Raw genomic sequence first — 257,118 nt, 5'->3', positions numbered from 1 at the left:
GGTCAATTCCTCATCAGATTGGACGAGACTTGGACCATGGATCACTTCCCCTTCATCCTAAGGTTCGGATTCGAGCATGGGAGACTCGAATCTGCCTCAATTTCGCAAGAAACCAAAAGCCCAGTTTCGGGCTGACAACCTCAGGCCGTTCTCAGGCCAGTATTTGGCCACAACTTGGTGTAAAAGGGAATATCTCGCCTCCTTAAATGTCGATGAACGCATCATCCGACACGTTGAGGTTAAAATGGAGTTGAACCATATTATTCTGGTAAGTCCATTATAAGGCTTCGCCTATTCCCATATCCCCTTAGTGTAAATACTATCGTTTGTTAAAAAGAAAAGGTTAAGGAGGAGTTCTTTTTAAAATATTTTGTGGCCTATTTACAAAATTTTGTGCTTATGATCAGAATTGTTCATATTATAAGTCATTCTGTAAAGATCATTTCTGTAAAAAATAAAATAAAACTAGGATCGTTTAGTCAAGCAATTGAAGCAAATAGATAGATGGTTGGTAATGCTTTGATCAATTCTGTTCATTTGTTTTATACAGTTTGATGATTAAATGATCTCATATTTTATTGACTTTTTGCAGAAATGATCTTTACATAGTGATTTATAATATAAACAATTTCGATTATAAGCATAAAATTCTGTGAATCAGCCACTTAGTGAATTGAGGAAGAACTCTTTCTCAACTATCAAGGAGACAAGTTAATTCCTTATTTTGTAACATACGTTGTGCCAAAAAAAAGTCCATGAGAACATCACACCGTCTTACGTACGGAAGGTTGAAAACCAAGAAGCGTATATATCCCGGCATGCATGCTTGCAATATCCATATTAATGTAGGACTTTAATTTTCACAAAATAAAGGTATATCTTATTTTTATTATCATCACTGGAAGGTTGCATCTAATTATTAATTGGGCAAATTTATTACAAGTTCGAAAGATATAAATGTATATAGATTTGCACCAATTTAGTGAATCATAAAGACTATAAGAATCATTCACACGACGCATTGCGTTGAATTCTCATACACAAAATGTAAAACCGACACATGCGGATTTCGCGCTCGTTCTTATGAAAGTCCAAAGCAGCTCGAATGTTAATTTTCATTTCGGGATATACTAATGATGTTGCGGATCAGGTCCTCCCGGACTCGGCCTTTTGGACTCGAAAGGTTTTCCGACTTGAGTTTCACTGCTAGCCTTCAGCACTTGTTTGGCACTCTCCATCATAGCTCGTTTGTTACTTCTGTCTGAAAATGGCACTGGAGAACGAGCTTGATCAGAACCTGAAAAAGAAAGCAAAATGAGCAGAAGGTAGAACCAGAATTTGAGGCTACCCAGCATCACGTTGGGGTCTCAGTCTCACAGCTTGTAGGTGTTTTACTCCACGTTAGATTAGGGTATGGTGGCGTATATATAGAATCCTATGTTTCCAATGTGCTAAAATGCGTGGACCAAAAAAAGAATGCGATCAATATGTCGACCAAACAAAATGTGCTTAAATGGATTACTTTACGTAATTAATAAAGCATGCTTGGGTTCTCAGTCTCATATGCCAGTTCATGAATATTCCATTCCTCTACAGATAAGATTTTACTTCAAATAGAAAGTAATAATGGGATATATACGACTTGCGAAAAGGACTTTGAAATTTCACATTCATTCACACATTCATTTACAGTTCAAATTCCCTGTTCTTTTATTTTTGATGAAAACGAGCATTATATTTCATAATTGCAAAAAGGGGAATAGATGACAGAAGAACAAAAGAGTCGGTCTAATCACAATGAATGATCATCCTCTAGTAAATCCGCGATAAAGCCAAGAGGGGTATCTAACCTAACAGCACTAAGTGAATAGCGGACTAGGCGACGGGCTACTCCATTGGCTTGACGTTGGATGTGACTATACGAAGCCTCAATGATCCTGATTAATTAGGAGCAAAGCTTTAGAATCCTCAATAATATGTCCAATAGGAAATGTATTAGTGACGATATCCTTCAGCGCCTAATGATCTAAAGCGAGTCGCTCTCCAAAATAACACTATTCAACATTCCTTCTTGAGTAGATGATATTTGATCAAAACACAGTCTCCAACTACACATTAAGACAATTTGTACCACATTTGTTAATAACATTTCTGATCTATTCTTCAAGTGAAATTCACCTATATATGTGACACGATACTTCAGAAAAATTAAGCTATGAGCACCAATCCGACCGAACACCAATTGACACTAAACAAAGTGGCTGCAGAATCTTTAAACTATTCATTTCCGATGTGAAGAGTACTCTCAACACCTATCTTTTATTTGTAAGAGTTTGGTCATCAATGCATCGTGGGACATTTAACCATTGAGATATGATTGTTACACACAAATTTTCTCCCTCATGCACATTTCTGAAGTTTTGAATTGAATAAAACAAAAGAAAATTAAGAGAAAAATAATGCATGAAAACCATTGCCGATAACCAGTGCTAAATAAGAAGTTTAATACCAGACATTGCAGTGACATACCATTTTAGATCCATTGCATGATAGTGTTTTGTCAATGCAATGATCGTTTGAAACGCCATAAGACCCAGTTGATGGCCACCAACCAGGAATTATTATTATAATTATTTTACCTTCAAATTCAGGACCTTCGTCAAAATCAATCTTTATGGTTATACAAAATCTTAAGTGAATCTTCAATCAACCTACCTGATTTTCAGCATATACCCAATTGCTTTTCAGCAAAACCTTAGCCCTTCAACTACAATATCAAAGCCTTCTGTTGAAGCAAACATTGCCTACGATCCCTAAGATTTAAATTTTTTTACAGCCTTGCCATTCTGTGGTATGATTTGGTTAACGTATAATTCCAACTATCATGATTTTCTCTCTGAGGCATATGCTTTGTTTTAGGTCCAGTATGATATCAATGATCTCAGTGGACTCTTCTAGCATTATATCGGTCATTATGGCCTGAATCTTGCTAGAGTTTTACTGTTGTTTTTTTACATTTCCAGTCAATTTACATTTCAAGATATGTAGCTCGGCTCATCGGCCTAGATTTTACTTTTGTGAACGTTTCTAATCTTGGCTCCATTATGAAATAATTACATTCTATTTGTTGCTTTAGTTTTCATTTCGCTTTCATTTACGTTTTAGGCAAATACAGACAAACTTACACGGAATTTTAAGTCTCCGTTCACTCGAGACACATAAAAGAACTTAACTAAATCAGTGTCTAACTCGTTGTATAATCATTTGGTTAACAAATGAAATTTAGGCATAATTTTCACACCTATTAAACATAAACACTATCTGTTGGCATCCTCCAATAGTGGCTCACCTATTCTCTCTTTCTCTTGAGCCATCTTGTAGCATCGAGACCGAAAACAACACTCTGGATAAATACGTGTTGAACATAATACAGGCTCCGTCCGAATTTTGACACCCAACAACCTCCACCATTTCTATTATCATCATTGCCACCACCCCTGCCACCCACAACCACAACCGCCATTGACACCCTCACCGCCACTGCCTCCACCTCTGTCATCGTCGCCACAACCTATGAAGACAACCATCAACCTTACACAATAACAGCCATCACAACCACCCTCGTTATTACCACCACCACCATCCCACCACAACCGCCACTGCTGCCCTTATCGTCACCCTCACCCTCGTTGTTGTTGTCGCCACCATCTACGACAACAACCAACAACCTTACATCACCGCAGCCATCATGACCACCATCATTGCCAAGGCCACCACCAACGATGCCACCACAATAGCCATCACTACTACCTCTGCACCTCAACCATCGCACCCTAATATTGGCACCACCACCATACCTCCACCATTGCCGCTACCGTCACCACCACTATCCTCACCACCGCTGGTGTCAACACCACCCTACCATGTTCCCTACAAAAAAAAAATTATTGAGAATGAATCCCACATTGATGACAGAAAGGGACCTTGCAAGGGCTTACAAGAGGTTGGACTCCTCCCTATATTGCCAATTGGTTTTATGGTGGAACCTCAACTTTCTTTATAGTATCAGAGCAGTTGTCCACTCCACATCACCCGTTTATGTTGTCCACGTGTTAGGCTTGAAAAGGGGGGGGGGAGGGGGGGCGCAGGGGGCGTGTTGAGAATGAATCTCACATTGATGAGAGAAGGGACCTTGCAAGGACTTATAAGGGGTTAAGGTACTCCTCAAATTGCCAATTGGTTTTATGGTGGAACCCCAATTTCTTCACAAATGCTTTAGGTTTAAATCATCATATCTATAGCGTCGTCCTTGTCAGCAATACTTTAAACTAGACGGAAACGACAACCCTAAACCCTTGTACAATCTTAATTAAGATGGTGATTATCTAGCTGCCTTGCAACACTATATAGCTAGCTAACTACTGGTGACTATACAAAAAAAAATGAATCGACATGAAACAAAGAAACTTTTTAGACCAAAAAAGGGAGAATAACGTACATTAGCATGCAGGATCCAGATGTGATTCAGCAATTCCTGATTTTAATTGCATAATTTGCGCGGGAACTTTTTGTCACCTTGCTAAAATTCCATGAATTTATGATTCAGCACGCAAGTGTTAAATTTGCTCCAGTTTCAGATCGATGCTGATATTGGAGGAACAGAAGCAGCCAAAAAATAAGAGTACGTTGGAGCCAACAGTCAAAGACACTGGAGAGAAGCTGCTGCACTTAAAAAGGGATTACTATATATACGACAATTCTTTGTGCATGACATTCATTTTGTACTAGAGGATTCTCATCGACAAGATATTGTTTGTTGATGATATATTGATAACATATAACGTTTTGTTGGCAAAACAATGTTACAGACATATTATTGATAGCATCCTTTATCGGAAAGTCAAGTAAAGTCTCTAAATAGTAATCTTGATCAAGTTTGAGGGTTGGAAATCAAGGGGCCAACCGTTGTCACTGGTAAAACAAATCATTGTGCGACGAAACACACATCGTCGTACATAGCTACTTTACGCGACAAAATTTTGAACTTTGTCGCGCAAAGTCTTGCACGACAAAATTTTAAGCGACGAAACAAACATCATTGCTCAAAGTCTTTACAAAGATTAAAAAATTAAAAAATTAAAAACCTTTGCTCGACGAAATCCAAATATTTCGTCACCTAAACCAATTTATTTTCTTTTTTTATTTAATTTTATATTATAAATTTTAAAATATAGTTATTTTCATAAGTTTTTTAACACTTTGCGCGACGAATATCAATATTTCGTCGCCTAAACCCTATTTATTTGTTTTTTATTTAATTTTATATTTTATATTGTTAAACTAAATTATTTTCTTTACTCGACGAATCAACATTTGGTCGCCTAAACACTATTTAATTTTTTTAAGACTTTACGTGACCAATATTTCATCGTGCAAACTCGTATCATTCATCGCGCAAAGTGATACAGTTTTTAAAACCAAAATAACTCATCCACAATTTTCTCAATGTCTTTCTCTATTCTCTTACCTCTCATCTCCTTCCCTCTCCTCAAATCTGACCCTTTCTCTCACACTCACTCCTCTCACTTAATCTCTCTTCTCTCTCTCTTCTCTATCTCTCACTCTCACTCACTCTCTCATCTCTCTCATTATCTCCTCTAACTCTCTCACACTCACTCCTCTCTCTCATTCTCACTCACTCTCAATCTTGCCAAAAGGTATTTTCTCCCCAAATTTTAATTTTTTTTCATTAATGTGTTTTTGGAGTTAATTAATTGGGTTTGGTGTGGGGTGGAGTTTGGGGTATGCCCATTTTTTGGTATTATTTTATGTTGTTTTTTGGTTATTTGACCATGTTTGTTTTGTTTGTAGGGAATCGTTGAGACTTTGACGGCGAAAGTTGAGGATTAGGACGCTATCAGACCATATCCCCCGCCACTACCACCACATTAGACTTGTATTAGGATTTTATTATTGTACTTTGTTAATTTATGTGTACATTTTTAATATAATATATATTATGGATAATTTGATCCCTATTTTTCATACATAATTTTATTTTGAATATGTCAATTTAAATTAAAGTAATTAAAAAAATAAAGATACAATTAAATTAAATTAAAAAAGTAAAAATTCGAAAAATCTTGCACTACCAAATATTTCGTCGGGCAAACAATTAATATAATTAAATTAAAATAAGAGAAATAATAAAACAAAAATAAAATACTTTGCACAACAAAATATTTTGCCTCACAAACAATTAATTTCATCGAGAAAAATATTAAATTAATTTAATTAAATTAAAAAAATTAAAAAACCAAAAACTTTGCGCGACGAAATTAAAAAATTAAAAAACCAAAAGTATGATTTCGTTGCTCAAAACCTTGCGCAACAAATTTTATTTCGTCACGCAAAGTATTTTTTGTAGTAGTGTGTTGTAGGAGTAGTTGATAATTACAAAAGGAGTTGAACTGCCTAGTCTTTCGATTAGGATTTGGATCCCATCCGGATCCTCACACTCTATCTGTTCATCGTACATCGTGCGGCTAAAAATGATTTTAATTTTTTTATATTTAAAATAACACAAATAATACCTAACGAAAGCTGACCACACGATATACGATGAACGAATATGATGTGAGTGTCCCTAAGATCCTCACAAAAAGAATCCGAAAAAGATCTCACAAAGAGGATCCGGAGAGGATCCTCATCCTTTCTATTAATGGTCAAAGTGCTCTATATTATGAATGGTAAGTGCTTTTTAAAATTTGGATAATAATCCGTAGTCAAAATTTGGAGCATTGTTCTTTTTATTTTGACTCAATTAGAATTTTGGTTTTTAAAATGAAAATTTCTGGGTATTGATCAACTTGTCTGTAGTGAATATTGGTTTCTTTTTTTAACATTATTAGAAATTTCATTCAGAATACAGAGCTTAAAGAATAAATGAGAGACGAGAATTTAACTGATTTATCTAAAAACAACCAATGCTCCACATACTAATAAGAGAAATCAATACTCAAGACTAGCTTCAGTTTGACTAAAGTTCAAAGACAATATTCTAATTTTATTTAATTTACAATACCAGTTATATAATAGCACTTTGACCATTCATGCTTTAAATATTCATTAAACTTTCGGTGATTCTGTTAGCTAGCAATCTTGAAATTTTGTTTACCCACCCACCCTTGGACTATATTGTACTTAATTAAGTGGAACCTCCCGAGTACACATATATTAGAAGAGGATTTGTACTTATCTAATTCCTAAATCTACATTAATTTTCAACTCACGGGCATAATACTGATATACGATTGACTTTGGGAAAGTAGTTTTATATTCAGTTAAACTTATCTTATTAATGCTATACCAAGTGAAAGTGGCCACCATAGTTTAGTGCATCACTTAACATTATCTTCATCGTTGATGAACAAAACAAGTGTGGATTATGTGCATGATTTAACACTTATCTTAGAGCACTTCCACCAGGGGTGGGATAGGCCGGCACATAGCCAAAAAGATGGTCCGGTACCTAGGGAAGTCTCTCTAGCCCACGGGATTGCCTAGCACCTAGCTTAAGCTGGTCTCCAAGTCAGCCCAAAATTGATAGACCTTGGGACCGGCACGTATGACACCATGCTGACGTCAGGGATGGAAGGAGCCACGGAGGGAGAAAGCAAATGGCTTGAAAGTGATGGCCCAAGTTCGACGGAAAATCTGAAGAAAAAAAATGCACCGACAATGTCACATCCCGGCCCGGGGGGGACCACTTCCTGGGCCCGCTCCCCATCGTAGCACGATATTGTCCGCTTTGGGCTTACCATTCCCTCACGGTTTTGTTTTTAGGAACTCACGAGCAACTTCCCGGTAGGTCACCCATCATGGGATTGCTCTAGCCCCCTTCTCGCTTAACTTCGGAGTTCCTGCGGAATCCAAAGCCAGTGAGTTCCCAAAAGACCTCGTGCTAGGTAGGGATGAGAATATACATTTAAGGATCACTCCCCTGAGTGATGTGGGATGTCACAATCCACCCCCCTTAGGGGCCCGACGTTCTCATCGGCACACACGCGGCCAGGGTTAGGCTCTGATACCAAATTGTCACATCCCGGTACCACTTCCTGGGCCCGCTCCCCACCGTAGCACGATATTGTCCGCTTTGGGCTTACCATTCCCTCACAGTTTTGTTTTTAGGAACTCACGAGCAACTTCTCGGTGGGTCATCCATCATGGGATTGCTCTAGCCCCATTCTCGCTTAACTTCGGAGTTCCTACGAAATCCAAAGCCAATGAGCTCCCAAAAGGCCTCGTGCTAGGTAGGGATAGGAATATACATTTAAGGATCACTCCCCTGGGCGATGTGGGATGTCACAGACAACATGTTTGCATCAACACAAAGGTTTCCAACACAATTTATATGTTAGAAACCATAAGAATAGGATTGAGAACTTACCCAGGTGAAATGCAAGAGATTTCACCGAGATTGGACCTTGAACTCGTCGGAGTTGTCCGTTTTCCTTTGTCGGAATCACATGCAGGGAATTAAGCCCTCAAATTAACCACAAAAATTGCAACACAACAAGATTTAAAGCTCAAGAACATAATACAGTGACAGAAACATCACCTGGGTTAGAGATTGAGAGCTCAAGCTCTCGGCTTCAATGGTAAGACCTCGCACCATGCACCGATGCCGCATACAAGGCCGTGGTTAGGTTCCTTGAGCTCCAGGGATTATAAAAATAATATTTTGTGTTTGATTTGTTGAAGGTTTTGAAGAGGAAGGAGAAGGAGAGCTCATGGGAGTGAGCTGGAAAAGAAAGAGAGGGGGAGAGAAAATAGAGAGAGAGAGAAAGAGAGAACCGGTTGGGGATGTAGAGGGAGGGTATAGAGGGTTCTAGTGGAAAGGTTCTTGACTTATCTCTTTTTTTTTTAATAAAATTGACTAGGCTATTTTTTTATAGGGGTGGAGATGCTCTTGGCCTATTACTGTTCATGGGGGTCTATCACTGTTCACTAAATGGATAAATGCGCTGGGTACTGGCGCAAAGTCTTTAGGGGTGGTTAGGTTGACCCTATTTCCCACCAGAAATGCATGTGGATATGTAATATATATTGATGCTTGGTAGCTATTACTTGTGAATGATATCTTTCCACCCAATGGATTTCAGAATTTACCTATTAAATCATATTAGAAATGCTTATTTCATCTTTCGATTAGAATCGGGGAGGGGAAATACCTATTTTTAAATTGGTCTCAACCTTTTAAAAGATTTCAAGTACCTACTTAACGTTTTGAAAAATAGGATACCAGTTGTGGAGCCAAAAATAATCAAGAAAAATATGGAGGCGACAAGTGGATTCTTGGGTAAAAAGACAAAATTACCCTCGAGGCACATCGGAATACCTATGCGCAAACAGCGGACAATCACGACTCGATCCAGGTCAAAGGTGATTAAAATGGTATTTATTCAAAATCTATTTCATCAAATTCTCCCCATAAGGTAATTCCTATTTATTCTTTTCAAAATAGGATTAATTAGCTAATTAATTGATTAATTGCCTAATTTATCACAATTACACCCAAAAACCACCATAAGTGGTCAAACCCCTTTTCTCCAAATAAGGGCCAGCCACACCCCTATAAATAGCTCCAATTTCTCCCAAAAACCTAAGTCCAACTCTTTGGCAAAATTCTCCAAATTTCTCTAAACACTTTTCCCTCAAATTCTAACTTTGGCATCTGAGGTTCTTCGGCCAAAGCCCCCCTTCCCCCAATTCACCATGGGCCCATGGGCGCGTGAGGCTCTTGTCCTTGACCAAATGTGTTAATTGTTTTGCAGGTGCATTTTCATCCAAGAAGAAGACGGAAATTTGCATCCACACCAATGTTAAGTGTTGATGTCATTATCTTTAATTAATGATGTTATTAATGTTAAGTGATGTGTGAACAAATATTGAAGTTGGTATTCACTAATACATCATTTATAGGATTCTAAATCACCAAATGTACTCCTATTAACAAGTTAAACACTAACTTTGTTTAGTTGAAAGGGATCTATTTAAAGATTTAGATAGCAAGTGGCCCTTTACCACAGTGGTGGAAAAGTGTTGAGCCCTTGCATGACAACGTGGGTTCAAACCCTGTCGGTGGCTTATTTAACATCTAATCTAACAAAATCTATCGTTTGACCCAAAAGAAAAAAAAAAAAAAAAAAGATTTAGATCTCTATGAACAACGTGGTAGTGAAATCTCACTTTAATACTTGTCCAGGTCATCATTTAATGCTAGTGACCTAAAAAGTGTCCATTTTTTATGCGTTGGGTAGTCATTCGTGCTTAACTCATATGTATTGAAATTCTAGTGCTTTGACTTAATTATATAAAGGGCTCCAATTTGCGAGTCCTAAACAAATGAACAATGCGGATACTGAAATACATTGCGAAATGAGTTATAGTTACAAAGATTTGTGTACAGTGGTGGTGGTTTAAGGGACAGGGCGTGGGTGGGTTGTTTGTGTACAGTGATGGTGGTTTAATTAAGGGACGGGGTGTGTGGGGGGTGGGGGGTGGGGGTGTGGGTTAGGTGAAGGTGGTGTACGCAAGGTTTTAGATGTTCGTACGTAGTTATTTTTTAATCAAGGTTCTAAAAGACGCTATGCGTTAGTTGGGCAGTGGGCTGGGGCCTAGCGCCTAAGCAGGTTTAAGTAAATCTATCATATTTCGTCTAAATAAGTGTTTGCTTATACTTAATATATATATATATATATATATAATTTTATCATAAACTACAAAATAGAATGCATATATATTATAAAGTATTGGAACATAATGAAAACATGTGAAATAAGGATATAATGTGTGTTCATTTAAGTATGCAACAAGTCTCTTACAATTTATTGGAAAAAAATAAAATGAAAAATGAAAAGTTATCTATTTTATGTCCAAGTGAGTTGCAACCTAGGCAGGTATGGGCGGGCATCTCAACAGGTCTAGCACCCTTTTTAATTTTCAAAAGCCTAAGCATTAATCGGAGTGGTGGTCAGCCGCCTTCTAGGAAATATGTGAAAATTTGTGAAATTTGGTAGAAAATATGAAAATATGGTGAAATTTTAGAATTAGGTGAAATTGTAGGAAATATGCTTAAATTTGGTAAAATTGTAGAAATATTTGAGCTTGTAGGAAATTTGGTGGAAAATGTGAAAATTCGGTATAAATCATGAAATATGTGGAAGTGTGTAGGAAATATGTTTAAATTTGGTTGAATTAAAATTATGATTTTTTTTTTTTTCACAAAATTCTTTGCGCTTAATTACCAATGGTCGTCTGCCTCTACTCAAGATGAGAGGTCATCACTTAGTGCCAACCAGGCGGCCACAGCTGAGTAAATGGGTGGCTCGGTTTGCGCCATTAGGGTGGGTGGCCCAGTTTGCCAGGCTCTCTCACAACCACACACAACACGAGCCTTTAGCGACCCTAGCCCAAATCCCACCATGCTCAGGGCAGCCTTAGTGCAGAGACTGATTCAATGGCTATGTAGTAGATGGGGGATGGAGAGCTCCTCACCAACCCGAAGAGAAAAAGTCAAGAGATTTGTAGAAGGTTGGCAACCAACTAGATCACCTAGGTCACATAGAAGCGAATCCGAGTTGAATACCTCCTGAGTCACGGGTGAGCGATTGACAAAATCAACAATTTGTTAACACACAACATAGGTGCCATCATCCGCAACAAATGCCTCATGGTCGCTGATTCTTAGAAGACGCATATATCCCCCAGGTTTGTGCTAAGATGGTCAGATTGCTTTGGGTAAGTGTACACTCTTTTTTAATTCATTAGTTTTTTTTTTCTTTAATTATTTAATGTTGTTTTAAACTAATAAATTTGGTTTTTGTTTGGGATTTCAGGCCACTTTTGAGTGAGACACGTAGGACAAGACTTGTGTCGAGTATATAGACCGCGTGTGGAAGGAGTGGTATAAGGAGTGATACGAGCTACACTTCTACTACAAGACTTGTGTGTTTCTTGATGAAGCTCTTAACTATCCACAACGAGGAGTTTGTGGAGATGATGGGTGAGGAGGATGTGCACTCATTTTAGATTGAAAAATTTTAGGTCAATTTTATTTATATTTTAATTTTAGTTCAATTTTTATGTTTTTTAGTTAAGTTTAATTTACAAAAAAATCGGCGACAAATAAAGGTAACTGGGAGAAGAAGTTGTACCTTCATCACTTTGGTTCTTAACCCTATCTTACCGGGTCGAGGAATGGATGGCGAGTGAATCGCATTTCCCGAAAGTGGAGGTTTTAGGGGGAGAGGGGGGGTGGGCGCATACCAATTATGGCAGCCAAGTCGCGAGTGAATCGCATTTCCCGAAAGTGGAGGTTTTAGGGGGGGAGGGGGGGGGTGGGCACATACCAATTATGGCAGTCAAGTCGCTAACAACATTTTTTTAAGTATTTCGCTCTACGTTTGAAATTTAAATTTCGTTACAATTAAAAAAAAGGTTTAAATTATGATCGACAATCTTAATTGGTTTTTCTTTTTCTTTTGTAGACTTCTATGATGCAGAAGAAGGACGAGTACCTCGCTAACCTCTCCCAGTAGCAACCAGTGCCTATTGGAGCTGACACCTAATCCAAGGGTGTCTCTACAGTTGCTAATGAACGAGATTAGGCTACGGAAAGGCAAGGTACTCCGTGACTTAGAAGTGAGTTGGGTTCAAGACCTTTTTTTTGGGGGGGAGGGGGGGATGTCTTCTTCAGCAAGTTATCATTCTTCAGCCGAGATGTCTTCCATACTTTAGCATGTGAAGATGGAGCTAGCGCTCTAAAGAAAAGAAGCTAAATGACAAAGAGAAGAAGCTGCATTCCTAATAGAAGAAGCTGCTTGTGAGTGAGAAGCTTGTACACGACCGAGAAATAGTGTGCCTATATAATGCTGGGATAGCCCAAGCAATGTCAACTTCTGGCATTCGCATTCTCGAGCCCTCGACCAACCTTGAGACGTCATTCCCCAGCCACCTGAGCACCTATCCGAGTAGTTTAGGTTTATTAGTTTAATTTTTTAACTTGATTTTTAATGTAATTAAATATTTTTTTAAAGCTTTCATTAATTATAGCTTTTAAAATTAATATAGTCACAATTTAATTAATTAATTAATTATTGCAAATATTGTTATAATAACAAATTTAAAAAAATAAAAAAAAATTAGCCCGACAAATATTTTTGTCGAGCAAACATTAAATTATATTTTAATTTTGATTTTAGATAGTTGGCCCGACGACATTTTTGTCGGCTCAATATTTTAAAATTATTTAATTTGATGTGGGGCGGTAAAACCTGGTAGTTGGGCAAGAAATATTCATCGGGTCAAGTCAGTCAACGCATATTTACTCAACGACTCTGTTCGTTGAGCAAACCCTGTTTCGCCCGACGAATATATGTTTTCATCGAGAAAAGCTTTGAGTGATGGATTTTGCGCTACCAATCTTTTCGGACGAACTTCTGTCGGCTAAAGTATATGGTGACGTAAAGCAGTTTAACTCGAATTTTTTTTTCGTCTGCCAATGTTTTTTTTTTTTTTTTTTTTTTTTTTTGTTGTAGTGTAAGCATGTTAATCTACATTTATAACATTGAAGTAAGAATTCAATAATCAACAACTATGTCATATGATTTACAAAATATGTTTAAATCAATGGTGTCCCTACCCTTAGACAATATTAAAGCATCCGAAGGGAGAAGCTTTTGAGACATCTTTTTGCAAGGTTAACCGGGATTCCAAATCTTTGAAGCTCAATCTGATTGAAGCACACACCTAGGACAAGACAACAAAAGAATTAACAAGCAGAAAGAAAAAGCAAAGTGAAAAAGTGGGTAACACTTGATTTGGAGTTATGTGTACAGATCGAAAACAGGCAAATTTTAACCCAAAGTTATTACGTACCCCCAAAAAGTATTTCAACTTTCCTCGCTAGCTACCAAAGAGACAAATATTTCAACTTGGGTACGAAAAAAAAATGAGAGAAAAAGTTGAACCAAATTTATCTTATATATTTCCAAAGTTTGACATCTTCTGAGGCTTTGCCCATAGAACTCATGCATGCTGCGTGAGGCCAAATCTCAAATGACTCGGCACCAACTTCTTAAAGGTGAAAACTAGACATGGCATTCATGAATGAATAACAATACCAATTAGTATTATATTTTCCTCTCGTGTGAATGACTAATATCTAGCTAGCTAGCTAGTTGACACATTGCAATATTTTATCTACTTAGAAACTGGGAGGCAAACTCGGCATACATACGTGCTGCTAACCTTTAAATGAACTGATGAATGAATTTTAAATTTCAGTCTGTTGAAAGGTTCCATCCTGAAGTTAAATAATTTTAAAGAATTCATCAAAAACCAAGCCCTATATTTATAGAAGTGAATGAAAACCGAGAACGGATAATGAAAAAATTGAGACATGGTTGAAAAATGCATGGATTGTTATTGGCTTTAAAAAGGTCATCTGACACTAAAGTTTTTTCATTATATTTACACACAAGCAGAGATTAGAATGACATTTTAAAGTGTAGGTTATATAACATATTTCTAGGAAATCAATTAGTATAACCTAATTAGTAATTACTTAAAGCATACTAGTCCTCCACATTCAATTCCACATTTCTTTAGGTTATTAAAGGCATAATTGAAGACAATTAGCACTTCTTACAAAATCTCACTTGTGCAATGGATACCAGCAAACAAAACAAATGTCAGTTTGTGAATGATTTTGTCTTTCTTTGGTAGTGGAATGCAGGCACTAAAATATAAGTTTTTGACTCATTTATCAGTGCTTGCAATATTATTAAAATGTGAAGGCAATATTGGAGGCCTATATATATAAGAATCTATATGTGCAATCCTTCCCGGCTCACAGGATCTCAAATGTCTATACATTGAGCAATTTTTAAGACACATTGCCTCCACAATGGCTGCTAGTGCAAGCCTCAAATTCTCCTTCTGCCTTTTCCTGGTGTTGCTTACAATTTCCAACTCCGAGTCTCGTTCTCCTCCTCTTCCATTATTAAACAAGATTACCAGAGAGCGCACATTGATGCAGGTTTCCAAACAGGTCTTGAAGGCTAGCATTGCACGACAAGCTGCCGCTGCCGGAAGTCAATTAAGGGATTCCAAGAGAGTCAGCCCCGGTGGACCTGACGGCCACCACAACTGACGTGTCATTAGGAAATCCTGCAAGGAGGATGATTTGTGTACTGCTTTTTTACCCTCGATTTTGTTGTGTACTATGATTCAACAATTGTCGTTCATGAAATGTCAACACAACACTCCCTTTAACAAAGTGGTGAAACAGTCGTTGGCTACTTTCAAACCTTTTATAACTCCTAAATTTCGTACCTAAAACTCTTATCCATCAACACCAATGAAGTTGAGACATTTCTTGTTTGCATGAGATGCACAAACTTTTAATTTAGTCAATTAATATATTTTTTCTCCAAATGAGAATATTGAAACTTAGGGAATCTAATCTAACATGGATATCCATTCATGTTCATGGGGTAGATAAAAGTTAAAAAAGTGGGAGGAAAACTAATGAAATTAGAGGGGTGGTATGCCCACCCCATTTATTTCCCCACACACTATAAAAAAAAACTAAAAAAGATAAAACTCTCTGCTTCCACCGACCTTTATTCCTTATACAACCTTTTATTTTAGGAAGATTTAATAAGACGTTTCTGGTACTGTTTAATTTTAACGAAAAATTATATTTATACATATCCCTGGTAGTATTCATTATACCTTTAAAAATGACTCTTCATTAAAAGGAAAAAAATTTTGAACTTTTCGTTAGTGTTTTTTTTATTATATCTCTATATTCTTTTACATTTTATTTATAATATAATAGGATATATATTTGCATTATCTGTAACAAAACAAATGATAAAAATCAATTAACCATCCCAAATTCCAAAGCATCGAAACAGCAGACCTCCAAATCCCACCTGCACCACGACCAGCAATACAGCAGACGCACTAACAACCAGGCTACCCTCCATCCAACCTTGGCAGCATATAGCCTCGAAACTGCCCACCTCCACAGGTTTCCCCTTCTTCCTTCACTGTACACATTCTTTTTCATTGTCGGAATTAGATCGAGGTTGTACACTGTCATGAGAGAAGGGGATAAGGGAAGAGTTAAAAGAGATTGGAGCCGATATCGACGCCGTCGGAAGGGAGGCGTGTGGGTGTGGACTTGTCGGGGTTGTAACAGTGGCAATGAGGGGTGGGGGTGGTTTATGAAATTTTATTGTTTTTATTTTCTTCTATTTTGGTTTTTAATGGGAAAAACCAACGCTTACGTGGCAAAATATTGTTAGTTATTGTTTAGGTCCTTACAGCCATTCCCGGACAAAGTTGTTAATAATATGGACAAAGTTGTCAATAATATTTTCACTTTTAAGTGGGTGGCTTAACACTCCTATAAATTAGAGGTGGATTGTTTGCCTTCCATTTTTCATGTCCTCTTATTTGTGTGGTCAGGATTAAACCACGTCAACATTTTATATTTCTATTACATTTTGTTTTATTATTTCTATAAAAAAAACTAATATAAAATATTGACGTGGCTTAACCTGTGACTATAAATCACAGAAAAGCATGAAAAGAATATGAAAATGGGAGGGCAGACAATCCACCTCCCTATGAATTAAGGCTGTTTGGACTCATTTAATTTAAACTAACATTACGCGTAAAGTAATTAACACTACTGCCGCCTTGTCAATAGAGCAAGTTGACATATATCCTAATTATATTTGGATTTTCATCACAAAAAATCTTTAAATTTTACATAAAATTATTATTTTAGTCCTCAAGTTGATGATCAATTAATGTCGTCCTTAAATTTTACTACAACACATCAATGTCATTCATACCGTTCACTTTTGTTAAATTTTTTTTGTTAGTTTAATGACGTCAAACACTTACGCACACTCACATATCCAATTATAAGGTGTGGCGTGAATTAAGCCCCCCCTTTTTTTTTTTTATCATAATAGATTATTCCTGAAATTAAGTAGTAGATTGCATTGATGGATAGAGTCTTTCTATCAACGCACTATGTATGACGTTCAAACCATTTTTTCCCTCTTAGTATAGCTTAAATTAGTCATATCGCTTGTAATGAGAAAAAAAGGGTCAAACTTATAGTAAGCATAATAAATTTATATGCATATGGGGGTTAAGTCAACTAGCCAAAAAACTGTGTTCATAATAATTTGGATTATATATCCTCTTGTGAATTATTGCCTAAAACTTGTAAAAATCATTTCAAGGATGAAAAAACAAAGTAGAGATTGGCATTGGTGGAAGTCATTTAATGGGTAACCAAAAATTTAAAATATGAATCGATAAGCACCTTAACTATAAAGATGGAAAGAGATGATGTAATCATATTAACTTATAAGCTAAAATTAAACAAGAAGAAATGATTTATTTTTCGGTGTATCATTCATGCGTGGTGCTCTAGTACTTATCCAATATTCATGCACGAGTCCCTTGATTGTCATATCCAAGTTGTACCTTAACGACTAGCTTTACCTTCCAGACAAAACGTGATTATCTGAACTCCTGAAATGATGTGTTCTTTGACCTTTTCTGCCCTCTTGTGTCACCTTTTTATATCTTATTTGCCATGCCTTTAATAGTTCCACAACTATTTGAAGAACTTTTATTTTTATTTTTATTTTATAACAGTTTGCTCTTTGTATTTTTAATTTGTTTATTTTTGTTAAAGAGAGCTTCATTAAAAAGACACAACAATTACAGAGGAAAAGATTCATCTAGGAACAAAAATATTAATATGCAATTGGATTATAGAAAATGGGTGTGAATTTTATTCACATGACACATTGGATATGTGTGTAGAAGCACTAACATACTTAAGCAAGACCTAAGAATCTATACGTACGCTAAGATAAGGAATATGCGAAGCAGCCTTACCATAGTTAATGATTTAAAACAATGGCTAAGTGGATTGAAGAGAAAATAGATCATTAGAAGATAAAATGACGCATTGGGAATTCGTAGGTATGGCGTCCGAGCTCCGGTTTGAGCTCAACTTGTGTGGAGAGGGAATGACACCGCCGTTCAAACTCACGTTTGTACCGTGATATAAGATGAATTTTAGTCATCCGATGCCATTTAAGCTACCAAAATTGTATTTTAATTTCTGTAATAAAAATCGAACTTTTCGTTTGTCGTTCGATTAATGTCACTTAATTTTTTTATTTTCCTAAGCCTCTTAAGTTGTCCAAAAGTTTTATAACACGGCCTATTTAAGTCGTGGCTGCTTCCTTTTGGGTTTTCTCTCAAACTCTGGTGAATTCCAGAAAACTTATTCTACGAGGGTTTATGTTCGTATCTCTCTTCGCTTGTGCTGGGTCAGTTAATTAGAACTTTCAGAACCATAGACTACATAGGCCGGGGAAAGGGCATCGGCCCTCGAACGATATTCCGTAAAATGCAGTGTCAGTGAGATCCATTTGCTTCCTGCTATTTGGACGTGCGAAAAGCCGAAAGGCTTTTATGTCTTAGTGTTTCGTCTGGGGTCATTCTTGTGGTGACCTAAGAGATAGAGGGAATGGGTAGATGTGACGAAAAAACGAAGTGATGACAGTCAGTGAGAGGAGAGACACAGATCTGTGTGATTTGGAGTGACTTAACAAATTGTGTTTATGTAACTTCATATCAGACAGGACAGCCATTTCTTGCAGTATTCTATTACGCATGATATGAGAGCAATTTATATTTAATCAAAGACCTCAAAGAAAGATTCTCCCACTTTCTCTGTGCTTCAATATATATATATATATATATATATATATATGTTTGTATGTATGTATGTATATGCTCAAAGCTACTTTGAGCAAACGATTTTAAGCCCTTCACTGATCAGCATGCCTAGTTTTCTCAGGGCAAGCTGCTTGTTGCTACTATATATATTATGCTCAAAGCTACTTTGAATACGATTTTAAGCCTTTCACTGATCAGCATGCCTAGTTTTCTGAGGGCAAGCTGCTTGTTGCTACCATTCATGATCATTCCTTCGATGCTTGTAGTGAGCTCAGGGGTGTTTTTCTCTCGTGTTCGCAACTCTTCCCAATAAAACTGATAGCAATATATTTTTTCGTAAATTTGGGTTCCATGTACCGAAAAAGGAGTTTTTTCGTTGAAGGTTTCTTCTTGGTGATGTAAAGAGACCTGCACCTGGAGGACCAAATCCCCAACATCATTAGCCAACTTAGGAGTTTTCTTTTTGCCAGAAATAACGCTAGAGTTGCCAAAACATGTCTCAAATCTTAGTCGCCAAATGATGTAGCAGATGACATGTTTGTGTGTTGTTACGAGTTGGCCCACTCTTTGATTGTTTGAGCACTCAAAGATATGACAATCCCTAGTACTATTGTTATTTTGAAAATCTGAATTCACCGTGCCACAACCTGCTGCCGGTGATCTGATCTCACTCCAAGTCTCCAATTCTCCTTTTGTTTTGTTTTGAATTTTAACTCCAGAAAGGATTTCCATAATAAATTCTATTTATCATCTAGGGAATGTTGTATTGTTATAATTCAACATGATTTTTTCGTGTTACTACGTTCACAGGAACATAGAAAATCTGATTCGGGAAGCTGTGAGGAGATTGCTAGTGCTGCTAAAGAATGGATAATCCGTAGTGATCTCACAGAAGCGGCAGTCATGCAGATAAACTTGGATATCTGTGTGGCAGGTGGACCATCGAGAGGCAGGGATCAAGCGGCAATAATCTCACAGAAGGTAAATTGAGAGCCTTCTCTTTCTGTTGTTTGAAACATAATGTCCTCCTAAGACATGTTTTCCTATAAGATCTGTCAGGACCAAAATATCTACCTATACTAAGCGCTATATGAAACTTTCCGACCCAAAAAAGAAGCTCTAATGATACTTTTTTTTTTCTTCAACAGGTACCACAATTATTAGTGCCATAAAGAACCCAGTGGATCCTCCAACCGAAGTAGTTTACAATGAAAAATCCTGACTCTGACTTTGTGAAATGTGTTGTTACGTCATCTCTGACCGTCCTGTTGAGATCTAACCCTATGTTCCGATGATCAATGCTCTTGTTGCAGCTTGGCTTCCAGAAACAGAAGGCCAAGGGGTAGCTGATGTTTTGTTTGGTGACTATGGTTCACTGGCAAGCTTCCTCGGACTTGGTTCAAAAGCGTTGATCAATTACCTATGAATGTTGGAGATGCACCATTATGACCCTCTCTTCCCCTTTGGATTTGGCCTTACCACAACAGCGACCAAAGCCAACTAGGAAATTCTTCAGGATTGAGAGACACACTTTTATGGCCCTTCGATTTACCCGTTTTCAACCAGAAATTAAGTTTATGACTGTGAAGATAGCTGTTACAATTAGTACCGGTATGGAAAACGTACAAGAAAACTAATGCAGAAGATTATTTTCTGGGTAAAATACATCATATATGTAAGTAAATATAAGATTAAAAAGTGTGTAAGTACTCATATATGGTCCAAATGTTGCTTCAACTGTTGGAACTCCCAAAAACTTCTAACAATCGGTGGGAAGAGTGTACTGGCAATACTTTTCGTTCTTCATGCAGAGAAAGAAGCGTTCGTATGCTGATGCCATTTTCGTTGCAGTGAACATCGAAACCACATATTTCTTGCAAGCCAGGCCTTTCCTCTTCAGCACACTAGATCCGTCTCTAATCACCAACTCCAATGCCTGTATGAAAGACTTGACATTGGGCAAAAATGTGTATCCGAATTCTTCATCTACAACCACAGTCCCAACAATGCTTGGATAATTCGGTGTTAAAACTGGTTTCCTAGTATGCATTGCTTCGGTCAATGTAGATCAAGCCCTTGAGGCCTCAATGTCGGATTCACATACACATCGAGCGCAGTGTAAAATTAAGACAGCTCCAAAGGCTCCAGTGCTCCTAAAATCTTTACATTTGGGCCTAATTCGCCGTACCTTCTTCTCCAAGGACCTGCCCCTGCTACAAGTAAAAAAACACTGGGGTGGCGCCTCACAATCAAAGAAAAGGCCTCATAGAGAAGCGGATGCCCTCCGTCCCTCACCAACCGCCCTGCAACTCCCATCACAATGCTCGCATTGGAAGGCACTGCATGTTTTTCAGAGAACCTTGCACCCGCTTCTTGGTCCGGGGTAAATTCTGTTTCATCAACCCCGTTGAGTATGACCTGTACATTTCTCTGGGGGAGTTGATAGATGTTCATTAGAATCTCACCGGCACTACTGCTTGTGCATATGTGCTGGGTGTAGCTTCTAAAGAATCAAATTTCCTCTACAAGCCTTGGCATTGCTTCGTGAAGCTCTGCTGTCGGCTCTGCCAGCTGCCACCCTTTCGGAATCAAAAGAAGCACTTGCAGCAACTTGGAGTGCATAATTTCGTACCATATCCCATGCCAAGTGACAGCCACATTCGTAACCATTTTCGCACGCCAGCGCCAGCGAAACGCTCTCGGTGTGCACAAAATCAAACGCCGTATTCGCATTGGCTTTATTGAAAATTTCAAATGCTAAAGAGATGTTAACAGAGCCATGATTATTGGATGCAAAATACACATGAAGGTTACCTTCATGTATGTCCCACCGTGCCCTCCTGCCAGAAGGCACGGTGAAGACATGAATCTTGTGGCCCTGGCAGCAAGCTCATGGTACAAAGTCGAAGCATGGCGCTCCATCCTGCTGGAGCCGGGCCAACAGGCCACGTCTTGGAGAAGACGGCGAGCTTGAGCCTTTCGTATGTCGTTCCAAAACAAAGCCGGTTCCAAGGGAACTTAGCATCTCTAAGATCACCATTGAATTGGGGAAAATGGACCCGAAAAAAGGGTTCTTGAACGTTCCTAAGGGATGCAAGGAAGAGGAAGAAGGATGTGAAGAGTAGGATCAATGTGAAAATTGTTGAATATCTGAAAGAGAAAAATTTGGAGGAAGGTTTGGGAGCTTGGTGCTTCAATCCCATTTCTAAGAATTTCTCAAAGAAAGTTTTGGTTCGTTTCACATTTTTTGTTGATGAAGAATATGGTTTGATTGATATTATATTAAGTTGGTAGTGCAAGTTGTTCGATGACTTTTCGCAAGGGATTAAATAAAGGGCTTCGGCCATTGCTGCCTGATCCATCCTGGAACTTGTTCCATTTTTGTATAGTAACTGCAGCACATGATCCATCCTGATGAGATCTCGGCAACTCTGTAGTTAAGAGTTGAAGTTTTTTCATACCATGGCATAAACGATATATGGCTCATTTGAAAATACTTTTAAAATGATGGAAAATACTTTTAGTGAAAATATTTTTTAGACCAATTCTTAATAAAAATACAAGTAAAACCTAGAAAAACACTTGAAGTGCTTCTTACAAGAAGTACATGCATGAAGCACTTCACGTGCTTTTGAAACTCAAAAACATTTTTCCTAAAAGTGTTTTCAATCATATTAGAAGAGCTTCCAAACGAGTCATATTCAAACTGAGGGGTTGGGAAGATTGAATTGGTTTGAAAGTCATCATTTACAAATACAAAACAATTTCACTAGACTAGTACCAATAGACATTTCACTTTCAAGTTGCAAGTGTATATTTTGACAAGTAATTATCGCACCCTCCTTGACGTTGTGAGCTCTTCTGCTAAATTTTGTCCTTTAATTTTTTGTTTGACTAGCTTAAAAAAATGGAGGAGTTATAAGGGGGAGTGATTTCTACTCCCCTTTCTTTTCCAAATTTTTTTTCTTTCACTCGAGGATATGCATATGACGGCGACAAAGTGACTATGATGGAAACCATGATTTGGTATTAAGCTTAGCCTCCATGTAACGTATTAAAATTAAATATTAATAGTATACTTTAAGGATTAGTATTTTAAATGCATATAGTGGATAGAGTTGGGTTTCTACTCGCATGTCCAGGGCTCGAGACTCCCTCTCCTCTATTCATGAGTGAGCTTAACTTGTTTATCCAAAACAAATAACAATATCCAATGAAAATAATAATAAAATCTTAAAACGACGACAATTACAAACAAAATGACACAATGGGAACCAGGGGGAGATCATCCATGTGAAGGTCCAATTAAGTGGTTGTGAGGGCTTTTGAGGACACCCCAACAATCTAGGCAGGTGGTGGAAGAGAAGATCACCATGGTTGTACCGATGCTGTGCAACATAAGTTTTGAACCAAAAAAAAAAAATCTAATTTCAAACAAAGAGAAACACATAAAGACCACCATGACTCTTTTGTTCTTGAACCTTGTTCAAAGAAAGACTTGCTCTCTCTATTTCTCACGAGACCAATCTCCCTTTTTTCCTTCTTTAGTTATAGACCAATCAAGATGTGCCGCCATTTTAATTAATAAATGACGATGTATTACGCAATTAATATTTTTTATACCATATGTTTAACACCACAAATTTTTTATGAAAATCACTAGAAATTCCTAGGACCTCAAAAAAAAATGCCCAGCCCCATAGGCTTAGACTCTGATCCATCGTTCCATTAACAACTTATGTATTAGCACCACCGATCTTAAAATCCTAATCCGACTGCACTAGCATCACTACTACGACTCCGGATTCTCGTCGGATCCTCTTTGTGAGGATTCCGAAGATCTGTAAATCGTGTCCGTTCATCGTATATTATCCGATAAAAAATTATTTTAAATATTTTTATTTAAAAATAAACATAAACAGTACTTGACAAACTGACCGTATAATATACAATGAACGGATACGATTTACAAATCTCAGAATTCGATCCGGAGATGATGCACTACTACTGCAGAGAGCCACTATCTGCTACCACAAAGGTACGACAACCTCCCCTGCCCATGATCCCGAATTTCACCAAACCCTAAAAGTAGGAATCTTTGTCCCAAATTCCTAGAACAAAATTTAGGGTTTTCAGCAAATTTAGAAATTTAGGGTTTTTCAACAAAAAAAAAAAAAATTGAAACTCAGGGTTTTTCATGTATTAACTTTTAGGGTTTTCTTCCCCAAACCGTAGCTTTTATTCAATTTCCATTTCTGCAGGCGAATCTTGAAGAAATCAAATTTCAGGTTTTTGGAAGCATTTCCTTATTTTGGTTTCAGTACCATTGGTAGGTGACGAAGCGAGCAACAAGGCCTATTCCAGAACAAGTCACAGTGCCAACCATGTCCTCCACCACTCATCGCCGCCGCCCTAGAACCTGACGCAACTCTGCGGCGCACTGGCGTCCAACGATTCGACGAGCCACAATGGCCTGCTGCCGGGCCTTGCCGAGCCGGACGACGGTCCGCGTGGGTACGCCAAGTTCGGGAACATGGTTCGGATTCGGTTGAATTCTCAGTCCAAGGACGATAGGAGAGAGATTAAGGGGAAGCTGATGGGTGAGCTCGAGCAAGTCAGGCGCTTGGTGAAGAATCTTGAAGCTAAGGAGGTTGATCTTGGTGACAGGTATGGTCAATCGCAATTTTCGGCTAATTATGCGGTAGATAATGTTAAACCTACAATGAGGGTCAACTCGGAGGCAGGTTCTGTAGGACTCCGTGATTCGGGGCTGAATCGGGGTTTGAGTGTTTCGGTTGCAGAGAATATGAATGGGGTTGGTCGGTTTGTGGAGAAAGAGATAGTGAAGAAGAGGCCGAAGACAAATCAGTGTTCGGAGTTTCCAATTGGGAAGGGAAAGTTACCGCCTTCGGGGAGTAGCAAGAAGTTGAAACCCAATGGAGGGGGGAGAGGTGGGGGTGGAGGAGAGCCTTGGTTCAGGTCAGGTAAGAATCCGAGTAAAATGTTCAAGAATTGTTGTGCTTTGCTAGACAAGTTGATGAAGCATAAGTTTGGCTGGGTGTTTAATAAGCCTGTTGATGCGAAGATGCTTGGTCTTCATGATTACTTTAAGATTGTTAAGAAACCGATGGATTTGGGCACGGTGAGGACGAGGCTGAACGAGAATTGGTATAAGACGCCTGAGGAATTTGCAGAGGATGTGAGACTTACATTTAATAATGCAATGTTGTATAACCCGAAAGAGCAGGATGTTCATCTTATGGCAGACCAATTGTTGAAGATGTTTGAAGCCAAGTGGACCTGATATAGAGGCTGAGTATAATCTCAATCTGAGAAATGGATTGGGTAATACTTCAAATTTCACAACACCTCTTTCAAGAAAGGTTGAAGCTCCTGTTCCTCTTCCGGCATCAAATATGAGGACTTTGGATAGAGCAGAATCTACGACAAAGCCTGTTGATCCCAAGTTGAAACCTGTGGGTTCTGGTCATTCAGGTAGGGTATCAGTTCCAAAGAAACCAAAAGCTAGGGACCCCGACAAAAGGGATATGACTTATGAGGAGAAGCAGAGGCTCAGCGCAAGCCTTATGACTTTGCCTTCTGAGAAACTAGATAACGTTGTGAAGATTATTAGGAAGAGGAACCCAGGGCCTTTTCAGCAAGAGGATGAGATTGAGGTGGACATTGGTAGTGTTGATCCTGAAACGCTTTGGGAACTGGATAGGTTTGTGACTAATTACAAAAAAAGCTTGAGCAAAGTTAACAGAAACTGTGGAGCTTGGTCCTAAATCAATAGCAGAGCCCAGCGATGCCATCCAGGAGATGGTAAGACATTAAATTAGTTCCCTACCCTGCTTCTCACTTTTAAGTTTTTCTGGCTAATACATGATTAACTTATCATCTTTGCAGACTGTAGAACCAACCACTACAGTTGCAGCAAAAGACGCCAACGCAGGTAATAAATTTTAACTCTTAAACATCAGTGGCACATTGGTTGAGGTCACTCTTGAATCTATGACGTTCTATTTGCTTAACACTTCCTGTTTCGTTTTTAGAAGAGGAAAACAACAGTAATGCCTTTTCCCCTGTTCGAAGAGAGAGCAAGGTGATAATGTGAGTGGATCAAGTAGTTCTAGGAGTGATTCTGAATCCTCTTCAAGTGGTAATTGTCAGTGTTTTTCTGTTACTATTCATGTAAGGTCCTAGTTCTGTTTTATGTTGTTGAGAGTTTATTTATTGTGGTATACTCTATTATGCAGATTCTGACAATGAAAGTTCCTCCGGTGTTGAATCAGATTCAAATCATTGACCTAGGACTTGAATTGATTTAGTTGAGGTAGGTGGCACTATCTTGGTTAATGATTTTATTCTTATTTTTTAGTCAAAGTTGGCCTGTCGACTACTGAATAAATCTTGAATCAAGAACAGAACGTAACAACGGAATTATAATATTCAATCTTTGGGTTCTATGATTGGTTACAATTGAGTTTCTTTGATCTTGGAAACCCTAAAAAAGAAACTAGAAAGAGAGTAAAACTTTGAGTTTCCGTTATATAACTAAACGATAATTTGTATTGTGCCAGTTGTCATTGCAGCAATTATGATCGTTCTTTTTCTCTCCACTCAATGGCTATTTGTCAATAAATAAATGCAGAGATATCTGTCAGAAGTGTTAGACCGTTGTGGTTTTTCCATTAAAAGTTTTTCATTTTATTTGGATCATAATAATTAGCAGGAGACCAATTTATAAAATGTTTGGGGTGCCCTAACAGTAGTTTAATCTAACTTTCCATTAGACCAATGGGAAATTGTTTGTTTCTTCAAGTTTTACAATCCCAAATTGTGTTCCATAATATGTTGAATGTCTTTGTTCTGTATTTCATGACGTTTCCAGTTTAAAAAACTTTCATCACTCTAGTACCAGTGAGGCTTTTGCCTTGAATTTTTGTTTTGCAGTGGCTGTCCACTGGATTCGTGAAGTTTCTCCAATTACCATGAAATTTTTCAAACTGTGAATGTCTAATGGGGTTTTGAACCTTATTTGTGTTCCTTAGTTACAAATGATGAAAAGATATCATGGTCATAGTTTATTTACAACGCTTCTGCATATGTATGGATAAGCATGTGTGACTGCAGTGTGTTCGTGTGCATGTCGGTGAAGTGTCCATGTGCGTGCGTGCGTGCACACTCATGTATCAAGAAAACTCTGGCTGGTTTGAGAGCAACACTTACGAGTTGCTCCAATAATATTCGTTTTAAAATATGGCCACAACCTCTAAATGTTAGTGTATATGCATATACTAGGATTCTGAGTTTGTATTATACATAGATAGCTTGCGTGCTACGGACATCTTTAAATGCACATACAAGATCCAGTAGTTATGTGACAATCTTTAAGATATTTGATTTTAGTAACAGACATTTGCATAAATTTGGATAATGTTATTAAATCCCGATTCATAAGCATACTAAATTTGCAACGGTTTCCTAAAATTCAGGTTGAGTGATTCTGTACATGCATGACATATTCAGTCATTCACTAGTTATGTGGCTTCTGTTATGATGGAGACGTCTCACACAAGTTTCTTTCACATTTCTTGACATCTCAGATCTTTTGCGAAGTTTTTTGTTCGACCTGGGATATAGTTGGTGTAGATCAAAGCATCCAAAGCGGGTCAACTGCTGCTCCTGATCAGAGTTCGTCGAAGGTGTACATTGATGTAGGAAGGTAAATTAATTAGTTGTTGATTAGGGAAGACATTGTATGAAAGTCGTAGAACGAACAATTATGATGGCAGGAAACAGTTTGTATGAAAAATGTGTACGAGTGGAAACTTCAAGCTACTTGCTCATCATTTCCTTTTAAAAAGTGATATGTTAGAAGTTGTTTTTATGGTTGTGCTTCTGACTCGTCTTAGTGCACACCCTTCTGGTTTCTTTACCTGGTCTTGGGGTCACTCTGGTTTTGTTATCTGTAGTCCAAGAATTTAATTTGGGGTTGGTGATTACACCGGAGTATAGTAGAATTTTCGTCGAACTAAACTGATGAGTTCTCCAACGATGTATCACTTTTTGAGTACGTCAATGAAAAGTAATAATTCGTCTGTTTCTGACTTAATATTTAACCTTATTCTTAGAGAGATTCTCTCTTACATTTGATATATAATTTCAATGGCGTTATCTGCCCAATAAACGTGAAACAATTTGTCCAGGATCTACTTACACGTGTTGGATTGATAACAAAAAACTTCTCTCGTGTTTAGGGTTTTCATCACGTTCGTCCTTAACATGAGATTCCGTTACAAATTCTGTTAAGATGCTTGTGTGGCATGTGTGGGGCCAAGTGAATCTGTGCGAAGGCACAAATATATGAAAGCCGCCCCCCCCCCCCCCCCCCAAAAAAAAAAAATTCAAACAGAAATTGTGATAAATCCTTGGAAGTTAAAAATAGTATCTTTTCTTTTCAGTTGCACTTCTACCATTTGTTTGGAACATCCTAGGCCTTCTCCGTACAAAAAAAAATCTGGAAGTTGTAGTTGTACCGGAGTTGCAAAGTTTTGGAGTTGAAAGTTTTTGCATCCGGTTTGCTGGAAATTTGTAAATGTTCGAGAATGTTTAGTGTTAAGTAATTAGAGGCCAAATACCAAATTTTGTCTGAGTTTAAGGTAGAAGAAGATAGATGACCCGTGAAGGTAACTTATTCCTTCCCATCCTACATTTCGTGGGGATTAGAAGGGATCCGTTCATGATATTCCACCTAATTCATTCAGCTAGGACACAGTTTAGTAATTGACCTTAAATCCGAATCGATTGAGTTATCCGATCATAAGCACCAAACACAACCTTAAGCTACTACTATCATCCTAAATTTGCAACAGTTTGGAGTTATTAATCCTAATTCATAAGCATACTAAACTCGCAACATTTTCCTAAAACTCATGTGTAGGACATTAAGGGTTATATTTGGGCGAGGAACTTTCAAAATCCAAAGGGATTTAGGCATAGTGATGAAGAAATCGATCAGAAAAAGTTCGATAGTAGGGATTAGAAATGCAGTACATGAGCATTACAAAGGCATGAAAGTAGTCATTTACAAATTCCTACGACGTATAAGAGGTGCATTTTCAAATTCCTCGTGTCTAATTTTTGTGATCCACTTCTTCCTCGTTTTGCCTTGCCTTAGAATTTGGAAGTCACTTACACAAGTCCTTTCACATCTCTTGACATCTCGGGGTCTTAGAGAAGTTTATGAACAAATTGGATGAAACGGTTTTTCGTCGAATTTGGTCAATCACCCAATGATCAAGATCTAGCTACCAATAATCCCCGTGTATAAGATACACCGAAGCATAGTAAATCTTTTGTAGAATTTTGCCAAGATCTATACACCGCTCTGCCCAAGCAAATAGAAAAAAACAGAGGTCTACTCTTAGGTGAATTTGTGATTTGTAGTCGTGGAGGTCACGCCGGCCGAGTCCAAGTGGGATCCTTGTTCTTTAGCAATTTGGAGCGTCCCGATGTTCAAAAAGTGAACCATTTGCCAAATAGAGGTTTGCGACGTGATGAATTGCTAACAAAAGAACTTTGGTAGTGGCACATTCATACCCCTGTTGTTTGCCTCCTTTCACGCAACGAGAGACGAGGTGCACAAAACTATTTTGAAGAAGAAATTGCGAGAAAGGAAATAAGAAATATTTGCCTCTACGCACCACAAGAAGGCGTAAACACATTCAAGAAACAGGCAGAAGAAGATAATATCACAAATCTTTATAGGTAAAACCGATGACGATCAGACTCGCAACTCACAAGCATTATGATCCAGTTTCAGTGACTAACCAGTAACCACTAATCAACTTTTAATTCGATGAAACATTATGATGATTCAAGTTCAAACAACTTAACCCCCTCCCATAGCATGTCATTGGGAATTATTTATAGAAACCTCGGTCTATTAGAGCTTACTCCAATGAGAACAGCAAAGCCGATGCATGTGCCGCTAGCAGCACTAAAAATACAATACTACTTGGACAAATGCAAAATTTGGATGTGTTACCATCGGGATGGGTAGATAAACCCCACCCCCCAAGGCACCAATAATACATTACACTAACTCTGGTTGGCAAACTGGATACCCTTCTCGATGGATGATTTGAGCTCAGGGATCAATTTTTGGAGTCCTTCCTGTTCAAAGTCCGAGAGATTACCCAACCCCAAAACTTCCTCGACTCCATTCTTTCCAAGTCTCACCTGAAAACCAATGCAGAGTATTGTTTATTGCTTATGACAAGAAAGGTCAAGGAAAATATAGCATCAGCAATTTCACGACCAACTAGACAAACACGAGACGCAAGATTAAAACTGGCCATTGTATGGATGAACCATTACGGTGATATGCAATGCAACTGACCAACATATGCTATATCTATTAAGTGTCTACCCTCCATAAGCATGTGTTACAATTCGAGCTTTTTGAGTACATCGATATTATTTTTACACTAAGGGGAGGGGGAGTTCGGCTAAGCCACACAATGGGCAGCCTGTATTGAATTCGCTATCCACGAGATTCGAACCTAAGACCTCTCACTTCCAGTGAAGAGAAATACCACCAGACTGTAGTACTAAGTGGCAATTCGAGCTTTTAACTCATGTAACATGCAGACATGTATGCAACCACAATGGTTGAGACATACTATTAACTAATATATTTCAACCACCATATGGTGAAAACAGAACAGCCATCAATAGCCAAAACAGGAAGTGCACCGTCTAGCAAAGAGATTTATACACAACTGTTCCAGGCGGTAGCCACCAGGGAAACACAATCAAGGCACAGGCTAGTATGCATGACTACAAACATAATCACATTTGGAGACATGATAAGTAGCACATTGCAATATTAAAGCTGAACAGCACTCATCCGTAAATCCAATTCCTGGTATATTAAGAAATAAAAATAGCTCGAGGAAAAACAAAAGAAAGTTATGAACTAAATGCTTAAAAAAATTCAAAGATGAGGAGATGAATCCCTAATTTGTTGATCTCACTAACCTTAGAAGCAAAGAAAGGAAGTTCAGTGATGCTTGATTGCACATACGAACATTCCACAACATCAGGTACTCCATTAAGTCCCTTCAGACAAGCATCAGCGAAAATAGCTCCAGCATAGCTGCAAGATAAACAGTAAGTTAGTCCAGCAAAAAACATAAATTTCTTTTTCTTTGCTTTCCCCAACAAAAATAGAAAACTGAAACAAAGAAATCAATGGAGGAATACAAAAGGGAAACAACATTATGGAAGAAGCATGTAACACCTTGGAATAGCTATGGAGCCATAATGTTTTAACACATAAAACATATTATTAGGAAACATCCACCACATACATTTTCACATCTTTGTGCATTACATGAGATATAAATGTCAATATAAAAATAGGCACATATAATGATGAAACATAAAGTCAAATCATCTTTGTAAAACAAAGTGTTCACACAATGGTTTTATCCTAACACTTACGCCATTGACAATGTTGCCGATCCCTTTCCAGCCTTCGCCTCCACAACTTCCGTTCCTCCATCTTGTGTTCTCTTTGTCAAAGCCACAATAACATCATGAGGCAAATTGGCTGCCGGCGTAGCCTAAAACATTAAAAAGAACAGTAAAAAATTAGACATCTCTAAGCCAAGCCCAACCAAAGCAGATGCCACAGCAGGAACACTGAAATTAATCTCATACAATCCAACTGCAAGCCTTAAACTATTCGAGTGATATATACCTGAGAAAATAGTGGCAGAATGGTGATGCCAGCATGGCCACCAACAACTGGTACATTAACCTCTGCAAACATAAACCATTTCCTTGTTTAGTACTGAACAAAACGCAATCTTACAAAAGAACTCGGCTTCGAAAACCCCTCAAAAAGTACAATAGAAATGCTTTAATTACATCTAGCTAAGTTGAGATTCGAGAACATCAATCTTTTGCAAAAACCCGAAACAGAAGCACAAAAAATGATAAACATAGCTAAAAGGACAGAGCTTTTAGAAGGCGGGTCAATAATGTATATACCAGCAACATTAACATTGGCCTTTCCAGCATAGAAAGTCTTAGCCCTGACCACATCAAGAGTAGTGACACCAAACAACCTCTTCTCGTCGTACTTCCCGGCCTTCTTCAACACCTCAGCGGCAATCGGGACCGTGGAGTTGACTGGGTTGCTAATCATGTTGATCAGTGCCTATAAAAAACAATCACCCAACATCCCAATTCGATCAAATACTCAAGATTTCCAAAAATTTCTTAGAAATATAGGGCACAAAAGGGATACTCACATTGGGGCAGTACTTAGCGATGGCGGTAGTGAGACCCTTGACGATACCGGCATTAATGTTGAAGAGATCGTCTCGGGTCATGCCGGGCTTTCGGGGCACTCCGGCGGGGATAATTACGACGTCGGCTCCCTCCAAGGCTTGAGCAAGCTGCTCTTCTCCTGCATAACCTTTCACCTAATCACCAAAGTAAAAATTTAAGATCGAATCGGAAACACCCGATCGGCGAAGAGGAAGTATTAGAGAGGGTTCGGAGTACCTCAGATCTGGTGTTGATGTGGCTGACGTCAGCGGCGACACCGGGGTTCCGGCGATATCGTAAAGGGAGAGGTGGGAGACGAGGGGGTTGAGCTTCATGAGGAGAGCCAGGGGCTGGCCGATGCCGCCGGCGGCGCCGAGGACTGCGACCTTCCGCTCGGGGACGGAGGCGGATGAGTAGCTGCGGCGGGCGACTCGGTGTACGGATCTGGCGATGGACATTGAAGGCCTCATGTTTTTGCTTTGCGAGTGTCGAAAGCCCTCTGCTTAGCTTTGTTTCGCGAGTTGCAAGTACTGAGACAACAAGAAGTAATCTAGAGAGCGAGCGATCAACGGTAATGCCTGCTATTGGTATATTTCTATGGTTGGTTCCTAGGGATTCGTGGTATTGAATATTATTTTCAATGTGTAATTTTAAGAGGTCTTCAAATAATAAATAATTATTACATTGTCCTTTACCTTTTTCTGACAAATGGTAAAATAAGTAAATAAATTTAGACGTAAAGGACGATTTGAACACGAAATCTCAGTTGTAGTTTGAATGCTCTTAACGAAATGAGTTACAAACATCTTTGGTCACTGGGCTAGAGCATCCAGTTGACAGCGACATTTCTACCTACATTATGTCACTTCCCAAGTTGAGCTGCAGGGCCAAGCTCCAATAAAGGGCTTCACCTCCTCTTGCATTTTCCAAGTAGATCACCTATTTTAGGCGATATCATTTGTCTAAACTATCAAAATATGCCACTTAGTATTACGGTCTAATGATATTTCTCTTTATTTTTAGGTGAGAGGTTTTAGGTTCGATTCTTGCCCAAGACGAATTTGAATCACATTATTGCTAGCCCATTATGAGGTTAAATCGATCCCCCTCCCCCCTTAACATAGATAATATTGACTGTTAAAAACAAAAAACTATCAGAATCTTGGTTCCCCACAAGATAATCACAAATCAACCATGGTTTCTTTGGTATGTAATAAATTAGATCTGCAGAAGCCCATCTTACCGAGATTATGATTGGTGAAGGAAGCAATGCCTTTTGGAAGGGCTTCCAATATGAAGGCCTAACTAAAATGTTTTATTTTTTTTATTTTTTATTTTGTGGTAAGATAGGCTATGAGCAGTGGGACTGCACCGAGATGCCAGATGGGAGATAGTGGAAAACAAGTGACTTGACTCTTTGGGATTATCATGAACAGAGCCTTTGAGAAAGATTCCATTTTTCAGATTTCACTTTCTTAAAAATTAAAAGAAAAAAAATAAATAGAAAAAAAGAAAACTTTAAAGCCAACTTTTTTTTTGGCAAAAATCGCTTAAGTTGCAGGAGAGTGACTCATGCCTATATTCCTTTTATTCCCCTTTGGAGATGAAAAAATAAAAGCACATGAGAACATTATTCGTTTATCACTACTACATTGTCTTTTATTTTCTCTCTTTGTCCATTGTTAGCTTTTTTTTTTTTTTAAATAATAATAATATTTATTATTATCATTGTTTTAAAAAATTTTGTCCCGTTTAAGCGTTAAACGGTTAATTATTGCCTTATCTCTAAGCATTTGAAAATTAAGAAATGACACTTTGATGACGCCTAAACATCCACCTAGTTTGGCGACTGTCATTTTAAAAGAAAATATATAACTTCCATTTTACATTTTATTTTTTCAATAAATTATAAGAAAGTTGTTGAATACTTAGATCAACACCCATTATATGCATGTTCCTCATGTTTTCAATATGTTCTAATATTGTATAATCTATATGTCATTCTATTTTGCAATCAATATATCCCAAACAATCATGTTTTTTAGTTTTTTTTTTTTTTTTTTTGGGTATAAGTAAACATATAAAGACATTTATTTATACGTTAGATAATAAATTTAATTAAAATTAAAAAAACTGCCTAGGCCTCGCCTAGACACCTACCCGCTGCCCGACCAGCGGCAGGAGAAGGGAGTTTCATACCATAACTTATGAGTAGAAACCCAACACCCTATCAATTAGGATATTGCACCACATGCACTTTGTCCATTGTTAAACGATTAGTAATCTTGTGGATTTATTCACCAAATCACTATAAATTACAAGTTTATGACATTTTAAGTGGTGAACAAAATTACCATCAAACTCAAAACTTTTCATGCTATTTTAACAACTGCAGAGAGCTAATGTCAAGACTTTGAAATCCATATGTTGAATGACGAGTTCTCACAAAATGATTTCCGATGTAGTCCTCGGCCGGCTGCAGCGATACATCGGTCGAGCCTTAAGACATGAACAACCGGTTTAAGCCAGAGCATCAAAGACTAACCTTTCCGGAGTTGTTTCGTGAGATTTTCTGATCCGACAGAGACAAACTGAGCACAACTCAGGTGGAATAGTGGATGATCATGTAACACTGGTTGGTTTGGCAAAGATAGAACCTCAATGAAGTGAATGATCAAGTTCCGATTTGTTGTTGGAGCACTGTGTTTTTCTTATCCAGTCTAGAATGTCTGAACAATCTTCGTGTCTGATAAAATGCCTTCGTGTCATAAACAAAACTATTTAGTATTTTGTCCACTGTGTCAATGTTGTGAATATCGCGTTAACGAATAGGAAAAACAAAACAAACTCAGGAAACTGAAAACAAAATAACCAAGACAAATAACACCAAAAATTTACGTGGTTCAGCTATGCGGTCAGCAACAACAATCTTTAACTATATCAATAACGAGTATGATGAATAATCTTGCCAAGCCTCTAGGATTAAGACTTGACGAAAAACCCAACAGTCAACAATTAACTTAGCTGCAAGCCTTCAGTGTTTGTAAATCATACCTATTTTTGGGTCGATAAGCCTTTAGTTCGGCAACTTCTCGATGGCTTGTTAATTCTTTCTTCATCCTCAGTGATTCACGCACAACCAAATTTTCGGTGTTATCATGGTATGCATCATAAATGAAGTCGAGCACTGTTTCCTGCATAAATTGTCCATTAAGCATTCACTGATTCATAGGCTTTGGGGAAATGAAGAACTTACACAGCCAAAACTTTGATCGACGAAAATAATATAGGAACAATGCTTGGGAGGGCGGAAAGCTAAATCTCTCTTTCTGAAAAATAATGAAAACAAGATTGGAAAAATACCAAGGGTTTGGAAGCATCCAGCCAGTTATAGATATGCTCGTTGCGAAACCATGTTAGCTGCTGTTTTGCAAAATTTCTGCACACGAAATTGAAAAAAAATTCTATGACTGAATGTAATGTGTGAGAATCTTACTCTGCAAGGCCACAAGGAGTATTAAGCTCTCATTGTCGCACCAGGTTTTTGACACAAACATGCACGGAAAGTTGGAACCTCCTTTTGCTGATGAATAGACTGTAAAACAATTCGATAATCATAATACAAAATTAGAATCCAACCTGCAACTTCCTATATTTACTAACTGAAATTTAGTTTTGTTGTATCCCCGCAAACACGATTTTTATAATGTACATTGAAAATGTCTCCTAGTTTGGCAAAGCATATGGTATTATGGCTTTTGATCCATGAATTTGAAGTAAAATGCACTACTGATACACTTTCTGAAATTTCAGATAAAAAGTTGTAGAACTCTCTTGGAGAACTACCTCCTTGCTGCCTACACATCAACAGATACTCCATGGCCTAAAATCGAACATTTCTTACTGTTACTACTATCACAGATAATAATAAAATGACCAAAAAAACAGTGTCACACGATTTTAAAGAAACAAAATCAGACAACCATTGCTTCAAAAATTAAAGAACAATAAACAATAGCAGTCGCATACTTGTCTGTAACCAATTGCTCTGGTTGCTGAATTTGAATTTGGAAGAAGACCCGAATCAAGAAGCCAATTAGCTTCCGACAAGATATCATCATTTCCTGCAGGAATTAAACAAAAAAAAAAAAAAAAAAAAAGATTAAAAGAAAGAGAGGAAAAAAAAGTACCTCGCCCCAATTGAAATTGTAATCCTAACAGATCAGGTTGTGTAAAACAAATGAATTGCCTGATCTGATTTTGAAACTTCAAAGGCGAATGATCAATTTGTAGTGATGTGTTACAATATATTTACCTGATAGCATATCTTGACATCGGTAGTCAATTGATTTATAACGATCAACTCTTTTGATTGAGAGGAAAAGATAAATAAAATCATAGTCCAATTCCTTTGATTTTACTTCCTCCACAACATCAGTTGAAGGACTAGCGTCATTTGCATCACACTGTTTCCGGAAAGAATCATATGGCACTTGAAATGCAGATGGAGGTGATCCACTAGACTGCATTGCAGAACATGTATATGTTATGCATCCAACATCAGTAAAATGGAGGGACATAAGCTTCTAAATGCAAAACAACTCAACTAAATAGTGAATATTCAGGCAGATATATCAACGATATATTGATGTATTATTCCTGAAAAAAAAAAATCACAAGGACTGAAAGGCTTCTACCTGAAAAAAAATGGAGAATCGGATGAGTAAACCTATACGGTAGAGTTACTCCATATGTATTATTCCTGAATTGCACATTAACTGTGGTTATTATGGTATTTGTTGGAGAAGACAATATGAACTGCTAGTGTTTGAAAGGGTCAACATTCAAGTAAGACATGAGTCACATGACAGAACAGTAGCATCCACATACATCGTGTTACAAATGATAAAAACGTAAAATTTAAGCACAACATAACACCATAGTGACAATCATTCGGAATCAAAGAGAATTCAAAACCTAATTTAATGGGAAAACATAAAACTAACACGGCATACAATGCATCTGAAATCAACATACTCCAGAAATCTAGATTACCATAATTCAATTACAATGGTAGAATCATGCCTGCACCAAATGTACAAATTTCTCAATTACACAAGCACCTCTCTTTCTGCTGGCGAAGGCTTGGCAGATCCAATATCAAGACCCCAATATACCTGTGGCACAAAAGCCAAAACAAACAAATTCACTTCGACAATACGGCACTACCTATTAATTCTACAAGCGTCAGCAAAAGGAAATTCAATCAAGGCAATGCCATAAGGCTTTCTTTGTTCTCGTGAGAGAGTGATGTTATCCATACACCAATAAAACCCGCTTTTACTGAAGTAGATTGGAAATTCAATCATGGCAATGTCTATAAGCGGGGGCCTTAGCATTACTGATTGAAGGCAGGCTTGATTCACGAAATTGACCAGAACAAGTCAAAATTCTCAAGGAAACAAATTCAATTATTTCGGGTATAAAACTATGTCAACTTTCTACCTATTACCTTCCTACATTTTCTCATCAACCAAACAAAATGGTTTATTACTAAATACCCAATAAACTAAATTACTTGCACGTTAGAATCTAGAGAAAACCCAACTACCCCGTTTGCCGCTTAGTTCGAAAGAAGCTAAATTTTCCCAGTTTCCTCCCCTTTTTCCCAGTATCCTAACAAAGAACAACAAAAACCAACAACTGGGTATTGTATTTTTGCTCAAATTGGGCCGCTTAGCGAGCTCCAGAGCGAGGAGGGTCTTCCCGGAGCCGGTGGGCCCAGATTCCACTATCACCTTCTCCTTCTCTTTATTCTTGGTGGCTGAAACAGAGCAGGCGGTGGTCAGACGCCGCCGGCGGAGAGTGAAAATCAGCAGCCCAGCCGTCCTGAGGACGCGCGGGCAAAATGTACGGACACAACTGCTACTGATTATCGTATTTTCAGTTAGGGAGGAATAGACAGGTTTGGATTGGATTGGACTATTTTTGTGTCCGGTCGTACGGGTTTAGGGAGGGTTTTGGGTCTCAACTCTTATTGGACATTTCATCGTGTTTTTTGTTTATTTTATTTCATTTTATTTTTAAATTTCTGTTTCTTATCACACTTAAACTTGTTCATCAAGCATGAGATTTTTTTTTTTTAATACAAGTGTTATTTTACAATAATTTATATCGAATGAAGAGGGTTTGAATCCGAAACACAGTAGGTTAAAGAGGAACACCTTACCACCAAGGCAATTCATCACTTGTAAGTATGAGAGTGTTATTTACATGTAAAAAGTTATTCTTCTCTATGCACAAATTAGAATTTGAAATTAATGTGTGCTTAAATTTTTCTTTTTTTTTCCTTAAAAAAAGGACCAGTTGGTGGCTTCGTCACGACAGTTCACCCTTTCAAAAACTGAAAAGACTCGCGTAGACATTTCAGCGTTCCACTTGCCATTTAAACTACTCTATTTTGAAGTGTTAAATGAGGTATTTTCGTTGTGAAACCGCCACCATTTTTACTATAAATGGTGATGCGCTTAAACATGCCACCTCTCTTAATCCATGGAAAATATTGTTACTTGAAAAAATAAATAAAATTAATTTAATAATAAGAAGATTTGTTTACTATCTAAAGGTCCACATCAGAACTCAAAGCAATCACAGGATTCACAGCTTGATCCTACCAACTGGTGGTTGCATGTTATGACTTCACCTAAAACACTTAGAACTCAAGCTACCATTTTCAAATACTTCACCAACAAAATGTCCTTTAACAATCAAGCACTTCCGCACCCACCATCTTCATCCCCTTCCCCAAATGACAAAGCAGCAGCCCTCCTTCGACCGGCGAATCCAGTCCCTCTTCCCTGCTGCACTGGCCTCGCTGCTTGTCCTAGGGACCGCACGCCTAGTCCTCGACGCCTTGAAGAGCAATGACAGCTTTGTCTTTCAGATGTATGGCTGGCCAAGAGGCCAGAAACCGAGACCGGCAGTTGTTATTTCACCGGAGGACCGGATTGACGAGAGCTGCAATGTGTTTGAAGGGAAGTGGGTGTGGGATAATTTGTCACATCCTCACTATACAGAAGAGAGCTGCCCCTACTTGGTAAAGCAAGTTACTTGCCAGAGGAATGGGAGGCCTGATTCTTACTACAAGAATTGGAGGTGGCAACCAAATGACTGCAACCTCCCAAGGTCAAAACTCTATTTTTTAGTGTACAAGACCGTCATATTGTCACGTGGTCTAACTAATTCATCCAGGTCATTACACGTTTATCTGTTTATTAGTGTTATACCTTAATCCATCACATATCAACATTAATTGTCATCTGATCATATTATGTTAGTGAATTAGTAATACCATGTGACTGTGTGACAGTCACGCTAAAACATATGTGTTAGAGGCATTCCATGTCTTTTTGTTTACTTAGTGAGTGGCTTTGGCTTTGAAAATTCAGGTTTGATGCATTGAAGCTAATGCAGATTTTGAGGGGCAAAAGGCTGATGTTTGTTGGAGACTCAGTACAAAGAGGCCAGTTTGAATCCCTGGTCTGCATGGTTCAATCTATAACACAAGGAGAAAAGTCCCTCCAAAGAGTCCCTCCTCGAAAGATCTTCAGAGTAGAGGTAAACCTCACGTTTTATAACACTAAACCCTACTCACGGCAAGAGTTCGACGTCCCCTCACCCTTTCTTTCTTTCGCAGGAGTTTGATGCATCGATTGAGTACTACTGGGCTCCGTTTCTCGTGGAGTCTATTTCGGACCACGAGATGAAACATACTGTGCTGAAACGGCTGGTGAAGCTTGACTCCATAGCTAACCACGGCAAGCACTGGGAAGGAGTAGATATCTTGGTGTTTGAGAGCTATGTGTGGTGGATGCACAGCCCTACAGTCAATGCTACGTGAGTGACATAAATTTGTAGGGCACCCCTACGTTATAAATCTCATTGCGCTTCCGATTTCAGTTAGAATCGCGTGTTTCTCTATCTGTCAAACGAAGAACTGTTTGAAAACATTACCACACGAAAGCCTTATGTTTCTTTTTTTTGCATTTTTTGTCAGATATGGATCTCCAGATGTACAAGAATATAAAGTCACCACGGCATACAAACTAGCCTTACAAACTTGGGCAGACTGGTTAGAATCCAGCATCAACCCTGAAAGGCAAAAGGTCTTCTTCATGAGCATGTCTCCAACACATTTATGGTAAGAGTTTCACACTTCTCACTCGAACATCCTCAAAAGCGTAAAGAGGAAAGTGAAAAAATGTTTTTTCAATACAAAGCGATATTGGAAAAAGAGAGAGTCAAACACAAGATCTTGAATGCAGAGGTGGTCCCACAAAGCCCCTTGCCATATATAATAACACGTGTCATGAATCTGGCGTTCACGATTTAGAGTTTTATTCATAATCATGGAAACTTGACATAAATTTCTTTTGTAGGAGTTGGGAATGGAAGCCGGGAAGTGACGAAAACTGCTTCAATGAGTCATACCCGATTGAGGGTTCATACTGGGGAACTGGTTCAAACATGGAAATCATGGATATTATAAACGACCAAATGCAGGATCTGAAAGTGAAGGTAACATTTTTGAATATCACCCAATTGTCAGAGTACCGAAAAGATGCACACACATCGGTTTATGGAGAACGTCGGGGAAAGCTCTTGACGAAGAAACAAAGATTGGATCCTAAAAAATTCGCCGACTGCATTCACTGGTGCCTACCTGGGGTTCCTGATACATGGAATGAAATTTTGTATGCACATTTGTTGAAGAGTCACCAAAATATTTTGTAACACGAATTTAACAATCAAGCCTTCGATAAAATGTACGAAAGGCACATTTGCATGTTAACATTGAGGATTAGTAGTGCAGCATTTTTCCAGGAAGAAGAGAGATGTGACACCTGCAATAGCATTTGTATTGAACTCTTTTGTTGATCTTCTTCAACCAACAAACGAAATACGACTTGAATTGAATTTGGTGACCGCAAGCATACAAAATTCAAAACGCTTTCGTTGTTCTTCTTAGCCAGCAAACAACGGACAAGAGGAGATAAAATCCAGAAACAATACTAAACAGCTAGAACTCAATACTATAATTTTGAACTAGTTTATTTTGTATATTTCAACAATGAGATCGAGGAATCATCCTCGATTTATAAATATGCGGTTTGGTATAATTCTCACCATATTTACCTGCAAAGGCAAGCGGCCCTTCAATCACTCCGTCGAAATATTTACAGGGACACGTTCATATTTACAGGAGCTCCCATTCAGAATCACAAGCATCATCAGTTTCCAAACTTTTCACGTTAGAGAGTGTTTGTTGGCTGGTTTCTATATGACTGTCTCCGAACCAAATTGCTAGCTGTTCGTACTCCTTTGCCAACCTCTTCTTTGATGTAAAAGCATCCTGGATTCTTTTCTGAATTTAAGAAAGAAAAAAGAAAATTGATCAGTCAGGCTCATGTTGCTATTTAGGCACATAATTTTCTGATACAGTTTCATAATTTTCAAAAATAATATATAATAAAACTTTTTTCCGATAAAATCATTGATCTCTAGAAAGTTCAGATGGGTGACTGCAAAATAAATCTAAATTAGAGTTAACTGTAAAGCGTAAATATGCTTTAAATATGAGAACGAATCCATAAGCATATTATCAAGTACGTAAAATGCCAGTCTGAAATGATGCATGTAATCTTCTTTGTCTTCTCATTCATTTCAATAGAGATTTGTAAGTCTTTGGACAATGGAATACCGTATAACATGTACCTTGTATGATCTTTGTTTTCTTGCCCTGCTAGAGACAGCGTGCAGTACGCTATCATCTACAATGACACAGCTCTCCTCCAGCATTACCTTATCATGCAAATCGATGGTCTCCATAGAAGAGCGCGAAAAATCACTACTTGATTCATCTGAACTTCCTGTAAACAATTTACGACATTAGAGAAAAGGTGACATCGTAAAAGGATCTGGTCTAGATCAGTTCAAAGCTAATAGATAGCGTTAAGGCTCTGCATGATTGCAACATCAATCGCAACACTATTGCTTTTACTACCAACAAAAATCCATATGAATGTATATCAGGATTCTCACTTCTGATATCTCCATGAAGGCAAAAGACTTTGAGCCTAGGAGTTTTAAACATGAACAACAGGAAAGAAAATAAAAGTACCAAATGCACATTCTGCCACACCAATATCTAAAGACGGCTTAAGAGCATCATACTGAACAGAGTCGCAGATTTGAACTTGCTTCTTTCTAGATGGTACTGTCAGAGGCATGAACTCTGCAGTTCTGGAAGTGCCTTCTGCTGTAATAGTAATACACAAGTTAATCAATACTGGTTTCTCATAGAAAGCAAGAGTACATCTATAACAAGCCAACCAAAAATACTAACCTACTGATTCAGGTGAAATGTCATCAAACTCTGGAACCGACAAGTCAGACTCCAATACCTCAAGAGTATTTAAGGAAGCTGGAGAACTAAGTTGACCTGCAAGGTTATATTTACTGAAGATAAGACTCGGCTGGTATGGATCAATTACACTGGGGTGTGTAGGTGTTTGGTTTTCAGTTGCATCTAAAGAATTTTCATTTGTCCAAACTTCATCAGTATTTTCCACAGATAATTCAGACTCTAAGACCTCGAGAGTATCCACTGCAGCAGGAGAACTAGATTGATCTGCAAGGTAAGATTTCCTGCCAACAAGACTCAGCTGTTCGGTCACATGATTCATTACATTGGGCTCCATAGGCGATTGCTTTTCTGTTAAATCTAATGAGTTTTCAATGTTTCCCACAGATAAGTCGGACCCTGACACCTTAAGAGTATCCATTGAAGTTGGAGAACTAGGTTGATCTGGAAGGTGATACGTACTAGAGACAACACTCAGCTGGTCTGTCCCACGATCCATTGCATTGAGATTTGTAGGTGATTTATTTCCGTCGCATCTACAAGACCTTCACTTGTCAAAACTTCATCAACCTTTCCCACAGATAAGTCAGACTCTGGCACCTCAACAGTATCTATTAAAGTTGGAGAACTAGGTTGATCGGCAAGGTGATATTTACTAGAGACAAGACTCGGCTGGTTTTTCACTGGAGTCATTACATTGGGCTCTGTAGGAGATTGCTTTTCAATTGCAACTAAAGACTTCTCATCTGCCAAAACTTCATCGATCTTTCCCACAGATAATTCCGACACCTCAAGAGTATTCATTGTTGGAGGATTAGGCTGGTCTGCAAGGTCATTTTCCGTAGAGACCAGACTCAGCTGGTTTCTCACAGGATCCTTTACATTGGGCTCTCCAGGTGATTGGTTTGCAGTTACATCCAAAGAATTTTCCTTTACATTTTCCCTCGACTTAACACTAATGGCAGATTTCTGTCTAACCATAGGAAGTAAATCTTGGACGGTACTAGAAAATTTCTTCACACTTTTACCCACAGTCTGCACCTGGTTTTCAACATATTTAATTGAGTCCTGCGAAAGAAATATATTCATTATTACGAGAGGAATTGACGACTTCAGTTACTGCATAGCAGCAACCACACTAATCAAAGACAAGATGCAAATGAAATATTTTTCATTTGGGCTTTTTCTGCCCCTATTACCTGATTCACAATACCATCCACCTCCTGGCGGATTGTTTCAAATTTCTGGTAAATGTTTCCTACCCAATTCATACTTTTGAGTTTTTTAAAATCCATCACGACCACCAAACTGTACCTGCAACCAGTCAAATTGTATTTTGTTTTATTCAGTTGTTTACGTTAGTCAGACATAGAGAGGACAGCAAAAATTACCATCCCAGGCTCCCAGCTCAAGATACAGGCATAGTGAGAAAACAGAGATATAACATAGAATATCATAGTAGATGAACTACAATGTGCATAATAAGTTCACATTCAGTCCCAGATTACAAATTTTTCGAGTGACAAACAAAACTGCGCATAAAGTTAACAAAAGGCAGAAGAGAACAAAACAAAGGTATTATAGGTTACGGGAAGCATCACAGTTGCAGTAAAATAGAATCGAAGCAAGGAAATTGGTCTAAACCTGACAGTGAATGAAAATGCATGAAAAGACCAAATCAATAAACCAAAATATTTCTGACGAATTGAGAGGTTACTGGTCTAGAGAACATGGAGAACGGAAATATCCAAGATAACCATCAATGCAACGATTGTATATTTGTATATATCTGAGGATCACTATTTTGTGCGTACAATATATTAAACATACTTATTCATACACTAAACATACTTATTCATACACACACACACACACATATATATATATACACTTATATGTATATGTATAATTATAAGTGCGGGCTCTGTAAACCTATTCAATGTCTTCTAAAACTAAATAGAAAACTTCACTAACTTATATCAAAGTTCCTCAAATTCAAGACTCTTACCTATTCTTTAGCACTTAAAACACAAAAGTCTTGAGCAACACCAATATTTTCGTTTACACCGCCTTACCAGTGCTTCTTTCATTTACACCACCTTTGCTGCTCTTATGCAAGTCTCAAGCAATACTAACATCAACCGCGTGCAAGCACATTCTTAACGGGGGTTTCAATCTTTAAACTCATAAGAGAAACGAAACCAAATAAAATTTAGGGTTCAACAAATTCATATAAATTTCATACATGAGTCTTCCATCATCATCTCGCCCAAGAACAAAAACAGAGTTTTTTTTCAAATAGTAATCACAATTAAGCTATTAATTTAAACTTGATCAAACCATCTCATCAATCACCATCATCAAATTCAATTCCAAAACCCAAAACTCACACTGAAATCAAATCATTCTCAGAATTCACATAACGGCAAACAAAAACAAAAACACAGCAGCTCTCTAAATACAGAAAAACATAAACTACGTATAATTGTACACACAAAATTCAAAACAACGATCCAAATATAAACACATACATGCATATATAATTGTTACAATTCGGAAAAAGGGTTTTTCTGTACAAAAGAAGAAAAAAAAACCCAGCAAAAATAAATTTAAGTGTGCGAATTGAATGGAAAAGCAACGAAATTTGAATGAATAAGAAAGACAGAAAAGAGGAGAAGAAGAATTACCGGCATCTGGTGACGCCGGCAAGCTCAGTTGGACCTTTCTGTGATGGCAAAGAGAGAGAGAGAGAGAGAGAGAGATAGAGAGAGGAGAGGGAGGAGAGAGGTTTAGGAAGAAGGAAGGGGAGGGTTTAATAAAGAACGTCTTTGTTATGTTTGTTTATCTTAATCGCATGATAATAATATTATCATTATTAAATACTAAAATTTAAATTATATAATTTCAGTCCTACTGAACTTCCAAATATTATTAATCCAAAAAAAAAAACTTCCAAATATTTGATTGGGAAAAGGTCAGCCAGGCCGCCGTCTCCTCCTCCTGCTCTCCTCCTTGGCCCTCCTCCTGTCCTCTCCTCCCTTCGCTTTTTAGAGTGCCACTACACTCATCCCGTTTTTATCTCCTATCCCCACTTACTTTGCCACCTACCGTTAAAAGAAAAAACAACAGGATGATATTTTCCACACCCGCCATTATTTCTAAAATAATATTAATATTTTAAATTCTTAACCAGAAATTAAAAAAAAAAAACAATTAAAAAATTATTTTTGTTTAATTTGCTCAATGGATTATTTTCGATGGTGTCAATGGAAAAGCTTGAGATAACATAGCTTTTTGAAAGTTTCCCTTAGGATCTCAGCTAGAGAAGGTTGTCGTGGGTTGGATTTGGGCGAGAGAAGTTATCGCCGAGAAGGTTTTTAATGGGTCGAACCTCGCAATTTGTAACACCTCATTTCACCAAGAAGGCTAATGAGATGACCTCTGCCAACAAGGATTCGGAAATCCTTCTCAACCGAGACTTGGATAAATAACCAGTCGGCCTTGCAATTCTATGGCTCAAGTACTATATATCCAAACTGAAGATATCGCTGGTTACCTTCTGTTTATCCAATTGGTACGCTACTGAAACTCTTCCCGTAGCATCCTGAGACAACCATGCAATGTTTACACCCTTCTTCACATCCAAGTACATGCATTGCCAAAGCTAAAACGCTTTAAGCCATGCCGTGCTTGTCCCTGGAGTATATACTAATTATTAGCATATATTTTGTGCTAATAATTATCCCAATCTAAAATATGCCACTCCATTATCTTTTGATGATCATCAAGTACCACTATTAACCGAAAGAACCTATATGGTTGACCGACTCCAAACACACGTGAAGGATATTCCCTGTGATTTCGTCTTGGCATCCCATGCATGCATGAAGACCATGCTCACGACAATTCTGATCAAACCCATCATGCTGCTCCAACCTGATAACAAGAATCTCAAGTCCATTTGAACTGTACTGCTTGCTTGGAGATAATTTAAATCCCATTTAACCCGTATAAGAAAATATTAAGATGAATCATATTAACGATAATTATTATGATAAGGACGCCGCCCTTGTGGGGGGAACAATACTGGCCAGTGGTGGTCCTGGTGGATATGGAAGGAGAAGAAAAAGATTGGAAGGGGAGTAGGGGACGATCTGGGCACGAGGGTTCTGCTATTCTTCCTTTTTATTTTTTTTATTTTTTATAACTTTTTCTTTATATTTAATATTCAAATTGAATTTATAATTATTTATAGATGGATTTTTTTTTTTTTTTTTAGGTTTTTAAGTCAAGATTTTATGGTGGTTTTCACGTGGTGTTGTTCGTATTCGTCCAACGCGTATGTCATGTCGTAATACTAACATAATAGTTGACGGAAAGAGAGTGGAAGAACGACATTGATTTGCAGCATCTATATTCATAGATAACATTAATTGATTTTTATTTTCAGAGATTGTGTTGGTGAGTTGCGTCAATTTCATGACCATTTGTGATAAAAATCTTTAGTTTTAATTAGAAGTCTTACTTTGTCAAAATGCTTTTTCGTTTAGGTCCTTCAAGGCCATTTTGCAAGAGGATAAATTTGTCAACAAAATATTTCTTTAATTTAAAGTAGGTGGGGAAATAAGACATAGGGGTTGGAATAGAAACACTCGCTTTTTATTAAGACATACGATTCTTAGCATCTGTGGATCTGGATTGTATTACTCTGTCTAATGTAAATTCATCTGGTTCTTATTTTTAATTTTCATAAGGGTATGAGTTGGACTTGATTTGTGTAAAAATGAGTCTAAAATCGAGTTCATCTGGATAACCCGGCCCGGATAGTATAAGGTTGTCTTAGTATTTGCCATTTTATTAGTGGTCCACAATGAAGCTCATTATTCATGATTCCGTATCTATCTAACCCTAATAGTAAAACGACGTTCAAACTTCCTCAAACAAAGTCTTTGAGTCCCTTTTAGAACATTTATTGGTTTTGACTTTGTTGGACGTAATTTTTTCATAACGAAAACACATAGAGGTTGTTTTATATTGTTGTTCTATTATACAACATATAATTTAAAACGTATATGTTTGACCCCTAGGAATTGGGCATTATCAAACGAATCCAAATGAGCCGGTTGCACCAATATAAATACATAGCTCGGACTCGTTTACTAAAAAAAAAAAGTCAAGTTCGAGTTCACCAAAAACAAGTCTATAGACGAGTCAAATCCGTAATGCTTTTACCGAATACGTAATATTAATTCCAATTAGAATATTGGTCACGAAGTATTTTAAGGATGACTCCTCCTCATCATTTGGGGAGCCGAGTTAATTTGTAAGTGACAGTACTTTGGCAAAACGCAAAGTACGTGAAATTTTCAACGCATGCATTGCCTTTGTTTTTTGTTTCTTGTGCAGATTATTGTTTCGTAGTCAACAGTGTAAAAAATCGTCTCATAGACTAATTGTTGAGAACACACTAAACCCACACACATGGAATTAGAAGGGATAAACCTGGTCGAATTTCCCAAGTTAGCATTCATTTCCTCCTTTAATACAATGTACACTGTAGACACCATTCGTGACCGTTGTTTTCCGTCAATTTTATATGGCTGGTTTGGTTAGACATTGAGTAGGTGCTGTTGGGCAGACTTGTCGGCCTAAAGTTTGATCCCACAAGTTGAAGGGTACAAATCAATTTGAATTCACAGAGGCATCTTTCGGGCAGCCGTCCCTCTAAGAGGCCATGTTTTCAATAAATTGACTCGTACATCTTTCAAGGTTCTACTCTTTTTTTTTTTCTCGAGTCGCCGATTGATGACTTAGACCGATATCAGATATCAGAAAAAACAAACGTAACGACGAATAAAGCTGAAAATTGATGCCCAATCGCTCTCTACTTTCACTTTCAACATAAAAGAATGTACACTTATACAAGTTTCAAACATCAATCATACGCCTTCGGCTACTACGGTGCATCACCGTAGTCCGGCTCACACAGCGAAACACAATTCATCTCACGAAGATTTGGCATCACAGTACTCCTCTACATCTTCATCACTTCTGGGCCTCTGGCCCCGAAATTCCACTCACTGCCCGACAAAGAGAAAACACTTGCAGAAAAAATCCGCCTCGACCACCATAACACAATTCATATCACCAAGCTAAAGCATCGACATATTCCTCAACTTCTTCTTCACTTCCGGGCCTCTGGTCCCCAAATTCCACTCCCCGCCCAACAAAGTGAAATCACTCGCGACGAAAAGAATGGGGCGAGAAGACAGCGAGACAACTCAAAATCACGTCAGACAGGAAAAACGTTCCACAGTTTGAAAAAGGAAACTATTTTCCTAGGTGTAACGAAAAAACTATTTTTCGGACAAGAACAGTCAACATTATTGGTAGGGAAGAGTAGTTTGTCAATCAAATAGCACCAAACCATCTAAAACGGAAAAAGCGGGACAGCGAAAACATAACACATCACTGGATTGGATGGATATAACAAGATACGATGTCGAAATGACTCCACTGGAGGGTACCGTCACATAAATTCATATTCAGCACAAATGTCTACTAAGAAAGAAAGAAAAAAAACAATCTGAATACATAACAGGAACACCAAGGAAAACCCCACAATATTCACAACGTATAAAGGAACTAATGGATAAACACATCACAGTCATAAGAGACCATAGGGAAACCCACAACTGTTGCAGTGTGGGTTAAAAACCAATGAAATGTAACCAATCTTTTTCACCAAAAAGAAAGCTTGAGATAACCTCACCAGCATAATTGTACAGCAAACATAAGTCGTAAACTCAATGTGGTAACCTATGTGCACTTGTAAGACACATATAACAGCAGCAAGCCCCCATCTTGAGAGCTCCGTACAAACAAAGTCATATCAATTATCAACTAAAGAAAGAGCAACAATCGCCATACATGCATTCTCAAAGTAAAAGAAACATAAATCCCGTTATTATAAAAAACAAACTATACTTTATGGTAAAAAAACCTACAGAGCACATCAATTCCCGACAGAATACAGAAAACTAGTCTAATTCGGTCACTTTGGCTACCATAACTCGGAAATGACCTACATCTTAAAAGGTGCAGATGAAGAGGCGATAAAAGCACAGCTAATACAATCATCAAACCACAGCATATAGTCTGCAATCACGCAATCACCAGAACCATATAAAGCATCTGCGCCAACAAGCGGTCATACACCTGAATCAAACATCAATCAATAACTCAATCCATGTTCAATTGAACCATAAAGCACACAAACACATCAATTCAATAAACACGCCAACAGATCAAATCAATGACCCCACAAAACACATTTCACACAACTTGAAATAAAATCAAAACGAATCACAGGGCATAGTGATAGCTCATGTACCTTTAACACTAACATACAAAATCAAAACATCCTTGCTACCTTACCAAAATATTAGAAAATACTCACACAACTAGAGAACAATAAAATGATAAGATAATTCAAAAGTGACAAAAAAAAAAAAAACAAATAATACGACTGTATCAAAATTTAGATGATGAATTCATCATCTTACAGCAGGCTATACTTCATTGAGCATAAAAATAATTAAATAAAACTAACAACCAATAGTTGGCTTACATCAATAGAATACTGGAATGTGGAAATGTTTTGACGGTTTCATTGGTAAGTCAAGCTCAACTTTGCAATGACCAAGAAAAAAGCAAATCTTTCCTCAAATAAATGTATGAATGATTCGAGGCAATGCCTATGCATGATTTTTTGTTTTTAGGAGAAGAAAAGGCAATCACATAATGATCCCACTACTTCATTAACCCTCCAAATCAATTGTTACAAAAGCTCCACACACACATTATTAACCACAAGTTCCTAAAGCCAAATTTATATCACCCTTCGAATATTACAACTACAAAGATACGAATGCTTCGAATATTACACAGTGCAGTCACTAGAGCAACCACTAACCTCCAATAACAAAATACAAGCTCTTCGTAGAAAGCAGCGATTTAGCTCAAGTATTTGATACTGCATGTATGTTCTTAAATATGCATATACATAATTCTGTATCATATACATATTTAAATATTTTTAGTAATAATATTCATGTCTCAAAGCCTACACTCGATTTGCAAGACGGAGAAAGCCCTATACTTTTTTTTTGCGTATTAAAACACTGGATGAAACCCACACGCTAAAATCTGACTATGAGCAAAGCTCATCATCCATGGAAGTCACTTGCTATACCTCCTATGGCATGTTTACTTGATTGGATTTGGGAAAGTGATGAATAGGAATGAATCTGGTTGTATAGGTATGGAATAAACTACCCTCATGTGATATCTGATTTTACAGTAAGACCCACTATTTTTTTTATTCCTCATGTCTTAGGCTCTTAGTAGACACAGAAACCGTCACTTATTGGAATCTATAGTGTTAGACTAATGACATTACTGTTGGACTCTATCACTTAAAGTTATGATAAGTCGCTCAATCAATCCCATCAAATTCCCAACAAAAACTGTATACAAATACATAAAATATAATAAAAGTCACAAAAGAGATAATTGAATTCCTTCTCAAGCATTAAGCTTCCACGCACATTGATCAAAGAAAAAAATGCACACAACTCCATCCACACTCACCAAACAAAAAAGGCTTCACTATGTGGACTGGAGAAGCATCTTGTAAAGATTAAAGATTGTAATATATTACTCCATAATTAAGGACTAAAAAGTTAACACTTAACACATAATTCAAATTTCAAGTCATATAAATTTCATCGGTTAAGAGAAAATAGAAAACACTAAAATTCATTTGGAAACTCAATTGCTAAAGTTCTTCACTAAATATGACCCAACATCATAAATTATAATGAAATATCCACATCTACTATTTTTGCTAAAATTAAAACTTTGGAGGCAACACAAAAAGTACTGTTAAATCATTTCATTGAAAATAAAAAACAAGAGAAATACTACAGCAAAGGGAAAACATCTTCGTCTTATGTAAAAATGAAACACTTGATCGCCTCTCAATCAACAAAAGCAAAGGGAATTCACGCAGAAGCATGAACAAAGACATCCTAGGCACACATGTAAACAAAAGGAAAAAACAAATGCAATACACAATTAGTCTAAGCCATAAAATTTGTAGCGAAAGAACCAAAACAAGAAGCAGCAATCATACACAAGTATTCTAACCAGGCACCAAGAAATTCAACCTACACCACCAAGCTATACACATAATAGCAAAAGATAAAACAATGAAAATACCTCAGAAATAAGGTGGCACATTTGGGTACATGCCACCTTGAGGAACCCTTGGATGCGGGGATGTCCCAGCTTGCTGGTGGTGCTGATTCTGATATGCTGACAGGGCGTAGTGCCCGCCCTCTGGATACCTACCAGATGGTAGCCCACCTGAACTCGGAGGCAATCCATACAAAGATGACCCGGTACCCACACCCGGACCACCCCCAGCCGACCCAGCACCACCTAGTCCAACACCCAGCCCACCAGCACCACCTAAACCATAACCCCCAGGGCCGCCATAGTTACCATAAGGCCCACCCAACCCTCCATATCCGCCACCACCACCCAAACCCGAATTCACCTGGTTTCCAATACCAGACAACCCAGGCCCACCCAATGGATGGTGACCCAACGGAGGCTGGCCCTGAAGCCCACTGGTATACCCACCATAAGAACCAATTCCACCTGGGATGCCGTACTGCCCAGGAATCGAAGACGGTGGCGCCATCCCCATCCCATCGCCGTGCGTATTGGACCCACTCCCGGGTCCTTGGCCCTGACCCGGCCCGTCTGACTTGCCCTTTTTCCCATCAATCGCCAATTTACAAGTCAATTGCCTCCCCTCGATGTTCTTCACCGGATCGACGAGTGCCGCCTGAGCTCCCTCCGGAGTCTTATACACAAACAGCGCATACCCCTTGCACTTCCCAGTCTGCTTATCAAAGCCTAGCGGCCCCTCCTCTATCTCCCCGTACAGGGCAAAATGGGCCAAGAGCTTATCCGACGGCATGTCGTACGGAACATTGGCCACATATATCTTCCGCAACGATACGTCGGCAACGTTGTTGGAGGCAGTGTTGGAGTTCGAATTCCCCGCGGAGGCGAGCTGTGTGACGGTCATGCGGCCGTCGATCTTCTTGCTCGGTTCTTTCAGGGCCATGAGAGCGCCGTCGACGTGGCGGAACGTGACGAACCCATAACCCTTGGATTTCCCGGTGGTTTTGTCGAGGATGACGATGGCCTCCTCAATCTCTCCGTAGGCGGAGAAGAGGGATCGGAGGCCCTCGGTGGTGGTGTCCCAGCCGAGGCCGCGGATGAAGAGCTTACGCTGGGAGGCGTCGGGATCGGCGATGGAGCGGACGGCGTCGAGGACGTCGACGTGGCGGGAGAGGGCGTCCTGGAGAATGTCGAGGAGTTGATCGGGGGTGAATCGCTCGATGAGCCTGCGAGCGTCTTCGGGGGAGAGCTTGGGGGCGGAGGAGGGATCTGTGTCCAGAACGACACCGTTTTCGTCGAGCTTGCGCTTCTTGGTTGCGTCCATAGGGAGAAGAGAGAGAGAGAGAGAGAGGAGGAGGTGGTGAAGAGAGAGGATAAACCCTAACCCTTTGGAAGAGGAGGAGAGCGGAGAGAGAAGGGTGAGGGGTTGGGAGTTTTCCGAGTAAGTGATTCTTCTGTGTGTTTTTATACGTGGATGGATACCTTGGGCCTCTTCATATGAGTAAATATTCAAGTTAAATGGGCTTTGTCGAGAGTATGGTCTTTTCGTAGTATGGACTCGACCGGAACATATGTAGCTAGTTGGGCTTCTCGTGGTATATTCATGAAACTATTTTTGTTTGTTTTTTTTTTTTAACAAACGATTTAATCTATGCTAAATAAGAGGAGTTAGGCTTAGTCTCACAATGAGCTAACAGTAATATGGTTCAAATTCGGCTTTGGCAAGAACCGAACTTAAGACCTCTCACTTATAAGTGAAAATAAATACAACTAGACTATAGTACTAAGTGGCATGAACCATACTTTCTTGCTAGTTGGGATTTATATAAATGTGATTAATGTACAAGAAAAATGAGGCTGTATGATGATTTTAGTGGTGGCATTGCATATCTGATACTGATTGAATAATAAGGGTTATGTAGCTTGGTTGATTAAGAGCATTCACTCCCAAACCCGAGCTTCCGAGTCTGATCACCTCGTCTCGTCTCCTGCCTGTATGGAATAATCTTGACAGGTGATTTACACACGGTCATGGATGTTTGCATTATTTGTTGGTTGATAATTTGTATGAATGAAATCAGCTTCTGATTGATGTTCGGGGTTTCCGTCAGGGGATTGGCTACTCCATACTCAACTCTCAATCATGTTCCACTGGTTGGATATGTGGGGGAAGCCACTAACATTCGGCAGAACACAGAGAACTGGAGCTATTATTTACCTATTTTGTCTCCCTTGGTTGCCTTTGTATCCTTCCCTAGACTTCACTGTTTGGGAGCCGCACGCATCAGTGCTGTCATGGGTGAAAATTGTGATATTATCAACATCCATCATTCTTTCCTCGACATAAATGCATACGAGGAGCAAAGTTTAAGCAAGGAGGTCCCATCAGTTAATGACAGCGAGTCTCTGATGAGTATTAGGAAGGAAGAAAAGGAGAAACACAGACAGAAAATAATAGGACAAGCCAACAAAGGGAGGATACCATGGAACAAAGGCAGGAAACATAGTTCAGGTACATAGAAACTGATAGTAAATGTTTGTTGGATTTTAAACCTTCATAGTTTGGTTGAATCTGAAGTTTTGATCTTTCGTATAATGCTGAGACTTGTGAGTGACTCAAGCAGAGAACGATACAAGCGTTAAAAGACCACAAGGGTGAAGTCATGTATGATTCAATGATATTTTCTTCGAATATTTATGCTTTTGAATTAGCATATAAGATTCAATCAGCTATTTTTCTTTGGAAAATTGCAATTTCATTGACATTCAATGTTTTCAGTTTAGAAAGAAGATGTCTGAGCATCCCCGTCCTCATAGGTACTAAGTCTTTGTCACATATACTCGTATGAAACATAAGAACTTCATAAATCAGATGGGTTGTCTCGTTATAATATCTAGCAACATTCTCACTTACCTTCTCATGTCAACCTTCTCACTTCCACTCATGCTACATGTATTCCACTAGCATGCGAACATAAGAGCAAAGAAAGTAGGACAAGCTAAAGCAAAAACGGTGGCAAGGCTTGATTGCGAAGAAGATGGAGTAATTAATGAAGATGATGAAGAGTTGACAGTTCCTCAAGGGCTGAAACGTAACAAGAGATTAACTAAGGTAATTGCTAGTTAGCAGAAATTATGTAGTTTACTGTTGACCATCGATCTTGATTTCTTGGATTTAAACTTTTAGGGACCTTGCTAGATCGGCGTATTTATTCCTTTCTATGTTTTCTAATGTTTTTCAATGTTACTTGTTTGTGTCTTACTGCATTCTACTCTTTATTCTTAATAGCTGGACAGAAAGACTTTAATAGATGGCCAGGTTGCTGCTCAACGGGACATTAGCAAGCATGTCACATATCTCATCTTTGGAGATACTGGATCTTGAGCCTGTAAAGAGAGAGAAAATTCGAAAGAAGTTTCGCTCGCAGACCATATCAGAGCTGCCAAAAACAGAAAACTGGAACTAGCTATGGTAACCTCATCCTCTGTTAGCGCAGCGAATGAGAAACGAGGGGAGTGTGCTTAAGTTTCTGCATTCCTAGGAACAGAGGAAATAGCGTATGGTAACCTCATCCCTTATTTGTTTACAAAGTTTCATGCCGAATTGCCAATATTACAACGAAGCGTTCATCGAGCTGAAGTGCAATATTCTTTTCATGAGAAAAATGTGTGTTCGGTGAACTGCCATTGCCGGAAGATATGTCTCACCTTCACACGCATGAAATATCCGGCATGCCTTGCCAATATTTTAACATTGATCAAAAGCCTTGCGGGTGTGGTCGATGGATTTTATTTTTCAGATTTGGCTTCTATTTTCCAGTTTGGTCACAATTTTATTGATTACAAGGTTATGTTGTGGATGCAAAATTTACCGTAGAACCGTAGTCTATTCTCCAAGATGAGTTGAACAGCAGCATAACCGTATCTTTTCTTTGCTTTTCTTTCCGTAACCAGCACACTACAGGTCGTAGACTTCTTTCTACTGCTGAACTGCGTTATAATGGCGGTACGGTCTCAGTGGTCGCAATGGTGATATGGCGGTGATAGCGATGCTGGTACAGTGAAAATGTTAGAACAAAGGACCAAACCATGCAAGAGCTTATAAGAGAGTAGGGTACTCTCCACATAACTAATTAGTTTTACGGTGGAACTTCAACTTTCTTACGGTATCAGAGCAAGTTAGCTCAAGTGTCGAGCCTAACGGCAACACGTGCTCCAAGTCACCTAATTTATGTTGTCTATGTGTTAAGCTTGAAAATTTGCCACACGTAAGGAGACGTGTGAGAATGTGATGACAAAGTTCCACACCGGTGAGGGACCAAACCATGCAAGGACTTACAAGGAGTTAGGTTATTCATCATATTGTCAATTGGTTTGTGGTGGAATCCCCAACTTTCTTCATGTGAGAATGTGTGGACAAAATTTCACATCGGTGAAGGACCAAACCATGCAAGGGCTTATAAGAAGATGAGCTACTCCTCATATTGCCATGGTGGAACCCCCAACTTTCGTCATGTGAGAATGTGCGGACAAAATCCTACATTGGTGAAGGACTAAACTATGCAAGGGCTTATAAGAGGATGAGGTACTCCTCATATTGCCGATTGACTTTGTAGTGAAACCTCAACTTTCTTCATAGTGTCACTTGCCCAGCCCTAGGGGCAATCTTAATTACGGTCAACAACTACTACGGCGTAAAAACGGCATCTTAATGGATAGATACTGCAAGTATGATAGGTCAGATACAAAACCCAATGCTTTGAAAAAATGAGAAATGTCTAATCTTCCAAGAAAAATCGTTTCACCGGGAAATTAACTTGAACGTGTATACTAATTCATATGAAAAGTCCAGATGCATGACATTTAATTAGCAGAGCAAATTATGGACCAAATCGAGGAATGAATTAACTTGAACGTGTATACTTATTCATATCAAGTACATTTTGAGACTTTTCAAGGTTGTGGTCCTCGATATCCTATTTGTGCCCTTAATACACGGCAAGATGAACAACACTCACTGTTTCTCTACAATATATATGCATTTTAGCCAAATAATGTCATTTTGCTAGGTCAAATATGCATTTTAAGTTTTGAGATAAAGAACACTTACTACTTCTCTATTATTCTTAGTTTGGAGTTGGGGCTTGGCAAGAATAGGCATGTTTGACAACGTTTTAAAAGTTACTAAAAGTGTTTTAAGATCACCTAAAGAGTTTTTAATAACGTTTGGCAAAAAAAGCTAACCGTAAGTGTGAGTTAAAAAAAAAAAAAAAACACTACTTGAAGTGCTTTTAGAAAGAAGCACATGAAGAAGATAAAATGCTTTTTTTTCTTCTAAAAAGCACTTAGCATTTTTTTTTTTAATGTTTTCATGTGCTTCGGGCCTAATTCAGCTTATTATCTTTGTTGCTATCATCTCCCCATCTTGAATTCTCTTTAGTAGATCCAATTAGCGAAGGTCGTCGTTTGTTGTTTCTTTAGTGGAAAATCTCTATTCAACGTTGGGAAAAAAATTGCATTGTGTGATTATGGTTGTTTGCCAAATGGTTGACAAATTGCATTGGGTTTTTTTTATAAATGCAGAGACTCGAGATCCTACAAAGACAAAATGCATTAAACTGGTACCACAGCCTTCTAACACAATGGCAAATGGCTTCCTTTTCATGATCCTCTTATTCACGTCCATTATATCTACAAATATCCATGCATGCAACCAAACTGAACGTCACTCTCTCTTGTCCTTCGCCCTTACTCTATCCTCTTCTCCTTTAAATTGGACATCCGTTAACTGCTGTCGTTGGGAAGGCATCGCTTGTAATTCGGAAGGTCGGGTCATCCATTTGCTCTTACCCTCAAAAGAGCTCGAAGGAGATATTTTTACCTCGTCATTGTTACTTCGAAACCTCATGCATCTCACCCACTTGAATCTCTCCCACAATTCACTTCATGGTTCACTTGAAAATAAACACTTCTTGTCCTTGAATCGTCTTCAGGTTCTTGATTTGAGCTATAACCTTCTTTTTGGAGAACTGCCTTTGTCTCTAACATTCGACAACATCCGAACACTCGATTTGTCAAGCAATCGCTTCCATGGTCCAATTCCATCTTCGTTCTTCATGCATGCTTGGAATTTGACAAGTTTCAACATCAGCAACAATTCCTTCTCCAGGTACATCCATCCTCTATATGTCTCCATTCTAACTCCTTGATTAGAGTGTTGGATTTTTCCTCAAACCAATTCAGTGGCAACATTTACCGCGGTTTTGGGAGGTGTTTCGAGCTGCAAATTTTTCGTGCTGGTCATAATAATCTCTCAGGGCTACTTCCAGAAGATATCTATAATGCTATCAAACTCGAAGAAGTTTCAGTACCTCAGAATTCACTATATGGAGGCATTAGTGATAAAATTGTCAACCTCACCAACCTCGCAATCCTTGACCTCTCCTTCAATCAACTAAGTGCAGTGCTCCCTCTCCGTTTGGGGAAGCTATCCAGGTTAAAAATTGTAAAGCTCGATTTCAATGACCTACAAGGTCCGTTGCCCCAATCTTTGATGAATTGCACCAGCCTTGCAGAACTACATTTGGGACGAAATAACTTGGAAGGAGACATTACCAAGCTTAATTTCTCCAAACTTGTTCAACTTACTAAACTTGACCTGTATAGGAACAAATTCACTGGTAAGTTGCCAACAAGCCTTTACTCATGTAGATCCCTGAAGGCAATTCGATTAAGTTCGAACAATCTAGAAGGGCAAGTACAATCTGATATTCTTTCGTTGAACTCTCTGTCCTTCCTCTCTCTCAGTTACAACCAATTGGAAAATGTCACAGGAGCAATGAAGATATTGATGCATTGCAAAAGTCTTCGAGCATTAATCCTTTCGGACTCCTTTAACGGTGAAGGAATGCCATCTGACAATGATATGGTTGGTTTTGATGGATTCCGAAATCTACGACTTTTGAGCTTGGCGTATTGTGATCTCACTGGTCAAATACCCGTATGGTTAGCAAAGCTAAAAAGCCTAGAGATCTTGGCTCTGGGAGGCAACAAAATCACAGGGACAATTCCTAGCTGGTTGGGGACTGATCTACCAAGACTTTTTCATATAGGCTTGTCAATGAACCTTATTTCAGGTGAATTTCCGAAAGAACTTTGTAAAGTACCGGCTATGGTGCATGAACCTGTTGCAGCTCAAGCAGACCATTATGATCTCGAATTTCCTCTTTACACGGTGATGAATCCCAATGGCTTTCGCCGTAGATGGTCTTGCAGATCGTCTAACTTTCCTCCATTCCTAGATCTTTCTTTCAACAACATTACCGGTAATATACCTACTGAGATCGGCCAACTGCAGGTTCTCCAAGGGTTATATCTAAACGACAACAACTTCTCAGGCATCATTCCAGAACAAATATCTAACCTTAAGAATTTAGAGGGTTTGGATCTCTCCAAGAATCGCTTGTCCGGAAAAATCCCATCATCTCTGGTGAGCCTTAATTTCTTGAAAAATTTTGATGTCTCTTACAATAATCTCGAAGGACCAATCCCAACAAGCACTCAGTTCCAAAGCTTTGAAGCTTCTGCATTTGAGGGGAATCCAAAACTTTGTGGTGCTCCGTTTCTGAACAAGTGTCGCATTGATGTGCATGATAAGAACAAACGAGATGATGATGAGGACTGATAAACCTAGTTTGGATAAATCTCTACACCCTAACAAAAGGTCCACGTCAGCACCACCAATTCAACCACAACCTTCCCGCTGCAATCTGCAACCGAAGGAATAATCCCAACCTGCACAACTCTCTCAACTATCTGCTGTACAACCTGGACAACAGAAGGAATAATCCCAGCCAGACAATCACATGGCTACTGCCACCTTTATTGTTGTTTATCTGCTATCTTTATTGTTGTTTATTGCATGCGTGTATATGCAAACTGTATATAAACCATGCTGCCATTGCAGCATTGGTAAGTGAAAAATATAAGTGATCAAAGCAATATTCTTTATGGTATCTCAGAGCTGACAGTCTAACGACCAAAAGCTTTATTTATTTATTTTTTTCTCTCCCATGGCGTCCAGTTCAAGTCCCTCCCATCTCTCTCTTCCAAATGCTTCCAACTTTCTGACTATCAAGTTGGATCGTACCAACTATCCCCTATGGCATGCCCAGATGTTGCCCTTGCTTCGCAGCAGGAATCTGGTGTCTTTTGTCGATGGAACCAACCCATGTCCTCCTGCCTTCTTAAAGGACGATGTTGGCCAACTCACTGATAAAACCAATCCTGACTTTGATGCATGGATTCAGCACGATGCTATGGTTCTCTCTTGGATCAATAGTTCGGTTCATCCCACAGTTCTTGCCTCTCTTATTGGTAAGACCAGTTATCTTTCTGCATGGACTTGTTTACGTGACAGGTATGCTTCTCAGTCTACTGGCCGCCTCCTCCAATTGCGTAGTGAGCTTATGAATACCCATCGTGGTGATTCCTCTATTGCTGAGTTTCTTGATCGTATTAATTGTCTTGCTGACACTCTCTCCCTCTCTGGTTCTCCTGTGACTGACTCTGATCTTGTTGCCATTATTTTAAATAATGTTGGGCCTGCTTATGAGAGTACTGTTGCTTCTGCACAAGCACGGGATGAGGCCATTAATTACAGTGCCTTGAAGGCTCTTCTTCTTGGTGCAGAGAGACGTCAAAAGCTTCATACTATGTTTGAAACTGGGCCCACTGCCCTTGCTGCTGGAAGAGGTCGTTCCGGCTCTTCCCGTGGTCGCGGTGCTCCTCGCGGAGGCCGTGGTCACTTCAATGGCAGCCGTGGTCAGTTTCCTCCTCGTCCTCAAGCTCAAGACCACTATGCTCCTCCACCCCGACAACCCCATGATGGCGTTCTTGGTGCTCCTCCTTCTCCAACCCAATCTGGTGGCCGTATCCAATGCCAAATATGTCGTCGTCACGGCCATTCTGCAATCGATTGTTTCAATCGCCTTAATATGGCCTATGAAGGACGTGTTCCTGCTCCACGTCTCCAAGCTTATGCTGCTGCTGCACCGTCTCCGGCATCTGCCTCTCCCTCTGGCATTCAAAACTGGCTTTTTGACTCTGGAGCCAATGCACATATCACCAATGATTTACATCAGGTTTCGAATCCTCGTCCCTACAATGGCACTGACAATGTTAATGGCGTGGTGGATGGATCAGGTTTGCACATTTCTCATGTTGGCACTTCTTTTCTTCACACACCCAATCATTCATTTACCCTTCCCAACACCCTTCACTGCCCTAATGCTTCTACTAATGTTATTTCCATCAATCAATTTACCAAAGACAACCATTGTTCACTGACCTTATATCCCAATTCCTATCGTATTCAGGACCTTCAAACGGGGAAGATGCTTTTGCACGGCCGGAGTAAAAATGGTTTTTATCCATTTTCAAGTTCTTCTGTGGTCAACCATGGAGTCTCTGCATTTGTTGGTGTTAGAGTGTCGGATGCTATTTGGCATTTTAGGTTAGGTCACCCTGCAATTTCTGTTTTGCGTCGTCTAATTTCCCAAAATAAATTACCTTTAACTGGTAATGCAACCTACGGCTTTTGTTCATCCTGTCCCCTTGGCAAAAGTCATAAGTTGCCATTTAATTTATCTTCTTCCCAGTCATCGTGTCCTTTGGAATTAATACATTCCGATGTATGGATTTCTCCTTCTTATTCAATTAATGGTTACAAGTATTATGTTGTTTTTGTAGATGACTTTTCTCGTTATGCATGGCTCTATCCTTTAAAGTTAAAATCTGATGTTTTTCAAACCTTTGTTCATTTTAAAAAGCTTGCAGAAAATATGTTCAACACCAAAATTAAATTTTTTCAATCTGATGGTGGAGGAGAGTTTGTCAATTCCTCTTTTAAACACCTTTTCTCTCAACATGGCATTCATCATAGACTCAGTTGTCCTCATCATCCCGAGCAAAACGGTCTCGCAGAACGTAAACAACGTCATCTTGTTGAAATTGGCTTAACTTTACTTGCTCATGCGTCTCTTCCTCACACTTTCTGGGATGACGCTTTTCACACTGCAAATTATCTCATTAATCGTCTTCCCACCAAAATCTTGAATGGCGTCTCCCCTTTCCAAAAACTGTTTTCAAAATCACCCCAGTATGATTTTCTCAAAGTATTTGGTTGTGCTTGTTTTCCCTATTTACGTCCATACACTGATACTAAACTTAAGTTTCGATCAAAACAATGCATTTTCTTAGGATACTCATTAAATTATCAAGGTTATAAATGTTATGATCCTACCACTGGCAAGTCTTTTCTGTCTCGTCATGTCATTTTCAATGAAAAGAGTTTTCCCTATACAGACCTTGCTACTCCGACCTTGTCAAAACCGAGTCAGTTGGACCATGTCCTGCCCATTGATACCTTCCAGTACACCCCACCACGTTCGACCCCACGGACCCCTCCTTCCCTTGTCGCCACCTCACCCTCTCCCCTGCTCCCTACCCCGGCCTCCCATACTATCCTTCCATCCTCTACCCCAGACTCCCATTCTTACCCACCAACTCCCACTACTCACGTGAATATTGAACCTGCCAACACCACTTCTCACACTGTTCCATCCATTCATCCCATGATCACGCGTGGTCAACAAGGAATTCAAAAACCAAATCCCAGATATGCTTGCATCACTACTGTTACTAATACTTTGGTTGAGCCCACATGTTTCTCCCAGGCCAATAAGTCTCCCCAATGGCGCCAAGCAATGGCAGATGAATTTAACGCTTTACAGCGTACAGGCACTTGGACTTTGGTACCCTATAAGTCTTCTATGAATGTGTTACCAAATAAATGGGTGTATCGCATAAAAAAGAACTCTGATGGTTCCATCGAGCGTTTTAAAGCTAGACTAGTTGCAAATGGATTTCATCAACAAGAAGGCATTGATTTCTGCAAAACCTTCAGTCCGGTGGTCACCTATGCCACCATTCGGCTCATTCTCTCTATTGCTCTTCACTTTCAGTGGCCTATCCGCCAGCTTGATGTTCAAAATGCCTTCCTTCATGGCACCTTGAATGAGGAAGTTTATATGCGCCAACCTGCAGGGTTCATTGATCCACAGTTTCCCTCTCATGTGTGTCGACTTCGAAGGTCCCTATACGGTTTGAAACAAGCACCCCGTGCTTGGTTTCAATGTTTTTCCCAGAAACTAGAAGACTTGGGCTTCACTGCTTCCCAAGCTGACTCGTCTCTCTTCACCTATTTTGATGGCTTAACAATCCTTTATCTTCTCATCTATGTGGATGACATTTTAATCACAGGGAACAACAATGCTCACTTGTCTCAGTTTATCACGCAGCTTGGTGCTCATTTTGCAATGAAAGATCTTGGTCCCTTACACTACTTCTTGGGGATGGAGGTTTCCCGGACGCCTTCTGCCTTCTATCTCACTCAATCCAAGTACATTTTGGAGCTTCTACAGAACACTAATATGGTTGACGCCAAGCCCATCTCAACGCCAGTTCCCAGTGGTAAACGCTTGAGTTTATATGATGGTGAGCCCCTCTCCGATGGATCTTCTTTTCGCAGTGTTGTGGGCGCCCTTCAATACCTTCTCTTTACCCGTCCTGATATTGCTTACGCTGTCAACCAAGTATGTCAGTACATGCACTCTCCAACTACTGCACATTGGGCTGCAGTCAAACGCATATTACGGTATTTGAAAGGCACACATGATCATGGTTTAATTTACAAACCCAGTCCTCTCACTCTAACTGCCTTCGCTGATGCTGACTACGCTGGCGACCCTGATAACCATCGTTCCACTGGCGGTCACTGCATATTTCTTGGCGATAATTTAATTTCCTGGAGTTCGAAAAAGCAACGTGGAGTGTCACGGTCTAGCACAGAGGCGGAGTATCGTCAACTTGCCTATACTTCTGCCCATCTCTCATGGTTTCGCAATCTATTCTGTGATCTATATCTTCCATTACAGCCACCTCGTCTCTGGTGTGATAATATCAGCGCCATTGCTGTTGCTTCCAATCCCGTTTATCAAGCTCGCATGCGCCATGTTGAAGTGGATTATCACTACATCCGGGACAAGGTCATTCGCAAGGAAATTGATGTTGGTTATGTGGCTACCACAGACCAAATTGCCGATTTTTTAACCAAAGGTTTGTCATCTGTTCGCTTCCATTATCTTATCTCCAAGCTTCCTGTTCGTCAACGCCCTGTCAGCTTGCGGGGGCGTGATAAACCTAACGAAAGGTCCACGTCAGCACCACCACTTCAACCACAACCTTCCCGCTGCAATCTGCAACCGAAGGAATAATCCCAACCTGCACAACTCTCTCAACTATCTGCTGTACAACCTGGACAACAGACCGAAGGAATAATCCCAACCTGCACAACTCTCTCAACTATCTGCTATACAACCTGGACAACAGAAGGAATAATCCCAGCCAGACAATCACATGGCTACTGCCACCTTTATTGTTGTTTATCTGCTATCTTTATTGTTGTTTATTGCATGCGTGTATATGCAAACTGTATATAAACCATGCTGCCATTGCAGCATTGGTAAGTGAAAAATATAAGTGATCAAAGCAATATTCTTTATGGTATCTCAGAGCTGACAGTCTAACGACCAAAAGCTTTATTATTTTTTTTATTTTTCTCTCCCATGGCGTCCAGTTCAAGTCCCTCCCATCTCTCTCTTCCAAATGCTTCTAACTTTCTGACTATCAAGTTGGATCGTACCAACTATCCCCTATGGCATGCCCAGATGTTGCCCTTGCTTCGCAGCAGGAATCTGGTGTCTTTTGTCGATGGAACCAACCTATGTCCTCCTGCCTTCTTAAAGGACGATGCTGGCCAACTCACTGATAAAACCAATCCTGATTTTGATGCATGGATTCAGCACGATGCTATGGTTCTCTCTTGGATCAACAGTTCGGTTCATCCCACAGTTCTTGCCTCTCTCATTGGGATTTACACGGTGATGAATCCCAATGGCTTTCGCCGTAGATGGTCTTGCAGATCGTCTAACTTTCCTCCATTCCTAGATCTTTCTTTCAACAACATTACCGGTAATATACCTACTGAGATCGGCCAACTGCAGGTTCTCCAAGGGTTATATCTAAACGACAACAACTTCTCAGGCATCATTCCAGAACAAATATCTAACCTTAAGAATTTAGAGGGTTTGGATCTCTCCAAGAATCGCTTGTCCGGAAAAATCCCATCATCTCTGGTGAGCCTTAATTTCTTGAAAAATTTTGATGTCTCTTACAATAATCTCGAAGGACCAATCCCAACAAGCACTCAGTTCCAAAGCTTTGAAGCTTCTGCATTTGAGGGGAATCCAAAACTTTGTGGTGCTCCGCTTCCGAACAAGTGTCGCATTGATGTGCATGATAAGAACAAACGAGATGATGATGAGGACAACCAAAATGATGAGGACGATCGGCATCAACTTCCATGGTTCTATATTTCCGTTGTGTTGGGGTTTATTTTCGGATTCTGGGGAGTATGTGGTTCTTTGATCGCAAAGAAGACATGGAGATATGCATACTTTCGGTTCATAGACAATGTACAAGATAGGCTCTTTGTCATGTTAGCAGTGCGCATGTATAGGATGAAAAGATGGCTTAGCTAAATAATCTCTATTAATGATTTGTTTGCTCGGTTACATTTGAGGGTTTCTAACATAAAGCTATGATATGCATTTTATTTCATAATAAACGTCCCTATGTTATCAAAGTTATTGCTTTGTAAATGACTCGTAAATCTTGATTTGCAAATCCCACTAAAAAACAATACACGAAAGAACGGCAACACATAATCTTCACAGAAGACTGCGAGCGTCTTCGAGGGAAAGCTTGGGGGCGGAGGAGGGATCTGTGTCCAGAACGACACCGTTTTCGTCGAGCTTTGACTTCTTGGTTGCGTCGATTGGGAGGAGAGAGAGAGAGAGAGGAGGAGGAGGAGAAGAGAGAGGATAAACCCTAACCCTTTGGGAAGTGGAAGAGAGCGGAGAGAGGGTGAGGGGTTGGGAGTTTTCCGAGCGGGTGATTCTTCTGTGTGTTTTTATACTGCATGGATACCTTGGGCCTCTTCATATGAGTAAATATTCGAGTTAAATGGGCTGTTGAAGACAGTATGGGCTTTTCGTAGTATGGACTGGACCAGAACATATGTATCTAACAGTGGGAGGAGAGAGAGAGAGAGAGAGAGAGGAGGAGGAGGAGAAGAAGAGAGAGGATAAACTCTCTAAAGGAGAAAATGTGGGTTTTGCCTTATAATGGGCTAACAGTAATGTGGTTCAAATTTTCCTTTGGCGAAAATCGAATCTAAAACCTCTTACTTACAAGTGAAGATGAATACCATTAGACCATAATATTAAGTGGCATGAACCATACTTTATAGCTGGTTGGGATTTATATAAATGTGACTAATGTACAACAAAAATGAGGTTGTATGGTGATTTCAGTGGTGGCATTGCATATCTGATACTGATTGAATAATAAGGGTTATATAGCTCGGTTGATTAAGAGCATTCACTCCCAAACCCGAGCTTCCGAGTCTGATCCCCTCGTCTCGTCTCGTCTCCTGCCTGTATGGAATAATCTTGACAAGTGATTTACACAGTCATGGATGTTTGCATTATTTTTTGGTTGATAATTTGTATAAATGAAATCAGCTTCTGATTGATGTTCGGGGTTGCCGTCTGGGGATTGGCTGCTCCATACTCAACTCTCAATCATGTTCCACTGGTTGGTTATGTGGGGGAAGCCACTCACATTCGGCAGAACACAGAGAATTGGAGCTATTATTTACCTGTTTTGTCACCCTTGGTTGCCTTTGTATCCTTCCCTAGACTTCACTGTTTGGGAGCCGCACGCATCAGTGCTGTCATGGGTGAAAATTGTGATATTATCAACATCCATCATTCTTTCCTCGACATAAATGCATACGAGGAGCAAAGTTTAAGCAAGGAGGTCCCATCAGTTAATGACAGCGAGTCTCTGATGAGTATTAGGAAGGAAGAAAAGGAGAGACACAGACGGAAAATAATAGGACAAGCCAACAAAGGGAGGATACATGGAACAAAGGCAGGAAACATAGTTCAGGTACATAGAAACTGATAGTAAATGTTTGTTGGATTTTAAACCTTCATAGTTTGGTTGAATCTGAAGTTTTGATCTTTCGTATAATGCTGAGACTTGTGAGTGACTCAAGCAGAGAACGATACAAGCGTTAAAAGACCACAAGGGTGAAGTCATGTATGATTCAATGATATTTTCTTCGAATATTTATGCTTTTGAATTAGCATATAAGATTCAATCAGCTTTTTTTCTTTGGAAAATTGCAATTTCATTGACATTCAATGTTTTCAGTTTAGAAAGAAGATGTCTGAGCATCCCCGTCCTCATAGGTACTAAGTCTTTGTCACATATACTCGTATGAAACATAAGAACTTCATAAATCAGATGGGTTGTCTCGTTATAATATCTAGCAACATTCTCACTTACCTTCTCATGTCAACCTTCTCACTTCCACTCATGCTACATGTATTCCACTAGCATGCGAACATAAGAGCAAAGAAAGTAGGACAAGCTAAAGCAAAAACGGTGGCAAGGCTTGATTGCGAAGAAGATGGAGTAATTAATGAAGATGATGAAGAGTTGACAGTTCCTCAAGGGCTGAAACGTAACAAGAGATTAACTAAGGTAATTGCTAGTTAGCGGAAATTATGTAGTTTACTGTTGACCATCGGTCTTTATTTCTTGGATTTCCTTTCTATGTTTTCTAATGTTTTTCAATGTTACTTGTTTGTGTCTTACTGCATTCTACTCTTTATTCTTAATAGCTGGACAGAAAGACTTTAATAGATGGCCAGGTTGCTGCTCAACGGGACATAAATGCATACGAGGAGCAAAGTTTAATGTTTTTTGGATTTTAAACCTTCATAGTTTGGTTGGATTTTAAACCTTCATAGTTCAGGTACATGGAAACTGAGAGTAAATGTTTGTTGGATTTTAAACCTTCATAGTTTGGTTGAATCTGAAGTTTTGAAGCAGAGAACGATACAAGCGTTAAAAGAGCCCAAGGGTGAAGTGATGTATGATTCAATGATATTTTCTTCGAATATTTATGCTTTTGAATCAGCATATAAGATTCAATCAGCTATTTTTCTTTGGAAAATTGCAATTCATTGACGTTCAATGTTTTTAGGTTAGAAAGAAGATGTCTGAGCATCCCCGTCCTCATAGGTACAAAGTCTTTGTCACAAATACTCGTATGAAACATAAGAACTTCATAAATTAGATGGGTTGTCTAGTTATAATTGTTGGAGTTTTGAGCTCCTTAAGTCCCACATCGGGGAACTCAAGGGAACTTGAGGTCCTCATATTAAGTTAGTCACCTTTCTTAGTGTGTAAGTGTTGGACCATTTGGAATAAGGTTGAGGTTTGGGCTATTAATTAATCAAGACCAGGCTGGGGCATTTGGAACTTAAGAATTAAAATTAATCAGATCATTAATTTTAATTTTGAATTATGCTTTTAATTAAAAACATTTTGATTAATTGTGTAGCTTTAGATACATCCAAAAGGTATCTAAAATAGCCTATATAACTAGAGTCTCAGTTCCATCATACATCATCTTTTCTTCCTCTTTTTCTTATGTACAAAATTCCCAGAGGGTAGACACATAAAACAATTCACTAGAATTCTATAATCCAATGCGGGTTGTAGAATTAGGTAGTTGTATGCTGGTCGAGCAGACGTAGAACCATAAGCACAAGAGTGGGACAGAAATATTGTTCGAAGGACATAACTTTTGCGCTAGCCTCTACCTTTGGTTCATTCAAGTTAGTATCGTTTTAATTTCTGTATTTATTGTGTAATTTCATTTTGTATTGCAAGTATTTTTGAGTAATAAAGTATAAGTATTTCAAGTTTTGTATTTATGTTATTTTTGTTTTTAAATTTTTCTCCAACAATCTTCGAACAATATGGAATAATTAGGAACTAAACCTTATTCTGAAAAGCCTGAGAAATTTAAGGGTGGAGATTTCAAAAGATGGCAGCATAAAATGCTATTTTATTTGACAACTCTGAATTTGGCTAATGTCCTGCGCGAGACTATACCTACTACAAATGGAGAAAATATTTTTTCTGCAGAAACTTTGACGATTATAGATGCCTGGAATCATAATGATTTCCTCTGCAGAAACTATATTCTTAATGCATTAGATGATTTGTTGTATGATGTCTATGTAGTGTGCAAAACAGCCAAGGAACTTTGGGAATCACTTGAGAAAAAATATAAAACGGAGGATGTTGGTTCAAAGAAATTTGTCGCAGGCAAATTTTTGGACTACAAAATGGTGGATTCCAAGTCCGTTGTCTCTCAAACTGAAGATCTCTAGAAAATCATCCATGACATTCATGTTGAAGGGATGGTGATCAATGAGTCTTTTCAAGTTGCATCTTTTATAGAGAAATTGCCACCTTCTTGGAAGGAGTTCAAGAATTATCTCAAGCACAAATGTAAGGAGATGACCCTTGAGGATCTCATTGTAAGGCTTAGAATTGAGGAAGATAACAGAAAGAATGAGAAGGGCCTGGCTTCGAGTATGGAAGCCAAGGCAGATGTTGTTGAAGGAAGTTCATCAAAGTAAAGGCCGAAATTCCAGAAAACTAAGAAGAAGGAAATGAACTTTGTCCTTGGGATGAAAGGCAAAGACTTCAAGAAAATTAAGGGAAGTTGCTGTGTTTGTAGAAAGTAAGGCCATAGGGCTTAAGAATGTCACCATTGAAGGGATCAAGGTCCTGGAAATCAAGGCAACAACAACCGCGCAACCTGATTGAAAATAATGTGGATGTCCTGGCTGTAATGATTTTTGAAATCAACCTTGTATTTGACCACATTGATTGGTGGATAGATATCGGTGTGACTCGCCATGTATATGGTGACATAAACATGTTCTCTTCATACCAGAAAGTCGAGGGAAACGAGCAACTGTTTATGGGAAATGCGTCCACATCTGTTGTGGCTGGAATAGGGAAATATGTTCTAAAACTTACTTCTGGATTCTTATCCTATCCTTAGTAGTAAGGGATTCAAACTAGTTTTTGAATCGACTAAGTTTGTACTAACTAAAGGACGGATGTTTGTGGGAAAGGGTTACCTTGCTAATGGATTATTCAAACTAAATGTACTTGCTAATGCTATGAATGAAATAAATAATGCTTTTTCTTATATTGTTGATTCGTCTAATTTATGGCACTCTAGGCTAGGACATGTAAACTTTCGTTCTCTTTTTAGAATGCATAATTTAGGTTTGTTGCCCAAACTTGATGATTTAGAAAATGTTAAATGTGAGACATGTACATAATCGAAATTTGCAAGTCAAAGCTTTAAATCAGTGCATGAAAAATCCAATTCATAGTGACTTGTGTGATTTTAGATCATATCCAACTCATGGTGAAAAGAACTATTATGTAACTTTTATAGATGATTTCAGTAAGTATTGTTATATTTATTTACTTCATAGTAAAGATGAGACCTTGGATATGTTTAAGCCATATAAGGCAGAAGTTGAGAATCAACTTAACAAGAAGATTATTGTCTTGAGGTCCGATAGGGGAGGAGAATATGAGTCTCATGCCTTTGCTGAATTTTGTGCCACACATGGCATAATTCATCAAACGACAGACCCTATACACCGCAACAAAATGGTGTTGCTGAACGGAAAAATAGGAGTTTTAAAGACATGATTAACTCCATGTTGAATAGCTCTAGGCTTCCACACAATTTGTGGGGTGAAGCCTTACTTACTACAAATAAAATTTTGAATTGAATTCCACCTAAAACGAGAAAGGAGTCACCATATGAATTATGGAAAGGAAGAACCCCAACATTTAAATTGCTTAAAGTGTGGGGTTGCCTAGCAAAAGTACAAGTCCCATTGCCAAAGAGAACAAAATTAGAGCCTAAAACTATAGATTGTGTTTTTATTGGTTTTGCATCTAATAGTTCAACTTATAGATTCTTAGTTTTTCATTCCAAAGTAAGCGATATACATGTCAATACTATTATAGAATCTATAAATGCAATATTTTTTGAGGATATATTTCCATACAAAATGGGCAAGTCTAATTTCTTGAAAAAGAGATTACATGATGATGTATCTGAGGTTAATAAGGAACCTAAGAGTACATGATAATGGTTCATCCTCATCTAGAGTTCAAGAAGAAGAAGAAGAACTTGAACCTAGAAGGAGTAAAAGGACAAGAATTCAAAAAGACTTTGGGCCTGATTTTGTGACCTTATTAATAGAGACAGAACCTCAATCATTCAAAGATGTCATGTCCACTCCTGAAGCTCCATTTTGGAAGGATGCAGTTAACAGTGAAGCATATTCCATTATGCAAAATCATACATGGGAATTAGTGGATTTGCCCCCTGGCAATAAGCCAATTGAGTACAAATGGATCTTAAGAAGATTTTAAACCAGATGGTACAATTGACAAATATAAGGCTGGTTTGGTAACTAAAGGATACCGTCAAAAACATGGTTTGGATTTCTTTGATACATAATCGCCTGTAACGAGAATTATATCAATAAGATTCTTGATTGTTATAGCTGCACTCCATAACATGGAAATACATCAAATGGATGTAAAGACTGCATTCTTAAATGGAGACTTAGATGAGGAAATATATATGGAACAACCTGAGGGGTTTGTGGTTAAAGGTCAAGAACATAAAGTTTATAAACTTGTGAAACTGCTATATGGACTTAAACATGCTCCAAAGCAATGGCATGAAAAATTTGACCATATTATGATCACATATGGGTTTAAGATAAATGAGTGTGATAAGTGTGTCTACACAAAAACTTAAAATAATGCTTGCGTTATGTTGTGTTTATATGTAGATGATATGCTTATAATGGGAACTAACAAAGAGATAATAAATTGGACCAAGAAGATATTGAAATCAAGCTTCGATATGAAAGATCTTGGTTTAGCTGAAGTGACTCTTGGTATAAAAATCAAAAGAAACCAAGAAGGTTATACTCTTACACAATCCCATTATATAGAAGCTACTTAGAAACTATGGTTATTAAAGTAAAGATGCAATTATTCCTTGTGATGCCAATAGCAAACTAAAGAAAAATAGTGGTGATGCTATATCTCAATGTGAATATTCACAAGTTATTGGAAGCTTTATGTACATTATGAATTGTACAAGGCCTGATATAGCATACTTAGTGAGTAGATTGAGTAGATATACATGCGATCCTAGGCATGATCATTGGGAAGCTTTAATTTGAGTATTGAGATACTTAAAGCATGCAATGAATTATGGGTTGCATTATAAGAGGTATCCTCCTGTGCTTGAAGGATTTACTGATGCAAATTGGATATCCGCTAGTACTAATACAAAATCCATAAGTGGATATGTATTTACTTTGGGAGGAGCAGCAATATCTTGGAAATCTTCCAAACAAACGTGCATAACCCGATCAACGATGGAATCGGAATTTATAGCTCTCGATAAGGCTGGAGAAGAAGCTGAGTGGCTAAGAGATTTTTTGGAAGATGTTCCCATATGGCCTAAACCTGTAACGGCAATATGTATACATTGTGATAGTTTAGCTGCACAGTATCAAGCTAAATATGGTGTATACAATGGGAAGTCTAGACAAATTAGATGAAGGCATAATACAATAAACCAATGGCTCTCTAGTGGTGTAATTTCTATTGACTATGTTAAGTCAAAAGATAATATTGCGGATCCGCTTACTAAAGGTTTGTCTAGAGAGCAAGTTAAGCATACATCAAGGGGAATGGGTTTAAAGTCAATAGAGTAAAATGAAATTGCCAAACGGAAACCTAACCTAGTTGATTGGAGATCCCATGGTCTAGGTTCAATAGGCAAACTGGTTTGGCTAGATTCAAAGAAGAAACACACTTACATACCAATTCCTATAATGGAAGAAATGTGGTAACTGCTGATGGGTGTAGGATACATTAGTTTAATGATATTGATACTTGTAAATCAAGTGGAATAGTAGCAACCTATTCTTAATCAATATCACCTATATGAGAGTAAATGCGAGGTCGCATTTATGAGAATTACATGGCTACATTCTCTAAAGCTCTCATGAATCCCGAATTTGTTCATGACAAAAACGAACACAAACGTATGAATTTGCAATGTGTTGGTGTGACATATGTTTTTCTTATTGTCTTGGTTTACTGCGGAGATGAACAGTTCAAGATTTTATATTCATTACGTCATCTAATAAATCCGATAAGTATATACTAAGGTAGGTTCAAGTTCAAAAGACACATTTCCTGATGTATGTCACATCTGTTGTTTACTCTCATTTTTCACCTTACCCTAGGACCTAATAGTCGGCTCAAAATGTGGGGTATTGTCGGAGTTTTAAGCTCCTTTAGTCCCAAATCGGGGAACTTAAGGGAACTTGAGGTCCTTATATTAAGTTAGTCACCTTTATTAGTGATTAGGTGTTGGACCATTTGGAATGAGGATTGAGGTTTGGGCCACTAATTGAGTGGATTAGGCTTGATGATTATACCATAATATTAATATTAATTAATCAAGACAAGGGCCTTGGGCACTTGGGGCCTAAGAATTAAAATTAATCAGATCATTAATTTTAATTTCGAATTAAGTTTTTAATTAAAATTAATTAAAAACGTTTTGATTAATAGACACAACTCTCTGGAAAGAGTTGTGTAGCTTCAGATATATCCAAAAGGTATTTGAAGAGGTATGAAAGAGCCTATATAACTGGAGTCTCAGTTCTATCATACAACATCTTTTCTTCCGTACAAAATTCCCAGAGAGTAAACAATCAAAACAATTCGCTAGAATTCTATAATCCAGTGTAAGTTGTAGAATTAGATAGTTGTATCCTGGTCGAGCAGACATTGTAGAACCACAAGCGCAAGAGTGAGACGGAAATATTGTTCGAAGGACATAGCTTTTGCGCTAGCCTCAACCTTTGGTTCATTCAAGTTAATTTCATTTTAATTTATGTATTTATTGTGTAATTTCATTATGTATTGCAAGTATTTTTGAGTAATAAAGTATAAGTATTTCAAGTTATGTATTTCTGTTAGTTTTGTTTCTAAATTGTTCTCCAAAAATAATATCTAGCAACATTCTCACTTACCTTCTCATGTCAACCTTCTCACTTCCACTCATGCTACATGTATTCCACCAGCACGCGAACATAAGAGCAAAGAAAGCAGGACAAGCTAAAGCAAAAACGGTGGCAAGGCTTGATTGCGAAGAAGATGGAGTAAGAGTTGACAGTTCCTCAAGGGCTGAAACGTAACAAGAGATTAACGAAGGTAATTGCTAGCTAGCAGAAATTATGTAGTTCACTGTTGAGTGTTGACCATCGGTCTTGATTTCTTGGATTTAAACTTTTTATGGACCTTGCTAGATTGGCATATTTATTCCTCTCTATGTTTTCTAATGTTTTTCAATGTTGTTCGTTCGTGTCTTACTGCATTCTACTCTTTATTCTTAATAGCTTGACAGAAAGACTTTAATAGATGGCCAGGTTGCTGCTCAATGGGACATAAGCAAGCATGTCACATATCTCATCTTTGGAGAAACTGGATCTAGAGCTTGTAATGTAAAGAGAGAAAATTCAAAAAGAAGTTTCGTTCGCAAACCAGATCAGAGTTGCCAAAAACAGAAAAAGGGAACTAGCTATGGTAACCTCATCCTCGGTTAGCACAGCGAATGAGAAACGAGGGGAGTGTACTTAAGTTTCTGCATTCCTGGGGACAGAGGAAATAGCGTATGGTAACCTCATCCCTTATCTGTTTACAAGGTTTCATGCCAAATTGCCAATATTACAATGAAGCATTCATCGAGCTGAAGTGCAATATTCTTTCTGAAAATATGATTTTAGCCCTTAAAATTCAAGTTTTTTTACATAAAACCCAACATAGTCTTTTTACTTGAATAAAACCCAATGAACATGCTCCACATAAACAAATTCATTAATTATGTTTGACTTTACAGATTTTGCATTCTTCAGATGCCTAAAATACCCGTATACATTTAATTCTATGCAGATTTGAAGGGAGGGATTCATGAAAAAAATGTATTAATGTTTAAATTCATTGCATATTAATATATCATAGCAAATTGTATGTTAATGCTTCTGGCAAAATAAATAAATAAACGTTAATGTTATACTTTCTTTCATATTTCGTAATTATTTTCCAAATTTGCATAAATTAGACAATTTTAATTTAATCTTGTCATTTTCTTACCAAAAGGAAACTGAAAGGGAACTATGGAGTAATTTACATAAAAACATAAGTAAATTATATGGACAGATGTGTTAGTAAAATGTGCCTGGTATATTCAATAATGCTTTAAAAAAATTTACCTACAAAATAAAGGAGTGTAATTTGATTGAAAATATAATATATCTACTACTTTTTGTTTATGAATTTAAATTTTCCTTTTTTATTAGAAACATAATGTACCTACAAAATAATTTACCTATTGTTTAATTCTTATAAGTAAATAACGTACTTATAATTTACCTATTGTTTAATTCTTATAAAAAATTAATTTACTTATACTTTACATATAAATATAGATAAATTATTTTTGACACGCATATTTAATAACAAATCAAAATGGCTAATGTATGTAATAATCTGTGTAAAATAATTTACCTACAAAATAAAAGAATATTATTTGATTCTTATTTTTCTTATCAATTAATATTATTTGATGCAAAATAAATGATTATACAAAGTGTCACATCCTAGTCTCAGTCCGCATAGCAAGATATTGTCCACTTTGGACCACGTCCTCATGAATTTGTTCTTGGGTTTCGGCACAAGAACTTCCCAGGGGGTCACCCATCCTAGGACTGCTCTCGCCCAAACTCACTTAACTTCGAAGTTCTTATAGGATCCAAAGCCAGTGAGTTTCCAAAATGCGTCTTTCAATGGGAGGTGAGCATGTAAATATAAGGCATAGAAGATCCTCTCCCCTGAGCGATGTGGGATCTCACACAAATGGTCTTTTTTTTTATACGAAAAAATGTGCCTATAATTGTTTATGAATATGGGTAAATTAATATATATATATATATATGTTAATAATATTTATGAAACAAAAAAGGTAAAATTTCCATATGGGGTTAATTGCTAATCATAATTAGGATGAGTAATAATTAGGGTTTTGTGGCATAAGTTGTAAATATGTTGTAATAATTGGTTATATGTTTATCTACATGGTAGTCTATTTGAAATTTGAGTTGTATTTGAATGTTTAATTTAGTTGGGTTTTTGTTTGAAAAATAAGGGTTTCAAGGATCTTTATCTAAAGAACCCGAAATATCCGGCTTGCCTTGCCAATATTTTAATGTTGATCAAAAGCCTTGCGCGTGTAGTCGATGGATTTTATTTTTCAGATTTGGCTTCAATTTTCCATTTTGGTCATTTATTGATCTGCAAGGTTGGGTTGTGGATGCAAAATCTACCGTAGAACCGTAGTCTATTCTCCAAGATAAGTTGAACAGCAGCATAACCATATCTTTTCTTTTCTTTCCGTAACCAGCACACTACAGGTCGTAGACTTCTTTCTATTGCTGAACTGGGTTATAATGGCGATGTGGTCGTAGTGGTCGCAATGGTGGTATGGCAGTGGTAGCGATGGTAGAGGCAGTATCATGGTATAGTGGAAATGTGAGAATAAAGTCCCACATCCGTGAGGGACCAAACCATGCAAGAGCTTATAAGAGAGTAGGCAGTGACGAATTCAAGAAATAATATTAGGGGGGGCCAGCAAGAATAGCGCGTGCAGCGTGCAAATTTTTTTTTTTTACCAGAAATAGCATGCATAACGCCATTTCATCGAGTCTTGGTAGGCCTGAAGTCATTTGGAAGGGTATAATGTACACCTGTTAATGTATACAAAGGGCAACACCCAAGGTATCCATGGACATTCACCGAGTCTTGGTAGGCAGTTGGAGGGCATGTATGAAGCCAACTCTAATCTTCAAAAGGGAGCATCCAAGGTATCCATTGGGTGCTATCCATGGACATTCACGAAAGTTCGGAGGGTCAGCACCGAAGGTATCTATGGATGTTTACCAAAGTTCGGGGGGTCAGCTAACCCCCTGCCCCTCAATGCATCCGCCACTGAGAGTAAGGTACTCTTCATATAGCCAATTAGTTTTATGGTGTAACCTCAACTTTTTACAGTATCAAAGCAAGTTGGCCCAAGTGTGAATCCTAATGGGAACAAGTGCTCCAAGTCACCTAATTTATGTTGTCTATGTGTTAGGCTTAAAATTTTGCCACACGTGAGGAGACGTGTGAGAATGTGATGACAAAATTCCACTTCGGTGAGAAACTAAACCATGCAAGGGCTTATAAGGAGTTAGGTTATTCCTCATATTGTCAATTGGTTTTAAGGTGGAACCCTCAACTTTCTTCATGTGAGAATGTGTGGACAAAGTCCCACATCGGTGAAGGACCAAACCATGCAAGAACTTATAAGAAGATGAGCTACTCCTCATATTGCCGATTGGTTTTACAGTCGAACATCAACTTTCTTTGTGATGCCACTTGCCCAGTCCTAGGGGCAATCTTAATTACATTCAACAACTACTGCAGTGTAAAAACGACATCTTAACAGCATCTTAATAGATAGTTAGTGCAAGTATGATAGGTCAGATACAAAACTCAATGGTTTGGAAATATAAGAAACGTTTAATCTTCCAAGAAAAATCATTTCACCGGGGAAATTAACTTGAACGTGTATACTAATTCATATGAAAGGTCCAGATGCATGACATTTAATTAGCGGAGCAAATTATGGACCAAATCGAGTACATTTCGAGACTTTTCAAGGTTGTCGTCCTCGATATCCTATTTATGCCCCTAATACACGGTGGGATGAACAACACTCACTGTTTCTCTACAATATATAAGCATTTTAGCCAAATAATGTCATTTTGCTAGGTCAAATATGCATTTTAAGTTTTGAGACAAAGAACACTCACTACTTCTCTATTCTTAATTTGGAGTTGGGGCTTGGCAAGACTAGGCATGTTTGATAACGTTTTTAAAGTTACTAAAAGCATTTTAAGATCACCTAAAGAGCTTTTAACAACGTTTGGCAAAAAAAGCTAATCGTAAATGTGAGTTTAAAGTGCTTTTAGAAAGAAACACATGAAGCAGCTAAAGTGCTTTTTTTTTTTCTCTTTCTAAAAAGCACTTAGCATTTTTTTTTAGTGTTTTCCTGTGCTTCGGGCCTAATTAAGCTCATTATATTTGTTGCTATCATCTCCCCCATCTTGAATTCTCTTTAGTAGATCCAATGAGCGAAGGTCGTCGTTTGTGGTTTCTTTAATGGAAAATCCCTATTCAACGTCAGGAAAAAATTGCATTGTGTGATTATGGTTGTTTGCCAAATGGTTGCCAAATTGCATTGGATTATTGGAGGACCCCTCGACTTCTAATGTGTAATTATGGCTGTTTCCAAATGTTTCAAAAGCTGCTTTTCCATCTAATGAAGCATAACCCCTAATAAACAGAAAATTAGATTTTAATCCTTAAATAAGATAAAATTTAGAAAAATATCTTATACAAGATTAAACTTTGATTTTAGTCCCTAGACTCTATTTAATGCCAGCATATTAAATATCTCTTTTTTTTATTTATAATTTTATGGTGTTCATAAATTAAATTTTATGAAAATATTATAAATTTTAATTCTCATTATGGTAAGTATCTTATATAAGCCTGGCACTTATTGACACGACCCGATAACTCGACACGACACGACATAAAATTAACAGGTGTTCGGGTCGACACGATAACGAATCGGGTTGTTATCGGATAACCCGAAAAGCATCTGTTAAGATAACGTGTTGGTTCGGTTATACACGTGAGTAACACGATACACGATAAGCAAAAATATTAATTTTATAATTTTATAACCCTAAAAAAATATTATATATATTAATTTAACAATTTTATACCCCTAAAAACTATAATAATTATATATATATATATTAAATTAAATATTAAAAATTGGTGACCACTGGATCGGCTTAAATATACATATCACTCAATTTCTTAAGTGTTATAAGTAAAAAATAAATAAATTTAAAAGTACTTGGTAAATATATATATACACACATCATTGAACTTGATGGGATACAAATTCTACAAAACTAATTTGAACCGTCCAACCGTCAAACTTGTTTGTATATGCATCGAGATTGCATCAGCAAAAATCACAAAAAAGGAACATTCAGAGATCAAGTAATGAGACAAAAACTTTTCAACGGTTATCAACGAAAAATCACGATTTAACGATTATTTTAACTCTGATTTTGATGATTTTTTACAGCTACACTCCTTGACCCTATACGAATACAATGACTGAACTCGATCTTCAATTTAAAATATTTACACTAGTGGATACCACAAAATCTTATGTTATATTTAATAAAAGTATGAATAAACTCTTAAGTTTTAGTGAATCTATTATTTTGATGGGATACACATTCTACCAAACTAGTTTCAACGATCCAATCGTCAAACATGTTTGTATATACTTCGAGATCGCATACGCCAAAAATTGCAAAAAATAAATATTCAGAATCAAGTAACTAGACAAAACTTTTCGACGGTTATCAACGAAAAATCATGATTTAACGGTTATTTTAACTCCGATTTTGATGATTTTTTATAGCTACACTCCTTAACCCTATATGAATACAATGAATGCACTCGATCTTCAATTTAAAATATTTACACTAGTGGATACCACAAAATCTTATGTTATACTTAATGAAAGTATGAATAAACTCCTAAGTGTTAGTGAATCTATTGTTTTGATGGGATACGCATTCTATGAAACTAGTTTCAACGATCCAACCGTCAAACATGTTTGTATATGCTTTGAGATAGCATACGCCAAAAATTGAAAAAAACAAACATTTAGAGATCAAGTAACGGGACCAAACATTTCGACGGTTATCAACAAAAAATCACGATTTAACGGCTATTTTAACTCCGATTTGGATGATTTTTTTACAGCTACACTGCTTAGCCCTATATGAATATAATGAATGAACTTGATCTTCAATTCAAAATATTTAAACTAGTGGATACCACAAAATGTTATGTTATACTTAATGAAAGTATGAATAAACTCTTAAGTGTTAGTGAATTTATCGTTTTGATGGGATACGCATTCTATGAAACTAATTTCAACGATCCAACCGTCAAACTTGTTTGTATATGCTTCGGGATTGCATACGCTAAAAATCACAAAAAATAAACATTCAAAGATCAAGTAACGGGACAAAAGTTTTCGACGGTTATCAACGAAAAATCACGATTTAACGGTTATTTTAACTCCAATTTTAATGATTTTTTACAGCTACACTCCTTGACCCTATATGAATACAATGAATGAACTCGATAATAGTGGATACCACAAAATCTTATGTTATACTTAATGAAAGTATAAACAAACTCTTAAGTGTTAGTGAATTTATTGTGTTGATAGGATACGCATTCTACGAAACTAATTTCAACGATCTAGCTGTCAAACATGTTTGTATATACTTCAAGATCGCATATGCCAAAAATTGCAAAAAACAAACATTTAGAGATCAAGTAACTGGAGAAAACTTTTCGACAGTTATCAATGAAAAATCACGATTTAACGGTTATTTTAACTCCGATTTTGATAATTTTTTATAGTTACACTTCTTGACCATATACGAATACATTGAATTAACTCGATCTTCAATTTAAAACATTTACACTAGTGTATACCAAAAAATCTTATGTTATACTTAATCAAAGTATGAATAAAACTCTTAAGTGTTAGTGAATCTATTGTATATACTTCGAGATCGCATATGCCAAAAATTGCAAAAAACAAACATTCAAAGATCAAATAACGAGACAAAATTTTTCAACAGTTATCAACGAAATTACGATTTAATGGTTATTTTAACTCCAATTTTGATGATTTTTTACAGCTATACTCCTTGACCCTATGTGAATACAATGAATAACTCGATCTTCAATTTAAAATATTTACACTAGTGGATACTACAAAATCTTATATTATACTTAATGAAAGTATGAATATAAACTCTAAGTGTTAGTGAATCTATTGTTTTGATGGGATACACATTCTACGAAATTAATTTCAACGATCCAACTGTCAAACATGTTTGTATATACTTCGAGATCGCATATGCCAAAAATTGCAAAAAACTAACATTCAGATATCAAGTAATGGGACAAAACTTTTCGACGGTTATCAACGAAAAATCAAGATTTAACAATTATTTTAACTTCGATTTTGATATTTTTTTACAGCTACACTCTTTGACCCTATATGAATACAATGAATGAATTCGATCTTCAATTTATAATATTTACCTTAGTGAATACCACAAAATCTTATGTTATACTTAATGAAAGTATAAATAAACTCTAAGTGTTAGTGAATCTATTGTTTTGATGGGATACACATTCTATGAAAATAATTTCAACAATCCAATCGTTAAAGTTATTTGTATATGCTTCAAGATCGCATATACCAAAAATCGCAAAACATAAACATTTAGAGATCAAGTAACGGGACAAATCTTTTTAACGGTTATCAACAAAAAATCTCGATTTAACGGCTATTTTAACTCCAATTTTGATGATTTTTTACAGCTACACTCCTTGACCCTATATGAATACAATGAATGAATTCGATCTTCAATTTAAAATATTTACACTAGTGGATACCACAAAATCTTATGTCATGATGATTGATGAAAATTGAGGATTTTGTAAAAGGAATAATATGCAAGCTTTGAGTTCCATTGGCAAGGTTTAAACTTTTGAAAAAGGCTTCACAACCTTGAAAACAAAAACTCTTTCATTTTGCATATCCTTGCACATTTAATATTTTGTAATAGACTAGTAGTGTATGAATACTTGTTTATTAGGCTCTTATTTTCAAGTGTAGATGTAATACTTAAACGACAAATGTGTTTTAATGTTTTGAAGTGATATATATATATATGGCAATGTGTGGTATGTGAAAATTTAAGGAAAATAATACATTTTTCTTAACGGGTCATAGCGGGTCATAACGGGTCGGGTCACTTTACCCGTTGGGTAAAGTGACCCAACCTGTTAAGGACCCGTTAAGATAACGGATATGACACGACACAACTCGTTAAGATAACAAGTGTTACATGAAAACGACACGAACGCGACAAACATGACCCGTTTGCCAGGCCTAATCTTATATAAGAAAATATTTTCGTAAAGATTCAGTACATATGTTTTTGCATATTTTCTTCTGTGCCACTAATTCATTACAATATATTTAGGTACGAACATTTTGGTACACTAGGTTAGTATAATATATTTACGCAAATTAGGCAGGTTTGACTGTGCTTTTAAAGTAACTAAATGTGTTTCAAGATCGCCAAAAGAACTTTTAACGGCATTGGCAAAAAATTGACAGTTATGCTGTGAGTTTTATAATAAAATAATAAAAACTACTTGAAATGCTCATAGTATGAAGCACTTGAAGCAGCTGAACTGATGTGCTTTTTAGAAAAAAACACACTTTCATTTTTTTTTTTTAAATGTTTCCATGTACTTGGGGCCAAATTAGGCTTATTATCTTTGTTGTTATCGTCTGCCCCACCTTGAATTTTCTTTGGTAGATCTAACGAGCGAAGGTCGTCGTTTGTGCGTTCTTTAGTGGAAAATCTCTATTCGACGTCTTGAAGGGGTTGGAAATATTGCATTATGTGGTTATGCTTGTTCGCCAAATTCTCAGTCGGGCTCTTGGAGGACCCCTTGACTTCTAATGTGTGGTTATGGTTGTTTTCTAATGTTGCGAAAGCTACTTTTCCATCTAATCAAGCATAATTTTTTAAGTGTAGAGACTCAAGATCCTGCTATATATACAAAGACAAAAAGCATTGAGCTGCAGCAAGCCTTCAAACACAATGGCTCATGGCTTCCTTCTCACAATCCTCTTATTCACGTCCATTATATCTCCAAATATCCACGCATGCAACCAAAATGAACGTAGCGCTCTCTTGTCCTTCAACGTCACTCTATCCTCTCCTCCTTTAAATTGGACTTCCATTAACTGTTGTACTTGGGAAGGCATCACTTGTAATCAGGAAGGTTGGGTCACCCATTTGCTCTTACCATCGAAAGGGCTCGACGGAGTTATTTTTACCTCGTCATCCTCACTTGCAAACCTCACGCATCTCACCCACTTGAATCTCTCCAACAATTCACTTCACGGTTCATTCGAAAATAAACTCTTTGAGTCCTTGGATTCTCTTGAGATTCTTGATTTGAGCTATAACCTTCTTTTTGGAGTGCTACCTTTGTCTCTAACATCTAGAAACATCCGGACACTCGATTTGTCAAGCAATCGCTTCCATGGTCCAATTCCGTCTTCGTTCTTCATGCATGCTTGGAATTTGACAAGTTTCAACGTCAGCAACAATGCCTTCTCCAGCTACATCCCATCCTCTATATGTCTCCATTCTAACCCCTTGATTAGAGTGTTGGATTTTTCCTCAAACCAATTTAATGGCAACATTTTACGTGGTTTTGGGAGGTGTTCCGAGCTGCAGATCTTCCATGCTGGTCACAATAATCTCTCAGGGCTACTTCCAGAAGATATCTATAATGCTACCAAACTCGAAGAAATTGCAGTACCTCTGAATTCACTATATGGAGGCATTAGTCAGAGAATTGTCAACCTCAACAACCTCGTAATCCTTGATCTCTCCTTCAATCAACTGAGCGGAGTACTCCCTCTCCGTTTGGGGAAGCTCTCCAGGTTAAAAATCATAAAGCTCGATTTCAACGACCTACAAGGTTCGTTGCCCCAATCTTTGATGAATTGCACCAGCCTTGTAGAACTACGTTTGGCAAAAAATAACTTGGAAGGAGACATTACCAAGCTTAATTTCTCCAAACTTGTTCAACTTACTAAACTTGACCTGTATATGAACAACTTCACTGGTAAGTTGCCAACAAGCCTTTACTCATGTAGATCCCTGAAAGCAATTCGATTAGCTTCGAACAATCTAGAGGGACAAATACAACCTGAGATTCTTTCGCTAAACTCTCTATCCTTCCTCTCTCTTCGTAGCCTCCGATTGGAAAATGTCACAGGAGCAATGAAGATATTGATGCATTGCAAAAGTCTTCAAATACTCCTCCTTACGCGTTCCTTTAATGGTGAAGAAATGCCATCTGACGATGTCATGGTTAGTTTTGATGGATTTCGAAATCTTCGATTATTGAGCTTGGCGTATTGTGATCTCACAGGTCGAATACCTGTATGGTTAGCAAAGCTAAAGAGCCTAGAGATCTTGGCTCTGGATGGCAACAAAATCACAGGGACAATTCCTAGCTGGTTGGGGACTGATCTACCAAGACTTTTTAATATAGGCTTGTCAATGAACCTTATTTCAGGTGAATTTCCGAAAGAACTTTGTAGACTACCGGCGTTGGTACATGAACTTATTGCAGCTCAAGCAGACCAATATGATGTCGAATTGCCACTCTGCATTAAGAACTCGAGAGGGGTACTAATCAACTATGGATTACGCCGCATATTGTCCAGCATTCCTTCATCGATAGAACTTTCTTCCAACAACATTACCGGTAATATACCGTCTGAGATCGGCCAACTGCAGCTTCTCCAAGAGTTGCATCTAGACAACAACAACTTCTCCGGCAACATTCCAGACCAAATGTCTAACCTTATGAAGTTACAAGCTTTGAGTCTCTCCAGGAATCACTTGTCCGGAAAAATTCCATCGTCTCTGGTGAGCCTTAATTTCTTGAAGAGCTTTGATGTCTCGTACAATAATCTCGAAGGTCCAATCCCAACAAGCACTCAGCTCCAAAGCTTTGAAGCTTCTGCATTTGAGCGGAATCCAAAACTTTGCGGTGCCCCACTTCCAAACGAGTGTCGCACTGATGCGCATGGTAAGAATAACCACGATGGTGAGGACGATGGGCATCAACTTCCGTGGCTCTATATTTCGGCTGTGTTCGGGTTTATTTTTGGATTCTGGGGAGTATGTGGTTCTTTGATCGTAAAGAAGACATGGAGGTATGCGTACTTTCAGTTCATAGACAATGTACAGGATAGGCTCTATGTCATGTTAGCAGTGCGCATGAATAGGATGAAACGATGGCTTAGCTAAATAGAGTTCCTTGTTTTTCTCGGTTACATTTGGGGGTTTCGAATACTCTGTCATGTATTTTATTTTATAATAAACGTCCCTACGCTGTCGAAGTTATTTGTAAATGACTCGTAAATCGTAATTTAAAAATCCCTCCCATATCCCTCCCACATTTCCAATCCCCTCTAACTTGGTCTCGATTCCTTGAGACTTGGAAATCCCTCACCCCAAACATAGCCAAAAGAAATCAAAATTTTGATTCAGGGGCCAAACTGAGAATCGGGTTACGAAATTGACAATGTAACATGTCATTTTTCTAGCAAAATAACATCACCCCCAAAATATGCAAAAACAATCTACGAACGAATAGCAACACATAATCTTCAGAGAGTACTGCAAATTAAAATGTTCCATTTAACAAGGATCCCCATGCAGTCTGCTTTCTGTCAATATATGCACTACCTGAAAGAACTCATGCTGCGCACCAAAGTAAAGACACGACTAATCGCATAAGATATGACCTTGAAAGTGTAATCATATTCGGATGAAAGGCAACCACGATCCGACCACAGCAATATGCCAAACGAAATATCATTCAAGACCAGAAACATTGAAACCTACAGCCCATCTCGAGCAACCTCCTCGTTTATCTACAACATGCCTTCAAGACTCATCATACCGCAACTAGCCTCAAGCTTAGTAACGGTTTGGACCAGGATTGACTCCAGCATCCCTGTCTGGCGTGTAGTTATTCTGGTATTGTCCAGGGTCATTCCATCCTGCATTAGAAGGCGGAGCCATGTTGTTTGGTGGCACCCCTCCCGGGTTATTGGGAGGCATCTGATTGTAGTTGTTGGGCGGCATCTGATTGTAGCTGTTGGGAGGCGCCTGATTATAGCTGTTTGGTGGCCCAGAATTCCAGTTGTTGCTTGGCTGGGGATTATTGTAGTTGTTTGGTTGACCCATGTTGGGAGGTGGCATTGGAGCCCTGTTCGGGGGTGGAGGACCCATGTTGGGAGACATTGGAGCCCTGTTGGGGGGTGGAGGACCCATGTTGGGAGACATTGGACCCCTGTTGGGGGGTGGAGGACCCATGTTGGGAGACATTGGAGCCCTGTTGGGGGGTGGAGGACCCATGTTGGGAGACATTGGACCCCTGTTGGGGGTGGAGGACCCATGTTGGCAGGTCCAGGTCCCGAATTTGGCCCAGCTTGATTAGGCATAGGAGATGGACCCGTATTCTGAAAATCACGATTCTGCATATTTTCCCTTCTCCTTTCAAAGTTCCTTGATCTGTCAAAGTTACGAGGTCTATCATTACGCCTGTTTCTCTCATTTGCTCGACTATTGTTTCTTATCCATTCCTCATGGTACTTGGGATCATATGGCACTGCTTGGCCATTAATAAAAGGTTCACCTGCCAAAACAAACGAGAAAGCAAACAAATCGTGGATAAAAGAATTTTACTACTTAACTTAGTTGAAAACAACATAGAAAAAGCTATACAATGTAGAAAAAAACACACGCTGTTTAATATTACTATAACACTCGGTACCCAGACCACAATTCTTGGGAGTACAGAAATTTTGAAATGAAAATTACCGTGGATCATTTTTTTCGGATGTAATCAACACGCGAAACTAGTTAGTTCAAAATTATGATATTTTACACAAAAACTCTGTACAAAATGACTAGGGTTGCAGAAAGCCTTCAACAGGGGTCTTTATATTTCACCGGTTCTACACACCACTAGCACTGCTACAACATCAACTGCCTAATAACTTTCACATCTGTAACATTCTAGAGCCTCAAACTATCCTTTGTCAGAAAAAATAAAGAAATAAATCTAAAATCAAAATATCATCAGACTGCCAGAGCAATTACGGAATGGAACTTATGACTTAAATGAATCAATTGCTATAAATAATTTGTTTTCTTTGAAATTCAACTTGAAGAAACAAGCATATCCGTACCTCCATAATCTTTGTTCTTAACATCCAAGTAGGAATCGGGAAGTACCCAACGGACTCCAGGCAACTCTGCAAGAATTTTACAAATACACACACACATATATATATGAGAGCTTAGACACAAGAAAATTATAAAATCCCAACTTAGAAGCAGAATCACCTTTGATTTTGAGTGAAACCTCTTCAGATACAAGCGCCCCAAACGCATAATAGCACCTAGTTGAAACTGAGTAGTTCTTCATTCTTGCTTCTTCCTCACTGCAGTTCAGCCAAATGCGTACAAGCAATGTAAACTTGGCTATATAAATCTTCATTACAAAATATAAATCACAGGAAGCACAAACAATAGGAATACAGTACAATCCTATGTGCTTTTTGAAATGTGAAAGCCATGAATCTTGCAAAAACTTTAGTCTGTAAAAAAAAAAAGTGATCAAGACCATACTATTTAAAAGATCATCAAAAACCTACAAAAAAGTTAATGAGTTTTGCTTTTGTTAGAACTTCAAAACATATAACCCAACATTAAGAATTGCACCCCCAAATTTGGGCTGAAATATACAGAAACAAAAGAAATTTAGCGCAACACACACACTTATGTGATATAAAAAAATCAAGTCAAAAACCCTACAAAAATGATATAAAAGGCCAATTGCAATCACAAAATCATTTCCTATCTTACAACAGAAAGCCACTAACTTTTACTGCTGCATACAACAGAAAGCCATTAACGGTATTAAGAAAATGTTCATATATTATGTTATACACCATAATCGAGTCGGCGTATAACACAAATAAACTAACATCCTACAACAAGATAAATGCCAGAAAATAGCATGTGCATACAACCCTCCCCCAATAGAGAAACAACCTCTTGTATTTTCTCAAACAAAAGTTTCCTGGTGCAATTCAAATCAACTTAACCCAAAATACTACTGTAATCAAGAGCGAAAAAGAGAAAATTAAAAAGCAACAACTCTGAAAAAAAAAATACAGATATAAATTGAAAATGAATTAAAGATACAAATACACTATAAACACAGACATAAATTCTAAAATTCCGTTTCCAATTCTGATTTCTCATAATCCAAAGACATTAATGGCATGTTTACATATGGGGAAAGGAAATGGCCGAACGGGAGTCATTCCCCATTCTTGATTATTCCTCTGTTTACCAGTTCAACCGGAATGAACAGTTCTGTGGGCCTCACGTAAAATCAGGAATTCAATTCCGAATATTGTCGGAATTGGATTACGTAGAAGAAGGTAGTATTTGGATTCCGGGGAGAAGGCTCCATCCGGAATCAGATTTTCCTTCCCAAAATACCCCATCTTCTCGTTGTCCTCCGCCATTCGATCTCCAGTAGCTCTATGCTCCTCCGCCACCTCCTCTCTCTCCACCACCTCAAAATCCTCCACACATTTCGTTCTTCCCACATTTTCTCAGCAACCAACCTGCAGAAATCGAAACCAATTCATGAGATGCCAACACCCAATTCAAACACCAAATAGTTTCACGATTCAGAGCTCGGATTACTACCCAAACTATTCAGCAATCCAAACAGAGCCTAAGTAAGAAAATCCAGAAGCAATCAAAGTTACAGATTGCAGATTACCTCTCCTTCCGTTCCTGAATGTTATTCATCTGAGCTCTGTGGTGGTTCTCTATGAACTGCTTGGTCGCCGCCACCTTCTCCATCGTCAAGCTCGACCCCAGCACCTGCTCCTCCCGATCCTCCATTCTTTCTCTCTCTTCACTCTCACGGTATTGTCTCTTTCGATTTGGGACTCGGCTGCTATTCAACACAACAAACCCATCGCTCCCTGCGCTTCACCTTCATCTATGCGCCACACCTTCCACCTCCCCGTGTAGCCATGCCTTACTCCCCTGGCCACTGCCTCACAAAACCCAACCACAGATCCCCCAAATCGGATTCAAGAATTTATCACCCAAACCCCAGATAATAAACCCACATATCCGTTGAAGAAATCACTCAAAACCCATAAAATCTTGAAATTGAAATAATTGGCAGGGAGGAGGGTGGTGATTATGGGGTAGGGTGAGTGGGAAAGATGAAAGCGAGAGGGAAAAGGGGAGGGAGGAGTTCTTATATTCTGCTGTGCTAGGGAAGTCTGATAGATGAAGGTTTACAATAATGACATTTTATGAAAATGTTACTAAAAAAATATGGGAAAGAAATAAAACAAAAAGAATAAGAGCATTTTAGTAATCATATTGATTTCTATTCAGATTCAGATGAATTAGTAAACAACTTATATGAATTTCATTTCATTTTTATTTCAATTCTAGAACATTTAAGTAAACAGCTTCAATAGGAATCTAATTATAATTCCTCCTCAATCTAATTCTTTCTCGATTCAATTCATCTTCAATCCAATCCCTTTATTTTGATTATGGTTACGTAAACGAACCCTAAATTAGTGATGAGCTATCAAGCTCTTTTCCGTTTCGGATTAAACGGAGCAAACAAAATCGGAAATGAAAGAACACAGTGGAAAATTGTTCACACAGAGAATGTTACTCTGCTAATGCCATTCATTCACACTAAAGCTTGTGAGTTCACACAACCATACAAAAACTAACCGGTCGAGGAGAGAGAGCCAAAACAATTCTTAGTTAATCTCAGCCCTCCATTCCATCTAGCCTATGAGCTAAATACAAGTGTCCTATCTAATGCTTATGAGCCATGTAACTAACACTCTCCAATAACAACATTACAGTTGGAATTTAAACATAAATCAGCCAACACATTTATATTTCAACAGTTTAGTGGCACCCCTCTCGAGTCATTAGGAGGCATCTGATTGTACTTGCTGGGAGGTGGCCCAGAATTGTAGTTGCTTGGCGAGGGATTATTGTAGTTGTTTGATGGACCCATGTTGGGAGGCGGCATTGGAGCCTTGTTCGAGGGTGTAGGACCCATGCTGTCAGGTTCAGGTCCCAAATTTGGCCCAACTTGATTAGGCACAGGAGATGGACCGGTATTCTGAAAATCACAATTCTGCATATTTTCTCTCCTTTCAATGTTCCTTGATCTGTCAAAGTTACGAGGTCTGTCATTACGCCTATTTCTCTCATTCTCTCAACTATTGTTTCTTAGCAAGAAGAAAAGGAGAGACAGAGACGGAAAAAGAAAAAATGACAAGCCAACGAAGGGAGGATAACATGGAACAAAGGCACGAAACATAGTTCAGGTAAAACTGTGTCCAAATGTTGGTTGGATTTTAAACTTTCATACATTTGGCTGAATCTGAAGTTTTGATCTTTCATATAATGCAGAGACTTGTGAGCGAATCAAGCAGAGAACAATAGAAGCATTCAAAGACCCCAAGGTGAAATCATGTAAGCTTCAGTAAGTTTTATGATATTTTCTTCGAATATTTGTGTGTTTGAATTAGCATATAAGATTCGATCAACTAGTTTCTAATGTTTTTCAGTGTTGTTTGTTCGCATTTTACTGCAATCTACTCTTTATTCTTAATAGCTTGACAGAAAGACTTTAATAAATGGTCAAGTTGCATGTCACGTATCTCACCTTTGGAGAAACTGGATCTAGAGCTTGTAAAGAGAGAAAATTCGAAAAGAAGTTTTGTTCGCAGACCAGACCAGAGCTGCCAAAAACTGAAAAATGGAAGTAGCCATGGTAACCTCATCCTTTGTTAGCATGGACGGATCCATATAGGGACCCGGGAGGTCCCAAGATCCTCCGGAAGCCCGAAGAAACACTTGTGATCGACCTTCGGGACCTTCCAACAATTTGGGCAGGTGCAGCGGAGAGGCTTGTTGCCTCCATGAATGTGCATACAGCAGTGCTTACAAAGAAGAAGAAGAGGTTTCTAATTTTTGTTTTAATCCTCCACATCGTCACATCCTCCCAACTTTAAACTCAAGTTATCCCATCCCCCAGCACCATTTGCCGTTCCACCACCTCTAGCTGCCTAATTTTATTTCTTCCAAATTCATTTATGTTTTTTAATCCTAGACTCTAGTCTCAACTCTCAATTGTAATATATATGTTACATTAACAAATTTCATCTTTGTAAAGTTATTAATTGATGTGTTATGTTGCTGAGGAGAATTTGTTGGTTTTATTACCTTTGAGATTAATCTTGATTATTATTACTATTATTATTTTTAAAGCGGGACAACTAGTGATAAGCCATGGTTATCCACCCCTTCTAGGGGCCAAGAAGACTCACAGAAGCATTTCAACTTTTTCATGGCCACAATCAAGCAGACTTACTAGCTTGGAGCCTCGAACCCGGGACCTCCCTGTTTTTTGAATTTTAAGAGCCGAAATCCGCGTCCTTACCACTTGGGCACTTGATGTGATTGATTAATTTTGATTATTCAATGAACCAAATTCAATAAAAAAAAATAGTGCTATGGAACCAAACTAGTCTAATATATTTTTTTTGAACTTTTATCTTAGAACCCCCTCCCCCAATCTTGAAATCCTGAATCCGCCACTGTCTGTTAGCACAGCGAATGAGAAACCAGGGGAGTGCGCTTAAGTTTCTGCATTCCTAGGCACAGATGAAATAGCGTATGGAGGGTAACTTTTGTTCTTTCATAATTTACTTTGAAACAGATACAATTTGCTTGTTTTTGTTGTAGATTAGTTTTTTTATGGCAACGAAGAGTTCATCGAGCTGCAATGCAATCTTTTCAAGAGAAAAATATGTGTACATACTGTGAAATGTCATTGCCATTAATTTTATCTCCCCTTCACACGCATGATATATCCGGCTTCCCCTGCCACCAGTATCCGGCTTGCCTTGCCAATAATTTAACATTGATCTGAAGCTGTGCGGCTGTAGGCGGCAGGTTTTATTTTTCAGATTTGGTTTCTCTTGTTCAATTTTGGTCACAATTTTGTTGGTCTGCAAGGTTGTGCTGTGAATGCAAAATCTACGACAGAACCGTAGTCTATTTTCTCCAAGATCAATTGAACTGCAGCATCACTATATATTTTCTTTTCTTTTCGTAAGATCGTAGACTTCTTCTTTCTGCAGCTGAACTGGGTTATAGTTGTGGTGTGGAGTGGAGAAGGGGTAGAATCCATTTCTACTCTGGCTGTGGAAAAGCATCTTCCCCGTGTGAAGATCCTGAACACGATAGGAGTTGGGGTATAAAGTTAGAGAACAATTGTTATCATTGGTAAATAAATGAATGGAAATAACATTTGTGGATGCATTAGGGCAAAAAAGTGTGTTTAATAGGTGAAAATTGGCTTGGGGTGTGCGAATGCAAGTGTTACCAACATGAGAGATTTTCAAACCTGTGCCTCCAACTACACCATTAACGTGATCATTGCCATTGTAAGGGCGAGGATTGGACACTTGGGTTGGATCATATGTGATGTGAGCATTGGCTCCAGAATCAAAAAGCTAATTTTGGATTGTGGGAGCACTGGCAGACATCGGTGGAACACTGGCAGCATAGGCTTGAAGTTTTGGTGCTGGAACACGCCCTTCATAAGACATGTTCAGACAATTGAAACGATCAATGGCTGAATGGCCATGTCGATTACAGATCTGGCATTGAATCTGACCATTAGGAAAATAACTCTGAGAATGAGCATGTCCGACAAGTCCATCAGGTTGGCGAGAGCCTTGGAAAGAGATTTGATGAGGCTCATGATGAGAGCCTGGGGAGTTGCATAGGCGGGATGAAGAACCTCGACCACTGTCGCAACCTCGAAACCCAGATGATAATCCATGGCCTTGAAAAAGAGCAAAATCACGTCCACCAGTGGGAGCTGCTGCAAAGGCAGTATGGCCGGTTTCAGCAATGAATGCATAATGCATTTTCTGTAGGCGTTCAGTGCCAAAAAGAAGTGCTTCCAAAGCACTGTTGGGCGGAGGCAACGGTACTCTCATACGCAGGACCGACATTATTAAGGATGATTGCAACGATATCGGAGTCTGAAACAGGAGCACCAAAAAGATAGTGTGTGTGTCTGCAAGACAATTAATTTTATCCAAGAATTCAGAAATGGAAGAATCACCTCTGTGAGTGTTCATTAACTCACTGCGAAGCTAAAGGAGACAACCGGTTAACTAAGAAGCATAATGGTCACGTAGGGCTGTCCATGCAGAATGGGAGCTAGTTTTCCCAATTAAAGCAGCGAGAACAGTAGGGTGAACAGAAAATTTTATCCACGACATGACTGTGGCTTTTTGTTGTATCCAGGTTTCAAATTCAGGGTTGACTGTGTCAATGAGGTTGCCATCCGCATCTTTGAGGAATGCAGGAGGACACGGACTAGTTCCATCGACAAAGGAAACAAGGTTTTTGCTGCTGAGGAGAGGGAGCATTTGGGCTTGCCAGAGGGGGTAGTTAGTACGATCCAATTTGATCGTAAGAAAGTGGGAAGCATTTGGGAGGGGAATAGAAGTGACTCAAACCTCACGCATCCAATTTGATCGTAAGAAAGGGGCTCGACGGAGTTATTTTTACCTCGTCATCCTCACTTGCAAACCTCACGCATCTCACCCACTTGAATCTCTCCCACAATTCACTTCATGTTTCACTTGAAAATAAACTCTTTGAGTAATTGAATTCTCTTAAGATTCTTGATTTGAGCTATAACCTTCTTTCTGGAGAGCTACCTTTGTCTCTAATATCTGGCAACATCCAGACACTCGATTTGTCAAGAATCGCTTCCACGGTCCAATTCCATCTTCGTTCTTTATCCATGCTTGGAATTTGACAAGTTTCAACGTCAGTAACAATGCTTCTCCAGGTACATCCCATCCTCTATATGTCTCCATTCTAACCCCTTGATTAAAGTGTTGGATTTTTCCTCAAACCAATTCAGTGGCAACATTTACCGTAGTTTTGGGAGGTGTTCCGAGTTGCAGATCTTTCATGCTGGTCACAATAATCTCTCAAGGCTACTTCCAGAAGATATCTATAATGCTACCAAACTCGAAGAAGTTGTAATACCTCTTAATTCACTATATGGAGGCATTAGTGATAAAATTGTCAACCTCACAATCCTTGACCTCTCCTTCAATCAACTAAGCCCAGTGCTCCCTCTCCGTTTGGGTAAGCTGTCCAGGTTAAAAATCGTAATCCTCAATTTCAACGACCTGCAAGGTCCATTGCCCCAATCTTTGATGAATTGCGCCAACCTTGTAGAACTACGTTTGGGACAAAATGACTTGGAAGGAAACATTGGGAAGCTTAATTTCTCCAAACTTGTTCAGCTTACCAAACTTGACCTGTATAGGAACAAGTTCATTGGTAAGTTGTCAACAAGCCTTTACTCATATAGATCCCTGAAGGCAATTCGATTAAGTTCGAACAATCTAGAGGGGCAAATGCAATCCAAGATTCTTTCGTTGAACTCTCCGTCCTTCCTCTCTCTTGGTGACATTCGATTGGAAAATGTCACAGGAGCAATGAAGATATTGATGCATTGCAAAAGTCTTCGAGCACTAATACTTTCATACTCCTTTAACGGTGAAGGAATGCCATCTGACGATGACATGTTCGTTTTGATGGATTTCAAAATCTTCGCATTTTTAGCCTAGCGTTTTGTGATCTCACAGGTCGACTACCTATATGGTTGGCAAAGCTAAAGAGTCTAGAGATCTTGACTCTGCAAGGTAACAAAATCACAGGGACAATTCCTAGCTGGTTGGGGACTAATCTACCAAGACTTTTTCATATAAGCTTGGCAATAAACCTTATTTCAAGTGAACTTCCAAAAGAACTTTGTAGAGTACCGGCGTTGGTACATGAACCTGTTGCAGCTCAAGCAAATTATGAACTCGAATTACCTCTTTACACGGACACAGACAGTTTGCCCCGCAAATTGGCTAACTTTCCTCCAACGATAGATCTCCCTATTAACAACATTGCCGGTAATATACCGCCTGAGATTGGCCAACTGCAGCTTCTTCGTTACTTGCTTCTAGACGAGAACAACTTCTCCGGCAACATTCCAGATCAAATGTCTAACCTTAAGAACTTAGAATATTTGAATCTCTTCACGAATCACTTGTCCGGAAAAATCCCATCGTCTCTGGCGAGCCTTAATTTCTTAAAGGCAATTGATGTCTCGTACAATAATCTCGAAGGTCCAATCCCAACAAGCACTCAGCTCCAAAGCTTTGAAGCTTCTGCATTTGAGGGGAATCCAAAACTTTGCGGTGCACCGCTTCCAAACGAGTGTCGCAGTGATGCGCATGATAAGAATAACCGAGATGATGAGGACGATGGGCATCAACTACCGTGGTTTCATATTTCCTCTGCGTTCGGGTTTATTTTCGGATTCGGGGGAGTATGTGGTTCTTTGATCGTGAAGAAGACATGGAGATATGCGTACTTTCGGTTCACAGACAATGTAGAAGATAGGCTTTATGTCATGTTAGCAGTGCACATGAATAGCATGAATGATGGCTTAGCTAAATAGAGTAATTTGTTTTTCTCGGTTACATTTGAGGGTTTCGAATATAAACCTCTGTTATGTATTTTATTTTATAATAAACGTCCCTATGCTATCGAAGTTATTGCTTTGTAAATGAATTGTAAATTGTAATTTGCAAATCCTTCTCACATCATGCAAAAACAATCTACGAAAGAATAGCAACACATAATCTTCAGAGAGGACTGCAAATTAACATGTTCCGTTTAACAAGGATCCCCATGCAGTCTGCTTTCTGTCAATATGTGCACTACCTGAAAAAACTCGTACTGCGCACCAAAGTAAAGACACGACTAATCGCATAAGATATAACCTTGAAAGTGTAATCCTATTCGGATAAAAGGCAACCAGGTTCCGACCACAGCAATATGCCAAACGAAATATCATCCATGACCAGAAACATTAAAGCCTACAGCCCATCTCGAGCAACCTCCTCATTTATCTACAACATGCTTACAAGACTCATCATATCGTAACTAGCCTCAAGCTTAGTAACGATTTGGACCAGGATTGAATCCAGCATTCCTGTCTGGAGTGTAGTTATTCTGGTATTGTCATGGACCATTCCTTCCTGCATTAGAAGGCAGAGCCATTATGTTTGGTGGCACCCCTCCCGAGTTTATTGGAAGGCATCTGATTGTAGTTGTTGGGCGGCATCTGATAATAGTTGTTGGGAGGCGCCTGATTGTAATTGTTCGGTGGCCCAGAATTCCAGTTGTTGCTTGGCTGGGGATTATTGTAGTTGTTTGGTGAGAGCCATGTTGGGAGGCGGCATTGGAGCCCTGTTGAGGGGTGGAGGACCCATGTTGGCAGGTCCAGGTCCTGAGTTTGACCCAGCTTGATTAGGCACAGGAGATGAACCAGTATTCTGAAATTCACGATTCTGCATATTTTCCTTTCTCCTTTCAAAGATCGTTGATTTGTGAAAGTTATGAGTTCTTTCATTACGCCTGTTTCTCTCATTTGCTCGACTATTGTTTCTTAGCAAGAAGAAAATGAGAGACAGAGACAGAAAAAAAAAGGACATGCCAACAGAGGGAGGATACCATGGAACAAAGGCAGGAAACATAGTTCAGGTACATTGGAAACTGAGTGGAAATGTTTGCTGGATTTTAAATTTTCATACATTTGGTTGATCTGAAGTTTTGAGCTTTCATATAATGCCGAGACATGTGAGCGAATCAAGCAGATAACAATAGCAGTGTTGTTTGTTGGCGTCTTACTGCATTCTACTCTTTATTCTTAATAGCTCGATAGAAAGACTTTAATAGGTTGTCAAGTTGCTGCTCAACAGGACATAACCATGTTACATAACGAGAAACTGGATCTAGAGCTTGTAAAGAGAGAAAATTTGAAAAGAAGTTTTGTTTGCAGACCAGAGCAGATATGCCAAAAATGGAAAAATGGAACTAGCTATGGTAACCTCATCCTTTTAACGCAGCATTTTACCACCTGCATGCAAAATTTTAAACAGAACCGTAGTCTATTTTCTCCAAGATAAATTGAAGAGCAGCATGACCATATATTTTCTTTTCTTTTCATAAGGTCGTAGACTTCTTTCTGCAGCTGAACTGGGTTATAGTTGTCGTGTGGTGTGGTGGTTGCAGTAGTGGTGGGACGGTGGTAGCGGTGGTGGCGATGGCATGGTAAAGATTTTACCACCTGTAAAACAAGGTTAACCCATAGAAAATTCTTGCAAGAGAATAAGTCTTTGAAGTAAAGAATGGCTCAAGTAAGGTCGATCTCCTCATGGACTGGTATAAACAATTTATGAGTTTTCGAATTATTTAACTTAATTAACTCTAAGAACTACATTAATTTGACAAAACTAAATAGGTGACATAAACAACTATCTAAAATGAGAATTGGCTTGTAGAAATTGTGAACCAACTAAACAAAATAAGTAAATGTAGAAACTCAAGATAGGAGAAATAATTGAAGAAAATTAGATTGACAAGGTACTATAGTTTGACCTTTACCAACAACATTCACACGTAGCTCTTCCAATTAGTCAAGTATCGAGAACACACATTACTTATGTGGTTTTACTTGTGGTATTACTTTTGTAGTTTTACTTGTGGTATTACTTTAGTCTAAATCATGGGGGAAGAGGCAATGTAGATGCCATCAATTCTTTGTCACTCGATTTCATTCTATTTACAACAATACCAGTGAACTGAGGCTGGGTTGGGAGGGTAATTCTCAAAAGTTCAGAGGGTAATTATGTCCGTATGGTCTAGCACGGAGCCACTCGATTTCATGTTATTTACAACAAAACCATCAGATCTCCGCTCACACCAGTCTCCAATGGGGAACAGAAGTCCTTTTCGAAACCCAACCCCTTCGAGAACAAATCACCAAAACCCGGCAGAGCTGACGCCAATCACAACCATGAGACGGCGGCGACGGTGAAGAAGAAAAAGAATAAATTAGGCCCGAACGCTGTCGCCATGAAGCACCAGGTCCCCCTAAAACCCAACCCGTTCGAGACCATTTGGTCCCGGAGGAAATTCGACGTTCTCGGCAAAAGCGCAAAGGCGAAGAGCGCCGAGTTGGCCTCTCCCGCTCTCGCGCCATTGAAAAGGTACTGAATTGCGTCCCTTCCTTTCTGAATTTACTTGAAATTTTGTGATTTTATTGATTTATTTATGTTTTGGTGGCTCAGAGGAAGAACACGTTGCTGAAGGAGTACGAGCAGAGCAATAAAGCTTCGGTCTTTGTCGATAAACGAATTGGGGAGCATAATGACGAGCTCAATGAGTTCGATAAGGCCATTCAGCGTGCGCAGCGCGAGCATCAAGTAAGCTCATTTTCTGAATTTTGCCCATTGTTTGGGGTCAGCTTTGTTTTCTGTTTGGTTCCCAGGAAAATATAGGGAAATAGTAAACAGTTGTAGTTCATCGCACAAAGCTTACCTGATTGAAATGTGCATATCTAACACATGATATCTAAATTTCCTTTCTTTTTGTCAAGCTTTCTACACAACTGTAAACTCTATTTCAGAACTATATTCAGTTTAATTTATGGAATCATGGGTAATTTATTAATGTGTTTTGCTTTCTTTTTTTCTCTTCATTTTCATGAATAATTAAAGACGAACAAGAAAAGCAAATATAACTTATCAGATGGAGAAGAAGATGACTTTGAATTTCAAAGTCTTGGTGCATTGTCTGAAAGGGATGATTTTGAGGATGATGTGCTGCCTGCTGATGACGATGATGGCACAGAAACCACTCAAACTAAGAGTATGTGTAGGGATACTTCTATCTGTGTTGTTTGTTTATCAGACATGGCGTCAAAGTTATCTTTGCAAATCACTTGGTAATCCACGACTTGAATCAATTGACCATTTTTCTCAATTTTTTTACTTTTTGTTGAATCTGGGTTTTTTTTTTTTTCCAGTGATCAAATATCTGGATTTGTTTTGGTTTGTGAGATTTGTGAGTTTTGAATCGATTAGTTTTTTTTTTTTTTTGTACTGCATTTGTATTTTGGTTTTTGTTTTGTGGTGAAAGTTACTGGTTCTATGTGCTTCCGTGGTCAATTTTGTATAAGTTTGATTGATAAGGATTGTGATGGATTTGCTGCTTCATCTGTGTTGATAAATTTGAAGATCCCCATTTTGTTTTACTAATCTATACGTTTTTAGTTACCAGTTATTTTGAGAATACATACTGCTTTCAGTATTGTTGTTTCATCTTAGGATCGTGTCTGGTAATTCATATGGCTCATTGTTTCTTAACAGTGATTGTTTGTTGTTAGTGATAACACAATTTGCTACCCTACCAGTTGATTGACTCCTAGGATTGATCCTTTGAAACCAATGAAGGATCAGTATAGAACTATAAATTGATTTTTTTTTATGTTGCTGATTTATGGTTAGAGTTTGGCATGGTTTTATTTCGGACTTTGGGGGTTGGTTTAGTTAAAAATATTTTGTTTGTGTGTAGCTAAGCTACAGGAGATGGGAGAGATGATAGTGGAAATCCTTTTGATTGTGGTAAGCCTTTCTTTCTCTCTCCAGATTTTTTCCTTTATTGTGGAATGATTTCATATCATCTGTGCACATTGAGATTGTTCCGTAGACACAGAACTCTTTTTTTTTGCATGCTGTGTTTGCTTTGTACTTTCGGCCAACATTTTGATTATGAAATGAAAGATTATGCCTTGGTCCAGTTTTATTTTTTTTTAATTTGATCTTTTATGTAGACACTGGGTTGCGAATTATATGTTGTTTGCGAAATTGCAGATTGATGCGTTAGTTTCTTTGTATTGGAAGGTGAAAGTGGGGAACTTGAGTTGAGTTGAGGCTAGAAAGAAAGGCTCAGGACTTATCATATACTTTTTGTTTGCATTCGAAATGAGTTTGAATGTAAGGTTTAGGGTATTAGTTTTCAGCAAAAACTGAGTAATCATACTGGTAGATTGGAGGTGTTCTTTAAGAAGTATCTGGCTGACACAGTCATTTAGTTTGTAATGTACTCATTCGTTCTTTGTGTTGATCTGTTAAGTGCACGTCCTTAATATCTACTAATTGTAATCATGTGCATCTGAATTTTCGAGATACATCCTCCGAATCCATAATTTGCACACAAGGGTTGATGGGTTGGAGGAAGAGGATCGCTGGGATTTTTGACTCGGGTGCAGGTGGGTGTGGGTGGGTCGCCAAAGTAGCGGGTCAGGTGCTAATAGCTGCTCGAATAGGCTGTTAGATTATGATTTTTTTTTTTTTCTTTTTTTTTTGGCGTTTTGTGATTGGGATCTAATTGCAGGTTTCGTGTTGCATGTCTCCATCTTTAGATGTTAATTATTTGATTAATACATGATGTTGGGTGGTTTAAGAGCACGCACGCTTATAATCTCTTTTAATACCATGTTAGAATGTGAACGTCCAGCTAAAAAACAGTAACAATCATAAGTTGACGGTTGATCGTTTAAACTTATCTGCAAGCCCTTTTACTTTACAGATTTGTAGTTCATGCTCTTAACAGTTGGCAATGTATTTGGCAGTTTTTAAACTTGGAGTAAATCTCCGTGTTTGAAATCTCACACTTGACCTGATTGGAGCCTAAGGTTTACAACTATGTTATCTTTTCTTCATTTGTGTAGTCTCATGCCTAAAAAACCCAATATATGCAACAGGGCGGTTAAAATTGAGCAGATTTTTTTTTCAGATTCCAATTTTAGTTGGTTTCTGTAAAGATTGTATTGGTTTCCTGTTTTTAAACTCTGAAAATTTTACTTGGTTTGTTTTTAATTTTTAGTTGGTTTCTCTCAAAAATGTCTTTCAGTGTCTGTCCTCTGTGTTGTTAGTTTGGGCTGTTTCTGGATTCTTAAATTGTGGTCTTAATGTCGTTTTTAGCTTTGAATTAAGTTGGAACTGCTAATTTAAGTAGAGTGTTATATGCTTACGTTACAAACCAGTTTATCATTTTCATAGAAAATAACTTCAATGAGGAGTGAACATGAAGCTGAGCTGACAGATTTGCGGCTTCAGCATGAAGATGAGTGTGAGAAGATGCAGGATGAATTGGATCTTCAAAAGTCTAAAGTACATATCTACCATTAAATAATTGATATTTTTGTACCTTTTACTTGCAGAATGATAATTATCGCAGGAGGAGAAGCAGAGGGCATTACTGCAAATGCAGTGGAGAGTTTTGGTAATAAGTCACAAGAGGACCAAGAAGTGAATTCAAAGAAGGTTGGCTTTATAATAGGTAACTCTCTCTCTCTCTCTCTCTCTCTCTCTCACACACACACACACACACACACATCCACAAACACAGATTAAATTACTTTAAGTTGTTTGGTTGCAGTTGATTGGATGTATTAGTTAATCTTAATTTAGTCCACATAAATTACTATGGCTGTGGAAATTGAACTAAAAGGTACATTTCTTTTTTAAAATTGAATTTTTTATTTTTCCTACTAGGAAATAGGTGGTTACAAATTATTTACTCCACTAATGAAGAATTTGTTAAATTACTATAAGCTATTTAAATGTTTAATTTCTGTTTGAAAACTTGGGGACTTCTAGGTATGTTGTTTATGGAAGAAGCTCAGTCTCAAATCCCTCAAACGATCTCTCAGTTGCCACTTTGTTTTAGTAGGTTGTGGAACTTGATTTTCTCTATCCGCGTGAATTTGTGCCTTAGGTTATGTTTATCTGCTAAGTGTGTATTTTGGAATTGCTTATTTGATGAATGCACTGGTATAATTGATCAGTAAATTACTATGATCGGTGTGTTTCTGTTGAAGTGATTCATGAAGGTTCTGGATAACAGTTTTCGGGGTTAGATTTCTGAATCTATGGGATTTGCTGACAAAGAGCTCTGATTTTAGGGAGAGAGAGAGAGAGAAAGAGAGAGAGAGAGAGAGAGAGGGAGTTCATGGTAATGGTGGAGGATGCGCAAGATAGCGAGAGCCCTCTGAAGGAGGCGCATGATATCCAGTCCCAGATTAAGAGTGCTATGCGGTCACGCTTCCCTTACTTCAAAGAACTATCCGAGTAATCTCTCTTTCTTCTCACTGAATTTGTGTGCTTTTCATGAATTTAATTTCAAATATTAGTTGTGATTTTTCTTTTCTTTTATGCCAGAATGTGTGGTATAAATTCATGCTGGATTGATTTGTACTCGAAGTTTGTAACCACTTTCTAAGACCCAAAACATGCGACAAAACCTCATATTCTTTGTCCAAATTCCTTTTCAGAATTCTGGGTTGAATATTTTCCTCTGTTTTCTTTGGATTTCCTGCTTCAGTTTTGATCCAGGATGACTATCCTCATTAATACAGATCGTATGAAAAATTAGTGGTTGAGAGGGTAATAATCAGTGGTTGAGCGTCTGAAAACTTTGAGCCGCAAGCACAAGCATGGACTTCCATCCTGTTCAGCGTACACTACTTCTGGGTTGGTTTCTCTGAGGTTTCCTTTAATGATGTTGTTGGAATACAAGACAATTACTTTTTCAATCAAAATAGAAGAAATACTACTTCTTAGATTATATGTATTTGTTTAAGCAGCAAGTTGATAAGGGTTTTTTTTGTACCAGTCGGAACTAACCCGGGGTTCTAGGGAGAAATTGTTGTCGAGAAGCTTTCAGGTATGGGATATTGGAGCGAGTTCAATGATGCTGAAGGTATGTTCCCTTATCAACCAAGTCATTATACAGACGACATTTACATTAATGTCACTGGAATCATCTTAACCTATTTGATTCTAATGACACTCAGGCAACTCTGATCAAGGATCCATGTGTCTCAGTAAAGCGTATATTATGGAGCCCCGATGGTAATTATGGAGCCCCGATGGTAATCTATTTGGTAAGTTCTCGATTTGGTAAGCTTGAATACGATCCACGGTAGCTTTTTCTAGAAAACTTTAAGTGCAATTGTTCTTTCAAACAGGAGTTGCATGTCCTAAACACATTATCCAATTATATGCTTATGTTGGTGGGAATGAGATTCACCAGCATCTGGAGGTAGGTTCTGCATCTTCTACCTTTTCAGTATGTTTCATTTTGCTGTTCTCTTTTCTAATACTTTCATCAATTTCTAGACCGATGCTCATGCTGGTAGTATTAATGATTTGGCGTTCTGCAACCGGTTATGCAACTTTGTGCCGTAACTTGCGGTGATGATAAGGCCATTAAGGTTGGTTTTGAAGAAGTGGTGATACAATAGGTCGTAGAAAACATGATAAACTTATACATCGATTTGTGTTTTATAGGTGTGGAATGCAACTACTGGGTCAAAGTTGTATCCTTTCTAAGGTCATGATGCTCCCGTGCATTCTGTGTTGAATGGAATGAAAATGATGGTGTAATAAAGAGGAATTACTTAGGATTTCAAAAACCATCTTTTGGTGTTGTTCAGTTTGATACAAGCAAGAATAAGTATTTGGCTGTTGGCGATGACTATGCAATCAAAGTTTGGGGTATGGATAAAATCAATATTTTGACCACTGTTGATGCTGAAGGCGGTCTACCAGTAAGTTTCCTTTAAAACTATGAATAATGAGTAGTGACTATATTCAAACGAAGTTGCTATAATGCACAAGAGATTGCTTTATTTTTTAGGAAACTTGGATTCGCAAAGGATACCACAATCTATTTGACCGAATCAAAATGGGACAGCAGTCTTGATGATCTGAAAGACATCTTCCCGAAAACGTATATCAAGGTGCACACATCTGTTATGCCTTGAATTTTTTACTATGTTTCAGTTTCTTTCCGAAACCCATATCATTGCAATGCTATTTCAGATGTAGATTTTGTACTTAATGAGTCTGGAATTCATTGCAGGATGGCATTATCCCAGCAGACAAGAAGTCAAAGTACCTGGATTCTGAATTAGTTATAGAAAGCTGCTTGGAACCCCTACTGGTGCATTTCTAGATCTGTTCTCTACTGTTCGAGAAAGCTGCTTCACTGCTTAAGAGAAGAGCAAGAGATAATGTGCACGAAAATTCCTGAAATCAGATACATATCAAACCAGGATGGACTCCTGCAGTTTGATAATTGTAGTATTTCATACTCTTTTTCTAAGGGGGTTGCAGCACAAAACTTTACGATTATGCAAGAGATACTGATATTGCTAATCACAAGTTGTTTTCGGTTTTTATTTTATTTTATTTTATTTTTAATTTTTTGTGATTTTTATGTGGTGTTTATATGTGCAGGCGACAATCGCCTTGAGGTTGGTCTCAAACGGTTTCTCATCAACTCATCTACCGAATCCACAAAACCAACTGCAGCTTCTTTGACTGAATGAACTGATGCCTTTACTGCCTGCTTGGACTTTTTCTTCATGGATCTGGTGAGTGATTTCTTCAGCAAATCCTAAATTTTTCTTGGATGATCTGGGTGTACGTGCGTGTGTGGAAATAATAAATGTTAAATTTGAATGTAAATTTGCTTGAAAGATTGATTTGTATTGAATTGAAATGATATATTGATGTGTTGTTAAGAATACAAGATAAAGCCTCTCTTATAGAGAAGCCAAGAAGGAGGCAAAGACGCAACAAGCAATCAGTCGTGCCTTCAATCACTCCAAATTTAAGGAGAGAAAGTAGCCGAAAGTGGAAAGGAAAAAAAAGGAAAAAAAAAAGGCGGGGTATGGTGGAGATGATGGTGTCCACGGAAAGCAAATAGTGATGAATATAATTATTAATAATAAATGTATTTGGCTTCTTCTATATGTGTTCTCCTAATGTACATTATTTTTTGTATATTTCAGAATTTCAATGCATACAGAAGGAACAACCCTTGGAACTCACTCCAAGGCCTCCCCAGAAGAGGAAGTGGAGGGGTCTATTGCATGTAAACATCTGCTTCAAATTTCTACGTTTCAATAATTTTTTTGTGATTTTGTAGTATTCTTCGTATAATTTTCCATTGATTTTGGTTTTTTTTTTTTTTTTTGTGCATTTTTTAAGTGAATTTGGTTGTGAGTTTGGATTTTTGTCCATAATTTTTTTGGTAATTTCATTTTCTGCATTCTGATGTTTGTTTATAAAATTTTGGGCCATTTTAATTTCTTCGTTCTGTATTTATTTGCTAAAGGATTGACCAATGATATTCTGTATTTAGAAGATTTTGAAATGGTTTTCTGTGCAAGTTTAAATTTGGGTAACAACCACAAATCTTCATTACTCCTCAATGTTTGTCCATTGCTGCTTCAAATTATTTTAAAGCCATGTTTATGGAAGAAAAAAGGAGCTCCCAACTATGAAACCCAATAAAGGTAGTAGTCTTCTCTTTCTTTGTCAACTTATTAGAAAATGATAACCTAACCATTGTTGTTTTCAACTTATTTGCTTAGTGTGAAGAAGTTGTTAGCCTTTGTTGTGGCCATAATTGATACACATTTCAATTCACCATCTGTGAGTAATGTCTCAAACTTTCTCCATATTTCACACTCAATTGTTAATGGGAATTCAATATGCTGCCTTTATACGCCTGCAAAACTGTCTTATACATAATATCAAGTATGTTTTATATGTAGTTGTGGTAGCTGCAAGGAAATGAAATATTTGTGCTGATAATTGGTAGTTTAAATATATAGAAATAGAGAAGAAATATAAATGGAGCACCTAGGATATTTAACATTGTTTTCTTTTCTATGTAATTTTTCTCATGTTTAACATCTGCTTTTGCTTATGCATTCATTCAAATGCTATTTTTATTAGTGTTAATTTTGGGTTGCATATCCACAAACTAGCTCAGTTAATTTTGCTTAGTGTTGATGTGTAAGGAGAACTCTCATTGCATCAACTTGAACAAACATTCTTCTACTTAGTTGCTTAGCTGCTGAAACAAGAACGATTTACTTTTTATGTTTTTTTGTTTAACGCCTAAAACTGGCTGGCTGGCCTGCAGGACGTATATTTTGCCATCTTAACTTCAAGGGCAATATATGTGTAAAATGCATGTTGCTTAGGGAAACAAAGCATTTTTTGCAACCACATCTTTTGTAATCAACTCGGTTGAATGTATATAAAAGTCAAGCTGCTTATCTTATCTACACCATTCACTCATCTAAGCCTTTTGTTCGTTCATGATTATGTTGAATTTTTTTCAGGTTAAATGTGTCTTATCCATGTAGTTAAGGCTTGTGCATTCAAGTTACTAGTTCAAGCTAAAACGCATGCCACTACATGCAATTCATCCGTGACGTTTGGATTAAATATAAACACGAGTGATTCATTAATCTTGGTGAAAATCCTTCTGGTAAACCATGTAATTCCCAAGAGAATGATATTTACGTTAGGAGAAATTACAATCCTCACTCACAAGAAGCAGAACCAATTTTAACGTGACATTCGTTCAAAATTGCATCCGATGACTTTTCTAAGCATCTTAATGGTGATCAAGCATCAAGGCACATGTTTAATTCATTGATTGAAAATATCAAAGCAAGCATGTAACAACACTTAAGCAATGAAAAGAGAAATCTACGTATTCTAGTTGAGGCTCATGGCCTCACTCTAGCGAAAGGAAATTAGTTACACATACTTGTATTAATACATAAGAAATTATCTAAGAAAAATCAAAGAAAGAAGACACCCTTTTTTACTGGACGAGCTCTCCATTCCTTTGCTCTCCAATGCTCCTGACTTCCTCTCCTCTGCCCTTCAATGCTCTTCACTTCTTTCCTCTGCCTTTCGTCCGTTTCTCCCTATGCCTTTTGTTTTTCCCTCTCCGAGTCTGTTCCTTCTCTTTTCCTCTCTTTGTCCAAGCAACTGTAAAGTTGCCTACCAAAACCCAACCGTCCTGGCTTCTTGCACTCCTTGTTCCCATACACTCTCATCCCCTTCTATTTGTACAGTCACGGTTAAACCACGTTAATATTTTATATCATTATTGTTTTTTGTCTTATTATCTTTATAAAAAAATCAATATAAAATGTTGACGTGGTTTAACCGTGACCATACAAAATAGAAGGAGATAAGAGCATATGAGAACTGAGAAGGCAGAGAAGCCGGGTCCAACCCAATAATCCCCATTCCCTTTATTTTCCACTATCTTTTCTTTCCTCTTTCCATAATGCCGTGTGTTCCCTCTACACTTTTATTTTATTTTATTTTTTCTTCTCTTTCTTTCCCACTTCCGTGTGTGCTCCTCCCTTCTGTCCGTTCCTCTGCCTTTCTTTTTTTTCTCTCTTCACGCGTTTAAGAATTGTATTATAAAGACCATTCCACTTAAAAGTATTCACTTTGGTTTGAAATTTTCTTTTCACAACATAATGGCCGTCCTCCATCATTTTCATGGTCCCCAGCCTTATCTTTTTGGTCAGATAGAACCAAATGCTACGTTATTAAGACGTGCAGATGCAATTATTAATCTCTACTCCAACTAGATTCCACTAGATTTGGCCTTCAGTAACGTTTGAAGCCCATTTCCTGTGAGAGGACTACGACAGACGTATGCTTGATATGATTATCTTCAGTTGATCAGAAATTCAACCGTTTGCATACTTTTCCATTGTTAGGGAGTTACACTAGTTAATGACACTAATTATAGAATATTGGCCAATTGTCCGTTATGTTGTAACTTCATATTTATGGTCTTTAAGATGTAACTGTAGAGTATTAGCTACTCACTTGTGTGTGTGTACTGTACATTGATGGTGTAATAACCAAGGAAAATCAGTTTCTACATCCACCAAACTCGATCATGCTACTCCTAGAAACACAAAATGGCAAAAGTATCCCAAATACTTAAAACGTCCAACTAAACTAGACAAGAAAACAAATATAAAAGGACGAAATATATAGTATAAAAATTGGTTCATCACGGTACCATAGTACCACTTGCCCATCTTCACGGGGCTATCTTAATTACGGTCAGTAACTATTGATGCGTAAATACAACATCTTAATGGACATTGCGAGTATGATGGATCAGATATATAACTCAGTGGTGGAGAAAAATGAGTGACGTCCAATCTTCAAAGAAAAATCATTTCAGATGCATGCATTTAATTAGCGGACCAAATTATTGAGCCATTCGAATACAGTTTGAGACTTTAAGGTTGGGGTCCCCTATGTCCAATTTGTGCCCCTAATACACGGTGAGATGAACGACAGTTACTGCTTCTCTATGACATGAGCGTTTTAGCCATATAACTAGCAAGAGTGCCCGCGTGATGCTACGGATTTTAAAACTGTATAAAATATATCACAAGTTTTAAATATACATGATAAACCATACTACTTGTATATGTGTGGAAATCCAATTACAGCCCTATCTAAAATAAGAAACAATGAGTAGAGTTGAACTTCCTTAATCAAATGAATTTGTTTCTTCACTTTGTTCCTCCTTTCTTCTCATATATGCAAATGGTGGAAAATTTTAATTTTTAAGTTATTAACTTTTTAACATACATAAATCACCATTTATATAGGAACACGTGATGTACCACCTCGTGTGACGATCATATTGAAAAATCTATCGATGGAGGGCGGGTCGATGTTTGACGCGTGGAAAGGTAAAGTAAAAACAATATGGTAGAAGCAGAGAAAAAAACGATGAAAGGCCCGAGTCGTGGAAGGGCAAAATAGACTTTCTACTGTAGAAAGCCTAAACAGTACGTTATCCAAAGAAGAAACTGAGGGCATTTCTGTCCTTTCACTGTTAGTGAACAGTCTGAATTTTAGTATATGTATAATATCATTTTGCTAGGTCAAATACGTGTTTTAAGTTTTGAGATACAGAAGAAAGAACACTCACTACTTCTCTATTCTTAATTTAGAGCTAGGCTTCGCAAAATTAGGCATGTTTGACTGTGCTTTTAAAGTAACTTAAAATGTTTTAAAATCGCCGAAAGAGCTTTTAACGACGTTGGCAAAAAATTAACAGTAATTTTGTGAGTTTTATAATAAAATAATAAAAACTACTTGAAATGCTCATAGAATGAAGCACTTGAAGCAGCTGAAGTACTTTTTAGAAAGAAAAAAACCACTTGCATTTTTTTTAAATGTTTCCATGTACTTGGGGCCTAATTAGGCTTCTTATCATAAAAAATTAGGCTTATTATCTTTTGTTGTTATCATCTGCCCCACCTTGAATTTTCTTTGGTTGATCCAACGAGCGAAGGTTGTCGTTTGTGGGTTCTTTAGTGGAAAATCTCCATTCGACGTCTTGAAGGGGTTGGAAATATTGCATTGTGTGGTTACGCTTGTTTGCCAAATTCTCAGTCGGGGTCTTGGAGGGCCCCTCGACTTCTAAATGCAGAGACTCAAGATCGTGCTATATATACGAAGACAAAAAGCAGTGAACAGCAGCAAGCCTTCAAACAAAATGGCTCATGGCTTCCTTCTCATAATCCTCTTATTCACGTCCATTACATCTCCAAATATCCACGCATGCAACCAAAATGAACGTAGCGCTCTCTTGTCCTTGAACCTCACTCTATCCTCTCCTCCTTTAAATTGGACTTCTATTAACTGTTGTAATTGGGAAGGCATCACTTGTAATCCGGAAGGTCGGGTCACCCATTTGCTCTTACCCTCGAAGGGGCTACACGGAGTTATTTTTACCTTGTCATCCGCACTTGCAAACCTCACGCATCTCACCCACTTGAATCTCTCCTGCAATTCACTTCACGGTTCACTCAAAAATAGACTCTTTGAGTCCTTGAATTCTCTTAAGATTCTTGATTTGAGCTATAACCTTCTTTCTGAAGAGCTACCTTTGTCTCTAACATCCGGCAACATCCGGACACTCGATTTGTCAAGCAATCAGTTCCATGGTCCAATTCCATCTTCGTTCTTCATGCATGCTTGGAATTTGACAAGTTTCAACGTCAGCAACAATGCCTTTTCCGGGTACATCCCATCCTCTATATGTCTCCATTCTAACCCCTTGATTAAAGTGTTGGATTTTTCCTCAAACCAATTCAGTGGCAACATTTACCACGGTTTTGGGAGGTGTTCCGAGCTGCAGATTTTTCGTGCCGGCCACAATAATCTCTCAGGGCTACTTCCAAAAGATATCTATAATGCTACCAAACTCGAAGAAGTTGCAGTACATATGAATTCACTATATGGAGGCATTAGTGATAAAATTGTCAACCTCACCAACCTCGCAATCCTTGACCTCTCCTTCAATCAACTAAGCTCAGTGCTCCCTCTCCATTTGGGGAAGCTCTCCAGGTTAAGAATCGTAAAGCTAGATTTCAACGACCTACAAGGTTCGTTGCCCCAATCTTTGATGAATTGCACCAGCCTTGTAGAACTACGTTTGGGACGAAATAACTTGGAAGGAGACATTACCAAGCTTAATTTCTCCAAACTTGTTCAACTTACTAAACTTGACCTGTTTTGGAACAACTTCACTGGTAAGTTGCCAACAAGCCTTTACTCATGTAGATCCCTGAAAGCAATTCGATTAGGTTTGAACAATCTAGGGGGACAAATACAACCTGAGATTCTTTCCCTAAACTCTCTGTCCTTCCTCTCTCTTGGTGGCGGCCGATTGAAAAATGTCACAGGAGCAATGAGGATATTGATGCATTGCAAAAATCTTCAAGTACTCTTCCTTCCACAATCCTTTAATGGTGAAGGAATACCATCTGACGATGACATGGTTGGTTTTGATGGATTCCGAAATCTTCGATTGTTGAGCTTGTCGCATTGTGATCTCACCGGTCAAATACCTGTATGGTTATCAAAGCTAAAGAGTCTTGAGGTCTTGCTTCTGGCAGGTAACAAAATCACAGGGACAATTCCTAGCTGGTTTGGGACTGATCTACCAAGGCTTTTTTATACGAGCTTGGAATCAAACCTTATTTCAGGTGAATTTCCGAAAGAACTTTGTAGACTACCAGCGTTGGTACATGAACCTATTGCAGACCAATATGATCTCGAATTGCCAAGCTACAGTTACAACCGGAGCGTAGGCCGCATATTGTTTGGCTTTCCTGGATTGATAAGTCTTTCTTCCAACAACATTATCGGTAATATACCGTCTGAGATCGGCCAACTAATGCTTCTACAAGAGTTGTATCTAGACGGCAACAACTTCTCCGGCAACATTCCAGACCAAATGTCTAACCTTAAGAACTTAGAAGCTTTGAATCTCTCCAAGAATCACTTGTCCGGAAAAATTCCATCGTCTCTGGCGAGCCTTAATTTCTTGAAGAGCTTTGATGTCTCGTACAATAATCTCGAAGGTTCAATCCCAACAAGCACTCAGCTCCAAAGCTTTGAAGCTTCTGCATTTGAGGGGAATCCAAAACTTTGCAGTGCACCACTTCCAAACGAGTGTCGCATTGATGCGCATGATAAGAATAACCGAGATGATGAGGACGATGGGCATCGACTACCGTGGTTCTATATTTCAGCTGTGTTGGGGTTTATTTTCGGATTCTGGGGAGTATGTGGTTCTTTGATCTTAAAAAAGACATGGAGATATGCATATTTTCAGTTCACAGACAATGTACAGGATAGGCTCTATGTCATGTTAGCAGTGCACATGAATAGGATGAAACGATGGCGTAGCTAAATAGAGTTCTTTGTTTTTTCTCGGTTACATTTGAGGGTTTCGAATATAAACCTCTGTTATGTATTTCGTTTTATAATAAACGTCCCTACGCTATCGAAGTTATTGCTTTGTAAATGACTCGTAAATCGTTTTTGAAAATCCCTCTCATATCCCTCCCACATTTCCAATCCCCTCTAACTTGGTCTCGATTCCTTGAGACTTGGAAATCCCTCACCCCAAACATAGCCAAAAGAAGTCAAAATTTTGATTCAGGGGCCAAACTGAGACTCGGGTTACCAAAATGACAATGTAACATGTCATTTTTCTAGCAAAATAACATCACCACCAAAATGTGCAAAAACAACGTGAGAGCATAGCATGCAAAAACAATCTACGAACGAATAGCAACACATAATCTTCACAGAGGACTGCAAATTAACATGTTCCATTTAACAAGGATCCCCAATGCAGTCTGCTTTCTGTCAATATGTGCACTACCTGAAAGAACTCATGCTGCGCACCAAAGTAAAGACACGACTCAGCCCATAAGATATGACCTTGAAAGTGTAATCATATTCGGATGAAGGCAACCAGGTTCCGACCACAGCAATATGCCAAACGAAATATCATTCCAGACCAGAAACATTGAAACCTACAGCCCATCTCGAGCAACCTCCTCATTTATCTACAACATGCCTACAAGACTCATCATACCGCAACTAGCGCCTCAAGCTCAGTAACGGTTTGGACCAGGATTGACTCCAGCATCCCCGTCTGGCGTGTAGTTATTCTGGTATTGTCCAGGGTCATTCCATCCTGCATTAGAAGGCGGAGCAATGTTGTTTGGTGGCACCCCCCCCCCCCCCGGGTTGGGTTATTGGGAGGCGTCTGATTGTAGTTGTTGGGTGGCATCTGATTGTAGTTGTTGGGAGGCGCCTGATTATGGCCCGCAGGACATACATTTTGCCATCAAGGGCAATATATGTGTAAAATGCATGTTGCTTAGGGAAACAAAGCATTATTTGCAACCACATCTTTTGTAATCAACTCGGTTGAATGTATATAAAAGCCAAGCTGCTTATCTTACCTACACCATTCACTCATCTAAGCCTTTTGTTCTTTCATGATTATGTTGAATTTTTTTTCAGGTTAAATGTGTCTTATTCATGTAGTTAGGGCTTGTGCATTCAAGTCCTGCAGCAACGCGAGGGTATTTTACTAGTTCAAGCTAAAACGCATGCCACTACATGCAATTCATCCATGACGTTTGGATTAAATATACACGTGAGTGATTCATTAATCTTCGTGAAAATCCTTTTGGTAAACCATGTAATTCCCAAGAGAATGATATTTACATTAGGAGAAATTACAATCACACTCACAAGAAGCATAACCAATTTTAACGTGACATTCATTCAAAATTGCATCCGATGACTTTTCTAAGCATCTTAATGGTGATCAAGCATCAAGGCACATGTTTAATTCATTGATTGAAAATATCAAAGCAAGCATGTACAACACTTAAGCAATTAAAAGAGAAATCTACATATTCAAGTTGAGGCTCATGACCTTACTCTAGCGAAAGGAAATTAGTTACATATACTTATATTAATACATAAGAAATTATCTACGAAAAATCAAAGAAAGAAGACACCCTTTTTTACTAGACGAGCTCTCCATTCCTTTGCTCTTCTCTGCTCCTGACTTCCTCTCCTCTGCCCTTCAATGCTCTTCCACTTCTTTCCTCTGCCTTTCGTCCGTTTCTCCCTTTGCCTTTTGTTTTTCCTCTCCGAGTCTGTTCCTTATCTTTTGCTCTCTCTTTGTCCAAGTAACTGTAAAGTTGCCAACCAAAACCCAATCGACCTGGCTTCTCTACGCTCCCAGTTCCCATACACTCTCATCCCCTCTTATTTGTACGATCACAGTTAAATCATGTTAATATTTTATATTACTATTGCTTTTTGTTTTATTATCTCAATTAATATAAAATGTTGACGTAATATAACTATGACCGCACAAAATAGGAGAAGATGGGAGCATATGAGAACTGAGAGGGCAAAGAAGTCGGGTCCAACCCAATAATCCCCATTCCCTTTATTTTCCACTATCTTTTCTTTCCTCTTTCCATACTGCCGTGTGTTCCGTCCACACTTTTATTTTATTTTATTTTTTCTTCTCTTTCTTTCCCACTTCCGTGTGCTCCTCCCTCCTGTCCGTTCCTCTGCCCCTTTTTTTTTTTTTCTCTTCACCCGTTTAAGAATTGTATTATAAAGACAAGACTTACTATTTGATCCACCACAAGACAAGACTATTCCACTTAAAAGTATTCAATTTGGTTTGAAATCTTCTTTTCACAACAAAATGGTCGTCCTCCATTTTCATTGTCCCCAACCTTATCTTTTTGGTCAGATAGAACCAAATGCTACGTTATTAAAATGTGCAGATGCAATTATTAATCTCTACTCCAACTAGATTCCACTAGATTCGGCTTTCAGTAACGTTTGAGGCCCATTTCCTGTGAGAGGACTACGACAGACGTATGCTTGATATGATTATCTTCAGCTGAGCTCAAAAATTCAACCGTTTGCATACTTTTCCATTGTTAGGGAGTTACACTAGTTAATGACACTAATTATATAATATTGGCCAATTGTCCGTTATGTTGTAACTCCATATTTATGTGTATATTTATGGTCTTTAAGATGTAACCGTAGAGTATTAGCTACTTACTTGTGTGTGTGTGTGTGTGTGTGTAATGTAGATTGATGGTGTAATAACCAAGGAAAATCAGTTTCTACATCCACCAAACTCGATCATGCTACTCCTAGAAACACAAAATGGCAAAAGTATCCCAAATACTTAAAACTTCCAACTAAACTAGACAAGAAAACAAATATAAAAGGACGAAATATTTAGTATAAAAATTGGTTCATCACGGTACCATAGTACCACTTGCCCATCTTCATGGGGCTATCTTAATTACAGTCAATAACTATTGATGCGTAAATACAGCATCTTAATGGACATTGCGAGTATGATGGATCAGATATATAACTCAGTGGTGGAGAAAAATGAGTGACGTCCAATCTTCAAAGAAAAATCATTTCAATAGGAAAATAACGTAGAGCGTCGAATTTAATTCATATGAACAATACAGATGCATGCATTTAATTAGACCAAATTATTGAGCAATTAGAATACAGTTTGAGACTTTAAGTTTGGGGTCCTTTATGTCCAATTTGTGCCCCTAATACACGGTGAGATGAACAACAGTTATTGCTTCTCTATGACATGAGCGTTTTAGCCATATAACTAGTAAGAGTGCCCGCGCGATGTTGCGGGTTTTAAAACTTTATAAAATATATCACAAGTTTTAAATATACATGATAAACCATACTACTTGTATATGTGTGGAAATCCAATTACAGCCCTATCTAAAATAAGAAACAATGAGTAGAGTTGAACTTCCTTAATCAAATGAGTTTGTTTCTTCACTTTGCTCCTCCTTTCTTCTTATATATGCAAATGGTGGAAAATTTTAATTTTTAAGTTCTTAACTTTTTAACATACATAAATCACCATTTATATAGGAACACGTGATGTACCACCTCATGTGACTGTCCTATTGAAAAATCTCTCGACAGAGGGCGGGTCGATGTTTGATGCGTGGAAAGGTAAAGTAAAAACAATGCGGTCGAAGCAGAGAAAGAAACGATGAAAGGCCCGAGTCTCGGAAGGGCAAAAGAGACTTTTTACTGTAGAAAACCTAAACAGTATGTTATCCAAAGAAGAAACTGAGGGCATTTCTGTCCTTTCAATGTTAATGAACAGTGCTAGAGAACTGAATTTTAGTATATGTATAATATATCATTTTGCTAGGTCAAATACGTGTTTTAAGTTTTGAGATACAGAAGAAAGAACACTCACTACTTCTCTATTCTTAATTTAGAGCTAGGCTTCGCAAAATTAGGCATGTTTAACTGCTTTTAAAGTAACTAAAAATGTTTTAAAATTGCCGAAAGAGCTTTTAACGACGTTGGCAAAAAATTGACAATAATTTTGTGAGTTTTATAATAAAATAATAAAAACTACTTGAAATGCTCATAGAATGAAGCACTTGAAGCAGCTGAAGTGCTTTTTAGAAAGAAAAAAAAAAACCACTTGCATTTTTTTTTAAATGTTTCGTGTACTTGGGGCCTAATTAGGCTTCTTATCATAAAAAATTAGGCTTATTATCTTTTGTTGTGATCATCTGCTCCACCTTGAATTTTCTTTGGTAGATCCAACGAGCGAAGGTTGACGTTTGTGGGTTCTTTAGTGGAAAATCTCCATTCGGCGTTTTCAAGGGGTTGGAAATATTGCATTGTGTGGTTACGCTTGTTTGCCAAATTCTCAGTCGGGATCTTGGAGGGCCCCTCGACTTCTAATGTGTGATTATGGTTGTTTTCTAATGTTGCAAAAGCTGCTTTTTCATCTAATCAAGCATAGTTTTTTAAATGTAGAGACTCAAGATCGTGCTATATGTACGAAGACAAAAAGCATTGAAATGCAGCAAGCCTTCAAACAAAATGGCTCATGGCTTCCTCCTCATAATCCTCTTATTCACGTCCATTATATCTCCAAATATCCACGCATGCAACCAAAATGAACGTAGCTTTCTCTTGTCCTTCAACCTCACTCTATCCTCTCCTCCTTTAAATTGGACTTCCATTAACTGTTGTACTTGGGAAGGCATCACTTGTAATCCAGAAGGTCGGGTCATCCATTTGGTCTTACCCTCGAAGGGGCTCGACGGAGTTATTTTTACCTCATCATCCTCACTTGCAAACCTCACGCATCTCACCCACTTGAATCTCTCCCGCAATTCACTTCACGGTTCACTCAAAAATGGACTCTTTGAGTCCTTGAATTCTCTTAAGATTCTTGATTTGAGCTATAACCTTCTTTCTGGAGAGCTACCTTTGTCTCTAACATCCGGCAACATCCGGACACTCGATTTATCAAGCAATCAGTTCCATAGTCCAATTCCATCTTCGTTCTTCATGCATGCTTGGAATTTGACGAGTTTCAACGTCAGCAACAATGCCTTTTCCAGGTACATCCCATCCTCTATATGTCTCCATTCTAACCCCTTGATTAAAGTGTTGGATTTTTCCTCAAACCAATTCAATGGCAACATTTACCATGGTTTTGGGAGGTGTTCCGAGCTGCAGATTTTTCGTGCTGGCCACAATAATCTCTCAGGGCTACTTCCAGAAGATATCTATAATGCTACCAAACTCGAAGAAGTTGCAGTACATATGAATTCACTATATGGAGGCATTAGTGATAAAATTGTCAACCTCACCAACCTCGCAATCCTTGACCTCTCCTTCAATCAACTAAGCTCAGTGCTCCCTCTCCATTTGGGGAAGCTCTCCAGGTTAAAAATCGTAAAGCTAGATTTGAACGACCTAAAAGGTTCGTTGCCCCAATCTTTAATGAGTTGCACCAGTCTTGTAGAACTACGTTTGGGACGAAATAACTTGGAAGGAGACATTACCAAGCTTAATTTCTCCAAACTTGTTCAACTTACTAAACTTGACCTGTTTTGGAACAACTTCACTGGTAAGTTGCCAACAAGCCTTTACTCATGTAGATCCCTGAAAGCAATTCGATTAGGTTTGAACAATCTAGGGGGACAAATACAACCTGAGATTCTTTCCCTAAACTCTCTGTCCTTCCTCTCTCTTGGTGGCGGCCGATTGAAAAATGTCACAGGAGCAATGAGGATATTGATGCATTGCAAAAATCTTCAAGTACTCTTCCTTCCACAATCCTTTAATGGTGAAGGAATACCATCTGACGATGACATGGTTGGTTTTGATGGATTCCGAAATCTTCGATTGTTGAGCTTGTCGCATTGTGATCTCACCGGTCAAATACCTGTATGGTTATCAAAGCTAAAGAGTCTTGAGGTCTTGCTTCTGGCAGGTAACAAAATCACAGGGACAATTCCTAGCTGGTTTGGGACTGATCTACCAAGGCTTTTTTATACGAGCTTGGAATCAAACCTTATTTCAGGTGAATTTCCGAAAGAACTTTGTAGACTACCAGCGTTGGTACATGAACCTATTGCAGACCAATATGATCTCGAATTGCCAAGCTACAGTTACAACCGGAGCGTAGGCCGCATATTGTTTGGCTTTCCTGGATTGATAAGTCTTTCTTCCAACAACATTATCGGTAATATACCGTCTGAGATCGGCCAACTAATGCTTCTACAAGAGTTGTATCTAGACGGCAACAACTTCTCCGGCAACATTCCAGACCAAATGTCTAACCTTAAGAACTTAGAAGCTTTGAATCTCTCCAAGAATCACTTGTCCGGAAAAATTCCATCGTCTCTGGCGAGCCTTAATTTCTTGAAGAGCTTTGATGTCTCGTACAATAATCTCGAAGGTTCAATCCCAACAAGCACTCAGCTCCAAAGCTTTGAAGCTTCTGCATTTGAGGGGAATCCAAAACTTTGCAGTGCACCACTTCCAAACGAGTGTCGCATTGATGCGCATGATAAGAATAACCGAGATGATGAGGACGATGGGCATCGACTACCGTGGTTCTATATTTCAGCTGTGTTGGGGTTTATTTTCGGATTCTGGGGAGTATGTGGTTCTTTGATCTTAAAAAAGACATGGAGATATGCATATTTTCAGTTCACAGACAATGTACAGGATAGGCTCTATGTCATGTTAGCAGTGCACATGAATAGGATGAAACGATGGCGTAGCTAAATAGAGTTCTTTGTTTTTTCTCGGTTACATTTGAGGGTTTCGAATATAAACCTCTGTTATGTATTTCGTTTTATAATAAACGTCCCTACGCTATCGAAGTTATTGCTTTGTAAATGACTCGTAAATCGTTTTTGAAAATCCCTCTCATATCCCTCCCACATTTCCAATCCCCTCTAACTTGGTCTCGATTCCTTGAGACTTGGAAATCCCTCACCCCAAACATAGCCAAAAGAAGTCAAAATTTTGATTCAGGGGCCAAACTGAGACTCGGGTTACCAAAATGACAATGTAACATGTCATTTTTCTAGCAAAATAACATCACCACCAAAATGTGCAAAAACAACGTGAGAGCATAGCATGCAAAAACAATCTACGAACGAATAGCAACACATAATCTTCACAGAGGACTGCAAATTAACATGTTCCATTTAACAAGGATCCCCAATGCAGTCTGCTTTCTGTCAATATGTGCACTACCTGAAAGAACTCATGTTGCGCACCAAAGTAAAGACACGACTAAGCGCATAAGATATGACCTTGAAAGTGTAATCAAATTCGGATGAAAGGCAACCAGGTTCGGACCACAGCAATATGCCAAACGAAATATCATTCAAGACCAGAAACATTGAAACCTACAGCCCATCTCGAGCAACCTCCTCGTTTATCTACAACATGCCTACAAGACTCATCATACCGCAACTAGCCTCAAGCTTAGTAACGGTTTGGACCAGGATTGACTCCAGCATCCCCGTCTGGCGTGTAGTTATTCTGGTATTGTCCAGGGTCATTCCATCCTGCATTAGAAGGCGGAGCAATGTTGTTTGGCGCCCCCCCCCCCCCGGGCCGGGTTATTGGGAGGCATCTGATTGTAGTTGTTGGGTGGCATCTGATTGTAGTTGTTGGGAGGCGCCTGGTTATGGCCCGCAGGACATACATTTTGCCATCTTAACTTCAAGGGCAATATATGTGTAAAATGCATGTTGCTTAGGGAAACAAAGCATTTTTTGCAACCACATCTTTTGTAATCAACTCGGTTGAATGTATATAAAAGCCAAGATGCTTATCTTACCTACACCATTCACTCATCTAAGCCTTTTGTTCTTTCATGATTATGTTGAATTTGTTTTCAGGTTAAATGTGTCTTATTCATGTAGTTAAGGCTTGTGCATTCAAGTCCTGCAACAACGCAAGGGTATTTTACTAGTTCAAGCTAAAACGCATGCCACTACATGCAATTCATCCATGACGTTTGGATTAAATATAAACGTGAGTGATTCATTAATCTTGGTGAAAATCCTTTTGGTAAACCATGTAATTCCCAAGAGAATGATATTTACATTAGGAGAAATTACAATCCTCACTCACAAGAAGCATAACCAATTTTAACATGACATTCATTCAAAATTGCATCCGATAACTTTTCTAAGCATCTTAATGGTGATCAAGCGTCAAGGCACATGTTTAATTCATTGATTGAAAATATCAAAGCAAGCATGTACAACACTTAAGCAATTAAAAGAGAAATCTACATATTCAAGTTGAGGCTCATGACCTCACTCTAGCAAAAGGAAATTAGTTACATATACTTGTATTAATACATAAGAAATTATCTACGAAAAATCAAAGAAAGAAGACACCCTTTTTACTAGACGAGCTCTCCATTCCTTTGCTTTTCTCTGCTCCTGACTTCCTCTCCTCTGCCCTTCAATGCTCTTCCACTTCTTTCCTCTGCCTTTCGTCCGTTTCTCCCTTTGCCTTTTGTTTTTCCTCTCCGAGTCTGTTCCTTCTCTTTCGCTCTCTCTTTGTCCAAGTAACTGTAAAGTTGCCAACCAAAACCCAATCGACCTGGCTTCTCTACCCTCCAAGTTCCCATACACTCTCATCCCCTTTTATTTGTACGATAATGGTTAAATCACGTCAATATTTTATATTACTATTGTTTTTTGTTTTATTATCTCTATAAAAAAATTAATATAAAATATTGACGTAATAGAACTATGACCGCACAAAATAGAAGAACATGGGAGCATATGAGAACTGCGAGGGCAAAGAAGTCGGGTCCAACCCAATAATCCCCATTCCCTTTATTTTCCACTATCTTTTCTTTCCTCCTTCCATAATGCCGTGTGTTCCGTCCACACTTTTATTTTATTTTATTTTTTCTTCTCTTTCTTTCCCACTTCCATGTGTGCTCCTCCCTCCTGTCCGTTCCTCTGCCCTTCTTTTTTTTTTCTCTTCACCCGTTTAAGAATTGTATTATAAAGACAAGACTTACTATTTGATCCACCACAAGACAAGACTATTCCACTTAAAAGTATTCAATTTGGTTTGAAATCTTCTTTTCACAACAAAATGGTCGTCCTCCATTTTCATTGTCCCCAACCTTATCTTTTTGGTCAGATAGAACCAAATGCTACGTTATTAAAATGTGCAGATGCAATTATTAATCTCTACTCCAACTAGATTCCACTAGATTCGGCTTTTAGTAACGTTTGAAGCCCATTTCCTGTGAGAGGACTACGACAGACGTATGCTTGATATGATTATCTTCAGCTGAGCTCAAAAATTCAACCGTTTGCATACTTTTCCATTGTTAGGGAGTTACACTAGTTAATGACACTAATTATATAATATTGACCAATTGTCCGTTATGTTGTAACTCCATATTTATGTGTATATTTATGGTCTTTAAGATGTAACCGTAGAGTATTAGCTACTTACTTGTGTGTGTGTGTGTGTGTGTGTAATGTAGATTGATGGTGTAATAACCAAGGAAAATCAGTTTCTACATCCACCAAACTCAATCATGCTACTCCTAGAAACACAAAATGGCAAAAGTATCCCAAATACTTAAAACTTCCAACTAAACTAGACAAGAAAACAAATATAAAAGGACGAAATATATAGTATAAAAATTGGTTCATCACAGTACCATAGTACCACTTGCCCATCTTCACGGGGCTATCTTAATTATGGTCAATAACTATTGATGCATAAATACAACTTCTTAATGGACATTGCGAGTATGATGGATCAGATATGTAACTCAGTGGTGGAGAAAAATGAGTGACGTCCAATCTTCAAAGAAAAATCATTTCAATAGGAAAATAACGTAGAGCGTGGAATTTAATTCACATGAACAATACAGATGCATGCATTTAATTAGACCAAATTATTGAGCAATTCGAATACAGTTTGAGACTTTAAGGTTGGGGTCTCCAATTTGTGCCCCTAATACACGGTGAGATGAACGACAGTTATTGCTTCCCTATGACATGAGCGTTTTAGCCATATAACTAGCAAGAGTGCCCGCGCGATGCTGCGGGTTTTAAAACTGTATAAAATATATCACAAGTTTTAAATATACATGATAAACCGTACTACTTGTATATGTGTGGAAATCCAATTACAGCCCTATCTAAAATAAGAAACAATGAGTAGAGTTGAACTTCCTTAATCAAATGAGTTTGTTTCTTCACTTTGTTCCTCCTTTCTTCTCATATATGCAAATGGTGGAAATTTTTAATTTTTAAGTTATTAACTTTTTAACATACCTAAATCACCATTTATATAGGAACACGTGATGTACCACCTCATGTGACGGTCCTATTGAAAAATCTCTCGATAGAGGGCGGGTCAATGTTTGATGCGTGGAAAGGTAAAGTAAAAACAATGCGGTCGAAGCAGAGAAAGAAACGATGAAAGGCCCGAGTCTCGGAAGGGCAAAAGAGACTTTTTACTGTAGAAAACCTAAACAGTATGTTATCCAAAGAAGAAACTGAGGGCATTTCTGTCCTTTCAATGTTAATGAACAGTGCTAGAGAACTGAATTTTAGTATATGTATAATATATCATTTTGCTAGGTCAAATACGTGTTTTAAGTTTTGAGATACAGAAGAAAGAACACTCACTACTTCTCTATTCTTAATTTAGAGCTAGGCTTCGCAAAATTAGGCATGTTTAACTGCTTTTAAAGTAACTAAAAATGTTTTAAAATTGCCGAAAGAGCTTTTAACGACGTTGGCAAAAAATTGACAATAATTTTGTGAGTTTTATAATAAAATAATAAAAACTACTAATGCTCATAGAATGAAGCACTTGAAGCAGCTGAAGTGCTTTTTAGAAAAAAAAAAAAAAAAAAAAAAACCACTTGCATTTTTTTTTTAAATGTTTCGTGTACTTGGGGCCTAATTAGGCTTCTTATCATAAAAAATTAGGCTTATTATCTTTTGTTGTTATCATATGCCCCACCTTGAATTTTCTTTGGTAGATCCAACGAGCGAAGGTTGTCGTTTGTGGGTTCTTTAGTGGAAAATCTCCATTCGGCGTCTTCAAGGGGTTGGAAATATTGCATTGTGTGGTTACGCTTGTTGCCAAATTCTCAGTCGGGATCTTGGAGGGCCCCTCGACTTCTAATGTGTGATTATGGTTGTTTTCTAATGTTGCAAAAGATGCTTTCACATCTAATCAAGCATCATTTTTTAAATGTAGAGACTCAAGATCGTGCTATATATACGAAGACAAAAAACATTGAACTGCAGCAAACCTTCAAACAAAATGGCTCATGGCTTCCTCCTCATAATCCTCTTATTCACGTCCATTATATCTCCAAATATCCACGCATGCAACCAAAATGAACGTAGCGCTCTCTTGTCCTTCAACCTCACTCTATCCTCTCCTCCTTTAAATTGGACTTCCATTAACTGTTGTACTTGGGAAGGCATCACTTGTAATCCGGAAGGTCAGGTCACCCATTTGCTCTTACCCTCGAAGGGGCTACACGGAGTTATTTTTACCTCGTCATTCTCACTTGGAAACCTCACTCATCTCACCCACTTGAATCTCTCCCATAATTCACTTCACAGTTCACTTGAAAATAAACTCTTTGAGTCCTTGGATTCTCTTGAGATTCTTGATTTGAGCTATAACCTTCTTTTTGGAGTGCTACCTTTGTCTCTAACATCTAGAAACATCCGGACACTCGATTTGTCAAGCAATCGCTTCCATGGTCCAATTCCGTCTTCGTTCTTCATGCATGCTTGGAATTTGACAAGTTTCAACGTCAGCAACAATGCCTTCTCCAGCTACATCCCATCCTCTATATGTCTCCATTCTAACCCCTTGATTAGAGTGTTGGATTTTTCCTCAAACCAATTTAATGGCAACATTTTACGTGGTTTTGGGAGGTGTTCCGAGCTGCAGATCTTCCGTGCTGGTCACAATAATCTCTCAGGGCTACTTCCAGAAGATATCTATAATGCTACCAAACTCGAAGAAATTGCAGTACCTCTGAATTCACTATATGGAGGCATTAGTGAGAGAATTGTCAACCTCAACAACCTCGTAATCCTTGATCTCTCCTTCAATCAACTGAGCGGAGTACTCCCTCTCCGTTTGGGGAAGCTCTCCAGGTTAAAAATCATAAAGCTCGATTTCAACGACCTACAAGGTTCGTTGCCCCAATCTTTGATGAATTGCAGCAGCCTTGTAGAACTACGTTTGGCAAAAAATAACTTGGAAGGAGACATTACCAAGCTTAATTTCTCCAAACTTGTTCAACTTACTAAACTTGACCTGTACATGAACAACTTCACTGGTAAGTTGCCAACAAGCCTTTACTCATGTAGATCCCTAAAAGCAATTCGATTAGCTTTGAACAATCTAGAGGGACAAATACAACCTGAGATTCTTTCGCTAAACTCTCTGTCCTTCCTCTCTCTTGGTAGCCTCCGATTGGAAAATGTCACAGGAGCAATGAAGATATTGATGCATTGCAAAAGTCTTCAAATACTCCTCCTTACACATTCCTTTAATGGTGAAGAAATGCCATCTGATGATGAAATGGTTAGTTTTGATGGATTTCGAAATCTTCAATTTTTGAGCTTGGCGCATTGTGATCTCACAGGTCGAATACCTGTATGGTTAGCAAAGCTAAAGAGCCTAGAGATCTTGGCTCTGGATGGCAACAAAATCACAGGGACAATTCCTAGCTGGTTGGGGACTGATCTACCAAGACTTTTTAATATAGGCTTGTCAATGAACCTTATTTCAGGTGAATTTCCGAAAGAACTTTGTAGACTACCGGCGTTGGTACATGAACTTATTGCAGCTCAAGCAGACCAATATGATGTCGAATTGCCACTCTACATTAAGAACTCGAGAGGGGTACTAATCACCTATGGATTACGCCACATATTGTCCAGCGTTCCTTCATCGATAGAACTTTCTTCCAACAACATTACCGGTAATATACCGTCTGAGATCGGCCAACTGCAGCTTCTCCAAGAGTTGCATCTAGACAACAACAACTTCTCCGGTAACATTCCAGACCAAATGTCTAACCTTATGAAGTTACAAGCTTTGAGTCTCTCCAAGAATCACTTGTCCGGAAAAATTCCATCGTCTCTAGTGAGCCTTAATTTCTTGAAGAGCTTTGATGTCTCTTACAATAATCTCGAAGGTCCAATCCCAACAAGCACTCAGCTCCAAAGCTTTGAAGCTTCTGCATTTGAGGGGAATCCAAAACTTTGCGGTGCCCCACTTCCAAACGAGTGTCGCACTGATGCGCATGGTAAGAATAACCACGATGATGAGGACGATGGGCATCAACTTCCGTGGTTCTATATTTCGGCTGTGTTCGGGTTTATTTTTGGATTATGGGGAGTATGTGGTTCTTTGATCGTAAAGAAGACATGGAGGTATGCGTACTTTCAGTTCATAGACAATGTACAGGATAGGCTCTATGTCATGTTAGCAGTGCGCATGAATAGGATGAAACCATGGCTTAGCTAAATAGAGTTCCTTGTTTTTTCTCGGTTACATTTGGGGGTTTCGAATACTCTGTCATGTATTTTATTTTATAATAAACGTCCCTACGATGTCGAAGTTACTGATTTGTAAATGACTCGTAAATCGTAATTTAAAAATCCCTCCCATATCCCTCCCACATTTCCAATCCCCTCTAACTTGGTCTCAATTCCTTGAGACTTGGAAATCCCTCACCCCAAACATAGCCAAAAGAAGTCAAAATTTTGATTTAGGGGCCAAACTGAGAATCGGGTTACGAAATTGACAATGTAACATGTCATTTTTCTAGCAAAATAACATCACCCCCAAAATATGCAAAAACAATCTACGAACGAATAGCAACACATAATCTTCAGAGAGTACTGCAAATTAAAATGTTCCATTTAACAAGTATCCCCAATGCAGTATGCTTTCTGTCAATATATGCACTACCTGAAAGAACTCATGTCGCGCACCAAAGTAAAGACACAACTAATCGCATAAGATATGACCTTGAAAGTGTAATCATATTCGGATGAAAGGCAACCATGATCCGACCACAGCAACATGCCAAACGAAATATCATTCAAGACCAGAAACATTGAAACCTACAGCCCATCTCGAGCAACCTCCTCGTCAGGATTGACTCCAGCATCCCTGTCTGGCGTGTAGTTATTCTGGTATTGTCCAGGGTCATTCCATCCTGCATTAGAAGGCGGAGCCATGTTGTTTGGTGGCACCCCTCCCGGGTTATTGAGAGGCATCTGATTGTAGTTGTTGGGCGGCATCTGATTGTAGCTGTTGGGAGGCGCCTGATTGTAGCTGTTTAGTGGCCCAGAATTCCAGTTGTTGCTTGGCTGGGGATTATTGTAGTTGTTTGGTTGACCCATGTTGGGAGGTGGCATTGGAGCCCTGTTGGGGGGTGGAGGACCCATGTTGGGAGACATTGGACCCCTGTTGGGGGGTGGAGGACCCATGTTGGCAGGTCCAGGTCCCGAATTTGGCCCAGCTTGATTAGGCATAGGAGATGGGCCCGTATTCTGAAAATCACGATTCTGCATATTTTCCCTTCTCCTTTCAAAGTTCCTTGATCTGTCAAAGTTACGAGGTCTGTCATTACGCCTGTTTCTCTCATTTGCTCGACTATTGTTTCTTATCCATTCCTCATGGTACTTGGGATCATATGGCACTGCTTGGCCATTAATAAAAGGTTTACCTGCCAAAACAAACAAGAAAGCAAACAAATCGTGGATAAAAGAATTTTCCTGGTTAACTTAGTTGAAAACAACATAGAAAAAGCTATACAACATAGAAAAAAACACACACTGTTTAGTATTACTATAACACTCGGTACCCAGACCACAATTCTTGGGAGTACAGAAATTTTGAAATGAAAATTACCGTGGATCATTTTTTTCGGATGTAATCAACACGCGAAACTAGTTAGTTCAAAATTATAATATTTTACACAAAAACTCTGTACAAAATGACTAGGGTTGCAGAAAGCCTTCAACAGGGGTCTTTATATTTCACCGGTTCTACACACCACTAGCACTGCTACAACATCAACTGCCTAATAACTTTCACATCTGTAACATTCTAGAGCCTCAAACTATCCTTTGTCAGAAAAAATAAAGAAATAAATCTAAAATCAAAATATCATCAGACTGCCAGAGCAATTACGGAATGGAACTTATGACTTAAATGAATCAATTGCTATAAATAATTTGTTTTCTTTGAAATTCAACTTGAATAAACAAGCATATCCGTACCTCCATAATCTTTGTTCTTAACATCCAAGTAGGAATCGGGAAGTACCCAACGGACTCCAGGCAACTCTGCAAGAATTTTACAAATACACACACACATATATACATGAGAACTCAGACACAAGAAAATAATAAAATCCCAACTTAGAGGCAGAATCACCTTTGATTTTGAGTGAAACCTCTTCGGATACAAGCGCCCCAAACGCATAATAGCACCTAGTTGAAACTGAGTAGATCTTCATTCTTGCTTCTTCCTCACTGCAGTTCAGCCGAACGCATACAAGCAATGTAAACTTGGTTGTATAAATCTTCATTACAAAATATAAATCACAGGAAACACAAACAATAGGAATACAGTACAATCCTATGTGCTTTTTGAAATGTGAAAGCCATTAATCTTACAAAAACTTTAGTCTGTAAAAAAAAAAAGTGATCAAGACCATGCTATAAGAAACATGATTAAGACCATACTATTTAAGAGATCATTAAGACCCTGCCACAAAGTGGGTTTATAGTTTAGATTTTGAATATCAAAAGCCTACAAAAAAGTTAATGAGTTTTGCTTTTGTTAGAACTTCAAAACATATAACCCAACATTAAGAATTGCACCCCCAAATTTCGGCGGAAATATACAGAAACAAAAGAAATTTAGCGCAACACACACATTTATGTGATATAAAAAAATCAAGTCAAAAACCCTACAAAAATGATATAAAAGGCCAATTGCAATTACAAAATCATTTCCTATCTTACAACAGAAAGCCATTAACTTTTACAGCTGCATACAACAGAAGGCCATTAACGGTATTAAGAAAATGTTCATATATTATACACCATAATCGAGTCGGCGTATAACACAAATAAACTAATATCCTACAACAAGATAAATGCCAGAAAGTAGCATGTGCATACAACCCTCCCCCAAGAGAAACAACCTCTTGTATTTTCTCAAACAAAAGTTTCCTGGTGCAATACAAATCAACTTAACCCAAAATACTACCGTAATCAAGAGCGAAAAAGAGAAAATTAAAAAGCAACAACTTTGAAAAAACAAATACAGATATAAATTGAAAATGAATTAAAGATACAAATACACTATAAACACAGACATATATATTCTAAAATTCCATTTCCAATTCTGATTTCTCATAATCCAAAGACATTAAATTAGTGATGAGCTATCAAGCTCTTTTCAGTTTCGGATTAAACGGAGCAAACAAAATCAGAAATGAAAGAACACATTCTTGAAAATTGTTCACACAGAGAATGTTACTCTGCTGATGCCATTCATTCACACTAAAGCTTGTGAGCTCACACAACCATACAAAAACTAACCGTTAAAGGAGAGAGAGCCAAAACAATTCTTAGTTAATCTCAGATTCTCAGCCCTCGATTTCATCTAGCCTATGAGCTAAATACCTATCTCATGCTTATGAGCCATGTAACTAACACTCTCCAATAACAACATTACAGTTGAAATTTAAACATAAACCAGTCAACACATTTATATTTCAACAGTTTAGTGGCACCCCTCCCGGGTCATTAGGACGCATCTGATTGTAGTTGCCGGGAGGTGGCCCAGAATTGCAGTTGCTTGGCGAGGGATTATTGTAGTTGTTTGATGGACCCATGTTGGGAGGCGGCATTGGAGCCCTGTTCGGGGGTGTAGGACCCATGCTGGCAGGTTCAGGTCCCGAATTTGGCCCAGCTTGATTAGGCACAGGAGATGGACCGGTTTTCTGAAAATCACAATTCTGCATATTTTCTCTCCTTTCAATATTCCTTGATCTGTCAAAGTTACGAGGTCTGTCATTACGCCTATTTCTCTCATTTTCTCAACTAATTGTTTCTTAGCAAGAAGAAAAGGAGAGACAGAGACGGAAAAAAAAATGACAAGCCAACGAAGGGAGGATAACATGGAACAAAGGCACGAAACATAGTTCAGGTAAAACTGTGTCCAAATGTTGGTTGTATTTTAAACTTTCATACATTTGGCTGAATCTGAAGTTTTGATCTTTCATATAATGCAGAGACTTGTGAGCGAATCAAGCAGAGAACAATAGAAGCATTCAAAGACCCCAAGGTGAAGTCATGTAAGATTCAGTAAGTTTTATGATATTTTCTTCGAATATTTGTGTGTTTGAATTAGCATATAAGATTCGATCAACTAGTTTCTAATGTTTTTCAGTGTTGTTTGTTCGCATTTTACTGCAATCTACTCTTTATTCTTAATAGCTTGACAGAAAGACTCTAATAAATGGTCAAGTTGCATGTCACATATCTCACCTTTGGAGAAACTGGATCTAGAGCTTGTAAAGAGAGAAAATTCGAAAAGAAGTTTTGTTCGCAGACCAGACCAGAGCTACCAAAAACTGAAAAATGGAAGTAGCTATGGTAACCTCATCCTTTGTTAGCATGGACGGATCCATATAGGGAACCGGGAGGTTCCGAGATCCTCCGGAAGCCCGAAAAAACACTTGTGATCGACCTTCGGGACCTTCCAACAATTTGAGCAGGTGCAGCGGAGAGGCTTGTTGCCTCCATGGATGTGCATACAGCAGTGCTTACAAAGAAGAAGAAGAGGTTTCTAATTTTTGTTTTAATCCTCCAAATCGTCGCAACCTCCCAACTTTAAACTCAAGTTATCCCATCCCCCAGCACCATTTGCCGTTCCACCACCTCTAGCTGCCTAATTTTATTTCTTCCAAATTCATTTAAGTTTATTAATCCTAGACTCTAGTCTCAACTCCCAATTGTAATATATATGTTACATTAACAAATTTCATCTTTGTAAAGTCATTAATTGATGTGTTATGTTGCTGAGGAGAATTTGTTGGTTTTATTACCTTTGAGATTAATCTTGATTATTATTATTATTATTATTTTTAAAGTGGGAAAACTAGTGGTAAGCCACAGTTATCCACCCCTTCTAAGAGCCTAGAAAACTCACAAAGGCATTTCAGCTTTCTCATGGCCACAGTCAAGCAGACTCACTAGCTTGGAGCTTTGAACCCGGAACCTCCCTGTTTTTTGTATTTTAAGAGCTAAAATCCGCACCCTTACTACTGGGCCACTTGATGTGGTTGATTAATTTTGATTATTCAATGAACGAAATTCAATTTAAAAAAAAAGTGTTATGGAACCAAATTAGTCTAATATATATTTTTTGAACTTTTATCTTGGGATCCCCCGATCTTGAAATCCTGAATCCGCCACTGTCTGTTAGCATAGTGAATGAGAAACCAAGGGAATGCACTTAAGTTTCTGCATTCCTAGGCACAGATGAAATGGCGTATGGAGGGTAACTTTTGTTCTTTCATAATTTACTTTGAAACAGATACAATTTGCTTGTTTTTGTTGTAGATTAACATTAGTTTCTTTTATGGCAACGAAGAGTTCATCGAGCTGCAATGCAATCTTTTCAAGAGAAAAATATGTGTACATACTGTGAAATGTCATTGCCGTTAATTTTTTGTCCCCTTCGCACGCATGATATATCCGGCTTCCCCTACCACCGTATCCGGCTTGCCTTGCCAATAATTTAACATTGATCTGAAGCTGTGCGGCTGTAGGCGGCAGGTTTTATTTTTCAGATTTGGTATCTCTTGTTCAATTTTGGTCACAATTTTGTTGGTCTGCAAGGTTGTGTTGTGAATGCAAAACCTACAACAGAACCGTAGTCTATTTTCTCCAAGATCAATTGAACTGCAGCATCACTATATATTTTCTTTTCTTTTCGTAAGATCGTAGACTTCTTCTTTCTGCAGCTGAACTGGGTTATAGTTGTGGCGTGGTGTGGTGGTTGCAGTGGTGGTGGGGCGGTGGTAGTGATGGTGGCGATGGTACCATGGAACCACTATACCTCTTGCCCATCTCAAGGGGCAATCTAAATTACGGTCGATAACTATTGCTGCGTAAATACGGCATTTTATTGGACATTGCCAGTATGATGGGTTAGATATATAACTCAGTGGGGGAAAAAAATGACTAATGTCCAATCTTCCAACAAAAATCATTTTAGCATGAATATAACTTAGAACGTGGAATTTAATTCATATGAAAAATACAGATGCATGACATTTTAATTAACGGACCAAATTATGGAGCAATTCGAATACAGTTTGAGACTTTCAGGTTGGGGTCCCCTGTGTCCAATTTGTGCCCCTAATACAAGGGGAGATGAGCAACAATTAATGCTTCTCTATGACATATGAGCGTTTTAGCGATATAATGTCATTTTGCTAGGTCAAATATGCGTTTTAAATTTTGAGATAAAGACCACTTCTCTATTCTTAATTTAGAGCTAGACTTCGCAACACTAGGCATGTTTGACCGTGCTTTTAAAATAACTAAAAGTGTTCAAGATCACCAAAAGAGCTTTTAACAATGTTAGCAAAAAATTGACACTAATTTTGTGAGTTTTTATAATAAAATAAGAGAAACTACTTGAAATACTTTTAGAAAGAAGCACTTGAAGTAGCTGAAGTGCTTTAAGAAAAAAAAACACTTGCATTTTTTTTTTTTTAAAGTTTCCATGTACTTGGTGAAAGAGTTTAAACTAGGGTTTTGGAGACTGATTGCATAAGCTCAACTCAGTTAATTATGAGTGAGGTTTCGACTTCATTATATAGAGATTACAAGATAAGTTGGTTATAGTGTAAACATATATCAGATTACAAGTAAATTCAAAATACAAACTAATAGAGTCTAAGAAGAGATAGAAGAGTCTATCTGATGAAGAGTCCTTGAGTTATCCAAACTGCGAGGTTGACTTGATGAGAGTGACTGAGATGATTCGAACTGCAGAGATGTGGATGGCTGACTTGGAGGTTTGCTGACCTGGAGTACGTGTAGGGATAATAGGTTTATCACACTCTCGCAAGCTAAATGGGTGGAGACGCACGGGAAGCTTGGAAAGCGGATAATTGAAATGAGCAGTAGACAAGCCTTTTGTGAGAAGGTCAACAATTTGATCAGCAGTGGTGACATAGCGAACCTGTATTTCTTTGCGCACTACCTTTTCGTGGACGTAGTGGTAGTCAACTTCAACGTATCTCATCCTTGCCTAATAAACAGGATTAGAAGCTACTGCAGGTGCACTAATATTGTCGCACCATAACTTCGGTGGAGAAATAAAAAGGTGTAAGTCACGAAAGAGATGACGAAACCAAGATAAAGTGGCTGCCGTATAGGCGAGTTGTCTGTACTCGACCTCAGTGCTTGAGCGAGACACCCCTCGTTGTTTCTTAGAGCTCCAAGAGATGAGATTATTTCCAAGGAAAATGCAATAGCCCCTAGTGGAGCGTCGATCATCTGGATCGCCAGCATAATCCGCATCGACAAAGGCAGTGAAGGTGAGAGAACTAGGTGTATAAACAATGTCGTGAGCATGAGTGGCCTTCAAGTAGTGAAGGATGCTTTTAACAGCAGCCCAATGAGCAGTGGTGGGTGAATGCATATATTGGCAAACCTGATTAACGGCGAAAGCAATATCAGGCCTCGTGAAAAGAAGGTATTGGAGAGCACTAACTATGCTTCGAAAATGAGTGCCATCTGACAAAGGTTCACTTCATAGAGACTTAACTTGCGGCCAACTGCAGCAGGAGTGGTGAGAGGCTTTGCATCAGTCATATTGGTCTTTTTGAGAAGGTCAATGATGTACTTAGATTGGGAAAGATACATGGCAGTTGGTGTTCGTGTAATTTCCATGCCTAAAAAATAATGTGTAGGTCTGAGATCCTTCATAGAAAATTTTTGACCAAGTTGATGAATAAGCCGAGATGTTTATGATGGATTGTTACCAGTAACAAGGATGTCATCGACATTTATCAATAAATAGATAATAGTAGATCCATTAAAGAATGTGAACAATGAAGAATCTGCTTGGGAGGCATGAAACCCTACGTCTTCAAGGTGTTGGGAGAAACATTGAAACCAGGCACAGGGTGCTTGTTTCAAACCATATAGGGACTTGTGCAGTCGACATACATGTGATGGAAATTAAGGGTCCACAAAACCTGAAGGTTGTCGTATATAAACGACTTCAGCTAAAGAACCATGTAAGAAGGCATTTTAAACATCAAGTTGTCTGATAGGCCAATTGTAGTGAAGGGCAATGGAGAGAATAAGTCTAATTGTTGCATAAGTGACCACCGGACTGAATGTCTCGCTATAATCGATACCATCTTGTTGGTGAAATCCATTTGCGAGGAGTCTAGCTTTATATCGCTGTATGGAACCATCAGAGTGCCGTTTGATTCGATAGACCCATTTATTGGGAAGAACATTCATGAAAGAAAGAAATTGAACCAAAGACCATGTGCCAGTTTGTAAGAGAGCATTAAACTCTTTTGCCATTGCCTGGGGCCATTCAAGATATTTATTAGCCTGTGTAAAACAAGTAGGCTCAACCACAATATTAGTAACAGTAGAAAGCAATGCATATTTGGGATTTGGTTTATGAATCCCGTCCTTAGCACGTGTTGTCATAGGGTGAGTAGGTTGAAGAGTCCTTTGAGATGAAGAGGATCGAAAAGGGACGTGACTTACATTCGTGGGTCTTAAGGGAATAGTTGGTAGGTTAGTAGGAGAGATATGGGAGACTAATGAAGGGGTAGATGAGGCAGTGACGGGTAGAGGTGGGGAAGTAGGGTTAGGGGGAGAGGTGGGGAGTTGGTGGGATGGGTAAGATGGATAGCAGGAAGGTGTGGTGGGGAAAGATTAGAGGATTGTGGACGGTATTTGGGGGGGGGGGGTATCTAATATCATATTGGTTGAGGGAATAGGTAATGAGAGGGACACAGTAGAAGTGGATTCTTTATATGAAAAACATGTTTCATTGATAAGCTCATATTTATATATATTTTATATCAAATTCACTTGTCTTTTCTTAGTTAGTTCTTTATGTTTTTGAGTTATTTACTTTGTTTTTGTGTTTTGTAGCATTTTTCAAGTAAAGAAAAGAAAAATAACACAAGTGGAATTTTAAGTAACAAATTTGTCAAAACTGCCTGTGCAGGTCAGCTGACTTTGGAAGCAATTTGCGGACAGCTCAGAATGAATTAGAGAATGAACCTTATATGCTTGGAAAGCTACGGATGTCTGTTTTCTGGAACATTTTGCAGATTGTTAATATCATTTTTCTAGAAGAAGTTATGGCCGTTTTAACACTGAAAGGTTCCCAAGAGGCTGAGCAGTTTGTAACTGACAAGAAAGCATTGAAAGCAATAAATCCAATAAAACTAGCAGCCAAAACTGATGCAATCAAGAACAAACCAGCTGACACCTATTCAAATATCAGAGGAAATGGAATTAAAGATGAGGATTAAGAGGGAGTTATTGGCATAAAGGCTACCCAATGAGTTACAATTGTTTCACCATTTCCTCTCACTTATTATCATCACTAAATGGCTATTAGTGGGTGAGTTAAGGAGAAGAAAATGATGCAGCAAGAATTGGTTTAAAAGTAGTGTTGGGGAAGGAAGGAAAGGGGGGAGAGAGCCTTGGTTGATTTCTCTCAGTTTTATCTTCTCAAACTCATGTCTATCTTTTGTTTGAACTTAAGGATTGTGTAACCAAATTTTTAGTAGTTAGGGGCTGTTTGAAGCCCCGAATATGATTGCAAATTTGTTAGACAACATGACAAGACAAAAATATTTTTCCTGTTGACATGTCAAGACATCTATATCCTTGTTGATTTAAGGAGTAACCAAGAAAAACACAACGTTTGGATCTAAATTGAAGTTTATTTGTATTATATGGTCGAAGATATGGGAAACATGCACACCCAAAAACTTTGAGGAAATCATATTGAGGAGGTTTAGAAAATAGTTTTTGAAAAGGAGAGTCATCATGTAAGACTTTAGTGGCTAAACGATTTATCAAGTAATTTGCTGTGTGAAAGGCATCATCCCAAAAAGATGTAGATAAAGATGAATGTACAAGAATAGTGAGACCAGTTTCAACAATATGTCGATGTTTTTGTTCAGAAATTCCATTTTGTTTGGGATGATGTGGGCATGTTAAACAATGATTAATACCATGATGAGTTAAGAAAGTTTTGAAAGTGGTACTAAGATACTCACCTCCTTTGTCAGTTTGAAAGGATTTGATAGTGGTGTTAAAAATATTTTCAACCAATTTCTTAAAAGCAACAAATGTAGAAAATACATCCGATTTCAATTTTAATGGATACAACTAGGAATAGCGAGAAAAATCATCAATAAAAATGACATAATATTTAAATCCAGTAATTGAAATAGAATGAGAAGTCCATACATCCAAATGAACCAATTGCAAAGGAAAGGATGATTTTGAAGTAGATAAACTAAAAGGTAACTTGTGACTTTTGCCCATGGGACATGACTGGCCAAAATCATGGGTTACAACGCCATTGATAGGCAATTTATTCCTAGAAATTAAATTTTTTAAAACATGAGAAGATGGATGACCTAATCTAGAGTGCCAAATAGAATTAGACACTCTAGCATCTATGAATGCAGAGACTCATTTATTGCTTGATGAAACTGTGGAGAAGGGGTAGAATCCATTTCTACTCCGGCTGTGGAAAAGCATCTTCCCCATGTGAAGATCCTGAACACGATAAGAGTTGGGATATAAAGTTAGAGAACAATTGTAATCATTGGTAAATAAATGGATGGAAATAACATTTGTGGATGCATTAGGGCAAAAAAGTGTGTTTAATAGGTGAAAATTGGCTTGGGGTGTACGAATGCAAGTGTTACCAACATGAGAGATTTTCAAACCTGTGCCTCCAACTACACCATTGACGTGATCATTGCCATTGTAAGGGCGAGGATTGGATACTTAGGTTGGATCATTTGTGATGTGAGCATTGGCTCCAGAATCAAAAAGCCAATTTTGGACTGTGGGAGCACTGGCAGACACGGGTGGAACACCAACAGCATAGGTTTGAAGTTTTGGCGCTGGAACACGCCTTTCATAAGACATGTTCAGACAATTGAAACAATCAATGGCTGAATGGCCATGTCGATTACAGATCTAGCATTGAATCTGACCATTAGGAAAATAACCCTGAGAATAAGCATGTCCGAGAAGTCCATTAGGTTGGCGAGAGCCTTGGAAAGAGCTTTGATAAGGCTCATGATGAGAGCCTGGGGAGTTGCATAGACGGGATGAAGAACCTCGACCATTGTCGCGACCTCAAAACCTAGATGATGATCCACAGCCACAAAAATGAGTAAAATCACGTCTACCAGTGCGAGCTGCTGCAAAGGCAGTATGGCCGGTTTCAGCAATGAATACAGAATACATTTTCTGTCGACGTTCAATGCCAAAAAAAAGTGCTTCCAAAGCACTGTATGTAATCGCCTCATCATGAGCTTGGGCGGAGGCAACAGTACTCTCATACGCAAGACCAACATTATTAAGGATGATTGCAACGATGTCGGAGTTTGAAACAGGAGCACCAGAGAGAGAGTGTGTGTGTTTGCGAGACAATTAATTTTATGTAAGAATTCAAAAATGGAAGAATCACCTCTATGAGTGTTCATTAACTCATTGTGATGCTGAAGAAGATAACCGGTTAACTGAGAAGCATAGCGGTCACGTGGGGCTGTCCATGCAGAATAGGAGCTACTTTTCCTAATTAAAGCAGTGAGAACAGTAGGGTGAACAGAAAAGTTTATCCATGACATGACTGTAGCCTCTTGTTGTATCCAGGTTTCAAATTCAGGGTTGACTGTGTCAATGAGGTTGCCATCCATATCTTTGAGGAATGCAGGAGGACACGGACTAGTTCCATCGACAAAGGAAACAAGGTTTCTGCTGCTGAAGGGAGGGAGCGTTAGAGCTTGCAAGAGGGGGTAGTTAGTACGATCCAATTTGATCGTAAAAAAATGGGAATCATTTGGGAGGGGAATAGAAGTGACTCAAACCTCACACATCCAATTTGCCAGAGGAAGCAGTTGGTACGATCCAATTTGATCGTAAGAAAGAGGCTCGATGGAGTTACTTTTACCTCGTCATCCTCACTTGCAAACCTGACGCATCTTACCCACTTAAATCTCTCCTGCAATTCACTTCATGGTTCACTCGAAAATAAACTCTTTTAGTCCTTGAATTCTCTTAAGATTCTTGATTTGAGCTATAACCTTCTTTCTGGAGAGCTACCTTTGTCTCTAATATCCGGCAACATCCGGACACTCGATTTGTCAAGAATCACTTCCACGGTCCAATTCCATCTTCACTCTTTATCCATGCTTGGAATTTGACAAGTTTCAACGTCAGCAACAATGCTTCTCTAAGTACATCTCATCCTCTATACGTCTCCATTCTAACCTCTTGATTAAAATGTTGGATTTTTCCTTAAACCAATTCAGTGGCAACATTTACCGCGGTTTTAGGAGGTGTTCCGAGTTGCAGATCTTTCGTGCTGGTCACAATAATCTCTCAGGGCTACTTCCAAAAGATATCTATAATGCTACCAAACTCGAAGAAGTTGCAATACCTCTTAATTCACTATATGGAGGCATTAGTGGTAAAATTGTCAACTTCACCAACCTCACAATCCTTGACCTCTCATTCAATCAACTAAGCGCAGTGCTCCCTCTCCGTTTGGGGAAGCTCTCCAGGTTAAAAATTGTAATGGTCGATTTCAACGACCTAAGGTCCGTTGCCCCAATCTTTGATGAATTGCACCAACCTTGTACAACTACGTTTGACAAAATAACTTGGAAGGAAACATTGTGAAGCTTAATTTCTCCAAACTTGTTCAGCTTACCAAACTTGACCTGTATAGAAACAAGTTCGTTGGTAAGTTGTCAACAAGCCTTTACTCATATACATCCCTGAAGGCAATTCGATTAAGTTCAAACAATCTAGAGGGGCAAATACAATCCGAGATTATTTCGTTGAACTTTTCGTCTTTCCTCTCTCTTGGTGACATCCAATTGGAAAATGTCACAGGAGCAATGAAGATATTGATGCATTGCAAAAGTCTTCGAGCACTAATACTTTCATACTCCTTTAACGGTGAATGAATGCCATCTGACAATGACATGTTCGTTTTGATGGATTTCAAAATCTTCAAATTTTTAGCCTGGCGTTTTGTGATCTCACAGGTCGACCACCTATATGGTTAGCAAAGCTAAAGAGTTTAGAGATCTTGACTTTGCAAGGTAACAAAATCACAGGGACAATTCCTAGCTGGTTGGGGACTGATGTACCAAGACTTTTTCATATAAGCTTGGCAATAAAACTTATTTCAAGTGAACTTCCAAAAGAACATTGTAGAGTACCGGCGTTGGTACATGAACCTGTTGCAACTCAAGCAGATTATGAACTCGAATTGCCTCTTTACATAGACACAGACAATTTACCCCGGAAATTGTCTAACTTTCCTCCAACGATAGATCTCCGACCAGCAATATACCACTTGAGATTAGCCAACTGCAGCTTCTCCATTACTTGCTTCTAGACGAGAACAACTTCTCCGGCAACATTCCAGACCAAATGTCTAACCTTAAGAACTTAGAATCTTTGAATCTCTTCACGAATCACTTGTTCAGAAAAATCCCATCGTCTCTGGCGAGCCTTAATTTCTTAAAGGCAATTGATGTCTCGTACAATATACTCGAAGGTCCAATCCCAACAAGCACTCAGCTCGAAAGCTTTGAAGCTTCTGCATTTGAGGGGAATCCAAAACTTTGCGGTGCACCGCTTTCAAACGAGTGTCGCATTGATGTGCATGATAAGAATAACCGAGATGATTTGGACGATGGGCATCAACTACCGTGGTTTCATATTTCCTCTGTGTTCGGGTTTATTTTTGGATTCGGGGGAGTATGTGGTTCTTTGATCGTGAAGAAGACATGGAGATATGTGTACTTTTGGTTCACAGACAATGTAGAAGATAGGCTCTATGTCATGTTAGCAATGCACATGAATAGCATGAATGATTGATGCGAAAATTACTTGACACTCAAATTAAACCCTCGTTTGACAATTGTAGTAGAATGGATAAGTGAGGGATCGTTCTAGACCGGGGATTAGGAGGGCTTGCTAAAACCTTCTAAATTGACTTAAAAACATAAAAACTCAATATAAAACACTATTTAATGCTCGAAGAAAGCAAAACTAAAAATAAGAAAGATTAAGACTAAGACTTCAACGAAATAGGGGGGAATTGGATTTGGACGAATTTAAACTAAAATGGATACTTGGAAACAAAACAAATTGTAAATATGGATAGATTGCAAACAAGTGTTGTGAAATTAGATGGTTGGTGAATTAGCTAGAGGTTCTTTCTCCACACATGATATTTATGCATATGAATCAATTTCCAGTTATTCCTTCATTGAATTATGAACGACAATGCCCCAAATTAACCGTGACATCACTAGTTAACCCTCAGATTTTCCTTATATTATTGGATTGGATGGCATCATTCGACAACCCAAAATATTCTCAAAAGTTCCCTACATGTCATCATAATAGAGATACAATCGAAGATCATTAAGAATAATGAAAACCATAAGCATTGACAAAGCACTTGCAACTATGACATCATGTTACTCATGCTAAGAATTAAACTTAACGCGATCGTGACAAGCGACCTTCACTACTTTCAAGTATAAGTTAGTAACGATTATGTGAAACCTTCTTAAACTTTAGCCACATATTCATGCATGCTAATTAAGTGTCGACCCTCAATCAACAAACACAAATAAGTTAATCATCAAATAGTTAAGCCAATTGCATTCATGAATCAAGAGTTCATAACCGGAATTCATCAATTCATATTACATAAATAATCATGGTATTGAAATCACCCCTAGCTAAAAAGGGTTTAGTTCCTCATAACTTTGAAATCAAAGAAACACCTAAACATTCCAACAACTCAAACGTGAATTGTATGAACGTTTAGGCCCTCTTATCTTCCATTCCTCATATTACAAAACAAAGCGAATTGAATTTAAACTTTGAAATCAAAGAAACGCGTAAACATTCCAACAACTCAAACGTGAATTGTATGAACGTTTAGGCCCTCTTATCTTCCTCTTTATTGTGGCACAAGAACTAAGGGATGTTGTAGGTGTGTTGAATGGATTGGGGGATTATGGAAATGGAAGAAATGGAGGAAAAATGGAAGAAAAACTCACGGCTAGGGAGAAGATGGAAGTGTTTGTGGTGTGTTGTGTATGAAATGAGATGATGAATGAATGAATGAATGCAAGGGTATTTATAGGAGTAGTGGAGGGAACATATAGGGAGAGAATGGATGGGAGAGCATGTGAATGATAGCTAGGAGAATGATTAAAGGGGTGTGAATGGTTGGAAATGCATGTGGGTGAATTGGTGGTGCAATGATGAAAGAATAAGTGCATGTGTGTGTTTTGTGTTGGAATGAATGTGGATGCATGATGAAAAGTTAATAAATAATGCATGTAGGGTTAGGAAATAAAATCATAATTTAAAGGGGGGATGATTAAAGGATGTGGCTAGGTTGGAAAGGTGTGGAAGATGGATGGAATTAGGGGGAATGCATGGCAATGATGGGGACTTCTTTGGTGATGAATGCAATGATGAAGAGTGAATAAATAATGCATGTAGGGTTAGCTAGGTTGGCTTTGTTTGGGTGCATGTGAGTTAAAGAGGGAGAATGTGGTGAAATGATGAAGTAGGAAGGTGGAAATGCATGTGAATGCATGTGAGTGCATGTGTGTGTGAATGGGTGTTTCTTGATGGTTTTGGGGTTGTGATGCATGTGAATGCATGTGGCTAAGGCTTGTTGATTGGGCTAGAGGTTTTGCATGGCTCAAAGAATTGTTTGATTGGGCTAGGCCCTTTGTTTTATGTCCAAAGTGCATACAAGGCTTTCAAATTCGTCCAACACTTTGGCTCCAAAAATTTGCTATCCATTCCAAGCCCAATTTTGCTCCAAAATGCTCCAAAATGCATCTTTTTGCTTCCTTAGCCATATGAACCTAAAAACACATGAAAATGGCTTAAACTACTAAAACAACTATGAATTAACAACATAGATGCACGAAAACAAGCTAAGTAAGTCGCCTAAATATGCTCCTATCAATGATGACTTAGCTAAATAGAGTAATTTGTTTTTTCTCGGTTTCATTTGAGGGTTTTGAATATAAACCTCTGTTATGTATTTTATTTTATAATAAACGTCCCTATGCTATCGAAGTTATTGCTTTGTAAATGAATCGTAAATTGTAATTTGCAAATCCCTCTCATATCGTGCAAAAACACTCTACGAAAGAATAGCAACACATAATCTTCAGAGAGGACTGCAAATTAACATGTTCCATTAAACAAGGATCCCCATGCAGTCTGCTTTCTGTCAATATGTGCACTATCTGAAAGAACTCGTACTGCACACCAAAGTAAAGACACGACTAATCGCATAAGTTATGACCTTGAAAGTGTAATCCTATTCGGATAAAAGGCAATCAGGTTCTGACCACAGCAATATGCCAAATGAAATATCATCCATGACCAGAAACATTAAAACCTACAGCCCATCTCGAGCAACCTCCTCATTTATCTACAACATGCTTACAAGACTCATCATACTATAACTAGCCTCAAGCTTAGTAAAAATTTGGACCAGGATTGAATCCAGCATCCCTGTCTGGAGTGTAGTTATTGTGACAACCCGTCCCTAATTTTACAATTTTATAAATTTTAAAAGCATGATTTTACGATAATGCCCTTAAAGGCGAGGGGTTGACCTTAGTTGAACATCAGTTATAAACATGCGGGACTTATTCTTTTAGTATGTCCTTGTAGTACTCGTTGGTACAAATGCATAGGCGAAACCTTTTGCGAGTCCAGATTATAAAGAGTTAGTTACGGACATTGAAATTGGTTACTTGTTAATTAAATAATTTTGAACTCCCACCTGAGAATAGTGGACCAATTAAATTAAAGGGACAAAGAACCAATTAGAACAGAGGAGGAATGCCTTCAGCCAATCAAAAGAAGAAGGAAAAAAAAAAAAAAAAAAAAAAAAGGGAAAAGCTAAGAGCTTTTCCCGTGGGTTTCCGTCCATACACCTCCACGACCACCCATCTTCCAACTCCGATGGAGTTTTTTGACGCCACCACCACCATCTTGAAGCTCTCATTCCCCACTACAAAACTCAGAACCACCTTGATTAACCACGGTGTGTGGCGGTTTGAAGCCACGAAAGTTGACGGTTCTCACGGTGCTCCGGGCACCCTTTTTTATTTTTCAGCAACTCGGCAAAGCGATGGCTGATGCCACCACTTGGGCTTTGTAGCCCATCATCCCAGGAGCAAAACCCAACCAACCTTGACCCTGTTGGACCACCGTAGATGACGAATCGATGTCGGGAAGTTTTAGGCACCCGCCGACTTTGTGAGCAAAATTGGCCATCTTTCGTCCACTTTTGGACTTTGTGGTAGGTATGAAAGTTGCTCCACTCACTGAGATCTTCATTTATGTGAAGTTTGAGAATTTTTGGAAATAGTTGGATTTTCCGGCGAGTCGGGCCGGTGCATGCGGCGGCACGTGGCCACTGGGCCGCCAATGCTATTTTTAGGCTATGTCGAATGTCTTGAACTTAGTTTTTTATTTGAATGACATAGGTTGATCGTTGGAACCTAAATTCATTACGATACGTTACTTAATAAAAATGTGAATCGACGATCCAATCGTTGGATCGTCACCAAACTTGGATACATTATAATACTAATATTTAAAGATCATAGGAATTTATGGATCAGGAATCCGGCATACGGATCTTCCCGAATTGGATTTGTAAGTTAGTAAAATAAATGTTAACCGCCACTTGGTTTTGGGTAATTGGCGGAGATTCGACCGTTAGATCGTAATGAAATTTTAATATGTTATTCTAGAAACATATTGTGGATCTTTAGGAATTCGGATTAGATATCTGATATGTGAATCTTCCGGGTCAAGTTATACAGGGTTGTAAACCTTACCGTCGATCTTTGATCGACTGTTGACTTGTGATCAATAGGTCTCGAACCATTTTAGAATGCCCTTGAGGTTGTGTTTTATGTGAATTACGTATTCTATTGATAAGAGTTCTGAGATGTGATTTGATAATTGGTCACAGGCGCTAATCATTTAGCACGCCTCGATGCGTGCACTAAAGAATCATAGCGTGGACTCTAGGTGAGTGGATTTTTTCCTTTTTATCATACATTTTATTGAGAGTTCTATCGACACTTTTAAATTGATTTAGGTATATTACCTTCATATAATTAATGTGAATGCTTGATGTACTAATATGAGCTACGAGTGACTTGATCCTTGTTTAGGATACGTAGGCAGTCTAACGAGACGTTAGATGCAACCATAATATATTTGAGACAAAAGCCTTATTTAGGAAATTGAGCAATGTGAAGGAAGTTGGTGGAAATGTGAGATTTAACCTTATGTTTTTGGTGGTTAAACGTTGGTCATAAATCAATGTGTGAGGCATTGAGAAAGTGAAGTAAAGAATCGTAAATAATGATGGTTAACTAAACTAATATTTAGTTGGACTTATTCCCGAAATAAATAGTTCGGGAGTGGGTGTTACTGCTTACACATATTATGCCATTTGTATATATGTTTTTATATTTGGAAATATTATGATATGGTTGAATTTTAGATTTACATTCTGGTATGTCCATGTGTGTTACCTGCACGTAATTATTGTGAATGCTTTGAAGTGCGAAGGTGAATGCAAGACACTCAGGTAAGTTCAAGTGAGTTTATAATATTAGTCGGATCGATGGAGTTATGGTTTGACTACATTTATGTGTTAGGCAACTTTGACACTGTTGTACTGGTTGCCCACGAGTTGTACATGTTGTATTGAGATGCATTAAGAGCTCGTAAACTTGCACCCCGGTGTTAGTGCTCCCGCCCGTGGCCAGGGCATAGTCCTTCACGTGATGTTCACCTCCCGCACCTTACGCTCACCTTGGATCCAAGGTAAGTGCACAATCCTGTCATACAGACCACTATAGGTGGTTTCGACTCGTAGATGACCCGCGATTATTCGCACAGTCTTCACATGATCGTAGCACGGGAGCGTACTTATTTACACCCAGTCTTGTCATATAGGTCACTATAGGTGACTCCGACTTATATGCTAGCGTTAATTGATGAGATATGTGATAAGATATTGATTAAGTCGTACATGTCACTATAGGTGACTCCTGACTTATATGCTAGCATTAATTGATGAGATATGGATAAGTCATACTGGTCACGCGAGGTGACTCTGGCTAGCATGTTGATGAGCTATTGGTTCAGCCATACTAACCACAATAGGTGGATCCGGTTGACATACCTTTTCATATTGATTTATATCACTTGGTTTATTTATTCTTGTTGAGATATTTGACACGGCATAATGGTGAGACGGTTATTTTGGTTATGGTTTTGAGTTATAGTCACATTTGTTATTTTTCTGGGAAATTATACAGGTATTACGGCGAGGGGTTACCGCCTTTGATAATTGAAATTGATTTGAGAAGTTTTGTTTTGCTCACTCACATTTTCTATATTTGCACCCCTTCAGGTTTTAGTAGCAGATTTCCGTATCGACGAGGATTCGTGGCACTTTTCAGTACATCTACCTTCTTATGATGGCATAAACATTATCTTACCTTACTGTACTTTACCTATGCTCTGTATCACGCGTGAAATGGGTCCAGATCCACTCATTGCGCACTCGTGTACTTAAGCACTTTTAGGTTTTAATTTATTCACATTTAATACATTATCACACTTTATGGCTTCGTCACCTTCCTGGTGTCGGCCAGCACAGCTCGATTCAGGGTCCTAGTGGACATTCCGGATAGGAGTGTGTCAGTTATTCTGGTATTGTCACGGACCATTTCTTCCTGCATTAGAAGGCAAAGCCATTATGTTTGGTGGCATCCCTCCCGGGTTTATTGGAAGGCATCTGATTGTAGTTATTGGTCGGCATCTAATAATAGTTGTTGGGAGGCAACTGATTGTAATTGTTCGGTGGCCCAGAATTCCAGTTGTTGCTTGGCTGGGGATCATTGTAGTTGTTTGGTAGAGCCATGTTGGGAGGCGGCATTGGAGCCCTGTTGGGGGGGTGGAGGACCCATGTTGGCAGGTCCAGGTCCTGAGTTTGACCCAGCTTGATTAGGCACATGAGATGAACCAGTATTCTGAAATTCACGATTTTGCATATTTTCCCTTCTCCTTTCAAAGATCGTTGATCTGTGAAAGTTATGAGTTCTTTCATTACGCCTGTTTCCCTCATTTGCTCGACTATTGTTTCTTAGCAAGAAGAAAATGAGAGACAGAGACAGAAAAAAAAAAAAAAAAAAAAAAAAAAAAAAAAAAAAAAAAAAAAAAAAAAAAAAAAAAAGACATGCCAACAAAGGGAGGATACCATGGAACAAAGGCAGGAAACATAGTTCAGGTACATGGAAACTGAGTGGAAATGTTTGCTGGATTTTAAATTTTCATACATTTGGTTGATCTGAAGTTTTGATCTTTCATATAATGCCGAGACATGTGAGCGAATCAAGCAGATAACAATAGCAGTGTTGTTTGTTGGCGTCTTACTGCATTCTACTCTTTATTCTTAATAGCTCGATAGAAAGACTTTAATAGGTTGTCAAGTTGCTGCTCAACAGGACATAACCATGTCACATAACGAGAAACCGGATCTAGAGCTTGTAAAGAGAGAAAATTTGAAAAGAAGTTTTGTTTGCAGACCAGAGCAGATATGCCAAAAATGGAAAAATGGAACTAGCTATGGTAACCTCATCCTTTTAACGCAGCGAATGAGCAACCACGGGAATGTGCTTAAGTTTCTGCATTCCTAGGCGCAGATGAAACAGCGTACGGAGGGTAACTTTTCTTCTTTCATAATTTACTTTTACACGGATACAATTTGCTTGTTTTTGTTGTAGATTAATGTCAGTTTTCTGGTGGCAACGAAGAGTTCATCAAGCTGCAATGCAATTTTTCAAGAGCAAAAAGTGAGTTCGGTGAAATGTCATTGCTGGAAATTATATCTCACCTTCACACGCATGATATATCTGGCTTCCCCCGTCCCCAGTATCCGGCTTGCCTTTTTTAACATTGATGAGAAGCCGTGCGGGTGTAGGCGATGGCTTTTATTTTTCAGATGTGGAAATGGATTCTATTTTTCAGATGTGGTTTCTCTTTTCCATTTTGGTCACAATTTTACTGATCTGCAAGGTTGTGCTGTGGATGCAAAATTTTAAACAGAACCGTAGTCTATTTTCTCCAAGATAAATTGAAGTGCAGCATGACCATATATTTTCTTTTCTTTTCATAAGGTCGTAGACTTCTTTCTGCAGCTGAACTGGGTTATAGTTGTCGTGTGGTGTGGTGGTTGCAGTGGTGGTGGGACGGTGGTAGTGATGGTGGCGATGGCATTGTGAAGATTTTACCACCTGTAAAACAAGGTTAACCCATAGAAAATTCTTGCAAGAGATTAAGTCTTTGAAGTAAAGAATGACTCAAGTAAGCTCGATCTCCTCATGGACTGGTATAAACAATTTATGAGTTTTCGGATTATTTAACTTAATTAACTCTAAGAACTACATTAATTTGACAAAACTAAATACGTGACATAAACAAATATCTAAAATGAGAATTGGCTTATAGAAATTGTGAACCAACTAAACAAAATAAGTAAATGTAGAAACTCAAGATAGGAGAAATAATTGAAGAAAATTAGATTGACAAAGTACTAGAGTTTGACCTTTACCAACAAAATTCATACGTAACTCTTCCAATTACTCAAGTATCGAGAACACACATTACTTATGTAGTTTTACTTGTGGTAGTACTTTAGTCTAAAGTATGGGGAAAAAGGCACTGTAGATGCCATCAATTCTTTGCCACTCGATTTCATTCTATTTACAACAATACCAGTGAAATGAGGTCGGGTTGGGAGGGTAATTCTCAAAAGTTCAGAGGGTAATTATGTCCGTATGGTCTAGCACGGAGCCACTCGATTTCATGTTATTTACAACAAAACCATCAGATCTCCGCTCACACCAGTCTCCAATGGTGAACAGAAGTCCTTTTCGAAACCCAACCCCTTCGAGACCAAATCACTAAAACCCGGCAGAGCTGACGCCAATCACAACCATGAGACGGCGGCGACGGTGAAGAAGAAAAAGAATAAATTAGGCCCGAACGCTGTCGCCATGAAGCACCAGGTCCCCCTAAAACCCAACCCGTTGGAGACCATTTGGTCCCGAAGGAAATTCGACGTTCTCGGCAAAAGCGCAAAGGCGAAGAGCGCCGAGTTGGCCTCTCCCGCTCTCGCGCCATTGAAAAGGTACTGAATTGCGTCCCTTCCTTTCTGAATTTACTTGAAATTTTGTGATTTTATTGATTTATTTATGTTTTGGTGGCTCAGAGGAAGAACACGTTGCTGAAGGAGTACGAGCAGAGCAATAAAGCTTCGGTCTTTGTCGATAAACAAATTGGGGAGCATAATGACGAGCTCAATGAGTTCGATAAAGCCATTCGGCGTGCGCAGCGCGAGCATCGAGTAAGCTCATTTTCTGAATTTTGCCCATTGTTTGGGGTCAGCTTTGTTTTCTGTTTGGTTCCCAGGAAAATTAGGGAAATAGTAAACAGTTGTAGTTCATCGCACAAAGCTTACCTGATTAAAATGTGTATATCTAACACATGATATCTAAATTTCCTTTCTTTTTGTCAAGCTTTCTACACAACTATAAACTCTATTTCAGAACTATATTCAGTTTACATTATGGAATCATGGGTAATTTATTAATGTGTTTTGCTTTCCTTTTTTCTCTTCATTTTCATGAATAATTAAAGACGAACAAGAAAAGCAAATATAACTTATCAGATGGAGAAGAAAACACGATAAACTTATACATCGATTTGTGTTTTATAATAGGTCATAGAAAACACGATAAACTTATTAATGTGGTGATATAATAGGTCATAGAAAACACGATAAACTTATACATCGATTTGTGTTTTATAGGTGTGGAATGCAACTACTGGGTCAAAGTTGTATACTTTCCAAGGTCATGATGCTCCCGTGCATTCTGTGTGCCCTCATAACAAACAAAATGTCCATGTAAGGACTTCGCTTTATCATTTTTGTAATCCCTTGATTTGTCTCTCTTCATTTGCCTTCTATGAATTATTTACTCTGTTTTGAAATTTAGCTTATGCCTTTGTGTTTCAGTTTTTCTTTTCAACATCAGTAAATGGAAAAATAAAAGCATGGCTATACGACAATATGGGATACCAGGTGGATTACGATGCTCCTGATCACTCAATCACGACAATGGCCTATGGTGCAGATGGTAAAAGGATGGTATACCACTCCTTTCAAATGTTATTGCGACCTACACCTATATTCCAGGCAACAAGAAAATTCAATCTTTACATTAAACGCAATGCAGGCTCTTTTCATGCGGGACAAGTAAAGATGGAGAATCTCATGTTGTTGAATGGAATGAAAATGATGGTGTAACAAAGAGGAATTACGTAGGATTTCAAAAACCATCTTTGGGTGTTGTTCAGTTTGATACAAGCAAGAATAAGTATTTGGCTGTTGGCGATGACTATGCAATCAAAGTTTGGGGTATGGATAAAATCAATATTTTGACCACTGTTGATGCTGAAGGCGGTCTACCAGTAAGTTTCCTTTAAAACTATGAATAACGAGTAGTGACTATATTCTAACGAAGTTGCTATAATGCACAAGAGATTGCTTTGTTTTTTAGGAAACTTGGATTCGCAAAGGATACCACAATCTATTTGACCGAATCAAAATGGGACAGCAATCTTGATGATCTGAAAGACATCTTCCCGAAAACGTATATCAAGGTGCACACATCTGTTATGCCTTGAATTTTTTACTATGTTCCAGTTTCTTTCCGAAACCCATATCATTGCAATGCTATTTCAGATGTAGATTTTGTACTTAATGAGTCTGGAATTCATTGCAGGATGGCACTATCCCAGCAGACAAGAAGTCAAAGTACCTGGATTCTGAATTAGTTATAGAAAGCTGCTTGGAACCCCTACTGGTGCATTTCTAGATCTGTTCTCTACTGTTCGAGAAAGCTGCTTCACTGCTTAAGAGAAGAGCAAGAGATAATGTGCACGAAAATTCCTGAAATCAGATACATATCAAACCAGGACGGACTCCTGCAGTTTGATAATTGTAGTATTTCATACTCTTTTTCTAAGGGGGTTGCAGCACAAAACTTTATGATTATGCAAGAGATACTGATATTGCTAATCACATGTTTTCAGTTTTTTTTTTTTTTTTTTTTTTTTGTGATTTTTATGTGGTGTTTATATGTGCAGGCGACAGTCGCCTTGAGGTTGGTCTCAAACGGTTTCTCATCAACTCATCTACCAAATCCACAAAACCAACTGCAGCTTCTTTGACTGAATGAACTGGTGCCTTTACTGCCTGCTTGGACTTTTTCTTCATGGATCTGGTGAGTGATTTCTTCAGCAAATCCTAAATTTTTCTTGGATGATCTGGGTGTACGTGCGTGTGTGGAAATAATAAATGTTAAATTTGAATGTAAATTTGGTTGAAAGACTGATTTGTATTGAATTGAAATGATATATTGATGTGTTGTTAAGAATACAAGATAAAGCCTCTCTTATAGAGAAGCCGAGAAGGAGGCAAAGACGCAACAAGCAATCAGTCGTGCCTTCAATCACTCCAAATTTAAGGAGAGAAAGTAGCCGAAAGTGGAGATGATGGTGTCCACGGAAAGCAAATAGTGATGAATATAATTATTAATAATAAATGTATTTGGCTTCTATATATGTTCTCTTAATGTACATTATTTTTTGTATATTTCAGAATTTCAATACAGAAGGAACAACCCTTGGAAGTGGAAATCCCTCCAAGGCCTCCCCAGAAGAGAGAGTGGAGGGGGCTATTGCATGTAAACATCTGCTTCAAATTTCTACGTTTCAATAATTTTTTTGTGATTTTGTAGTATTCTTCGTATAATTTGCCATTGATTTTGGTTTTTTTTTTTTTGTGCATTTTTTAAGTGAATTTGGTTGTGAGTTTGGATTTTTGTCTATAATTTTTTTGGTAATTTCATTTTCTGCATTCTGATGTTTGTTTATAAAATTTTGGGCCATTTTAATTTCTTCGTTCTGTATTTATTTGCCAAAGGATTGACCAATGATATTCTGTATTTAGAACTGTAATTTGGATTTTGAAATGGTTTTCTGTGCAAGTTTAAATTTGGGTAACAACCACAAATCTTCATTACTCCTCAATGTTTGTCCGTTGCAGCTTCAAATTATTTTAAAGCCATGTTTATGGAATAAAAAAGGAGCTCCCAACTATGAAACCCAATAAAGGTAGTAGTCTTCTCTTTCTTTGTCAACTTATTAGAAAATGATAACCTAACCATTGTTGTTTTCAACTTATTTTCTTATTGTGAAGAAGTTGTTAGCCTTTGTTGTGGCCATAATTGATACACATTTCAATTCACCATCTGTGAGTAATGTCTCAATCTTTCTCCATATTTCACACCCAATTGTTAATGGGAATTCACTATGCTGCCTTTATACTCCTGCAAAACTGTCTTATACATAATCTCATTAGGATCCTGTTTTAGTTTATTGGGACCACATTTTCTATTAGCTAAACCACAAACTCAAGCTAAGAACTGTCTTATACATAATATCTCATCAGGATCCTGTTTTTGTTTCTTTGGACGACATTTTCTATTAGCTAAACCTCAAACTCAAGCTAAGTGTTGAAATTTGTATCTAAATTGTTTAAAATTTTGTTCTGATCTTCTGTTAATGTTTTGTGTACTCTTAAGGTTGAATGTGTGGCATCCATCTACTCTTATATTTTAGGTATTTTAAGAATGACCTTTCGTGCTTTTTTACGATTTTGTATCATATGGTATGAAATAATACTTTCTCGTCTGTGTTCCAAATGATTTTCCATTGCCTGTTAAAGGGTTGTTAAAGAATGTGATCGGGTTTTTCAGTTTGTGTTGTACAATTTCATATGTAGAACTAACCATTGTAAAATTCAATCATATTGACACAGGTTTATTCTCAGCATATTTTTGTTAGGATAAGTGGTTTGGTGAATTCTGTATTATTATATAATCTTTGGGGCTATTTTAAGTGAAAATGAAATGTTGACATTGATATAGCATACGACGCACTTTAATTCACACCTATATTCGGTCTTCATGTTTCCATTGCAACACTCTGCATTTCCCAGCCAATGAATTTTTTAATAAAGATGTAGTTAAAGCAATTACATGCTCTATCAAGTATGTTTTATATGTAGTTGTGGTAGCTGCAAGGAAATGAAATATTTGTGCTGATAATTGGTAGTTTAAATGTATAGAAATAGAGAAGAATTATAAATGGAGCACCTAGGATATTTAACATTGTTTTCCTTTCTATGTAATTTTTCTCATGTTTAACATCTGCTTTTGCTTATGCATTTGATTCAAGTGCTATTTTTATTAGTGTTAATTTTGGGTTGCATATCCACAAACTAGCCCAGTTAATTTTGTTTAGTGTTGGTGTATAAGGAGAACTCTCATTGCATCGACTTGAACAAACATTCTTCTACTTAGTTGCTTAGCTGCTGAAACAAGAACGATTTACTTTTTATGTTTTTTTGTTTAACTGCTAAAACTGGCTGGCTGACCTGCAGGACATATATTTTGCCATCTTAACTTCAAGGGAAATATTTGTGTAAAATGCATATTGCTTAGGGAAACAAAGCATTTTTTTGCAACCACATCTTTTGTAATCAACTCGGTTGAATGTATATAAAAGCCAAGCTGCTTATCTTACCTACACATTTCACTCATCTAAGCCTTTTGTTCGTTCATGATTATATTAGATTTTTTTTGGGTTAAATTTGTCTTATTCATGTAGTTAAGGCTTGTGCATTCAAGTCATGCAGCAACACGGGGGCATTTTACTAGTTTAAGCTAAAACACATGCCACTACATGCAATTCATCCATGATGTTTGGATTAAATATAAACATGAGTGATTCATTAATTTTGGTAAAAATCCTTTGGTAAACCATGTAATTCCCAAGAGAATGATATTTACGTCAGGAGAAATTACAATTCTCACTCACAAGAAGCATAACCAATTTTAACGTGACATTCGTTCAAAATTGCATCCGATGACTTTTCTAAGCATCTTAATGGTGATCAAGGGCACATGTTTAATTCATTGATTGAAAATATCAAAGCAAGCATGTAACAACATTTAAGCAATTAAAAGAGAAATCTATGTATTCAAGTTGAGGCTCATGGCCTCACTCTAGCGAAAGGAAATTAGTTACACATACTTGTATTAATACATAAGAAATTATCTATGAAAAATCAAAGAAAGAAAACACCCTTTTTTACTAGACGAGCTCTCCATCCCTTTGCTCTCCTCTGCTCCTGACTTCCTCTCCTCTGCCCTTCAATGCTCTTCCACTTCTTTCCTCTGCCTTTCGTCCGTTTCTCCCTATGCCTTTTGTTTTTCCTCTCCGAGTCTGTTCCTTCTCTTTTGCTCTCTCTTTGTCCAAGTAACTGTAAAGTTGCCAACCAAAACCCAATCGACCTGGGTTCTCTGCCCTCCCAATTTCCATACACTCTCATCCCCTCTTATTTGTACTGTCACGGTTAAATCACGTCAATATTTTATATCACTATTGTTTTTTGTTTTATTATCTCTATAAAAAATAATATAAAATGTTGACGTAGTTTAACTATAACCGTACAAAATAGGAGGAGATGGGAGCATATGGGAACTGAGAGGGCAGAGAAGCCGGGTCCAACCCAATAATCACCATTCCCTTTATTTTCCACTATCTTTTCTTTCTTCTTTCCATAATGCCGTGTGTTCCCCCCACACTTTTATTTTATTTTATTTTTTCTTCTCTTTCTTTCCCACTTCCGTGTGTGCTCCTCCCTTCCGTCCGTTCCTCTGCCTTTTTTTTTTTTTTTCTCTTCACACGTTTAAGAATTGTATTATAAAGACAAGACTTACTATTTGATCCACCACAAGACAAGACTATTCCACTTAAAAGTATTCACTTTGGTTTGAAATCTTCTTTTCACAACAAAATGGTCGTCCTCCATTTTCATTGTCCCCAACCTTATCTTTTTGGTCAGATAGAACCAAATGCTACGTTATTAAAATGTGCAGATGCAATTATTAATCTCTACTCCAACTAGATTCCACTAGATTCGGCTTTCAGTAACGTTTGAAGCCCATTTCCTGTGAGAGGACTACGATAGACGTATGCTTGATATGATTATCTTCAGCTGAGCTAAAAAATTCAACCGTTTGCATACTTTTCCATTGTTAAGGAGTTACAATAGTTAATGACACTAATTATAGAAGAATATTGGCCAATTGTTCGTTATGTTGTAACTCCATATTTATGTGTATATTTATGGTCTTTAAGATGTAACCGTAGAGTATTAGCTGCTCACTTGTGTGTGTGTGTGTGTGTGTGTGTACTGTACATTGATGGTGTAATAACCAACGAAAATCAGTTTCTACATCCACCAAACTCGATCATGCTACTCCTAGAAACATAAAATGGAAAAAATATCCCAAATACTTAAAACTTCCAACTAAACTAGACAAGAAAACAAATATAAAAGGACGAAATATATAGTATAAAAATTGGTTCATCACGGTACCATAGTACCACTTGCCCAACTTCACGGGGCTATCTTAATTACGGTCAATAACTATTGATGCGTAAATACAGCATCTTAATGGACATTGCGAGTATGATGGATCAGATATGTAACTCAATGGTGGAGAAAAATGAGTGACGTCCAATCTTCAAAGAAAAATCATTTTGGCAGGAAAATAACGTAGAGCGTGGAATTTAATTCATATGAACAATACAGATGCATGTATTTAATTAGACCAAATTATTGAGCAATTCGAATACAGTTTGAGACTTTAAGGTTGGGGTCTCCAATTTGTGCCCCTAATACATGGTGAGATGAACGACAGTTATTGCTTTTCTATGACATGAGCGTTTTAGCCATATAACTAGCAAGAGTGCCCGCGCGATGTTGCGGGTTTTAAAATTGTATAAAATATATCGCAAGTTTTAAATATACATGATAAACAGTACTACTTGTATATGTGTGGAAATCCAATTACAGCCCTATCTAAAATAAGAAACAATGAGTAGAGTTGAACTTCCTTGATCAAATGAGTTTGTTTCTTCACTTTGTTCCTCCTTTCTTCTCATATATGCAAATGGTGGAAAATTTTAATTTTTAAGTTATTAACTTTTTAACATACTGTTTGGGCCCAAAATATTGGGATTGGGCCGAGCAGCAGGATGTGCTCGGCCCAAGGTAATAACACATGCTATGGGCCAAATAATGAGACTCGGACCAGCTGGCAGGGTCGGCCAGATCCGATCTTAAGTAGTCCAGATAAACGAGGAAAGGTCGAGGAAATCCTGATGCAACCAGGATTCTCGACCGGCAAGGGATAAAACCTCAAAAGTAGGAGAATTCAGAATCCCAATAAGACTGGGATTGTTTGAGTTAAAGGTAAGATGGGACAAGGACTCCCAATCCAAATCAAAATGGGAATCAAGGAACGAGGTGCTATAAATACAAGAAATTACGCAATAGAAAGCTCTCCACAATCAGCATACAATTGCCCTGCGCAAATTCTCTCAAACACCTTGAGATTTTTCCTTTTCTTTTCCCGCCGACACACCTTCAGTTTGGATAAACAGCACTGTGGAAGCAACCGGTGAGCACCTTCAGTTTGGATAAACAGCACTGCTGCCGCAGAATCAGCCGACCAAGACACACCTTCAGTTTGGATAAACAGCACTGTGTCGAGGTCGACCGATTATCTATCTAAGTCTCGGCCGAGGAAGGTTTTCGAACCTTTGTTGGTAGAGGTCATCTTACTAAGCCGTTTCGGCATAGTTGGGTGTTACGAATTGCCTTGCTCGGCGCATTGGAGGCCGAGTGAGTTTATGATTGGATACTCACAAGTAAGTTTCAGGGTTCGGCATTCCGACGGCCGAACTACGTTTACCATCAAGACATACATCACATTCGAGTACCTGTGCCCGTATAGTTTGGTCTCAATTCGGCGTGCTTATACTCTTACGAATATAATCACAGTGGCCGAATCAGGCTTCGACGAGTTGTGAACTCCGTAGAATTAGTAGCCTTGTCTTCAGGCTATAGAATCCAGAGACCGAGAGCGTTCCTTACTCGGTCGCAATCGCAAGATACAGAAGTCAACAGCGCGCTCAACGCGACCGCATCAAATTTTACTCCTCGGCCGAGCTCGGCCGACGAGTTGGCACGCCCTGCATTCAACCGAAGGACATTAGTTAGCTCATTAGTTATTCGGCCTGCGCGCCACGTAGGTTCTGTAATTTTTGTAGTCAACATTTTGGCACGCCCAGTGGGACCATTGTGCTAAACCTTCGGAGTTCATGACCGTAGAGACACGGTCTACCAAGAAGAAAACAAACATGGGAAAGTCAACAGCTGACTTACCAGTACAAGGCCTTGGGCAGGATTCGCACCCAGCAAAAAATCCGGTCATTGCTTTGCCACCCGAGGCTACAAGTGTGACCCGCCGAGAGAATGAGATCTGTCTCGGTGGGCAAACTCACAATGCGGCGATCCCGAATCAAACGACGCCCGTATTTGTGGAGGGGATAGTGGAAGACTGCGACGACGATGGTGGAGAAGGCTCTGATCCACCAACTAGGTCGTTTCTTCGGAGACGACTTGATGAGCAGTATCGTCAGGTCGAGCAGTCGATTGGTCAAAAGATGAATGATTTGTTAGAAGCAATACGAAGTAACAACGATACACAGACCAGAATGCTTGAAATATTAGTTAGTAAAGCCTTCGAAGATGGCCAGGTCGGCCAACCTCGGCAGCTCTCGACGAACGTACCCATACCAGCCGATAGAGCGTCCGCTCGACCGCAACCAGTCACTTTAGAAAGAGGACCAGGAAATAGATCCGAGGGACCAAGCCAGGGAGAAGAAGCCGCCTCCGTGAACATGACCGAAGTCCAGAGAATGATTGATTCGGCCTTGAAGAAAGGGCCGAAGTTTCCAAAATTCATTCATCCATACCCGGCTTACGTAGAAAGGTTTGAATACCCACGGGGATTTAAGATACCTGATTTCAGCCTCTTCGCCGGGGAATCGTCTTTGTCCTCATTAGAACATGTGGCTCGGTTCACGGCGCAGTGTGGAGACGTTAATAGCGACTTCTACAAACTACGTCTGTTTAATTTTTCATTGACAGGCTCCGCTTTCGCTTGGTACATTAATCTTCCACCCAATTCTGTGCAGAGTTGGGAGGAGTTGGTCGAAAAGTTCCATGAACAATTCTATCGGCCAGGGATGGAGATGTCAGTGTCATCCTTGGCCAGGATGGCTCAAGCATCCGACGAATCTCCAATGGAGTACTTAACAAGGTTCAAGTCGGCCAGGAATTGGTGCCGAGTACCACTTCCCGAAGTGGAATTCGTCAGGATTGCTCTCAACGGATTAGACGTGGAGTACAAAAAGAAGTTCCTGGGAGCAAACATTCGCGATATGTACGAACTTGCTCAACATGTCGAACAGTATGATTACCTGCTCCGAGAAGAGAAGGTCTCAAAATCACCATCCCGGGGAACGTTGTATAAAAACCCCACGGTCAGTTATGCATCGGCCGAAAGTAGGGATCCTCAGTACGTCAGTATGGATGCGGCCGAGATAGTCATAGACAAGCCGTACGTCTGCAAGGCTCTGGCTCAAGTAAATGGCAAAGACACCAAAGCCCATTCGGCCGTCGAGGAAATGAATAAGTCTTCAAAAGTCTATACTTTCGACATTACCAAGGCCGATGCAATTTTTGATCAGTTATTGGCAGCAAAGATCATCAAGCTTCGGCCAGGACATATTATCCCTAAGGCCGATGAGTTGAAGGGAAAGGTATACTGCAAGTATCATAACTCTAATAAGCATGCAACCAATAATTGTGTCGTATTCCGGGATACAATCCAAGGTTGGATCGAGAAAGGAAAGTTGAAATTTCCAGAAAAGCAGATGGCGGTCGACGTTAATCCCTTCCCGTCAACAACGATTGGGATGGTGGATGCTCATATTCCAAAAAACAAAGGGAAGGCCGAATACGTCCCGACGCAGCATATCCGTAAAGGGAATGGTCGAACAAGGCTAAAAATCGATCTCTTTTCGAATGCACCACCCACGGAACAATCGGGACCACTTGCCTGCGAGCTTACGACGCGGTCAAAAACCGACGATTCTCATGGATCAAAAATTTTATGTGACCATTGTAAAACACCCGTTGAGCCGGAGAAAACTTCTTCAATACCATCCAAGGCCCTTACCGCACCAGTGACATCAAAGGAAGCTGGTCCGCAACGTCAAGTGTTCGATCGACTCGGCCCACAAGTACGGCCGAAAGATCAGACCTCAGTCAGGCGGCGTCTTGACTTTGACGCGCCTTTCTATAATGAGGATTACTACTCGCACAATACCAACAGTTCCAGCTCGTCAGCCGATCGCAAAACCTTCAAACCACCCAGAACATCGGATCAACGCTGGTACAGTTACAACTCCCCGACTGGTTTATATACAGCGCTGTCTAAATCCCAAAAACGTCGCCGTCAACGAATTGATTGCATGGCTCGGCGACGAGAAGCGCAGGCCAGCACTGCCAACCAGTGGCAACCAAAGAAGGCCGCGGAAAGCATAAGTAAACGGCCAACCCCAACTATCATGACCGAATTGGCCGAAGGGAAGCAAGTAGCCGCTGCCGGTTTTGAAACCACCGTTGAGGATGCTGAGAAACGTATCAAAATCCTTCTCCGGCCTGGGGAAACGAGAGCTCGTCTAGAACACTTCACACAAGAGGCCGAAAGGAAACTTTCCCCATTACCGCCACGCGAACCGTTTATCAAAGTACGGCGCAACCTACATCCCCCATTCCTCGGTGAATCCTTGGCATACATGCGAGAATTTCATAAGAAATACTCCGCCAATGACTTGTACGGACTACCCAAAGCATGTCAGGAAGCCCTCGACCTCGCTCTCACTTGCCCTGATGCCGAGCAGATCATTCAGAAAACTTCTGATCCAGCAATTAAAGCAAGATTCCAACATATACGGGAGGCTCGGGTACTTGGTTTTGAAGTCGATCCCTATACAGATATCGACACCTCCGAATTACCTTTTTCGCTCGATGACCTTCAACATTTGCGCTATCATTTCGAAGTTTTTTCGGCTGTATCACTCTTCGGCCTCACGGCCGACGAGGAAAAACGGATAGCACGTTTGGATGCATATCTGGACACGAGGAACGCCCGTATTGCCTATGAGGAACGAGCCCGTATAACGAAGGACCAACCTAAGTCTTCAACAGTCCACATGGTCAAAGAAAATAGCCCACCCACACTTGACTTGGTTAATACGTCTCGGATACCGACTCTTACCGAAGAGCTCAAAAGTCTGATCGAGGATGTCCCGCCGACCGATGCTATGGTTAGTTCCGCAGAAGACGACGACCACGATCCAATGGGTCCCTCGATCCTTGAAGAAATGGAGATCAGTATGGTCCACGTCTTACCAGCCGAATTCCAACCAAGTACCCCCCAGTCGAATTTCTTGGCTGGGGATGTGGTCGCCGAGGAGGCAACACAAGTCGATTTCGTCGCAAACGACGACGACCGAGAAACCCGAAGCACGGACAACCTTAAGGCAGCTTTGGCCGAGCTATTTCCTCGCTCCCCTTCGGTTAATCTCCAACACCTGAAGCCGTTGTACATCACGGCTCACATCGAAGGATTCCCTATTTCCAAAGTGTTTGTCGACTATGGAGCCACTGTCAACATTATGCCAATATCTGTCATGAAGGCTTTGCGCCGTTCTGATAATGAACTCATTCCGTCAGGGATCACTATAAGCAGCTTCATTGGTGACAAGTCTCAGACCAAAGGAGTGCTACCATTGGAAGTTAGCATTGCCGGTCGACAACACATGACGGCATTCTTCATAATTGATTCCAAGACCGACTATAACGCATTACTCGGCCGAGACTGGATCCACCAAACCAGTTGCATTCCTTCATCACTATACCAAGTTCTCATCTTTTGGGACGGCAAATCGGTCACCGTCCATCCAGCCGATAATCAACCATTTGAGACCAACATGATTCAGGCTCGCTATTATGACGATCACGTCGGCTACATCACCCTCCAAGGCCTTAACGAGGATGGGCGGCCGACGCGAATTTCAGTGCAGAAAGTGATTGAGGTCGGCGCCGAGACTGTCCAACAGGATTCGGCGCGACTTGGCTTGGCAGATTTAGTCCCCAATGCCGATGATTGAGTACACCAAACAAGAACAGCGTCAGGCCGCGGTTTCATCAACGATGGAACGTCTGCTGGCCCATTGGTACGCCATTACCAAGCAACCGCATTCTGGCATTAATTTAATTGAATTTTTGGCCGAAGCAGATGACGGACCTGTTTTGTCTCTCGAGAAAGTTCGGGCTGCATCGGCCGAACTCGAGGACCATCGGCCTCAAGTCAAGGACCCATTAGAGGAAGTTAACGTAGGCACGGCCGATGATCCTCGCATATTGTTTATAAGCGCGTTACTCCCACCGGCCACGAAGGCCGAACTCCGTAAGTTACTCCAGGAATTTAAAGATTGCTTTGCGTGGAGTTACCATGAAATGCCAGGCCTCGATCGAAACCTGGTCGAACATGAGCTACGCATCAGAGACGGTTGTAAGCCTTTTCGACAACCCCCTCGCCGATTCTTGACCGAGTTACAACTCGGCATTAAGGAAGAATTGGTTCGGCTTCTCAAGGCCGGATTTATTAGGACTGCTCGGTACGTCAAATGGTTGGCCAATATCGTCCCAGTGTTGAAGAAAAATGGTGCCCTCCGCATTTGCACCGATTTCCGTAACCTGAATCTGGCGACTCCCAAGGACGAATATACAATGCCAATTTCAGATTTGCTCATTGATGCCGCAGCAAATCATGAACTACTATCTTTTATGGACGGTCATGCGGGATACAACCAGATTTTCATCGCCGAAGCCGACGTCCACAAAACGGCTTTCCGTTGCCCAGGGGCACTAGGCACGTACGAATGGGTAGTCATGTCATTCGGCCTCAAGAATGCCGGCGCCACATACCAACGAGCCATGAATATGATTTTCCACGACTTAATTGGGACCATCGTCGAAGTTTATATCGACGATGTGGTGGTAAAGTCGAAACGCCGCCAAACACACCTGGATGACCTACGACAAGCGTTCCTTCGCATGCGCAAGAACAGCCTCAAGATGAACCCAGCCAAGTGTGCTTTCGGTGTTTCGGCCGGTAATTTCCTAGGGTTTTTGGTGCACCATCGCGGCATCGAAGTCGACGCCAATAAAGCCCGCGCCATCATTAGCGCCCCACCTCCCACAACAAAGAAACAGTTGCAGTCGTTACTCGGGCAGATCAACTTCCTCCGCCGTTTCATCGCCAATTCAGCCGGTAAAATGAAGGCATTCTCTACTCTCCTCAAACTTAAGGATACCGATAAATTTGTTTGGCGCGAAGAACATCAGAGTGCATTCACGCAGATCAAGGTGGCCCTTTCGACCCCACCCGTGCTGGTTCCACCTTGTCGCACCAAACCCCTCAAATTATACATTTCGGCAGCCGCCGAATCCATTGGTTGTCTCCTTGCGCAAGACAACAACGTCGGTCGTGAGCAAGCTATCTTTTATCTTAGCCGAAATCTGAATGCACCAGAGCTCAATTACTCACCGGTCGAAAAACTTTGCTTAGCTTTGTTTTTTGCCGCATCCAAGCTTCGGCATTACATGCTCCCATCAGTTACGCAGGTCATCGCCCAGACAGACGTAATTCGTTACATGCTCACTCGGCCTATCGTTAAAGGCCGAATCGGGAAATGGACACTCGCCTTATCCGAATTTAGCCTGCAGTACGTTCCCCAAAAAGCGGTCAAGGGGCAGGCTCTCGCCGATTTCTTGGCCCAGCACCCTTCCCCATATGGTTTTGAAGGGGGCGATGTCGACATCGGCCTAGTCACCACACGCGATAACCATTGGACTATGCATTTCGATGGATCCAGTACTTCAACTTCGGCAGGTGTCGGCATCGCAATTCAGTCGCCCAACCACTGCCGATGGTACTTCTCTCTCAAGTTGGATTTCAGCTGCACAAACAATCAGGCCGAATATAAAGCCCTCATTATCGGTCTCCACGTTTTACACAATCTACGGGCCTCCCGTGTTCTTGTCCTCGGTGATTCCGAACTTGTGATTAACCAATTGCACGGCATTTTTCGTTGCATGAGTTGTACTTTGGCGCCATATCACATGGTCGCCACATACTTGGCCGAGTCCTTCGAACGGATCACGTTTGAACATATTTCACGAATCCACAACACCGATGCCGATGAACTCGCCCAGATCGCCTCCGGAGCACAACTCATGGGGGGCAAACTTGGCCGCATCGCAGCCACAGGCCTGCAATCGTACCCGGCCTTGATCGATCGGCAAACCCTCCAGCGCACACACGTAATACGAACAAGGGTAATGTCGCTCCCATCCCTACTAGAACGGGGAGACCCCGTAGAAATATATGCCGTCGAGGTAGAACCAGATGATTGGAGAAAAACGATGTTACGGTACCTCGATAATCCCAACGGGAAACACGACCGGAGAACGAAGGTCCTCGCCACGAATTACGTGTCGTATCAAAATGAATTATATCGCAAGGGCGAGGATGGGTTACTGCTGTTGTGCCTTGGCCCAGACGAGGCTGCCCAAGCAATGGCCGAGGTACATGAAGGAATTTGCGGAGCACACCAGTCTGGACGAAAGATGCGTTGGTTGCTCCGACGACACGGTTACTTTTGGCCCAGTATATTAAAGGATTGCATCGAATACGCACGGAGATGCGTACCATGCCAAATTCATGGACACGTACAGAGAGCCCCGGCCGAATTGCTACATTCGGTCACCAAACCATGGCCGTTCAGAGGTTGGGCAATGGACGTGATTGGCAAAATCACGCCATCATCGGGGGCAGCGAAACACGCGTGGATTATGGTAGCAACTGACTATTTCACTAAGTGGGTCGAGGCAAGGTCATACGCCGAATTAACGGCCAAGGAGGTATGCAATTTCGTAGAGGAAAATATTGTGACCAGATTCGGCGTGCCAGAAACGATCATAACTGATAATGGCACTATCTTCACGGCCGATAGGTTTAAGGAATACGCAGCAAGTTTGAACATCCGACTCGAGCAATCTACGCCGTATTACCCACAGGCAAACGGGCAGGCCGAGGCCAGCAATAAAGTGTTGATCGGCATCCTTGAAAAAATGGTAAAAGAGAAACCTGGGTTGTGGCACTTAAAGTTAAATGAAGCGTTATGGGCATACCGAACTTCACCCCGCTCGGCCACTGGAACTACCCCTTACGCGTTAACTTACGGACACGACGCCATGTTACCGGTCGAGTTGAGTATAAGTTCGTTACGAGTAATCGAGCAGAGTGACTTGTTCAGTATTGAATATTGTCAAGCGATGCGGCAGGAATTAGAAGATTTAGAAGAAAGTCGAATCGACGCGAGTAACTTATTGGTAGCACAAAAGAAAATTGCCGAACGAGCGTATAACCAGCGTGTAAGACAAAAAACGTTCGGCGAAGGAGAATTGGTTTGGCAAACTGTGTTGCCTGTTGGGATTAAGGACCCAAGATTTGGGAAGTGGTCGCCGAATTGGGAAGGGCCATTCGTCGTTCACAAAGTCCTCGGCAAGGGGGCATATCATCTGAGAGATCGGACGGGCTCAGTTCATAAATTACCGATTAATGGAAAGTTTTTAAAGAAGTACTATCCAATTACATGGGAAATGCAAGAGTAAGACTATTGTATTGATAGCAAAACGATCATTGTATTGATAGCAAAAAAGATTATTACAAAAACAATACAAGTACAATGATGGGCTCCTAAGGGGTCGAGGGGAGGAAAGTCTCGAGGGCAGCTTTCAGCTCCAGCCACTTCGCTTCGCTCAAAATTATCTCAGCCTGCCGTGCCTTCTTGTTACATTGCAGCTGCTGGATACGCCGTGCACCGGCAGCGAAGGCCGTCAGCCGAGCCTTGTTAGCCTCGAAGTCTTTCTCGAGCTCGGAAGCAGCGGCCGCCCTTTGCTGTCGAAGGACAGAAATCTGACGCTCGAGGTCAGAGATCTGGCGATCAAACTCGGTCAGCTTCGCTTTCCTTGCTTTGATTGCCTCCAACTCCACTCGACCTGCCTCCTGCGCGACCTTGGCTACCTTCAGGTCATCCTCGGCTTGCAGTGCTCGCTCGAAGATAAGAAAGTGGTGCCGAGTCCGCTCCAGGAGATCGGTGAGGAAAGAGATGCCCTCCGGGCTCAGGTGACCACCACTGGCGAGGTCGTTGAGACACTCTCCAACAGAGTCAAGACCCTGGCATCGAAGAGCTTGGGAGGCAGTGAGAGAAAGGACTTCGCGCAGCTTCACGAAGACTTCGGCCTCGGGCATGGCTCCTGCTGGTTCGGCAGGAGCAGCGGAGGAGCCGGCCTCACCGGTCGTGCTTTGGAGTAGAGCGTCAAGCTCCAACTCCCACGATGGCTGCACATAAGAGGAAATTTTTGTGAAGAATAGTAGAAACATCGTGATAATGCATAAAGGAAAAAGGGGATTGTTTTAGACCTGCCGAGAGGAGACTTCGGCCATGCCCTCTGGGTCATTGCTCGAACCCAGGGAACTTAATGGCCGAGCCCAGTGCCTTAGACCGCTACGCAATTCACACGGCCGATGGAGGTTATCTACATTTGATGGCCACGTCGGCGGCCAGGAAATATAAACAACACCCCTCAGCGCATAAAATTGCCGGTGAAATGACCGTTCGGGCACCTGACATTTAATAATTTTTAAGAACATGTCATGGAAAAGTAACAAGAAAAAGTGAAGACTTACGTAGGCCGAGGAGACTTCCTGCGGGGGAATGGGGAGGTCTTCGTCCTGCGGGTGGATCGGCGACTCGGCCGTGGCCTCAGGATCGGCCAAGGGTCTCTTGCCGCGATCCGCCGCAGAAGGAATCGGGCGAGCGGTCGCCTCGACCACCGGAGGATGAACGGGAGGAGAGTTGACTGGTCGGCGCCGGCGTTCCAGGGGGACCTCTCCGCTCTCGCTCTCGACATCCTGAACAAAAAGAAACTTTTGCATCATAACCGAAAACCGAAAGGAACCAAGGGAGAGAAGTAGGGTTATACCTCCAGAACGACCGTCGGAGAAGAGGGTCCCTCGACCGGTGCTGCCGACCTCCCCGCGGCAGGCGTCACGACCGGCTCCGAGGCTGGGGCTGGCGCGCCGATGGGGGCTGCCGTGGCCTCAGGAGAAGCGACGGCCGGTGGAACCAAGACGTCCGGCAAAGGAGGAGAGCCGGCGGGAGCGGCCGTCCCTGTGGTATCACTAGGGACGACATGAATTTCCCGATCGCCCTTCTTCGCCAATTTCTTGACGCGTTTGGAAGAGCGAGGGGCATCAACCTCCGGCTCGGCCTCTCGGTGGGGGCGTTTGGCCGGGACTGCCTTCTCGGTGGCGATGGGCTTCGGCACCTTCTTCGCCTTCGCCACCGCGGCGACCACCTCTACCCTCCTCGGCACACGACTCCCTGAAGGGCAAGGTGATTAGTGACAAGGCTCAGGATATATATAAAAAAAAAAAAAAAAGTAAAGGCGGAAAGACTACCTTGGGCCGGCTCCTTAGGTTGAGCCAAGGGCGTCGACCGAGGACGGTCGCCGAAGATCTTCGTCACCAGATCTTCGGCCGGGGACCCGAAGAAGTCGCCAGTGTACTCCTCCCACCAGTCCCCGAAGGTGTCGGTTCCCAGAGACTCAGGAACCGCCGGCCGGATCCGAAACTTCCTGCACTTCTCCTGGAACTCCTGGTCGGACGCCTTGCACTCCCTCTCAGAGGAGCCGGTAAGACGTCCCCGACTCAAGAGTGACCGAGAAGCAAGCAGGGGGACTGGACTGCCTTGGAGGTAGCCGAGCTGCCGGGCGACAAAATTGGGGTGGTAAACCTCCCAGCCCGCTCGGCGGGCATCACAACCCAGTGGGAGGTCACGAGCCACAACGAACGACCCCCATCGTTGACGAATGTCCGCATCCTCGGACGCGGCCCACGTTGCCGTAGGAAGCCCGAGCGAGGAAGGGTACTCCTGGTGCCGGCACACCAGGAACTCGTCATCCGAGAGGACGTCGAGGCTGAAGAAGTGTTTGAAGACCTCGTCGGCTCGGTGGGGAGGCGCCGGTCGCGAGGCCAGTTGGGGGCCGAGGGCGGCCGTTCGGTCGAAGGCGGGAGCCTCCGGTCGAAGGGTGGAAAAGTAGACCTGCAGCCAGAGTTGGAACACCCAGAGGGGTCCGTTCTGGTGCGGGTCAATCTTGCCAATGGTCGCCTCAGCCAGGCAACGGAAGAGGTTGGCGAGTATGGCTGGACTGAGCGCCAGCAAGCGACCATTGGCCAGTGCCTGGGCCACTGGCATGTTCTCCACCAGGCACTTGTTCGACCTGGTACAACAGACGAATTTGTTGTACCAGTAGAAGAGGAAGGCCTCGTGCTCTCCCTTCCTCAGGCCCTCCTCGCCTCGACCGGCGAAATGCAGAATGAGGGTATTGTAGTTGAAGAAGTTCTTGTGGAGTTTGTGAACTTCTTCCCTTGAGGGCTCCCGATCGCCCCGGCTCAGTGTTTCGACGGCCCTTTCGTCGAATAGCGCCTTCAGGTCGAGGGGAGAAGGGTATCCAGAAAGGGCGGCGTCAATGGGAAGGCCGGTCGGGGAAGTCCCAAGGATGGCCGAGACGTCGAAGACTGTAGGGCCAAGGGGGCCGAAGGGCAAAACCATGGTGTTGGTGGCCGAACACCATAGACTCATGGCCGCCAGGAGCAGCTCCTTATCCATGGCAATTTCCATGGTTGACAGCATAATGGCATCATAATTGCCAAGAGCCTTCCACTCATTGGAGAAGAAGGAGCTCATCCGGTCGACCCAGGCAGCCCAAGCCGTGGTGGTCGAGGGCCAGGCTCCCTGTGGCCGCGCCAGAGTCCACTTGGACCAGTCGAACCCCTGCAGCAGGGGTATTAAGCACTGCTCCTTGAGCAGGTCAGTGACGGACGATGGCACGGCGTCTCTAAAGAGGGGACCCAGAATCTGGTGGGTGGTGGCCATGTCCTCTTCGAATCGCAGCGTCTTGACGGTGCTCCGATCGATGAAGTCTTTGCATTTGTTGATCTCCTCAGAAAGTTTCGCGATGAAGGAAGCCATTAGAATAGTCTGGAAGAACTGGAAAGCTTGCAGGAAGGAAAATTAAAAGGTTGTTTTGAACAAGCAAGAATGATTGAAATTTGAGTCTGGATTCTTTCTGAAAGCGTAAGATACGAATGGAGTAAACTGTGGGTATTTATAGGCTTTTCAGATAGAAGATCAAACGACTGAATTTTGAAAGGCATTAGAATTCGAAAAGTGTTCGTTCAAAAGAGGGGGAAATTTAACCGGGAAAGTTGGCAATCATTTCGGATATTTTGGGAACCTGCGAAAATGGGATCGAGGGGGCGAAGATCCAGGACGCACGATGGCGTGCGGCGATAGGTTCAATGTATTAATGAGGATAAGACGGTTCAGTTGGTGCACGGTTTCGAGGCCCATGATTGAAGCTTTTAAGAACGGCGGAGAATTGACGCGTGGCCATGCGTTGGGGGCAACGAGGAAGGTGCAATCATGTCTCATAAATATGCAGGAATAATGGTCATTAATGAAGTAAGGTCCAGAAAAGCAATAAATGTTTTCGCTTCTTCAAGGCCGAGAGCCGACCAAGAGTGACAGTCGGCGACCTCCGAAGCGAGGGGGCAATGTTTGGGCCCAAAATATTGGGATTGGGCCGAGCAGCAGGATGTGCTCGGCCCAAGGTAATAACACATGCTATGGGCCAAATAATGAGACTCGGACCAGCTGGCAGGGTCGGCCAGATCCGATCTTAAGTAGTCCAGATAAACGAGGAAAGGTCGAGGAAATCCTGATGCAACCAGGATTCTCGACCGGCAAGGGATAAAACCTCAAAAGTAGGAGAATTCAGAATCCCAATAAGACTGGGATTGTTTGAGTTAAAGGTAAGATGGGACAAGGACTCCCAATCCAAATCAAAATGGGAATCAAGGAACGAGGTGCTATAAATACAAGAAATTACGCAATAGAAAGCTCTCCACAATCAGCATACAATTGCCCTGCGCAAATTCTCTCAAACACCTTGAGATTTTTCCTTTTCTTTTCCCGCCGACACACCTTCAGTTTGGATAAACAGCACTGCTGCCGCAGAATCAGCCGACCAAGACACACCTTCAGTTTGGATAAACAGCACTGTGTCGAGGTCGACCGATTATCTATCTAAGTCTCGGCCGAGGAAGGTTTTCGAACCTTTGTTGGTAGAGGTCATCTTACTAAGCCGTTTCGGCATAGTTGGGTGTTACGAATTGCCTTGCTCGGCGCATTGGAGGCCGAGTGAGTTTATGATTGGATACTCACAAGTAAGTTTCAGGGTTCGGCATTCCGACGGCCGAACTACGTTTACCATCAAGACATACATCACATTCGAGTACCTGTGCCCGTATAGTTTGGTCTCAATTCGGCGTGCTTATACTCTTACGAATATAATCACAGTGGCCGAATCAGGCTTCGACGAGTTGTGAACTCCGTAGAATTAGTAGCCTTGTCTTCAGGCTATAGAATCCAGAGACCGAGAGCGTTCCTTACTCGGTCGCAATCGCAAGATACAGAAGTCAACAGCGCGCTCAACGCGACCGCATCAAATTTTACTCCTCGGCCGAGCTCGGCCGACGAGTTGGCACGCCCTGCATTCAACCGAAGGACATTAGTTAGCTCATTAGTTATTCGGCCTGCGCGCCACGTAGGTTCTGTAATTTTTGTAGTCAACACATACATAAATCACCATTTATATAGAAATACGTGATGTACCACCTCGTGTGACAGTCATATTGAAAAAATTCTCAATAGAGGGCGGGTCGATGTTTGACGCGTGGAAAGGTAAAGTAAAAACAATGCTGTCGAAGCAGAGAAAGAAACGATGAAAGGCCCGAGTCTCGGAAGGGCAAAAGAGACTGTTTACTGTAGAAAGCCTAAACAGTATGTTATCCAAAGAAGAAACTGAGGGCATTTCTATCCTTTCACTGTTAATGAACAGTGCTAGAGAACTGAATTTTAGTATATGTATAATATCATTTTGCTAGGTCAAATACGTGTTTTAAGTTTTGAGATACAGAAGAAAGAACACTCACTACTTCTCTATTCTTCATTTAGAGCTAGGCTTCGCAAAATTAGACATGTTTAACTGCTTTTAAAGTAACTAAAAATGTTTTAAAATCGCCGAAAGAGTTTTTAACGACGTTGGCAAAAAATTGACAGTAATTTTGTGAGTTTTATAATAAAATAATAAAAACTACTTGAAATGCTCATAGAATGAAGCACTTGCAGCAGCTGAAGTGCTTTTTAGAAAAAAAAAAACCACTTGCATTTTTTTTTTAAATGTTTCCGTGTACTTGGGGCCTAATTAGGCTTCTTATCATAAAAAATTAGGCTTATTATCTTTTATTGTTATCATCTGCCCCACCTTGAATTTTCTTTGGTAGATCCAACGAGCGAAGGTTGTCGTTTGTGGGTTCTTTAGTGGAAAATCTCCATTCGGCGTCTTCAAGGGGTTGGAAATATTGCATTGTGTGGTTACGCTTGTTTGCCAAATTCTCAGTCGGGATCTTGGAGGGCCCCTCGACTTCTAATGTGTGATTATGGTTGTTTTCTAATGTTGCAAAAGTTGCTTTTTCATCTAATCAATCATCATTTTTTAAATGCAGAGACTCAAGATCGTGCTATATATACGAAGACAAAAAGCATTGAACTGCAGCAAGCCTTCAAACAAAATGGCTCATGGCTTCCTTCTCATAATCCTCTTATTCACGTCCATTATATCTCCAAATATCCACGCATGCAACCAAAATGAACGTAGCGCTCTCTTGTCCTTCAACCTCACTCTATCCTCTCCTTCTTTAAATTGGACTTCCATTAACTGTTGTACTTGGGAAGGCATCACTTGTAATCCGGAAGGTCAGGTCACCCATTTGCTCTTACCCTCGAAGGGGCTACACGGAGTTATTTTTACCTCGTCATTCTCACTTGGAAACCTCACTCATCTCACCCACTTGAATCTCTCCCATAATTCACTTCGCGGTTCACTTGAAAATAAACTCTTTGAGTCCTTGGATTCTCTTGAGATTCTTGATTTGAGCTATAACCTTCTTTTTGGAGTGCTACCTTTGTCTCTAACATCTAGAAACATCCGGACACTCGATTTGTCAAGCAATCGCTTCCATGGTCCAATTCCGTCTTCGTTCTTCATGCATGCTTGGAATTTGACAAGTTTCAACGTCAGCAACAATGCCTTCTCCAGCTACATCCCATCCTCTATATGTCTCCATTCTAACCCCTTGATTAGAGTGTTGGATTTTTCCTCAAACCAATTTAATGGCAACATTTTACGTGGTTTTGGGAGGTGTTCCGAGCTGCAGATCTTCCGTGCTGGTCACAATAATCTCTCAGGGCTACTTCCAAAAGATATCTATAATGCTACCAAACTCGAAGAAATTGCAGTACCTCTGAATTCACTATATGGAGGCATTAGTGAGAGAATTGTCAACCTCAACAACCTCGTAATCCTTGATCTCTCCTTCAATCAACTGAGCGGAGTACTCCCTCTCTGTTTGGGGAAGCTCTCCAGGTTAAAAATCATAAAGCTCGATTTCAACGACCTACAAGGTTCGTTGCCCCAATCTTTGATGAATTGCAGCAGCCTTGTAGAACTACGTTTGGCAAAAAATAACTTGGAAGGAGACATTACCAAGCTTAATTTCTCCAAACTTGTTCAACTTACTAAACTTGACCTGTATAGGAACAACTTCACTGGTAAGTTGCCAACAAGCCTTTACTCATGTAGATCCCTGAAAGCAATTCGATTAGCTTTGAACAATCTAGAGGGACAAATACAACCTGTGATTCTTTCGCTAAATTCTCTGTCCTTCCTCTCTCTTGGTAGCCTCCGATTGGAAAATGTCACAGGAGCAATGAAGATATTGATGCATTGCAAAAGTCTTCAAATACTCCTCCTTACACATTCCTTTAATGGTGAAGGAATGCCATCTGACGATGACATGGTTAGTTTTGATGGATTTCGAAATCTTCGATTTTTGAGCTTGGCGCATTGCGATCTCACCGGTCGAATACCTGTATGGTTAGCAAAGCTAAAGAGCCTAGAGATCTTGGCTCTGGATGGCAACAAAATCACAGGGACAATTCCTAGCTGGTTGGGGACTGATCTACCAAGACTTTTTAATATAGGCTTGTCAATGAACCTTATTTCAGGTGAATTTCCGAAAGAACTTTGTAGACTACCGGCGTTGGTACATGAACTTATTGCAGCTCAAGCAGACCAATATGATATCGAATTGCCACTCTACATTAAGAACTCGAGCGGGGTACTAATCACCTATGGATTACGCCGCCTATTGTCCGGCCTTCCTTCATCGATAGAACTTTCTTCCAACAACATTACCGGTAATATACCGTCTGAGATCGGCCAACTGCAGCTTCTCCAAGAGTTGCATCTAGACGACAACAACTTCTTCGGCAATATTCCAGACCAAATGTCTAACCTTATGAACTTACAAGCTTTGAATCTCTCCAAGAATCACTTGTCCGGAAAAATTCCATCGTCTCTGGCGGGCCTTAATTTCTTGAAGAGCTTTGTTGTCTCGTACAATAATCTCGAAGGTCCAATCCCAACAAGCACTCAGCTCCAAAGCTTTGAAGCTTCTGCATTTGAGGGGAATCCAAAACTTTGCGGTGCCCCACTTCCAAACGAGTGTCGCACTGATGCGCATGGTAAGAATAACCGCGATGATGAGGACGATGGGCATCAACTACCGTGGTTCTATATTTCGGCTGTGTTCGGGTTTATTTTTGGATTCTGGGGAGTATGTGGTTCTTTGATCGTAAAGAAGACATGGAGGTATGCGTACTTTCAGTTCATAGACAATGTACAGGATAGGCTCTATGTCATGTTAGCAGTGCGCATGAATACGATGAAGCGATGGCTTAGCTAAATAGAGTTCTTTGTTTTTTCTCGGTTACATTTGGGGGGTTTCGAATACTCTGTCATGTATTTTATTTTATAATAAACGTCCCTACGCTATCGAAGCTACTGCTTTGTAAATGACTCGTAAATCATAATTTAAAAATCCCTCTCATATCCCTCCCACATTTCCAATCCCCTCTAACTTGGTCTCGATTCCTTGAGACTTGGAAATCCCTCACCCCAAACATAGCCAAAAGAAGTCAAAATTTTGATTCAGGGGCCAAACTGAGAATCGGGTTACCAAATTGACAATGTAACATGTCATTTTTCTAGCAAAATAACATCACCCCCAAAATATGCAAAAACAATCTACGAACGAATAGCAACACATAATCTTCAGAGAGTACTGCAAATTAACATGTTCCATTTAACAAGGATCCCCATGCAGTCTGCTTTCTGTCAATATGCGCACTACCTGAAAGAACTCATGCTGCGCACCAAAGTAAAGACACGACTAATCGCATAAGATATGACCTTGAAAGTGTAATCATATTCGGATGAAAGGCAACCACGATCTGACCACAGCAATATGCCAAACGAAATATCATTCAAGACCAGAAACATTGAAACCTACAGCCCATCTCGAGCAACCTCCTCGTTTATCTACAACATGCCTTCAAGATTCATCATACTGCAACTAGCCTCAAGCTTAGTAACGGTTTGGACCAGGATTGACTCCAGCATCCCTGTCTGGCGTGTAGTTATTCTGGTATTGTCCAGGGTCATTCCATCCTGCATTAGAAGGCGGAGCCATGTTGTTTGGTGGCACCCCTCCCGGGTTATTGGGAGGCATCTGATTGTAGTTGTTGGGCGGCATTTGATTGTAGCTGTTGGGAGGCGCCTGATTATAGCTGTTTGGTGGCCCAGAATTCCAGTTGTTGCTTGGCTGGGGATTATTGTAGTTGTTTGGTTGACCCATGTTGGGAGGTGGCATTGGAGCCCTGTTCGGGGGTGGAGGACCCATGTTGGGAGACATTGGAGCCCTGTTGGGGGGTGGAGGACCCATGTTGGCAGGTCCAGGTCCCAAATTTGGCCCAGCTTGATTAGGCATAGGAGATGGACCCGTATTCTGAAAATCACGATTCTGCATATTTTCCCTTCTCCTTTCAAAGTTCCTTGATCTGTCAAAGTTACGAGGTCTGTCATTACGCCTGTTTCTCTCATTTGCTCGACTATTGTTTCTTATCCATTCCTCATGGTACTTGGGATCATATGGCACTGCTTGGCCATTAATAAAAGGTTCACCTGCCAAAACAAACAAGAAAGCAAACAAATCGTGGATAAAAGAATTTTCCTGGTTAACTTAGTTGAAAACAACATAGAAAAAGCTATACAATGTAGAAAAAAAACACACACTGTTTAATATTACCATAACACTCGGTACCCAGACCACAATTCTTGGGAGTACAGAAATTTTGAAATGAAAATTACCGTGGATCATTTTTTTTCAGATGCAATCGACACACGAAACTGGTTAGTTCAAAATTATGATATTTTACATGAAAACTCTGTACACAATACTGACTAGGGTTGCAGAAAGCCTTCAACAGGGGTTTTTATATTTCACCGGTTCTACACACCACTAGCACTGCTGCCACATCAACTGCCTAATAACTTTCACATCTGTCACATTCTAGAGCCTCAAACTATCCTTTGTCAGAAAAAATAAAGAAATAAATCTAAAATCAAAATATCATCAGACTGCCAGAGCAATTACGGAATGGAACTTATGACTTAAATGAATCAATTGCCATAAATAATTTGTTTTCTTTGAAATTCAACTTGAAGAAACAAGCATATCCGTACCTCCATAATCTTTGTTCTTAACATCCAAGTAGGAATCGGGAAGTACCCAACGGACTCCAGGCAACTCTGCAAGAATTTTACAAATACACACACACATGTATACATGAGAACTCAGACACAAGAAAATAATAAAATCCCAACTTAGAAGCAGAATCACCTTTGATTTTGAGTGAAACCTCTTCAGATACAAGCGCCCCAAACGCATAATAGCACCTAGTTGAAACTGAGTAAATCTTCATTCTTGCTTCGTCCTCACTGCAGTTCAGCCGAATGCGTACAAGCAATGTAAACTTGGTTATATAAATCTTCATTACAAAATATAAATCACAGGAAACACAAACAATAGGAATACAGTACAATCCTATGTGCTTTTTGAAATGTGAAAGCCATGAATCTTACAAAAACTTTAGTCTGTAAAAAAAAAAAAAGTGATCAAGACCATGCTATAAGAAACATGATTAAGACCATAATATTTAAGATATCATTAAGACCCTGCCACAAAGTGGGTTTATAGTTTAGATTTTGAATATCAAAAGCCTACAAAAAAGTTAATGAGTTTTTCTTTTGTTAGAACTTCAAAACATATAACCCAACATTAAGAATTGCACCCCCAAATTTCGGCGGAAATATACAGAAACAAAAGAAATTTAGCGCAACACACACATTTATGTGATATAAAAAAATCAAGTCAAAAACCCTACAAAAATGATATAAAGGCCAATTACAATTACAAAATCATTTTCTATCTTACAACAGAAAGCCATTAACTTCTACAGCTGCATACAACAGAAAGCCATTAACGGTATTAAGAAAATGTTCATATATTATGTTATACACCATAATCGAGTCGGTGTTTAACACAAATAAACTAATATCCTACAACAAGATAAATGCCAGAAAGTAGCATGAGCATACAACCCTCCCCCAAGAGAAAAAACCTCTTGTATTTTCTCAAACAAAAGTTTCCTGGTGCAATACAAATCAACTTAACCCAAAATACTACTGTAATCAAGAGCGAAAAAGAGAAAATTAAAAAGCGACAACTTCGAAAAAACAAATACAGATACAAATTGAAAATTAATTAAGAAACAAATACACTATAAACACAGCCATATAAATTCTAAAACTCCATTTCCAATTCTGATTTCTCATAATCCAAAGACATTAAATTAGTGACGAGCTATCAAGCTCTTTTCAGTTTCGGATTAAACGGAGCAAACAAAATCAGAAATGAAAGAACACATTCTCGAAGATTGTTCACACAGAGAATGTTACTCTGCTGATGCCATTCATTCACACTAAAGCTTGTGAGCTCACACAACCATACAAAAACTAACCGTTAGAGGAGAGAGAGCCAAAACAATTCTTAGTTAATCTCAGCCCTCCATTCCGTCTAGCCTATGAGCTAAATACAAGTGTCCTATCGAATGCTTATGAGCCATGTAACTAATACTCTCCAATAACAACATTACAGTTGGAATTCAAACATAAATCAGTTAACACATTTATATTTCAACAGTTTAGTGGCACCCTTCCCGGGTCATTAGGAGGCATTTGATTGTAGTTGTTGGGAGGCGTTCATGGCCCAGAATTGCAGTTGCTTGGCGGGGGATTATTGTAGTTGTTTGATGGACCCATGTTGGGAGGCGGTATTGGAGCCCTGTTCGGGGGTGGGGGACCCATGCTGGCAGATTCAGGTGCCGAATTTGGCCCAGCTTGATTAGGCACAGGAGATGGACCGGTATTCTGAAAATCACAATTCTGCATATTTTCCCTTCTCCTTCCAAAGTTACGAGGTCTGTCATTACGGCTATTTCTCTCATTTTCTTGACTATTGTTTCTTAGCAAGAAGAAAAGGAGAGACAGAGATGGAAAAAAAAAAAAAAAAAAAATAGGACAAGCCAACGAAGGGAGGATACCGTGGAATAAAGGCACGAAACGTAGTTCAGGTAAATAGAAACTGTGTGTAAATGTTGGTTGGATTTTAAACTTTCATACATTTGGCTGAATCTGAAGTTTCGATCTTTCATATAATGCAGAGACTTGTGAGCGAATCAAGCAGAGAACAATAGAAGCGTTAAAAGACCCCAAGGTGAAGTCATGTAAGATTCAGTAAGTTTTATGATATTTTCTTCGAATATTTGTGCTTTTGAATTAGCATATAAGATTCAATCAACTATTTTCTAATGTTTTTCAGTGTTGTTTGTTCGCGTCTTACTGCATTCTACTCTTTATTCTTAATAGCTGGACAGAAAGACTTTAATAGATGGTCAAGTTGCTGCTCAACGGGACATAAGCATGTCACATAACTCACCTTTGGAGAAACTGGATCTAGAGCTTGTAAAGAGAGAAAATTCGAAAAGAAGTTTTGTTAGCAGACCAGACCAGAGCTGCCAAAAACAGAAAAATGGAAGTAGCTATCGTAACCTCATCCTCTGTTAGCACAGCGAATGAGAAACCAGGGGAGTGTGCTTAAGTTTCTGCATTCCTAGGCACAGATGAAATAGCGTATGGAGGGTAACTTTTGTTCTTTCATAATTTACTTTGAAACAGATACAATTTGCTTGTTTTTGGTGTATATTAACGTTAGTTTTCTGGTGGCAACAAGAGTTCATCGAGCTGCAATGCAATCTTTTCAAGAGAAAAATATGTGTACATACGGTGAAATGTCGTTGCTGTTAATTTTATCTCCCCTTCACACGCATGATATATCCGGCTTCCCCTGCCACCAGCATCCAGCTTGCCTTGCCAATAATTTAACATTGATCAGAAGCCGTGCGGCTGTAGGCGGCGGATTTTATTTTTCAGATTGGTTTCTCTTGTTCAATTTTGGTCACAATTTTGTTGATCTGCAAGGTTGTGCTGTGGATGCCAAATCTACGACAGAACCGTAGTCTATTTTCTCCAAGATCAATTGAACAGCAGCATGACCATATATTTTCTTTTCTTTTCATAAGATCGTAGACTTCTTCTTTCTGCAGCTGAACTGGGTTATAGTTGTTGTGTGGTGTGGTGTGGTGTGGTGTGGTGTGGTGGTTGCAGTGGTGGTGGGGCGGTGGTAGTGATGGTGGCGACAGTACCATGGTACCACGGTACGACTTGCCCATCTCAATGGCAATCTAAATTACGGTCAATAACTATTGCTGCGTAAATACGGCATCTTATTGGACATTGCCAGTATGATGGGTTAGATATATAACTCAGTGGTTGAAAAAAATGACTAACGTCCAATCTTCCAAGGAAAATCATTTCAGCAGGAATATCACTTAGAACGTGGAATTTAATTCATATGAAAAATACAGATGCATGACATTTAATTAGTGGACCAAATTATGAAGCAATTCGAATACAGTTTGAGACTTTAAGGTTGGGGTCCCCTGTGTCCAATTTGTGCCCCTAATACAAGGGGAGATGAACAACAATTAATGCTTCTATGTGACATATGAGTGTTTTAGCGATATAATGTCATTTTGCTAGGTCAAATACGCGTTTTAAGTTTTGAGATAAAGAACACTCACCACTTCTCTATTCTTAATTTTAGCTAGACTTCGCAAGACTAGGCATGTTTGACCGTTCTTTTAAAGTAACTAAAAGTGTTTAAGATCATCAAAAGAGCTTTTAACAATGTTGACAAAAAATTAACTGTAATTTTGAAAGTTTTTATAATAAAATAAGAGAAACTACTTGAAATGCTTTTAGAAAGAAGCACTTGAAGCAGCTGAAGCTGAAGTGCTTTTTATAAAAAAACACTAGCATTTTTTTTTTAAAGTTTCCATGTACTTGGGGCCTAATTAAGCTTATTATCCTTGTTGCTATCATCTGTCTTACCTTGAATTTTCTTTGGTAGATCCAATGAGCGAAGGTCGTCGTTTGTGGGTTCCTTAGTGGAAAATCTCTTTTCGACGTCTTGATTGGAAAATTTGCATTGTGTGGTTATGCTTGTTTGCCAAATTCTCAATTGGGATATTGGAGGACCCCTCGACTTCTAATGTGTGGTTATGGTTGTTTTCTAATGTTGTAAAAGCTGCTTTTCCATCTAATGAAGCATAATTTTTTAAAGGAAGTTTTAACGAAAAGCTCACGATATTGTTCACTTTAATGAAAAACTACATTTTTACACTAAAAAGTCAATTCTGGTACTATTCACTTTACCCTTTATTTTGTCCTTATCGTTAAAACTCAAAGTTTTCAAACCTTTTTCATTAGTTTTCTTTTTTTTAAATGCAGAGACTCGAGATCCTGCTATATATATGAAGACAAAAAGCATTGAGCTGCAGCAAGCCTTCAAACACAACAGCTCATGGCTTCCTTCTCATGATCCTCTTATTCACGTCCATTATATCTCCTAATATCCATGCATGCAACCAAAATGATCATAGCTCTCTCTTGTCCTTCAATCTCACTCTATACTCTCCTCCTTTAAATTGGAATTCCGTTAATTGCTGTAGTTGGGAAGGCATCACGTGTAATCCGGAAGGTCGGGTCATCAATTTGCTCTTACCCTCGGAACGGCTCGACGGAGTTATTTTTACCTCGTTATCCTCACTTGCAAACCTCACTTATCTCACTCACTTGAATCTCTCCCACAATTCACTTCACGGTTCACTCGAAAATAAACTCTTTGAGCCCTTGAATTCTCTTAAGATTCTTGATTTGAGCTATAACCTTCTTTCTGGAGAGCTACCTTTGTCTCTAACATCCGGCAACATCCGGACACTCGATTTGTCAAGCAATCACTTCCATGGTCCAATTCCATCTTCATTCTTCATGCATGCTTGGAATTTGACAAGTTTCAACGTCAACAACAATTCCTTCTCCGGGTACATCCCATCCTCTATATGTCTCCATTCTAACCCCTTGATTAAAGTGTTGGATTTTTCCTCAAACCAATTCAGTGGCAACATTTACCTCGGTTTTGGGAGGTGTTCCGAGTTGCAGATTTTTCATGCTGGTCACAATAATCTCTCAGGGCTACTTCCAGAAGATATCTATAATGCTACCAAACTTGAAGAAGTTGCAGTACCTCTAAATTCACTATATGGAGGCATTAGTGATAAAATTGTCAACCTCACCAACCTCGCAATCCTTGACCTCTCCTTCAATCAACTATGCATAGTGCTCCCTCTCCGTTTGGGGAAGCTCTCCCAAGTTAAAAATCGTAATGCTCAATTTCAACGACCTGCAAGGCCCGTTGCCCCAATCTTTGATGAATTGCACCAACCTTGTAGAACTACGTTTGGGATGAAATAACTTGGAAGGAAACATTGCGAAGCTTAATTTCTCTAAACTTGTTCAGCTTACCAAACTTGACCTGTATAGGAACAAGTTCATTGAACAATCTAGAGGGGCAAATACAATCCGAGATTCTTTCGTTGAACTCTCTGTCCTTCCTCTCTCTTAGTGACATGGAAAATGTCACTGGAGCAATGAAGATATTGATGCATTGCAAAAGTCTTCGAGCACTAATCCTTTCATATTCCTTTAAAGGTGAAGGAATGCCATCTGACGATGACATGGTTCGTTTTGATAGATTTCAAAATCTTCGAATTTTTAGCCTGCCGTTTTGTGATCTCACCGGTCGACTACCTGTAACATCCCACATCGCCCAGGGGAGTAATCCTTAAATGTATATTCCTATCCCTACCTATCATAAGACCTTTTGGGAGCTCACTGGCTTCGGGTTCCATGAGAACTCCGAAGTTAAGCGAGTAACGCGCAAGAGCATTCCTAGGATGGGTGACCCATCGGGAAGTTCTCGTGTGAGTTCCCAGAAACAAAACCGTGAGGGCGTAGTCGGGGCCCAAACCGGACAATATCATGCTATGGTGGTGGAGCGGGCCCGGGAAGTGGTCTCGCCCAGGCCGGGATGTGACAATTTGGTATCAGAGCCTAACCCTGGCCGCGTGTGTGCCGACAAGGACGTCAGGCCCCTAAGGGGGATGGATTGTAACATCCCACATCGCCCAGGAGAGTGATCCTTAAATGTATATTCCTATCCCTACCTAGCATAAGTTCTTTTGGGAGCTCACTGGCTTCAGGTTCCATGGGAACTTCGAAGTTAAGCGAGTAGCGCGTGAGAGCATTCCCAGGATGGGTGACCCATCGGGAAGTTCTCGTGTGAGTTCCCAGAAACAAAACCGTGAGGGCGTAGTCGAGGCCCAAAGCGGACAATATCATGCTACGGTGGTGGAGCGGGCCCGGGAAGTGGTCCTCCTCGGGCTGGGATGTGACAATTTGGTATCAGAGCCTAACCATGGCCGTGGTGTGCCGACGAGGATGTCGGGCCCCTAAAGGGGATGGATTGTGACATCCCACATCGCACAGGAGAGTGATCCTTATATGTATATTCCCATCCCTACCTTGCACAAGGCCTTTTGGGAGCTCACTGGCTTCGGGTTCCGTAGGAACTCCAAAGTTAAGCGAGAAGGGGGCTAGAGCAATCCCATGATGGGTGACCCACTGGGAAGTTGCTCATGAGTTCCCAAAAGGCCTCGTGCAAGGTAGGGATGGGAATATACATATAAGGATCACTCCCCTGGGCGATGTGGGATGTCACACTACCTGTATGGTTAGCAAAGCTAAAGAGTCTAGTGATCTTGAGTCTGCAAGGTAACAAAATCACAGGGACAATTCCTAGCTGGCTGGACTGATATACCAAGACTTTTTCAAATAAACTTGGCAATCAACCTTATTTCAGGTGAATTTCCAAAAGAACTTTGTAGAGTGCCGGCGTTGGTACATGAACCTGTTGCAGCTCAAGCAGACCATTATGAACTCGAATTGCCTCCTTACACGGTCGCACACAGCTTACCCCGTAGATTGTCTAACTTTCATCCAATGATAGATCTCTCTATCAACAACATTACCGGTAATATACCGCCTGAGATTGGCCAACTGCAGCTTCTCCAAGTATTGCGTCTAGACGAGAACAACTTCTCCGGCAACATTCCAGATCAAATGTCTAACCTTAAGAACTTAGAATATTTGGATCTCTCCACGAATCACTTTTCCGGAAAAATCCCATCGTCTCTGGCGAGCCTTAATTTCTTAAAGGGAATTGATATCTCGTACAATAATCTCGAAGGTCCAATCCCAACAAGCACTTAGCTCCAAAGCTTTGAAACTTCTGCATTTGAGGGGAATCCAAAACTTTGCGGTGCACCGCTTCCAAATGAGTTTCGTATGGATGCGCATGGTAAGAATAACCGCGATGATGAGGACGATGGGCATCGACTACCATGGTTCTATATTTCCGCTGTGTTCGGGTTTATTTTCTGATTCTGGGGAGTATTTGGTTCTTTGATCGTAAAGAAGACATGGAGATATTCGTACTTTCAGTTCACAGACAATGTACAGGATAGGCTCCATGTCATGTTAGCAGTGCGCATGAATAGGATGAAACGATGGCTTAGCTAAATAAAGTTCTTTGTTTTTTCTCGGTTACATTTGAGGGCTTCGAATATAAACCTCTGTTATGTATTTTATTTTATAATAAACATCCCTATGCTATCGAAGTTATTGCTTTGTAAATGACTCGTAAATCGTAATTCGCAAATCCCTCTCATATCCCTCCCACATCTCCAATCCCCTCTAAATTGGTCTCGATTCCTTGAGACTTGGAAATCCCTCACCCCAAATATAGCCAAAAGAAGTAAAAAATTTGATTCAGGGACCAAACTGAGAATCGGGTTACCAAATTGACAACATAACATGACATTTTTCTAGCAAAATAACATCATCACCAAAATATGCAAAAACAATTGTGAGAGGATAGCATGCAAAAACTGTAAGATTATCCCAAGGATCTAACAGCATGGTATTAGGATCACAGAAGGAAAAATATGCAGACCATATTCACATATGCATGTTGCATGGCATTAATGACATGCATATATATGATCGTGAAATACTTACCTGTCGCCATGAGTGCTTCTGGTGCAAAGTTGAAGAAGTCTTCTACTTCCAATACCTCTTTATGAATTATACTAGTGAAATAGGTTTGTAGTTTGTGATTCGAACGGTATGGAAGCAGGGACTGCTTCTTGGTTATATATCTAGGGTTTCTATCGATTCCACCCTATTAACGGAAAGGATATCCACCCTAATATTCTCTAGTCAAATCAGAGTCCCCTCATGACTCTCATTCCTTGTATTCTCCTAATAAAAGGCCCTAAATTGATTGCAAGTAATTAGGAATCCAATATGTTTATTCCTTTAAGGTTCCGAGAATCATGAAAGATTTCATTAACTTGATTGCCAAGTCAACTAATCTCTCAAAGATCCTTGGCATAATTCATTGCCATTCACAAATGATTTTACATTCTCCCACTTGCATGTCAATGAGAACCCCTTAATGAGATAAAAATATATGGTGATCACTAGAGTCCACTAAAATATGCAATCATGCCCTTTTACAGTAACCTGTCACCCTTGAAATTAAGTGCAGAACCAAGGAAATAAAAATACAAATGAAATTGTATTTTTCCTCCATGATCACATACACACTTATCTCAAAGGTATTGTGTTACTAATGAGATCATGATGTATAGAACTAGCAGTCAAAATTCCAGTTCCCTATAATACAAACTGATTCATCCATTAGTACAAAATTATCTGTCAAAGAAATTTCAAATATTAATTCTTCAATCCAATAGTCAAATAACAATCCAAAATAACTTGAAAGAAACAACTATCAATCAATCGAGTGCTTACTCCCACTCATTAATTGAATCAAAAGACTCTCTAATGCCCATATTGTGAACATGCCGTTTAAAGACTCCCACTAATAAAGCCTTTTTCATTGGATCAGCTGTCATAATCTCAGTGTTGATATGTTGAATATCCACTGTTCCTTTTCTCACTTCATCTCTAACTTTTAAACTTTTAGATACTTTATGTCCATCAGTCTACAAGCTAACGATCTTTTGTTGTTTTTCGAAAAGAATACTGATGCCTTGTTGTCGCAGTATATCCTCAGTGGTTTCTCAATATTATCAATGACCCTTAGTTCCTTCACCATATTTCTCAACCAAATAGCTTGTTTAGTTGCTGCATAACATCCGATAAATTCAGCTTCCATAGTGGAAGATGCAATAGAGCTTTGCTTTGCACTCTTCCACGAGACAGCTCCGCCTGCGAGTAAGAAAATATAACCGTTGGTTGATTTTCTGTCATCCACACATCCAGCCAAATCCGAATCTATGTATGCCACTAACTGCAGGTTATCAACATAGCTATAAGTCAACATGTAGTCCATTGTCCTCTTCAAATACCTGAGAACTTTCTTGGCTGCAATCCAATGAGCTGTACCAGAATTTGATTGAAATCTTCCTAACACACTCACTGCAAATGCCAAGTCAGGCCTAATGCACACTTGAGCATACATTAAACTGCCAACTAAAGATGCATAGGGCTTGTCCTTCATGCTTTCCTTCTCCAACTCATTTTTGGAACTTTGTTCAGTACTCATTTTATCGCCTTTTCCAATAGGCAAGTCTCCACTGGAGCACTTTTTCATGTTATATCTTCTGATGACTCTGTCAATGTATTGTTTTTGAGAAAGACCAAGGACTCTTTTGTTACGATCTCGTATTATTTCAATGCCGAGCACAAACTGAGCTTCACCCAAATCTTTCATATCAAAGTTTTGTCAACAGTTTCTTGGTTGCATGTAACAATGATATATCTGAGCTTGCCAATTGTATATCATCGACATATAAAACCAAGAATATAAACTTAGAGTCACTGACCTTCAAATACACACATTCATCCATCCTGTTTTCCTGAAAACCTGTTGCTGTCATAACTTGATCAAACTTCTTGTTCCACTGTCTTGAAGCTTGTTTTAGCCCATAAATGGACTTGTTTAATTTGCAGACCAATGATTCCTTCCCCCTTTCAACAAATCCTGGTGGTTGTGCCATGTAAATGTCTTCCTCCAAGTCTCCAAGGAAGGCAGTCTTGACATCCGTTTGATGAAGCTCGAGATCAAAGTGTGCTGTAAGAGCTAGAATAACTCTCATGGAATCCTTGGTTGACACTGAAGAAAAGGTTTCATTGTAATCGAATCCTTCTCTCTGAGTAAATCCTTTAGCCACCAATCTTGCTTTATGTTTGTCAATTTGTCCCTGAGAGTCTTTTTTTGTTTTGTAGACCCATTTACAGCCTACCACTTTTGTAACCTGCTGATCATTTGGGACTAAGGTCCATACATTATTTTTGTGCATCGAGTGCAGTTCTTCTTCCATAGCTGCATACCATAGCTTTGATCTAGCACTCGAGACTGCTTGATTGAAAGAGATAGGATCATCATCATCTCCTATATTATGCTCAGCTTCATTGAGGTACACAAAGTCTAAGGAAATGTTAGCTTTTCGATTGCTTTGAGATCTTCTTATATTCTGTGCTTCCTGTTGAACTTCAGTTGGTATACGGAATGATGCAGCTGCTGCCTCATTGAATGCAGTAGATAGTGATGATGTGGTGACCTCAGTTAGTGCAGGCATATTTGCATTATCAGTGTAGTCAGGAAGCATTGCCGCACTCTTGAAAATTAACTGTCACTTTGGAGCAGCATTGGTTGACATATTTCAGTAACTTGGACAGTGGTTTCTTGGAGATCAAGTAATGGTAGACTTGTTGTTTCTTCAAAGTCAGGTGCTACTCTTATTGAATCGCAGATGGAGCTTTCTTCGATAAATTTGGCATTATTAGTCTTCATAATTCGAGTGCTATAATTGGGACAATAAAATCTGAATCCTTTAGACTTATCTGGATAGCCAATAAACCAACAGCTAGTTGTTCTTGGATCCAACTTCTTCTAATTAGAGTTATAGAACCTGGCCTCAGCTTTACATCCCCACACATGGAAGTGATGAAAGCTAGGTTTTCTCCCCGTCCAGCATTCAAAAGGCACCAACTTTACTGACTTACTTGGAACACGGTTCAAAATGCAATTAGAAGTCTTCAATGCTTCTCCCCAAAGAAAACTTGGCAGCAATGAGTGTGCAAGCATTGATCGAACCATGTCCTTGAGAGTTTTGTTCTTTCTTTCTACCACTCCATTTTGGTGTGGAGTTCCAGGGGTTGTGTACTGAGCAATAATGCCATTTTGTTCAAGGTAAGTTGCAAAAGGTCCCTTATGCTGTCTAGTTTCAGTATACCTGCCAAAATACTCACCACCTCTATCGGATCTCACAATCTTAATTCATTTTTCAAGTTGTTTTTCAACCTCCAAATGAAATATTTTAAAACAATCAAGTGCTAAAGACTTATTAGAAATCAAAAACACATATAAAAACCTGGAAAAATCATCAATAAAAGTGATGTATAACTGTTCCCACAGATTGTTTTATTTGGAAATGGTCCACAGATATCAGTATGAATTATTTCTAGCAAGTTTTGACTTCTATTTGAACCTAACTTTCTTGTATTCGTAAGTTTTCCCTTAAAACAGTCAATACACTCCTTGAAATCACTGAAATCTAACTGTGGCAATAAGTGTTGTTGAGAAAGTGCTAACAATCTTTCTTTTGAAATGTGTCCCAATCTTTTATGCCAAAGTATTGATGATTTTTCAGAAGTTATCTTGCTTTTAGAACCGTTTAGTGACACATTAAAACACTCATTGTAATAACTACAATCCATTTGCCATGTCAGTTTTGAGAAATGCACTACCAAGGAAGGTGTTGATATTATGTGAATGGAAAAACTTTACACTTTCATTGTCTCCAACAAAGGTAATTCCTGACTCAACTAACTTTGATGTTGAAATTAAACTCCTTCGCATTGAAGGTACAAATAAAACTGGACTTAAATTCAAAATAAAACCAGACGCTAAAAGCAACTTGACACTGCCAACAGACTCCATAGCCACCTTGCTCCCATTTCCCACAAAAACGTTGTAGACCTCATTGTTTACCTCCCTTGTTTCCCCCTGCAAAGAATTGGTTATGTGGATGGAGCATCCAGTGTCAAACCACCAGCTTTGAAGGGGAATAAAAACTAAATTTGACTCAACACAAACAAAAACATTGATAATTTTACCTTTCTTAACAAGCCAGTTTTTGAAACCAATGCAATTCTTCCTCATATGGCCTGTTTCTTTGCAGAAATAACACTCTTTTTCTTTATCAATTTCAGTGTTCACAGGTTTAAGTTTGTGAGATCCTTTAAAAGTGTTAGTATTCTTAATTGAAGGGAAAGAATTGACCTTTTTCTTCTTGTTGACAGCATTCACAGGACTAGCATTTAGAGCCTTTGTGCCTTTTTCAGTTTGAACAAAATGCACTTCTACAGTCTTATCAATTTTAAGCCTGTCTTCTTCTTGAGCACACATTGAGATTAACTCATCAATGCCCCACTTGTCTTTCGAAGTGTTATAGGACACCTTGAGCTGACCATATTTTGCAGGTAGTGAATTCAGTGCCATATGCACTGATCAGTTACAGCCACTTCAAGGTCTTTGAGTTTTTGAGCAAGGTCTGCCATTTTGAGAATGTGCTCACGCACACTCCCAATTCCATCGAAATTCATGGAAGTGAGTTGAGTAAGAAAGGTGCCAGCCTCAGCCTTTTCTGATTCTTTGAATTTTTCCCCAATAGCAGCAAGAAAAGCCTTAGCATTGGTATGCTTTGGGATTCCTCCTTTCACTGACTGAGCCATGGCCTTTTTCATTATCATCATTGACATCCTATTTGCTCTTTCCCGTCTTTCAAACTTGACTCTTTGATCTGCAATGCTTGCATCAGTGATTGCTGCAGGCTGATCTTCTCTCAAAGCCAAATCCAGGTCCATCAGTCCCAGCACTATTTCAATGTCCTCTTTCCACTTCTTAAAATTCAAACCAGTCAATGTTTCAATATTGGTAAAATTGAGTGACGTGGTATGAGGTACTACATCCAGCAAACAAGCAATTTATGAATATTTGATATAAATTTTATGACAGATATAGAGAAGAACCTTAATACAAGTTTCCTCATTTCTTCAACAGCATATAAACACAACAACATCTTTGGACTGAAGTTGCTCATATTAGTTTTGCATAATCCAAACATAGAACACAAGGGCAACATATATATATATATATATATATATCCAACACTTTTGAGCAGATGGATTACATAATCTTGTCATTTCCATGCTCCATTATACACTAACTCATTTGAATTTCAACAATAGTAATTAAACACCTTTAGGCAGATTAATAATTTCAAATTTATCAAATTAGTCAGGTCCAATCATTTGGACAACAAGCAATCAAAGCACACTAAACACTTTTGAGCAGATTAGCCATTTTGATTCTTGTAATCAATTTTACATTATATTCATCAGTATAACATTGATGAACAAATGTTCTTCTAGCCAGGTTATGACCCATGTTCTTTACTTCTTTCTTTTTCGTTTATATCTGTCGATGGTTAAAACAGCAGCAATATATATGCAACTTCATAGTTTATGCATGAAGATTACAGGACAATATCATTAACCCAGCGGAAGTTTATTATCACAGGAATCTATCATCCACGGATCATATCTGTAAGACCTAATATTGAACCCTAACCACACTATGTGGCTCTGATACCACATGTAAAATTATCCCAAGGATCTAACAGCATGGTATTAGGATCACAGAGGAAACAATATGCAGACCATATTCACATATGCATGTTGCATGGAAAATGACATGCATATATATGATCGTGAAATACTTACCTGTCTCCATGAGTGCTTCTGGTGCAAAGTTGAAGAAGTCTTCTACTTCCAATACCTCTTTATGAATTATACTAGCGAAATAGGTTTGTAGTTTTGTGATTCGGACGGTATGGAAGCAGGGACTGCTTCTTGGTTATATATCTAGGGTTTCTATCGATTCTACCCTATTAACGAAAAGGATATCCACCCTAATATTCTCTAATCAAATTAGAGTCCCCTCATGACTCTCATTCCTTGTATTCTCCTAATAAAAGGCCCTAAATTGATTGCAAGTAATTAGGACTCCAATATGTTTATTCCTTTTAGGTTCCGAGAATCATGAAAGATTTCATTAACTTGATTGCCAAGTCAACTAATCTCTCAAAGATCCTCGGCATAATTCATTGCCATTCACAAATGATTTTACAAAAACAATCTAGAGAAGAATAGCAACACATAATCTTCACAGAGGACTGCAAATTAACATGTTCCATTTAACAAGGATCCCCATGCAGTCTGCTTTCTGTCAATATGTGCACTACCTGAAAGAACTCATACCGCGCAACAAAGTACAGACACGACTAATCGCATAAGATATGACCTTGAAAGTGTAATCATATTCGGATAAAAGGCAACCAGGTTCCGACCACAGCAATATGCCAAACGAAATATCATTCAAGACCAGCAACATTGCAACCTACAGCCCATCTCGAGCAACCTCCTCGTTTATCTACAACATGCCTACAAGACTCATCATACCGCAACTGGCCTCAAGCTTAGTAATGGTTTGGACCAGGATTGACTCCAACATCCCTGTCTGGCATGTAGTTATTCTGGTATTGTCCAGGATCATTCCGCCCTGCATTAGAAGGTGGAGCCATGTTCTTTGGTGGCACCCCTCTCCGGTTATTGGGAGGCATCTGATTGTAGTTGTTAGGCGGCATCTAATTGTAGCTGTTGGGGGGCGCCTGATTATAGCTGTTTGGTGGCCCAGAATTCCAGTTGTTGCTTGGCTGGGGATTATTGTAGTTGTTTGGTGGACCCATGTTGGGAGGCGGCATTGGAGTCCTGTTGGGGGTGGAGGACCCAAGTTGGGAGATATTGGAGCCCTGTTAGGGGGTGGAGGACCCATGTTGGGGGACATTGGACCCCTGTTGTGGGGTGGAGGACCCATGTTGGCAAGTCCAGGTCCTGAATTTGGCCCAGCTTGATTAGGTATAGGAGATGGACCCATATTCTAAAAATCACGATTCTGCATATTTTACCTTCTCCTTTCAAAGTTCCTTGATCTGTCAAAGTTACTAGGTCTGTCATTACGTCTGTTTCTCCCATTTGCTCGACTATTGTTTCTTATCCATTCCTCATGGTACTTGGGATCATATGGCACTGCTTGGCCATTAATAAAAGGTTAACCTGCCAAAACAAACAAGAAAGCAGACAAATCATGAATAAAAGAATTTTCCTCGTTAACTTAGTTGAAAAGGCTATACAATGTAGAAAAAACACACGCTGTTTAATATTACTATAACACTTAGTACCCGGACCACAATTTTTGGGAGTACAGAAATTTTGAAATGAAAATTACCGTGGATCATTTTTTTTCGGATGCAATCGACACACGAAACTGGTTAGTTCAAAATTATGATATTTTACATGAAAACATTGTACTCAATACTGACTAGGGTTGCAGAAAGCCTTCAACAGGGGTTTTTATATTTCACCGGTTCTACACGCCACTAGCACTGCTACCACATCAACTGCCTAATAACTTTCATCGGTAACAGTCTAGAGCCTCAAACTATCCTTTGTCAGAAAAAATAAAGAAATAAACCTAAAGTCAAAATATCATCAGACTGCCAGAGCGATTACGGAATGAGACTTATGACTTAAATGAATCAATTGCTATAAATAATTTGTTCTTCTTTGAAATGCAACTTGAAGAAACATGCATATCTGTACCTCCATAATCTTTGTTTTTAACATCTAAGTAAGAATCAGGAACCTCCATAATCTTTGTTCTTATGGGTTGTCGTTATAATATCTAGCAACATTTTCACTTCTACTCATGCCAATCAAACACAATTTCTAAATTAGCCCCTTTATCACCGCGAACAAACCACCACCTCGTCCACGCCAAGAATCCACCAGACAACAGCAATAACCACCCCAGTGATAATTCTGAGAGTTAGCTATGGAGAAATGCAGAGAGAATTTGAAGAGAGAGAGTAGAGAGATAAACTGAAACTTTCTCATATATCATTGTTACATCCTATTCCTTTTTATAAATACAACTACACATAACTAACTTCTAGATTCACCAATACAATAGCGACACATGGCAATGGCTAACAACTAATAATACATCATGTACTCTAACATTCCCCCTCAATCTGATGCTAGGCAATCCCAAGCATCAGATTGTTACAATGAGAACTAAACAGTGGAAAACACAAACCCTTGGTAAGGATATCAGCAAATTGTTCGGATGAGGCAACAAACTGCAACAAAATGATGCCTTGCTGAACCCTTTCACGCACAAAATGGCAGTCTATTTCGATATGTTTAGCTTTAGAATGTAAAATGGGATTAGTTGCTAGAGCCATGGCAGAGATGTTGTCGCAATGAAGCAAAGGAGTAACTGACGAAGAAAGAGACAGATCCTTGAGTAATTGTTGAAGCCAGACCACCTCAGCAGTGGTAGAGGCCATGGCGCGATACTCGGCCTCAGTAGAAGACCGACTAACAGTATGTTGTTTCTTCGAACTCCAAGAAATGGGATTGTTACCTAAAAACACAATGAAACCAGTTGTTGACCTTCGATCATTGGGATCTCCAGCCCAATCAGCATCTGTGTAAGCTCTAATATTCAAACTTCCAGGTTTATAACACAAGCCAAGCTGCATAGTCCCTTTGAGATACCTCAAGATTCGCTTGACCGCAACAAAATGACTTTCAAGTGGAGAGTGCATGAATTGACAGACTTGATTAACCGAATAGGCTATATCAGGTCTAGTAAAAGTCAAATACTGGAGGGCACCAACTATACTTCTGTAAATACCTGGATCAGGAACTGGAGGACTCCCATAAGTTAAGAGCTTTTGATGAGGATGACAAGGGGTAGTACAAGGTTTACTGTCTAGCATATTTGTCCTGTGCAGCAAGTCCTTGATATATTTGGACTGATGAATAAGGATTCCTGGAGATTTATACTCAATCTGCAAACCAAGGAAATAGTGGAGAATGCCTAAATCCTTCATATCAAACTCCTTGGTTAATTGGTGTATCACAGATTGAACCTGAGAATCATCATCTCCACTGAGTATAATGTCATCAACATAAAGGAGCAACACAACAATCGAATGACCGTTATTTTTGACATAAAGAGATGGATCAGCATATGATGCTTTAAAACCCAAACTAAGAAGAAATCTGGAAAACCTTTCATTCCAGGCTCGGGGAGCCTGTTTAAGGCCATACAAAGACCTTTCAAGCTTGCACACAAACTCTGGATGATCCTTGTCAATAAACCCCTGTGGTTGAGACATATACACTTCTTCATCGAGAAAGCCATGCAGAAAAGCATTTTTGACATCGAATTGTTTAAGTTTCCACCCCTGTGTAGCAGCCAAAGATAACATCAATCTGACTGTAGTAGGTTTAACTACAGGACTAAAGGTCTCATAATAATCAAGACCTGCTTCCTGAGAGAATCCCTTGGCTACTAGACGAGCCTTATACCTCGCAACAGACCCATCAGGATGTCTTTTAACCTTATAAATCCACTTACAACCCACCAGATTCTTGTGAGGTGGAAGAGGAACTAAGGTCCATGTTTTCTGTTTAATAAGAGCTGCCATCTCCTCATTCATTGCACATTTCCACTGAGAACACTTGGAAGCAGCACTGAAAGACTGAGGTTCCCTATCCAGAGAGGAATCAATGGACATGGAAGCAGAAAAAGCCTTCTTTTTAGAAATCCCAGACTTGGACCGAGTTTGCATTGGATGTGCATTAATGTTGATCACAGAAACAGGGTGCAGATCAGGAACTTGAGAGGTAGTGACATCAGGGTGATTTTCAGAATCCGAGACAAATAAACCTCCAGTAGAATCTGAGACAATTACACCTCCAGTAGAGACAAGATCACCAAGTGTTTGAGAGTCGGACTGAGTAACAGGGACCTGAGGAGAAGATGATATTTGTGGAAATGGTATTGGTATGATGGGAGGATGATGAAAGGTATTAGAGTGACTAACCAAGGTTGAATGTGGTTGGGGAAAGACAGCAGATTGGAGACAAGACTTGGACAACCCGTGAGCACTAGGAAAAACAGTTTCATCAAACAATACATGTCTGGACACAATAAGCTTATTAGCCTTTGTATCATAACAAATGTAACCCTTATATTGAGCAGCATACCCCAAGAAAATACATTGTATGGTTTTAGGTTCCAGTTTATGTTGTCTATAGGGTTTCAGGGAAGGGTAACACGCACAGCCAAAAATCCTTAAATGCTCAAGACAAGGTGGAGACTTAAACAACATCTCAAATGAAGACTGCATCTTTAACACAGAGGTAGGCATTCTATTTATAAGATAAGTAGCTGTAGCACAGGCATGAAACCAAAACTCAGGTGAGAGGGAAGCTTTTTGAAGTAATGTGAGAGCAGTTTCAACAAGATGCCTATTCTTTCTCTCAGCTAAACCATTCTGCTCAGGAGTGTAGGGGCAGGACTTTTGGTGTACAATCCCTTTAGATTTGAGAAAATTTTGAAATAGAATACTATTATACTCTCCCCCACCATCACTCTGTAGAACTTTAATATGTGCAGAAAAATAGGTATGAATATAAGCTTGGAAGTGCACAAATATCTCAAAGACAGCAGCTTTATTACTCATGGGAAATATCCATGTATATCTTGTACATTCATCTATAAAGGAGACATAATAGCGATACCCTTCTAAAGACTTGGTAGGAGAGGGACCCCATACATCAGTATGCAAGACTTCAAAAGGAACAAAAGATTTTGAAGCCACTAAGGGAAAAGGTAACTTGGTAAACTTGCCTTGTAAGCAATCAATACAAGTTTGAGATGTGGAATTACAGGGAAAAGTAATACCAGACTTACTAAGGGCTACTTGAGTTACAGAGTTGGTTGGATGACCCAATCTGCAATGCCAAAGAGAGTTATTGATTTTCTGTCCAAGAAATGCTGCAGGAGAGGGCTGTGGTTGTTTAAGAATGGGAAGTGGATAGACAGCTTGGTTACTCAGTCCTTGGTATAGTACCTTGTTGGTGACCTTGTCCTGTATACACACAGAAAATTCATCAACAATACACCTACAATTGTTGTCTTTGCACAATTGATGCATAGACAATAAGTGTTGTGATAAATGTGGAACATGTAACACAGATTTTAACGCAAGTGTATGTGATGAATTAGAAAAACAAGCTTGACCAATGTGTTTAATTTGTAAACCTTCACCACTAGCACTAGTAACTGTCTCTGATGAAGAATAAGGAGTTGCTGCTTGCAAATTGGACAGATCAGATGTCATATGATTGGTTGCTCCAGAATCGAGTAGCCAATACTCTTCTGTGGTGCTGTGGGAGAGAAATTGGTTCTTGCAGTAAAAGCACCAGTTGAACTTTATTGAGGAGAAAACATCCCATTGGAATACTGAGAATGAGACATCACAGGAGGATTCTGCACTTGAGATTGAAATGGATTTGAAGACTGAAACTGATGTGGAGTAGAAGAGGGAAAGGAATGCTACTGAATCATATTGGAAGATGGAGAGTACTTCTGAAATTGAGGCACAGAAACCGGTGCAGAATTGAGTCTGTCAAAGCAGGTGGCAGCAGTATGTCCTTTTCTGCCACATATTTGGCAACCATTCTGAAAACAATTGAGAGCTACATGACCCTTTTTATCACATATTTGACAGATGAGCAAAGGTTGAAATGACTGGTCTGAAACTATCGAAGAGCCAGGATGCTGAAACTGAGACTGAGATGGAAAGATAGTTTGTGCAGAACCCTGAGAACCAGATGGTGGATGAAAGCCAGAATTAAACTTCTTGCCTTTGCCCCTGAACCTGTAGTTATTTCCTCTGAAGTTGTTATAAGACCCAGAACCAGTCTGAGAGACAAATGCAACAGGACCAGTGTTAGGAGAAAATGACAGTGGCTGAAACTGAGACATCTGTGAACCAGAAGGAACATATGGCCCAAAATCAAAATTGCCAGTGGGAGTGGTAGGATGGGAAGTGCCACCAGTATCATAACTTGAACGGGAAGTATTTGCAAGCATAGCAGCCATTAAAGAGGGTGACTTGATGACCTCTTCTAATGTAGACTCTTCTGCCTTCAACTGAGATCGTAGCTCTTTTAGTGAAACCAGATTCTCTCGCCCTCGAATTACAGACTTAATGATATTATATTCTGTAGGTAAGCCTCTCAGAGCTACAATGACAATATCCTCATCAGAAATCACAACACCAGCAGTGGCTAATTGATCCCTGCAATCTTTAATTCTCTGCAAGTAAAGATCAATGGATTCTGGCCCTTTCTTGATGTTTTGCAGATCAATTTTCATTTGAACAATGCTAGTACGAGTCATATTTGCAAATCGCTCTGTAAGATTATTCCACATTGCTCGTGAGTTTTGACAACCAATTACACAGGATAAAGCAGCAGTGGATAGTGTTGCAGTAATCAAAGTCATAAGAGCTTTATCATGAATTGTCCAAACTTTATAAGCATCAGTGATTGAAGAGTTATTAACTATCAATTCACCATCAGAACCTGAATCATCATATTTTGAAGGACAGGTAATAGATCCATCAACAAACCCCATAATGCCATTCCCTTCTAGCAACAATTCTATCTGAAATTTCCAAGTAACATAGTTCGAATCATCCAACTTCACAGTAACAGTGTTGCCAACACTGGGTATAAGCGAAGAAATAGGTGATTGTGTGAGTGCGAGTTGAGCAGTAGTAACCATGACTAATCCAATCAAAGATTCAATAAGTCCAAGAGACAGAGAATCACAAATCAACAATGGCCAAGAATCAACAAATCAAGAACCAGTAATAAAGCGAATCAAGCAGAGAGATCGAAAGAAAACACCTCAACTGCAACGACGAGACAAATTGAAGATGGATCCAGCCACAGATCCAAGAAGCAACAACAAATTCAACAAACGACGACGAACACAAGATCAATCAAGAGAAGAAATAACTCCGACGAGCTCAAGAAACCCCAAAAAAAAAATTTCTAGGGTTTGTAGAAATGCCACCGACAAGCACCAACAAACCGTCACCGGAACAGTGAAGACGAACCGGAACAACAAAGACGAACAGAAGCACAAGAATCGTAAAACGAGCGGAAGCACATGAATCGTCAACCAGTGGTGTTAACCTTAACCGGCGATGATACCATGATAATTCTGAGAGTTAGCTATGGAGAAATGCAGAGAGAATTTGAAGAGAGAGAGTAGAGAGATAAACTGAAACTTTCTCATATATCATTATTACATCCTATTCCTTTTTATAAATACAACTACACATAACTAACTTCTAGATTCACCAATACAATAGCGACACATGGCAATGGCTAACAACTAATAATACATCATGTACTCTAACACCCAGTCCCCGACCGTCGAATTAATCAGCGACGCCTCATCTGTTCTCCCTCTTCCTATCTTTTTTTCTCATATTTCCTCGATTTCTCTACTCTTACTTCGACATGGAAGCCGAAGGATGTTCAGCGGCAACTCAACCTCAAATCGGTGTGTCCAACCTCGTTCTAATTGTGCTGAAGTGGTCGGCTTTCCTGTGTTCTTATCCTTTATGTCGTGCTCTGTGGGTGGCTGAGTCCCCAAAGTACATACTAACATGGTACATAATTGCACACAAAATTTGACTTCTATGTAGCGCCGAGTCCAAGGCAAAGACGCGTTCTTCACTTGGACGTGTTTGGGGACAGCATTTGAAATGGAAACGGTTGAGGGAGAAATTTTTTATTTCATGGGTAGAAAGCATAGCAGAGGCGGCTGGTTTGGTATTGATGTGCTTTGAAAAAAAACTGATTATGTTATGCTGTGAGAATAAGCAGCTGTGAAATAAAGCAGCAGAGTGTTTGGTAAACTTTTTTGTAAAAGTGCTTTTGAAAAAAAAAAACAGTATTATAGTGTTTGGTAAACTTTTATGTAAAACAGATGTGAAAAAAAGCCGATTTTTCAAAGCTGGGTTTTGCACCTTCTTTGGCTTTTTTCACCCAAAACTGTGAAAAAAAACTGAAGCTGAATGTTTACCAAACACAAAAACAGCTCCCAACTTTTTTTCATACCAGTTTTTTTTATAATCACTTCAGTACCAAACCAAGTCTAAGTAAGGTGGGAGTGGACAGAAAGAGCTGTGTTGTGGTAGCTATATATGGGAAAATAAAAACAAGAGTTACATCTCCAACAGCTTCAGCACGCTGCAGAAAGAAATAAGCATAGACAAAGGAGATGTCAAAGAAAAGAGCAAAGAAAGAAGAACAAGTTAAAGTAAAAATGGTGGGAAGGTTTGATTGTTAGCGCAGGGAATGAGAAACCAGGGGAGTGTGCTCAAGTTTCTGCATTCATAGGGGCAGAGGAAATAGCGTATGGTAACCTCATCCCTTATTTGTTTACAAGGTTTCATGCCAAATGGCCTATATTACAACGAAGCATCGACCTGAAGTGCAATCTTTGTTAAAGATCAATACCAGCCTTTTATATATAAGGAAAACTAATTAAAATAGTTTAAAATTTTTTAGTTTTAACGATAATGACAAAATAAATGGTAAAATAAATAGTACCATATTTGATTTTTTAGTACAAAAATGTGGTTTTTCGTTAAAGTGAACAGTACCGCGGACTTTTCATTAAAATTCCTTTATATATATGAGATACTTGCTATCGTAACTATGAAAGAAGAAAGCAAACAAAGAGATAGTGGCAACCAAAAAAGTAGGCAACCAAGTAAAAAAGTGAGAAGTTTTGTAAGTGAGTAGTCATTGGATTTTATTTTTCGGATTTGACTTCTATTTTCCATTTTGGTCACAATTTTATTGATTTGCAACGTTGTGTTGCGGATGTAGAATCTACTGTAGAACCGTAGTCTATCTTCTCCAAGATAAGTTGGACAGCAGCATGACCATATCTTTTCTTTCCTTAGCCAGCGATAGGATTTTTATCACCTACAAAAGTAGAGATAAAAACACTTGAGAGATAAAAACATTTAAAATACTTACAAGAGAACAAGGTAATTGTAGTATAAACGGCTCAAGTAAGGTCATCATTATAAACATGAATTATTTAAAACAATTTATGTAAAACCCAATCTTAATTAATTACTTGAAACAAAGTTTTGTAAAAAAAATTGATTTTAAGACCAAAAACAGAAAGAAAAAAAAAACGAATTTAATTAAAAATATTAAACAAATCGGCAATGGTAAAATAAACTAAAACAAAATAGTTTTGAAAATTAATTAGGATTCCGCCGTCACTTTAACAATTCTTCGTAATTCTTCCAGTTACTTATGAATTGCCCATGCATATTTTGAAAGTTAGGTTTTCCTAAAGTATATTCTACTTGGACCTTTAACCTAGAACGTATATCAAACATGCAACATGTCCGAACGTTCGGATCAAATGTGAACATGAAAGACTCAATAAGTTTTATGAAAATCTTTTGAAAAATCATGCAACCCTTAGAGCACTTTCAGCCTAACAAATATCCCTTAGGGGATTATTGATTTAATCCCCTCTTGGGATAGTTGATTTAGTACCAGTTTGGTACTGCTTAACTTTAAAAAAAAAAGGGTATCAAAAAAGCTCCATGCACTTTTGTGTTTGGTAAACATTTAAAATCAGTTTTTTTTTTCACAGTTTTGGATGAAAAAAAAACTGAAAAGCCAAAGCAACAAAAGCTAGCTTTGGAAAACCGACTTTTGATGCTTCCACAACTTCTACGAAAACCTAATTTCCCCAAAAGTGCTAAGCCTTTTAAACTTTCAAGCACCCAAAATGACCTTAAACAATTAAATAATTTACACATCTACCAACTGGAAGTCTGGAAGGACGTCCTTCCTCCCATATCTCGTCTGTACACTCCCACACCGACAAACCCACACCAAAAAAACACCATCATCTTTTCTGGCAAGACAAGATTAGGATTCAAATTTGGTATTTACATCGTGGACTTTCCCAGATCATACCACATCATGCGCTCTTCTGTAAATCCGATTCTACCCCCAAATTCGAAGCTTCGGACATCTGGATCCTCATAAAATGCCCTGCTTCTTCGTATTTCTAAAAATTAGGAGAGCCAGTGACTAATCTGATCTTCATTTTCTTCCAGAATCCCTAACCCTTAAAATTGTAGGTTTGCTCCTCTCTCTCCCTCCCTAAAAAACACTTCAAAACCCACAAACCCAGTGAAAAAGATGAAAGGTTAGGCGGAGAAATGACAGAGAAAAATCCAGTAAGGAAGATGAGAGGTTAGACGGAGAAAACAAGGGGAAGATATGTTAGACATAAAGGAAATAGAGTCTAATTGATGACTCTAGAAATTCTAGAAGGATTCTAAATTAAAAAGTTTTAATAAAGAGTTAGAAATAAAAAAAAAGGTTATAATAAAAAGTTACAAATAAGAGCAGTTCAACCGTGGTGTTTAGCCCGGTGGACTGGGGATGGAACAGGGCCAAATAGGCCGAGGGATAAGGTCCAGCGTATGCCAGCCCAAGGGACAGGCCAGGGTCGAGTAACATGCCCGGCAGGGATTGCCAGCTTGAGAGCTCAAAGGCGACCTGACGCAAGGCTGACGTTGCCCAGACGTCAGCCACGTATTTTATTTTTTTCTTTCAGGCGCGTGGGCTTTAAGCGCGCGTCATCTGATAAGATTTCAGAAGCGGGGCCCGCGGCGCATTCTGAAAATGTTACCGTTGGGAAGCCACGTGGCTTCCCCTCGTCAGTTGGATTTCAACAGTAAAAATTTGTGGACCATTGGATTTCCAACGGTATCAAAATTTTAAAAACCTTATTTAATTTCAGCCGTTGGATCTCAGATTAACGGTCCACGTTATTCGCCCTTATAAATTAAAAAAAAAACAGTTTAAAATTCTGAAATGTTACTGTTGTGCCACGTGGCACAATCTGGAGTGTAGGAATTCAATTTTTTTTAATCCAACGGTAGAGATTAATTAGGTGAGTAAAAAAAATTTAAAAAATGTAAAAATTAATAAAAATCCGAAAAAAAAATTTTGAAAAATTAGAAAAACTTTTTTTTTACTTTTCTATAAATACCTTATCATTATCTTCTACCTTACACCACAATTTCATATTTTCTCAACTACTTTCAACCACATTCCTATTTTTCTCTCAAAGTTTCAATCCAATTTTTTTCCAACAAAATGACTACTGATGCAGTTACGAATTGGATGTTTTTTGAAGATGTTGCGTTGTGTACTAGCTGAGTTGAAGTTACTCATGATTCTCGTACGGGTAATGAGATGCAGTTGCAAGAAATGTGGAGTCTTATTCATACCAGTTTTCTTGGGAAAACTGGTGGGAAAATAACCAAGGAATCGATGTCCAGTCGTTGGAAACTACTTAGTCAATCATTTAGTACGTGGAGAGACGCATTGGCACATGCTAGTAGTAATCTTCGAAGTGGGGAAAATTTAGCGGATCAGGTAACAATATATTATTTATTTGTTTGTACTATACCCAAATTTACATTATAATTATTTGTTTGTATTATTTATTTGTTAGCTACCTTCATTATAATTATTTGTTTGTATTATTTATTTGTTACCTACTTTCATTGTAATTATTTGTTTGTATTATTTATTTGTTACCTACTTTCATTATAATTATTTATTTTCCCGCATTATGTAGACACTTCAAAAACAATCTTGCAATACTGCCAAATCTAAAAACCACAAGCAATCATTCAACTGGTAGGAATGTTGGAATATTGTCAAAGATTGTCCTAAATTCAGAGTTGTGCCTGTTGGTCCCAAAGTTTTCATGAACAGCACCCATCTACACTCTATGCCCTATCATTGCTCGCATGTTCGTGAAGATGACGCAAAAGAAGTGCCCGAAACGCCCCCTGAACAAGCGTCGGGGTCGACCCGTTATCCAATTAGGCCTCAAGGTAAAAAGGCTTCAAAGATAAAAGGGAGTGCTTCCAAGAATGATTATGCAAAGTATATGGAAGAACTTGCTCGCCAAGGTGAATTGAGTTTGGCATAGGAAATGGCTAAATTTAAGGCTGATAAAGCTAGAGAAGAGGCAAAAGTTATTGCTATTGAGAGAGAATTTCAAGCTAATAAGAAAGAAAGAGAACTACTTAGGCAAGAAAGGGACCAGGTTAAAGAAGAAAGAATGGCTCAACGAGATCGTGACATTATGAACACGTCTTTAGAAGGGAAGTCTCCAAATTCTAAACATTTTTGGAAATCGGAGAAAGTGGACATGGTGCGAAGGAAGCGTGCAACACAAGCGAGAGCTAGTGGAGATGGTCCTAGTACGACAAGAGAAGATCATCCTAGCACCACAAATTGGTTAGGTGATGATGATGAATTCATGACCCGATAATTTTTCAATCACTTTGTTTGTAATCGGAGCCCATAATTTTCCAATAACTTTGGGTTGTAATTTATTATTTATTAAATAGAGTACTTTATGTTGCTTCCAATTTATTGAATTTAGTACTTTATTTGAAGTAAAAGTAAATTTATTTAATATGGTAATTTATTTATACTAAGTGAATCTTTATTCAAATGACATAAACACACCAAATAAAATTACATAAACATACCAATTAATAAAAAAACTCACTAAATGAACTTAAGTATCTTTAGCTTGTTTCAATTGCCATTGGTGCTCTATCAAGTCAATTTGTCGGGCATTGTGCATATATGGCCTTTGAAATGCAGTATATCGTTGAATGAGCCTTTCATTGTAACATCCATCCCTTTCTAATGGCTCGTGTTGCACGGGTTCTTTGGTGGCATCATGAGCACAATATATTTATGTTCTGGAATTGTTCATCGTGTCTGCCTCATATTCATCAACAGCATCATAATCGTACTCATCTTGCACAATCATGTTGTGAAGAATGATGCACGTCATCATGATGGATTGAAGCGACTCTACATCAAACATTCTGGCAGCACCCCTGACAATCGCCCATCGAGCTTGAAGGATACCAAAACAACGCTTCACATCCTTCCTGCACCCCTCTTGACAACTTGCAAAGTGTTTTTCCTTTGTACTTCGTGGACATGGCACTATTTTGATAAACCATGACCACCTTGGGTAAATGCCGTCTCCTAGGTAGTATGGCCCTTCATACTTACGTCCGTTAACCCAGTACGTGACTTTTGGTGCCTTTCCTTAAAGGACATCGTTGAACACTGGGGATTGGGTAAGGACATTGAGGTCATTTTGAGCTCCCGGAACCCCCAAAAATGCATGCCAAATCCATGTATCAAAAGATGTCACTGCCTCTAAAATGATATTTTTTTTGTCTCGTTTTCTATCCCCATAAGCGCCTTACCATCCACTTGGATAGTTTTTCCAGGTCCAGTGCATACAGTCGATGCTTCCAATCATCCCAGGAAATCCTCGCATCTCACCCTTCTTCAGAAGCCTTTGCAAGTTCATGTCAGTAGGTCTTCGGAGGAACTCTGCGATGTAGATAGATTCGATTGCTCCGCAAAACCTTATCGGAGACTCAACAATGGTTGATTTCCCCATCCTCGCTATCTCATCCACTTAGTCTACAAATACTTCATATGCAAACATCCGCAAGGCAGCAGTAATTTTTTGCTCAGGAAGGAGACTCATAGCACCAAAAGCATCATTCTTTTGCTCAAAGTAAGAATCATGGTTACAAACAGCAATCATGATTTTGTTGAACAAATGTCATTCCATTCTAAAACAACATCTAAAATACGTATCAGGAAATGCACTATTACGGACAAAATAATCGTCCAAGAGTTTCGTACCTCGTTGTTGCCTGCTTCTATCAAGGTTTCCAAAACGGCTGGGCCCACAGATCTGACCCACAGCTTGGATGACTCGACGGGAATGTGAGGCTCTGCCCATTCTTGCTTCGTCATCTCTCCTTCTACGCTCCTCATCATCTTCCCCCTCATTTTGGGCCACTTGGAGATTGAACATTCCTTCTGATTGGTTAAACAATTCTTCCCTCTTGCTGATCGATTTCCCACATCATCCTTGAAGAAGAAGATATTGTAGGAAGGAAGCAGAAATTATGAATAATGATACAGATTTTGATTTTGGTGAAGAAGGAAGCAAAAACTATGAATAATGATAGAGTTCTTCAGAAAATTGGTGTGAGATTTCTGAGGATGGATAGTGGATTATATGAAGGATTCAGAAAGGATCAGGTTGTAGATAATGCCACGTGGCATGCCATCATTCGTTAAAAATCTGATCGAAATATATCCTCAAAGATTGTAAACAGATTGTGACACGTGGCGCGACGTGATTGGATAAAAATCTTATCGAAATCCATCATCAATAATTGTCTTTTCAGATAATGACACGTGGCGCAACGAAAACGATTAAAAATCTTATCCGAAATTACAAATAAAATTATTTTATCTTATTTTATAAATAAAAAAAATATTAATAATTTATTGCCTATTGCCAAGGCTATTCAATGTAAGGGTGGAGATGCAAAAGGCTATTACTGTTCATTAATGGCAGTTATTGTTCACTTGGTGGATTAAATAGTGAATAGCCTGGGAGAGCCTTTCCCACGGTGGAGTTGCTTTAATAAGTGGCTCTCTAGGTTTCATCCCTAGAAGAGCGTAATAAAAAGTTATAAATAAAAAGGTTACAAATTAAAAATTTTATTAAATAAAATCATACTAATTTTAGTCATTTAACATAATCAAAGCAGTTTTATATAAAAGTTCATTTAATCCCTTCCCCTCCCAAGAAAAAACCACTCTAGCCCATCCAATTCATTGGGCTTCGGGGAGCCCAATTGCTCACCCAATGGATAATTGACTGGCCCAACCCTCAGGGCAATGATGCAAGGCTGACGTCATGGTGATGTAGGCCACTATTAAACATTTATAAAATATTAATAAAATATTATAAAAGATTAATTTTTTTAACAAACGATATCATTTACATTAAAGGGGATGGGGTAGGTTTAGCCTCAAAATGGGCTAGCAATAATGTGGTTCAAATTCGTCTTTGACGAGAATCGAACCTAAGTACAAAATCATAAAAAATTAATTAAAAATACCAAAATTATATAAAAAAATTTATAATTATTTGCTATAAATGCCTAACCATGTTATTTCACCTTACACCATATTTTAATATTTTAAATACTTTCAATCAATCTTTTATTTTATCCGCAATTAAAAATACTTTTATTAAAAAAAATATTAAAATACAAATTGCCTGGGCTATTCAGTTTAGGGGTGGAGATGCACTTGAGGTTCATCAAAGACAAATACTATTCACTTGAGGGGATTGAATTACTTATTGTAGGGGCTTTTTAGGGGTGGAAGTGCTCTTAAGACGTGATGTTCGTCCTAAGTGAACTTACAATTATTAACCACAAAAAGCCCTCGTCACCTTCAGGAACCTTCCGACCAAAATTGCATCAAATTACTTTTCTAAATATCCTAATGGCCGCAAATTACTAAGAGACTTAATAGTTTAAACACGATGATTAATAATATCATAAATAAATTGAAGGAAACTACATATTTTTGCTAAGACTAGTGATCTCCCCCTAGCAAAAGAAATTAGTTACAAATAATTATAAAACAAAATATTATTAAGAACACGGATAGAAAACACCTTGAAAAAAAAAGTAAAAATCCTCAAAGCCTAGCAAATTCTCCAAATTGATCCTCTCTACTAATAGCCAAATAGCCTTATTTATACTACCACAAGACAAAAACCTAACTAGAAAATGTCTTAGAATAAAAGTAGGAAACATAAAAAAAATAATAAACTAGCAAATGAAAGGTTTCCTAATTAAAGCCAAATTCGGACTTCACAGAAACATAGACACGGCAAACCAAATCAACTCTAATTTGGTCCCAAAAAGTCTCTTTTGAAAGCCTGAGATATCCCCAACAAATCTTCAGAAGGAACCTTCCTCAAAATTTGCCATCTTGAACTGGGTTACATTGGCGGTGTGGTGCAGTCGTGGTGTGGTAGTGGTAGCGATGGTCGCGGCAGTACCATCGTACTGTGAAAATGTGAGAACAAAATCCCACATTGGTGAGAGGCCAAACCAAGCAAGGGTTAATAAGAGGGTAGACTATTCCCCATATTGCCAATTAGCTTTATGGTGGAACCTCAACTTTCATACGTGCTCCACATCACCTAATTTATGTTGTCCATGTCTTAGACTTGAAAATTTGTCACACGTGAGAAGGCATGTGAGAATGTGATGACAAAGTTCCTTATCGGTGAGGGACCATGTATTAAGCTTGAACATTTGCCACAGGTGAGGAGGCATGTGAGAATGTGACGACAAAGTTTCACATCAGTGAGGGACCAAACCATGCAATGACGTATAAGGAATTGGGCTATTTCACATATTTCCAATTGGTTTTACGATGGAACCCCCAACTTTCTTCATGTGAGAATGTGAGGACAATGTCACCAAACCATGCAAGGACTGTAAGAGGTTGGGCTACTCTTTATATTGCCAATTGTTTTACACTGGAACCCCAACTTTATTTATGGTACCACTTGCCCATCCCTAAGGTCAATTTTAATTACAGTCAATGACTATTGCGGCTTAAAAACGGCATCTTAATGGATACTGCAAGTATGATAGGTTAGATATAAAACTCAGTGGTGCAAAAAATGAGAAACGCCCAATCTTTCAAGAAAAATCATTTCACAAGGAAAATAACTTGAACCTCTAATACACGGCGAGATGAACAACACTCACTTCTTCTATATGATACATGATCATTTAAATAATGGCATTTTGCTAGGTCAAATATGCGTCTTAATTTTTGAGATAAAGAACACTCACTAGTTCTCTATTCTTAATTTCGAGTTGGGGCTTCGCAAGACTAGGCGTGTTTGACAACTTTTTTAAAGTAACTAAGGCCTGGTTTGGTACTGAGGTGATTTTAAAAAAAAACTGGTATCAAAAAAAGCTGGGACCTTTTTTTGTGTTTGGTAAACATTTAGCTTCATCTTTTTTTCACAGTTTTGGGTGAAAAAAAGCCAAAAACAAGAAACTACAAAACAGTTGGTTTTACGATGAAAGGACATATAAGGAATTGGGCTATTTCACATATTGCCAATTGGTTTTACAATGGAACCCCCAACTTTCTTCATGTGAGAATGTGAGGACAATGTCACCAAACCATGCAAGGACTGTAAGAGGTTAGGCTACTCTTTATATTGCCAGTTGTTTTACAGTGGAACCCCAACTTTATTTATGGTACCACTTGCCCATCCCTAGGGTCAATTTTAATTACAGTCAATGACTATTGCGGCTTAAAAACGGCATCTTAATGTATACTGCAAGTATGATAGGTCAAATATAAAACTCAGTGGTGGAAAAAATGAGAAACGCCCAATCTTTCAAGAAAAATCATTTCACCAGGAAAATAACTTGAACCTCTAATACACGGCAAGATGAACAACAACTCACTGCTTCTATATGACACATGATCATTTAAATAATGGCATTTTGCTAGGTCAAATATGCGTCTTAATTTTTGAGATAAAGAACACTCACTAGTTCTCTATTCTTAATTTGGAGTTGGGGCTTCACAAGACTAGGCATGTTTGACAACTTTTTTAAAGTAACTAAAAGTGATTTAAGATCACCAAAAGAGTTTTTAACAACGTTTGACAAAAAAAGCTAACCACAACTGTGAGTTAAAAACAAACAAAAAAAAAAAAAAAGAAAGAAAGAAAGAGGCACTACGTGATGTGCTTTTAGAAAGAAGCACGTGAAGCAACTAAAGTGCTTTCCAGGAAAAAGCACTTCGCATTTTTTTTTTTTTTTTATTAAACTTTCCATGTGATTCGGGCCTAACTAAGCTTATTATCTTTGTTGCTATCATCTCCCCAATCTTGAATTCTCTTTAGTAGATCCAATGAGCGAAGGTCGTCGTTAGTGGTTTCTTTAGTGGAAAATCTCTATTCGAGGCCTTGAAGGGGTTGGGAAAATTGCATTGTGTGATTATGCTTGTTTGCCAAATTCTCAGTTGGGTTATTGGAGTACCCCTCGACTTCTAATGTGCAATTATGGTTGTTTTCTAATGTTGCCAAAGCTGCTTTTCCATCTAATGAAGCTTAATTTCTAATTGCAGACACTCGAGATCCTATTATATATACGAAGAGAGAAAAGCATTGAGCTGCAGCAAGCCTTCTAACACAATGGCTCATGGCTTCCTTCTCATAATCCTCTTGTTCACGTCCATTATATCTACAAATATCCATGCATGCAACCAAAATGAACGTAGCGCTCTCTTGTCCTTCAACCTCACTCTATCCTCTCCTCCTTTAAATTGGACTTCCATTAACTGCTGTACTTGGGAAGGCATCACTTGTAATCCGGAAGGTCGGGTCACCCATTTGCTCTTACCCTCGAAGGGGCTACACGGAGTTATTTTTACCTCGTCATCCTCACTTGGAAACCTCACTCATCTCACCCACTTGAATCTCTCCCATAATTCACTTCACGGTTCACTTGAAAATAAACTCTTTGAGTCCTTGGATTCTCTTGAGATTCTTGATTTGAGCTATAACCTTCTTTTTGGAGTGCTACCTTTGTCTCTAACATCTAGAAACATCCGGACACTCGATTTGTCAAGCAATCGCTTCCATGGTCCAATTCCGTCTTCGTTCTTCATGCTTGCTTGGAATTTGACAAGTTTCAACGTCAGCAACAATGTCTTCTCCAGCTACATCCCATCCTCTATATGTCTCCATTCTAACCCCTTGATTAGAGTGTTGGATTTTTCCTCAAACCAATTTAATGGCAACATTTTACGTGGTTTTGGGAGGTGTTCCGAGCTGCAGATCTTCCGTGCTAGTCACAATAATCTCTCAGGGCTACTTCCAGAAGATATCTATAATGCTACCAAACTCGAAGAAATTGCAGTACCTCTGAATTCACTATATGGAGGCATTAGTGAGAGAATTGTCAACCTCAACAACCTCGTAATCCTTGATCTCTCCTTCAATCAACTGAGCGGAGTACTCCCTCTCCGTTTGGGGAAGCTCTCCAGGTTAAAAATCATAAAGCTCGATTTCAACGACCTACAAGGTTCGTTGCCCCAATCTTTGATGAATTGCAGCAGCCTTGTAGAACTACGTTTGGCAAAAAATAACTTGGAAGGAGACATTACCAAGCTTAATTTCTCCAAACTTGTTCAACTTACTAAACTTGACCTGTATAGGAACAACTTCACTGGTAAGTTGCCAACAAGCCTTTACTCATGTAGATCCCTGAAAGCAATTCGATTAGCTTCGAACAATCTAGAGGGACAAATACAACCTGAGATTCTTTCGCTAAACTCTCTGTCCTTCCTCTCTCTTGGTAGCCTCCGATTGGAAAATGTCACAGGAGCAATGAAGATATTGATGCATTGCAAAAGTCTTCAAATACTCCTCCTTATGGATAACTTTAACGGTGAAGGAATGCCATCTGACGACGACATGGTTGGTTTTGATGGATTCCGAAATCTTCGAATTTTGAGCTTGCCATTTTGTGATCTCACCGGTCGACTACCTGTATGGTTAGCAAAGCTAAAGAGTCTTGAGATCTTGGATCTGGCAGGTAACAAAATCACAGGGTCAATTCCTAGCTGGTTGGGGACTGATCTACCAAGGCTTTTTTCTATGAACTTGGCAATGAACCTTATTTCAGGTGAATTTCCGAAGGAGCTTTGTAGACTACCGGCGTTGGTACATGAACTTATTGCAGCTCAAGCAGACCAATATGAACTCGAATTGCCAATCTACATGATGAACAATGGCCGGGTACGCCGCATATTGGGCTTTTCTTCATTGATAGATCTTTCTTTCAACAACATTACTGGTAATATACCGTCTGAGATCGGCCAACTGCAGCTTCTCCAAGTGTTGCATCTAGACAACAACAACTTCTCCGGCAACATTCCAGACCAAATGTCTAACCTTAAGAACTTAGAAGATTTGAATCTCTCCAATAATCACTTGTCCGGAAAAATCCCATCGTCTCTGGCGAGCCTCAATTTCTTGAATAGCTTTGATGTCTCGTACAATAATCTCGAAGGTCCAATCCCAACAAGCACTCAGCTCCAAAGCTTTGAAGCTTCTGCATTTGAGGGGAATCCAAAACTTTGCGGTGCCCCACTTCCAAACGAGTGTCGCACTGATGCGCATGGTAAGAATAACCCCGATGATGAGGACGATGGGCATCAACTTCCGTGGTTCTATATTTCGGCTGTGTTCGGGTTTATTTTTGGATTCTGGGGAGTATGTGGTTCTTTGATCGTAAAGAAGACATGGAGGTATGCGTACTTTCAGTTCACAGACAATGTACAGGATAGGCTCTATGTCATGTTAGCATTGCGCATGGATAGGATGAAACGATGGCTTAGCTAAATAGAGTTCTTTGTTTTTTCTCGGTTACATTTGGGGGTTTCGAATACTCTGTCATGTATTTTATTTTATAATAAACGTCCCTACGCTATCGAAGTTACTGCTTTGTAAATGACTCGTAAATCGTAATTTAAAAATCCCTCTCATATCCCTCCCACATTTCCAATCCCCTCTAACTTGGTCTCGATTCCTTGAGACTTGGAAATCCCTCACCCCAAACATAGCCAAAAGAAGTCAAAATTTTGATTCAGGGGCCAAACTGAGACTCGGGTTACCAAATTGACAATGTAACATGTCATTTTTCTAGCAAAATAACATCACCCCCAAAATATGCAAAAACAATCTACGAACGAATAGCAACACATAATCTTCAGAGAGTACTGCAAATTAACATGTTCCATTTAACAAGGATCCCCATGCAGTCTGCTTTCTGTCAATATGTGCACTACCTGAAAGAACTCATGCTGCGCACCAACGTAAAGATACGACTAATCGCATAAGATATGACCTTGAAAGTGTAATCATATTCGGATGAAAGGCAACCACGATCTGACCACAGCAATCTGCCAAACGAAATATCATTCAAGACCAGAAACATTGAAACCTACAGCCCATCTCGAGCAACCTCCTCGTTTATCTACAACATGCCTTCCAAGATTCATCATACTGCAACTAGCCTCAAGCTTAGTAACGGTTTGGACCAGGATTGACTCCAGCATCCCTGTCTGGCGTGTAGTTATTCTGGTATTGTCCAGGGTCATTCCATCCTGCATTAGAAGGCGGAGCCATGTTGTTTGGTGGCACCCCTCCCGGGTTATTGGGAGGCATCTGATTGTAGTTGTTGGGCGGCATCTGATTGTAGCTGTTGGGAGGCGCCTGATTATAGCTGTTTGGTGGCCCAGAATTCCAGTTGTTGCTTGGCTGGGGATTATTGTAGTTGTTTGGTTGACCCATGTTGGGAGGTGGCATTGGAGCCCTGTTCGGGGGTGGAGGACCCATGTTGGGAGACATTGGAGCCCTGTTGGGGGGTGGAGGACCCATGTTGGGAGACATTGGACCCCTGTTGGGGGGTGGAGGACCCATGTTGGCAGGTCCAGGTCCCGAATTTGGCCCAGCTTGATTAGGCATAGGAGATGGACCCGTATTCTGAAAATCACGATTCTGCATATTTTCCCTTCTCCTTTCAAAGTTCCTTGATCTGTCAAAGTTACGAGGTCTGTCATTACGCCTGTTTCTCTCATTTGCTCGACTATTGTTTCTTATCCATTCCTCATGGTACTTGGGATCATATGGCACTGCTTGGCCATTAATAAAAGGTTCACCTGCCAAAACAAACAAGAAAGCAAACAAATCGTGGATAAAAGAATTTTCCTGGTTAACTTAGTTGAAAACAACATAGAAAAAGCTATACAATGTAGAAAAAACACATGCTGTTTAATATTACTATAACACTTGGTACCCAGACCACAATTCATGGGAGTACAGAAATTTTGAAATGAAAATTACCGTGGATCATTTTTTTCGGATGTAATCGACACGCGAAACTAGTTAGTTCAAAATTCTGATATTTTACACAAAAACTCTGTACAAAATGACTAGGGTTGCAGAAAGCCTTCAACAGTGGTCTTTATATTTCACCGGTTCTACACACCACTAGCCCTGCTACAACATCAACTGCCTAATAACTTTCATCTGTAACATTCTAGAGCCTCAAACTATCCTTTGTCAGAAAATATAAAGAAATAAATCTAAAATCAAAATATCATCAGACTGCCAGAGCAATTACGGAATGGAACTTATGACTTTAATGAATCAATTGCTATAAATAATTTGTTTTCATTGAAATTCAACTTGAAGAAACAAGCATATCTGTACCTCCATAATCTTTATTCTTAACATCCAAGTAGGAATCGGGAAGTACCCAACGGACTCCAGGCAACTCTGCAAGAATTTTACAAATACACACACACATATATATATGAGAACTCAGACACAAGAAAATAATAAAATCCCAACTTAGAAGCAGAATCACCTTTGATTTTGAGTGAAACCTCTTCAGATACAAGCGCCCCAAACGCATAATAGCACCTAGTTGAAACTGAGTAGATCTTCATTCTTGCTTCTTCCTCACTGCAGTTCAGCCGAATGCGTACAAGCAATGTAAACTTGGTTATATAAATCTTCATTACAAAATATAAATCACAGGAAACACAAACAAAAGGAATACAGTACAATCCTATGTGCTTTTTGAAATGTGAAAGCCATGAATCTTACAAAAACTTTAGTCTGTAAAAAAAAAAAAGTGATCAAGACCATGCTATAAGAAACATGATTAAGACCATACTATTTAAGAGATCATTAAGACCCTGCCACAAAGTGGGTTTATAGTTTAGATTTTGAATATCAAAAGCCTACAAAAAAGTTAATGAGTTTTGCTTTTGTTAGAACTTCAAAACATATAACCCAACATTAAGAATTGCACCCCCAAATTAGGCGGAAATATACAGAAACAAAAGAAATTTAGCGCAACACACACATTTATGTGATATAAAAAAATCAAGTCAAAAACCCTACAAAAATGATATAAAGGCCAATTGCAATTACAAAATCATTTCCTGTCTTACAACAGAAAGCCATTAACTTTTACAGCTGCATACAACAGAAAGCCATTAACGGTATTAAGAAAATGTTCATATATTATGTTATACACCATAATCGAGTCGGTGTATAACACAAATAAACTAATATCCTACAACAAGATAAATGCCAGAAAGTAGCATGAGCATACAACCCTCCCCCAATAGAGAAACCACCTCTTGTATTTTCTCAAACAAAAGTTTCCTGGAGCAATTCAAATCAACTTAACCCAAAACACTACTGTAATCAAGAGCGAAAAAGAGAAAATTAAAAAGCAACAACTTTGAAAAAACAAATACAGATATAAATTGAAAATGAATTAAAGATACAAATACACTATAAACACAGACATATAAATTCTAAAATTCCATTTCCAATTCTGATTTCTCATAATCCAAAGACATTAAAAGTAAGAAAAATGATTAAATCAGACAGAAATTAATAGTAGGTGTTACCTTCCGACGACGGTAGCCAGGGTTTTGATGTAGCTATTGATGATCTCATCCCTAGTGATATCACCCTGAGGGGCCTCCATGACAACCAACCAGTGCTCGAAGTCACACCCATCGAGGAGGATCGTCTCCTTGGGAGGCCGGTTCGACCAGTTAGGGTTCGGGTCCCTGAGCGACGACGTCGTCGATCTGGTCGACAAGCACCGGACGATTGCAGGGGAGAGCCTTCCGGCGGAAGCCATGACTCCAGCGAGAGGGCGGAGGCGGTGGAGGAGAGAAAGCGAAGAAGAGCGAGATTGGGCGGCGGTGGTGGATAGGGAAGTGGCGGAGGTGGCGGTGGAGAGGGAGCGAGAGAGAAATGAAGCCACGGCTTGGGACTTGGGAATCGAGCGAGAGAAGAAATGGGTCGCCATGGTTGATCGCGACGAGGGTTTGGGGCTCTGATAAACCCTCAGTGGGAGATAAGGGCAGTGTTAGGGTTTTGGCGGAGGTTTTATAGCAGTGACTGAGTGATGATAAATACCCCTCGATTGTCAATTTATCAGTATATCTCAAAATGGCATTCCAATTATCTTCTTATCTTTTGCAGTTATTTGTGCTTTTAAATTTTTTTTTTTTCATTTTTTTTTTTTTAACGAACGACAACTTTATTGAATTAAATTATTAGTTGAAAGAGAGGGATGTCGGTGGGGATCGAAATCGCCCTGTAATGTATGAGTATGATTTTTTTCCACCACTGCAGTAAAGTGCTATCTGTTTTTCATTTTCTAAACGTGCTAGGAGAAAAATTTGAAGGTAACAATCAAATCAATTGGATGACCATGCAATTTTACAAAGGTACAGACTTCTCGATATTTAAGTACAATCTAGCTCTCTGTTAATCTTTGAGATTCTTTGTCTTTCGATTGAAGTGATTTAGTAATTTAAAAACATTATTAAAGGTTTTAAGCGATATCTTTTTCTCAGAAAAAAATATCTTTCGTAAAGACTAATGAAGCACCTCTGATGTACTTTCTTAAGAAATCACTTAAACTAAAAGTGATTCTACATAATCATCATGTTTAACTTCTTACATGATTATGTTTAATTATGATTCCAATAATCATAAATAATAAAAAAAGATGTGTGACGAGTTTAAAATTTCGTGTGAAAATCACTTTCCCGACTGTAAGCCTCTTCCTTCTTACTTTGGCAAGCCGATAACCAAGATGGGCTTGGCTCACACTCAATGTCAATTAGATGTAATTGACTAATTGGTCAAATATTGAAAAATTCCCACCAAACTGGCATGACACGGTGATGAGTTAGAGTGGGGCAGATAGTGAAGCAACCAACATCAGCCCTACACAGTCAATATTCTGCTCACCTGAATGAACTTCCCAAAAGGAGTCATGGATTTTCTTCTTTTGGGTTTTCACCAAACCCTCCGGCAAAGTTACGAGAAATTTATATGCGTACCTGAAACACAAGTCACGTGATGTATTATTTTATATGTTGTAATAAGCGTAAACGACGAATCAACTAGTTATCATTTAAATGAAATAGTAATGTTACGTGACTGTGTTCCAAGTACACATAAAAGTTACGCCGAAATTTATGTTTGCCAACAAGAAAACTAGAAAGTGAAAATATCAAAGCTTTGGCTTCTCCTCTACGAACCCTAACTTGTACAGCAAACACACAGTTTGGTGTGTTAGCTCATCTCCTCTATTTCATACACACTATCCCACAAATATCCCATTTTCTCTCTCACTTCCACTCCTCCCCGCAATATGGAGTTGCCTGTGAAAATGCCAGTTTCCGGCAGCCATATAACACCACACAGAATTGAAACCAGAAACTTGTACTACAAACTATCGACCCGATTTTATGAAATGAAGCACCTGTGTTGCAGTGACAGTTCGAGGACTGTTCCGAAGTTCATCTTGAAGGATGTGAGTTGTGAAGCAAGGCCTGCAGAGATCACTGCAATTGCTGGCCCTAGTGGGGCTGGAAAAACCACACTGCTAGATATTCTTGCTGGGAAGATATCCCCAAAGAAAATGGGTGGCCAGGTGCTGGTGAATGATCAGCCTATGGACACGAAAAGTTTCCGCAGAATGTCGGGCTATGTCACACAGGATGATGCTCTATTTCCGTTACTTACAGTTGAAGAAACGCTTGTGTACAGTGCTCTATTGAGGCTTCCTGGTGGGAGAAAAGAGGCTGCAGATAAAGTGAGGAAGCTGATGAAGGAGCTCGGGCTGGAACATGTCGCGGGTTCAAGAATCGGTTGGGGATCAAACAATGGGATTTCAGGTGGTGAAAGGCGCAGGGTTTCGATTGGAGTTGATTTAGTTCATGATCCAGCTGTGGTTTTGATTGATGAACCAACTTCAGGGTTGGATTCTGCCTCAGCTTTCCATGTAGTCTCATTGCTCAAAACAATGGTGTTCAATCAGGGTAAAACTATCGTTCTGACCATTCACCAACCAGGTTTTCGAATCCTAGAGATGTTCGATCGCATTGTTTTGCTTTCGAATGGAGCTGTCATGCACAATGGATCACTACATCTTCTCAAACAAAGGCTCAATTTTGCTGGCCATCGTATCCCCAACCATGTCAACTTGCTCGAATTCGCCATTGATGTTATCGAGAGCTTGGAGGGTACACAAACTACAGAAGCCTTGCACAACCAATGTTTCAGGCCTCTGGAACAAAGGTTTGTATGCTCTAATAACTTGGAAAAGAAGCTTCTAGTCTACCCGAATTCTCGTCCCCGGGAAGTTGTTGTACTAGGGCAAAGATTTTGTAGCAACATATTTAGAACCAATCAATTGTTTGTCACAAGAGTCATACAAGCCTTGGTAGCTGGATTCGTACTCGGAAGCATTTTCTTTAATGATGGAAGGGAAAAAGGGAGCATTGCCTTGCAAACACAAACTGGATTTTTCGCCTTCAGCCTCACTTTCTTGCTGTCTTCCACCACAGAAGGCCTACCGATTTTCTTACAAGAGCGAAGAATACTAATGAGTGAGACTTCCAGGGGAGCCTATAGAGTTTCCTCCTATGTCATAGCAAACACCCTCATTTTTCTCCCCTTCCTTTTGATGGTCTGTTTTTTGTTCACCGCACCGGTTTACTGGCTAGTCGGATTGAGGAGGGACATTGATGGATTCCTCTACTTCTCTCTGGTGGTCTGGATGGTTCTTCTGATGTCCAATTCTGTTGTGGCCTGCTTCAGTGCTCTCGTGCCGAACTTCATCATGGGCAGTTCCCTGATTTCTGGGCTCATGGGAGCTTTCTTTCTCTTTTCGGGCTACTTCATTTCGAAGGACAGACTCCCACGCTACTGGATGTTCATGCACTACTTGTCTCTTTTCAAGTACCCGTTCGAGTGCTTTATGATAAATGAGTATGGAGGAGAGCAGGGAAGGAGATGCATTCAAGAGATTGACAAGGAAGGATGCAATCTTTTCGGGGACGGATTCTTGAGACAGCAGGGTTTGAAAGATGCACAGAAATGGAGCAATTTAGGTGTGATGCTGGGTTTCGTAATTGGTTATAGAGTGCTTTGCTTTCTCATTCTGTGGTGCAGATGCTGCAGAAATAGAAACTAGCTGGCTATATATACTTACACAAAAGATAAACAATCACTTGTGGTGTTTCTGTTTCAAATTCTTTTGAATAATTCTTTGAGGATGATCAAACTATAGTATCGTCTTCGCACGAAAATGTTCAGCTTTCATGAAATATTAACCATAACATCCAGTTTCGATTTGATTGATGTTTCGAGTTTTCGCATGCCTTTGAAACATGTTGATTCACGCCGAGTCCACTCCGAAAGTTCTACTTTTGATCCCGTTTCAATGTTCATGGATAGTACATTATCCATAACAAAACATTATCCAGAAAAATAGTTCTTTCACAAACAGATGCTGCCATGAGAGGGAGAAGGCTTTTGCGAGGATGTTTCTGCTGCGGGAGAGGACAGAAGGCTAGAACAGCTCAGTTAAAAGATGACGTGTGTTTAATTTGACAACCAGTTTTTATTTCTTGATCACATTTCGACCCATATGATTCATTGAAAAATAAGTAAATAATGTGGATTTTGCCTACGACAATTCGAAAGAAACTGTTTTGGGACGACAATGGGGCAATGCCCACACAATACCTGGACTCGAAGAAAAGGATGAAAGAATTGTATATAAAGTCGAGCTTTCTTCACACACCAAAAAAACTGAAATTTGATTGACTACAAACATTTTACACCTGAAAAGTATGGCTAGTTCTTTGGAAGACATTTGTGGAAACAGCTTATTTGCAAGGTAAGGGTAAGGTTGTGTACGATAGACGTTTCACTTCAACCCTCGCAAAGCGGGAAGCCTTTGTTGGCTTGGGGTCGCTCTTTCACTTGTTTCCCTAAACAAACTAGAAGAATTATTATGCCTACAGCCTGACCAAACCAGAGGGAATACGAAAACTGGATTCTGCCTGCCCTAATTGCTTCGGTCATATATAGAATTGAAGGTCATAGTAGCAAATGATGTGGTGGCGGTCTCTGATGAAGATGATGAATTGATAAACCTCCCTGAGTCGGATATCGTGTGAGATGGATTTCTTGCTTTGGCCTTTTCTCTCTCGCATTCTCTGTGCTCCATAAATTCAGAAAGCAGTCCTGGTTTCGATATCTGCCCCTCATTCACATCTAATGCACCCGTCAGCATTTGAACGACGGTAGACATGGATGGTCGGAGCTTGGGCATATCTTGAATGCAGAGAAGGCCAATCTTTAGGAATCTGCAAGCCTCCTCAACGTCGAAGTCTCTATTCAATGATGCATCTACTAACTCCACCAGCTGCCCCTTCTGATGGTGTTCCCACGCCTGCAACAGGAACTTGGATTTCATAAGTCTGCTCAAGGTTCTAGTAGTAATTGCAAAGTTATTATTCAATACATGTTTCAACAAGAGATGATGACTAGCTGGGGCACGTAGCTATCTAAACAAGAAAAGCAGAAGTTTAGAGGAATAATTGAAAATAAATGCGAAGTTGCAAGGAATACACGTTTGATGCTCATGCTATAAACTAGCGCTTCAAGCATTCACTTGATCAAAAATTTGTATGGCAGGTTCATCAAGGTTCATCACCCCTGCGCATGTTATTGTTATAAATCGTTGATCGTTTATTTAGCATTACTCTAATTTATTGAACAAGGAAAAGCTACAAACCAGTCCAAAAGCTTCAATTTAGTCATGGAATGCAATATTACAGAAAGGTCCATACCCGTGCCAGAAGATATTGTTCTTTGGGTGGTAAATGTCTGTTTGTGTTACACCTCCCACAAACAATTTCCAACAGTAAAATGCCAAAACTGTAGATGTCTGATTTCCTTGTCACTTGACTTCGTATCGCATACTCAGGCGCCAAGTAGCCTCTGCAGAAATCAAACAGGGAACCAAACATGTCAATATGATTACAAGTAATTTGATAAATGTAAAAAAGAGAAAGTAGAGAGAGAGGGGGAGAGAGAGGTGAAAATTTATGGGCGGGACATCAATGAGTTACATTCTCGGATAAACTTATTGAAAGAGACTAGCATTGGAAATGGCAAACTTACGTTGTTCCAGCAACACGAGTGCTAAGATGGGTCAAGTTAGGTGCAATAAACTTTGCAAGACCAAAATCTGAAATTTTTGGTGAGAGGTCTTTATCAAGGAGAATATTGCTTGCTTTAATGTCTCTGTGAATAATATGAGGGCTAACCTCCTCATGGAGATAAGCGAGCCCCCTTGCAACACCAATGCAAATTTTACACCTTGTAGGCCAAGTAAATTGGATACTGCTGTAGCCTCTACCTATAAAGTACAGAAGGATGAAGTCCTTTCCAATACAAAATCATTCATTCAAATAAGGAACAAGTAACATTGCTTACCAAGAAGTGTTTGTGCTAGGCTATTATTCTCGAGATAGCCATAAACCAATATTCTGTGATCTCCTTCTGCACAGCAACCATATAGCTTAACTAGGTTATCATGTTCAACGGTTGCAATCACCTCGATTTCTGTCAAAAATTCCTCAGACCCTTGACTAGACTCTGTTGACAATACTTTTATAGCCGCCAAAGTGCCATCCTTGAGTGTTCCCTGATCAAACACATTTTGAAATAATTTCTTAGCCCGTAGAGGTAAAGGTAAACAAAAAAGTCTTTAGCACAATTAAGTACTCAAAGACCGAGTATTCCTCAAAACTCATAAGCAAATAACTTTAGGAGCAATTACCTTGTACACGGAGCCAAAGCCTCCCTGACCAATTTTATTTTCTTTACAGAAGTTCTCAGTGGCAATTTGCAGTTCCTTGTAAGTGTACTGTTTGACATTCAAAGCGCCTGAAACCACTGTACCCACAGGAATCTATTAGACTCCTTTTGGTAGATGAAGATAGAATGGTAAACCTCTAACAGAAGTTAGGTCCCATTTTGTTCAAAATGATGACAACCAAATTCAAGTTAAAGCTAAGACTTACTAACAGCATTTAGTTCAACAGCATGTACATTGAACAAAGTAAACAAAAGAAGATTTCATCCAAAAAAAATATTGAGTGCGTAATAAAAAGCAAAATCAAATAAAACATAAGTAGTTGATTTAGCATGACCATTTGACTTCCTGAAAAGGCCAGGTTGTCCAAGTTCTGAAAGAAGCCTGGTCATCCATAAAAAAGAATGATTATCTGAATGGAAGCAAATTGGTAGTTTGGGCTTTAAGTAGTCGCAGACTTAAAACGGGTTCATAAATCAGTAACGGTAATGAAATTAAAGTGCTTAACATAGAAAATGCTCCTCCCATTTGAAGATCCATGTATGAACTAGAAAAGTCCTCCATCCATTTCACAATTGCACTGAGCAGCTAATTTGACAGATAGCATTGTGCCTAAGTAACTAATATTGACACTGAAAGTATGTGCATAATCTCTATAAAAGGAACGACAGAATAAACACGTGCACAGTCTACCTTTGTCGATTTCAACAGGCCGACTAACAAATGGAGCTTCCTTCTTTTTAAACAAGCAAGAGAAACAAGACATCACCAGCTTTTTATGTTGGCCAATATCACCAATCGATCAAAATCGTTGCCCTGTCAAAGTACACAAGCAAGCATAAACTTTTTGTGATGTAACTACAACTGCATTATCTGTTAGATTTAGGAGGAAGACAGATGAGTAATCAGGAATGCATTAGTCATTATTCACTTAGATAAGAAGAAACTCTAAAAAAAAGTGAAACTTATAAACTCAAATTGCAAATCAAGGTGGCCTCTTTAATCTACATGTACTATCTAGCAACTGGTATAGATGAATACCCGCAGCATTGTAAATCATTGTGTAAACTATGATTAAAGATGCTTGCATATGCGCTAGCCACGTGCTTACTGAAACTCACTGTAATTTCAGTAGCAAAGTTTTGAGTAGTTGCTTCATAGCTTTTACAACCTACATATCGGAAAAATCCAGAAGGGACTTTTTGAAAAAGGAAATCTCTTCAAAAAAATAACCAGTAAAAAGAAGTTTGCACATCCTCCGTACCACATGATAAGTTTTAACTATAGCCTACACCTGTTTTCTATGAAACATTCAACGCTCCTTACTTAAGGCATCAAAAGACAAAACAAATAAAAATCCTACCCATCTGAACTGCCAGAAGTTCAGGGGAAACACTAGAGAGATACCCCGACACAGTAAGGTCTGGGACTGCACCGAGTAATTCCATAGACTCTTATGCCCTATAAGATCAATCAGAAGTTCAGTTCTCTAGCCGAGTCCTTCAGTTCAATCGATTATCAATACTTACACCAACTACTAAAGTAATTCAAGGAAAATGGACCCAACTCCGCATTAACACGAAAGTTCCTGCATCCCTCAGTACTTTAGGCCTAAAATCGGAATTCGATAATCAAATGCTACAATTCAGCTCATGGCAGCTTAGCAACTAGCAGAGGCTAGAATTAGAAACATGGTTTCATGATAGGAATTTGGAAAGAAATTATTTGTCAGCCAAGGAAATTTGATTGTGTAGTCAACTATCCTTCTGATTGTCATTGCACTCAATTATAAGACAAACAAAACAGAAGACATCTATCGTTTTGACCAACTTTCAAATTAAAAAGTCAACCTAGGCGGCACCAAAATTGAAATTGCAGAAGAAGAAGAAGAAGAAGAATTTGCTTCAACATTAATTACCTTACAAATTTGCAATCCAATTGCACTTGGGTTTTGCTAATATTTCAAACTTGAAGTATCCCTCTGCAGAACAGAAACTAAAACCAACGGAATAAGAGTATTTGGATTGGTCAGAATATGATATTTCCATATTTTTTTTCAGAAGCATAGCAACTGTAAAGAGAAACCCACCATTCGTTTGGGTTGAAGAACCCAGCTGAGGCCACAAACAGATCCAAAAGCCTATCTTTCTTCTCGTTCTCTCCAAGGGATAAATCAGAAAGTAAAAAAGTCTTGGCTTTTCTTACATTTTCTCAGCTCCCAAACGCAAAACTACATGTAAAACCCAGATAAAATGCAAGGTTTGCACATCGACTGTGGTGACTGCAACAGAAATGAAGAGTGGATAAAATAAATTTATGAAATTGGATGCTAAATTTTGACTATATATGATAAATTCTCCTCGTAATGTTTGGAATTGACTATTCTTCCTTTTGGCATTGACTTGCACTGCAGGCACACGGTTTGGAAATGGCATGGAATTTTCTTTTTCTTAATTTTTGGGTTTTGCTTCCACGAGAATGCTTGAGATCGTTTCCAACTTTTTAAATATAATAAACAAGTTGTACTTAAAAATTAAAATCTTGTTCGACTCTTAAACGTATTATTTTTCTATTTAGACTATTTTACACAATGATATTATAGTTAAGTTGTACGAATGCGAACTATGATAAGTAGTTGAGTGGAAAAGTGCAAACATCAGTTTCGTAAAAGAAAACGAAAGGTTCTAAATTTGATACTTTGTAAAATGCGAATCTGCTTAATCGTCGTGACAACAGGTAGGATGCAATTCTCAACTAACTTTCTTTGGATAAAAAAATGATGAATAATTATGGTTTCCCGCCAGTTATCCTCCTTTTAAAAGAGGAAACAAATGTAGGCTATAGTAAACTTATCATGTGAAATCTCATTAAGTAACACCTGATTAACCGTTGAAGTTAAAATACCTCAATTAGTCGTATTGCAAGTGTTATCACCAACCAACTCTCATGCAAACACACGTTGAAATTATACTATTAGACATGGAATGTCGTTAAACGACACCTGAATAACCTGTTATAAAATTTAATTCTTTACGTACAAGGAGTTACAAAATTATTTACCTGTACAACCAAGCAATTCATTATTTTTATCATTATCCAAATTTTATTATCAAAATTGTACTTAATTTGAAAACATGACCATGCTTGTAAGTAATATTCTAAAAAATAAAAGCAATGGTAAAAAGTCATCAGAAAATTTGACAAAAACCCATGCAGGTGATTAATCATTGTAAACTGAAAGGAGACAAAAAACAACTGGATCCTTTCTGACCCAAAAATAGTATCGTGACAGGGAGCCGCCAACTTGATGCTAATTTATTAGTTTCTTGACGGAGAGACCCTGAATGAAGAGTGCCCAATACAAATTACAATAAGTAAGGCTGTAAAAGCGCTAGGTGCTAATTGAACGGCGTGGCTTAGGCTGTTTTTTAATTTAATTAAATTTATTGTACAGAATATAAATGAATGATTACTTATAGTTATAAAATATGTAATTGTAGGGGTATGATATCTACACATTTTTTTTTACTTTTCTCACACATTTTTTGTTTTCGCTCATCGGATCGAATGAATTGAAGAAGATCAACGGACAAAAATTAGCAAAAGATGTGTGAGAAGTAAAAAGGGATGTGTGGATAGCATATCCCTAATTGTATTAAGATATATAAATTGCAAAATAGAATGAGATATAAATTAAAAAGTATTAGAACATATTAAAAACATGAGAAACAAGAATTATCATCCAAGTATTCAACAAGTTTCTTATAATTTATTGAAAAAATAAAATGCAAAAATAAAAGTTATCTCTTTTCTGTCTAAGCGAGAGTCGTGATTTATGCGGGTACCTAAGCAGGTCTAGATGCTCTTTCTTAAAGTTCTAATACCTAGAGATTAATCGGAACGGTGGCCAACCGTCTAGCGCCTAAGCAGGGTCTCGACAGCGCTAGGCGGAGAATTTGAGAACAATGACAATAAGCAAGCTCAATAAAAATTGAGGATAGCCAAAAACTCAATCAGCAGAAATATAAAAGATGAAATAAAAATTAAAGATCTACAGGATAGAGATCTAGTTTGTCTTAAGACAAAAGACAATGATAAACACCAAGGAATCGGCATACAACTTCAGAAATACGATGAAGAACGCCGAGAAAACAAAGCTAAGCTACTAAAAATGAGAAGCAGATAAAAAAACAAGAAATAAATGGGGATCGCCAACAATCCCAACCAAAGGAAGGGCTCTGCGACGAGATCGAATATGCGCGAGAGAGAGAGTAGGATTCTTTTCCCTCATACTGCCATTCATTTTCATTTCTTCTTCTCACACTCTTTTTTATATTTTATTCTTTATATAAAAAAAATTCAAAACAAGATGTAAACGTGGCGTAATCGCAACCGTTTAAATATGAGAAGATAAAAAAAAAATTAAGAGGGGAAATAATCATACTCCATGAGAGAGAGTAGGCAGGAGCGATATTAGTAAACAATATCCAATAAAATCAATTGAAACGAACTTTTTTTCTTTCTTTTTTTCGGATAATTGAACTAAGAGATGTTAAAATGATAGTCTCTGGTATTTTAAATACTTCACCATTTTGCTACTTTCACTTTATATATAAAGAAGAGATGTTAGCCGCCGCCAAAACCGTCATCCGAAATCTTGAAACATCTTTCGAAAGATAGAACGAAGACTTTTGACCACTTTGTACAAAAAATAATTAGGAAATCCCAAATGTCGTTGAGGGCTCCTAACCTGTTAATTTAAAAAGAGGACATGTTATCTAGAAAATATGAATTTTCTCTACTAATTAATCACGTGTGAACAATTTTAAACTTCAACTAGCTAGCCACCAATGGTAGCCAACCATGAGTAACACCATGACATATTCTTTGTTTACATTATTAAAGTAATTGAGTAACATTTTCTGACTAAATAATTTTTACGTTTGGTTGTTAAATTATTTGAGTAATCAACTGCGTAATATGATTAACCTACCACAACAAAACATGTCAAAATGTTAAATCAAATTATATTTATAATCATTAGCTATTAGTCTAGTCATAGCCGACCCTGAATAAGCGCAAATAGTGCCACCTCACAGGCTCCAAATTAGAAAGGCGCCCCTCATTTTTCATTTTTTTGCATGCATATATATATTTTAAATGTGTAGATAGTTTACAAAATGAGTTGTTAGCGTGTCTTTGTCCTTATGCTACTTTATATCCTCCTAGAAGTGGTTTTGAAACCTGCCACAACTGTTTTTTCATTTTTATTTACTTCTTTATAACTAAATGCATGAATTTTAACAAAAAAATAACACAAAAATTCGAGCCGTGAACCTCTTAAAATTAATGGAAAACAACAATACACCGTAACATCAATTGTTTTGATAAAATTGTTTGTCCTATACAATTTATAGAAAATGCAATTGAAGAGAAAATAACTATCGCAGCATTATTTTGAATTTTCGATTTACTTTCGTACGTGATCGCCCTGAGTCTAATAATATTTCATCGTCAAATTACTGATAATGCTTAGTTGTCAAGTTGTTAAACATCAAGTTCTTTTCATGGGTTTTTTTTATTTAAATTTATTATATTATACTTTTTTGAGAAGATGTCGCTTAGCAGACACTTTCTTTGATAATTCAATGCAAAACACGTCAAACATCAATGTTCCTGGATTGTTTTCTTCTGTCTGTTAGGAGATTGGAAGTTAGCGTTTGTAATTTAGTTCCACAATTTCCAACAAAATAAATTCACTTATCCACGTCTTCTGGCTCTTAAAAAAGTGAACTGCTCGTTCTTTTGGAAAAAAAAAAAAAACCAGTTTAATTATCATGTCGTTTTTTGTTTTTAATTTTGCATAAGACACATAGAAGAAATGAAACGTAAAAACAAAATAGTTATCAAATGTGAGATGCGCAGGTCTGCCTAGGAGTGCAACTCATACGAATTGGGTGGGCTAGAAGGTCAACTCAATCCTAACTCAACTTTTACAATTCAAGCTCAGGTTCGGGTTGGATTTCATTCGGGTTCATTTGGGCTCAGGTTTAATTGGGTTAGGATTTACTTGAGTTGGGTTCGGATTGCCCAACTTTTTCAAATTTAATCTTATAACAACTTAGTTTCTAAAAATTCTTAAAAAAATTAAGCCAAATAGCATCAAAGCTAGCTAACTTTAATTTCATAAATCCATCTACCATAAAGCTTTAGGATTTAAATACTACAAATATAGGTTGACTAATCAAAGCCCCTTATCCCCTAAGAGCTTAAGTAATTATAATGGGTAATTTACTAAAAAAAATATTAGAAAGCGCGTTGGTTTTTGAACTTGGCTCATTTGGGTGTAGTATGAACATTAATTAATATGGGTTACAATCTGGTAGCCAATCAATGAACAGGTTGAAATTGAGTTAGGTTCGGACGGATTGTAACTTTAAAAAAAAAAAAAAAAAAAAAAAGAAACCACTAATTCAGGTTTAAAGTCAGATCGAACATGAATGGATTTGGATTGGCCCAACCCAAGTTAGGCTCCTAGGTCTGCCTACAACAACGATGATACTACAAAACTACAGATGAACTCTTTTATGGTTCTAACAGACTGTTCAGTACAAAACTACAGATGGAACTCCTTTTTTTTTTGGTTCTAACAGACTGTTCAGTACAAGACTACAGATGAACAATATCAAAGCCAGTTCTCTACACATTTATTTATACACAAACTCCGTAAAGCACAAAGGATTCACACTGAAATATGAATCCAGCTTTCCGCTTTTGGTAGTCCCGGGCCGAAAGTATGGGGATGCAACTTATACCAGAACATGAGCTCTAAGGATGAACGAAAAGAAGGAGTTTCGCGAGCTCTATTGCATTCTTGCGGCCAAGAAACTTCTCAACAATTCCAAAAGCGAACTCCATTGAAGTTCCTGGTCCTCTGCTGGTGATGAGGTTGCCGTCAACCACCACCCTGTTCTCGATTTCACTTTTATCTGACAGCTTGTCGCACATTGCGGGGAACGCTGTCGCCTTTTTGCCCTGGATCAAAGAACAAAGCTCACTAAGTGGTTGCAGCAACATCAAAAATTTAAATAGCAAACACTAAAGTGGAAAAGGCATTTAAAAAGCTGATATTTTAAAACGTTTCTAAAATGCAGTGATGGATGCATATGAGATTTGAATGTAAATAAGTTCCTGAACGAGTTTGAACGATGCAAGAAGCAGAAAGGTTCAGTGAAATGATTATAATGTTAGGTCCAGTTAGTACACTACTCAATTACAAGAGGGGCAGCCAGAATTGGGCCAACGTTAATGGAATTGCACAAAATTGTACATGCGATTATTAGGTTGTTCAACGTTGAAAGCATACCTTGAGTAGGGCATGGGGTTCCAAAACTAGAGCTGGGGAGGCACATATTGCTCCATAAGGTCTCTGTGATACCCTCTGCTTTTTTAACAAATTCACGAGCTTTTCCGATTTTGCAAATGCTTGGGCACCACCAAGTCCACCCTGATCAAAAAATACGAATATTGTTTGACAAATCAATAGGGTAAAGAGAAACTGTTAAACAGTAGAAAGCTGGAAACCCAACTTACAGGCAAGACAATCAGGTCATACGAAAGTTTGGTAGCTTCATCGAGGGACATATCTGCCTCCAGTTTAACTTTGCGGGAAGCAATAATTTCTAGTTTATCCTCTACAGAGGCCACCACAACATCTGCTTTGGCCCATCGTAGAATATCAATGATTATAATAGCTTCCATTTCCTCTGTGCCATTCGCAATAGGTACAAGAATCTAAAGGATAACAAAGACAAAAGAAGTTATAACTTACAAAGCACATTATACCTTAAAAAATTGTTGAAATTCGAAAGGATCCTAGAGATATATGCAAATGTAAATCACCACCAAGTAAAGCATTCCAGTATAGCCCCTTTTTTAGGTTGCTTACAACAAGATTTGAACTTGAATTTACACTTCCTACCCTATCTGAATGCAACTTGAGCTAAAGCCCAATAAAGTAGACAAAGAAATCCACACACAATGGTGTTCTCAAACTTCGTCCAACAAAAGCCCAATAAAGTAAGGACAATGCTAGGGAGACCAAACTTTTAAACCAAACTTGCAAACCAAATGATGTGTCCCCAATAGGAAATAAGCACGTTAATCAATACTTGAGAAATAATCCAATCAATAACCACATCATTTGGTTTCAAAATTTAGTCTCCCTAGCCTTACACATAAAGTAAAGTAACAGCATGCAATGTACAATAAAATGGATAAGAATATAAAAAATTCACCTTAGGGGAATCACTGGCAGTCCACTCAACTGGGTTTAGCTCTGTTATGACATATTCATCCCCATGGTTGGACCGCATCACCTGAGTACAAAAACACTGTTACAGACCCACCACAAACAAAACCGAAACAGCATTCTAAACTGCAGAGTCTAGGGCTTCAGCCAGTTGGGCCGTTAATCAAGGGTAGCAGGTGAAGCCAGATAACAACAGAATCATATTTATTTCAATTTTCCCAGACAATGAATAGCTTTGAAGTCGGTAGACAAGAAAGCCACCTGCAGAATGACACCACCAAAAGCTAGCAATAACCACCTCCACCCAATCAATGACAAGGTAGACCTTTAAAAATACAAGCCGTGTACAAGCAGCAGTTCAAGCATACATGTTACTGGATCGAGCTTATTTTATATATAAGGAAGAAGTTAAGCTCAAAAAGGTCCATATAGATAGATATTTAAAGCCCACAAGTATAACAAAGTAGCCCCTTTTTCATTTAAGTACTCACAATATCATCTACTGAATACTTTATCCTAAGTTTTCTTATATACGAACCTCGAATGGTTTTATTTTCCTTTTTGTCAAATATATTAGCAAAAAATATAAATTTCATCCTCTGGGGTCTTTACCATCTTTTCTCAATTCAATTAAAAATACCAGTTTATTCAATCCACACATTTCTAGACTATGGTAAATTCCAATGAATCTCCATTTCTCATTGTTTCCCTTAATCTTTGTCTTCATTGAACTAAATCTGCAATGATTAGAGTGCCCAAGGGAAATTATCATCAAACCTTTTTTCTTATATTCTATGCATCCATTTTTTTCCCTTTTAAATTGGGGTGAGGGATTGAAGAATAACACAACCAATCAAAACGAAGAACATTGAGAAAGTATATACCAGTGGCCCAGAAACTTCATCAGCTTTTTCTTTCCCATACAATTGCTCGACCAGTGCAACAGCAAACTCCATGGTAGTACCAGGTCCACGACTTGTCACAACTTTGCCATCCACCTGCACTCTTGATTCAACAGCGATTGCACCAGATGCTAATTGCTCCATAAAAGGTGGATAACCAGTTGCCTGTTAAAAACCAATAGAGCCCACAAGTTCAGAGTTAGTCATCAAAAACGACAAAAAACACTAATTAAAATTTTATAATTAATGAAACATTGGAGGTTCTTAGAGATCTTACTTTCAGTCCCTTCAACACACCCCATGACGCAAGTGCCACTGCAGGTGAAGCACAGATTGCAGCGTAGAGCTTCCCATCTGCAGCCTGCTTCTTCACCAAGCTTTCCAGAACCTCACTATTCTTAAGATTAGCGGCACCAGGGATGCCTCCCTACAGCATAAAAACAGATATAATAAAATTCAAGTGTACCTAAAAAGGAGTAGTACAATGCAACGAGAAAACATTAAAGCAGAATTGGAGAAGCCGGTGAGAGCACGATACACACAACGATGGATAAAATCCTTATTCCACCCCATACAATACGGATTACATCAGCAGTTCAGCTTCGTCTGGACATTACTTGGAAATTAAATAGTGGCATTAGGCAACACATTAATTTGGGCGTGACGGACCAAAATCCCACACTCAAAGAAGCTAAACACATCTGCTTCAAGCAAAAAATTCTTCAGGTAAATCGAAACAAACTGAAAGTTTTAAGTGATATTAGCCAAGTTTGAAAATTGAAGTAATATGAGCCAAGTTTTACACTTTCCATTCGATTTTATCAGCACTTTCAGAAACAAACAAAAGTAGCCACATTTCAAATTTCTAATACACAAATAGTAACAGAAGCATACATATGCATGTACTGTAAATATACATATACATATACATATACATATACATATACATATACAAATACGAAGAGAGGGAGAGAGTGTACGGGTAGAGCGATGAGATCGAAGACAGTTTGGCTACAATCCGAAATCAAAGCATCAGCGACGATCTTAACGCCGTGGTAACCATCAACCCGAAGCTGCTTCTCCACAGAAGCCACAGTAACATCGGCCCCAGCTCGCCGCAGAACATCGACGGTGATCACCGCCTCAATCGCCTCCGTGCCGTTCGCAATCGGAACCAAAACCTGCGTCCACAGTCAAAAATCTCACTCACAAGCAAACACAATCATCGAATTAAAAAAAGAAAAAGAAAAGAAGATGAGCTGATTAGCGTGGTGATTAGTGAGGTGATTAGTGGATGATTGTGATCACCTTCTTAGCAGGAGAATCGGAAGCCATAGCTGCAGAGGCGGAGGAAGAGGAGAAGAAGCACTTTCAGAGAAGAGGGACTGAGGGTTTGAGTTTGGAAATAAAAAAAAGGAGAGTGGAGCAAGAGAAATGGAGATATTTTTTCGTCCAACAGTCTCGAAATATGTTTAATAAAATATTAAATTTTACTATTTATATAAAAATATGCAATGTATTATTTGTATTCTCATCACATAAAAAAATTTCAAAGAAATGAGAGAGGAGGGGTTAAGACCATCTTCTTCAAATTTTAAGCATAAAATTTGAATTTGATAGCTTATAAAGCAATTTAACATCTTTTAAAATTTTATTTTTCATCGTTAAATTAAATTATTATTTTATTATATTATTTTCTTTTTCGTTAAAAAAAACCCAAAAGATTGTCCTCCACACTCGATTTCATACACTGAATTCTCAACTCCTGACATTTCAGTTTCCCCGGAAAATGGCAACCCAAATCACAAACGGCGACGGAGTCGCCAGAGTCTCCGCCCTCAACTGGATCGATCTCTCGAGCTCCGACACCCGCCAATCCGTCTCTTTACTCAAACAGGTTAGTAACTTACGACTTCCGCATAAATTCTTCAACTTTTTTTCCGGGTTTTGAAGATTTTATGTTTTCCTAATCTGGGTAGTGAAGAAAAACTGAGTTCTGGGTTGTTTTAGGCATGTTTGGATTGCTGGTTTTTCTACCTGGTGGTCATGGAATAAGCGAGGAGTTCATGGCGGAGGTGGATAAGGGAGGGACGAAATTTGCACAGAGATGGAAAACACAGAGGAAAGAGAAAACGGAGGAGAGAAGAAAACAATAAAAAAATATTTAATAACTGATTAAAAAGCATTTGTAGCTGTTGTTAAATTGGGTGAAGAGGTGTCATTTTATGTCATATCATATCAGATTTAGGGCCTGTTTGGGATTGAGGTGCTTAAAAAAAAAGCTCCTATGAAAAAAAGCTATGAAAATTTTTGGTGTTTGGTAAACTTTAAAAAGCAGCTTTTTTTCAAAGTTGAGGGTGAAAAAAAGCCCAAAACCAAGAGATGACAAGAAGCTGCAATTTGTAGCTTCCAAAAGCAGCTTATTTTCACCCACACACGGGTGAACAGTGTCCAGGTTTAATGAAATATACCGACGCTCTCGCCTTTCTCCAGAACTCTCTCACACGTCAAAACTACAACCTAGACCCCGATCTACGTATCAAAATGAAGCACTAGCCAAGAGGAGTAGTTTTATACCTTGGGTTCGCCGTGAAACGGCTTGTGGTGGCCGGAAAATCCCTCGGAAAACACGCACTCGCCGGAAAATTGGGTGTACCTCCACCCTTGCCAAAAACACTCCAAAACCTTGAAAATTCATGAACCCAACTCAGTAACTACATTTAACCAACATCTAACAAGACTAAGAAGGGAGAAACCATGCCTACCCAACCGGAAAACAAGCTAAAATTCGCCGGAGATGCTCGGCGTACTCCGGCACCGCGAGCAGGGGAGAGAGAAAGAGAGAGAGAGAAGCAGTTCAACGGCGATGATGGTGACTCTCCCTGAGTTGTGCGACTGTGGGTATTTGTGTGTGTGTGTGTGTGTTGTCACGGGGAAGAAGAAGAGAGAAAGGGAGGAGTTTTCGAAAAGAAAGGAAAAAGAAAGATGCAGACAAACCAAAACAAAAGAAAAGAAAAGAAAAGAAAAAGAAGAAGGAGAAGAAGAAAAAGGTGTCACGGAAGGGAGAAATTTTTAGGTGTGCCGGGAACACCATGCCACGTGGTTTGTCATACTAATTAATATTTAAGATAAAGTTTATAAATATTTTTCTTCTAAAAATAAAATATATTTAGTAATTCACTTTTATTTGTTAAGAAAATTAAATTAATAACACATCTAGTAATATACCCTTTTTGGTCATTTCACACAGTCACAGCTGTTTTACAAAAAAGTTTACCAAACACTATGATACTGCTTTTTGTTTCCAAAAGCACTTTTACAAAAAAGTTTACCAAACACTTTGCTGGCTTTATTTCACAGCCGCTTATTCTCACAGCACAGCCACTTATTCTCACAGCAGCTTTTTTTCAAAGCACAGCAATACCAAACCAGCCCTTAATTTTTAGGTTGAAAATTATTGTTGTTGTTTTTTATTACCGTTATTGTTGATTTGGAGATGCTACGTGTCATCTGGCCTTCCGGTTCCGAGGTTTCGCGTTGTTTCTAGAAGATAGCTAGCCTATGATGGTTGTGTGGGTTTGGATGTGGACATGCCTATATGGCGGACGTGAGTTTTGCTTTGTGGGCTAATCTTTGGGCCGATCTGGACCCAGAAGTCCAAATCTTATCTTTCATATCTCAATTTGTCTTCATGCAACCAAAAGCCCATCCAAAAGAAAAATAACACTACTTAGCTGCTGTAAATTCAGTAGCAACTTTTGCTTCTATCTAATTACAGATGGACAAGTGTTCAATCTGTATTTAAAATTTTAATTATTTGGACACACATTCATCTGTGGTTGAATGGAAGCAGAAGTTGCTGCAGAATTTGCAGCATCCAAGTAGTGTTCAAAGAAAAAAAACATGAAACCTTCCTCTATGAGTCCATCCATCCCGACCGACTATTATATTGCTCGTAACTATCCGGTCGGGATGAGCACTAATAAAGAAAGAATCAATTTTCGTAAAAATAATTAATATAAAGTTATCAAAAAGTATATTAGGGAAATATTGGTGCGAAACACGGTTTATTGTCTTCATTTTTGAAAAATTTTATCGAATGAAATTTACCGAATTTATTCTCATATCCTATAAATAAATAAATAAATAAAATTTCATTTCACTTTTGTTTTAAAAGTTACCAAACAAGCTTTAAATATGGAGTTCTAACACGTGTCAGCAGAAAAAATATGAGGAAAATTAGAATGCCCTACATCTTTTCTATATTTGTTAGATTAAACATTCATCCTTTTTAAAGATTTGATTAAGGTGCCTTGATCAATTGCCACCTCAATAATTTTCTATTTATTTAATTTCCATGTCATTAATTTAAATGCATTTATATAGAGGCATAAGGTAACTTAGCAACTAATTGCCTACAATATAGGAATTTAATTTCGTCAATCCCCTTCTACATATTAAATGACATTTTTTTAATAAAATAAAATAAAAAATTAATTAACTAATTCCTCATTACCTTATTATCAGTATTTTAAAAAAAAATCTCTTTCTATAAAAAAATGTCTCAATAAAAAGTATTCAATATATATTTTTTCACTTATAGATATTTAAAAAATATACTTAAAATGACACACCCCAACCGAGATCAGGGCATGCTGGCCGTCACGTGGAGGTGACGTAGCCATGTGCACAGTGCGGAAGCTAAAGGAAATAATATAAAAGTACGAATAATTTAAAACTAGCATATGCAATGTGATAAAATAAGTGCTAGCGTAAGTGAGACGCTGAATTCAGAGCCTAAAGACTACAGCAGTCCAAAGAGAAGATACAACAATAGTGCACCCGAAGGTGACCCTACATCGGTGAGTGTCTGTTAGAAATGCCGGGACGTCCTCTGGGAAAACCACCGAACCCGCTAAGCTACTAGAACCTGGAGGGGCGCAAAACAAAAGCGTGAGTGGGCAAAAACAAATTCTTTGAAAACCATTTCATAAAATACATTCTAACCCCTCGCCGTAAAACCTGTATACTTCCCAGAAAATAAACATATATACGTATGTATAAATATGCCAAATATGCTCAAGGGTATGCCATCATGCTCAAAGGTATGCCGTCATGCTCAAAGCCTCATAATAATATGCAAGTGCTCAGGTATAAACCGTGTCAATAACTTATCACTGGCAGCCGGAGTCACCTAAAGTAACCTGTACGGCTGAATCTAGAGCTCAAATCTCAATCTCAACAACTAAACCTGCCCACGAGTCGGAACCACCTATAGTGGTCTGTACGACAAGCCTGGGTGTAATACATATAAACGCTCTAGTGCTACGATCACGTGAAGGCTGTACGAATAATCGCGGGTCACCTACGAGTCGGAACCACCTATAGTGGTCTGTATGACAGGACTGTGCACCTAACTTGGATCCAAGCTGAGCGTATGGTGCGGGAGGTGAACAACACGTGAAGGACTGTGCCCTACTCTGGGCGGGAGCACTAACACCGGGGGTGCAGGTTACGAGCTCTCTAAACATCTCTAATCACTATTGAATGCATAAATGAAATAACGCTTACCTGGCACTTACCTGTGCCTCCACAGCACCATTATATATATAAACGTATAAATGAATATATATAATAACCATATATGTAACTAACCATGCATAATCACCAATTATATAAAAGAAACGGCATATAACGAATAAGCATTTATACTAATTTCTGGGAATTATATGTATATAGGTATATACGGAAAACAAAAGCCCACTCACTGGTATGTGGAAGGGTCGTAGCCCCCTGCCTCGAGTGTGCACGCTCGTCCTCGAGATAGGAATCACCTATATGCGAATTAACTATAAAAACGTTAATTTTAAAGCACATAACCTTCCGTTCAAAATAACTTCTCATACATTGCTCAAAATTGACAAATGAATATACCAACGTGCTCTACACAACCTCAGGATCACAACCATATTTTTAGAAAAATTTTCCTCCGCCGCACGCGCCGGCCAAGGCACGGCCACACGCGCAGGCACTTGTGGCGCACACTGACGGCGTCAACTGACGCCGTTAGGAATATTCCGTCAAAACTGACAGATTCCGTTAACGGCGTCAGGAATATTCCGTCAGAATCCTGACGGAATATTCCGTCACCTTCTTTGGCGAGTCACCGTCGCCGGAAAACCTGCAACTTAGGTTTTCTCGCTCATTTTTCAACCGTTTTTCATGATTTTTGCACCAAAATGAAGCTTAGGACTAGTAGAACACGATCCTACAAGTTTTAAGGCCTAAAACTACAAGATTATACATGTCCAAAACTCCAAAACTCGGCCAACTCCACAACTAACGCTCCTGACGTCCAAAATCGTCCAACGAAGCACTCCCAAGCTCCTTGGGACCTCACAAAGACATCTACAAGCTTCAAAATCCCAAAAACTAGCTAGGTTAATTTTGCATGAATAGTACCCCAAACGGAGCTTGTGAAATCGACGTGAAAACGTCGAAGTTCTGACCTGATTTTGGTATGATCTTGCTCCCCACGACCTCACGATCACAACTGAGTCCTTGGTTTCCTCGATCTGTGATGTTTTAGGGTAGTTGTGTGTGTGTCTGTACGAGTTTGAAGGAGAAGAAGAAGGAATGGGGTTCTCGGGGGAAAACAGAGAGAGAGACAAGGAGAGTGACAGTGTGTGTGTGTGTGTGTGGCCCAACACATGTCACACCACACAAAGCAACCAATAATGTAACGAAAACAAACTAGGGGCAAAACAGTCTTTTCACACGTACGTTTCCGATAATTCCGGGACGGGATGTCACATAAAACTTATGGTACATTTGAGAACAAAAGTATCAACTTTTGGTACGTTTAGATTTTAAATATACCATAAAACTAAATATACCCATTGTTATATAACCCTTTTAGTACGTTTAGATTTCAAATGTACAGATAAACCAAATGTGCCCATTGTCAGGTAACCCTTTTGGTACGTTTAGATTCCAAATGTACCAAAATACCAAATGAACAAAAAATCACAAATGTACCACAAAACCAAATGTCTCTATTTGATAACCCTTTTGATAAATTTACATTCCAAATGTACAGAGAAATACAAAAAATCAAATCCACTGTAAAACTAAATGTGTCCATATTATAGGTAACTAGATGTAGCTATATAATCAAACAAATCTTTATTATGTGTTGAGTCTTCTAAATAATAAAATTTGACAATTTTTTTTATAAATATTCTACTATATTCACAAAAACAAAAGAGTAAAATTATAACAAACAATAAAAAAATGCATAGAAATGGATAATAAATGCATAAATATAGGGATAAGAGGAAAAGAAAAAGAAAAAAAATACGAAATGTCCAGGAAAAGTTGTGAAAACCTAAAATTCTAAACAAAATAAATTTATGTGAAAAACTAAAATTAATAACCAAAATTTTAGGAAAATGCTTGATCAAATTTTCAAAAGGAGTGTATGTTTAGTCTAAAAAATTAAAAAACAAGGCGCCTATATCAAAACGCCCAAAAAATATGAGATACACAAATTAACTAAAAAAAAGTTGGATTAGGATAAATTTTGTCATTGCATGGGTGACAAACAGTGTAATAACGTTGAATTTTACTAGCATTTATTTCAATTATTACTCTGAGCTAGTCCATGCAAAGCGCTATTCTTGTTTTTTTTTATTTAAAAAAAACCTCAATGATACAAGTAATATTTTATTATAAATGAATTCTTTTTATTGAAAGCATTGTACGTGGTATGTTCCACAATTTTTATTGAAACCACTTTAAATGAATTGCAAGTAGAGAGTTATAAACAAATTAGCATGAGATGAGATGTACACTCACATCATAGGTTTAAACTCTTACCATCTTTCGTACGTACACGGTACACCACACAATAAAACTAGCAAGGGTATATTGTACTTTTTGATTCCGTACATCGTGGAAGTACGCTAAGACAATGTTTTGTCTTTAAGCAATTATAAAAAGAAAGTTCGGAACAGTGCAATCAATCTTTATACTTGTAGAAAAGATGAATTATCTTACTATTGAAGTTTTGGTGATTCGTAATACTCGCAATAAACATACATGACATATATAATTCGTGCATTATTACACGTATCAAAAATTCACCGTTGCATTTAAAAAAAAAAAATTCATAACAATCTTTCTTATTACTGATAAAAGTATAATTGAACCCAAACAAGCAACCGAAGCTCGAACAACCTATAAATGCCAACAAACCATAACATGATACATTGTCTTAAGACTCATCCGAGCAGATCGAGCGCACAAACCCAACATCATGAGAGAGAGAGATTTCGGAATTATAACACCATCCTTTACCATGATCAGCGTGACCAAATATTATAAACCCTACTTTTGGGGGGTGGTGTTTATGGGGTTCAAAATATGCAAGGAGACAAAGCATAGTGGGTTTGACGAGAGAGACAGAGAGATGAGATGACATGGGCTGCTCACATGGAAGATGATAGCATGAGATTTAGGAGAGAGAGGAGAGAGAGGAGAGAGAGGGGAGTGTACATGTACATGGCATCTGTTGTACATGGAGCACTTTCCGGGTTATCAAAAGCCCTTAATTCTGCTGGAGTTTTTTGCTGTCTACCGTTACGGCTAGACTGTTAAGTGATAAAAAGCAGACCCCCTTTTCCCCTCTCTCTCTCCCCCTCTCTCTTCTTATCTCCTCTCTCACTCAAACCCATTACCTCTTTCTCCTCCAATTTCAAAACCCTAATCCCAATTTCCTGCTCGGATCTTCTTTGCATGTCGATTGGGAAATGCATCGCTAGGTGAGTTTGTTTAAACCTCATTGTTTCTCTCCCAATTGGATTGTTTTTCAGCTGATTTGTCACTAATTGGAAAAACCCTTTTGAGTTTTTCACCAATTGTTCAATCCCTAACACCAGTTTTGTGCATCTATCAGCTCTGCATGTTGATCAGGAAATGCATTGCATTGGTGAGATACCTTTCTGGGTTTTTGTTCATTTGTTCGTTTATCTGGTTTATTCTGTTGTGTGAATATGTTCAATGGCGGGGGAGTGAATTGTGGTTTCTTCAACCAGGAAATGTGATTTTATCAGGATTTATATGATGGGTTTTGATCTGCATAATCATGGGATATTTTAGGATTTTTTTTGCTTTTGATGTTTCATTAATTTCTGGTAATGGGTTTAAATTTGTTGATTAGTTTTCGTTTTCGTGGGTGTGTATGAGTTTTCATGTCCTTGGGATCCAATGCATGGGTGATATATATATATATATATATATATATCCTGTTGTTGTCTTGGAAATCTCTCTCTGTCTCTATTACTGATGTGCAATATTGGGATATTTTCTACCGGTGAAGAATTCCTCATAAGGTTTATTATGATTACTAATTTTTGATTCAAGCTCAATGGTTCTACTCGTTTATTTCATGTGCATTTAGAGAGTGTTAATAATAACAAAAATTTACTGCGTGCCTTGAGCTGTATCTGTATTCTGTAATGATACAAACTAAGAGAGTGTCCTTTCATTTTTTTTTTTCTTTTCAAGTTTATGAAAGTATAAAAGAGGTTGCATTGTTTCTGGGGGAATTGAACCATCTGTGTACCTTCATGGGGTTGCAGTCCTTGATCGAGGGATTAGACTGTTTTATGTCATTGTGTGTGTTTATTTCCTGACTAGGTTAATATTGGAAATGACCGTCTTGTTAGGAAAAGGATGGTTTAGAACATGGAATGTTAAGGGGAGAAAGTTTCTTTATCTATTTCCTCGAACTAGGCTTTTGGTGTGAAATGCATGGCACCAATATATTACTAATTACTAATATCTTCTTTTTATCTATAAAAATCAAAACAACTCATTGTATTTATGATTTTCTTTCTGGAACTGAAGGTTAGTAGGCAATTTTGTTGATTTATCAATCATAGCAACGTGCACTACCTAAATCTTGGTTGTGATGTGTGTTTTGGGATGTAACTAGTTCCTCTTCAACATGCACGTAAAACAGGACGATTGCTTTAAAGAATTTAGACAATTTTGTTTTCAAGTTTTTATGCAAAGGGAGCTGGTTATATACAAAACTAAGGGAGCTTATTATCTACAAAACTGTCTCCCCACATAAAAACCAGCTCCCAATACGCAAAAACCATCTACCCTGTAACTACCAACTCTTATCACTCTAAAATAAATGCATGTCATTGTTTAAAATGTATAGTGAGTTGAGTTACAAGTAAGCATTTTCGACATTTTCAAATTTTATACAAGTCCAATAATATCCTTGTTTTTTGTCAAAATTTTATTTTATTTAAGCAATCTTGTATCCATTTTTTTCCTCGTTGAATACTGAATGTACTAATGTAAAATGGTTCTAATATCTCCATTTTACGTAATTCCCCCTCTTTTCAAGACTGCAGACATTTACTTATGCATGCAGGATACATGAAGGGTATTTCTAACATGAATTGTGGTGTCCTGTCAATGAGAAACTACATCATTAATAATATGTTTGAAGATTCTTCCTTCCTATTAAGCAGTGGCAAAACTAGAAATTTTTCATTAGGGGGACCGTTTATGATTTAACTGAAACTAAATAAGAGCCAAATGCATTTTTGATATAATTTTTTTATCTTATTTTGGACGATCTTTCAATTATAGTACATACATTCATGTAGAAAAATGAATATTGGCGAAGTGGTGTATAGCAGCCTAGTGAACTGGTGAAGGCGATGTACGGAAATCACGAGGTAAATATGAGTGCATATTGGCGTATCTTGTGTAAGTTAGATTTGGAATCCACTGATCATATCTTTCTTCATTGTCCATACACTTTGGGTTTGTGGTTGAAGCTGGACAGTGAAGCTCACATTTTGTTTGGAAGGGTAAGAAAGTGAAGGTGATGTGGGGTTGCAGAATTCTCGCTGTGTTTTGGGGGCTTTGGATGGAGAGAAATTTTTGAAGATTATGTAGGAGCTTGTTTTCCGGAGCTTTGGGATAGAATTAGGTTTTTGTCAGCCCTCTGGGCTGCCATTTGTTCTGAGTTCAGGGGAATTTCTCTCTCCTGAATTTAGGTAGATTAGAAGGCGGCTTCCTTTTAGTTTCCGTTAGTGCATTCTTCAGCTTTGTGGAGTTGTCTTTTTCTATTTTTGTTTCTGCTTGGGTGGTTTGCGTGACCACCCTTTATGTTGTTTGACTGTTTCTCCTTCTTTCCTCTTTTAATATAGTCGTCTCTTTATAAATAAAAAATGGCGTTGACTTGTTTAATTAGTAATCTTATATTTAAATTTTATATAAATTACTGTTTAAACAACACAGATTATGTGAGACTAAAGATTTGAAAGACTAGTTGTCTTTCCACGTGTGAGAATTTGAGTCAGATAAGGTTCCTATTGTTTATGTTGTAAAAGTTCCTCTTCTTTGTTATTATAATAATTAATTAGTTTGAAGTGATTGCAAATGTTATTCATGTGAAGTTAAGAATAGTAAAACACAGCGAGAAATCTTATTTGGTTGACAATAGTAATTAAATGCATTTTGCATTTAGGTCTAGGCAATGGAGTTCTATGTTGCCACTTGTTTGGTAAAATGTTATATAAGTTATGTTACTCATTTACTAATTATGGGAATATACACACACCCGCATGTACCAAAATGTCTCATAAGAGCCTTAATTAAATTTTTAGATGAGATCATGTTTCTTGACCGTTAGATCATAGATGGGTTTAGGGTTTAAGGAGAGAGAGTTATGATGTCTTGCCTCCTGCTTATGAAAAAAAAAAAACAGTATGTGTGTTTGTGTGTAGAGAGAGAGAGTTATGATATTTTGCTTAACGGTTTGACATGTTCTATTGCCATAATGTGAATAAGAATTAAGTGTTTAGGAGTTTGTTTTTTCTTGTTTTCTTTTCTTTTTAGATGCTTTTGATGCTCCTGTTGCATTTTACCTAGTTTCTATAGGAGTTCCAACATTTATAGGTCTGTCAGTGACTCGGTAATCAGTATCAAATTGGTGTGAATTAAGCCCAATCTGAATATGAATTCTATTTATCCATGTACGTTTGAATGAAGTTGAAATCTGAAAGAACGTCCACAAACTCAAACTCAATCAAGATTTGAATATTTGCACTGTATGTACATACTAAAAGATTTAAATGGATTAAAAAATATTCTAGTTGGAGCTTGATCTGATTATGGTCAGCTGCTACGAATTAAGTTTAAATTAACGGCTGGATCTGTTGGTCTGTTAGGGTATCGATTTTTAGAGGGATATATGGATTGCATTTGAATTTTGATTGGTATCTGTAATGTAAGTGTTCGGGTTATTTTGTGATTTTCCTTATTGGAGGGAAGGGAGTTTGGCTGTTTTGTCTTTCAAAAGCTATAGAGTTAATGGAAGAATTGAGGTTTATATTCAGTTTTGCCGTATACCGCTAGGAGTGATTTTTGGATGTTGTTAATTATATGAGTTCTACATCCCAATTTTTTAATGCCCTTTTCCTTGTGATTGTAGATTCTTCAACAGTAGTTGGATTGTTTGAGCTAAAACATCAGCTTTGAATGATGACATTGATGAGGAACACTACGTTGTTTTATATGCAGTGATTTGTGAATGAAGGCCATGTAGTATTGCCTTTTCTGATGTTGGATATATATATATATATATATTTATATATATTCACTAAAGAAAGGAAGAGACTGAACAAGTTTGCTCTCAATTAGTAAAGATGTTATTTTCCAGGTACGGAGATTACCATGGCTTTGGGGTTGGCAGTTATTAAATGACTTTACCTGTACTTCAGTATTTATAGTGATTTTGTCAAGGGCAGATTCCAGATTTTCAGCAGCAGTTAAACAGAGGAATATACAGCAGGGTAGATCTCACCTTTCGTGCTGATGGTTATATGTAGTGCAAATTAGGAAACTTAAGGAAGACTGGTAAAGTGGAACTGCTGTGAGTTGACAGAGATGTTTCTCAGCAAAGAAATTGACGATTTGCATGATGATGGGTTTGAAGGATCGAAAAATGAGCACTGTATATTCACAGAGGTTTTCTTTGGTCAAGACATTGGTCGTACTAGTAATAGATGTCTTGTTACTGGAATGATTAACTTTGAATGTGAGTCAAGTAAGAACACTGATGGAGCACCGTCTCCAAACAGTGAAAACTCAGTTGTAACGAGTCACTCCTCAAAAAATATCTGTTTAGAGGAGTTTTATAATGCAGCCGAAGATTTTAGAGAAACCTCTGCACCAGGGTTTTCCTTGGACAGATCTGCTATGTTAGATAGGAATGGTGATGATGCGACTGTTAATAGAATGAAGGTTTCAGTTGATGAGCTTCCTAATACCAAACCTGGTTTAGGAAGGGTCACATCTGGTCTAGCTTCAAACTCTGTCTCTGAAACAGTGACATTTCGTTTGGTTGAATCTTCTAGCCAGGGAGTCACGTCTAGTTGTTATCTGTTTAAGCAACATGCAGAACTTAACAAACTGGGCGTAGCAGGTGACCCAGATGTTTCAAAGTGCAGATTGCGAAACTCAGATGGGGATGATAGAAAGGAAGTCTGCCTAAGTAAAGCTATTGCTTCACATGAGAACTTCTTGACCAGGCTTCTGGTTGCAAGTCCATTAGCCACTGTTATGGATAAATCCAGAACTCCTCTACATTCTGAGGGAAAGCCCAACGGATTTGAATCTTCTGTTTTGGATGTCTCCAATGTTGCCTTGAAGACGGAGAATAGTAAGGACCCTCGTCCGCTTCTCCGATATCATGTTGTTCGCTTGCTTGAAGCTGCTGGATGGCATATTGAGAGGCGAAAAAGACCTAGTAGAAATTATATGGAGACTGTTTATATAACACCTAAGGGAAGGTTAATTTGGGAACTCCCCAAAGCTTGGCGGTTATGTGGAGAAATTCTGTTAGCAGATGGGTACAGTATGCTGCAGGAAGATACAAAGGAGTGGGCCAATATCAGTCAGTTCTGGTCAGATCTGTCTGGTGTTTTAGTAAATATTGAGAAAGAGATTCATCATCCACAACCTGCTACTGCATTGGCTTACTGGTGGAGGCTCTTAGATCCTTTTGTGGTTGTCGTGTTTATTGAGAGAAAGATTGGTAGTCTAAGAAAGGGAGAGATAGTTAAAGCAACTGAAAGTATAGCTGATTCGAACCGTAAGATTGATTCTGCTTTGGCCTTGACTAGTGCCAATAACATAGAAAGTCATTTTACTAAGGAAGATGTGTCAGCTCCTCTCCGTGAGTCCACACTGGCTAGGAGGGTTGGATTAGCAGTTTCTAAGCGAGATTACAATGCCTGTAGGAAATCTGGTAATGAAAGTTCCTCAAAACATTGCGGACAGACAAGTAATGAGGAAGTGAAATTTCTTATGGGACTGTCTATTTATTCAGCTCATGCAGAAAGTCATTGCTTGGTGAATGCTGGTAATAGAGTTGAAAATGGGTTCTCTGGGAAAATAACTTGTCCGGATTCCTTACCAGTTTGTGGGTCTGGTGGCATTTGTATTCAGTCAGCTACTCATCGAGATGATCCTATTACTTCTAGAAATTGTAACAATGTGCATGGAGGTTCTGAAGCTGTCTCGCCTCACCAAGATGGCAATGCAAATTCCCCTGGCTCTAATAAACAGAGTTCTGGACTTGATTTAGAAACGCCTAAGGAAGTTATGGAAGACACCTCAGTGGATTCTTCTGAGGAAAAAGATGAATTGGAGGGAGGCAAGGTTGATGATAAGCTGGAAAGTGCTCAGAAGGGATCATTAGATAACCAAAGAAACTACACAATTGATGTTCTGAAAAGAAAAACACGTAGGAAGTCTAAAAAGATATCTGAAATTGAACCAAGCTCGTTATACCGAAGTGGCCTTTTAGATTTTACTTCAAGTGAGAATGCTGATTCCCTGTGTATTGATGCTAATGGTGCCCAGTCAAAGTCGACAGAGGTCCAAGATGAATTTACAGGCAATAAAAGATGCAAAGGAAGTCGCAAGATGTACTTACCTACCGACTCTTGCCAGCAACAGATTGGGAGAAAAAGTTCAAAGTTGATGAAGATTTCACGTGAATGTGATGATGTCCAGACTGGAAGAAGTAAATCATTTAAATGCCAAATTGAAGATGATGACTTGTTGGTTTCAGCTATTATAAAAAATAAAGATTTTAGGACAACGCATGCTCAATATTCTTCTAGAAAGAAAGCCTACAAATCAAGAGCTCATAAGAAAGGTAAAACTAAAAGCCAAAAGAGTCGTTGCAAGTTGCTTCCAAGAAGCCTGGGCAGTGGGGGAAAGCACTTTAAGGATGGAAAGTGGCATTCTGTAGGAGTGAAAACAGTTTTGTCTTGGTTAATTGATGCTGGGGTCTTATCTCCAGATGATGTGATTCAGTATCGGAATCCTAAGGATGGTGGTGTCCTTATAGATGGTCTGGTTACCAGGGATGGCATTTTTTGCAAGTGTTGCAGTAAAGTAGTTTCAGTTTCTGAGTTCAAGAGTCATGGTGGGTTCAAACAGAATCGTCCATGTTTGAATCTTTTCATGGAATCTGGTCAGTCCTTCACCTTATGCCAGCTTCAGGCTTGGTCAGCTGAATACAAGACCAGGAAAAAGAGCACCCACGTCGTGCGAGATGATGAAAATGATCAAAATGATGATTCATGTGGACTTTGTGGTGATGGTGGCGAGCTGATATGCTGTGATAATTGCCCCTCTACTTTTCATCAGGCTTGTTTGTCTCTGCAGGTTTGTTTTTGCTGATTTTTAGATACGTTTTGTTTATTTTTCCTGAAACTTCCTCCTTATTTTTTGTATCCATTCCATTCTATGTTTTTATAACTTTTGCACGGTTGGTTCTAGCGCCTCTAAATGTTTTCATAACTAATTATGCTTCTGTTCAGCTTAAACATTTCGTTAAGAAAATATGTCTATTTCCATATTTTCACACAATTAGATTACTAATTATTAACTTTTTATATATTTTATTCATAGAAGGATTCTTGTTGATTTGCGACTGTTTTGGAGTTTATACTTGTTTTTCTCTTAATGTAAACTAATCATCTGTTTTTGCTTTTGAACTTCAGGAGCTCCCTGAAGGCAACTGGTATTGCTCGAATTGCACCTGTTGGATATGTGGTGATTTCGTCAATGATAAGGGGGCTTCAAGTCCTGATGGATTTAAGTGTTCACAGTGTGAGCATAAATGTAATTTTCTTGTTTCTAGATTATCTTTCTTGTAACTAAAACTGTTTTCAGTACATGTAGATAAGTTGAAGTTTTATGTGGTATGTACATGTCTAACTATAACATGGTGCCTAATATTCTCTTCAATCGCAAAGATGGTATATTGGTGTTCTAATATTTATTAGAAAAATAAAAGGATAATTACCCTTCTTATATTTATAGAAGTTAATTTTCCACAATTTCCTTCGATGGATATTCAACACCAAAATGTGATCTATTTTTATCCATATTTTCTCGTTAGTAGATTTTAATTTATATTCGCTAGAGAGCATTAGAAGCTTGTTGGAGTTGATTAAAAACATAAGTATTATATATGAAAGTGGACAATAAATCGCCATAAAAAGTAACTTGGTTATGTGTTTTCATACTGTATAGTCTGTGTAAGGAAGTTCAACCCATTTTTGCCTATTAGACTACAAGGAATTGATTTTTTATTTCATGTTATTGTTTATTATCTCTGTTCTAATTAATCTCCTCTCTGTTATTAACTTATCAGTGGCCATCTTGTGATTAAGTTGAACTTACCCTTTTATTTATGTTCTTTTTTTTCTTCTTTCCATTGTCTAGCTTACCTTATAATTCTTTTATAAACAGATCATGCGGCATGCCTGAAAGATAAATGTACCTACGGAACCATACCGGATACTTATTTCTGTAATAGAAGCTGTCAGGAGGTAATTTTATATTATCTTATGAATAAAATTTCAATCAAGGAGGATTTGTCAGGATTTACACAAAAATAAATTAATGAGTTTTCCTGGCTTCTAGTTTTTTTCCTTGGGTGAATTAAGGACTTCCTTCAAATACTTATTTTCTTTTTACGTAAATGAAATATATAGTGGATTTCCTTTCCTAAAACGTCATCCTACAACTTTTTGCACGTTTGTGATGAACATTATTTGGCTATAGGGAACCGGTGATAGAGTCAAGTAGTTGTTTCTTTGTTCATTGTGATTTGTTTCTTCCAAGTTGTCATAATTGTTATGAAAGAGCAATGTGATCAAATTTGCTTACTGTTTTAGGCCAAAAGAGAGCGTTTTGAATTTATTAGTCTTCATTTGCTATTCTTACTGGTTTTCATTAATTCGAATACTAATTTTAACGGTTGTGTGTAGGCTTATTCTGGTCTTCAATCTCGCGTTGGCTGCATTAATCATTTTGCTGATGGATTTTCATGGACACTACTTAGATGTATTCATGATGACCAAAAGGGTCATTCTGCTCAACGGTTTGCTCTTAAAGCAGAATGCAATACAAAACTAGCTGTTTCTCTTACAATAATGGAGGAATGCTTTTTGTCAATGGTTGATCCAAGAACAGGCATAGACATGATACCCCATGTTTTGTACAATTGGGGGTGAGATCATCTCTTTATTAAAGAATCGTGATTATTTTCCGACTTGATAAGTAGGGCTCTTAAAGTGTAGCTTTGAACAGTTATATCTAAAATATTACTTCCTCTTGCAATTTGCTGTAATTTGGTTTAAGTGAAGTTGCTTCTCAAATATCATTTGTATTCATGAAAATACTTATTGCTATTTTTGTGTAACTTTCAGGTCAGAGTTTGCACGTTTGAATTTTCAAGGCTTTTACACTGCAGTCTTGGAGAAAGATGATGCATTGGTATCTGTAGCATCCATCAGGTAGTACGAAATTAAGCTGTTTGTGATGTTATGTTATGTAATGTTTATATGTTAGTTGGTCCGTTCTTTTGATCTTCGTTTTGTTTAGGTTTCTCACCAGTATTTTGTTCTAATGTTTCTTTCTTCAGCTTGCATCCGCATTAATCTATTTTCTGTTATCTGTTAGCATGTTTTTCTTTCTTGTGAAAAATAAAAACTTCCTCGTTGATTGCTAGCTGTGCAGTTCAGTGACATTGTGGTTTTGACTTCATGAATGAATTATTAATGCTCCCTTGGAGCATCTTCAACATCTCCAACCAGAGTCAATTCCACGGTGGAGAGTTCTAATTGACACAATTAGGCAACTCTTAAATATTAGGCCCACTTGCGTTGAATAATAATAAAGTGCTATATTGATTTGACTTCTTGGGTGGAGTAGGGGCTATGCATATTTGCCACATGTGGTGTCGTTTGGCTGCACTCTAGAGGTTTATGAGTTTTATGTACGGTGTACGTCATGGGAGTGGGTACAGGACCAGGTACTTCAGAGGTTTTCAACACTTGGCATTGAAATATCTCTGCATGCATCGCCATCATTTTGATGCACGTACAAAGCTGTGCAGAAGCACACCGTTTGAGCTTTTCCACTGTTCTTCTCAGCTCTCCTGTCTTTACCAACCCAAGTTTTCTGAGTTTCTTAGTGCTTCATTGTTTTGATTTTGAACTTCTGACATATTTTGCCAACTTTGTTTGTTGCAGGGTGCATGGAACAACAGTTGCAGAGATGCCGCTCATTGCAACTTGCAGTAATTTCCGTCGCCAGGGAATGTGCCGACGCCTTCTGACTGCAATTGAAGAGGTATAGATGTAGAATATGTAGTTCATGGCATCTTCCTTGAAATAATTGTATTTATTTTTCTGCCAAAGATACACAATATATCAGGATTTATACCTATTTATGGAAACGTAGTTTACAAGTCTTCCTTTATTTCTAAATTCAGGATCAAGTAATATTCTTAATTTCTTAGAAATAAAAGTAGGATCGATCTGTGTATAGGTCGGACCTCCGATTTTAGAATTCACTGGTCCAGCAGATATTCGTCATTTGAGTCTTTTTATTGGTTCATGTTATTAATATGTTTCTTTCTCCGTGTGATTGTAGATGCTAATATCTTTTAAGGTTGAAAAGCTTGTCGTAGCTGCCATTCCCGATTTGGTAGAGACGTGGACACAGGGTTTTGGCTTTGTACCCATAGAAGGGGACGAGAAGCGTAGTTTGAACAAGATCAACTTGATGGTCTTTCCTGGAACAATGCTGCTCAAAAAACCCTTGTACGAAAATCAAAAAGCACATAGGCATTCAGGTAAGTTATTCTTTCCCCTCCTCGGGCATGTTCGGGAGCCTAATGTATGGCGTTCTGCTAATGACACTGATGTTAAAACAGAAGCAGAAATGGAAACCAGAGTTGTTGCTGATGCGGAGTTAGAAGTCGGTTCTGAAGCTGAATTCAACGATGCTATCCAGCCATCGGAGGGAACTGGTTGTCAGATCGAAGAAGGCTGGGAATCTGAACTTGGTACCAAGGAAGCAGAAGTTATGGGAAGCAAGAATGTGCAACGTGAAGCCGAAGGAAGCACTTTGCAGGGCGAATTTTCAAAGCTGTCTAGTGAAGAAGTGGCAGATCTAACATTAGGAAATAGTGACGGGCGTGAAACCGTGACTAATGTTGAATCCTTGAAAATGTATGATGAAATACAGCAGCAGCTTCCTTTGGACGAATAATCGCAGAAAAAAAAAAAAAAAGGCGATGTTGAAATGAATAAAATGGTTTAAGTTAGTGTCTTGTGCTCAAATGAAATATTCTGTGAGGGGCGTTGTCTTCAAGAAAGATTGGACCGTCGAGAAAACCAATGTTCTTGCTCAACTTTTTTTTTTTTAACTTTGATCTTGTTTGTTGACATTCGTTGTGTAGGGTACAGAACAAACTTTGATATTAGGTTTCAACCAATATGACACTATAAATCCAAAGTTTGAAATTTACATCTTAAAAATAGTGTTGGGATCAATTTGAAGAAAATAGATTATAAGTAAAAAAAAAATTCAATCCTATGTATGGAAGCATCATCATCCTAGCGTCCCGTGTTAATGATGCAACACCATGTTGAAAAAACTTGCACGCATCGATGTGTCATTGGCCATGTAAAGGTAGGGCGTTCCACTTAAATCTCACATTTTATTATTTAAATTTAGAATCCTGATTTCTTTCAAGAACAATTTTTTCGGTACAGCCATTTTCATACTAAAAAATTATCACTGGACTAAAAATTATTTGGTGATTTTTTTGTCATAAATGAACGCCTAAAAATCCTCGCCTAGGCGCTAAGCAGTTGGCCACCACCTTGATTAATCATAAACGTTTGAAAATTAAGAAAGAGTGCCTAGACCTACACAGGCGCCCTCCTAGGCACCCACTTAGGTCGTGACTCTCACTTAGATAGAAAATAGATAACTTTCATTTTGCATTTTATTTTTCCAATAAATTGTAAGAGATTTGTTACAACAATGGTTGACCAGTGAGATTAAAACTAAATCCTACTTGTGACAGCCCGTCCCGGATTATTCGCACCGTAGGTGCGAAATGACGGTTTTGCCCCTAGTGGTTATGTTCGTTGTGTGGTTGTTTTGGGGATTTGGTTGGCTGCATTTGGACCACACACGCACACCCACACCCTCATCTCCTTCCTTGTCCCGTCTCTCTTTCTCTCTTCTTCTTCTTCTTCGTACGGACCAAGACCAAATCCTTCAAAAACGTTGAAGATCGAGGTGGAAAACTATACCTTTGTGTTCGTGAGGATCATATGAGTTCAACCATACCCATTTCAGGTAGGAAATCCTTCGATTTCAAGTCGAACCATGGAACCCCGATTATGGTTACTGTTCATGCACACGTGAAATGTTATTTTTTAGGGAATTTTAAGCTTGTAGGAAGCTTAGTGAGGTCCTTAGAAAGCTTGGGGTGGTTTGTTGGAAGGATTTGGACGTCGGGATCGTGAGTTGCAGGTTTGGCCGGATTTTGTGAAGTTTCTCCGGCGAGATCCGTGAATTTCAGGGCTTGAAGGTGGTAAGGTTTTGTTCTACTTGTTGTAAGCTTCATTTTGGTACCAATTTCATGGAATTTGGTTGAAAAACAAGTGAGAAACGAAGGTTTGAAGTTTTTCCGGTTTTCCGGCGACGGTGACGGCACCGGAGGTGTGCCGGAGAAGAAGACAAAATATTCCATTAGTTTAGATGGAATATTCCTAATGGCGTTAGGTTAACTTTAACGGAATCTGTTAGTTTTAACGGAATATTCCTAACGGCGTTAACTGACGTCGTCAGTATGCTTAGCACGTGGTTGCGCGTGGCCAGTGCGTCTTGCCGTGCCTTGGCTGGCACGTGAAAGGTTAGAAAATTATTTTTAAAATATGGGGATGTTCGTGAGGTTGAGTAAATCACATTGGTGTATTCATACACCTCATTTGAGCTTTGTATGAGAAGTTATTACCTAGTTTTGGTTATGTGCTTTAAATTAACGTTTTTATAGTTGTTTTGCATATAGATGAGACCTATCCCGAGGACGAGCGCAGTCATTCGAGGCAAGGGGGTTACGACCCTTCTACATACCAGTGATTGGGCTTTTGGTTTTCCGTATATACCTATATACTTGTGGTTTTCCCAGAAAATGAAATGGAATGTTTATATGTTTTAAATGTCATGCATAACGTTTGCCTATTTATTTATGCATTAGTAGTTGCATATATGTATGTTTGGTGTTGTGGACGCACAAATAAGTGCCAGGTAAGTTATGGTTTATGATGATGTTTAGTAGTTATGTGAGATGCATAGAGAGCTCATAACCTGCACCCCCGGTGTTAGTGCTCCCGCCCAGATTAGGGCACAGTCATTCACGTGATGTTCACCTCCCGCACCACACGCTCATCTTGGATCCAAGTTAGGTGCATAGTTGTGTCGTACATACCACTATAGGTGGTTCCGACTCATAGGTGACCCGCGATTATTCGCCCAATCTTCACATAATCGTAGCACTTGAGCGTATTTACACCTAGTCCTGTCATACAGACCACTTTAGGTGGTTTCGATTTGTGTGCATGTATAGTTAGTGAGTTGGGGATTTGAGCTCTAGATTCAGCCGTACAGGTCACGTTAGGTGACTCCAGCTGACATATTACATTTCATTGATTGACATTACTTGAGCTACGTACATTTTATGTAGAGGCATTCGGCATGGCATATTTCTGTGCATATTTTCTATATATGCGTATATTCTATTTTCTGGGAAACTATACAGGTTTTACGGCGATGGGTTAGAACTTTTGTTAATGAAATGATTTTGAAAAGCTTTGTTTTTGCCCACTCACATTTTCTATTTTGTGCCCCTCCAGGTTCTAGTTTGGATTGCTCTTCTGGTGGCTTACGAGGAATTCATGGCATATCTGACAGATTATCACCAGTGTAGGACCCCCTCTGGGTGTGTTTAGTTAGTATTTGTTCCTCTGGACTGCACTAGGCTTTCTGTGCTCTAAATATTGTTTTTCACATTTACGCTTGCACATGTATGTTAACTACTCTGGGTGTAGTTTGATTTTTATTTGTTCATACTTTTATTATTATTCTTAGCTTCCGCACTGTGCACATGGTTACGTCACCCTCACGTGATGGCCAGCATGCCCAGATTTCGGTCGGGGTGTGTCACTAGCCCATATTGGTAGCACCTTATATTGCTCCACCCTGGCACCAATGCTTCGTGCAAGCAACAATGGTTGATGCGTGCGTCAACCCCACCTCGTTTTGTGTGCCGCATTTACGCCTAACCGCTAGGCCCTTGTTTGCCGCTTGACTAGTGCCTAAAACCTTTTAGAACCTTTTAAATAGAAAACAATATAAGAAAACAATTTTTCCAATTTCCCATTTTAACTTTTATTATTTCATTTAGCCAAATTTTCACTTAGACCAACTCCAATGGTTGGATAAAACTTATACCCGCCCAAAGCTTAGCCAATCATTGGGCAAAAAAGGTTGGATTAAAACTTATTCTTGGGCCAAATTTAGCCCAAAAAATGAGCTAAGGTTAGTGGCAAGGACTTAGTTGCTAACGTTGTCGGCCACTTGTGGAAAGACCGACGACAAATTTTTTATCAGACAACACACATAGTTGGATCAATAGCCTATATTCAATTTTTTTTTATATAAAAAAAATAAACTCTATATATACATTAAATCTGACATTTGAGATAGAATACGAGCAAATTTAACAGTAAAAAAAATTCTAACAACTCAAAATTAAATCCAAGGCTAAAACAATTAAAAATTTTATTTAAATCACAATTCACCCATACTCTATAAATACCTATGCATTTGTTCAAACATCCACACAAACTTCACTTCCATCAAACAAATTTTTTCTTTCTACCCACCTATTTATTTGTGTCTAAGAATGGGGCAGGCTGTGTGGTTTTCCACGTTTTTTCATGTGGTGCATATGTGTAAAATTGAGGTAGTTTGGTGATTTTTCATTATTTTACATAATATAAATATTTTTAGGTTGAAATGTCCATAAAGATACATTAGGACAATTTACATAAATTTTATTTTTGAAAAAGTTAACGAAAAATATTAGGCTAAAATCATTTCTTAATAATTTTGAGCTAAAATTTTAAGCCAAAACCATTAGAGTAGAAAAACCATTTCTTGGTTTAGAACCAAAAAATTTAGGTTTTAACCATAACCATTAGAGTTGGTCTTAAGGTACATTTCATTTAATGTCACTTTTTTTTTTGTTTGAACAAATGATATTATTTACACGATGGGGAAGGGATGGACTTAACCTTACAATGGGCTAGCAATAATGTAATTCAAATTCACCTTTGACGAGAATTGAACCTAAGACCTATCATTTATAAGTGAAGAGGAATACCACTAGACCGTAGTACTAAGTGACCATTTAATCACATTTTAATAATGAAAAATTAAGAAAAAAAATATACCTAAAAATGTACCCACCCAAGTTGGTCTTAAGCCAGGAGGATCCTCGTCCGATCCTCTTTGTAAGGATCATTCAACCACATTCGTTCATCATGCATCGTGCGATTAGAAATCATTGTAATTTTTTTTATTTAAAATTGAATGTAAACAGTACCTGATAAAAACTGACCGTACGATGTACGATCAACGAATATGATTGAATGATCCCCAAAATCCTCATAAAGAAAATCCGGCAACGATCCTCTCCCGATCTTAAGGTAGTCTTTGATTAACAAAAAAAGAAAAGGTACAAATTCATTAGCGAGAGGTCAACTGACGTAAGTATGTACCCAACTAACTTCACCCACTAAATTGACCCAAAAAAAAAAGTAATTCAGTAAATAGACCAAAAAAAAAAAAAAAAAGATCTACTTCACCAAAAAATTATGAAAAAAAAAAAAAGGTTTGTATCTAGACCAAATTGGAAATGTAGTTATTAATTTTCCAAACGCAAGAATAAAATCAAGTTATGAAAAGATTCAAAAACGGAAATCACCAAGCTCCGGAGTCCGGACTTCAGACCAGTAACGGTAACGGCCAGTAACGGTAACGATTGAGGATTCCTTCTCTTCCAGATCACTCCCAAGAACCCTAGATTTTCTTCTAGGGTTTCTCCCTCCCTCTCTGAAGCTCCAAAACGATGCCTTCGTCCCCCAAGTTCTTCCACGCGCGCCAACCTCCCTCCGCTCTCAGACCAACCGTCCTGATCGTCGCCTTTTCCCTCGTAATCGGACTCTCCGGTTTCATCGTCGGAATCGTCTCGGTTCTCCACCCGAGCCAGTACAACTGCCGGATCGGCAGCGCCAGATCGGTGAAGGTGGTTTGGGAAACAAGTGGCGGCGGCGGTACCAGCAGCAGCACTCAAAACGGTCTCGTTTTGGGGGTTGGAGATGGAAATGATGATAACAAGAGGCACAAAGTGATGGGCTTTGTGGGGATTCAAACCGGGTTCCGATCCACGGGTCGCAGAAAGTCCTTGAGGAAGACTTGGATGCCGTCCGATGCACTGGGCCTTCAACGGTATCAATTTTATTTAAATATGTTTTCATTCATATCAGCAATTTGAATCCTAATTCACATCATTCTAATGTGAAAATGGCTGAAATGATCAATTTACAAATCTCAATTGCTGAAATGATCACTTTTCAGTATCTAATGTCGTTAATATTTGATCAATATATGTGGACAAGATTTGATTTGATGAGTTCAATAATTGAGATTTCCAAACGATCATTTTGGTCAATTTCCCGATTTTAACAGCATATATTGTTTATTGCAAATTGTGGTCCTAGGAAAATGATTATTGATTTTGAACTTTGATTTAGACGATGTTATATGCTAGAGTGGCTTGAAAAATTCGAAAGCTTGGTAATTGTGATTGTGTTGTTTGGTATTGATTGGAAAAGTGGGGTTGCAGCTTGGAAGAAGCCACTGGTTTGGCTTTCAGGTTTGTGATTGGTAAAACCAAGGATAAAGCAGAGATGGCGGAACTCGCCAAAGAGGTGGCTAAATTTGATGATTTCCTGCTATTGGATATTGAAGAGGAGTACAGTAAGCTCCCCTACAAAACGTTAGTTCTGGAATACTTATAGTCCATCTTTCATGCCTCTAGTTTATTACTGAAGTGTCAAAATGAAAATGTCGTTTGTTTCTATTGCAGGTTGGCTTTCTTCAAAGCTGCCTATGCACTTTATGATGCTGACTTCTATGTTAAGGCTGATGACGACATATACTTAAGGCCAGGTGCATAGATTTGTAAAGATTATCCATATCCTATTTAGTGTGTCTAATACGTTATTTTCATTCTGAGATTTTTTGGAGTAATGCAATCACTTTGCATTGATATTTTCAGATCGCCTTTCACTGCTCTTGGCAAAAGAGCGTTCTCACTCTCAGACATACCTTGGGTGCATGAAAAAGGGCCCGGTCTTCACAGACCCGAAGCTTAAGTGGTTAGTTCTGTTTCTTTCATGATTTGGTTGTCGTTTCTTTCATGATTTGGTTGTCTTTTCTCTGGCGTAATCCTTAAACTTCTTTTTATTTTTTTTTTATAAATATTTTATACCTTTATTAGTCTGTGCAACTACTTGATTTAAGACTATTGTGGAATCATTTGGGGAAGTGTAACTGAAAGTAAAGTGTCCAGTTATCCTGCATCCAAGTGAAAATGGTTCACAGATAACCAGAACTTTCAATTATCTTTTCTTCCAGCAGCAAAATGATCTGATCGATGAAAGTATTGCAGGTATGAGCCACTTTCCTATTTGCTTGGAAGCGAGTACTTTCTCCATGCCTATGGTCCAATATATGCTCTTTCTGCTGATGTTGTTGCAAGTTTGGTTGCTCTTAGAAACAACAGGCAAGTTTTAACTCATCAACCAAACTTTGCTTATTTAGTTCATATGTGCCCTTAGATGCATGCACCAGAAAGTTATTGTTTGTTATTATGTGTTTTTCGGTCTCTCTTAGTCTCTTACCATATATATATGGTGGGAAGCTGATGGCATGCTCTTAATCAGAGATCTTGAATGATTGAAAAAGTTTCATCTTTACTTTTCTCTTTGATCTAGTTAGTTGGTGTCAGTATGATTATTTTACCCTCGGGAACAATTAAGCCCTAGGCATGACCACATTATCCCTTGAGACGAGTCCCGGTTGGCTGAACATGTCCCTTTTTAATGCCAACTTGCCATAAGTTGTTTAAGTTGTCAATTTTATCCGTTGGAAGCAGTTTAACTTATAACCATGTACATAGTGCTGGGAAGGTTAAGGGGTGGCTGCTTTCAGTTCTCCTTCTATTGTTTTATCTTTAGGCTTAAGAGGAGTTCTTGAAACCTAATGGAGAGGTAGTTGGAGAGGTGACAAAACCCTATACTTTTCATTACAAAACCAATAAACCCGAAAGATTCCTCTTTGATCCAATTGGTGGGTGTTGGTAATGTTATTCGGTCACATATGGCCAGTTTAAGTTGTTCTACGATATTTAGGAGACACTATTATATGGTACATGTCTATATACTTGCTGTTGTGTCATACTCTTTTACATTCCTGAACAATGAATGCCTCTTAGTTCTGACCACTCTATTATCACTTGAGCTAAGTCCTGGGTGGTTGAACATATCCAGCCTCAGTTTCCATTATTAGTTGTTTAATTGTTTATGAGATTGATAGGTTTGCTGGACAGTAGGATCTTGACTTATAACCTTGGCTGTATTTGTTTGTCGGGATGTATATATGTGAAGAAGTGGCGAATGTTGAGTTTTATTGGCTTTTTGTGCCTCTGGGAGAAAATTCTGGCCATTAAAGCTAACAAGTATTTTAGTGAATGCTTAGTTCGACTAAAATAAAAACAGGGTGAAGTTTATGTGGTCATGGTACCTCTTGTCATTAGCATTCTTCATAAAGCATTTCTAGGTCATTGTCCATGGCTTAATAAACCTAGTCCAACTCCAATTGTTACTAAAGAGAGACTCATAAAGGCAGCTTGAATATCAAGTGGTTTTATGCTTGTGATACCACCTCCAATGATGTAACCCTTGCCCCCACTATTAAAGTATTCTAGTTGGGATTTCTCGCATCACTTAACATGAAGTATCCATGCTCTGTAACCTTCTCGTTATCCTATCCTAAGACATGATTGTCTTAAGTTAACTCATCTTAAGCTATTTGGTTTGTGTTTTTCCCATTAAATTCAAATATCAAGAAAATAAATTATTCAATGTGAATAGATCCTTACAGCTCTGCTAATTTCCGACCCCGTAACGTAGCTCATTGTGTACCATCTTCTGTGTAATTACAGTTTTCGAATGTTTAGCAATGAGGATGTCACAATTGGTGCGTGGATGCTTGCAATGAATGTTAACCATGAGAACAATAAAGCATTGTGCTCACTGGAGTGTACATCATCATCAATCGCTGTGTGGGATATTCCAAAGTGCTCTGGTTGGTGTTTCTTCTCCTTTAATAAATTTTAGAGACTCTTTTAGTAATCTCCGGTAATCAAACGCCATATTCTAAAATTGCATTCGAGATAGGTGTTCAAAGACATAAAAAATTTCATCTTATGCAGGGACCCATTTTAATACAACCGAATAGGTTTTGGACTTTAAGAAGTATTGTATTTCATATCCCGTTGTCCCAGATCTTTTATCGGCCTTCAGAGCCACATGATTTAACTTAGGAATGAATGAAAAAGTAACTAACCATAGGGAATAATATTCTGTCTTGAAAAGGAAAACTCTTATAGAAAAACTAGGAGTGGTTTTTAATAAACCACAAAGGTTTATATCTTGGAATGAGAAAATGAAAACTGAAAGTAAGTGTTGAGCAATTACTTGAAAAAGGTATAACTGGATTGGACATTTCACGTTAATATTTTACGTAAGCGTACATTGTTTTATAGTGTTATTGTTAATGCAGGGCTCTGCAATCCAGAAACCAAATTGCTAGAACTCCACCAGATGGACAGCTGCTCAAAAACTCCGACGGTGGAATCTGATGATTAGTAGCCTTGCATTGCGTTGTTTGCTCTTGAAGTGGATCAACCGAGGAGTTATTTTTGGGTATGCGCATCCTTCCGTTACCTGATGATATCATTCTTTTGTTTTTCCCTGTGTAGTAAGAACACAGAAATATACACATTTTTTTAAGGGTCCCAGAGAGGGATATGATGAGAAGAGGGTATAGGAAAAGGGTATGGCCCGTACTGGGTCATAGTTACAGGATTTAGGATGACAGATAGTTATCAGGGGTGTAATCATTTGTCAGCTTTTCTAATCTTATATCATTCTTTAGAATTTTGACTTCAGATCTTTAAACATCATTGAGCATTGCACTTAAGTTCGGATGAAAATTTTCCTTCCTTTCTTTAATATTTAAACGTAGATCGAGAATGAAGGTGACTGTAAGTAGAAACCCTGTTTTCCTTCATCCTTTCTGTACTAGTTTTAACAAGGTACACATTAAGAGATTTATCTTGAAAACTTGGGGTGTTTAGTGGGTTCTTTTTCAGCATGTGTCATTCCCTCCCTTCTGCTCTCTGCAATGTCTATCGATAGGGTTACCTCAAATCCGAAAACAGCCCCATTTTTCTTTCCTTTGAATGCATCTCTGTGGATATACGCAAACATGAAAAGCTGGAAACTTGGACTGTATTTTTCCCTTTGAGACCTCATAGGAACCTTCATCCAGATACAAGTATTCTTCCAAGTTTTCGCTTCTATTTGAAATCTTAGATCATGTCATATCCTCAAGCATTAAACCTCATGTCATACCTTCAAGTTTTCACTCGGATAAAATTCAAGTCGTTGTAAGCTATAAACCTCAAGCTCTCGCCCTTCCATCGTCATAGTCAAAACCATCAAGATCTCTTTGCACCCTCATTCACCATCAAGGACAATGCAAACGCTTTCATTTGCTAAACTTAATGTTCTCTAGCTCCTACCCTTGATCCTCTCATGCTAAAGCTCTGTTCTCAGTTTGTCCAAGCAATTGAATTTCTTAGGAAGGGAACTTACCAGACCAGATCAGACCAGACCAGACTGATCACTCAATGGATTCATTTCATTTGCTTATGTTATTACTTTTGAGTTCTAACTTCTAAACCAAATCCAAAAGTATTTTCTCTAAGAGCGCTTTCTGTCATTTTAAAAGCACTTTTAAACGAGCATGTTTGTGTTTGTCAAATATGTCAAATGCATAAGCTTTATACATGTAATATGTTGTGTTGGTGTTGGTGGTCTCCACTCTCACCGTCCAACCTTAAACATGACCCCACTTGTTCAACTTGAGTTAGCATTTTAAAACTAGATTACTCAAGTTTGTTCCCTACGATACATAAACCCAAAAATTAATTTGATGAGTTTATTATTAGGAGTTTCAAAAAGCCAGTGGAATTAATGACTAAGCCAATAATTACATTCGATAATTGAGCTTGAAATCCAAGTTGAAATATTGAATATAAAACTTGAGTAATGGAGTTGAAGTTTATGACATTGATCATGCCTATGAGATTTCTTGATGAATACAACATGTACTAGGTTAAGAATCTAGAAATGATTTTCGGAGTCTCGTTTTTACTTTATACACATCTCCTTTTACATCTGCTCCTTAATTCTCTTTTGATTTATTCAATCCGATTAAAAAGGAGGTTCCAGTAATGGAAAAATGAGTGCGAAAATCATTTTCCAAAAATCTAATGACTCATGATTTGAGCACACTTATTCTGATTGGCCCCGGTGAAAATTTGAAAAGATGTTATTCAGCACATTTTAGTTCTTGATAGGGCTTGATATGGTAATACATGGGCCATGGGCATGCACTTCGGTTGGGCTACAAGTCCAAGCCAGGCCCAACTGCCTTAAATCAGCATGAAGAGCACCTCTTGTTCACAACTAGTGCTAGAATGCTTGTTTTAAGATCCATTTATGATATAATTATAACGCCTTGTAGTTCACGTGATTAATAATATTTACTCATGCACTCGACGTTTTGTATTTAACTATGTCATTTTGCAATATTGCTTGTATAAAGAAAAAAAAGTCCATTTTAGACAATTAGTGCCAAAAGTTACGAGTCATTTCTAATTTAAAAGGTTTACAACTCACATGATTAATAGCATTTATCTGTTGCACCCGAGATGATCGCTTGTATCAGAAAAATAGAAATGAAAAAAAAAAACAACTCATTTCTGACTTCAGTCACACTTTACACTTTAGGAAAAAATTAAAATAAAACAAAGAGGTGCAGTATGAGAGCATTCCACCGTTTGATTATTTATATGAGCTACTAATCTGAGCCGAAGAACATCATTTAGTGGGTTCTGGTTAAGTATTTGGTGAGCTTAGTCCAGCACTAATTAATCCATAATTTCAATCCCATTATGGTTATTCCCTTCATATGTCTCTCTAAGCATCTCATTGTATATAACATATATACAAGCCCCTTAAAGGCAGACATCTTCATTTTTTGAAAAAAAAAAAATATATATATTAGGGATTAGTTATTCGATTCACTCTACGTCAAATTTTAACGATCTGAATCGTTTATTTGTAAGTCTCAATTGCAGGTCCTTACAAAAT

The 257,118-nt window shown here is 38.8% G+C and overlaps 23 protein-coding genes, 2 long non-coding RNA genes, 1 other non-coding gene and 1 pseudogene across 46 annotated transcripts; 16 read left to right on the top strand and 11 right to left on the bottom strand.

Moving 5' to 3' along the window:
* Window positions 1-20,611: 20,611 nt before the first annotated feature.
* On the bottom strand, window positions 20,612-22,055 carry LOC103927942. The gene is given in 5 exon segments (XM_009336926.3): window positions 20,612-20,919; window positions 20,922-21,538; window positions 21,540-21,732; window positions 21,735-21,773; window positions 21,776-22,055. Coding segments are annotated over 5 exon segments (1,437 nt in total).
* Window positions 22,056-24,052: 1,997 nt separating this feature from the next.
* LOC103927941 (transcription factor GTE4) lies at window positions 24,053-27,956 on the top strand. Its single transcript, XM_009336924.3, is given in 8 exon segments — window positions 24,053-25,153; window positions 25,155-25,622; window positions 25,624-25,677; window positions 25,762-25,807; window positions 25,908-25,946; window positions 25,949-26,014; window positions 26,112-26,188; window positions 27,462-27,956. Coding segments are annotated over 7 exon segments (1,491 nt in total). The 5' UTR covers window positions 24,053-24,385; the 3' UTR covers window positions 26,162-26,188; window positions 27,462-27,956.
* A 1,735-nt stretch (window positions 27,957-29,691) lies between these two features.
* On the bottom strand, window positions 29,692-32,809 carry LOC103927940 (malate dehydrogenase, mitochondrial). Its single transcript, XM_048585805.1, is given in 8 exon segments — window positions 29,692-30,099; window positions 30,901-31,018; window positions 31,366-31,487; window positions 31,625-31,686; window positions 31,918-32,086; window positions 32,181-32,354; window positions 32,437-32,483; window positions 32,486-32,809. Coding segments are annotated over 8 exon segments (1,017 nt in total). The 5' UTR covers window positions 32,670-32,809; the 3' UTR covers window positions 29,692-29,958.
* Window positions 32,810-34,259: 1,450 nt separating this feature from the next.
* Window positions 34,260-38,399, bottom strand: LOC103927939 (tRNA dimethylallyltransferase 9-like). Of its 7 annotated transcripts, none has more exons than XR_007258824.1 (8): window positions 37,255-38,399; window positions 36,897-36,961; window positions 36,515-36,722; window positions 36,229-36,323; window positions 35,737-35,794; window positions 35,563-35,638; window positions 35,254-35,386; window positions 34,261-34,957 (listed from the first exon to the last, which is right to left on the bottom strand). XR_007258824.1 is itself a non-coding variant. In XM_048585570.1 (7 exons), exons 3-7 carry the CDS (start codon window positions 36,596-36,598, stop codon window positions 34,977-34,979), a joined length of 414 nt encoding a protein of 137 aa, XP_048441527.1. In that variant the 5' UTR covers window positions 36,599-36,722; window positions 36,897-36,961; window positions 37,255-38,397; the 3' UTR covers window positions 34,260-34,976. The 7 variants fall into 7 exon arrangements, 3 of the variants coding, with proteins under 3 accessions (XP_048441527.1, XP_048441525.1, XP_048441526.1); XR_007258822.1 differs by having other exon boundaries at window positions 34,266-34,957; window positions 35,254-35,393; window positions 37,255-38,395; XM_048585570.1 differs by lacking the exon at window positions 35,737-35,794 and having other exon boundaries at window positions 34,260-34,995; window positions 35,254-35,393; window positions 37,255-38,397.
* Window positions 38,400-38,954: 555 nt separating this feature from the next.
* LOC103927938 (protein trichome birefringence-like 31) lies at window positions 38,955-41,181 on the top strand. Its single transcript, XM_009336922.3, has 5 exons — window positions 38,955-39,384; window positions 39,648-39,816; window positions 39,896-40,095; window positions 40,256-40,399; window positions 40,638-41,181. Exons 1-5 carry the CDS (start codon window positions 39,008-39,010, stop codon window positions 40,990-40,992), a joined length of 1,245 nt encoding a protein of 414 aa, XP_009335197.2. The 5' UTR covers window positions 38,955-39,007; the 3' UTR covers window positions 40,993-41,181.
* Window positions 41,182-41,271: 90 nt separating this feature from the next.
* Window positions 41,272-45,627, bottom strand: LOC103927937. Of its 5 annotated transcripts, XM_048585761.1 has the most exons (7): window positions 45,310-45,620; window positions 44,631-44,798; window positions 43,822-43,936; window positions 42,605-43,690; window positions 42,380-42,517; window positions 41,974-42,128; window positions 41,272-41,623 (listed from the first exon to the last, which is right to left on the bottom strand). In XM_048585761.1, exons 4-7 carry the CDS (start codon window positions 43,119-43,121, stop codon window positions 41,456-41,458), a joined length of 978 nt encoding a protein of 325 aa, XP_048441718.1. In that variant the 5' UTR covers window positions 43,122-43,690; window positions 43,822-43,936; window positions 44,631-44,798; window positions 45,310-45,620; the 3' UTR covers window positions 41,272-41,455. The 5 variants fall into 5 exon arrangements, with proteins under 5 accessions (XP_048441718.1, XP_048441719.1, XP_048441720.1 ...); XM_048585762.1 differs by lacking the exon at window positions 44,631-44,798 and having other exon boundaries at window positions 42,380-42,514; window positions 45,310-45,627; XM_048585763.1 differs by lacking the exon at window positions 44,631-44,798 and having other exon boundaries at window positions 42,401-42,514; window positions 45,310-45,627.
* Window positions 45,628-49,566: 3,939 nt separating this feature from the next.
* On the bottom strand, window positions 49,567-53,247 carry LOC103927936 (UBP1-associated protein 2C). The gene is made up of 2 exons (XM_009336916.3): window positions 51,905-53,247; window positions 49,567-49,840 (listed from the first exon to the last, which is right to left on the bottom strand). The coding sequence occupies exon 1, from the start codon at window positions 53,202-53,204 to the stop codon at window positions 51,906-51,908; it is 1,299 nt and encodes a 432-aa protein (XP_009335191.2). The 5' UTR covers window positions 53,205-53,247; the 3' UTR covers window positions 49,567-49,840; window position 51,905.
* Window positions 53,248-57,786: 4,539 nt separating this feature from the next.
* Window positions 57,787-59,564, top strand: LOC125478134 (receptor-like protein 3). Its single transcript, XM_048585921.1, has 2 exons — window positions 57,787-58,049; window positions 58,124-59,564. Exons 1-2 carry the CDS (start codon window positions 57,787-57,789, stop codon window positions 59,562-59,564), a joined length of 1,704 nt encoding a protein of 567 aa, XP_048441878.1.
* Window positions 59,565-72,429: 12,865 nt separating this feature from the next.
* Window positions 72,430-85,348, top strand: LOC103934287 (receptor-like protein 2). The gene is made up of 2 exons (XM_009344041.3): window positions 72,430-72,522; window positions 82,906-85,348. Exons 1-2 carry the CDS (start codon window positions 72,430-72,432, stop codon window positions 85,204-85,206), a joined length of 2,394 nt encoding a protein of 797 aa, XP_009342316.2. The 3' UTR covers window positions 85,207-85,348.
* A 228-nt stretch (window positions 85,349-85,576) lies between these two features.
* Window positions 85,577-89,270, bottom strand: LOC108866123 (multiple organellar RNA editing factor 8, chloroplastic/mitochondrial-like). 3 transcript variants are annotated; one of them, XM_048585689.1, is made up of 6 exons: window positions 88,772-89,270; window positions 88,268-88,610; window positions 87,316-87,413; window positions 87,159-87,224; window positions 86,364-86,602; window positions 85,577-86,238 (listed from the first exon to the last, which is right to left on the bottom strand). In XM_048585689.1, the coding sequence occupies exons 2-6, from the start codon at window positions 88,306-88,308 to the stop codon at window positions 85,882-85,884; spliced, it is 801 nt and encodes a 266-aa protein (XP_048441646.1). In that variant the 5' UTR covers window positions 88,309-88,610; window positions 88,772-89,270; the 3' UTR covers window positions 85,577-85,881. The 3 variants fall into 3 exon arrangements, with proteins under 3 accessions (XP_048441646.1, XP_048441645.1, XP_048441647.1); XM_048585688.1 differs by having other exon boundaries at window positions 85,577-86,280; window positions 88,772-89,268; XM_048585690.1 differs by having other exon boundaries at window positions 85,577-86,280; window positions 88,331-88,610; window positions 88,772-89,266.
* A 3,904-nt stretch (window positions 89,271-93,174) lies between these two features.
* On the top strand, window positions 93,175-95,602 carry LOC108866122 (receptor-like protein 2). The gene is made up of 4 exons (XM_018644254.1): window positions 93,175-93,191; window positions 93,386-93,515; window positions 94,044-94,428; window positions 94,737-95,602. Exons 1-4 carry the CDS (start codon window positions 93,175-93,177, stop codon window positions 95,600-95,602), a joined length of 1,398 nt encoding a protein of 465 aa, XP_018499770.1.
* A 9,685-nt stretch (window positions 95,603-105,287) lies between these two features.
* Window positions 105,288-151,797, top strand: LOC125478034. Of its 2 annotated transcripts, XR_007258872.1 has the most exons (3): window positions 105,288-105,361; window positions 105,440-105,500; window positions 150,796-151,797. It is a non-coding gene; the product is annotated as an uncharacterized LOC125478034 (long non-coding RNA). The 2 variants fall into 2 exon arrangements; XR_007258873.1 differs by lacking the exon at window positions 105,440-105,500.
* Window positions 109,390-111,738, top strand: LOC125478032 (receptor-like protein 2). The gene has a single exon (XM_048585737.1). The coding sequence runs from the start codon at window positions 109,420-109,422 to the stop codon at window positions 111,622-111,624; it is 2,205 nt and encodes a 734-aa protein (XP_048441694.1). The 5' UTR covers window positions 109,390-109,419; the 3' UTR covers window positions 111,625-111,738.
* On the top strand, window positions 116,112-118,490 carry LOC103927951 (receptor-like protein 2). Its single transcript, XM_009336936.2, has one exon. The coding sequence runs from the start codon at window positions 116,172-116,174 to the stop codon at window positions 118,374-118,376; it is 2,205 nt and encodes a 734-aa protein (XP_009335211.2). The 5' UTR covers window positions 116,112-116,171; the 3' UTR covers window positions 118,377-118,490.
* LOC103934281 (receptor-like protein 3) lies at window positions 122,882-125,324 on the top strand. The gene has a single exon (XM_048585738.1). It carries the CDS (start codon window positions 122,934-122,936, stop codon window positions 125,166-125,168), a length of 2,235 nt encoding a protein of 744 aa, XP_048441695.1. The 5' UTR covers window positions 122,882-122,933; the 3' UTR covers window positions 125,169-125,324.
* LOC125478035 lies at window positions 128,335-129,760 on the top strand. Its single transcript, XR_007258875.1, has 3 exons — window positions 128,335-128,665; window positions 128,786-128,876; window positions 128,962-129,760. It is a non-coding gene; the product is annotated as an uncharacterized LOC125478035 (long non-coding RNA).
* LOC103934280 lies at window positions 146,905-150,289 on the top strand. Its single transcript, XR_007258871.1, has 9 exons — window positions 146,905-147,275; window positions 147,357-147,491; window positions 147,957-148,052; window positions 148,164-148,295; window positions 148,384-148,618; window positions 148,708-148,810; window positions 148,933-149,433; window positions 149,811-149,895; window positions 150,258-150,289. It is a non-coding gene; the product is annotated as an uncharacterized LOC103934280 (transcript).
* Window positions 151,798-168,917: 17,120 nt separating the features above from the next.
* Window positions 168,918-171,294, top strand: LOC103934294 (receptor-like protein 2). Its single transcript, XM_009344047.3, has one exon. It carries the CDS (start codon window positions 168,961-168,963, stop codon window positions 171,265-171,267), a length of 2,307 nt encoding a protein of 768 aa, XP_009342322.2. The 5' UTR covers window positions 168,918-168,960; the 3' UTR covers window positions 171,268-171,294.
* A 217-nt stretch (window positions 171,295-171,511) lies between these two features.
* On the bottom strand, window positions 171,512-173,431 carry LOC125478033 (multiple organellar RNA editing factor 8, chloroplastic/mitochondrial-like). The gene is made up of 3 exons (XM_048585739.1): window positions 173,263-173,431; window positions 173,106-173,171; window positions 171,512-172,544 (listed from the first exon to the last, which is right to left on the bottom strand). Exons 1-3 carry the CDS (start codon window positions 173,414-173,416, stop codon window positions 171,949-171,951), a joined length of 816 nt encoding a protein of 271 aa, XP_048441696.1. The 5' UTR covers window positions 173,417-173,431; the 3' UTR covers window positions 171,512-171,948.
* A 14,142-nt stretch (window positions 173,432-187,573) lies between these two features.
* LOC125478133 lies at window positions 187,574-188,805 on the bottom strand (annotated as a pseudogene).
* A 14,264-nt stretch (window positions 188,806-203,069) lies between these two features.
* LOC103927948 (receptor-like protein 2) lies at window positions 203,070-207,568 on the top strand. Its single transcript, XM_048585920.1, has 3 exons — window positions 203,070-203,124; window positions 205,086-205,089; window positions 205,191-207,568. The coding sequence occupies exons 1-3, from the start codon at window positions 203,070-203,072 to the stop codon at window positions 207,469-207,471; spliced, it is 2,340 nt and encodes a 779-aa protein (XP_048441877.1). The 3' UTR covers window positions 207,472-207,568.
* A 171-nt stretch (window positions 207,569-207,739) lies between these two features.
* On the bottom strand, window positions 207,740-210,970 carry LOC103927932 (multiple organellar RNA editing factor 8, chloroplastic/mitochondrial-like). The gene is made up of 4 exons (XM_009336912.3): window positions 210,561-210,970; window positions 209,501-209,598; window positions 209,344-209,409; window positions 207,740-208,790 (listed from the first exon to the last, which is right to left on the bottom strand). The coding sequence occupies exons 1-4, from the start codon at window positions 210,968-210,970 to the stop codon at window positions 208,153-208,155; spliced, it is 1,212 nt and encodes a 403-aa protein (XP_009335187.2). The 3' UTR covers window positions 207,740-208,152.
* A 1,275-nt stretch (window positions 210,971-212,245) lies between these two features.
* On the top strand, window positions 212,246-214,319 carry LOC103927933 (ABC transporter G family member 10-like). Its single transcript, XM_009336913.2, has one exon. The coding sequence runs from the start codon at window positions 212,330-212,332 to the stop codon at window positions 214,154-214,156; it is 1,827 nt and encodes a 608-aa protein (XP_009335188.2). The 5' UTR covers window positions 212,246-212,329; the 3' UTR covers window positions 214,157-214,319.
* A 397-nt stretch (window positions 214,320-214,716) lies between these two features.
* LOC103934277 (cold-responsive protein kinase 1) lies at window positions 214,717-219,314 on the bottom strand. Of its 2 annotated transcripts, none has more exons than XM_009344016.3 (8): window positions 218,943-219,314; window positions 218,772-218,834; window positions 217,547-217,669; window positions 216,818-216,933; window positions 216,472-216,682; window positions 216,157-216,394; window positions 215,823-215,973; window positions 214,717-215,422 (listed from the first exon to the last, which is right to left on the bottom strand). In XM_009344016.3, exons 3-8 carry the CDS (start codon window positions 217,617-217,619, stop codon window positions 215,036-215,038), a joined length of 1,176 nt encoding a protein of 391 aa, XP_009342291.2. In that variant the 5' UTR covers window positions 217,620-217,669; window positions 218,772-218,834; window positions 218,943-219,314; the 3' UTR covers window positions 214,717-215,035. The 2 variants fall into 2 exon arrangements, with proteins under 2 accessions (XP_009342291.2, XP_009342290.2); XM_009344015.3 differs by having other exon boundaries at window positions 218,772-218,848; window positions 218,943-219,313.
* A 4,098-nt stretch (window positions 219,315-223,412) lies between these two features.
* LOC103934276 (protein DJ-1 homolog B-like) lies at window positions 223,413-227,544 on the bottom strand. Its single transcript, XM_009344014.2, has 8 exons — window positions 227,375-227,544; window positions 227,047-227,247; window positions 226,344-226,493; window positions 226,049-226,231; window positions 225,151-225,231; window positions 224,447-224,647; window positions 224,220-224,360; window positions 223,413-223,888 (listed from the first exon to the last, which is right to left on the bottom strand). Exons 1-8 carry the CDS (start codon window positions 227,399-227,401, stop codon window positions 223,682-223,684), a joined length of 1,191 nt encoding a protein of 396 aa, XP_009342289.2. The 5' UTR covers window positions 227,402-227,544; the 3' UTR covers window positions 223,413-223,681.
* Window positions 227,545-234,340: 6,796 nt separating this feature from the next.
* LOC103934274 (increased DNA methylation 1) lies at window positions 234,341-245,795 on the top strand. 7 transcript variants are annotated; one of them, XM_018644262.2, is made up of 11 exons: window positions 234,343-234,888; window positions 235,023-235,055; window positions 238,590-238,817; window positions 238,906-241,837; window positions 242,176-242,296; window positions 242,930-243,009; window positions 243,451-243,692; window positions 243,892-243,978; window positions 244,717-244,816; window positions 245,120-245,321; window positions 245,403-245,795. In XM_018644262.2, the coding sequence occupies exons 4-11, from the start codon at window positions 239,045-239,047 to the stop codon at window positions 245,738-245,740; spliced, it is 3,963 nt and encodes a 1,320-aa protein (XP_018499778.2). In that variant the 5' UTR covers window positions 234,343-234,888; window positions 235,023-235,055; window positions 238,590-238,817; window positions 238,906-239,044; the 3' UTR covers window positions 245,741-245,795. The 7 variants fall into 7 exon arrangements, with proteins under 7 accessions (XP_009342288.2, XP_018499778.2, XP_048441467.1 ...); XM_009344013.3 differs by lacking the exon at window positions 245,403-245,795 and adding an exon at window positions 244,397-244,496 and having other exon boundaries at window positions 234,341-234,888; window positions 238,590-241,837; XM_048585510.1 differs by lacking the exon at window positions 238,590-238,817 and having other exon boundaries at window positions 238,818-241,837.
* A 4,629-nt stretch (window positions 245,796-250,424) lies between these two features.
* On the top strand, window positions 250,425-254,835 carry LOC103927929 (probable beta-1,3-galactosyltransferase 13). The gene is made up of 7 exons (XM_009336905.3): window positions 250,425-251,059; window positions 251,457-251,609; window positions 251,700-251,782; window positions 251,892-251,991; window positions 252,285-252,398; window positions 253,839-253,981; window positions 254,459-254,835. Exons 1-7 carry the CDS (start codon window positions 250,680-250,682, stop codon window positions 254,542-254,544), a joined length of 1,059 nt encoding a protein of 352 aa, XP_009335180.2. The 5' UTR covers window positions 250,425-250,679; the 3' UTR covers window positions 254,545-254,835.
* Window positions 254,836-257,118: the final 2,283 nt, after the last annotated feature.

Source organism: the organism of the source record quoted next, unplaced genomic scaffold, assembly GCF_019419815.1.
Source record: "Pyrus x bretschneideri cultivar Hongxiangsu unplaced genomic scaffold, Pyrus_bretschneideri_v1 Contig23, whole genome shotgun sequence".
In the NCBI taxonomy this organism is placed as follows: Eukaryota; Viridiplantae; Streptophyta; class Magnoliopsida; order Rosales; family Rosaceae; genus Pyrus; species Pyrus x bretschneideri.
Note: the sequence above shows the minus strand (reverse complement) of the source record. Positions and strands in the feature narration are given on the sequence as shown.

Bases quoted from the DNA above. Each gene is read 5' to 3' on its own strand.
- LOC125478032 (XM_048585737.1), top strand. From the start codon at position 109,420: ATGGCTCATGGCTTCCTTCTCATAATCCTCTTATTCACGTCCATTACA.
- LOC103927932 (XM_009336912.3), bottom strand. From the start codon at position 210,970: ATGGCGACCCATTTCTTCTCTCGCTCGATTCCCAAGTCCCAAGCCGTG. The intron at 209,599-210,560 runs GTAACACCTACT...GCTGAACTGCAG, and splicing joins CTGGCTACCGTCGTCGGAAG to TGAGGAAGAAGCAAGAATGA. The intron at 209,410-209,500 runs GTGATTCTGCTT...AAATTCTTGCAG, and splicing joins GGTTTCACTCAAAATCAAAG to AGTTGCCTGGAGTCCGTTGG.
- LOC103934277 (XM_009344016.3), bottom strand. From the start codon at position 217,619: ATGTCTTGTTTCTCTTGCTTGTTTAAAAAGAAGGAAGCTCCATTTGTT. The intron at 216,395-216,471 runs GTAAGCAATGTT...TGTACTTTATAG, and splicing joins CCTAGCACAAACACTTCTTG to GTAGAGGCTACAGCAGTATC. The intron at 215,974-216,156 runs GTAAGTTTGCCA...TGATTTCTGCAG, and splicing joins ACTCGTGTTGCTGGAACAAC to AGGCTACTTGGCGCCTGAGT.
- LOC103927938 (XM_009336922.3), top strand. From the start codon at position 39,008: ATGACAAAGCAGCAGCCCTCCTTCGACCGGCGAATCCAGTCCCTCTTC. The intron at 39,385-39,647 runs GTCAAAACTCTA...TTGAAAATTCAG, and splicing joins AATGACTGCAACCTCCCAAG to GTTTGATGCATTGAAGCTAA. The intron at 39,817-39,895 runs GTAAACCTCACG...TTTCTTTCGCAG, and splicing joins GAAAGATCTTCAGAGTAGAG to GAGTTTGATGCATCGATTGA.
- LOC108866122 (XM_018644254.1), top strand. The intron at 93,516-94,043 runs GTAGTTAGTACG...TCCGAGTTGCAG, and splicing joins ATTTGGGCTTGCCAGAGGGG to ATCTTTCATGCTGGTCACAA. The intron at 94,429-94,736 runs GTAAGTTGTCAA...GTGATCTCACAG, and splicing joins GTATAGGAACAAGTTCATTG to GTCGACTACCTATATGGTTG.
- LOC103934276 (XM_009344014.2), bottom strand. From the start codon at position 227,401: ATGGCTTCCGATTCTCCTGCTAAGAAG. The intron at 227,248-227,374 runs GTGATCACAATC...CTGTGGACGCAG, and splicing joins CCGATTCTCCTGCTAAGAAG to GTTTTGGTTCCGATTGCGAA. The intron at 226,232-226,343 runs GTAAGATCTCTA...GGTTTTTAACAG, and splicing joins GTGTGTTGAAGGGACTGAAA to GCAACTGGTTATCCACCTTT.
- LOC103927933 (XM_009336913.2), top strand. From the start codon at position 212,330: ATGGAGTTGCCTGTGAAAATGCCAGTTTCCGGCAGCCATATAACACCA.
- LOC108866123 (XM_048585688.1), bottom strand. From the start codon at position 88,308: ATGGGGAATGACTCCCGTTCGGCCATTTCCTTTCCCCATAT. The intron at 87,225-87,315 runs GTGATTCTGCTT...AAATTCTTGCAG, and splicing joins GGTTTCACTCAAAATCAAAG to AGTTGCCTGGAGTCCGTTGG. The intron at 86,281-86,363 runs ATGGGTCCTCCA...ATGTCTCCCAAC, and splicing joins CGGGACCTGGACCTGCCAAC to ATGGGTCCTCCACCCCCCAA.
- LOC103934287 (XM_009344041.3), top strand. From the start codon at position 72,430: ATGGAATCGGAATTTATAGCTCTCGATAAGGCTGGAGAAGAAGCTGAG. The intron at 72,523-82,905 runs GTAACGGCAATA...TTTTAAGTGTAG, and splicing joins TTCCCATATGGCCTAAACCT to AGACTCAAGATCCTGCTATA.
- LOC103927948 (XM_048585920.1), top strand. From the start codon at position 203,070: ATGGTCGCGGCAGTACCATCGTACTGTGAAAATGTGAGAACAAAATCC.
- LOC103927929 (XM_009336905.3), top strand. From the start codon at position 250,680: ATGCCTTCGTCCCCCAAGTTCTTCCACGCGCGCCAACCTCCCTCCGCT. The intron at 251,060-251,456 runs GTATCAATTTTA...GTGGGGTTGCAG, and splicing joins GATGCACTGGGCCTTCAACG to CTTGGAAGAAGCCACTGGTT. The intron at 251,783-251,891 runs GTGCATAGATTT...TGATATTTTCAG, and splicing joins CGACATATACTTAAGGCCAG to ATCGCCTTTCACTGCTCTTG.
- LOC103934274 (XM_009344008.3), top strand. From the start codon at position 239,045: ATGTTTCTCAGCAAAGAAATTGACGATTTGCATGATGATGGGTTTGAA. The intron at 242,297-242,929 runs GTAATTTTCTTG...TTTTATAAACAG, and splicing joins TTCACAGTGTGAGCATAAAT to ATCATGCGGCATGCCTGAAA. The intron at 243,693-243,891 runs GTGAGATCATCT...TGTAACTTTCAG, and splicing joins CATGTTTTGTACAATTGGGG to GTCAGAGTTTGCACGTTTGA.
- LOC125478134 (XM_048585921.1), top strand. From the start codon at position 57,787: ATGCATCTCACCCACTTGAATCTCTCCCACAATTCACTTCATGGTTCA. The intron at 58,050-58,123 runs GTACATCCATCC...AAACCAATTCAG, and splicing joins AGCAACAATTCCTTCTCCAG to TGGCAACATTTACCGCGGTT.
- LOC103927951 (XM_009336936.2), top strand. From the start codon at position 116,172: ATGGCTCATGGCTTCCTCCTCATAATCCTCTTATTCACGTCCATTATA.
- LOC103927937 (XM_048585761.1), bottom strand. From the start codon at position 43,121: ATGGATCGTGGGACAGACCAGCTGAGTGTTGTCTCTAGTACGTATCAC. The intron at 42,518-42,604 runs GTTAGTATTTTT...TTACTATTACAG, and splicing joins CATTTCACCTGAATCAGTAG to CAGAAGGCACTTCCAGAACT. The intron at 41,624-41,973 runs GTACATGTTATA...TCTTAAATTCAG, and splicing joins GAAAACAAAGATCATACAAG to AAAAGAATCCAGGATGCTTT.
- LOC103927939 (XM_048585568.1), bottom strand. From the start codon at position 36,598: ATGATTTTATTTATCTTTTCCTCTCAATCAAAAGAGTTGATCGTTATA. The intron at 36,324-36,514 runs GTAAATATATTG...TAATTCCTGCAG, and splicing joins ATGTCAAGATATGCTATCAG to GAAATGATGATATCTTGTCG. The intron at 34,958-35,253 runs GTATGATTTACA...TATGACACGAAG, and splicing joins GCTTATCGACCCAAAAATAG to GCATTTTATCAGACACGAAG.
- LOC103927936 (XM_009336916.3), bottom strand. From the start codon at position 53,204: ATGGACGCAACCAAGAAGCGCAAGCTCGACGAAAACGGTGTCGTTCTG.
- LOC103934294 (XM_009344047.3), top strand. From the start codon at position 168,961: ATGCAGAGACTCAAGATCGTGCTATATATACGAAGACAAAAAGCATTG.
- LOC125478033 (XM_048585739.1), bottom strand. From the start codon at position 173,416: ATGAAGATTTATATAACCAAGTTTACATTGCTTGTACGCATTCGGCTG. The intron at 173,172-173,262 runs GTGATTCTGCTT...AAATTCTTGCAG, and splicing joins GGTTTCACTCAAAATCAAAG to AGTTGCCTGGAGTCCGTTGG. The intron at 172,545-173,105 runs GTACGGATATGC...TTGTTTTGGCAG, and splicing joins TAAGAACAAAGATTATGGAG to GTGAACCTTTTATTAATGGC.
- LOC103934281 (XM_048585738.1), top strand. From the start codon at position 122,934: ATGGCTCATGGCTTCCTCCTCATAATCCTCTTATTCACGTCCATTATA.